Source organism: Argopecten irradians, chromosome 3, assembly GCF_041381155.1.
Source record: "Argopecten irradians isolate NY chromosome 3, Ai_NY, whole genome shotgun sequence".
In the NCBI taxonomy this organism is placed as follows: domain Eukaryota; kingdom Metazoa; phylum Mollusca; class Bivalvia; order Pectinida; family Pectinidae; genus Argopecten; species Argopecten irradians.
The window spans coordinates 15,037,516-15,325,873 of record NC_091136.1 but is presented as its reverse complement, the minus strand read 5'-3'; the positions used below and the strand labels follow the sequence as shown (position 1 = coordinate 15,325,873).

The window sequence follows — 288,358 nt, the reverse complement described above, 5'->3', positions numbered from 1 at the left end:
ATCAAAACCAAAAATCTTTCCTAAATAGGAAAACAGAAGAAAGCATATGTGTTCAAATATATTTGTGATTAATTAAGATATTAAAAGTAATAAAAAAAAATGTAAATTACCGATTAATTAAATAAACCAGAAAAAAACTTTTACATTTGGTACACACCATTTTTTTAAATTTATAATTTCACAAGAAATATATTTTCATTGGATACAGCTAAATTCTGCTTCCCTTTTTACCTTTACACCTGGGATTAATCGACATAGTTGATACAGACTATAGCCAACTTTTACACAGGTAAACTCAGGTAAAGTTTATATAGCAAAAATAACATGTTGGCTGAGTGGGAATGAACCGGGCCAGGTGAGCTAAAAATGCACCTGCTATGTGTATTGTATTCAGGTTCACGGTATATCGTGGACTGGTCACATAAGCAGAATTTGACCTGTATATATAGACCACTTATCAATAGAGAACCTTTTGTTTTCGTCCTTTACCATATAGCCAGTTTTGACTCTGTATCACTGTACCACATGTTCGATTATATATATTGATTAATTCATATAATTATGCACAACTTTTTAGTTAAAAATATATCCCCATCAAAGCAAAACACTGTCCCTAGAAGTCGATTCGGCTTTATACCTCCCTGGTTGTAGTGTAGTCGTCACATGGAGGGCACTACAGTTATTAGCGGTCGTTGATTGAAACACCTCGAAACTAATTCCTTTAAGCGACAGTTTTAATAGCTAATGTCTAAATTTACTCCCCTCACTTTCAGACATGAGAATAAAACACTTCATTTATGATAATTTTCCCACGCTTGACAGGACGCATGCTGGTTGACGCGCATTTAGGTCGAGTCACAGACGAGTGCGCGTGGCTAAATATAGCGTCTTCACGCGCAGCTGTGGTAAAAACCGGAAGTAGGTCGCGTCCTTTTAGCGAGGGAGACGTAACGCGCTGGTGTCGTCGACTCGCATCTTATCTCACGCTGGAACTTACACATGTTGCACTCTTCAATGTCAAGGTCGGCAGTATTTGTATAGTGACACGTCTTAAGAATCGTGTTTAGAATAATAAAAGTTATTTCGTTTTAGTTGAATCATTAATATAAGGTGGGAAGCAAACTCATGTAAATCTCTAAAATCTATAAAATCTATAAAATCCTAAATACCCACTTTAGATTAAAAATTGCTGAAATAAACAATGAACTGACCATCAATAACCAAAAAAAAAAAAAAAAAAAAAAAAAAATCAATAACCGCGTCAATTATCTTCACTGTACGCGGGTTTATCGTTGATAGCGAGGGATTATGGAGGAAATCTATTAGATTTTGTATTAACTTGTTAAACATATCTGTTCTGATTAAAATTACATCAGAAAGAAAAGCAAAGTTTAATAAAAGGTTATCGAAACTTTGAACATTTTCAAATGAATATGCCAAATTTACTATTAAATAAAAAGTAGTGTATTCAGCTTTAATTATTCTCGCCTGTTTTAATAATATAGCACACATGGAATTGTGTTGATTGGTTTCTTTAGAAACTGTGTAGCTGTTGTTTCAGAAATAGACATTTAGTATAATCAACTGTTTATACCGGAATTCGTTAAATATTCCAGTGTTGAGATTTAGTTCCGTGAAACGGATTTGATTTGATCGGAAACATATTAGTTATAGACAAGTTCTTAAAACGGACGCCACTTATCATTCCATTACAAAGATAATGAGGTCTATCACGATTCAAAATCGATCAATATTTAGGTTTGACGTGGCGGAATTTATCGATTAGATTAATCTGTTTCAAATGACACGTTGTTCGTTCATGTGGAAAATACATGTGCTTTTCTCATTCCTTATCCGTCACGCCTGACTGATTTTATGAGCGTTTGCGCCTTAACTACCTGTCATTTTCAACATACGCGCACCTTTTACCCGAGAGGCTGCTTTGCATATCCTTACATTTTAGAATCGTAAATGTCACTTTCTAAAAGTGTTGAATATAATTATCCCAATTATAATTTCTTATTTGTTTTAAAGAGAATAATATAGGGCTATTGTTGGCGTTCTCTTGCAAAGGTTTTCAAAGATGCTCCACCGCTGACAAATAGTAATCTTTCACTATCAAAAACAGGAGCAGACGATTTAGCATTGTTCTTCAGTAACAAAAGTGACTTACTTTACACCATTACCCCCATTGAAAAGTTCGAGCTTCTAATTTTACTTCAAGTTAAATATATGAAAATTAATTAATTGCATCCCGAAAAAATCGCACTGCATCTTATATGGAATGAAGTAATGATTGCGCATGCACTAAAAGCAAAATAAATCATTTTAGGTTATTTTTTGTGTTAATTAGGCATATATATACACGATTAAACACCAATTATTGTTCAAATGATGAATATCATTTATGCTCTGTCGGCGATGGAGCATATTTAAATGACAGACTTCTGTTTACCGTGAGTTTTTCATCACCCCCCCCCCCCCCCCGATTTTTTTATGCTTTTAGTTAACTATTCCAGTATATTTTTAGTAAAGCATTCATGTTTATATATATATATGCGTTGTAAGGGTATATGATGGCGTAGTAAGGGTTGAAACAATGTGGATGCAATGCCATTCCCTGCCAAATACCCTACACAGCAACTTGTCCTGGTACAGTGCAAACAATCCAGGAAACCGGATCAAATTTCTACAATTCAGCTTTTGATATATTTTACAATTAGGCAGTAAATAAAATCCAAATAAATACTGAAAATCAGGATTCCCGTCCCAGCATTTCTGGACACTTTTAGTAGTGTAGGTGTATTCAGAATATAATGTAATTCGTGCCTTAACATAACCATTTGTAAAGATATACATGTTGATAAAACAAGTGTCGTTCAATAGTTAATAACAGTGATGATAAATACTGTAAAATTTTCAAAAGTGTCTATGAAGGTCGATGAAGACAGTTGGAAAGTTTTACTATGGGAAAAATGATGAACATGATTTCATCAGACATTCAGACATATTTACCTTAGCAGCTCATTAATGTCATATTTTAACAAGATTGTCTTGAACAGGTAAGAACATCTTTCAAAGGCTTCTTTTACTCATGTCGTGGCTATAAATTGGACTTCAGTGACATTATTAATGAACAAAAAAAAAACATTTTTGGAAGTTCGCCCCAAAGAAAGTTCGATAATGCTAAATGTCTTAATATAATGTGTACATGTACAACATATAAACGAGGTGGTACAACATCACAGGGACCATGTACTATTAGCTTTATACCTTTTGACATGACGCAACAGAGAGGAGGTTTACCGGACGGACGTGAAATCAAGATATGATTTTAATCAGATTGTAGATATAAACGATTTATAAGAACACAATGCCTAACCATTTAAAAGCAGGCGTTCATCCGATTCTATAATCGGATGGATCGGCGAAATATTAAAGGGAAGTAATCTATTACGTAGATGAAAATGTGATGGAACTGTTTTGAACACATATTAATCAAAGTCAGCAAGATTCACGGTAAGCTCGAGAAAAACACACATTCATACAAAAATAAAGCATTATCAAATCACCAGTGCCTATTTCAAACAATACATTAGAGTTTTTACATTGATCCTCCCACATTATCTGAGAATTAGTTTCAGTTTATATAATTATGGACAAACCGGAGTACCCGATGACCATTTTAGACGTATTATATAATCTGTAACTAATTTTCAGATCCCTGTGGGTCTACCCTGATGCTGCTTACTGTTTTGATATCAGGGTTTGTTTTTTAACTGTATTTGTTTGTGAGTGGGGATGGCCACAAGCTGTTGCAACTTATGAAGTGGATTTTCCTGAAATGAAATTACAATATTATATTTTATATGTTTTAAAGCATATCGACAAAGTTATGAAAATTCGATGTTAATTTTATGGGAGAAAACAAGCTGCGATGACGGACGGAAGATATCTGACAGATGGTCGTGAACGGAGTGGAGGCAGGGTATGATTATTCGTTCTAGGAGAAAACTGCTACATGTATTAGAATTCAGGTGATAAACTTCTGTTGGAAAATTCGAAGTTATAGACCGGTATTCCATATCATCATTTAGTTATATTTAGATTTCATTTTCTCTCCAATTTATTGATATAAGTGTGACATCCTTCTTTATTTTCGCGCGTCTTCGCCTGTTAATATGACTACTCATGTGACAGAAAAAGGCGATAAATGAAACAAATTTCAATTTAAAAAGTAAGTGAGGCATGACGTTATGTACCACGCACGGTTGCGCGTACACATATCTTTCCTATCTTTTCGGGACAGTGTACATCTATATATGGATTTCGCCGTAACTATTACAATATATACAACTGTGGACTTTTCATAGCCGGTCAATGAGATTGCAGCCGAAGCCTCGCTCATGCATATTATATCGGCCACACCACCAGTATAAATTTTAATTAGCTGACGTTCAAGCTTTTTGTCATAATGGGGCTTTTATCGTCTTAATGACGACACTTTGTATAGTTATGTAGAATGATTTTGAAAGGAAAATTATCACTCTTTCCAACGGTAGTAACCGTTTTTATGACGATGTACTAGAAATGTGTTTTATAGCCGCTAAAGGTAGGCGGGTTATATCATATGTAATTAATTCTCAGATCCCTGTGCTAATAATAGGTCTCTAGACCTTCTAGAACTTTACAAGAATTCATATGAAGGTTTCAGTTTAAGTTTTGTTGTTGTTTTTTTTTTTTGTCAATTATGATAACAAATGTAGTAGGCATTTGTGTGAACATGCTATAGACCTAATATCAGCTATCTATGCCTTCTAGAACTTCACAAAAAGTCATTTGAAGATTTTAGAATTTTTGGCCCAAGTGACCTTGAATGAGGATCAAGGTCATTCATATTAACAAACATGGTAGCCATTTATGCAGGATGCTACATACCTAATAATAGGTATCTGGGCCTTCTAGAACTTGAGAAGAGGTTTTAATGTTGTTGGGTTTTATTTTCGAAAACAAAAATGCACTTTTTAACTTTCACCCTTATTTCCAACCGGAAGTTGTCGTTTAACAGAAATACGTGACATTAGTTATTTGCTCCATTTGTTATCCTTCATAACATATCTAAAACTATGGTGGCATATTTCTGTCATCGATTTGCCGACTTACGACTTAATAATGTCGACATCGTTAAGGCATTAAGTCGACATCATATCGGAAGATGTCGACATAAACAGAAGAATATGTCGACTTACCACATGTACATGCCCACATAATGATTCCAAGATATTTATGTAGACAGTCGGTAACTCGGCAATTAATGTGTTTATGCTCGGGTGTGACACCGACTTGTCAGTTATTGATGTCGACATCTAAACTAAAAGATGTCGACATCTGGTCTTGAAAGTGGAAATCAAAGGCCACCCTTTCATAGAGTACTGTGTATATGCAGCAAAAGTCATACAGCAGAGATCGACGTTGATTTTGTTAATTCAAGTTTTTATTTATTTGATTTCAAAATTTAAAAAATGTGATCCTGCACATCCCGGCCATGAAACTGTAGCCTGTGTGTACGTAGCTGTTAGCCCGAGCTAAGGAAGTGCACAACGAATTATTAATATATATAACCGTGGGTTGAAAATTCGTTTCAAAGCTGTGTGTGTGTTTTTGTTGATTGGCATTCGTACCAAGTCCATGTAGTACATACCGTACTATACTATATTAAAAGAATGAATGAAAAAAAAAAAAAAAAAAAATAAAATAAAAGATTTTTTTTTATGTTGTATTTTCTTGTGAATCCCGAAAAATACCAGTTACGTAATTTAAAAGCCATAAAGGTCACAGTACAGGTACACAATACACATTGGGAAACCAGCTTTACTTGTTAGCTTGGCCTGTCCATATATATACACATAAATATTTACATCCCTCGATACACTTATATAAAGGCACAACGAATTTTTGTTACGGTCTTAATGGTCAGATTCAACCTTTGGGTTAAAAACCCTCCAGGGACGCGGTTTTAAACTCCCAACTCGCGATACATCTGCATCTATTTTTCGTAGTAAAAACATGCGTTCTCTGTAGTCAAACGTAGTAAAAAAAAGTCACGTGCTTATACCTCATTCATGCCATTGGCCGGAATATACAATTGTATTATGGGTAACTAGTGATCACGTGATATTGTGTTTACTTCCAAATATGGTGATAGTTTGCTTGCCATTTCTTCGGAGAAATTGATTTATTTGAAAATATTTAGACTCCAAAATGTTATTAATATTGCATGCATATCATTTTGACTTGCACATATGCACTGTTTTACTATAAATAATGAACTGAAATGAGTTGTAAAACTGCCATTTTCACGTTTTGTAAATAAATGATATAATACGAATTGACCAATTCAATAGGTCTAACCGTCTAATCTAGGATCAGCGAAGATCGGCTAACTCCCGGCTAAATTTCAAAATTTATATTTATATATATTATTACCTGCTTTAGGGTTCAGAACATATTATAACACAGAAAAATAAGGCCAAATTATGTATAAATACGCAAAAGGAAGTAAACACGCACTCATGTGATCACTAGTTACCCACTAATACAATTCCATATTTATTTCGGCCAATGGCATGAATGAGGTTAATCACGTGACTTGTTTTACTACGTTTGACTACAAAGAACGCGTAATTGTGAGACCTAGCATAGAAAATTCCGTGCTACCGGGCGCTATCAAGCACATATTGCTGCAATATTCCCGCTGCAATTAGTACGACCAAAGAAAACTCGGAAGTGTTTCGAATATAACAAGCATTGAATCGAAGTCGGTGACAAAATGTTGCGACAACGTGCAGTGCTCGATATCCAAAATGAATTTAGAAAGATCATAAACAAAATAGCAAGCACATATGAGCTGGTGAATCTTGAAATATTTAACTGTTTCGCAGAAGGTAATTTTAAGAATGCAAACATCAGAATGCCGCTTTTTGGAATCGAGAAGACCGTGCCCTCGGATCCACCAACACCATGGATCATAAACACGATCGAGTTCGATGACGTTTTTGATTTGAGAATTTTAGAAGCGTTAACGAATATTGACACGCTTGGTGATAAAACCATGGATCCAAATTTGATGTTGGCGTACAAGTCCCTCATAAATTATATTACAGGTAGTAAACCGGGTACTATGATACAGAATGTGTACAGTACACCTGGAGGTACACAGGGGTCTGACATGAATTACCACAGGTGACAAGGGTTTGTTGTTCTGTTAATAACATATTGATGCAAATATACTACAGTATATTATTGACATGACGTCAAACTCCTGTTTAGATCTAATTACAATGAAAATAACAATAATCTAATGTATTTTATATTTATCTCGACTCTGGATTGTTATTTTAATTGTTATTCATTACAAACCTTTGTGTCTGGAATGAATACTGTAATAATGCATGCACATATTAAGTGAAATAATATGATATAACACTGTATGTTCATAATATTCATTACAGAAGCTTATTAGGCTCACATAGGAAAATGTTTTTCACGGTAACAGAAATATTTTATTGGACTGACCCTTAATTTCTGGCAGATCCATAATGTTTTTGTGGCTGCCAAATAAAAATTTACATTACCCTATAAAATATTTTCCTATGTGAGCCAAATACCCTTACATGTATTCCACTATCACACTTGGTGTTGTAAAATATCACATAAATTAAAAAAAAAAAAAAAAATTAAAGGCCCACTTACCTTTGCGAAACAAAAATTAAAAGTTTCTAAAAAAAAATTATAATATAGGAAAATGTATATCAGTGTTCTAAGAGGATGCATAAACTATGTTAAAGGGCCACTACCTTTCCGAAACGGCTTTTAATTTTTAAAATAAGAATGTAAAACGAGATCAATAATTTTGTAGAGTCGCAGAAGTTATTAACTATACGTTTACTAGCAAACTTATCATCGCCTTCAGAACTATTTAATTAGAATAAATAAAATGTTAATTTTCATAACGCGGGTCGTTTTATGTTTCCCGCCGTCGTCCTAAATGCCGCGCGGTAGTTGACTATCACTGCGCCAGACGACAAAACAGCGAAATGAATCTTCACTGTTATCGTACATTAGACAGGAAATCTTGCATATTTTTGGTGTTGTAACCTCATCTTAAGCCATCGATATATATTTTCTTTTGTTATTAATGTTTTTATGAAACCTTTAAATTTTGCTCCGGAAAGGTAGTGGGCCTTTAAGTTTTAACAGTGAAGATTCATTTGACTGTTTGCCGTCTGGCGCAGTGATAATCAACCGACGCACAGTATTATTAGGCCGACAGCAGGAAACATAAAACAACCTGTGTTATGACAATTAACATTTAATTTATTTAAAATTAAATTATTAAGTATATGTGATGGTAAGTCACAGTAGCATTAATTGTAAGTCAATAACCTTTGTGACTCTATAAAATTATCAATTTTTTCCATTTCCATTTTAAAAATTTAAAGCCGTTTCGGAAAGGTAGTGGCCCTTTAAAGGTCCATGTAACCTTTCCCAAACAGCTTTAAATTTTTAGAATTAGAATGTAACATTAGATTGATAACTTTGTAGAGTTGCAAAAGTCATTAGCTTACCTGTAATACTAAACTTATTGTCGCCTTCTGAACATTTCAATTGAAATAAATCAAATGTTAATTTTTCATAGCATGGGTCTTATGTTTCCAGTCGTCATCGTAACAGTGGTAGGGTTAACAAGAGATACAAAACTATATTTTCCGGTATACTGTAAACATTTTTTTCTCTTCTTGCAGAAAAAGAAAAGCATGATCTATGTTTATCAAGGATTTGCAAAGCACAGGATGGAAGTTTGCCAGAATCATCCTCAGAGACTGATATAGCCTATGCTCTAGGTGTCCATTTGTTTGGCCCTCTGACCGGTGGATCATGTGTCGTAGATAACCACTCAAGGTCAAAGAGTTGTCCTGGTGGCTGTAAAGCTACAGCACAGAAAGGACCTACAGGCATTGGTAAGGATATTGTAATGTTAGACATGTAAGGAAACATCCTCTATATGCAGGGGTTACTATCACTGACATTATATCCACCCCTGAACTATCTCATAGTAGAACTGGAGGCTTTTTTTGTTTATTTGAGTTTTAGGGCCCATCAACAACTAAGGTCATTTAGGGCATAAAAAACCCACCAAAAAACAAAACAAACTGGAGACAGTTCAGGAGAAAAACCTGACCAATCACAGAAAGAGTGATGCCCAACTTCAAAGCAACATAGTCCACCACAGTGTATCATTATACAATTCCTTTGATGTACAATCAAAGGATCAAATTGCTGGAACCTGTGTCTTCTGTTACCTCCAGATTTACTATGAGATAGTCCAGGGGTATATATAACGTCAGTTATAGTATACCCTGGAGTATTGAGGATAGCAATGGAAGAAATTCTACAAAATAAAAAAAATTGAAAAGAAAATTATTCTCACGCAAATATGTAATCTGATTATAACATACATCTTAATAACTGTTTAATAGAGGATCTGACAACATCTCATAAGGAATCACAACTTTGGTGACCTTTATTCCATCTGTTCTGCAGATGAAATGCATTTGCTACACCTAGCTACATCAATTAAATCAATTAAAAACAATATTTTGTCCCAGTATCTTTTTGGCGAGATGACTACATACACAAAAATAATCCTGACAGCTCTTTAAAACTATTTGATAACCTGCCATTCTCTTCCAAGATTCTGGACGCAACAATTTGATTGGCCAATTTGATAAGGTCACCAGAACATGACCCCTAATGAGAGGTTGTCAGATCTTTTATCAAATGCAGTGATAATAAAAATCTATATAAATCAGATTGGCAAATATTTGTTGACAGAACGAATAAGATTCTAGAGTTCTTTCCCTTTATCTGACTAGATTTATGTTCGGTTACACTACCTGACATTCTAGTTATCTTTTTAGTACTTATAGAATATATGTATATCTAAAATCGAACCCTTATGGCGAATTCACACAATATCCTATATAGTCACCCTCTTTATACTCCAGGGGTTAATATCACTGATGATATAGTCACCCTATAGTAAAACTTGAGGCAATAAAAAACACAGTCGATTTGAATGGTATTTCGATTTACACTGATGGAATTATATAATGGTACACTGTGGTTGACTATTACTTTGAAGTAAGGCATCACTTTCTCTGTAATCATCAAAGAATGTCTCTGCTGGCTTGTGATTGGTCAGTTTTTAGCTCACCTGGCCCGAAGGGCCGTTGAGAGCTTATGTCATGGTGCTGCTTCCCGCTTATGTCATGGTGCTGCATCCGTCGTCCGCCTGTCAACATTTCCTTTAAATCGCTACTTGTCCTATAGTTCTGCATGGACAAATTTGGCTAGAAAAATCCTTGGGGGAAGGGGAACAGAGTTTGTATAAATTTTGGCTCTGATCCCCCCGGGGGCAGGAGGGGTGGGGCCCAATAGGGGAAATAGAGGTAAATCCTATAAATCACTACTTGTCCTAGTCCTAGAGTTCTGCATGGATTGAAACCAAATTTGGCCAGAAACATTCGTTGGGGAAGGGAAACAGAGTTTGTATACATTTTGGCTCTGACCCCCCCCCCTCCCCTTATAGAGGTAAATCCTATAAATCGCTACTTGTCCTAGAGTTCTGCATGGATTGAAACCAAATTTGGCCAGAAACATTCGTTGGGAAAGGGGAACAGAGTTTGTATAAATTTTGGCTCTCCCCCCCCCTCCCTCCTCCCAAGGGGTCAATACTTCCATAAAAACGACTTCTTCTCTAAAACTAAGCGTGGGATAGGACCCATCCTTATAGGGTGGGGATTCAAAATTGTACAAATCATGGGACTGACCCCACCGGAGGCTGAGGGGCGGGGTCAAAAGGGATCAATTTGGCTATTTCCATTTAAATGACTTCTTCTCTGAAACTAAGCATGGGATTGCAGTCATAATGCAATGGTCGCATCCTTATAGTTGGATATTAAAAATTATACGAATGATGGGGCTGCCTTCAATGATCAATATTTCTATATTGCCTACTAATCCCTGGAGTATGTAGGATAACCACATGCACAATGTTGATTAGAATATTGAATTTTGAATAAATTGGTTATCTTCTCTTCAAAACTGACATCCTGCTAAAGTTAAATTATGTCAAACATATTTTCCCAAGATAGGTAAAGATAGATTCTTATCGCTGGCACTTTCAGGGTTGCCCCCATCTGAGAGGCGATATTTTTAATGTCATTCAAACAACATTGTGACGTAACATAATCAAAAAAATAAAAAGGGAAGGTATTTACGTTATATAACTGAAAGTTAATATTGCCCATGGCACTAATTACTGCTCAGTGCTAGTTTAAAAAAATTTATAAAAAATTTTTTCTTGCATAATCTCATGGTTAAAGGCCCATTACCTTTCCGGAGCAAAATATAAAGGTTTCTTAAAAAACATTAATAACATCAGAAAATGCATACCGATGACCTAAAATAAGGTTACGACACCAAACATATGCAAGATTTCCTGCGTAATATATGAAAACAGTGGAGAGTTAGTTTGCTGTTTTGCAGTCTGGAGCAGTGATAATCAACTACCGCGCGGTATTTAGGACGACGGTAGGAAACATAATACGACCCGTGTTATGAAAATAAATATTTTATATATTTTAATCAAATTGTTCAGAAGGTGATGATAAATGTAGTATTAACGGTAAGTTAATAATTTTTAAGACTCTACAAAATTATCAATCTTGTTTTACATTCCCGTTTTAAAAATTAAGAGCCATTTCGGAAAGGTAGTGGGCCTTTAAGTTCAAATCTGGCATATTGTGAAATAGATATATCGTAAATAACCAATTTCCACAGATATCTAAATGTTCACTCAATGGGATTTTCCTTGTAAGATATTTGATGTCTGTGTGTGCAAATTATCTATATATTTCTGCACTGAATGAGCTAATTTTCTGCAAAACATGTAAATAACCAATTCAATGATTTTTAGGAAAAAATAACCAAATTTTATGTGGGATGATGTTTATCAATAAACCTAATATTTTGAAACATTTTTTACATTTTAGGTGCCGTTCAAATTTGGCATGGGTTTGCTGACATCATAGTGAATCATAAGATCCCAGTGGATGTTTGGAAGGAGGTTACAGATGTTTGTACAGCTGGGCCCGATAGAGACAGTGACGAGAGTTCTGATAGTGAAACAGACGAAAGCCCAGGTTCAACGTATTCATCAGATATTATGTCAATGAAACAGCCACTTTGTCAGTTAATAGCACAAACCATTACCAACAGTTTTGCTCAAGTGAATCAGAATAAACGACTTTCTAATTTCCTTATTCCTGCATTTGGCTGTTCTAATAAACAACTAGTGATTTTTGGATATGACTCGGAAAATGACATTCTTGTGAAAAAAATTGACCCAATTCTTCTTTGGACTAGTACAGATGATGACAGATGGCATCTGTCAGTTTCTGCTGTTGTTCATATCTGGATGTACATTCACTTTCAATTTCTGATGATTCCGTCTTTAACTAAAAGATGCGAAACCAACATTCAATCAAATTTTCATAAGTGCAACACAGTTGAACTCTTTCGGAGATACTCAAGATGTCATACAAAACAGTTTCCACTGGAGGAGCGTATCAATCTTCTCAGTACACCACATACACGTATCAAACCAGTCAAGAAAATTAAGTTGAATTGATTTGTATCTTAACTGTTTCCAAAAGACAGAGTTTGCTCAGGATTGCATTGTTTACTCGGCATTGTTTAACATAACTTCAAACTTGTTTTGTGAGGATTTAATTCTGAAATCCTTGAAGCAGGACTGTTTTCTAAATTATAAGTTGCAAAATTGCTTTTAGAACTTTTAGATATGGGTTCAGTAAAGGCCCTTGATTAGTAAATGTTAAACCATTAATAATAACAAATAAGTTACAACTATCTAATGACATTATTCACTAAAGTGAATACAGTTTTACTTTATTAACTTTTCTGTATGACTTCAATACAATTCTTTTATTTCTGTAAGTTTACAACTTGGAATATCAACATAACATACACTCAACAAGGGTTAACAGTACATTTCCATAAAAAAGTGACAAATTGTAGTATACATATTATTTGATTCTACTGTTGTTACTTTAATATCCAATATATATAGATCTTTTAGGTTATGTGTACTAAGCAATTCAATAACTTTGTAAACAGATGGCTTTACCTGAAAATTTTGGATAAATAAATAAAAAATGATATTCATTTTTTATTTCGAAGAGTTTCTTCATTATCTATTTTAATATTCCTTTGAACATTTCTATATCTACCTGTCTAGATTGTAAGATTAAGAGCCAAATGACGGAGTTACAGAAATTCTACGTTGTTTTGAAAGATGCAAATTTGTTATCACCTTTAATTAAAAAACCAAATATCCCAAGTTGTGGTAAAAGATTGATTCATTTATGACTGATATAGATTGTTTAAAGATGCTCCACCGCCGACAGAGCATAAATGATACTCATCATTTTAACAATAATTGGCATTTAAGAATATATATGTCCAATTACACAAAAAATAATGTGAAATATTCATTTTGCGTTTGGTGCATGCACAATCATTACCTCAGCCATATAGGGCAAAGTGACACTGAATTTTTTTTACAGTTTTTAATATTTTTTTAAAATTTTGATGTAAAATTAGAAGCTCAAACTCCAGAGCGAATTCATCAAAGTCCACACAGTTGTTCATGAGAGCAGTGATTTTAAGTTTTACTTTAATTTTATTTATTGAGCTATACATGCTAGGGCGATGTTAACTTTTAAGCATTTAACGTCTTTCAGTTGACATTCATAGCAAATATGAATGCCAAATTAATATTGGCTTTGAAAGCAAACTGAAAGACGTTCAATGCTTATATTTACATTTGATAACAATTTTATGATGAAATCCCGAGAGATTTTGTGTCAAGATGAAGAAATAATTAAAGATCATCAAAGACGGAACAGCCAGTTGAACAGCCATCTTCCATTATTGGTGGCATGAGATTATGACGTCACAGTGATAATGATGTCAAAATAAGCGGATGGCAGTTCATAGACTGATGCATGCAAACTGCGCTTGGTAAGGTTACATAGTGGGACTGCAATTAAAATGTAAATATATAACCATAGAGCTAATGTATGTCTTCATTCATTTGATGTTTGTAGATTCAAAGAACTGACAGACAAGAGACAGTAGATAATAAACTGTGTCATTATTCATTAAAATTGAGATTTTCATTTCTTTGGAAGGTCTTGAATGAATTGCTCTGGCTATGTATATTGTACTGGCAGGACAGTACGACATTTTGTTGGGTTTTGCCCCAATGTCAGTACAGTGTGACTGTTTGGTGAATTTTGCCAAAATATCAAGACAGTACGACTGTTTGGAGAGTTTTACCTCGGTGTCAAAAGTATGACTGTTTGGTGAGATTAACCCCAATGTCATTACTTTGCGACGTTTTGGTGAGCTTTATCACAGAGTCAGTAAAGTGCGACTGTTTGATGAGCTTTTCCCAAATGTCAACACACTGCGACTATTTGGTGAGCTTAACCCCCGAGTCAGTAAAATGCGACTGTTTGGTGAGCTTTACCCCAATTTCAGTTCAGTTCGACTGTTTGCTGAGCTTTTCTCCAGTGTAATTACAGTGCGACTGTTTGACGGGCTTTACCCCGATGTCAGAAAAGTGCGACTGTTTGGTGAGCTTTACCTTAATGTCATTACAGTGCGACTGTTTGGTGAACTTTACTCCAATGTAATTACAGTGCTACTGTTTGATGAGCTTTACCCTTATGTCAGTAAAGAGCGACTGTTTGATGAGCCTTACTCCAATTTAATTACAGTGCTACTGTCAGAAAAGTGCGACTGTTTTGTGAGCATTACCCCAGAGTCAGTAAAATTTGACTTTTTTGTGAGTTTTACCATAATGTCAGTACAGTGCGACTGTTTGATGAGCCTTACCCCTATGTCTGTACAGTTCGAATGTTTGGTGAGCTTTACCCCAATATCAGTAAAGTGCGATTTTGGTGAGATAAACCCTGATTTCATTTCAGTGCGACTGTTTGGTGGGCTTTACTCCAATGTCTGCAATGTGTGACTATTTGTGAGCCATACTCCAATGTAATTACAGTGCTACTGTTTGATGAGCTTTACCCTTATGTCAGTAAAGTGCGGCTATTCGGTGAGCTTTACTCCAATGTAATTACAGTGCTATTGTTTGATGAGCGTTACCCCGATGTCAGAAAAGTGCGACTGTTTGGTGAGCTTTACCCTAATGTCATTACAGTACGGCTGTTTGGTGAGCTTTACCCCAATGTCAGTAAAGTACGACTGATTGTTTAGCTTTTCCCCAATGTCAATTTTGTGCGACTATTTGGTGAGGTTTACCCCAGAGACTGTAAAGTCCGACTGTTCGGTGACATTTACCAAAATGTCAGTTATCTGCGACTGATTGGTTAGATTTACCAAAATGTCAGTTAAGTGCGACTGTTTGGTTAGCTTCACTCCAATGTCAGTTTTGTGCGACTGATTGTTTAGCTTTACTCCAATGTCAGTACAGTGCGACTGTTTGGTGAGGTTTACCCAAATGTCAACACACTGCGATTGTTTGGTGAGCCTAACCCCAGAGTCAGTAAAATGCGACTGTTTGATGAGTTATGCCCAAATGTCAGTACAGTGTGATTGTTTTGTGAGTATTACCCCAGAGTCAGTAAAATATGACTTTTTGGTGAGTTCTACTCCAATGTCAGTAAAATGTGTCATTACTGTTCGACTTTTTGATGAGCTTTATCCTAGAGTCAGAAAAATGCGACTGTTTGGTGAGATTTACCAAAATGTCAGTTAAGTGCGACTGTCTGGTAAGATTTACCCAAATGTCATTAAAAGGTGACTATATGGTGAGTTTTTCCCTACTGTCATTACAGTGCGACTGTTTGGTGAGCTTTACTCCAATGTAGTTACAGTGCGACTGTTTGGTGAGCTTTACCCTAATGTCATTACAGTACGGCTGTTTGGTGAGCTTTACCCAAATGTCAGTAAAGTACGACTGTTTGGTGAGATTTACCAAAATGTCAGTTAAGTGCGACTGTTTGGTTAACTTCACTCCAATGTCAGTTTTGTGCGACTATTTGGTGAGGTTTACCCTAGAGTCAGTAAAGTGTGACTGTTTGGTGAGCTTTAACCCAATGTTAGTACAGTGCTACTGTTTGGTGAGTTTTACCCTAATATCAGTACACTGCGACTGTTTGATGAGCCTAACCCAAGATTCAGTAAAATACGGCTGTTTGGTGATTTTTGCCTAAATGTCAGCACAGTATGACTGTTTTGTGGCATTACCCTAGAGTCAGTAAAATGTTACTTTTTGGTGAGTTTTACCCGAATGTCTGTACAGTGCGGATGTTTGGTGAGCTTAACCCCAGAGTCAGTAAAGTATGACTGTTTGGTGAGCTTTACTCCAATGTCTACAGTACTTTTTGGTGAGCTTTACTCCAATGTGATTACAGTGCTACTTTTTGATGAGTTTTACCCTGATGTCAGAAAAGTGCGACTGTTTGGTGAGCTTATCCTAATGTCATTACAGTGCGACTGTTTGGTGAGCTTTGCTCCAATGTAATTACACTGCTACTGTTTGATGAGCTTTACCCTAATGCCATTACAGTACGGCTGTTTGGTGAGCTTTACCCCAAAGTCAGTAAAGTGCGACCGTTTGGTAAGCTTTACCCAAATGTCAGTAAAGTACGACTGTTTGGTGAGATTTACCAAAATGTCAGTTAAGTGCGACTGTTTGGTTAACTTCACTCCAATGTCAGTTTTGTGCGACTATTTGGTGAGGTTTACCCTAGAGTCAGTAAAGTGTGACTGTTTGATGAGCCTAACCCAAGATTCAGTAAAATACGGCTGTTTGGTGATTTTTGCCTAAATGTCAGCACAGTATGACTGTTTTGTGGCATTACCCTAGAGTCAGTAAAATGTTTACTTTTTGGTGAGTTTTACCCGAATGTCTGTACAGTGCGGATGTTTGGTGAGCTTAACCCCAGAGTCAGTAAAGTATGACTGTTTGGTGAGCTTTACTCCAATGTCTACAGTACTTTTTGGTGAGCTTTACTCCAATGTGATTACAGTGCTACTTTTTGATGAGTTTTACCCTGATGTCAGAAAAGTGCGACTGTTTGGTGAGCTTATCCTAATGTCATTACAGTGCGACTGTTTGGTGAGCTTTGCTCCAATGTAATTACACTGCTACTGTTTGATGAGCTTTACCCTAATGCCATTACAGTACGGCTGTTTGGTGAGCTTTACCCCAAAGTCAGTAAAGTGCGACCGTTTGGTAAGCTTTACCCAAATGTCAGTAAAGTACGACTGTTTGGTGAGATTTACCAAAATGTCAGTTAAGTGCGACTGTTTGGTTAACTTCACTCCAATGTCAGTTTTGTGCGACTATTTGGTGAGGTTTACCCTAGAGTCAGTAAAGTGTGACTGTTTGGTGAGCTTTAACCCAATGTTAGTACAGTGCTACTGTTTGGTGAGTTTTACCCTAATATCAGTACACTGCGACTGTTTGATGAGCCTAACCCAAGATTCAGTAAAATACGGCTGTTTGGTGATTTTTGCCTAAATGTCAGCACAGTATGACTGTTTTGTGGCATTACCCTAGAGTCAGTAAAATGTTACTTTTTGGTGAGTTTTACCCGAATGTCTGTACAGTGCGGATGTTTGGTGAGCTTAACCCCAGAGTCAGTAAAGTATGACTGTTTGGTGAGCTTTACTCCAATGTCTACAGTACTTTTTGGTGAGCTTTACTCCAATGTGATTACAGTGCTACTTTTTGATGAGTTTTACCCTGATGTCAGAAAAGTGCGACTGTTTGGTGAGCTTTATCCTAATGTCATTACAGTGCGACTGTTTGGTGAGCTTTATCCTAATGTCATTACAGTGCGACTGTTTGGTGAGCTTTGCTCCAATGTAATTACAGTGCTACTTTTTGATGAGTTTTACCCTGATGTCAGAAAAGTGCGACTGTTTGGTGAGCTTTATCCTAATGTCATTACAGTGCGACTGTTTGGTGAGCTTTACTCCAATGTGATTACAGTGCTACTTTTTGATGAGTTTTACCCTGATGTCAGAAAAGTGCGACTGTTTGGTGAGCTTTATCCTAATGTCATTACAGTGCGACTGTTTGGTGAGCTTATCCTAATGTCATTACAGTGCGACTGTTTGGTGAGCTTTGCTCCAATGTAATTACACTGCTACTGTTTGATGAGCTTTACCCTAATGCCATTACAGTACGGCTGTTTGGTGAGCTTTACCCCAAAGTCAGTAGAGTGCGACCGTTTGGTAAGCTTTACCCAAATGTCAGTAAAGTACGACTGTTTGGTGAGATTTACCAAAATGTCAGTTAAGTGCGACTGTTTGGTTAACTTCACTCCAATGTCAGTTTTGTGCGACTATTTGGTGAGGTTTACCCTAGAGTCAGTAAAGTGTGACTGTTTGATGAGCCTAACCCAAGATTCAGTAAAATACGGCTGTTTGGTGATTTTTGCCTAAATGTCAGCACAGTATGACTGTTTTGTGGCATTACCCTAGAGTCAGTAAAATGTTACTTTTTGGTGAGTTTTACCCGAATGTCTGTACAGTGCGGATGTTTGGTGAGCTTAACCCCAGAGTCAGTAAAGTATGACTGTTTGGTGAGCTTTACTCCAATGTCTACAGTACTTTTTGGTGAGCTTTACTCCAATGTGATTACAGTGCTACTTTTTGATGAGTTTTACCCTGATGTCAGAAAAGTGCGACTGTTTGGTGAGCTTATCCTAATGTCATTACAGTGCGACTGTTTGGTGAGCTTTGCTCCAATGTAATTACACTGCTACTGTTTGATGAGCTTTACCCTAATGCCATTACAGTACGGCTGTTTGGTGAGCTTTACCCCAAAGTCAGTAAAGTGCGACCGTTTGGTAAGCTTTACCCAAATGTCAGTAAAGTACGACTGTTTGGTGAGATTTACCAAAATGTCAGTTAAGTGCGACTGTTTGGTTAACTTCACTCCAATGTCAGTTTTGTGCGACTATTTGGTGAGGTTTACCCTAGAGTCAGTAAAGTGTGACTGTTTGGTGAGCTTTAACCCAATGTTAGTACAGTGCTACTGTTTGGTGAGTTTTACCCTAATATCAGTACACTGCGACTGTTTGATGAGCCTAACCCAAGATTCAGTAAAATACGGCTGTTTGGTGATTTTTGCCTAAATGTCAGCACAGTATGACTGTTTTGTGGCATTACCCTAGAGTCAGTAAAATGTTACTTTTTGGTGAGTTTTACCCGAATGTCTGTACAGTGCGGATGTTTGGTGAGCTTAACCCCAGAGTCAGTAAAGTATGACTGTTTGGTGAGCTTTACTCCAATGTCTACAGTACTTTTTGGTGAGCTTTACTCCAATGTGATTACAGTGCTACTTTTTGATGAGTTTTACCCTGATGTCAGAAAAGTGCGACTGTTTGGTGAGCTTTATCCTAATGTCATTACAGTGCGACTGTTTGGTGAGCTTTATCCTAATGTCATTACAGTGCGACTGTTTGGTGAGCTTTGCTCCAATGTAATTACAGTGCTACTGTTTGATGAGCTTTACCCTAATGCCATTACAGTACGGCTGTTTGGTGAGCTTTACCCCAAAGTCAGTAGAGTGCGACCGTTTGGTAAGCTTTACCCAAATGTCAGTAAAGTACGACTGTTTGGTGAGATTTACCAAAATGTCAGTTAAGTGCGACTGTTTGGTTAACTTCACTCCAATGTCAGTTTTGTGCGACTATTTGGTGAGGTTTACCCTAGAGTCAGTAAAATGCGACTGTTTGGTGAGCTTTAACCCAATGTCAGTACAGTGCGACTGTTTGGTGAGTTTTACCCTAATATCAGTACACAGCGACTGTTTGGTGAGCCTAACCCACGATTCAGTAAAATGCGACTGTTTGGTGAGTATTGCCCCAATGTCAGCACAGTGTGACTGTTTTGTGAGCATTACCCCAGAGTCAGTAAAATGTGACTTTTTGGTGAGTTTTACCCGAATGTCTGTACAGTGCGGATGTTTGGTGAGCTTAACCCCAGAGTCAGTAAAGTGTGACTGTTTGGTGAGCTTTATTCCAATTTATTTACAGTGCTACTGTTTGATGAGCGTTACTCCGATGTCAGAAAAGTGCGACTGTTTGGATTAGCTTTACCCTAATGTCATTACAGTATGGCTGTTTGGTGAGCTTTACCCCAATGTCAGTTTTATGCGACTGTTTGGTGAGGTTTACCCCAGAGTCAGTAAAATGCGACTGTTTGGTGTGCTTTAACCCAATGTCAGCACAGTGCGACTGTTTGGTGAGTTTTACCCTAATATCAGTACACTGCGACTGTTTGGTGAGCCTAACCCAAGATTCAGTTAAAATGCGACTGTTTGGTGAGTTTTACCCTAATGTCAATACAGTGTGACTGTTTAGTTAGCATTACCCCAGAGTCAGTAAAATGTGACTTTTTGGTGAGCTTTACCCCAATGTCAGTAAAGTACGACTGTTTGACGAGTTTTACCATAATGTCAGTACAGTGGGACTGTATGGTGAGTTTTATCCTAACGTCAGTAAAATGCGACTTTTTTGTGAGTTTTACCCTAATATCAGATCAGTGCGACTGTTTGGTGAGCCTTACCCCAATGTCTGTACAGTGCGACTGTTTGGTGAGCTTTACCCTTATGTCAGTACAGTTGGACTGTTTGGTGAGATTTTACCCCAGAGTCAGTAAAGTACGACTGTTTGGTGAGATTTACCCCAGAGTCAGAAGAGAAAAAAAAGAGTTGAGGTTAGTACCGCTGTGGCAATTGTTTTAAAAGAATACGACATGATTTGTCAGGAATTATGACACTTAAATACAGTTTCAATCGTAACAACTGAAAATGGTCGCTTATTTAATGTCGACGACCTGACGACACATTGGATTATTTTCATCGCCTTGAAGCCAGGTATCCAGATCATCGTACAATCTTTGTTTGACTGGAACTCTATGGACCTCGGCACAAAGCTGACAAAATGCCCGGTTACCTGATGGTTCATTATAGTAGTATCTCCTCCATTGAGCATAATTTTCGAATTCAGTTCTATTGTTTGCAAGCTCTATCTGCTTTTTCGCTAGACTTGAAATGTTATTGAATTTAGATGTGTCTATGAATGAATTAGGAGGAACAAACAGTGAGTAATCCTCCACGCCCCTAACGACGGGTATGACGTCAGCTTGTGCACAATAAATCTGAAAACATTTTCTGTGACGTAATCACGACATAAAGAGTTCTCAAAAAAGAGATAAAATTTATATTTATCACTTAACATTTTTTCACAGTCTTTGATTTTGTCTGAAGGACATTTCTTAGACCCAGTTCTGGAGTAAATATCCACATTGATGAAGTTCTGTAATGTGTCGGCGAATTGGTCTCGTCTGCTTGATACGTTTCGATGAGACACAAACCAAGCAATTCCCCGCATTTTTTCTTTCCAATTACTTTTAAGTTTGATTCCTCCCGTCCCCTTAACTTCATTAAACAGCATAGTACCGTACATGCGTGTGATGTCAGCATCTCTTCTGTAGGAAATTGTCCAGTTAAACTTACGTCTCCATTTCTGTATTCTTGGCTGAAGAAATGGTGGTTCCATGCCATGATAAATCCAAGTTTGACAAGTTGGTTTAGGCGGAGGTTTTCTAGGGAGAGTGCTACTCCCATCAAATATTACAAACTGACTCGTGGAGTAAGTCTTATAATCACTTCCAAACGTTAAAGAACATTTGTGGGCACACTTACTGAAGGTATTAGGGTTCTGTCCATTGGTTTGGGTTAAAGTAATGTATTCTGATATCACGGTCTATTACTTTGTAACTGATGTTGGCGATAGACGAAGTGTTTAATGTCTTTTTAGAAACATATGATGTTCCATTGAAAAGGTTTTCCTTTGGCTCGATTCGTAGACGTGACATTTTGTAAAAGGACACAATTCCATAACATGTACGTTCTTCACGTGCACACAGCCGCGAGTATAATAACATCACAACCCCACAGTACATCAATGCCATCAGTGCTATGATCATACATTTCAAAGTTTTGGATGAAAACCTGTAAAAAAAGTAGATAGATTAGAGTAATGTGTGCAAGATCCATTTATCAAACAGAAGTATCATAGCGAAATATCATATGTTCGTTGTTCTTGCATAATTGTTCGTAATATATATATATGTTTTGATGGTTAAATATTCAGATCTACATTACGGTATAAATCCATATCATTGTGGAATTACCGCCAATTAATATGATGCCGAATTTTTCACATTTCAGTCAAGTGTTATTCTGTTAACACCTTCCCAGGCGATATAGGCATTAATATACTTGTGCAGTTGTTTTTTTTAATTTCAAAATTACAATAGTCACTTTTTCATATAAACGACCAAAGGGACAGTGCGTCAACCACGGTCATTCATTACATATTTCAAAGTTGGATTTCCAAAACGTGAACTGTGAGATTGAGCATTATTAAAACTGTAGACTTATTGATGGATTGCCATCTACAGACATATATAGAGAGTATATATTGGATCACCAAAGAGTTACATTAAACAGTAATGATTCGATTAGAAGAAGACACAACGCGAATATACAGCAGCTTCCCATAAAATACATTGAATGAGCAGCGTCCTATGTGACCGTTGCTGTTTATTTCAATGCTATTAACAGCTAACCAACCAACCAGACAAACGTTCAGCATGATTGAAGAAACTACCTTCATTATACTCCGGAAGGCATGCTGGAACATAAGTTGAACGCCATGCTACTAAAAATAAGGGAATCAGACACGGTGTTAACGTTACAGTCCCAGGATAGACCTAACACGTTACAGTCCCAGGATAGACCTAACACGTTACAGTCCCAGGATAGACCTAACACGTTACAGTCCCAGGATAGACCTAACACGTTACAGTCCAAGGATAGACCTAACACGTTACAGTCCAAGGATAGACCTAACACGTTACAGTCCAAGGATAGACCTAACACGTTACAGTCCCAGGATAGACCTAACACGATACAGTCCCAGGATAGACCTAACACGTTACAGTCCCAGGATAGACCTAACACGTTACAGTCCAAGGATAGACCTAACACGTTACAGTCCCAGGATAGACCTAACACGTTACAGTCCCAGGATAGACCTAACACGTTACAGTCCCAGGATAGACCTAACACGTTACAGTCCCAGGATAGACCTAACACGTTACAGTCCAAGGATAGACCTAACACGTTACAGTCCAAGGATAGACCTAACACGTTACAGTCCCAGGATAGACCTAACACGTTACAGTCCCAGGATAGACCTAACACGTTACAGTCCCAGGATAGACCTAACACGTTACAGTCCCAGGATAGACCTAACACGTTACAGTCCAAGGATAGACCTAACACGTTACAGTCCAAGGATAGACCTAACACGTTACAGTCCCAGGATAGACCTAACACGTTACAGTCCAGGATAGACCTAACACGTTCAGTCCAGATAGACCTAACACGTTACAGTCCCAGGATAGACCTAACACGTTACAGTCCCAGGATAGACCTAACACGTTACAGTCCAAGGATAGACCTAACACGTTACAGTCCCAGATAGACCTAACACGTTACAGTCCAAGGATAGACCTAACACGTTACAGTCCCAGGATAGACCTAACACGTTACAGTCCAGGATAGACCTAACACGTTACAGTCCCAGGATAGACCTAACACGTTACAGTCCCAGGATAGACCTAACACGTTACAGTCCAGGATAGACCTAACACGTTACAGTCCAGGATAGACCTAACACGTTACAGTCCCAGGATAGACCTAACACGTTACAGTCCCAGGATAGACCTAACACGTTACAGTCCAGATAGACCTAACAGTCCCAGGATAGACCTAACACGTTACAGTCCCAGGATAGACCTAACACGTTACAGTCCCAGGATAGACCTAACACGTTACAGTCCCAGGATAGACCTAACACGTTACAGTCCCAGTAGACCTAACACGTTACAGTCAGGATAGACCTAACACGTTACAGTCCAGGATAGACCTAACACGTTACAGTCCAGGATAGACCTAACACGTTACAGTCCAAGGATAGACCTAACACGTTACAGTCCCAGGATAGACCTAACACGTTACAGTCCCAGGATAGACCTAACACGTTACAGTCCAAGGATAGACCTAACACGTTACAGTCCAAGGATAGACCTAACACGTTACAGTCCAAGGATAGACCTAACACGTTACAGTCCCAAGGATAGACCTAACACGTTACAGTCCCAGGATAGACCTAACACGTTACAGTCCCAGGATAGACCTAACACGTTACAGTCCCAGGATAGACCTAACACGTTACAGTCCCAGGATAGACCTAACACGTTACAGTCCCAAGGATAGACCTAACACGTTACAGTCCAAGGATAGACCTAACACGTTACAGTCCCAGGATAGACCTAACACGTTACAGTTAGACCTACAGTCCCAGGATAGACCTAACACGTTACAGTCCAAGGATAGACCTAACACGTTACAGTCCAAGGATAGACCTAACACGTTACAGTCCAAGGATAGACCTAACACGTTACAGTCCCAGGATAGACCTAACACGTTACAGTCCAAGGATAGACCTAACACGTTACAGTCCCAGGATAGACCTAACACGTTACAGTCCAAGGATAGACCTAACACGTTACAGTCCAAGGATAGACCTAACACGTTACAGTCCCAGGATAGACCTAACACGTTACAGTCCAAGGATAGACCTAACACGTTACAGTCCCAGGATAGACCTAACACGTTACAGTCCAAGGATAGACCTAACACGTTACAGTCCAAGGATAGACCTAACACGATACAGTCCAAGGATAGACCTAACATGTTACAGTCCAAGGATAGACCTAACACGTTACAGTCCAAGGATAGACCTAACACGTTACAGTCCCAGGATAGACCTAACACGATACAGTCCCAGGATAGACCTAACACGTTACAGTCCCAGGATAGACATAACACGATACAGTCCAAGGATAGACCTAACACGTTACAGTCCCAGGATAGACCTAACACGTTACAGTCCCAGGATAGACCTAACACGTTACAGTCCCAGGATAGACCTAACACGTTACAGTCCAAGGATAGACCTAACACGTTACAGTCCCAGGATAGACCTAACACGTTACAGTCCCAGGATAGACCTAACACGTTACAGTCCAAGGATAGACCTAACACGTTACAGTCCCAGGATAGACCTAACACGTTACAGTCCCAGGATAGACCTAACACGTTACAGTCCCAGGATAGACCTAACACGTTACAGTCCCAGGATAGACCTAACACGTTACAGTCCCAGGATAGACCTAACACGTTACAGTCCCAGGATAGACCTAACACGTTACAGTCCCAGGATAGACCTAACACGTTACAGTCCCAGGATAGACCTAACACTTACAACTTATCCATTCGAATTAACACTACCGAATAACACCGTTGAGCATTTAAAAAAAATATTTTTCCATTTAATTCCGTTTCAAATATAGATTCTAGTTTTAAAATAAATATAGAATATGTTAACGCACGGATGGACATTGCTGCTGTCGTATTATGCCGTTTTTATATGGTAAAATTATAAACAAAATGGGCCTGATTTCTTACTAATTCAAACAGAATTATTGTTTTGTTTTTTGGTTGGATTGTTATCCAATATGAAGAAGTCCCCGAAATATCAAGCCTTCGGAAACTGGGATGGTTTTAACCCAACCCCGCCATTTGAACATACATAAATAAAATCAAATGAGTAAAGACAAATAAAGAAAATCGCACATATGACTACGTTGCATATTGTAAGTGCCATGTCAGCCTTTTTGCAATAATGAAAATCTACTGTATAAAAAGACACGATTTTTAGATGAGATAAATCGTATTGCATAGATCAAAAACTACGAAAAGTCTCAAAATTTGACAACATTGGTCCTCGTGTGCCTTTTGATTACGTCACAGTAATTGCTAACATCGACTCCAAACAATATTAGTTGGCGCTTCTCTAAAGCTACTTTTATTCCTATATTAATGCATGAAAGATGACTTATCCACCGACAAAAAATCGAAATCAACCTTTTAATTTCACTAATTGTGTGTGTTTGAAGTGATTGTGTTCCATTTTATATATCATACCAATGTCTTTAACACTTTTTACATTCTGAATGGACAGCGTCAAACACGCCCTATCACATGCCCCTGGAGCATTGTGAATTTTAATAAAGGTAGCTAACAGATTCTCTGTCAAAGTACTACAAATGTTAAACTGGTACGTGGGCAAAATTCAATAATAGCTGTAACAGGTCGTTAAGAATCAAATACTTAAATACACCGATCCTGGTATCTATTAACTCCAATTGAGGTTATGAAATAAACGTTCGCCATTTATGTAAATATCTATACACGTATCAAATTGATTTATTCACTTCAAACACTCAAACGGTACCATTGATTCATACTCCTTTTGTATATTTGATTCCCATCATAATTTCAATGTGTGTAAATGGAAGTCTCTTGTCAGTCTCTCACTATTGAATGGTCTCTTATGTCACACTCCTCCTTGCTGTAAATATAACGTTATGCGATTTAATTCAGGGTGAGAACAAATAACCTGCTTACTTACTTCCAGTCCCTTTCAAGGTAATGTAATAATTCTGATAGGCCATGAATGGGGAAATAAGACCCTTTCATGGTCAAGTAATCCTGATTGGCCATGAAAGGGGATTATTGTGGAGTCAACTTTGGTAACAAGACATTTATTGGTCACACTTTTCCTTTGTGAGAAGTTAGAAGTAAGCAGTAAGTATAGTTACAACATGTACTATTATCTAATAGATGGATTATCAAGACTAGATATCAGTCGTTACCTTGATTATGCCTTAGTTTTGTTGCCTCGTATATATATTTTCCTAATGAACTGACTCCTTTATATTTTTTCACTCTTAATAACTCAATTATTTAAATACAGATGGGTTTTTCTAGTAGTAACTCTTAATATATTTTTCTCTTACCTTTTTATATTTGTTGCATTGAAGGATAATATGGTATTCGTCTTCAATTTCTCTTGAATCACACATACTACTGTTATGTATGACACTAAATACATGTAGTTATGAGATAAGGGAGATAACTCCTATAGCTTTTTTTATCAATACATCCTATAAAGGTCATATCATTGATTTAGGTTATAGAACTTTCTAGAATATAATCATGTATAAACAAATATGTTTGTAAACATGTTGATTTTAAGTAGAGATCTAGAATGATCTATTTCCAGAAAGTTATGCGTGTTTACTTGTTTACTGCTTTTAGTTAGATATTTCTAGAAGTAGAAGGTTCTCCAATATTCTTGAATTAGGGTTTAGCTATATATACTCCAGCTGTCCAAGGCTAATCAGAACTGTAATGAGACCTGTAATAAGACATATCAAGAATTGTACAGCGCCATATAAGATTCTATTGGGAGAGCTATTGTGACTTTATCTGTGGATTATTACAACACTTTGTGTGGATTTATTCATATTGCCTGGAACTTTACAAATCATCGGTGGACATTCAATTTCCTTGTGGATTTGTGATTATTGTGAATTTGAAACCTGGAAGGATCAAGGATTATACCAGGACATTCGCATACAGATAAGTTACACTTTAAATCATCGTATTACTCTTGTACCACCACCAATTACTTTAGATATTGTAAACCATCTCTGTATAATATTGTATATATAATTAAATTGTGTTTTGAATTTAGCTGCTGGTTTCTCCTTTCTGTTATTCGTTAATGTAACAGAATTGGGGGCTCGTGTCCGGGATCGATATTTTATTTGTGGAATCTAACTTTGAAAAATTAATAAAGAAATTTTCAAAATTTGTGTACAAACTTTGAGTTTACATTTGAAACCAACAGCTAGATAAATATGACTACTATGCAGGTAGAACAGTTTGTTAAAGCGCCATCCCTGGAAGTTCTTTTGCAAGTTAGTAAGAAGGATTTACTGTTATTGGGTAAACATTTAGGCCTTACTATCAAAACTAATTTGAGGAAAGCTGAAATTAGGAATGTAATTATAAGATATTTTGTTGACAATGGCAAATTTGACTCTAGTGCATTAGATAGTATAGAGGAAACAGTCACTTCAGAAATCCAAATTAGACAAATGGAACTTGAACATGAAATGAAAATGAAACAAATAGAGAAAGAAATGAGAGAAAGAGAAATAGAAAAGGAGTTAAGAGAAAAAGAAATAGACAAAGAAAGAGAGTTAAGAGAAAAAGAAATAGACAAAGAAAGAGAGTTAAGAGAAAAAGAAATTGAGAGAGATCAGATGTTAGAGTTAGAGAAGCAGAAAATTCAAGCTGAAACAGAACTTAGAATGAAAGAATTAGAGCTAGCTTCTCAAGACAGTTCAAGTAATCTAACTTTTAGGGGTTTACAAGGAAACAGAGGTTTTGATGTCAGTAGAAACATTAGGTTAGTTCCTCCTTTTCAAGAGAAAGAAGTTGACAAGTATTTTCTGCTGCATTTTGAGAAAATAGCTGACAGTATGAAATGGCCTGAAGATAAGCTTACAATGCTTCTTCAGAGTGTCTTGATTGGTAAAGCTAGAGACATTTATTCTTCTTTATCTGTAGATGACATTTCAAATTACCAAGTAGTCAAGAAAGCTATTTTGAAAGCTTATGAGTTAGTTCCTGAGGCTTACCGCCAGAAATTTCGAAACTCGAGAAAGAGAGATGAACAAACTCATGTAGAATTTGCCAGAGAAAAGGAACAATTATTTAATAGGTGGTGTGATTCTAAAGAAATTGATGAGGATTTCGGTAAATTGAGGCAATTATTGTTGATAGAGGAGTTTAAACGTTGTGTCCACACAAACATAAAAACTCATTTAGATGAGAGAAAAGTTGAAACACTTAGTGAAGCAGCTACAATGGCTGATGATTACGCTCTCACCCACAAAGGCTCATTTGTTGAAAACAGTTCTCAAGACAAAAACAGTACCACAGGTACTAGTAAATTTGGTCAGCCTAGGAACCCAACCTTTAGTGGCCCTTCCAACGACAAACCTAAATTAGGTGATAAAACTAAGTCTGCTTCTAAAACAGATGATAGGGTAGGTGTGGGGTCTCCTTCTGGTCCTGTTTGTAATTACTGCAAGAAAGTAGGACATATTATGTCTGAATGTTATTCTCTCCAGCGTAAGGAGCAAAGGCGTAAACAGTCAGTTCCTTCTGTGTTAGCTATGTCAAAGCCTAGTCAGAAACTTAGTGATATTGTGGAAGATTCTAAAGTGTCTGTTGAGATTAAGAGCTCAGAGTCTGATAGTGTCTTGGAGAAGTACTCTCCCTTCATTTCTGAAGGTTTTGTACTAGTGATATTACCAACTTGAAACCTGTGAAGATTTTGCGAGATACTGGGGCTTCTCATTCTTTGATATTAGATGGCGTAGTGCCTTTGTCTGAGGAGACCTCATGTGGTAGTAGTGTTTTGCTTCAAGGTGTAGAGTTAGGTTTTGTTAATGTGCCTCTCCATTCTGTTTATTTAAAGTCAGACTTGGTTACTGGGCCTGTCACCATTGGTGTTAGACCGGAACTTCCCATAGAGGGCGTGTCGCTCATTTTAGGCAATGACTTGGCTGGAGAGAAAGTTAGGGTAGATCCCTTAGTGTCCAGTATTCCAGATAAAACAGATGATGCTGAGACTATTCAACAGGAATTTCCTGGTATTTTCCCTTCTTGTGCTGTAACTCGTTCAATGAGTAAGAAGGTTTCTGATGTTGCAGTAGTTGAGGATCATTATAGTCCAGGGTTAGGTGACACTTTCTTGGCTCATGATATAGAGGATGTCGGGAGCAAGTGTGATCTTTTGAGCAATCCTGTAGACTTTTGATAGTGATAGAGTTGTTCCTAACAAGGGTACTTCTTTGTCTGACATGATGAGTAAATCATCTTTGTCTAGAGAGGAGCTTATAGTAGAACAGGAGAAAGATCCTGAAATCTCCTTATTGTGTAATCGGGCTTTGAGTGAGGAAGAGGCTGAGAAAGTCCCGGTTTGTTACTTCCGTCAGTCAGGTGTGTTGATGCGCAAGTGGCGCCCCCCCTGATGTGTCTCCCGAGGAAGACTGGAAGGTTGTCAATCAAATAGTTGTCCCACCGAGGTATAGGCAAGATATTCTAAGTTTGTCTCATGATGTACCTATGGCAGGGCATTTAGGTGTGACCAAGACTTATAACAGGATCTTAGATCACTTCTTTTGGCCCAAGTTGAAACGAGATGTGGCTGATTTTTGTAGGTCTTGTCATACTTGTCAGGTGGTAGGGAAACCTAATCAGAAAATCCCTGTTGCACCTTTGCACCCCATTCCAGCGTTTGAGGAACCATTTAGTAGAGTCATTATAGACTGTGTAGGTCCTCTACCCAAAACTAAGTCTGGGAATGAGTATCTTTTAACTATTATGTGTGCTTCCACACGCTTTCCTGAAGCCATTCCACTCAGGAATATTAAAGCCCCTAACATAGTCAAGGCTTTGGTTAAATTCTTTACATTTGTTGGTCTTCCAAAAGCTGTCCAATCGGACCAAGGTTCGAATTTCATGTCTGGTATTTTTCAACAAGTCATGTACCAGCTCCAGATCAAGCAATATAAGTCTAGTGCTTATCATCCAGAGTCTCAGGGTGCTTTAGAACGTTTTCATCAGACATTGAAGAATATGATGAGATCTTATTGTTTTGAAAACAAAAGAGATTGGGACGAAGGTATACACATGTTGTTGTTTGGCGTTAGAGAATCTGTACAAGAATCTCTTGGCTTCAGTCCCTTTGAACTTGTGTTTGGACATACTGTACGTGGTCCTTTGAAAATTTTGAAAGACAAAATTTTGGACGAAGATTCTAAAGTGAATCTCTTAGAGTATGTGTCTAACTTTAAGCAAAGGTTGACAAGGGCATGTGAACTGGCAAAAGAAAATTTGGCCCTTACTCAAACCAAAATGAAAACATGGTATGATAAAGATGCCCGTGCAAGAAGTTTTGATCCAGGTGACAAAATTTTGGCTCTATTACCAATACCGGGTCAGCATTTGCAAGCTAGATATTTTGGACCTTATGTTGTTGAGAAAAAGGTCGATGATGTTAACTACATTGTACAAACTCCAGGGAGGCGCAAGAAAACTCAATTATGTCATGTTAATATGCTTAAGAAATATGTAGATAGAGAAGAGAGCAAGACCTCTCAACCTATTGCTACTTTGGCCTCTGTACCATCACAAAGTGAAAGTACAGCTGATATTTGTAAATTGGACTTAGATGTTGGTGTACAAGATGTAGGTTTAGACTGTGGTCTTAAGTTACGGAACTCAGATGTGCTCGCAAACTTGGACAAGAAACTATGTCATCTATCGGAAAAAGGAACGCAATGAACTTAAAGATTTGATACTTGAGTATAAACATTTGTTTCCGGATACACCAGGCAAAACAGATGCTATCTATCATGACGTGGATGTAGGTGATGCGCCACCTGTCAAGCAACATCCTTACCGTGTCAATCCTTTGAAAGAAGAACATTTAAAGAAAGAAATTCAATACATGTTGGACAATGATATTATTGAACCAAGCAAAAGTGAATGGAGCTCTCCATGTGTTCTGGTGCCAAAGCCAGACAAGACATACCGGTTCTGTACTGACTTCAGAAAAGTAAACTCTGTCAGTAAAACAGACTCTTATCCAATTCCAAGGATTGACTCGTGTATTGACAAAGTTGGCAAAGCCAAGTACGTAAGCAAGTTTGACCTGTTGAAAGGATATTGGCAGGTGCCATTAACAGAAAGAGCTAAAGAAGTGTCGGCATTTGTAACCTCACAAGGTTTGTACCAGTATAAAGTTATGCCGTTTGTTTGGTATGAAGAATGCCCCGGCAACATTTCAACGTCTTCTTAACAGCGTGATATCAGACCTGGAAGGCTGTGATGGATACATCGATGACGTCATCAACTACCACGACACGTGGGAAGACCATCTACGCGGGATTCGTGAATTCTTCGAAAGACTCACTACCATGAAATTGACTGTAAACTTATTGAAATGTGAATTTTGTCATGCAACTGTTGAATTTTTAGGCCATGTTGTAGGACAGGGGCAGGTTAAACCTGTTCAGGCCAAAGTAGAATCAATTATAGATTTTCCAACTCCTGGAGGCAAGAGAGAGCTGATGAGATTTCTTGGTATGGCTGGATACTACAGAAAATTTTGTCAAAATTTCTCTGTTATAGCAGCTCCACTTACTGCTTTGTTAAAGAAAAATGTCAAATTTGTCTGGTCAGACGAATGTAAGTCTGCCTTTGAGAAATTGAAAGCCATACTATCAAACTCACCAGTTCTGACTGCTCCAGATTTTAATAAACAGTTTAAACTGTTTGTTGACGCCAGCGATGTAGGTGTTGGTGCTGTTTTGATGCAAGAAGGTACTGAACAAATTGACCATCCAATTTGTTATTTCTCGAAAAAGTTTGACAAACACCAGAGAAATTATTCCACCATTGAGAAAGAATGTTTAGCGTTGATTTTGGCCTTGAACCAATTTGATGTGTATCTCTGCACTACAGTTGTGCCTGTGTTGGTCTTCACCGACCACAACCCTTTGACATTCATTGGGAAAATGAAAAACAAAAACCAAAGAATTCTCAGGTGGAGTTTGACTTTGCAAGAATACAATCTTGACATCAAACATATCAAAGGGAAAGACAATATTCTAGCTGATGCTTTATCAAGGATTTAAATATTACTTGATATGTCAAGAAAGTTTCCTTTTCAAGAAAACTTTCTTTTCTTTAAGGAGGGGTGTGTTATGTATGACACTAAATACATGTAGTTATGAGATAAGGGAGATAACTCCTATAGCTTTTTTTATCAATACATCCTATAAAGGTCATATCATTGATTTAGGTTATAGAACTTTCTAGAATATAATCATGTATAAACAAATATGTTTGTAAACATGTTGATTTTAAGTAGAGATCTAGAATGATCTATTTCCAGAAAGTTATGTGTGTTTACTTGTTTACTGCTTTTAGTTAGATATTTCTAGAAGTAGAAGGTTCTCCAATATTCTTGAATTAGGGTTTAGCTATATATACTCCAGCTGTCCAAGGCTAATCAGAACTGTAATGAGACCTGTAATAAGACATATCAAGAATTGTACAGCGCCATATAAGATTCTATTGGGAGAGCTATTGTGACTTTATCTGTGGATTATTACAACACTTTGTGTGGATTTATTCATATTGCCTGGAACTTTACAAATCATCGGTGGACATTCAATTTCCTTGTGGATTTGTGATTATTGTGAATTTGAAACCTGGAAGGATCAAGGATTATACCAGGACATTCGCATACAGATAAGTTACACTTTAAATCATCGTATTACTCTTGTACCACCACCAATTACTTTAGATATTGTAAACCATCTCTGTATAATATTGTATATATAATTAAATTGTGTTTTGAATTTAGCTGCTGGTTTCTCCTTTCTGTTATTCGTTAATGGAACACTACAAAAACGTCTTAATCTTGGAGTATTATTATATCTACTATCTTCAATAGCTAAACAGTGGGAAGATAAATGCAACTTGGTAAGACAAACTATATCGTTTGTCGATATATTTTCCAATGGATATCGTCCTAACACAATAAATCATAGAATTCGTGGCAGATTTTTTAACGTTAAGTATTTGTTTGCAAAAATGAGTATGAACCATTTCAATGTCATTTGCTATTGTCGAGCCTAAATATACTAATTCATTAAAACAAATAAGATCACTGCCTTGATATGTCCATTTCTCGTTAGCATATACACCACCACCTTTTCGGAAAACTATAACATTTGTGTTTTATATATTAACAGCCAGATTCCAATTATTAGAGTACCTTCCGAGGTTATCTAGTAAATCTTGCAGACTCTGGACCGTCTCCGAATATAGCACCATATTGTTACAAGAACGAATAACAGAAATGAGAAACCAGCAGCTAAATTCAAAACACAATTTAATTATATATACGATATTATACAGAGATGGTTTACAATATCTAAAGTAATTGGTGGTGGTACAAGAGTAATACGATGATTTAAAGTGTTACTTATCTGTATGCGAATGTCCTGGTATAATCCTTGATCCTTCCAGGTTTTCAAATTAACAATAATCACAAATCCAGGAGGAAAATGAATATCCACAGATGATTTGTAAAGTTCCAGGCAGTATGAATAAATCCACACAAAGTGTTGTAATAATCCACAGTACAATTCTTGATATGTCTCATTACAGGTATCATTACAGTTCTGATTAGCCTTGGACAGCTGAAGTATATATAGCTAAATCCTAGTTCAAGATTATTGGAGAAACTTCTACTTCTAGAAATATCTAACTTAAAACAGTAAACAAATAAACACACAGAACTTTCTGGAAATACTTATAATCAACATGTTTACAAACATATTTGTTTATACATGATAATATTCTAGAAAGTTCTATAACCTAGATTAATGATATGACCTTTATAGGATGTATTGATAATAAAGTTGTAGGAGTTATCTCCCTTATCTCACATAACAATATTGTCAGCATCTTGAAATTCATATTGCGAATTACAGTGAGATACGAAGAAGGATTCAAAATCATTAACATATAAACACAAAGTATTGGGGAGAGAATTTCTCCTTGAAAGAGACCGATTTTGTTATAAAAAAAATCTGAAATTTGACTTACATTTAGACTTACACATGATGATTTCACATGCCCACGTAAGGATTTTATCAATTTTAGGAGTTTCCCTCGTATTCCTAACTTTGATTTTTATAATTATGTATACGATCTACACGATCGAACGCTTTTTTGAAAGTCAACAAAACAACAATATACACGTTTGTTATTGCTAAAAGACTTTGTAATTATTAAATCAATTGTACTCATATCAGGACGAAATCCAAATTGAGCATCTGATAAAACGTGGTAAGATTCACTCCATTTCAGCAATCTACAATTCAATATCTGTGTAAGAAGTTTACCAAGACATCTTAATAGACTTATACCTCTGAAATTACAAGGATTTGATTTATCTCCTTTTTTGAGTACCGGAGTGATTACAGCTCTAGACCATTCAGCCGGAAAATATCCCGAATTTAAAATAAAGTAGGTATTCTGGTATATCGTATTCAGTTTCATTATCACTATACAATGCAGGGTCATTATTGGAATTACTATCGTCAGCACTTGTGACATCATCATCTGATAATTCTTTAAAATAATCATATAAACAATTTAGCCTCATTTGAGGTCCCGATGATTTTCGCTTTGCAAACTTCTTATAAAATTGTCTTGGGTTATATTTCCGCAAGTGATCTAACATATCCAGTTCTATTCTCATATATTGCCTCTTTTTCTTAGATTCCAATCGTTTATATATACTATTACATTCAATTAAAATACTGTGATTATTATGTGATTTACATATATTGAAGTCACGTAAAGCATTTCGCTACACAAACCATTTGTTATTTAGATCAACATCAAACCATGGCTTGTCTTATGTGTCCATGTATTTAATTGTATATTCAAAAACACAGTCACCACGCTCTGCTACACTTGTACGTTCTGGGTGAACCGCTGACGCATGCGAGTCGAGAAGTAGATGTGACATAGCACAAGAAATCTCTTGTATTAGTGTATGGACGCAATTATCAATAATTCCTTGTGTAATAATAATTTCAATACGAGTTATTAATTTCCGTTAGATTTAATTCCAAATTTTCCAAATACTGATTTTTCAAATCATCATTCCATCGATAGACGGTATGTATGTCGTAGGCACACGTGTCCTTGCGTGTGTCGCTACTATCGACCAATCGGAAAGCTGTATTAATATCCACGTGATCAATTAAACGACTACCGAACTGGTTTAATACACTCTCGGGGTTGACCCGCCTCTGAATGTCAACATCAGGTATATATGGAATGAAATTAGAAAGTTTTTTTGTAACAATAGTATGCAAGCTATCATTTTGAATACAGTCATTTGAACTACAAGTACGACTGTTAAAACCGCCTCATAACATAATATCACCGTCCTGGGTATATTTACTTAGACTTGTTTCCAATTCATAAAATAAATCGCAATTATATTAATTGTAATATTGAGAGCCAACGGGAGGCCTATAAACACACGCAAGAAAATTTCTTTATCTTTACCAATCAAAGTTTTTGATATCTTTACCCATACTACAGAGTCAAAAAATAACCTCACATCAAGAAACATAATCTATTAATTTTGAATTGATCAAAATACATATACCATCTAAAGAAAACTCATCCGCCGATTTGACTGCCGGTTTAAGTCGGACGAGTCGCCGAAGACGGCACAGAACAACTTTTTATATGCGGACCAATGCGAAGACTTAGACCTATATATTTGGGGTGCTATCAGATATGATCCTGTAATTAGCGTCAAAGGCATTTTGTGATCGACAGGATTGCATGTGGACATGCGTAAAGATAAGTCCCCTTATTATGCAATAGATGCAATAGAGAGGTACCAATACAGACACATAAAACGAAAGAGGGGTCGAAGACAAAGTTAACCTCTAAATGTTACAAAACAGCGTCTCGCTAGCCACGTAACAGACGGGCAAAACTTATCATCTTCAACATCGTCCTGCAGTAATGAGGAGGATAAGGAGACCCTCAGTTAAAGAGGTCAAATGACGACGCAGCGGTGACATGACTAAAGGTATATCGCGATCCTCCAGGAAACCGACGACGGTACTTAATCTGTACAAGAGAATGAACTAACCAAAACTGAGGATATAAATACCAAAATCATTACTATCGGCACAATGCAAAGACTGACAGGAGTCTGTCATTGGCACCAGAGAGCTATGAATCTGGCCAGTACAAACATTTCAGTAAAGAATGTCCCAGTAATATGGGACATGAACCCAAGATCTCAACATCTGACAAGTTGAACGTTAATACATTTTTATGTTATATTGTGGTTCGTTCCCTTCTTGGCTCCACAAGAAATAACCATGAGTTTGATTCGAATCTCTAGCAAACTTCAAAACAGGTGTTAGAGGACAAGTGTGAGAGGATTCCGGAACACACTGTCTGTTACGAGTGATATATACAGGATCAGTGTCACTCAGGACAAGACTCCGCCTGACTCAGTGGCTTAATCACACTGCCAACTGGATCAACTAGTGCCAAATCATTATAGATTAAATTGATAGGTAGGAGGAAACGGAGGTAATTATTCCTAAGGATATTCTAGGAAGGGCAATACGCATGAAGATGTTCATGCTCAGGAGACGATCAGTCTGATACTGGCAGCCCTTATGACACGCTTTCCTAAGGATAGGACAAGTGCGGACGCCGACCCGGTGTCGGCTCCATCGCTGCAGAAGGGTCCCCAATTATATTAATGGGATATCCAGCCCCTATTCTTGATGAACTCTTATGTTCTCGCTATCAAGACTCCTAGCTCCAACATACCAGATTGACCCAAGATATATCACGCCAGAATGCATATGCTGAGTCGTATATTATGGATCCCCCCTAACCGAGTGAGGATGTTTAGCTGCCGCTATCTTCTTGGGCTCCCTTCTGCAGTCTAGCTAGCCAGAAAACCCTGCCATGTTCTCGAGAGCGGGAACACCTATTAAAGCCTGCTGTACCAGAGACCTTGGCCTTTCGATAATCTCAGGATTCACAGACTGAGGGAGATCAACCAATTCTTATTTGCAGAGACCTCCAAAGTCGCGGTAATTTACAGTGTCAAAGCCTGAACAGAACAGGGCAAAGGAACGTCGGGAACCGTTGCCTGCTCGACAAGGTCGAAAGAATAGTCGTATCCCCTTAAATGGATCTCAGAAGGACTGCTTGGATTTGATGGCAGTAGTAGGCCTCGAGTGGAGATCCCTGATTACCTGAATCACATCAACCGATAACGGTTGATTTCTCGGGCAATAAAATTCTGAAAGCAGGCCATGATCACTTTATGTCTGGCCCTGGAGGCACCGATACCTGATGGGGTCATACAGGACTTGGTGAACAATGCATAGGCCCTAATGCGCTGACAATGCTTGACAGTGAAAGCCACTGCTGAGCCTTATATTACAGTATCAGAACTGAGGGAGACTTAAAAGGGAGACTTAAGGGCCAAATATCCCTCAAAAGATCCGTTGTAGAATTTGGTGACCAGAAACAACGTGATTTCCTTCATACGCCAAAGGCTGGGTACCACCTGAGAGTGTTGGAAGGGGTAGCAGTATTCTGTGACCATGACACTTACCCTACCAAAGTCGAAATCAGCCAAACCAACAGGAAAGGTTTCTACATGGCCGTAGGAACCTACCTAAAGAGTCCTTTTCATCAGAGGGCAATCACTCCTTCCTGAGGCTGATATAGATACCGGAGGTTAAAGTCACAGGTGAAGTCGCCATCAACCTAGTAGTGACTTTCCCGGATCTCCTGTATAAGAGGGAACGCAAACCACAGGAACTATTACCCCCATTCAGTCCTACCAGGCTGCGGGTTTGCACCTCCTGGTACTATGACCCACCACAATGGCTGTTCGCATGGAGCTTTTTGAAACTATACATAGCACACGGATGGTGTCTACGCTTGCCATCTTGGCCCGACGCGTAAGCAGGTGAGCTAGGCATTCCAAAGGACTGTGTGACATTGTAGAAATAACATATGGATATGTTAATACAATGTAAGTGGAAAACGAAAGTAGAACGAGCACTCTGTTGTCATAAGTTACCGCTATTAAGCAAACATTACCTAAAACAACAAAGCCTGCCTTCTATAACCCACAATAAACCAGCATATGAAACCCAAAACTACACAGAATAATGAAAAATAAACATAAGCATAAGTGAAATAGCTTGGAAATCCCCCCCAATAATTGTGTTAGAAGTGAAGTAACGAATGGAAATGGTTATATTCCACTAGAATACGTACAGTACACGTATTATCGGGTACTATATTAAGTGATGACAACATTAATCTTATTTATTTTCAATTAAATGACTAAAATATTATGTCAACAGAAACATATTATCATATAACTGGCCCATCCTGCCATGTCGTACGGCAATGTCATTTACGCATTGAATGTTTTTTAGTTGGCATTCATAGCCAATATAAAGGAATATACTAAAACGCGTGATGATGGCTGATAGATATAAATATAAACTTTATTTATTTTACATCGATTGAGAAACAAGTAATACAACTTATATAAATCACTCTCGATTGCCCGGATTTAAGCGCGCGAGGGGTCTTAGTGTGGGAGGAAACCGGAGTGCCCGGAGAAAACCCACGTGATCGGGCAGGTGAATCCTGACCTTTTCACGTCCGCGTCGGGGACCGAACCCCGACCAGCTAGGTGAAAGGCAAGCGGCTAACCACTACACCACCCGATCACCCATAACCATGATGGCTGATACCGTGACAACCGTGATGACTTTTATCCGTTTATCCGTGACCATCAGTGACGCCGTAACGACAGTAAGGTAAAAAAAATAACAAACCTCTGAATTTCGATTCAATGGGTACTTATATTGATCTAGGATGATGTAATAGGAGGGATGTTTCCTTTTCTAGACACCGACACACGTGGCCCGAGGGGGTGGTATGACTGTAAATCCCGTTATATACACAAAAAGCGATTTTGACAATTAAAATTTTTCGTTACTGTGACCCTGATACCTTTATTTGCCAGTACCACTGTTTTGTAACATATTTTATAATATACCAGAAATTTAGAGAGTAAATGTAAATCTCTGTATATATTAACGAACGACTCATTGTATAGAATCAACGAGAAAATGTTTCATACACTGTGGCCATAACCGGTCCGATATATATAAATAATTAACCAGAAATCATAACGTTTCGAACCAACCTAAAACACTTTATTATAGCTGTATATTTTCTCTCCCATTATCTCATGACCTGGAGCCTATCCGGTAATTTTTCGATAGGACATATAAATAAGAGTCTCTTTGAAAATGACGATGTTATATGCTTGGTGCGGTTTCACACTTAGTAACCACCAAATTCAATGAAGGTCATCGCCATTAGAATCAAAATATGTTTTGGCCGAATGTCATATTTTTGGGTAAAAAATGGATGTCTTTTTTGTTGACAATGTGCACTCGACCATGAAGGACATTGTTATCTTCAGCTCCAATTCAGGATAGATTTTGACCCCATCATACATTGTATTCAAAGATAAAAGGACTTATGATGGTGGAACTAGTGAAGTTTTGTTGACGAGTGATCCGGGAAAAAAATATGTAAAATTGTCAATTCAAGACTGATATAGGGCGATTCCTCTGGACGAAGACTGATGCAAGTGGGTAAGCGCACTATATATTACAAAATTGTAACATTCTGCTGCATATATGTGCCAAAGATAAAAAAGGTAAGATTACTGTCATATACTATGGTAAATTGCATCTAGTTCAGTACCCTCCGTACTCAACCCTACCATGTCTACCGTCTAATATTGAGTCTACGATAAAGGATACATACCAGGTAGGCTTTAAAAACTTGACTCTTGTAGAATTACCGAAATTGAAATTAGATATGGTAAAATCGATACACCAATCGGTGATCACCCAAAGCGACCGCCGGCGTTTACCAACTGTTTAATTGAGAGTATGAAAAAGATGTGGCCACATGATCCGGGGCCAAAGCTATGAACTACGTGAAGGTAAATTAGAATTGCAAACAAGGTCCATGAAGGAGAAACCGGGCAAAATGAAAACGCAGAACTAGAAATTTTATCACAGCTTAGTTACTGATTAGGTTTTTTTGTTTGTTTGTTTGATTGATTAATGAAAGTCTTTTAATTAACATCCATGGTCATGGAAGTTTTATGTTTTTTTTTTTTGTGATTGTTGTTGTTTTGTTGTGATGTGGTTGTAGTTGGTCTATATAGCTGTAGTTGGTTCTGTAATAATAGTCAAGCCATCAATAAGGTTCATAGGTTTATTGGTATTGACCATTTAAGCCTCTACTCTTATATAGACACTGGATGGCTACAGGTGATACTCATAAGCAAACCGGCTTTCTCGGCTAAATTTTTGACAGCCGACACGAAGACAATGGTTGCACACATCTCGTCCGCCGTACGGTGCCAAAAGGGTAAAAAATATATTCTAGTACAATAAGATAGCTTCCGCTGTCACTTAAGTAATCTACATATTATGTGTGATTTCTTTGAAGTTAATCTCCCTTTTGAATTCATACGTGTCGGTCAGAACGATTTATTGACTTCAAATATATTGCAGACTAACTGATAAGCCGACACATTTTTCTCATATCCTTATCTAAATGAAATGTGTTACAAACACAGGTAAAAATATATATACAATATTACTTTAGCTATAAAATTACACTTTTGATAGTTCAAGGTATTTTCAAATAATCAATAGTTTCATAAGAGTAAAATATTCTTTATTCTTGGTCGGAAAAATCTTTGTCCTCAAAGATTAAAGAATATCCGTAAATGTTCAAAAATATCAAAAGTAGACATATGTACACAATGACAATAGGTAATACAAGTATTAAAAAATACATGAAGTAATATAATACAAGAATGGTAGTCTTGCCCATTAGACTATAATTCTAAGAAAAATCTTTACTGAAATGACAATATTTCGCCAAGTGAATGACCTCGAAGTGTGTCGAGAAAATCGTACATTGTTATTATGCATTGAAAATCATTGTGATATTATTATAAGTTCAGCATGCTTATGTGCTAAAATTTGTTATAGTGATGTGCAATATTTGAATTTATTTGCACGTAATAGATTTGTTATTAAATACTAAACATTTGTTTAGAAATATGTTAGAACCAATGGGTGATTCGAATGTGCATAAGCAAGGTATAGGAAGAGACAATACAAGACTTTTATACATCGAGAGAGACAAGAAACCTCAGAAGTGACAAGAAGAGGGGAAAATATAGATTATTCCACGACTACTCCAATGTAGGTAAAGACCTGGCCATGGTCTCTAAGCACTAATTTAACGATTCATGTTAAAATCATGTTACAGACGTGAAATATTCAGAAGGAAGAAATTAAAGATGGCTCTGGGAATTCCTTGTACAACTTCCAACGATAAAGCTCATAGTAACAAGTACATTAAGACTGTTTGCTCTTTTGTCCTAACCTTTTCATGTTATTTCGAACGTGAAGGTAATCCGCCATTCCTTGATGATCGAATTAACCCTTCACGTACCACGTTTAGAAGAAACAAGTCAATTTGGTTTTCTTTCCATTTTTCCTAGCCTTGCCACTTTGTGTTCGCTTGATGTGGTACTCCTGGACTAGTTGTGGGTGCAGATTTGTGACTGGTTCCCAGGTTCTGATTGGATCATCGACCTGGATCATCGACCCATTTAACTCGGAATTCTTTGATTCCATTACGAATCCGATACTTTAGCAGCTTTTCCACATGGTATGTGGGAAGGTCGGATTGGCCATTCAGATTCTGACTAGAATCCGATTGAGTAACGGTAGATTGTGAACTATCTTGCTGTATTGGATCATGATTAGGAGGCTTGTCCTGTGAAGATGTGCCTGTGTTGTTTGTGGTATTATCAACAGGCTGTGAAGGTTGAAGAGGTGGAGTTTGTTGGGCAGGATTCTTTAGGTACAACTGTTATTTTATTAAAACTTTTCTTTCCAAGGGGCTGAACTATCTTGCCACATCAGGGCACTAATAACTTTAGCGTCATTATAGTCATGACAGTCCTGCCATGTCCCCAAAGAGTTGAACCACATTTCAGGATCAAATCCTGTAAAAGTGCGTAAAGTTACACTGGAACCACTCATGTTTATAATTGATGACATCAAGATTCCAGCAGCGTTGCTCCAAATTTAAAATTTGCTTCAGACAACATATCTGCTATTGGTGCCTGGATGGTTTGGTTTTCTGCTTCCCGTCATTCGGAATCTTGTGGCTTCTCCATCAATTTTTATGTAGTTTTATTGTGACTGTTGTTGTTTTGTTGTGATTTGGTTGTAGTTGGTCTATATAGATGTAGTTGGTTCTGTAATAATAGTCAAGCCATCAATAAGGTTCAGAGGTTTATTGGTATTGACCATTTAAGCCTCTATTCTTATATAGACACTGAATGGCTACAGGTGATACTCATAAGAAAACCGGCATTCTCGGCTAAATGTTTGACAGCCGACACGAAGACAATGGTTGCACACATCTCGACCGCCGTACGGTGCCAAAAGAGTAAAAAATGTATTCTAGTACAATAAGATAGCTTCCGCTGTCACTTAAGTAATCTACATATTACGTGTGATTTTCTTTGATTGACATTTTCAAGATGACCGAAACATCCGGAAGTTAATCTCCCTTTTGAATCCATACGTGTCGGTCAGAACGATTTATTGACTTCAAATATATTGCAGACTAATTGATAAGCCGACACATTTTTCTCATATCCTTATCTAAATGAAATGTGTTACAAACACAGGTAAAAATATATATACAATATGACTTTAGCTATAAAATTATACTTTTGAAATTTCAAATTTCAGTATAATGTGACCGGGTGGGGTGTGTTGCTTGGTGTCTTCGGCGGCATGCTTCAGCACTTAAAAAGGGCAACAGTTCCACTATACAAGAAGACACAACATGAATATACCGCAGCCTCCCAAAACACGCACCTCGCACAACATACACGCAAAACACCGCATACATGGAGGCGTCCTTACATGACCATTGTTAATAGGACGTTAATTAAACAAACAAACAAACAAACAAAATTTACAAATAATCATTAGTTTCATAAGGGTAAAATATTCCTTATGATAGAAGGACGGCCTCCCATGTATGCGGTTTTGTTGCGTGTATGTGTGCGAGGTGCGTGTTTTGGGAGACTGCGGTACATTCGTATTCTGTTATCTTGTATAGCGGCCCGTGATATGATAGGAAAAATTAATTTCGTTCTAATTCCGTTGTCAAACGAAAGAAATAATATAAAGTAAATGTGATAAATATTTGATTACTATGACATTCAAACTTCATAAGCAGGAGTGTATGCTAACTGTCTTTTTTGTCATTACTTTGTACACGTAAGTGTGTAAGTATTGGGTTTGTAAATTGGTATGTAAGTTATACAATTTAAAGATTGATATCAGAAAGAAATAGATGATTTCACGTATCGGTGACTGTAAGAGCTTGTGTGATTTATTTGTATCTATTAATAAATTACTTTCATCAAAAATAAAACAATTACAAAAAAAGTCAAGTCTTGTATTTTTACCGTTTTACGCGACGGTTAAGTCGGTTAGTGCTCATTCCCCTTTTCTCATGAACATACAAAGGATGAAATTACACAATTATATTCTGAGTTTACGTATGGAACTATTTAACAGCTACAGTATACCTCCTTTGTCCCAAGAATTAACACACCTGTTCTTGTTTTACTACGTCCGACTACAAAGAACGCGTGTTTTTACTACAAAAAATAGATGCAAATGTATACCGAGTTTGGAGTTTAAAATCGCGTCCTGGGAGGATTTTTATCCTAAAGATTGAATCTGGCCATTAAGACAATAACACAAATTCGTTTGACCTTTATATAAGTGTATCGGGGTGGGGGGGGGGGGTATAAATATTTATGTAGATGCATATATATATGGACAGAGCAAGCTAACAAAGCCGGTTTCCAAATGTGTATTGTGTACTTGTACTGTGACCTTTATGGCTTTTAAAGGCCCACTATCTTTCCGAAACGGTAATGGGAATGTAAAACGAGATTACTAATTTTGTCGAGTGGCAAAAGTTATTAACTTATCGTTAATACTACACTTATTATCACCTCCTAAACAATTTAATTAAAATAAATAAAATGTTACTTTTCATAACGCGGGTCGTCTTATGATTTCCCCCGTCGTCTTAAATACCGCGCGGTAGTTGACTATCACTGCGGCAGGCGGTAAAACAGCGAAATGACTCTCCATTGTTATCATATATTACGTAGGAAATCTTGCATATGTTTGGTGTTGCCACCTCATCTTAGGCCATCGGTATATATTTTCTGAGGTAACTAATGTTTTTAAGAAATCTTAATATTTTGCTCCGGAAAGGTAGTGGGCCTTTAAATTACGTAACTCGTATTTTTCGTGATTCGCAAGAAAATAGATCATGAAGAAATCATTGTTTTGCATTTTTCATTTTTCATTCATTCTTTTAAGATAGTATAGTACAGTATGTACTACATTGACTTGGTATGAATGCCAATCCACAAAACACACACACAGCTTTTAAACGAATTTTCTACCCACGATTATATATATTAATAGATAATTATGGCCAAGAGGATTGAAATGCACCCTAACTTCCTGAGCTCGGACTAACAGCTACGTACACGCAGGCTACAACTGCATGGCCGGGATGTACAGGATCCATATTTCTGCCATCGTATTATTTTAGGTCGAGTTATGTAACGTAACTTTGCCGAGATAGCTGTGTCGACCTGTCGAGTTATATCATGACTTGTTGAGATATTTATGTCGGCAAGTCGACTCACATTACGGAAAAGTCGACTTTCATCCTGGAAAATTGACTTACCTTATTACGACGAGATCCACGATAGTCAGTCGCAATAGTGTAACTCGACTTTCCAATAGTCATATTTCTGCCATCGCGAGTTATGTAACGTAACTTTGCCGAGATAATTGTGTCGACCTGTCCCATGACTTGTTGAGATTTATGTCGGCAAGCGACTTAATCACGACGACTTATAAAAATACTCCTCAACGACGAGATCCAGTCATCAGTTATAAACTCGACTGATTATGTGGATTGTCAACGTCATGTTATAACTCGAAACAAACTTTATATCAACAAACTATCTGTCAAAGTCTTAAACTAACTCGACAGAAAGAAATATGCCCATATGACTTGTCGTGTTATATCTTATAAATATCTCAACAAGTCATGTTATAACTCGACTGGTCAACATAACTATATTAAAAGTCATGTTATAACTCGACTTGCCGACATAACTATCTGGTCAAAGTTGAGTTACCCTAAGTCGACCTAAACTAATTCGATGGCAGAAATATGCCACCAGGATATGGTGGCATGTTTCTGCCATCGAGTTGCCGACGTACGACTTAATGATGTCGACATAATTAAGGTATTATGTCGACATCATATAGGAAGATGTCGACATAAACAGAAGAATATGTCGACTTACCACATGTACCTGCCCACATAATGATTCCAAGATATTTATGTAGAATGTCGGTAACTCGGCGATTAATCGTGTTTATGCTCGGGTGTGACACCGACTTGTCAGTTATTGATGTCTACATCTAAACTAAAAGATGTCGACATCTGGTCTTGAAAGTGAAAATCAAAGGCCTCTCTTTCATGACGCACTGTGTATATGCAGCAAGGTACCATACAGCAGAGATCGACGTTGATTTTGTTAATTCAGGTTTTTATTTATTTGATTTTCAAAATTAAAAATTGTGATCCTGCACATCCCGGCCATGCAGCTGTAATTAACCTACGTGTACGTAGCTGTTAGTCCGAGCTGAGGAAGTTAGAGTGCAAGAGGACTCTGCTTTGTACAACGAATTTCCATCCTCTTGGCCATAATTATTTACTAATATAGGGGTATAACCGTGGGTTGAAAATTCGTTTAAAAGCTCTGTGTGTTTGTTGATTGGCATTCGTACCAAGTCCATGTAGTACATACCGTACTATACTATATTAAAAGAATGAATGAAAAATTTAAAAAAAAAAAATGCAAAACAATGATTTTTTCATGTTTTATTTTCTTGCGAATCACAAAAAATACCAGTTACGTAATTTATTAAAAAGCCATAAAGGTCACAGTACAGGTACACAATACACATTGGGAAACCAGCTTTACTTGTTAACTTGCCCTGTCCATATGTAAATACATAAATATTTACATCCCTCGATACACTTATATAAAGGCACAACGAATTTTCCTTACGGTCAACCTTTCGACTAAAAATCCTCCCGGAACGCAGTTTTATTATGATTTATTAGGACAATTGATGGATGCAGGCTGGAAGCCTCTATATCCATATCAACAATATGTACATTCATAAAATAAGTAAATAAATTCCAGTATATCAATAGCTATGATCCTACAATATAGACTATTAGATTTTAAAACAAATGTTTTTCTAGTGTTCATCTAACATTACTTCAAAGTTGTATACAGTATGTGCATCTATAATATGTTGCGGCAATTTATTCCATATGTCTACTATTCTGTTACTGAAGATATTTCTATCTTAATTCTAAATTGCAACGTTTCTTAAAAATTTTCTCAGAGTGACCTGTCGTTCTGCCTGTACTGTCCAATTGCAAAAAGTTCTCAGTTACTCTACGATCATATTATGTTTTTTTTTATTTTAAAAACATTTATAATGTCCCCTCTAGTTCTCCGATGTTGTAAAGTTGGAAGATTTCGTAGTAAAAACACGCGTTCATTGTAGTCAAACGTAGTAAAAAAAAGTCACGTGCTTATACTTCATTCATGCCATTGGTCGGAATATACAATTGTATTATGGGTAACTAGTGATCACGTGATTGTGTGTTTACTTCCAAATATGGTGATAGTTTGCTTGCCATTTCTTCGGAAAAAGTGATCTATTTGAAAATATTTGAACTCCAAAATGTTATTAATATTGCATGCACATGATTCTGACTTGCACATATGTACTGTTTTACTATAAATAATGAACTGAAATGAGTTATAAAATTGTCATTTCCTCGTTTTGTAAATAAATGATATAATGCGAATTGACCAATTCAATAGGTCTAACCGTCTAATCTAGGATCAGCGAAGATCGGCTACTCCCGGCTAAATTCGTAGAATTATAAATTTATATTGATATATAATTACCTGCTTTAGGTTTCAGAACAGATACATATAACACAGAGAAAATAAGATCACTAAATACCAGGTCAGAGAAATCACTCTATTTGGAAGTAAACACAATCATGTGATCACTAGTTACCCATATTACAATTCCATATTTATTTCGGCCAATGGCATGAATGAGGTATAAGCACGTGACTTGTTTTTACTACGTTTGACTACAAAGAACACGTGTTTTGTGCCATTATTGGGCAAATCCCCCGCGGATCGTGGTTTCATTTACACCATTTGAAATTGCTAGGCAATACTATCTTATCATTGTTTAATTTCCAAATTCTTTCCAAACAAATGGTTAGCTTCCGCGTAGCCCACTTAATTAGCTTTTTGGGAATCTAATACATGTACTTGTAGTCATACTAAGGAAAATGATGTGCATGCAGGGGCTTATATGTGCTAAATTGGGATCTAACTTATCATGCCTCGGTAGGTTCCGTACGAAAATGCCTAGATATTACTGGTTATTAGTATATCATTTTGTTTGTCAGAATTACTCTTCATAGATTGAAAGGTCTCAAGGCCCTCTACCAATTTTATGAATTTCGTGGCCCTGCATGGGGTCTCGGAATTTTCCCCAGGGGAGAGGGTCAAATTTACCATAGTTTATATAGGGAAACACATTTACGAGCATTATTTGCTCGATTTTCATAGGAAATGTAGCAGATGTAATGGAATCAACATAATGGCAACAGAATTGTCCGCCTGACTGTGTTTTGAGCTACACAAGCGCATGGGAGCAGTAGACAGGTAAGTCAAATAGTCAGACTAAATTGAATTTTTACAGATAAACACTTTGTTGATAGATCAATAATATGAGAGCCATTAAAATTTAATCTGTTGAAAAAGATTTGGTTACATTGTAAATACTATATCACCAATGCTAGGAGATGCGCACGTCAGTAAATGAGTTTTATTTTTATTTCAAATTCTTTAAAGCATTGTTGGTTTTTCCTAAGTTGGACATTGAAATGGTGGAAGAAGTTTTTTTCATGTCCTTGACATTGCAGTCTTTACAAAGAAATGAGTCAACACCCAGTGCTTCAAAGCAGGAATATATATAATAATTATATATATGTGTTTCTGTTCAAAGGGTATCAAGGTGATGAAATACAAGTACAAACACATAACGTCAGCTGATGAAGCATATATACTATGGTAAAGAAAATATATCTGTCTTAATTCTTAAGGATTCAATAATTTGGGCTTTGAAGTTGCATTTTAATGTAAAAAAAACAATAAAGAATCCGGAACTTTGATCAAGTACATATGAATGTTTTAAAGATGCTCCACCGCCGATAGAACATAAATGATACACATCATTTGAACAATAATTGGTGTTTAATCGTGTGTATATATGTCAAATCAACACACAAAAAATAAAAATAATTAATTACTCTGCAACCAGTACTTCATTTCATATAGGACATAGTGCGACGGAATTTTTTCGGGATGCAATTAATTATTTTTAATATTTTTATCTTCAAGTAAAATGAAAAGCTGAAACTTTTCAATGGTGGTAATGATGTAAAGTCAGTAACTTTTGTAACTGAAGAAAAATTCTAAATCGTCTGCTTTTGTTTTTGATAGATAAAAAATTACCATTTGTCAGCGGTGGATCATCTTTAAATGGGAGCATAAAATATTTACATCAAAAGCTTTTTGTGTGAAGTCATGAAAGTTAACATTCTCATAATCTATTAATTTCACAATTTCAGAATAGAAATTATCTGCGATCTTTTCATGGAGGCTGATGTTACAGGACCAGAATCTAAAGGTAGGAAGAAGGGAGACAACCTTCAGCGCCTGTCAACGAGACATTTCTTAGGACACCTTCCATCCAACGGGAACCAAAATCTGTGGGCCAGGTGAGATAGAGCTGTATAGAGCTGTGTTCCATTGTGTTTTGAACCCTGTTTGAATTATGTCACACAAAGGCAGAGTTTGTGTTAGCTTACAGAAGGCTTAGAGTAGACTTTGATTGTGAAACATTGATAAATTGAAGATTACATATTGTGCCAGATGTCAACGTTCATGTATATACTTGAAAATTACTTGAAACATAATCTAATAAATTTGTGTTGAAATTATAATTGACGTTGACCAGGAAATGTCCCAGGCTAATTTTTTGGTTGAATAATGCATGGAAAGTGAATTATAATCTTAACTTTTCCACTTTGTGGAAAATCCCTCAAAACGGATTATATCTCCCTTGATTGAAATGACAAACCATGTACATTTGCTAGGATAGTTTTTTTTTTCATTTTTTTAAATTAAAAAAATAAATGCAGATTAAATATATTAATCAAATATGTGTATTAATATAATTTGAAACATGTTTGTTTTGCTGAAAATTTGCAAAAAAAAAAAAAATAATAACAATACAAAATATTCATGATCGTAATTTTATTGTTGTTGTTTTTGAACTTGCTGTAAAGTGAGAAAAACCATGTTGTGGAGAAGGAGTTTGTTAGAATTGCTTGCTTACAAATGGATGAGAGTTGAGAATGAGCAGAAGGCAATAAGGATATATATATATCTAACAGTCACCTGAATTTCGATATGCACAGTTATAAATAATGTTTTACTTTTAAACAAATAATATATCTAACAGTCACCTGAATTTCGATATGCACAGTTATAAATAATGTTTTACTTTTAAACAAATAATAGATATGTCTCAGCCCTGTGACTTGGCACATAGGTCAAGATCATTGATTTGAACAAACTTTGTATCCCTTAATCCCAGCATGCTATGGCCCAATATCATGTCCATGTATGAGGTTCTTGGTTATTAAGAAGATTGTAAATTGCTTACAACAGACACTGGAAGATGCCGGTGTAACGTTGAAAATGGACCTTCGTTGAAAATTGACCTCGGGTCATTTTTCAACGTTGAAAACGGACCCCGAATGCCGTTGAAAATTTAACATGCCGTTTAAAATTGACAGCGTCTAGGGTCAATTCTCAACGGCAGGTCTGTTGAAAAATGACCGTTGAAAAATGACATTGGCAAACTCTCAACGGACGGTCTCTTGAAAATGACCTTAGTGCATTCACATATGTAGCTGTTGCACAAACATAATTCTCGAATTCTGATATCGCCATTCTTAATATAAGCCCCCCCCCCCCCCTTATGTGCTGATATCTAAATTACGTAATCACCGCGATTTGAAATGAAATTTTGTATTGTTATCATCGTTGTGTTTTGTGTTTTGTGTTATGTTGTTATGTTGTGTGTTATTGGTGTGTTGTGTGTTGTTGGATGCTGTGTGGCTGTGTTTTGTACGGTGTTGTGTTGTGTGTTGTTGTCGTGTGGTTGTGATGTGTGTTGTGTTGTTGTGTGTCGTGTTGTTGTGTGATATGTTGTGTGATGTTGTGTGATGTTGTGTGTCGTGTTGTGTTGTTGTGTTTTGTTGTTGTTGGGTGGTGTTGTATTGTTGTTGCGTGGTTGTGTGTTGTGGTGTTGTTGTGTTGTGTGTTGTGGTGTGGTTGTGTTGTGTGGTGTTGTTGTACAAAAGATGTTATGTGTCAATGGGATCAGACAACAGGCATAGCCTATCTTTGTCACTTTTCAACGGGGTCCATTTTCAACGGATCGGTGTGAAAAGTGCGCTGAAGTTCAGTTTTCAACGGTTTTCGGGGTCATTTTTCAATGTTGAATAATGACCCGAAGTCAGTTTTCAACGTTGAAAAATGACCCGAAGTCAGTTTTCAACGGGGGTCCATTTTCAACGTTACACCGGTCAAAAGACACTTGAGACTTCACTCCCACACGAGGAGATTAATTCAACACGCAACCATATATACTTTCATGTTTTTCTCATTAATCATTACATATAATCCTTGTACACATCCACAGCTTTAGACAGTGGCGACGCTAACAGGAAATTAATGAATAAGCAAAATGGCGTGCGAGCGACGAAGGGTCGAGATTTTGGTGTTTGGGGTCCGGGAGTCTCCCCCAGAAAAATATTACGATTTTGAATTGCTGAGGTTTTTGAGGATTTTAAAGCGACTTAAAGTTACCTGCTTTTAGAAATTGTAATTGTGAATGCCGTCATATCATTACCGGCTTCACACCTTCAGCACATTGTTGATTAACTCAAAAAATAATGAATTGATTTAATTGTCTTGCTAAGACATATAAAACAAATTAAAATTTTAAGAAACATTTTTGAAATAGTAGAATCCCTTGATGGACATTTTGTTTGAACATAACGTGATTGAACGTTTTAGGAAATGTGCCGCAAAGCTGCAAAAATTTCTAAAATGAAGTACGAAAAATGTGCAGGAGAACCCTTTTCTTCCTACGCCCCTGCAGTTGCACATTAAAGTTTAATTAACTTGGTACCCACTACTGACTGATGTAAATCATGTCAATTAAAGATGGATCTTTTCTCTATTTCTGTAATTCTTTACCTTTTTCTTTCCTCTTGGAAATGTTTTATAACATGGGAAAACTAAAAATGAAGTCTATTTATTTAAATAGCAGTAATAGCCACCTGTCAGCCATGTTTTTTGTTTTCCGATTGGTCACCTGAGTTCGGATACAGAGTGAAACAAAGACATACACCGTATATAAGCACCATATATTGGCCTATCAGGCCCATGGAATCAGTCAGTGATGATATCAATTTAACCTTTTAATCTATGAAGAGTATTTGATTCTATTATATCTGTTACATTTCATATGAAAATTGAGCAAATAATGCTCATAAATGTGTTTCCCTATATAAACTATGGTAAAGACCCTATCCCCCGGGGACAATTCTGAGACCACAGGGCCATAAAATTCACAATATTACGGTAGAGGGCCTTGAGACCTTTCAGTATATGAAGAGTATTTCTGACAAACAAAATGATACATTTTCGTACGGAACCTACCGAAGCACAATGAGTTAGGTCCTAGGTCCCAAATTACCAGGCGTGAAGCTGCCATGTAAGCACATAAGCCCGTGCATGCACATCAGTGTCCTTAGTATGTGTACACATGTATTAGATTCCCAAAAAGCTAAGTGCGCTACACGGAAGCTTATAACTATTTGTTTGTAAAGAAAATAAACAATTATATGATAGTATTGCTTAGCAATTTCAAATGGTGGAAATGAAACCACGATCCGCGGGGGATTTGCCCAATAATGGCACAAAACACGTGTTCTTTGTAGTCAAACGTAGTAAAACAAGTCACGTGTTTATACCTCATTCATGCCATTGGCCGAAATAAATATGGAATTGTATTATGGGTAACTAGTGATCACATGAGTGTGTGTTTACTTCCAAATAGAGTAATTTCTCTGACCTGGTATTTAGTATATATAATTTGGCCTTTTGACGAAGATCTTATTTTCTCTGTGTTATATGTATCTGTTCTGAAACCTAAAGCGGGTAATTATATATATATCAAGATAAATTTATAATGCTACGAATTTAGCCGGGAGTAGCCGATCTTCGCTGATCCTAGATTAGACGGTTAGACCTATTGAATTGGTCAATTCGCATTATATCATTTATTTACAAAACGAGGAAATGACAATTTTATAACTCATTTCAGTTCATTATTTATAGTAAAACAGTACATATGTGCAAGTCAGAATCATATGCATGCAATATTAATAACATTTTGGAGTTCAAATATTTTCAAATAGATCACTTTTTCCGAAGAAATGGCAAGCAAACTATCACCATATTTGGAAGTAAACACACAATCACGTGATCACTAGTTACCCATAATACAATTGTATACTCCGGCCAATGGCCTGAATGAAGTATAAGCACGTGACTTTTTTTTACTACGTTTGACTACAAAGAACGCGTGTTTTTACTACAAAAAATAGTCCCTGCAGGATTTTTAGCCCAAAGGTTGAATCTGGCTATTAAGCCCGTAACAAAAATTCATTGTGCCTTTATATAAGTGTATCGAGGGATGTAAATGTTTACCTATATATATATATGTATTGACAGGGCAAGCTAACAAGTAAAGCTGGTTTTCCAATGTGTATTGTGTACCTGTACTGTGACCTTTATGGCTTTTAAATTACGTAACTGGCATTTTTCGTGATTCGCAAGAAAACAAAACATGAAAAAATCATTGTTTTGTATTTTTTTAATTTTTCATTCATTTTTTGATATAGTATAGTACGGTATGTAGTACATAGGCTTGGTACGAATGCCAATCCACAAAACACACACACAGCTTTTACAATGTACCCCTATATTAATAAATTATTATGGTCAAGAGGATGGAAATTCGTTGTACAAAGCAGAGTCCTCTTGCACTCTAACTTCCTCATTTCGGACTAACAGCTACGTACACGTATGTTAATTACAGCTGCATGGCCGGGATGTGCAGGATCACAATTTCTAGTTTTGAAATAAAATAAATAAAAACCTGAATTAACAAAATCAACGTCGATCTCTGCTGTATGGTACCTTGCTGCATATACACAGTGCGTCATGAAAGAGTGGCCTTTGATTTCCACTTTCAAGACCAGATGTCGACATCTTTTAGTTGAGATGTCGACATCAATAACTGACAAGTCGGTGTCACACCCGAGCATAAACACGATTAATCGCCGAGTTACCGACTTTCTACATAATTATCTTGGAATCATTACGTGGGCAGGTACATGTGGTAAGTCGACATATTCTTCTGTTTATGTCGACATCTTCCTATATGATGTCGACATAATGCCTTAATTATGTCGACATCATTAAGTCGTAAGTCGGCAATTCGATGGCAGAAATATGCCACCATAACTTTCAAGGCCAGATGTCGACATTTTGAGTTTAGATGTCGACATCAATAACTGACAAGTCTGTGTCACTAACGAGCATAAACACGATTAATCGCCGAGTTACCGACTTTCTACATAATTATCTTGGAATCATTACGTGGGCAGGATGTGGTAAGTCGACATATTCTTCTGTTTATGTCGGCATCTTCCTATATGATGTCGACATAATGCCTTAAAATCATGTCGACATCATTAAGTCGTAAGTCGGCAACTCGATGGCAGAAATATATGCCACCATATAAACCATATGTTAAACATAAATTATATTATGCTAACAAGAGATCCCAGAGGGATCTTGGCGCCCACCAAAGAATGATCTATGTCTGACAATGGAAAGAGGGATCTTTTCCCTGCTTTTCAAACTTTTTCAAACACACTGCATATAAAATTTGAGACAGATCCCTATAGTACTTTCTAAGAAATAGTGGTAACAAACTTCAACAATGAAATCTAAGATGGCGGCCAGTTTGCCATCTTGTTTACCGATCAGTCCCGAAAGGCATTATGGATCAGTCCTTAAATGTACTATGCACAACTAGGGTACAAGGGGAAACTATGCATGGAATTTGAGAAAGATCCCTTCAGTACTTTCTGAGAAATAGCGATAACAAACTTTAACTATCAAAATCCAAGATGGCCGCCAGTCGGTCATCTTGTTTACCGATCGGTCCCAAAATGCAATATGCACAACTAGAGTCCTAGGGGAACCTGTATATGAAATTTGAGAAAGGTCCCTTTAGCACTTTTTGAGAAATAGTGGTAACAAACTTTAACCATTAAAATCCAAGATGGCCGTCTGTCGGCCATCTTGTTCACCGATCGGTCCCAAAATGGAACATGCACAACTAGGGTCCTAGGGGAACCGACATATGAAATTTGAGAAAGATCCCTTCAAAACTTTTTGAGAAATAGCGGTAACAAACTTTAACTATCAAAATCCAAGATGGCCGTCTGTCGGCCATCTTGTTCACCGATCGGTCCCAAAATGGAACATGCACAACTAGGGTCCTAGGGGAACCTATATATAAAATTTGAGAAAGATCCCATCAGTACATTTTGAGAAATAGTGGTAACAAACTTTAACTATCAAAATCCAAGATGGCCGCCTGTCGGCCATCTTGTTCACTGATCCGTCCCAAAATGCAATATGCACAACTAGGGCCCTAGGGGAACCGACATATGAAATTTGAGAAAGATCAGTCCTTAAATGTACTATGCACAACTAGGGTACAAGGAAAACTATGCATGGAATTTGAGAAAGATCCCTTCAGTACTTTCTGAGAAATAGCGATAACAAACTTTAACTATCAAAATCCAAAATGGCCACCATCTTGTTCACTGATCCGTCCCAAAATGCAATATGCACAACTAGGGCCCTAGGGGACCCTATATATGAAATTTGGGAAAGATACCTTCATTACTTTTTGAGAAATAGCGGTAACAAACTTTAACTATCAAAATCCAAGATGGCCGCCTTGTTCATCGATCGGTCCCAAAATGTAATATGCACAACTAGGGTCCTAGGGGAACCTGTATATGAAATTTGAGAAAGATCCCTTCAGCACTTTTTGAGAAATAGCGGTAACAAACTTTAACTATCAAAATCCAAGATGGCCGCCTGTCGGCCATCTTGTTGACCGATCGGTCCCAAAATGCAATATGCACAACTAGGGTCCTAGGGGAACCGACATATGAAATTTGAGAAAGATCCCTTCAGTACTTTCTGAGAAATAGCGGTAACAAGAATTGTTAACGGACGGACGGACGGACGGACGGACGACGGACGGACGGACGGACGGACGGACGACGGACCACGGACGAAAGGCGATTTGAATAGCCCACCTGGTGGGCTAATAAAAATAACCGTAGAACACATTTAAAATCAGAACTAGATATTATGCATGGATTTCTCATGGTGACCATAATTAATTTACTTTTATAACTTATAGATTTATTTGTTGACTTATTATGTGTATATATATACAGTTAATGTTTGCACTGACATGGACTCAATATATTGTAAAGATAATCGATCAAGGGGAGGTAACTCGATATAAAAAATAGGACATCAGTTCGCGAAACATAAAAAAAATGTTGCTAAAGACATTAAAGCATTGTTAAAATATTAACTGATTTTGGAAATTATATATTTTGTTAATAATGAATGTTTTTATGACATGTTGACCATTAAAAATGATAAGAATCTATTTTCTTTTAGTAATGCCGCAATGCAGAGACATATGAATGACTCGATTACAATCAGCTGTTCAATCGAATTCGTTGACGATGACGGAGAAAAACAAAAAATTAATATTATATATTACACTTATCTATTGGTTTGATCTTTGAGGTATAATAACGTCACATATAAACAAAACGGTTTCGCGGGGAATTTTAAAAGCGGCACAGTCATTGGCTAAACTGAATTATTGGAAAGATATCACTGCGCCACAACTAAGGTAAGTGAAATTATGGAAACTTATGCCTAATTAGTACATGAGTGAGTTATCTGAATTAAATTATAAGCATTATTCTCAATATTTTCGCTTCGCGTCTATGAAGAATGTCCTTCCGGTTGTTTTTTTTTTTTTTTTTTTTTTTTTTTCTAAACGTTATGACTTCATAACCCCAAAAGATATTGATAATAATGCTTAAAGATGCTCCCTCCACCGCTGACAAATAGTATTTTTTTCACTATCAAAAATATGAGCAAACGATTTAGTATTTTTCTTCAGTTACAAAAGTTACTTACAATTACCACCATTGAAAAGTTTGAGCTTCTTATTTTACTTAAAGTTAAAAATGTAAAGAAATAGTTAATTGCATCCCGGAAAAATTTCGTGGCACTATACCCTTCACGGAATGAAATACTGATTGTGCATGCACCAAAGGCAAAATTAATTATTTTATTATAGTTTTTGTGTTAATTAGACATATATACATACGATTGAACACCAATTATTGTTCAAATGATGAATGGCACTTATGCTCTGTCGGCGGTGGAGTATCTTTAAAGGCCCATTACCTTTCCGGAGCAAAATATAAAGGTTTCTTAAAAAACATTTATAACATCAGAAAATGCATACCGATGACCTAAAATAAGGTTACGACACCAAACATATGCAAGATTTCCTGCGTAACATATGAAAACAGTGGAGAGTCAACTCGCTGTTTTGCCGTCTGGCGCAGTGATAGTCAACTATCGCGCGGTATTTAGGACGACGGCGGGAAACATAATACGACCCGCGTTATGAAAATAAACATTTTATTTATTTTAATCAAATCGTTCAGAAGGTAATGATAAATGTAGTATTAACGGTAAGTTAATAATTTTTAAGACTCTACAAAAATATCGATCTTGTTTTACATTCCCATTTTAAAAATTAAAAGCCGTTTCGGAAAGGTAGTGGGCCTTTAAATGGAACTGTCGCGAGAATAAATTATATTCATTTGAGTGACAAATGTGGCAGGGTAATTAATTATGTAATTAATAAGTTACTTATTAGTTTATGTAATTAGTATTAGTGTATTAATGTATAGTTATAAATTAAGCTGCACCCTTGCACTACATGTATGTGTTGTCCCAGTACTGTCTATATGTCACTGTCTTGTTTACCTGTATACCTGTATATTACCTGGAATGAGAGAGAGCATGGATGGATGAGCACATTCTTTGTCTATAGGTGAGGGTAGGTACCAGTCAGGTGACTTTCCTGGCTGGTCAGCTGATTGTTTTTATTGATTTTATTGGTTTATAGATATAATAATGTGTGTTTTTATTGGTCAAACTTTCCCCTCCAAAATTCTGTCTTTGGAGAACTTTCCTTTGCCTGTGGGCAGGTCACAGAGAGAGTTTAATGAGAGCAGGTGTGATTTGGTTTCTCAGACATTTTGTGGGATTTGGATTTATCTAGGAGGAAATTCTTCTTCTTCTGTAAGTCTTCTTTTTCTATTTCTTACTAATATTGTATATCCTGTGCAATGTTCATAAAGTAAATTTTTTTATATTTATTTGCCTTTATTATGGTAAAATTATCAGAATGTATTAAACTTTTTTTTAATAAGTTGAATTGACTTGAAAGTGTAAAAGCATAAGTATGTATTTGAATTTAAGAGTAATTGTCTATTTATATAGACAATTTGATATATAAAGTGATTGATATATATTGATCTCTATTATAACCGTCATAGAGATGGAAAATTAGTGTTTTATATGGAGATATTTTATTAGTTTAGACCTTTTTGTGATATTATGTATTCTATTCATGTATAAGACCCTGGGTCGAAAGATTAAATTGTAAACCTAAAAGATTGAAGCCTAATTGAGTCGCCCATAGCCAGGTATGTATTTATATATAATGTGTGTATCTTTGTATTTGTATTAGAATATGATGTAAGTAACGCATTGATAGTGTTATATGTTGTAGTGTCTAAGTGGGTAGATTATCTCCCCTTAGACTAGAGTAATTTATTGTATAGTTGTAAAGGGGCGAATTGTTTCCCCTGATATTATATGGTATAGAGGAGACAGATTGTCTCCCCTGATTGTAGATTATAGAGGGAACAGATTGTCTCCCCTTGTATTTATTATAGATGGCAGAAGCTATATATATATCTATTAATAAAAAGTCTAATTTACAATATTTGTTCTAGAGTTTATAAATAGATTAACTCTGATATTATTTATATATATTGTGAATCTGATGTTGATATACTGTAGGCTACATAGTGATCTTGTATGTATGTATGATTAATATGAATGTTATGTTATTATGTATTACTGAAATGTGAACTTGTACTTAATGAGTCTTGTTTTATCTTGTTACAGACTCTACGCCTATACGCATTTACGCATGTATACTTGTACATACATAGACAATAAAGCATCATGACTTAGAAGATGTATTGTGTCATTATTCTCTAACCACATACCCGTCTGTATCATCTGGGACCTAACCCAACCCAGTAACATATAAACTGTAAATATAGGGGATATATTTATATTCTGTCGAGGTTATGAGGATATAATGGTAACGGAGTCCATGTAAATGTTCATTATATCTTCATAACCTCAACAAAATATTTAGGACGACGGCGGGAATTAATAACTTTTGCAACTCTACAAAATTATTTATCTCGTTTTACATATCAATTTTAAAAATCAAAAACCATTTCGGAAAGGAGGGAAGTGAGCCTTTAATAAAACCACGATTATCAATTAAGATATGCTTGAGCTCAATCATATCTCCTCGAAACCGATTGTATGCTTTTTATAAGAGTTTCATTTCATGAGCCTGTGTGAATACAACAAGTCACTCATTCCTTGTAAATGTTTGGTTGCTCTCCGCTGTACTGCCTCCATTTTTTAAAATGTCTTTTGCCTTCCCAAGGGCCAACACAGAACGTATTCCAGCCGTGATCGTACCAATGATTTCTATAGCAAATTGAAAGTTTTGTAGTTCAGTAATCTAATTGTTCTATTTTCGAAATTAAGTTCTACATTTAAAATTACGCCAATGCCCTTTTCCTTGTCCTTTCTACCAAAGTGATTCCCAGTAATTCATATGATTCTATTCACTCTTCAACAAATGTATATATTTGCATTTCTCTGGGTGCATCTTTTAAAAGCCATATGTCTCTCCAGGTACTCACGGCATTCAGATCAAGCTGTAATAGGATTTCGTCTTCACTATTTGTTCTATTGTTCAATATTGATGTATCACCCGCAAATAAATAAACACCTGTGTTAATTATTTCTGGTAGATCGTTCACGAATGTTACAGACAGTAGTGGGCCCACCAAGGATCCTTGAGGGATTCCTGATGAGATGTCTATCAGTCGGAATGATCTTCATTTATAGAAAAGCGCTACTTTCTTCCGTTCAGAAAGCGTACTATTCATTTTATGACTTAAGGATGTACTCCTCTAAGAAGTCAAAATTTTCTTGTATTAACCTTTTTTTCTCATATAGATTTTTGGAAAGAGGAGTTCATATCATGAAAGAAAATGAAAGAAAAAACATATGTCCGTGTGCTCGTTTTTGAGCTACTGTCACTCAAAGATACCTAGTTGACAAAATATTGGATTTTATGGGAAATTTGGCGTTTTGACCATATACACAAGAGATTAAAGCCATAATTTCCTAATGAGGTGTTTGATATGTATTATTGTTTGTAGAATTTATTTTCCAGTAGTCTTCTTTTAAAATATACCAGTTTTGATTAATAAGACTTATATTTTTTCTCAGAATAACAACATATGCTACCCCTACCCCTTAATTTTGAGCTACAAAATGCACCATTTTCAGCCATTTTTGCCAAATCTAACCCTTTAAAGAAAAAGTTCTGGTATTAAACTTTTGTTAATATTATGCATATCAATAGGGAAAGGGTTGTTCTTTCAAAATCAGGCAGAAAAATGGGGGGTCCGTGTGCTAACCTTTTTTACCCCACTTGAATATTTGTTAATTTTCAGTATTTTAGAGTAAAAAATAAAAGTGCTCAAATTACCATTAAATGTAAAAATAAAGTGAAAAAAGTGAATCATTTCACACATTAATGCTCAATATTCTAATTACCACGAACCAAGTAAACATTTACAGCAAAAAATAGCTCGATACAGCTAAACATGCTGGTGCAGTGATGTTTTAAGTAAAAACAATTTCAGTAAAAAATGGTAAAGCTTTTGGTCAACTCAAAGCGAAAAAAGACCCAATTTCAAAATGGCCGCCAAATGGGCCGTTTCTTAAAATCCCCGTATAAAAAAATCTGCTAAAGTTAGAACTGTAATTTTTTGACAAAATTTGCAACTGGCAACCTGCTACAGATATTGATAAATTGTATTTGAAAATCTCATAACTTCTTTGATCTTTGTCGAAACGAGACTTCAACGGGACTGAAACCTCAGAAGAATACATCCTTAACCCGATATTTTGTACGCACGTACTTTGCTTGCTATGGGTTTATGCGGTACAGCATCGAAAGCTTTTTGATAGTCTATGCATATACAACCAAAACCAAAGCCATCACGGACTTCTAGCACTTGCAATGAACCAGGTCAACATCTTTGCAATCAGGTATTTGCGTACTCTATGTTTCCTGAAAAGTAAAAAATGTTTACATGTTTAAAATCAGGTTGTTGATACACATTTTAGTACAATTGTATATTCATATCATACGGATACATTTACAATGAAAACACTATAATGTTTGTTTATGACAATGCAGAAACTTGATCCAGCACTGAGGTTAAGGTGCAGTGTATTTGTTTTATAACAGTCTGCTGAAAACAGAAATGTGGAGAGAAATATATTAGGATGAGTTGTTTTACCATTAATTGTCTCAAATAGATCGTTAATTATATATCACTATATACACTTCTTATATTATTCAATTTCACACGTGGCAAATGTTCAGACAAAACCGGTGACATGTAATACAGTACGTCATGTATTGATGTTTCCGGAGCACGCTAAATCGATACAATTCATATTTCGTAAACGTAGAAAATGAAAATTCCAGTACCTTCGATTTTGATAGCATTAATAACAAATATACCATACCTTCATCACAGACCTGTAAGTAAGCATGACCCTGACCTATATCGACTGGTTCATAGCGATCTCTGGAAGGAAAGTTAACATGGAACGGTTAACCATCAATCCATTCAAACATTTACAGTTTTAAATATGACTTAATTAATATAATGTATCATCAAAGTAAAACATCCCCGAAAAACACGGCCCCTTGACGCCGTCATATTAGATTTTTAAAATGAGCCATATCACACTTTCGGCAGCAGCTAAGTCCAGTCGGAGGCTTCTCCATTTGTATTTGGCATTAGTAGGATCGTCAAGGCTTCTACACCCATATGAAAATTGTATATCTGGCATTGCCAGTATGGGAGTGTCACAACATATGTTATCTGCATTATCAAGTGATCAAAATGATACCATTTTTATTACAAGCTAGGTGCCAAAATTTACAACACCAAAATGAAAATTGGCAAGCGCTGTGGCAATGTTTTACAGCGCTTGCCAATTTTCATTTTTGGCGTTGTAAATTTTGGCAGAACTGGCCCCGATTTCTCGAAACAAACAATAAGTCCAAAACTGACTTATGTCTAAAGTTTTCATATAAGTTACATAAGGAGAAAAACTTAAGTTTTGACTTAAGTTTGCCTTCTGTTTCGAGAAATTGGAGCCTGATTGCTACTGTAACGCTTAAGCATGATATACAGCATCGATTATAACGTCTTACTGTAAACATATTTTGGTAGGGCGCGTGGAAGATAACTTACATACCTGTCATTTGGAAAACTGGACTCATCGCCACCTGCCCAGCGAAAAAGATCAAGTGATGAAAGACACTGACGCGATGTCATTTAAATATACATATAATATTTGACTTCCATATGTGATCATGTCGTTTGATATCATATCTTGATCAGAACGTACATGTAACATAACACGGTATGTCGACCACAAACTGACAATACATGCAACCTAATTACCATTGACCGAAATAACTTCTGTTCGAAATGAAATGAAAACAATAAGTCTAAATAAGTCTACAGATGAGCGATTGCTTTTCTTTTTAGCATTAATGATACAAGAGATGACTTGTTTACATGTAGATGTAACATTTTACGTACCTTCCGGCAGAAATTCGTACGGCGAAGGTTTACTGAAGTCATTTGGATCAAGTTCCTGATAGTTATTCCTTAAGAGATCAAATACCAGTATATTAATTTATTTCATTGTCACACCAGACTAGTACACTATTTTGGATTCTCCGAAACGGTTTGGCAAACATAAAATATGTGCGTTGTTGTATGAGAGAGAAGAGCAAGTATGCATGTTGCTGATGTTAAATATATACAGTATTTATTTAAAAGAGAGAGGGACAGTGGAGTTAGTGTATTTAGTTGGTGATGTTTGTGTGAGGTGATTTCTAGGGGATATTTGTTTGTAAGGGATGCAGACCTCCACACATATGTCCCTAACCCAAGCAGTCTATGGTAATCAAACATGTATATGAAATCCTTCGACATTTATAAAAGCAACATTGCAACAACAAACATCTGACATATGTAGGTGTTCTGAAATGTTTTAAACAAAGACACTTCAGTGTGTGTGGTACATGGTCATGCGTATTTACTAACATTTTCATCTGTAAACATCATACATAAATTTTTTAAAAAATCGCAAATTTAACACTATGCAAATCTCGAACACAAGACAATTTTCTTATTACAAATAGCGTAAACAACTTGCAATCAACACATGCTTGTGTCCACAATTACGTCTTTGTTGTCTTGTCACTTTCATTGTCGTCTCGCCGTATAAAACGATATATAGTGAAATGGCTTGTTATAGTACTTATTTATTGTATGTGTCAAACATATATTTATTTATATCGACCAATTTTCAAGATATGTTTTTGTCGATATAACCTTGAATCGATCTAATCCAAATATAATATTTGTATAATGTCTACAGGAAACTGACATTCAATGACACGACAGAAATTTATCAATTATGAGTAACACTTAACTTCTATTTCCGATGACATAAGGGGGTAAGCTATTTCCGGTATACGTACAAAATGTACTTTCTACAAACTGTTTTTCCTATTATTTTTGGATAAACAGAGTTCAATAACGAGATAAACTATTTGGATAAGTATGTAGTTGGACAAAGACCACTCGTTTTATAACATCTACATGATCAAATACATAAGAGGTAATACTTACCCTTGGTTAATATCCAAATGACCTTGCTGTCTATCTGTAAAATTACAATAGGAGATTTCAGAAAAGATGGCGATGACGTCACACAAAGGTACATCCGGGCGCTCAAAGGTACAACTCTAATATCTGTACACATAAACATTGTGGGAACACAGCCGCTTGCTATGTTTGTTTACATTTTATTGTAATAAATAGTACGCCAATTCGAGAACTATTGCGGTATTTACATTTCAAAAAGAGTAAATAAAAATATTTTACAATAATATACAAATTTAAACATATAGTATTCATATATTTTACTCTGTTTATACTCTATTTTCGACCGCTACGAGAAAACACGGTCGCCATTATGTATAAACATTGACAGATATATTGCAAATATCAGCTTGGAATTACAAATTAAATTCAAAGTCCCTCAAAATATAATTATAAGCAAATACTGTTTTTGAAGTGTTTCTTGATAAAACACTTTACGATGTGTGGTTAGTGCAAAATTAAACATTTGCTTTCGTAGATTACCCCAAGCCCACGGCAGCCATTACAGTACAGCCGAGAACCCGAATTTTGTCCATTTTCAGTGTCATTAAATTACGCATTCTGGTTATTTTTTTGTCATCGATTTTGGGATTTAGTTTATAACATACAAATGAGCCAGTTTGTAGGTTCTTTTTATCATAGTTTTAAACAGTATTTAGGATTCTCGAAGCCGTGCGCAATGTATCCTGGTCGGCATTTATCAATTTAAATGAAGTCTACCTAATATGTATTCCAATTATCTAAAAGTAATACCACTTCAGTTTGAGACTTAACACAGCAGTCCATGGCATAAAAGCGGCTGAAAATGAAATATTAAATTGAAATCTGCAGCATGAAAACTGAACAATTTCACCATATTATTTTACGAGATCGGCAGCCATACGTGTACGTGTAAAACAGTAGTTTAATGATACAAGAGTATTCCATTAAAACAACATGTACATATTAAATAACGAATATATATCTTAAACAAGTACTTTTTGAGATAAAAGTGTTGGTAATTATTAATATGATTTATTTCCCCAACAATGCTGTGGCCTGCGGTGATCTACCAGCGACGAATCGAAGCCATACACGAGCGGCCGTGGTCTGGTCAGGTGGTTCACGTTTTGTTAATATCATATCGTATTGTGAACAGTTCTTCATGTATAACAGAAACATTATACATTGAAATAGATCATCTTTTCATAAGCACCTTTTCAAAACCTGAATTTATACGTATGAACAAAATCGGGTAGGCCGACGTGTGATGGCCCGGCAGCGCTTCGATAGGTGGCTTCGACACTAAAATTTAGCAATAAACAAATTAAAATATAAAAAATGTTATCATCCGCAACCTGTGAAACAATAAGAAACCATTTCAAAATCAGAATTTGCAAGTATGAAAGCGTAAACTTTTGACAAAGTATCGATTATGAAACAGGGATGTACGTACACTATGTATCTGTTATTGTTTTTATCAGTCGCCATACTGTGTTTTGTACCTTTGAGGACCCGGATGTAAACTTTCTGTGACGTCACGCCATCTTTTCTGAAATCTCCTATAGAGATGTCCGCTTAATGTTATATATTAATAGGAACCTATAACAAAATTACTGATAAAATATTATATATCGTGTTTCCCTAAGACGTGTAACGTTTTAATTCGAGTTGTCGATACTTAATTAGCATAAGAGCTGTGAAACATGGGATACATAGATAGATTAAAGTAGTATTTAAAACACATCAATGATCGTTTTTACTGCGAATTGCAGATCCAATTTTTCCAGATCCGTTTGATTATTGTACGATATATATTCTTATTGATAGGAAAATATCTGTAATTTTCATTTATACCTGATAATGATAGAATGTACATGCATATTGCAACGATGTGGACGCTATCACAAATATAAGTTTAAGAATATGCTGATTATCAGTAGTTTGTGTATTGTAATTGTATTATCATAGAAACACCCTTAATACCATGCAACATCAAAATCGATTGTTGGCAATAAAGTGCACCAAATGAAATAGAACGTGTCATTATGGTTACATATATATTCTAGCAATAATCTTAAAGGGACAGTTCAATGAGACTAATTCTGTTACATTACCACGAAGCAAAATATGACATAAATGTATTGTTCTAAGAAACATCTATCAAGAAATATTGACCAATTCCACAACATTGTTAAGTATTTTGATTGATACCGTTGAAATTCCAAATCGCTGATCAATACGATTAAGCAAGTATAACATACATGCTGTACCCATACCCGAGCCAAAGTCACGTACGTTAATCAAATGCAATACATAACGACTGAGCAGTTGGTGAAATTATATTTAGACAAGAACAAACACATACTTACGTAAACACAGTATTGTAAGAGCGATTTGAGTAGTTCTAGACAAAAATTCTTTACTTTACTGGCAAGGGCCAAGGTTTGGCATACAAGTCGTCCGACCACCACAATATGTTGTGGCGGATCAGCAAGCAAGTTTGAACAAATCACATACATTTCACTACAGTGGGCTTTTCTGGCATGTCACAGTAAAACCAACTAATCTTCCATTAGAACTGGTTTGTTTCCGATACATATGCAAATTTTAATGTACTCTTAGACTGAATTATCTCTTTAACATATTACAACATTCTAAGATATTCATATACATGTATATAATATTTATCGTGGTTAACCATGTCTTCGTGTCATAATCAGACTTACCAATTGTTGGCTGTTGTTGCCTGCTGAACTTGACCGGTATTTTAGGGATATCTTGTTGATTCCCAGACCTAGATGTCATGAAAGACGCAACAAATCATCAGGTTTGACTAGCATCTGTGAATTCTCTTAATGTGTAATTCTCTTATCCTGAAAAACTACATGTATTATAACAACAGTGTATCATTAATTGCTCTGATTTATCAAAAGAAAATTTGTATCAAAACTATATTTGTGTATGTGATTGCATGTAAATATCTGGTAAATGTATAAATTGCATGACACATATGTTAGGAATATATTTACTAAAATAATTATACTAACCTGCTTCGAGATTTCCCTAGAAAGCAAAAGAAACATTGCAAAATTAAGACAAAGATTCATGACAGGCATGTTATATATGACCGATATTTGCAATATTTCACATTACTTAATCGTGCTACATATTCCTTATAAACACTGCAATATTCGTTGCAAAGCCAGATCAATATGGTACGCTAATACTTGATACATGAGACTTGGGTTAGAAATTAAAACACGTGTTCGTGGTTACTTCGTACTCGTGTTAAATTTTGTTGAGGAATATCAACAAGAAGGCTAACGTTATGAACCACGTCAGGTTTATAATATTTTTGTATTAAAGAAATGGTATGCACTAGCATGGTCATGTACGAAAAGGATAATTTAATTGATAAGAAAACAAAAGTGACGAATATTTCTTTACAGATGCTCCACCACCGACAGAGCATAAATGCTATTCATCATTTGAACAATAATTGGTGTTTAATCGTGTATATATATGTCTAATTAACACAAAAAATAATATGAAACAATTTGTTTTGCCTTTGGTATATGCGCAATCAGTACTTCATTCATTTTTTATATTTTAAACTTGAAGTAAAATTAGAAGCTCAAACTTTCCAATAGTGGTAATGGTGTAAAGTAAGTAACTTTTGTAACTGGAAAAAAATACTAAATCGTCTGCTCCTGTTTTTTGATAGTGAAAAAATAACATTTGTCTGCGGTGGAGCATCTTTAACCTAAAAAGCATTCCTAACCTAATATTTGAGAATTTCAATGTGAACTATACATTAGGATAAGTCTTCAATGATTCTGTTCTTTAACGAAGTTCCGTTCGGATGCATAAATATTCAGCAGATCCACGAAAAATGAAATGCTAATGGTAATGTCAGGTATGAATAATGAAAATACACAAATAGGAGGATACTTACTATAAATGAATATCGAGACTCCGAATACCGCGACCGCGACGGTAATTAAAATCACACCGACCACCAACAAAGGTACAGATGATGGACTCAGCCTTTGTAATGGGGTAGGGCATGTATCCGCTGGGAAAATTACATAATAATCGTTTAGAAGTGTCAGAAATATAATACGCGTTTATCGAAAATGAAAAATGCAAGTTAAATTATTGAAGGGTTAACTTTCATTGTTTTCCTATTCATGAACTTAATAGTTCAATTCGAAGGAAGCAGCATATGGTAATGTCATTTTAATAAAAGAAAATATTTATTTAACATGGGTTTTTGTTGGGGTTAAAGATGCTCCACCGCTGAGAAATGGTAATTTTTCTCTATCAAAAACCGGAGCAGACGAATTTCCGCCATTGAAAAGTTTGAACTTCTAATTTTACTTTAAGATAAAAATATCAAAAATAATTAATTGCATCCCGAAAACATTCTATGGCACTATGTCCTATACGGAATGCAGTACTGATTGCGCATGTACCGAAAACAAAATAAATTATTTTATATTACTTTTTGTGTTAATTAGACATATATATACACGAACAAACACCAATTATTGCTCATATGATGGGTATCATTTATGCTCTGTCGACGGTGTTTTACACCAGGTCGGTTTAAGACAATATAGTCCGAATAAAAAGGCAATGCTTATATTGTAATATTGAAAGTAAAAGGCAATGTAATGTTTATATTAGATAAGACATTATTTTCAATATAGTCGATTACATTATTGGATATGCTACAATTGAAAGGGGGACAGGACACAATCCAGTGGAACTCGAGGGAATTGACACGAATATTCACACGAATATTTAGAATCATAGCATATAATGGAAGTTACAGCGGTTGTTATCAGTACATAATATAGATACACGTATATAAGAGATATCATATTTGTAACTAAATTTACAGAATTGTTTAAATCTTAGATAAAACATTAAATGTTAACTACCCGGTGTAGAAACCACAAGTTCTAACGGACTGCTAGGTCCCGCCTTGTTGACAGCTGTGATGTTAAGGGAGTACAATGACTGAGGAACCAATTTTGTTAGGGTTGCCGAATATGTTTTACTGTCAGTCATGTTGACAAAACTTGACTCGATTATTGTACAGTTCAAACATCCGTGTGTTATAGTAAATATGTTGGCCATATATCCATGATTACTGGGCTTCCATTCGACAGTGAGTGTTGATGATGTCACTTCCGTAAAACCAATGATATTTGGTTTGGTGGGAGACGCTACAATTATAAAAACGTAGCAGTAGCCCAATAACTAGCATCGCAAAGGCGTGAATAACCGGAAAAGGTATTGATAAAATAACAACATAAAATACTAAATACTTTATATATCTTGAAACATATATGATTCTCCATAGATCTAGACATTTGAATAAAAAAAAATGAACTCATAAATATCACATCTTACAGTCTTTTCAAAAGGATACAACTTCTAATAAGGAATAAACAATAATCAAATAAAAACATATTACACCAACTATGATTTCAACCGGGAGTAAATTATTATCAAATCCACGGAACGTACTCTTGTAATATCTAATAATGTTATCGATTAAACTGGCCTGGGTTTCTATCATATCAATAATTTAGAAAAAATACTCACACAATATATTCAAAGTAACATTTTTTGAGGACGGTGTGCCAACTCCATTATACGCAGAACAAGTGAATATCCCAGCATGCATCGGTGTTATAGCGGGAAAATTGAACACTCCCGTGTTGGACACTGTAGTTCCATTCTTTGTCCAGCGTAGATATGTAATTGGAGGATACGCACCAGTCACCACGCATGTCAATGTCACATTTGTCTGACCTTCTATGACCACGAAGGGATCTTTCGTCGGAAAAACCGAAAGGTCAGGGACATCTGTTAGGAAAACAATTGAACTGCGGATGATAAAAAAAAGATAACATGTGACTTTCGCAAATAAAAAGACAAAAAAACTAGGCTCCTATAAATTGACGAAAGGTATGAAAGTAACACAAATGTTTATTCAATATGATATTTTCATGTACATTGCAGTCCATTCTTTAAATCTTTAACATATTAAATGCAATATTTAAAAATAATTGAAATTGATAGGCAAGTTATCTCACATGCAGTTATAGAAAGCTTACATGTTCATTTTAATGAAAGTGTACACCTAATTGTATAATTGCAAGTTAAACAGACTCACCATTAAAGCATTGTGACAGGTTTCAATGTGCTCGGCGGGTGGGAACATGCTGGATAAAAGTGACTCTCTCATCCAATACTTTCGCTCATCTCTCATATGTCACAATATCAACAACTATTGACAAACACGTAGTACACAGGACTTGACACAGGGACTTGTACAAACTCAATAGGGTATACAACACATAATTTAAAAATCTTATTATATATATTTAAACACTAGATATCTACAATGGTGAGATTAAAACATCTATTTCACAGATCCAAATTATTGAGAAAAAAACTATCTACATGCGTCTGTAAAGCGAGAGATTTTGTGTGATCAGTACAGTTAACCAACCAAAATCTTTTATTTCAGATGATCTAATTGTCACAGAATTAGCATTATGCATTAAACTGCCGATGTCAATGTATACCATAGTTTCGCCGTGTGTTTAAATGACGTGACGTAATGAGCTAGTACGCATGCGCTTCCTTACCTGTTTCCGGTGTAAGAAGTGTATTTACCCTTGCAAATGCAATGTGATTTTCGTATTTCGGATCTACTTGCTTGCTTCAATTAAAACAACCAGTATATTTATAGTGATATTATTTAAGGAGTGTTTTTGTGCAAACCTTTTGGTTAGTTTTATTTACATACTTACGCATTATTTTAATTACTAGCGTTTGGTTCGCCAGGATGTGTTCTCCGGTGTTAGAGGCGGAACACATCAGTTCCTCTCCATCCATGTGTCGTTTGGTAATGAATGTTAATGTGCTGCTCGTAGAATACAGGCCACCAGCTGTACTTTTGACAGTACTCACACTATTGGAAGTAAGATTAAGCCCACCAACTGACCAGTATATTCTGGCGGGTGGTCTATCTGTATTTGTTACACAGGTCAGTTGAGTTTGCAGGTTTTCTATGATGTCTATTGAGCCTTCAGTTTGTGGTTGTATCTCTACACTAGTCACGGGTACTGCACAAATTACACAAAGAAAATTAATGTTAAAAAAAGACAAAATCCATGTTATCAATGACGCGTGAATAAGAAGTGTCCCTACTTCCTTAATTACATTAGTAAAATGCCACAACTACATATCAGACAATTCAATGTTTATTATTGAGGTACCTTACCAGTCATAACTATACATCAATGCTAAGTAGTCAAAACTATGTCTTTTTGGGTACGTCATGATTTTTTTTATCTGACTAGTTATATATGAATAAAAAAGGCCAAAAGTCTGATGAAATTCCGCCGAAATATAGCGAATGATTGAGAATCACGATTTATTGACCTAGATTGCACTGACCTATAACATACACCTGTGTTGATACTGGACCTATCAGTGTGTAGTTTGAAAGGTAGACACTGCAGTTATACGTATCATTGTGTACAGGATGTCGGATCCCTAACCTGACTTTGTTTGATATCAGATCGTCACAGTCCACGATGTAGAGTTCGGGACCAAAAGTAGAACAAGGTGGCGAAGCTGTCGGTAAAGCACTTCCTACAATACCGCCATCTTGATATCTCCATGTCAACTGTCCCAGTGTTCCGCCGTCAAGGTCAAACGTACAGGTCAGCCACAACATAGATCCGACCGTCACCATGGCAACTGGGGATGGATTGACACTGATGTTAAATTCTGCTGAAACCTTCACTAGAAACCAATAAAGTACATAAGATTAGATCATTTTGGCAATCTGATTTAAATACAGATCCTCGAAACCACTCCGTTAAATAGAGGATCTGACAACATCTCATAAGGGGACAACATTTCATAAGGGTTCATGTTCTGATGACCTTTATACCACGCGTACTTCAGATCACTTCCATTTTCTACACCTTGCTACATCAATTGAAAACGATATTTCGTTACAGTATACATATACATTTAGCTTTGTTGTTGTGCTCTTTGGGCGAGATGACTACGTACATGAAAATAATTCTGACAGTTATTCACTGTCAAGATTTTGCTGACAGCAATTTGATAGGTCAAAGGTCACCTGGACATGACCAGAATTGGGGTTTTCTCAAATCCTCTTATCAAACGTAGTGATAAGGATCTGTATTTTAATCAGATAAATCATTTTGGCTGATTTCTATGGATGAAATTGTCGAAGATATTTTGGTCAAGTATCAAGTGAATTTTTGTGTTACTCTTTTTCCGTTGTCATATATATACGGCTTTTACAAGCTATAGACTATAAACTTGCCAAACAGATTGTGTATCATCTATACCATGTTATGTCTGTCTATAGATATATGTACTTCCGTGAATAAGAAATAGTGATACAGGACATATGTATGTCATGACGACGTAAAATGACATAACGTATGATATGTTTATCTATCTGATAAGGAGTGACATACATTACTACATTACAATAGCTTACCTTTTAACACAGATACAAACAAAACGGCCACTGGAATCGTATGCGCCATAGCCATCTTTTGGGGTCAATATTGTAGTGTATTTTTAAAGGGTTCGTGTAGTTTAAAGTTCCTGGTTGTAAACTAGAACACCTCACATGATTTAAATAGGCTATTGAGGATTTAAATAGGCTATTGAGGCATTGAGTTGCCACCCCCCACCCCTGGAGCTGAAGTTTAGGGGTTCCATAAAGCTCCAGATATTGAGAAAATTCATTTAGGTTTTTTAGAAGATTATTGTGAATTAGGGAAAACACCTATAGGAATGGTGAGAAAACTGATATGTTTCAGATAATGGTTAGATTAAAACAACTGAAAATTTGTGTTTGGAATGCAGGCTATCAAAATGTTAGAAAATTGAAGTGAATGGTTGGATGGAGTGAGGGTAGGGTATTTGGCATTTTGAGCATTTTCACACTGACTATTTACTTAGCGTTAAATGTTATTATGTAACATGTTCATACAAGACTGTAAACAAATCGATTGAGAAAATGTGTTTATATCAATATGTATTTTTCCTTACCATCCACACATGGGCTTATCTATCGTTACTGTGTAGTTTCATCAAATCAAGTCATGTTTCGTAAGAGTTGACAAAATAGGAGGAAAATTGATCATCAAGACAGCACGATCCAGTGTACGCAATTACGTTGCGGAAGAGGAGGTAAACAAAAGAGTTCATGATCTATAGGTCGATGGTTTACGTCTGAAAATCCCATTTACAATTCAAATATGATTAGAAAAAATGTTTTTCTCTGCTCAACTTCGTTTATTTAGGATAACCCATATACAAACCGAGTTTACGGAATACATATCAATTAGGTTGTCCAGTTCAAAATATAATTTCTGAACATATCTTTTATCACGGTTAATTATCCAGTGAAATGTGACACTTGGGTTTAACATCGATTGTCGACTGTCAATACAACAGAAAAATATCATTTTAATTCTAGATTTCATTTATCGAAACCTGCTTTACACGTGCTATGCCTTTGGATAGTAAAAGCCAAAATTCATTGACACAAATCTTGATTTAACAATGATCAATAGAGGCATAATCTTTTTTTATTTTTATTCTTTTTTATATACAAGTACATCTGTCCATACGGACGTCTTACGCTGTGAAATAGTATCTGGCTCTCTAAGACTTGTCCTCCTCACCAGTATCATAGGCGAAACAGACTAGTGTCTGTGCATCCATGTGGTTTTAGATTTGAATCTTTTGCAGTTATTGCTGTTATGCAGAGTTTTAACAGAGGTCTCGGGAAGAAAGTAATACCCAGCTAGATAGTGAATTATATTTGGAGAAAACTTGATCAATGCATTGTCAGATTTTAAACTATTTTGAGTGGTATGGTGTGGAAAGGGGTTTTAACACTGGCCTGAAATCAAGACGTTTAATGATGGTTACATAAATACTACACAAGTTGGTTGTATTAATTTTACCAAATTTTAAAATGCAGAGTCTATAACCGTTTGCTTTCAGAAACTGCTTCAGAAAATGTATGCCGATATGGATTTCCTTTAGAGACAATCTTGTAACGTCTTGATGATAACAAGTGTTATTGTATTTGTTTCCCGTGAAACATCTTCGATACCCCAAGGGTTACTATCACTGTCGTGATATCCACCCAGAACTATAGCAAATTTGAACGCATTTCAGAAGGGGGAAAACTGGCCAATCGCATGCCACGGAGACTTCCTTAGAAGAGTACTGAGAGCGATACACAACTTCAAAGCCATACAGCATACCATTATTTTGTTTACGATGTAGGACATTAAAAGACCAATATTCTTGCCTGTTGTCACGATCAGAATCATCAGTTTGCTATGACATAGTCCAGAGATGGATGTAACGATAGTGATAGTATCCCCTGGAATATCCATGATGTCTGTAACATGACAGTGAGTATACTGTGATGTGGTTTTAATGAAAAATTCGCTTGTCATCTTAAACCGTGACACGCACTGTCAATAATGGTAAATTTTGATATATAATACAATGTATAAATATAAATAAGAATTATCAAGTCTGTTCGCTGTTTATTCCCGTTGTCCAAAAAAGTGAGAGATAAGGCAAATATTGATATAATGATGTTATTGGGCTGTTGTACACAAATAAAATAAATCCTATTAAACAATTATTGAGATCTTACAGATAAACTTAAATGCATAGCCTAAAATATTATTTTTCAATATTTCAATTCTCAATTAATGCATTTCTAAACTCGTCATTTGGTCGCAGTCGCCAACAACGTAAATCACCTGCCAGTCAGACGGACGCCTTTTAGATTATATGAAATTAAATATCAATGATATCATATATAGGTGCATAACGCTTATGTCACATGGTTTCTAAGTAATCTAAATTTTTGTCTCAGAATTATTTATAATTTCTTGTAGAAAATAGATCAACGAATTTGTTTAAATTTTGTTAACATAAACAATTTATCATCTAAATGTACACTTTCATACCAATAACGTAATAATAGCCAATCAAGTAAAGACGAATAATTTAAAAAGTAAATAAACTACATCAAATATAAAGGCAAAGAATGACATTGGCATTTGTAACACGAATAACAATCTGGATTTCATTCGCTTGAACTTTTTTCCTGGTATGTCTTGACGATGTCAACGAAAAGACGTCGATTTTTTTCCTGCAGTTGGCAGAACAAATTCACCTTCTTCCTCTTCCTTCTTCTTTTGTGTCTTTGTTTTTGATTTTTCTTTCTGTTTTTTCCCTGACTTTTCGGTTATGTTTAGAAAACTGGTTAGTGGAATAACTTGTTCCGTTTTCCTCTGAAACGTTATAAAATACAAATGCTATGAAATGGTAAATCCCACAAGTTTTACAACGTAATCATTATTATTTGCATCGTTGTTATTCAATCCATTATTTCTGTCGTTTACAAATTTAAGTATTATGATGATCATGCAAAAAACAAACTTGAAAATACTGTATTAGTCTATGGCTAACTCATCATTTCGCCAACTATGCTAAAATATTCTGTCAAATGCATTAACTTATGACTCAGATAAACAATAATCTTTACTTTAACATATAAAGGCAGAGACATCATGTTTCCTCTATTTCTTACCGTTTTAATTGGGGCTTCAGGTGCGAACAGATTCTGTTGTGGCTGCTTTTTCCATAGCTCATCATTATTCATGTCATTCAACTGTGCCAAGATAAATATACCCATATCTACAGTACATGTGATATTCGTTTTACCTTACTATCGGTGGGATTTATTTAAATATAAAACCAACAAATAACATTTCACATTGATAAAAAATTGTTTACAAACTCAGTAAGTATTCTGATTTACCGCCACGGTGAACTTTGACCTCATCGTCACGTCGTTTTCATGTCACAGCTCTATACATGTTCTTCGTTATATTATTCACGTTATTAAAAATTATGTAAAATACAATGTATCTAAAGGAATGGATGTTATAACATTTCTGGCGCAAACATCGGTTAACTATTATATCATAAGTAGTTGTTCAGAGCTTTACACAGCCAATGATTTCTTGAGTATCGTATATAGTTAACACATGAAACAATTAGTACAATTTATACAGATCTTCATGCGATATTTACGCATTTACGAAAATAAAGCTAAAAATATACGTTACTGGGTAATTTCATATTGACACCAAGAACAAACTCCACAGATTAAATGCCCTACTGAAAGAGTAAATTGATAATTTACGACAGACATAATTTATTAATCTGTATTTTATGTGCTAAATTATTACATACGGTAGGGATATTAATTATTACCTTGGTCACCTTCGTATTCAAGGTCCTCTGGTATGTTAGTCGTGTAACGCCCATACTTGGGTCTGATGCCACCTTATTTCCTTTGTGAATTTTGGAAGGTGTGTTATTGGCCTGGAATGCTGCTGCGCGTTTGGATGGGGCAATATCATTATTTCCGAACGGGTTATCTGTGGATTCCAAGACAGCTACAAATTCTGCGGATTCAGTATTGTTCTCTTTTTTCTGAAAAGCAAAACAAACAAAAAAGGAAAAACGACATTGAAAGATACAAAGACCATCTTACATTTTGTTAATAGTTCAGACTTGTGATCGTGTAGTTACACAATCAATAGTTGCGGCAATATAAATACAGGGTTTAAGTGGCTAACATGGTTTGGGTGTTTGAAAGATAAATGTTTCCAGGAGAAAGTCAGCAAACATTAGACAGTTCCTTTTAACAGCCATGATTGATCCTTACTTTCCATCAGTATGAGGCCGACTTGGCCCAGGGGTACAAGGATAGCGGTTCTGGAATAACAATAAGCGGTCTCCTGATAATGGACACGATTCTTTGTATGCTGTATCTTGAATTTTATCACATACCTGTTGAATCTGGTTATAGTAATACCAGCAAATTTCAGACCATGAAATACATTGTTTTGTATTGCACATGTACAATACGGAATGTTGTATTCACCTACTAGCCGGAACTACTTTTTAGGGGAATTCCCTTGTATTGCATTGGTTTATTTTGGGAAGAAAAAAAGTTTGCTACTTAATAAATTGTAAATTTTATTTCTGTACTTTATTTAAAATATAAATTAATAAAAATAATGTTGTGGACTTAGAATAGTTCTGGGTAGAATTTAAATTTGGAATATTAATAAGAGGATGTTGGCAGCAAATAACAACAAGTTGTCGTCTGCTTACACCTTGATATCAGAGCCGGTGTTGGCTTTGTTTATAATGGCATTTGTTGGGGATTTCGACATTTTACATGATTTACTGATGGATCCAGAGACAGATGATGAATCAAGCATTCCTCAAGTTAAAGGTAACGAAACATCGAAGTCTGGAAATGAAATTAGATCTAGTTCATCATCCTCGACCATCGCGTCTTGTGCTCCCCCTCCTCCTGACCCCACCCCCGATACCCATGGCCATGTTTCATCTGATTTAGACGACGCCGATGACCTTATTCCATCCAATATTTACACTTCCGGTGTCTCAGATCTGAGAAATTACATCATGAGTAAAAGAAATGAAAACACTGATAAGAAAACTGAGGGATGCATTAAAAGATTCAAAGACTGGATCCAAGCTCCTCCTAGGTCCGACCCCAGGGAAGTTCTTCAGATTCTGCCATTTGAACTAGATACATACATTGGTGGGTTTTTGCTGTCCCTTCAGAAAAATGTTGGTTCTAATTATGAGCCTGATACTCTTACCAGCTTTCACAGGGGTATCGACCGCTATCTGAGAGAAAATGGTTATAGTTTCAACATTTTAACCTCAGATTTATTTGCCACGAGTCGTCAGGTACTTCAGTCTCGGCGTAAAGAGTTGAAACAGAAAGGACTTGGGAATCGTCCCAATAAAGCTCAGCCTGTCTCAGACAACGAGGAGGAAATGTTGTGGGAATGTGGTCAGCTGGGTCATGACAACCCACATGCTTTGCTAAACACCGTCTGGTTCAATAACACTAAACTTTTGGGGTTCAGGGGGTGTGATGAAAACAGACAATTAAAATGGGGAGATATAGAATTGAAGCACGATGAAACTGGATCAGAATACCTGGAATTTAACGAAAGAACAACAAAAACAAGAGGGGGAAACAGTACTCACATGAGATCGTTTAATCCGAAACAGTTTGGAAATCCTGAAAATAAATCGCGATGTCCGATCGAGGCCTACAAACTGTACGCAAAGCATCGACCTCAGGCGATGAATACACCGGAATCTCCATTTTACGTTGCTGTTAATCAAAACAACAATGGTCAGAAGTGGTTCAAAAATCAACCCGTCGGAAGAAACAAACTTGGTGTAATGATGAAAACAATGGCAAGTAATGCTGGTTTAACTGGTAAGAAAACAAACCAATCCTTGAGAAAGACTCTGTGTACAAAACTCCTTCATTCAGATGTTGCTCCTACGACAATTATGCAGTTATCTGGTCACAAAAACGTAAATAGCGTAAATAAACTATGCCGTCGCCTCATTTAACCAACAGCGTGAAATGTGCGAAATTCTTCAAAATGTGAAAAAGTCTGCTGCATCCTCCAGTGAAGCTTCCAGTGTAACTTCCACAGTATCACACAGGCCTATGACCATGACGGAAACACCACACAGGAAGAGTTTACCAGATGTCACCACGTGTTGTGAGAAAGACGTAAGCCTACAAAATCTTGCGACGGGAATGTTTTCTGGTGCAAATATCAGTGGTGGAACTTTCAATATCTCATTCCAAATATCATCCCAGTCAAAAACTACAACATCTCATAACACTTCACCTCCTCGCAAGTACAAACGTATAGCTCAGCTACCGGACTCCGATTCTGACTGAAGTTAAGCCGTGGGAAATTTTGAGTGTGTGACCGATGTCGGTGACGTCACGATCAGACCATGATATCGCGAGTTGGGAGAATTTACTATGTTATTGTGTTTTTTTTATCTTATTTTACAAGTAATTGTTGTAAATCTTAACGAGAAATTATTGTCATATATAAAAATCAAAACCTGTATCTTACTTGTTGAGTTATAATTTCCTGACTCAATTCGAAAAAACGAGATAGTTTGCAAAATCTACACTTTGTAGCATTTTCTCTTCCTCTCTCTGACAAGCAAGGCAGTGGCTTGTACCGAAACTGGTTCAGACCGGTTTTTGAAAGACGAAGCGAACTGAACATTTGGATTTTTGTTAATCATCTTAAAGTCAATAAAACGATCTACATCAAATAGGGAAGGTATGTGATAAAAGCAAGACCACACACTTGTGTTTTTCTAACGAATCAGAAAGCACGAGTTTATTGTGCGGACGAATATATTCACGAGTGCGCTTGATTCACGAGTGCGCAAGCGCACTCGTGAATATATTCGTCCGCACAATAAACTCGTGCTTTCTGATTCGTTAGAAAAACAAGCGCACTCGTGAATATATTCGTCCGCACAATAAACTCGTGCTTTCTGATTCGTTAGAAAAACACAAGTGTGTGGTCTTGCATATATATTGATCCGTGGTCTAATTCGAACTTAAATAAACTAGTCGTACTAATGCAAAAGTAGTCTTCGTGTTTTTTTATCATTAAGCAGAGATTAAATTTGAATACTGACAAACCCTTTTATAAAGCCCAACTAACCTTTTCGATCGGTTGTACTGGTTTATTCTTCTTTTTTGGTTTTTTGGGAGGTGCTTGTATCACCATCAACGGTTTCTCTGGTTTCTTTTTTGCTGGTTCCTTTCAAAAGATGATACATGTATCATTTCATTATCTCCAAATATAAATTTTTAGCTTTAGTGGTGGTTGGAAAACGTAATTAGAACTGGCAAGAAAGATATTGTTGACGCCTTCTCTTCCGGTAAAAAATATTAATATTGTCAAATATATTCATTTGATGCTCTTTAATATGTATTACACCAATGATTCAAGGACTCAATTTTATTATTTTTTTAAAACAAATTGCCACCTACATCGACCTTTTCGTCCGATGGTACTGGTTTCTTAGGTTTTTTGGGAGGTTCTCGAATCTCCATTAACGGCGGTGGTGGCTTCTCTGGTTTCTTTTCTGGTTCCTTTCAAAAGATGATACATGTATAATTTCATTATCTCCGAACATAAATTTCAAGCTGTAGACGTGGTTGAACAACGTAATTAGGACTGGCAAGAAAGATATTGTTGACGCCAGTGCTTCTCATCGAAGTCATCTATCCATAACTATTGCAGTTTACTCCTATCGTAGACCGCCATTATAACCCCATGTACCGGGTATGAAATTCAATGCATGTCGATACTTACACAATATCACTTGCTTTCCAATAAAATATCAATTTGTGCAATAAATACTTATTGGGGGAGGGGTTACCTACCTTTTTCGGTTCCTCTTCCGGTGGTTTTGGTTTCTGTGGAAAGAAAACTTTTTCCTCCTGCTGTTCAGGTAAAAAAACTTTAATAATATTGTCAAATATATTCATTTGATGACATTAATATTTATTGCGCCAATGATTCAAAGTCATATTTTATTACTTTAAAACAAACTGCCACCTATATAATGGTTTCGGTTTGGATTGGGATATGTAAAAAAATGGTGCCATTTGATATAGAGTTGATAGTAGATAATCTTGACAATATAAATACACATATATTCGTCGATATGATGTTTTCCGTCTTGGTGTGAGAGTAGTACAAAGCGACTTGTTTTTTCAGTGCTTCACGCCTGGTAAAAATTACACGAGGGGTAAATTTCACTAAAGTACATCGATCAAATCTTGCATGTAACGAACATTGTCATTGGCTTAAAAATTTATATTGCATCATAACATAAATGACGATACCGTTTGTAAGGTCGTATGTGATTGGCTGTATATATCGTTAAAATAATAAAACAAAACGTATCTATGACACAAGAACATGGTGCACTCCCATGATAAGCCGCTCAGGGTTTAATTTGAGTACACTAAGATTTATTTGTTATTCCTGCGTTATAGTAAGTAACATTAAAAGATTATATCAAATGAATATATTTCATAGTTAACCACTGACCTTAGGCGGGACGGGCTCCTCCTCTGCCGACTGTACTTGTATTACCGTTGATTCACCCTCCTGACAAACAAGTTTAACCTTTATTTATTGAAATATAAACTAAAAAAAATCTTTCTATATGAATCATCATGTTGCGAATATTTATTTTCTGCTAGGTCTCTTATCGTTGATTTTTCTCCGGGTACTCCGGCTTTCTCCCACCAACAAACCTGACACGTCCTTAAATGACCCTGGCTGTTGATGAGATGTAAGCTAATAAAACCAAACAAAAACTGTATGGAATTTACAATGTGTTAATTTATATATATCTTATCACTTTTAAATAAAGGTTTCAGTTTTGCTATTTTCTCTCTGTATAATTAATATTATCTAGTTGTAATTTGTTCAACATATGTAACCATAAGCTTTATTTAATCAACTTTTATAACTAATTACACACAACTTGCCTTTTTAGATGGCTCCTCAGCGGCAACGTTCGTCAACTTTTCCTGAATATGGGAAAATATTAAATTAATTTTGTTGAAATATAATAAAAATGACAAAAATGAAAATATAATAGTAGTCAGGGTTTGCAACATTCATGATACGCGTTACATGACCTTCACACCAAATTAGGAACTTCAGTAGTATCTTATGTAACGGATACAGTATTTTGTATTAGAAAGCTATTCTATGTAGAATCGGATGTGAAACACTTGTTGCTATGAAAAAAATAGAGCTTTTATCAGCAGTTTGTTGTCCAATACGTTTGGGATTGTGGAATAGTTATCATGTTATGTCGGTTAAGTTAAATTAAACAGAATGAAACAAAAGAAAATATCAGTTGCATTAATCCGCATTCCCTTCATTACTACCAGTAATTTCCCGTACATTACAAGCATTCGCCAATGAATTACTCTGGTTTAACTACTACATTAGATCCTTAAATAAGGGGATAACATTATATACCTCTTCAGCCAAAGCCGCCAATTTGGCGAGCTTGGCTTTTCGTCGTTTCCATCGACAACAGCAGAGTAAGCAGGCAAGGAGACATCTTCCAAAACGCAAACAACATGGAACTGGGGTAAATTTCAGCTTCTTTTTCTTCTTCATCAACAACTTTTGCAGAGCTACTTCTTCTGGTGTGGGTGTGGTTTGAAAGTGAACTTTTCCGTGTGATTTCTACAGCAACAAACAAATTGTATATTTAAAAGATGTAAGAATGCACCACTTGATTTAAGTACAAAAAAAAAGACAAAAATTCGGATATTCGTTTTTTCTTTCAACAAAACACCCTCTTTCATTAATTAAGATTTTAAATGGTGTGTAAGTTGAATTTTCAAGATGAGAACTTCTGTCGAAGTTGTTTTTAATTCTCTATCAGTTTTCAATGAAATTACGCTAATACACAAACAAAATATTGTGTCTGTCAATCTCATAATCCAATGGTAAATTTGCAGCACCTTTCTGAAGTAACGACAACAGCGCGCTCTACACATTCCACATTTGAAGTTGCAGCCCTTTACGTTGAGATCCCCAACATAACAACAACGACGGTCAGCGTAAACGTAGCTCCCACCGAACCCCACTGCCGGGCCATCATAACACCTGTAACATCAATATACCGTGTATCAACGAAGAGTCCCAGTCCCTCTCTGATCAGAATTTAGAATAGGTATCGCTTTGTAGCCACTTGAACTTTTTAACTGACACCAGCAAATGTAGCATGTCTTAATATAAGAATTGCATATATGCTGTCCACATTGCCTAAGAGAAGATTCTGGATCCAAGATCAATTTCTGTAACTGTTATTTTATCGAGTATACCTGCTGCTACTATTGCATTGCATTATCGTAAAAGGCGACTAATTCTGGGACCTTATTTCTCTTTTCTCACAACATCTTTTTTATAAAGCCTCACTTTCGGCGTTGAGCTGAGTGTATCATCTTTTGATGAAGTCCCCTGGTTATCTCCCATGGCTAAACATTTCTGCTGCTCAGTAGGAGTTGGAGTAGGACGATTGGTTTGGTGTCTCTGGCGGTATGCTTCAGTAAGATAGCTCATGCTTGAGTAGTCTGCCAATACTTAAGCTATTCGATCCAATACAACACCAAGCTGCCTAGTAAAGTCAGACCACTCCACAACTCTAACAGACCGACAAGTAAATTAAACCACTCCATAGTTGCAACTTACCCAATTTGATGAAGCCAACACAATAGTAGACCGGCCAGTAAAGCTAGAATGAATGCCCCTACAGTCCCGATGGCGACATACACGATGTAATCCGGCACCTCTGGGAAGTATAATGGAATCCAAAAGTTATTAAGGATATTTATTGCATGTGCAAAACAAAGACTTATTCGTTAAATTGTAAATATATTTTAACTTAATTGTATTAACGGTAAGCTAAAACCTTTTGCTACTCTACAAAATTACCATTATCGTTTTACATTCTCATTTTAAAAATCAAAATCCATTTCGGAGAGGTAGATGGCCTTTTAGTCTGCTAAACCTGCCTATAGTATTAGATTTTTTTCCTGATATATATTATAGGCAGGTTTAGCGGACTTGTGGGCCTTTGATCACCTTCCGATAAATCCTCTGGTATTGATGAAAACTCTTCCCCCTTGATATAGTTGTTTTTGTTCCTGTTCCAGCTAGTGTAACAGTACGGTAGTGCCCCCCACACTCCAGCAGTACATGTCACGGTGGCGTAGCCGGACAGTCCGAACAAGTCATTACAGGCATACGTCACGGAGCTGGCATTCTGGGAGGAGATGTAACCATTGGCAACGCTTGGAGGGTCGGGACATGCCATGGTGATAGTAGCCAATGAATATTCAAATAACTGAAATATATATATAACATACCTATAAATGTATTTGAATATCATACATGTGAAGTTGAAAATCCTTATAATATTGGTTTGATGTCCTATCAACAATCAAGGTCAATTATGGACGTGTGTCATGGTTAATTTATGAGGTGGAGAAAAGCCGGAGTATCATGAAAAAACACCGCTCTGTAGGGATACTTTACCAATCGACCTCCGCAGCACCAGGTGTGTTCTTTTTATAATTCTGTTATGGAGATAAGCCGAAAACTGTAAAATATGTTGGAGAAAGAACTGTATCGAGGCCCGTCAGAGCCGAGATCTGTTCTCTCTCCCACATACTGTACAGTTTGAGGCTTATCTCTGACTTAAAACATAGCAAGTCTTTGTGTTAATAAAGTACACTTTTATTTCAAATATAAGACAGTTTTTTGCCTTTGTCTATGAGCTCAGATAACTCTACCAATGTGCATTCAACCATGACAAATTCAATATAGACAATGGCAACATAGAATTACCTGTACCTGTTTTATATGTGATGAATAACATTCATGAACGGAATGCATGAAGTATACTTTTGGGTTGGACAACTATCTGTAAATTCACTTTCACCATGTCCACCGATAGCGATGGTGTGATATTACTTTCTTAATTTAAGCGATATAATAAGGTGATTTTAGTGACTTTTAGTGACTTTTATTACTACAAGGCCATTTATTTCCAATTTCTGATGTGGTAAAGAAATGACATATGAAACTAGACTTGCAATTTATGCATTTGTTTGAAAGCGACTTGCTAAAATGATTGCATATAACAGTGATTTCCAGGCTACTTCAAAACAGTTGGTGCCCCCAGAACGGTTACATTGAATTAAGAGGATTTAAAATTTCGACCTCTTTAGGGACAATCTTGGATTTATTAATACCATGTGCAATTTCATTCAACAAGCCAATGGGATTTAGGTGAAATTCTTAAATGTAGTTGAAACAATATCAAAATAAGTGTAAAACTAGTGTAAATGATTTGGAAAAAACAACAAGGTTTTCAGAAAGCGGAAGTTAATCCTGTAGATAAGTGTTAAATGGTGAATTCATAATAAGGAGGAAAACTCGATCTGGGATATATACAGAAATTCAGTGGATGGGTTTAATTTTGCATCTTCATTGTGTGGGATTTTTTTTCGTAATTTGGATCTGTTATGGAGAATATTTTATCTGTTATTCAATATTTTTTTAATATTCAATATTCTGGTAGGTTGTGTGTTACAGTAAGTTACCTTTTACTGTCTTATAAGTGACTGTCTTATATTAGAGGCACACAAAAGACAGTAAAAGGTAACATATAGGACAGTTACAGGTAATGGTCCCATAATCCGAGAGTTAAAGTACTGAAACAACAGTAGATGACATCACAACTATCTTTTAATTCTGAATATAAGATTGACTTTTGTTGCAATTTTCTGCTAGAGTACAGCATATAGCTTTTACCGCATACCCTGAGTTTTAATTAATTGTTATTAATTGACCAGATATGCATAATGCATCATTTTGTTTTTAATTTGTTAACACATGTTCATATACTGTAAACCAACTTATTTCCGCGAGCGATTTATCTTAAAACATTTCGCGGGCTCTTCAAGTTCACGGAATTTACTCGTCACGAAAAGAAGTTGGTGTACAGTAAACAATAAAGTTGAGAACTATGCGGGTCAAACATTCCAGGTAAGTATCAAGCAAATTCAAATTCACATACTTTTCCCGCTCCCAAACAAGTCAAAAGAAAGAACCATTTCAGCTGCATTGTTTAGTTTAATCCCCCAGTCACTACTGAAAGTTATCACCGGCACAGATAAGAATCTGTCGAGGATGTTTTGGGTTTTTTTTTTATCAATTGACATTTAAATGTGAATCGGTTGGTCCAATTATTATTATGTCTTCTGAGTTTTTGACTGTCAATAGAGTCAATATACTCCTTTAACATTACTTCAGAATTACTGTTGTGTTTAGAAAATTTAAGATATTTTGGTTAAATATCTTTATATATTACATGTACATGTATTTTAATCTAAGTTTAAACAGTTCTAACATACATGTTATTGAAAAAATGACAAGTACAGTATATCACATATGAAAATCTCTAACGCTGCGCGAGTAAAATTAAAGGACAAATAAGACAAATAATATATATTCAAATATATGGGTTAAAGAAATAGTATAAATCGCTTGAAATAGTAAATATTCAAGGCAAAGAAATAATTCTAACAGTGTATACAAAAATAGTGCAATCTGACCTTTTATCAAGACACAAAGAAACAAACTCAAGTACATAGTATTTAGGACGGTCATTAAAGTCCACAAAATCACACCAAAAAAAACACATATAGAGTACATTCATGAGAAAGTGGGAACAGAGATTTGAATAGATTTGATACTTACGTTACTCCAGCGTTAGATAATGTCCATTTCCTTACAGATCCACCATACAATTAATATAGGATATATGTGGTCATTATATCCGTAATGGTATAATACCGATCAATTTTGACTATATGATCAAACTATATATTATCTACGCAATCATTCAGTAGCGTAAGACAATAGTTTGATGTTCTGATTGACTTAATACACACAAAAACATATCACACGATACCGAACTACGTCTCAATTCGTCCGTCATTTAATTGCGCTGTGATATTTTAGGCTATCCATATATACACACACATTGGATTTGCTAGAGAATATTATACATGTATGCAGCTACAATTAATAATAATCGTTTCGATTTGATGTTTACAAATAAGTATACTTTTGATTTAAACATATTTTATTTCCAATGTTACAGTAAAAAAGGATTTGGCACAAGTTAAATAGCTTATATTAAGCACGTTCAAGTTATTTTTGATATATACAATCAAATGGATGACCTAAGTTATATGCAGATAAACTTAATTAGAGAGAGAGAGAGAGAGAGAGAGAGAGAGAGAGAGAGAGAGAGAGAGAAGGGGAGAGAGATTAGCAGTATTTTGATATAAAATATACAAACACATAATATAACGATAATGATTATAATACTAGAGTAATGGGTCTTTTCCAGCTCAGATGACAATCACATCTGTAACTCTAATCCTCATGTCATGCCATACACTCTGATCTAATGGCTATCACATGGGCACCCAAGGTGTCTCTCTTCTTGTCACTTGCTGATCCTTCTTGAATAACTTGTCACTATACATTTGTCACCCGAGCCGGGAAGGACCTAATTTACATGTTTAAGCAAACAATAGTAATGTAGTATTCTAATTAGATCTATTTGAATCTTTAATAAACTGCTGCGTGGATTGGCAAATAGTTGTGTTTTCTTGTTTTGATGACATAGAAATTCCAAATAGAAATAGATTTAGGTCTAGCGGGATAAGGTTATTAAGCTCACGAAATAATTTTACACGTTGTTCTGCATAATTTATACATACGAAAAAGAAATGATGTGCATCCTCGATACTATAACCACATTGACAATGTTTATAATTTATCAAATTAGCATGATATAAATCGTTATTTAGAGTGCTGGATCTATTTCTTATTCTGGCATGCAATATATTGTATTTTCTATCACCTATAAGATAGTAAGAGGGTTTTTGTGTATCTCTAAGAATACTTCATAATTATAATTTTTTAATACAACGTAAAAAAGTTGATTTTTCTATAATCAACTGATTTTGCATGTTATAGCAACCATAGCTATGTTACATTATAATTATCTAAGCTTGCGCCAATCTCCTCATGCGAAAATAATGCTTGCCTCTCTTTGACTACTGGAAAGTGAGTCCGAAAACCACTTGGGAGGTACTGCCCGCAGGTCGATCAATTTTCTATGGGAACTCTAGGTTTCTGTCTATTCCAAAACATGGTATGTCCTGGAATTATATTGGATGTTAACTAGGTGTAAAAACATTAAAGATGCTCCACATCTGACAAATGGTATTTTTTCTATATCAAAAACAGGAGCAGCCGATTAAGTATTTTTCTTCAGTTACAAAAGTTACTTACTTTACACCATTACCACCATTGAAAAGTTGGAGCTTCTAATTTCACTTCAAGTTAAAAATATATATAAAAAAAAAAATAATTAATTGCATCCCGAAAAAAATCCGTGACACTATATCCTATATGGAATGAAGTACTGATTGCGCATGCACCAAAGGCAAACTAAATTATTTCATGTTATTTTTTGTGCTAATTAGACGTATATATACACGATTAAACACCAATTATTGTTCAAGTGATGAATATCATTTATGCTCTGTTGGCGATGGAGCATCTTTAAACAAATAGAGAGAAACAAATATAATGAACCCCTCTTTGTATGTTCTTGACAACGAATATAAATATGCATATGCATAAGCGTTGTGTTGCTATGTGTAATAATATGTTGTGTGCCTGCTTGATTAAATGAACGTCTTATTAACAGCCAGTGTCATGTAAGGACGGCCTCCCATGTATACGATGCGTTACGTGTATGAAGTGTGTAGTGCGGGTTTTAGGAGACTGTAGTATGTTCGTGTTGTGTCTTCTTGTAATAGAGGAGCTCTTGTCCTTTTTATATTGCTATCTCACTAAAGCATGCCGTCGAAGACACCAAACCGGTCACATCACTAAGCAGTAGGCCCAGTAGAAACGTCTCGGCCAGTGGACACAACCCAGAGTCTTTCTCACAGCTCGGCGGCTCAACAGACGGCCAAAACAGAGGCGGTGTCAATGGAGACTTTAGGAAGAACAAAGTTAGTTAGGATGAAGAGAAAAAGATTAGATCCTATATCGAGTGGCAACATTATTTTTTTACTATTTGTATCAAAATGATATATTTGAACTAAAAATATTTGATTACGAATAACCCGAATATTTTTCTTATTAGTGTACAGTTTAATATTTCCACATAAATAATAATTTCTCAAATTCACACAAATTAAGGTCTTTTTCCCCCGAGTACTCCTAATCTTCTTCTACCTCCAAAGCATGCGTATATAACTAGCTGCAATATTGTAGCTCAAAAGACTTTTAGACCGATAATGGTGTCGTCTTTAGAGCTACTTGGTGCCTATTACTGCTAATGGAGCAAATAAATGCTTGTGCAAACCATTATTAAAACATCTGTATGCATTTTATCTTACTTGTTTGATATTACTTATCCACCAGGCAATAAAACTGAACCGTATGAAATATCAAATTCACAGCGAGACATTATTTTTTTCACAATCAATCAATCAATAAATCAATATTTTATTTTAGTGTCATGCATCGTAAAAATATACAGTCATTGATAAAATAAATGTACAAGTATTTTTTGATATTCAGCCGATATCGGCTTATGAGACACTTATGAAAATGTACATGGAGTTAAAATCCTCATTGTTATACATATTAAAACTATGTTAAAAATCACATGTGAAGCACAAAAGTAAAATTTCATCATGGTATCATTTAAAACATCTTTTTTATATTCTTAAAATAAGCCTTCTTCGTTTTACATATAAATATGATGGTCTTTTCGAAGGAAAACTATACGGTAAGTCTACAAATTATGAATTTGACGTCTTATGAGTGGTAAAGTAGATATTAAGAATGGTCTTTATGTTTCTTTTGGACAAAAATAATATATAAATGCATGTACACGCTTAAAATTATTGAAAACCTACCAAAAAGTATGGAAAAATGTGCCCGAGTGATTTTCTAAGGCAGTGCTCCACTACGACATATAGGGACCATTTCGTACCCGGCCGAAAGGTATAGTAGGCCGGGTACGTATATTCGTTCTAGTATATAACGTGCAAGGCAAATAAAAACAGTAGAACGGAAGAATGTGAAATGTATAGAGTTAGCTTGATAAAGAAATTTATATGTTTATTTTGTAACAAAGTTGTCGTATTTGTCAATTAATAAAAGTTATTTGAAAATAAAACTAGGACTCATATTACATTTAACGAAATTAGTATCTGTTACAAATATCATTAGGTGACTCGAAATCTAAATTGGCAAAAAATCCTTTTTACTGCTATTTTTTACGAATGTAAATAATTCTACACTTGGCGATCTCGGTTGCTTGAGAAAAGCTTCGAATAACCTCGTTCAGAATATAATTAAATATATGTATTCAGAAATTCTTTTTAATTCGAAATATAAATTGTATTTTAAAAAAGATATTTTCCTAACAGACTGCCATGATATTTTATAGGAGTTGCTTCCCTTGCACTAGAGAACTGCAGATGGGTTGCCAATATCCCAGACTGTATTTGATTTTAATTTGTATTTACATTTCAGAGATTGTAATATTCTGAAAATATATTTACAAATTGACCTGTTTATTAACACCATGCTTAATTAAAATAATTTTAAGTATAAACTGTTATAGTGCTCAACCACGGTAAACATCATACTGATACACGATCCATTACATGGATACTATGATGATTCTCCTGTACTTGCCAGGGTTATCCAGCGGTTGCTAGGAAATATGTGACTCTTTAACTCTTAACCCGACAAATAGGTAAGCATTTCTTGTGAGGGTAAGATATAAAGGTTATTTACGAGTGTTCATTTCTTGTTCATATAATGAGATTTTTTTTCAAACGAGTCTATGCAAACGAACCTTGTAGAGCTAAAATTAAAAATTCGAGACGGGTTTCATCACATTTCTTATGAAATGAATATTAATTGAGCGAAAATTTTGACATGATGTTTTTTCTTCTGTAATCTATTGAAAACCATCTGGTTTGAAAGTGGTCAATGCAAGAATGACATAATCATTAAAAATCATTTTATGATAATTACTTTTTACTTTTAAAATCCTAGCTACGTAGTCAACTCTATACAAAGATGCACCTGCTATATGTGTATTGTATTCAGGTTCACGGTATATCGTGGTCACATAAGCAGAATTTGACCTGTATATAGACCACTTAGCAATAGAGAACATTTTGTCTTCGTCCTTTACTATATAGCCAGTTTTGACTGTGCATCACTGTACCACATGTTCGATTATATATATCTATTAATTAATATAATTATGTACAACTTTTTAATTAAAACTATATCCCCCATCAAAGCAAAATGCTGTCCCTAGAAGTCGATTCGGCTTTATACCTCCCTGGTTGTAGTGTAGTCGTCACATAGAGGGCACTACAGTTATTAGCGGTCGTTGATTGAAAGACCTCGAGACTAATTCCTTTAAGCGACAGTTTTAATAGATAATGTCTAAATTTACTCCCCTCACTTTCAGACATGAGAATAAAACACTTCATTTATGATTATTTTCCCACGCTTGACAGGACGCATGCTGGTTGACGCGCATTTGGGTCGAGTCACAGACGAGTGCGCGTGGCTAAATATAGCGTCTTCACGCGCAGCTGTGGTAAAAACCGGAAGTAGGTCGCGTCCTTTTACCGAGGGAGACGTAACGCGCTGGTGTCGTCGACTCGCATCTTATCTCACGCTGGATCTTACACATGTTGCACTCTTCAATGTCAAGGTCGGCAATATTTGTATAGTGACACGTCTGAAGAATCGTGTTTAGAGTAATAAAAGTTAGTTCGTTTTAGTTGAATCATAAAATTAAGGTGGGAAGCAAACTCATGAATATAAATCTCTAAAATCTATAAAACCCTATATCACCACTTTAGATTTTTTTTAAATGCTGACATAAACAATGAACTGACCATCAATAACCGCTTCAGTTGTACCTGTACTGTACGCGGGTTTATCGTTAATAGCGAGGGATTACGGAGGAAATTTATTGGATTTTGTATATATTAACTTGTTAGAAAGAAAAGCAAAATTTTGATAAAAGGTTATCGAAACTTTGTACATTTTCAAATGAATATGCCAAATTTACTATTAGATTAAAGGACATTGTAGTGTATTCAGCTTTGATTATTTTCGCATGTTTTAATAATATAGCACACATGGAATTGTGTTGATTGGTTTCTTTAGAAACTGTGTAGCTGTTGTTTCAGAAATAGACATTTAGTATAATCAACTGTTTACACTGGAATTCGTTATATTCCAGTGTTGAGATTTAGTTCCGTGTAACGGATTTGATTTAATCGGAAACATATTAGGAAACACAAGTTCTTGAAACGGACGACACTTATCATTCCATTATACAAACATAATGAGGTCTATCACGATTCAAAATCGATCAATATTTAGGTTTGACGTGGCGGAATTTATCGATTAGATTAATCTGTTTTAAATGACACGTTGTTCGTTCATGTGGAAAATACATGTGCTTTTCTCATTCCTTATCCGACACGTCTGACTGATTTTATGAGCGTTTGCGCCTTAACTACATGTCATTTTCAACAAACACGCACTTTTTACCCGAGAAGCTGCTTAGCATATCCTTACATTTTGGAATCGTAAATGTCACTTTCTAAAAGTGCTGAATATAATTATCCCAATTATAATATCTGATTTGTTTTAAAGAGAATAATATGGGGCTATTGTTGGCGTCCTCTTGCAAAGGTTTTTAAATGACAGACTTACGGTTACGGTTTCCGTGAGTTTTTCATCACCCCCCCGCCCCTCCCCCTCCCCGATTTTTTTTATGCTTTTAGTTGACTATTCCAATATATTTTGATTAAAGCATCAATGTTTATATATATATATGGACATGGTTCTTTTTTACTTATATATATATATATGTGTGTGTGTGTGTGTGTGTGTGTGGGTGTGTGTGTGTATTGTATGCGTTGTAAGGGTACATGATGACGTAGTCAAGGTTGAAACAATATGGATGCAATGTTCTGCCAAATACCCTACAAAGCAACTTGTCCTGGTACAGTGCAAACAATCCAGGAAACCGGATCAAATTTCTACAATTGAGCTTTTTATATATTTTACAGTTAGGCAGTATATAAAATCCAAATAAATACTGAAAATCAGGATTACCGTCCCTGTATTTCTGGACACTTTTAGTATTGTTGGTCTATTAAAAATATGATTTAATTCGTGTCTTAGTATAATCATTGGTAAAGAAATACATGTTGATAAAACAAGTGTCGTTCAGTAGTTAATAACAGTTATGATAAATACTGTAAAATTTTCAAAAGTGTCTATGAAGGTCGATGAAGACAGTTGGAAAGTTTTCCCATGGGTAAAATGATGAACATGATTTCATCAGACATTCAGACATATTTACCTTAGCAGCTCATTAATGTCATATTTTAACAAGATTGTCTTGAACAGGTAAGAACATCTTTAAAAGGCTTCTTTTACTCATGTCGTGGCTTTAAATTGGACTTCAGTGACATTATTAATGATATAAAAAAAAACATTTTTGGAAGTTCACCCAAAAGAAAGTTCGATAATGCTAATCTACGTGTCAGTGCATAGGGACCAGGTACATTTTGACATGACGCAACAGACATTTTGACATGACGCAACAGAGAGGAGGTTTACCGGACTGACGTGAAATCAAGATATGATTTTAATCAGATTGTAGATATAAACGATTTATAAGAACACAATGCCTTACCATTTAAAAGCAGGCGTTCAACCGATTCTATAATCGGATGGATCGGCGAAATATTAAAGGGAAGTAATCGATTACGTAGATGAAAATGTGATGGAATTGCTTAGAGCACATATTAATCAAAATCAGAAAGATTCACGGTAAGCTCGAGAAAAACACACATTTATACAAAATAAAGCATTATCAAAGCACCAGCGTCTATTTCAAACAATACATAGAGTTTTTACATTGATCCACCCACATGATCTGAGAATTCGTAACAGTTTATATAATTATGGACAAACCGGAGTACCCGAAGACCATTTTAGACGTATTATATAATCTGTAACTAATTTTCAGATCCACGTGGATCTACCCTGATGCTGCTTCCTGTTTTGATATCATTTTTTTAAACTATATTTGTTTGTGTCTCAAAATTGACAGTGGGGATGGACACAAGCTGTTGCAACTTATGAAGTGGATTTTCCTCAAATGAAATTACATGTATGTATTTTTTATATGTTTTAAAGCATGCCATCGACAAAGTTCTGAAAATTTGATATTGATTTAATGGGAGAAAACTAGCTGCGATGACGTAGCTCTGAACGACGGACGGAAGATTTCTGACAGATGGTCGTGAATGGAATGGAGGCAGGGTATGATTATTCGTTGTAGGAGAAAACTGCTACATGTATTAGAATTCAGGTGACAAACTTCTGTTGGAAAATTCGAAGTTATAGACCGGTATTCCATATCATCATTTAGTTATATTTAGATTTCATTTTCTCTCCATTTTATTGATATAAGTGTGACATCCTTCTTTATTTTCGCGCGTCTTCGCCTGTTAATATGACTACTCATGTGACAGAAAAAGCCGATAAATGAAACAAATTTCAATTTAAAAAGTAAGTGAGGCATGACGTCATATACCACGCACAGTTGCGCGTACACATGAACTGTCGAATACTGCGAAATGATCGATTGATAACATTAAATATTTCTAATTGGCATACATGAAATCACACTTTTCTTCGCAGTCCGTAAGTAATTAAAGGTATTTTGTACAGCATTTAGAATTGTTGTTATTCTCCTTCGCTATCAAGTATATGAAATTGTGTTAATGGAATGAAACGAAGGTAATAAAGAGAACATTATCTATAGAGCCAAACGCCTGTGGTCATACGATGGCACTCGAGACACATATAATAAGGGCCATAACATTAAAGGCCCACTACCTTTCCGAACGGTTTTGAATTTTTAAAATGGGAATGTATAACGAAATTGATAATTTTCTCGCAAAAAAATTCAACTTACCGTTAATACTACACGTATCCTTCTGAAATATTTGATTAAGATAAATAAAATGTTAATTTTCATAAGGCGGGACGTCTATCATATTTTCCATCTTCGTTCTAAATTGCCTATCACTGCGCCAGACGGCAAAACAGCGAAATGACTCTCCACTGTTATCATATATTACACTGGAAATCTTGCATATGTTTGGTGTTATAACCTCATCTTACTCCATCGGTATATATTTTCTGATGTTATTAATGTTTTTTTTTAAGAAACTTTTATGTTTTGCTCCGGAAAGGTAGTGGGCCTTTAATGGTCACAAGATCGATTCCACGACTACATCACACTGACATGCGTTTGACTCTATGACTACATGTAGTAAAGACACAGTCGAGGATAGTCATACTAACGCTATTGACAGCAGTGTAACCAGTTTCAGTGACATTGCACTATCAACATAAACTTAAACTAGAAATTGTCATCGAACGATTTGACGGGCTTTTCACCAACAAAGAATTTCGGTCAAGGTCATTCATATTAACAAACTTGGAAGTCTTTTATCTCAACATGCTACGTGTTCAATTTCATGTCTCTAGGCCTTTCAAAACTTGACAAGAAGTATTGGTAGTTTAAGATTTTAGGACTCACGGCCCATGTGACCTTGAATGAAGGTCAGGGTCATTCATATAACGTGGTAGACATTTATGTCAGCATGTCACAGGCCTAATATTTAGTCTCTATGCCTTCTAGAACTTTACAAGAAGTAATTTGAAGATTACAGGTTATTTTGGCTCATATGTGACCTTGAATATAAGTCAGGTTAATTCATATTAACAATTAATTAATTAGGCATTTATGTGAACATGCTTCAGGCCTAATACTAGGTTTCTAGACCTTCTAGAACTCCACAAAAAGTCATTTGAAGATAGTAGGTTTTTTGGCCTCTGTGACCTTTGTATATGTCAAGGTCAATCATATTGACATATGCTGTAGGCTTTTATGTCAGCATGCTACATACCTAACAATAGGTCTCTAGACCTTCTAGAACTTTACAAGAATTCATTTAAAGGTTTCAGTTTTTTTGTCAATAATGATAACAAATGTAGTAGGCATTTATGTGAACATGCCATAGACCTAATATCAGCTATCTAGGCCTTCTAGAACTTCACAAGAAGTCATTTGAAGTTTTTTTTAGGATTTTTGGCCAATGTGACCTTGAATGAGGGTCAAGGTCATTCATATTGATAAACATGGTAGCCATTTATGCAGCATGCTACATACACACAGTGTATGAACGGAAGTGTATAGTATTTTTTAAATATCGTAGTTGCGAATCTATAGAGCGGTACTCGATCACTTGCTCAGACAAATGAAACAATGGATAGTGGATAATTTTTGCTAATTTTATTTATTCTATACGTTTTTGTTGTAATCTTTAGTTATAAACGGCGTCATGGATAGCAATTTGAACTACCAGTGACAAATGAAATGTTGAGGGTTAATCAGCATTAACATTTCAGACACTTTTCGTGAGTTGATCTGCTGTTCATCATCGAAGAATTGAGACACCCGCCTAATTTTGCACTATTTTAAGGTATTCTGCCCGGTTTTCATTATTCAAGCACCATCACAGGTTTATAAATGAATCCAACAATATAAAACACATAGATACATATTAATGGACACAATATCTTTTACTTAATCGTATTTTGAAGTTGTAGGATGATCAGTTAAAATTTTATAGTCACTTGCATTGTTTTGAAACTGGCGATGTGTAGTTGCTTGCAAGGACATTTGTATAGTCGCTTGCTATAAAGAGGAAATATATTCAGTGATAAAAGGCTTTGAAGCTAACAAATTAAACAAATCAGTCTAACAGAGTTATCAAATACACTATTAATTTAAACGTTTAGTTAAGCATTGAACGCCTTTAAGTTGGCATTCATAGCCAATATGAATGCAAACTGGACAGAGGCACATTCCATGAAGCGCGCTAGCGCTTCATGTTGAATTTGCCTCTGTCCAGTTTGCATTCATATTGGTTATGAATGCCAACTGAAAGACGTTCAATGCTTATATTTACATTTGGTTACAATTTTATGATGAAATCCCAAGGAATTTTGCATATATAATGAATTAATCATTCGTTATCGTCATGGATGGAACAGCCATTTGAACAGCCGTCTTCCGTGATCGCTGGCACGACAATTGTGACGTCACAATGATAATGACGTCATAGTAAGCGCTTGAAGTTCATTGTCTATATGACTGCCAACTGCGCTTGGTAAGGTTACATAGTGGGACTGCAGTGAAAATGTAAATATTCAACTTTGTTGCACAGATCGATCATATACTGAGCGCCGATGAAAACGCAACACCCTTGGTCAGGATATCTGTTAATACGATGTTTTTTCTATGTATATATACTTATAATATGCAAAATTTAATGGTAACCAACATTTTACAGAAAAAAATCTTTATTTCATTACAAAGGTAAACATTTCGAGAGTCGTTTCCTACCAGTGAGTTAGTCAAAGATTGCCCGTGAATGGGGATAAGACAAACGTTTCAACGCTACCCCCCCCCCCCCTCAAATTCATTTTCACACTTTCAATATCTGATGTGACCAAAATTTGCCTCCACACAAGCACGACACCTACGTGGCATGGACCGAATCAGACGCTGAATTCTAAATGGCTGAATGTTCCTCCACTCATCCTGAAGGGCAATTTCAAGTTCAGGTCGATTTTGCGGTTGTGGCTGACGTCGTTTCACAACTTGACCTAACTGGTCTCACAAGTGTTCAATCGGACTGAGGTCAGGGGAGAAGGCAGGCCAGGGCAGTGTTTGAATGTTCTGTTGATTAAGAATGTCTGTGGTCAACCTTGCTGAGTGCGCACTAGCATTGTCTTGCTGCAGAATGTCGACGTCGGGTTGATTACGAAAGAACGGTACAACGGTAGTTTGTAGGACTTCGTCGATGTAACGCCGTGCCGTCAGGTTACCGTCCACGATAACAAGGGGCGTCCTGCGGTCGAAGGATATCCATCCCCACACCATCCCAACGGTCACATTCGCGGACGCATGAATCGACGTAACGCTCTCCTCGTCGTCTCCACACGGGAATTCTACCGTCACTATTACGGAGGTGGAAGCGGAATTCATCCGTGAACAGTACGCGTCTCCATTTGGCGCATGAGCCAACGTCGATGCCTCCGGGACCACGTCAGGCGATTTTGAAGTCGATGTTGTATCAACATGTTCCCACGGAAGGGTCTACAGGCTTTCAAACCGGCGCTACAGTAGAAACCGAAATTCGTCTTCCATTGATACCTATCGTTGTTCTGGCCGTTTGGGAGGCAGTTTGGAAGCGGTCACGGAGATGGGTGACCAAAATATGAATGTGGAAAACAGTCTTCCTATCCACAAGGACTGTACACGTGTACTTGGTAGACCAAGCGCGCATTGATACCGAGTGCACGTGCAGATAGGTACCGTTTTTCAACAATCGACCGCTTCACGGCCCTTGAGCAAGTTCAGTCATGCGAATCATTATTGTATACATAGGTAAGGAGCTCAAAGTTTTACATTATTAATTTTTTGATATGAACAAAAAAATTTAATTGAAAAATTATTCAAAATCATATCATAAATATATGTCGGGTTCAAATATACCTTATAGGAAAAAGAATAATTCCATTAGTATGGACAAAAATAACGTCAAATTTTCGAGACGATCTGTCCTATTATCAAGAAACAAAAAGAACTAACAAAATTTCCTGTTGATGACGTCGTGGTTAAAATGCACGAGGCAAGGCTACGATACAATTTTACTCTCGTATCGCAATATTTGACTATTGCAATATTATGACACCTCGAAGTATCGCAATCTCGTCCCGCGGCACAGTGATCCGCTCGACTCAGTATAGCGACCTCGTAATATCCCGAATTCTAAATATCTGCAGACACGTGGAATAATTAAAAGACAGTTCCAGTGACCTTTACTTTTTCTGAGGGCATATCTGAATTCTTAGCGTGTGTGTTTTATATTGCTTTATCCTATATATAAGTAGAAGACTTGCAAGGAGCATGTGCACTTGTCCGTTATATAATGTATTCCACATAGCACTCCACCAGCAGTCGTCGATGTATAAGTAACGCGCGTGTGTCTTGCTGGCCTGAAAATGGTTTATATTCAAATGTCGACGGTTATCCAGTCAAACTTTATCAACCTTGAAACAAAAAAACCCCCGTCTCTGCAAACTTACACCCACGCAGTCACGTGACTAAGCCTGACCGAGTCATACAAATGTTTGTAGTCTTTCTCTCTCTCTCTCATTCTACTAGGGGCACTCTGTAAAATGTAGATAATTTTCTCTCGGTCTAGATTTGACTCATTTTAATGTACAACTTTTTAAAAACGAAAAAAATCCGTTTAGACAAAATATAGTATGGTAGTTGGTTATGGCAATTTCGCATTCTTTCTGGCACACGAAAGTGTGTTCCAATGAATCACATATTATAATACATACATCGCCTCGTAAGCAAGACGCGGACAAAGTTGCTATATTTACACTTACCAAACGAAGCGATTGAAATACATATCCTTATAAGTAGTCTACTCCATTCAATAGAGGATCTGACAACATTCCATAAGGGGTCATGTTCGGACGACCTTTTTTCCCACGTGTACTTCATATCAAATGCATTGTCTCCACATTGATATGTCAATTGATAACTCCATTTCGTCCTATTATACATATACATTTAACTTTGCTTTGGGCGAGATGACTATATACAGGAAAATAATTCCGACAGCTTTTTCAAACTATTTCGTCCCCAGTCAAGATTCTAGCAGCAGCAATTTGATTTGTCATATTCAAAGGTCACCAGAACGTGACCCCTAATGGGATGTTGTCAGATCTTCTTCTTAAGCGCATTGATAATAAGTATCTGTATTTTAATCAGATTGCAAATTTCTGTTCTGTTTTTGACGGCAATGAATTCATTATTCGTTATAAATGCATTTTTACTCTAGGTATTTCATTGTTGTTATCAAATTTAAATAAGCATTGAACGTCGTTCAGTGGGCATTCATAGAAAATATGAATGCAACTAGACAGAGGCAAATTCAACATAAAGCGCTAGCACGCTTTATTGATTTTGCCTCGTTCCAGTTGCCATTCATATTTGTTATGAATACCAACTAAAATATGTTCAACGCCAAATATTTTAATAGCACCGTGGTTTCGGAAACTGGTGGGACATTTTCATACACTGTTGAGCGTGTGTGTTATACGCTTAATACAATGAGGTGTCCATAAATGAACTAAAGAACTTTTATTTTCATTCAGCCAAAGAGTTCACAGTGAAATACTCATAATATGCAAATGTACCATTTTCCACAGCCTGAATGAGTTTACCGTTTTTTTGATCTCCTGAAATGATTTAAAATAGCCGTTCATGGCCATTCTGATAGGTCTAAATACATGTATATAAAAAGTCTGTTTATATTATCAGATACATGCGCTCCGTGTGCTCCGCTCATGATTTTGCTAATTTGACTACATGGTCGAGATATGACGGTAGTTCAAAATGGTAGACGACATGTTGACTGAGATGATGCTTATCCTCTTCTATCAAATCATCCTCGATACTCCAGGGGTTCCGATCACATACGATCCATACACCTCTGGACTATCTCATAGTAAACTAGAGGGAGCTCAGAGGAAAAAATCTGAACCAATCACAGGCCTGCAAAAATTCACTTTTAAGACTACAGAGAGAGAGAGAGAGAGATTGAGCGACATAATTATATTGTATCTGACTAAATCTCTGGTCAAAGTTACTTCCCTTAGTTTCGTGTAACCAATTCACAGTTTACATATTGCCGTTGCACTTCGGCTAAAATTCAATACCATCGACTTTATAAGATCAAGTTCCTCTTAAACTCTCCTCAATTAGGTTTTGAAAAGTTAAACAAAAACGCAGATGTATCCAATTTTCATTGGCAATTTATCCACAGGGATCTGAGAATTAGTTACAGATTATATAATCATGGACCCACCAGAGTGAACGATGAAAATCATACTCTACATGGTACTGTATAGTGCCCTAAGACCATACAGTACCATGTAGAGTATGATTTTCATCGGTTTTTAGCTCGCCTATTCGAAGAATAGGGGGAGCTAATGTTGTCACCCCGGCGTCGGCGTCGGCGTCGGCGTCAGCGTTGGCGTCCCATTTCACGTTAAAGTTTTTGAGCAAGTTTCTGTTTCGTCAATTGTTTAAGCTTAAGTCATCATAAATGTTTATGATTTTATTTTCCTAATGTGTATGGATGTTGAACATGATAATACAACCAATTTGGGGCCCTTTAGGTTTTTTTTGAGTCTGTTAATTTGTCATATTTCCATGTTCAAGTTTTTGAGCAAGTTTCTATTTTGTCAATTGTTTAAGCATTAGTCATCATAAATGTTTATGATTTTATTTTCCTAATATGTATGGATGCTGAATGTGATAATACAACCAATTTGGGGCCCTTTAGGTTTTTTTTGAGTCTGTTAATTTGTCATATTTCCATGTTAAAGTTTTTGAGCAAGTTTCTATTTTGTCTATTGTTTTAAGCTTAAGTCATCATAAATGTTTATGATTTTATTTTCCTAATGTGTATGGATGCTGAACGTGATAATACAACCAATTTGGGGCCCTTTAGGTTTCTTTTTGAGTCTGTTAATTTGTCATATTTCCATATTTAAATAGTAAATACTTGAACATCAACTTCTTCTGAATAGGCCAGCTTTGCTGTTCTCAACAGCTCTTGTTTAAATTATTATTTAGAGCTCTAAAACGTCTAAAAATGGTCTTACGGCACTCTGGTGGGTCCATGGTTATATAATCTGTAACTAATTCTCAGATCCCTGTGATGTTATGTAGAGTCAAAGTACTGCACTCACAACAATGATGGACTGGTTTATATCATTCACAGTATTTAGGGCACGTAAGGACATGCCAAGAACCACCAGCCCAACGGTCAGTTCCAAAAAACGACATCGCTTGATATTCGTACTGGCTACTCGAGCTCAAGCGTGGGGATAAATTCCGTGCTGTTGTGGTTAGGAATTATGAGAATGTAAGGAAGCGTAACCGCCTTAAGGTTGGGTGGAGGTCTGGTAAGATTATAATGATATCGAAACACATCTTTACCCACAGGCGCCCACAGTTTGTTTTCATAAAGATATTTTAATACTAGATGTCTTGGTAATATTCACTGATCATATTTTATTACCAAGACATGTTGTTAGATTTTCTTACCATGCACTACGCCACGTGCATAGCGTTCCATAAATGGAGAGCAAGTGAGAGGCATCACCAAGCAGCTCATTCTCGGTCCCAGAATGCGCTAATTAGGTTTATACAAATGTATCCTTATATTTCTCATATTACCGGTATAATCTTCCGGTTTAATGGGATGAAACAAGGAAGTAACTTATATATATCAGAATAACTTCTTACGAGGCGCAGTTGCTAGAGGAGAGGTAGAAGGACAATTTAGGACACATTAACCACTTGGCCACCGCGACCCCTTTATGCATATTAATAGGTGTGTCCGTAAAGGAACATTCTCAACATAGCATATTTATAAATCGGACACAATGTTGGAAGGATCAACTGTGGAGGAAAATAAAATGGTAATCCTAGGTTAGTTGTAGGGGCGATAATTTGTTAGATACATGGCCTTGTCATAAAAAATAACGTACTTTGTATATATCAAGACACTTATCAACTCCCAATTTGCACTAGTACCAGTGAGGTCGTAAAATGGCTATATGACAAAGACTATCCAATGTTATCAAAGTCGTTCTAATGTCGTGAAAAGGTCAATAAAGCAGATGTGTCAAAGACGTATTGGTCCACTATCTGTATGGTCATATAGCCATATTCGATTTATTCAACCGTTCCTTTGAGGAAGTAAGGGTATAAGGGACGACAACTCTGTATCAGGAACGACAACTCTGCATCAGGAACGACAACTCTGAATCGAATTAAGGCTGAATAAGACTAAGGAAAGACAACTCTGATTCAAAGTAAGGAACGACAACTCTGATTCAGAGTAAGGAACGACAACTCTGGTTCAGAGTAAGGAACGACAACTCTGATTCAGAGTAAGGAACGACAACTCTGATTCAGAGTAAGGAACGACAACTCTGATTCAGAGTAAGGAACGACAACTCTGATTCAGAGTAAGGAACGACAACTCTGATTCAGAGTAAGGAACGACAACTCTGGTTCAGAGTAAGGAATGACAACTCTGATTAAGAGTAAATGTCAACTCAGATATGTGGTCATGAACGATCAGTGTGTTACATACAAAGCCCTCAATACAATCCACAGTGTTCATTTTAGCTCGTTCATTGATATAACTTAGTGTAGTACGAAATCAAATAAAGACATGTATGTTTAGCAGTTGACGTCAATCTTTACATTTCTTTATTTTATATTATTTTACTAGTTTAATTTCTCAGTCACATTCACCTAAAACGAGAGATGTCATGGACACCAAACTTCAAATTATTTTTAATTTTGATTATTAAGTTTCAGCGGTTCGTCAATGTTTCGTTTTTCCTGAGATAAGTAGCCCAATATTAATAGTTAAATATCATAGATATCACAAACGCTATTATAAAGATCGGCAAAAATCTGCAGCATCTCCGTTCATCAAACTTTCATTCTCGTTGCCTAGCTAATACAACTGTATTACATTGTATATCAATATGTCATCAGTAGTAAACATATTTTCGTCGAAGCCTGCAGCCATACGGAAATCCTGTTTTATTTGTTCTGTCTTTTTTGCATTTTGTTATATGGACTATGATGAAGAGGTGAAAGCCACAACAAACTATTTTCCCGCCTTTTTGACTTGTAGTTTCGTTTAATTTGTGGCGAAGTTTGCAAGACAAAGGCTTGCCTTATGATATTCAGAGAAGAAAGTGGGGATAAAAACTTTATCTATAATTTATAATGAGTGACCTTATAGAAACTTTATGAAATGAAATCAATTGAGGAAATCAATTTAGATATTACCATTTCTTCCAGTTGGTAAGAGCTGCATTTGAATATGATAATCATGACAAAATTGAAGAAAGGAACACGCCCTCTCTATATCCCCTTCTGATCATAGTTTAACGAAGGAAGGTGACCCTTATAGATAATGTGTAGGGCGTCATATATCTTCTATAATGTGTCATGTCAGAACATATTTACATATAGCAGATGAAGAATAACAAAAGTCAATGGTCTGGCGGATTCACAGCTGAATTTTAAAAATATTTTTGGAGGCAGATAGGACATTTTGTTGTCAGATCAATTAATTATGGGTATTAAATGGTAGAATTGTCTATAATTCAAAGGCAGGATTACTTGTAAAGGTTTTGAACAAGCTGACAAACCGAAACGTATTTTACAAAAAAAAAAAAAAAAAAAACATATTATTATTGAATATTGTTTACAAAATAACATCAGGTACTAAAGCTTATAAGGTTAGAACTGTTCTGGATAAATTGATAGAACTACATGAACTGTTTCGTAGGAATTTATGAATAAAGTTTCATTTTTTCGGTTTTGGTAACAGTATTTTGACTAGGGTTGAAACTCTACATAGAAATGTTTTTAGTAGTTAATCAGGGCGTTAATCTATCGTCTTCTTTTTATATCAAACGAGACAGTCGGCAAGGAGATCCAATCGCTTCTTTCTCGTTTATACCATGTGCAGAACTTTTGGCCATAATTTTACGGGTATTGATATTGATAATTTTCCAATATTAGTGTCTCAGTGTGCAGACGACACATCACTTAAATTGGATAGTGATTGTTTTTATCATTTTTATCACATTTGAATTTACAGTGGGGTAGAAATAAATTCACCCTGTTAGGAATTGAGTTCAGTGTGAACCTCAATGAAATTCCAAAGTTAAACCTTGACAAAAATGATTAAGCTATATAAAAGTCTCTGATTAAAACTTGGAGTAGAAGGTATTTGACCCCAATAGGCAGAATTCAGATGATTAAAAATTGCTTGTTCCTAGTTATATTCGATTTAAGATCGATTCATTCAAAAGTGAAAACCACTTATCCCATGGTCAATTAAGACCAGCTCCTTATGGTCCATAGAGTATAGGACAGAAATCAATGCGTGCATAACATAAGCATCAAACAGTTATCCAAAATACTTTACCATTTAAATTGTCATATAAGAGTCGCTAGGGTCAAGTAAATAGTGTTTAATTCTTTCGCTCAACAATTTTTTCTCAATTTCTAAATAAATCCTATTAATGCTACAACAAATTTGTTTTTTTTTTCTCTCCAAAAACTCATCCCTCCTAGGACGAACACCTGAACAATTGTGACTTTCATAACCCTTATAAATGAAATGTATTTGATTCTTCTATGCCTGGTAGCAGTGGAATCTAGGAATCGATTTTTTTGTTGATGTCATTTTGACCACTTTCAGTTTTCCCCGGCCTTAGGTCTTAGGTATATATATATTACCACATAATTCAACATTTTGATTTACCTTCTGGAAATTTCAATGAATACATTTAATTGGCTTCTGTACATAACAATGGACAGTCGTCTTGACTATATTCAGGAATAAATATGCTTGTTTTCGATGAATATTTAGATCTACAAATGTTGTCAAAATTGCTAGTGTTTTAGCTGATTAAATATATAAGGCCTTCAACGAAAACATAGAAAATTGTTTATTGTTTTACTTTCTGATCGTGCCAATGTAATACAAAAGTCGCCGGATTACATGAAGGTAAATATACTCAAATGGGAAAATTGACGAAAAAAACACCCAAAAAACAGCAGGTTAGATCACGCACATAATTATTTACTTCATTTGATGATCCATTTAGAATCAGTTTCTACCTTTCACATAGCATGGCTTCTGCCCTTTAGGGCCCTACAAGGAGGATTACGTAATATGATGTCACAGCTTCAGGTAATAGCCAGGTAAACTTCACTTTGTATATTATATCATATTTGAGGTGATGTTTTGGAGACCAGGTAAGAAGAGCACCCCAGCCCCCTGCCGCGCTAGGGTAGTGTACAGGTGTGAAACGGGTGCCTTAGGACGTACCCCCGGGGAGCTCCCCTTCACACCTGAGCTACCACAGTGGCCCATATACCTACCCCCTCCCCCACCCCTGCAGGCGGTCCGTGTACTAGAGAGCGGTGTAAGAATTCCCAAGTACCCGAATTCCACACCTGGTCGGCAACTTCACATAATTACAGGTATGTGGGATGGCACGTGCTTATCGTTTGGTGTTGCAGTTTCAACCAATCAGAAAAAAAGGACTAGTTGCGGACACCGGCCGCTCATCGACACCAAGGACGTATAACTCACTTATAAATCTTTGACGACACCTACTCATCACACTTACACTATCTGCCAAACTGATCACATCAGAACATTGACCTGAGATGGAGAACAGCCCCAGTACCTACTTGTATTTACCTGACAGTCCTGCAGTATGGTATGTCGTTACTATGTTATATTCAAACACAGGCATTTGGCTCTATAGACATTTTTTTCTATATATATATATACATGTAATACTGTGTCACAGTATTATATAGTATTACATAATATATATATATATATAAGTAAAAAAGAACCGTGTCCATGTGATGGTTTCCATATACATAAAAAGAAAACACAACTCATGAGCCGAGAAAGCGCTATGGAGGAAAAAACTGTTTTATAGTTGTGTTTTCTTTTTATGTATATGGAAACCATCACATGGACACGGTTCTTTTTTACTTATCTAATTACTTGTGATGAAGAGAACAGTTTTAAAAAATGGATTCGAAAACGGTACACCATATTGTGAATATATATATATGTGTGTTTATAGAGCCAAATGCCTGTGATTCAACTCTCTCAAACTAGATACTACTGCATATGCCATACAAACCTATAAGACTTACCATCTCCTTTATTTTGATGTCCCCTATAAATTTATTTGAAATAAGATAATTTGAAATTATATACAGTAATAACTAATATACTTATTTGTCTACTTTTATTGTTCCATATTACTGTCCGCATCATATAATGTAATCGTGTTCGTTTTGTGTGTCTTGATAAAAGGGCAGATCGCCTCGAAAATTAGACAATTTTTTGTCCACACGGTTGGAATTACTTCTTTGTCCCATATTTACCATTTGAAGCAGTTACAATACAATACAATTTATTTCATTAAAGTGTCACATGTGAATTAACATAAAAAAAACAAAGTAACTGTACAAAATATTCAAATTTAAAATTGACACCCAGTCTGTAATATAAAGGCTTACGAGACACGATATCTGTAGTTTGTACTTAAAAATTAATTCTTCTACTTTACATTTTATATAATAACATAATTCATATCAAACAGACTAACGTTTGATGGGATCCCGTGTCATCTGGAAAATCCTGTTATTACTTCTTTGACTCTTACAATAAGTAATAAAAAGTAATTGCAACATAGTTTTTTTTAATTCTTAACATTTAACCAACCCCCCAAAAGTCAATGTTGGGAGATGTAACTTCAAATAACCTGAAATAAAAATATGCAATCTTTTGACAATTTGCAGCAATTGTTTGAACTCTTGAAGAAATTATACTTGATAACGTAGCACAATCACACAAGATATTAGATGTCATCGGTTTTTAATGGAATGATTGTACCTATCTATCAGAAATATGTGTTTCTGGCTTATGTACCTGCCATTATTAGAAGTGATTTTTTGTTATATTTTACAAAATATAGTAATTCTTTGATGTATATCTACGTCCTTGTCTAATATAATGTACTCAATACAATTCGCCTAAATGCTGAAAAAATTGCCCAGTGTGACAATTTTGTTTGTTTGTTTGTTTTTTTTTTTTGTACACTGTCCTATTTAAATATGACCTTACTAAACCAAACATTAAAATTCGACAAAAATGCATCATTAATATCCAACATATCAATTAAATGAATTCCATGGAGATAATTCGCATCCCCTCCCGTTTCAACTGTGAAAATGGTGACTAATTCTAAGTTATTGTGATAATTTAAAAAGTTAATCGTTTATTACGACAGAATTCCCCTGATAATAGCAACACTTACTCTGATGATTTGTCGAATTTCGTTTATTTCGAAAAAATCCAACCTGTTTATCAGAAACCAGAGATTTAAATAGAATGATATTTAAATCTCTGCAGAAACGTATATGTGTCTGGTATTATTGGGATATGGACTGGTGTGATCAGACATAAAGGAAGAGAAACTGTCTGTCTACATGTCTGTGTGTCTGTCTACATGTCTGTGTGTCTGTCTGTCTGCATGTTTCTGTCTATCTCTCTCTCTCTCTCTCTCTCTCTCTCTCTCTCTCCTAATTAGGTTTGGTATGTTTGTTCTGTTTGTTTGTACACAAATCAATTAAAAATAAAACTCATTCAGATCAATTTGGATGCTTACATGTAAAATGTACAGTGATTACCTCATACAATTATCTTTCTCTATTAATGATTTCTTTGTGGGTGATATCATATATAATGTTATGTTTGAGGATAAGAGGACATGTAATAACTTTGATTATGATATCAAAATATAAGATTTAAATTTATTGATCGTGATATTAAAATACATGTAGTAAGGATATTTTGACAATGATGATGATCATGGTAATGATGATGCGAACTGAGTGATAATGTTAGTGTGCAAAGTTGTAACTATTGTGATGCTGTTTACTGAGAGTGATAATGGTAATCAAATATAATTTGCTACTGTGGGATATGGTGATTAATGAATGACGTTGTATATTGAGTGAATATATGTACTATGATGATGATGATGATGAATGAGTGAATGAAGACTATGAATGAATGATTTGTGTGCTGATATCTAATGTAACTTTTACATTTTGAAAACTTCTGAAAAAAAAAATACAAAAACAAAAAAACAAAAAAGGAAGAGAAACTGAAACGTATGTAATTTTACGCTAGTGAAGCAGGAAGTATAAAGCCTTGAGTAATACATGGTATTACAAAGGGACAATATAAAGTGGTCACAGTTAAAACGAATACTCTCTTACACAAAATGCTCATGCTAACTTCTTCTTTCTTTCTTCACATCGCACTGGGCTTTCCAAGTTTCCTAAATCATTTCACATTGTACCAACTTTTTTCAGTGCTAACAGTTATTGTCTAAGAAACAAAAGAGCGCAAACTTGAACAAACCTAATATTTACTTAGAATATGTAGGCGCTTAGGATACATTTTTATGAGAAATATCAAATCTGTTCTAGAGGGGGGGGGGGGGGGGGGTAGGAAACGTGAAAAAAATTGTCAAAAAATCCACATTTCCATAATTTATGTATAATGCAACAACTATCATACCAGGCATATTGTAACCAAGGTCTTAGAATATCGTCAATAATTGAAATTCAACAATTTCATTTCAACATCCTGAAACTGTTTAAAAAACAGTTATTTATTGTTCTATGAGGGTTTACATTGGCTCTAGAGACATTTTTCTCGCTCTATATGTGCTCGAATATAGTGTCTACACCTACATAGGTATGATACGGCCTGGTTTCAGATGATGACGTCATAGATTAAACTTATATAACATAAGTGATAATTAACATGTATCTGTAAATGTGTGATAGAGCATAGGTACCTGGCTCGTTTTTAAAAAGTGATAATTTATAATACATAATAGATGATAATATATAATACATGATTTCAGATCTTAACCTTTCTCAGATATAATGTATTACAACCAAGGACGTATCTCGCATATAAATCCTTGATTACAACATGTCATTTTTAAAAACCTATGGATTTAGGATATATAAATTATCATCTTTACATTTTTGAATTGTTTAAACGTGAAAAATCTCTACTTATGAAATATGATAAAGCTCTTTTTCGCTACCTTTTCAAACATGTTGGAAATTATTTCATACCTTACATTTTGATCGGGTTCAATGTTTTCTCGCAAACACTGACTAAATTACGTATCTTTGGTTAAACAGCAAACTATTTATTTTGTAGTATAAGTAGATATATCAATGATAAATAATGGTAAAAAATAACTATTTGGTTAAATATAGAGCTATTTTACGAAAAAAAAACCCCAAAAACTTATGAAATGATTAATTAATAGACTTATTAATATAATAAACCCAAAGACGCGAGAACCCCGTTCACTACATAGACTCATCTCGACCGTTCATTAGGCCTAATTTGATTTATTCATTGTTTATAAATAGTGTACTGTATATACTGTAGTGTTATATCTGTCCATGAGTACCAGCCCATGCAAAAATTAATATATATATATACGTGTATGATTTAAAACGAAAGCAAAGCAAAAAGCCATACCAACATAACGGTACCTAATCGTGTCGAAAGTAAATACACAACCCTAGCCAATCAGAAACGCTAATACATCTCGCCCTCATTGAGCTTCATGAATCGGGAGAGTGGTTAGCGCACGATCACCTGGTACTATTTAGGTCATGCTAAATAATCGAATTTCTATCGACTGAATTGCGTTGCAAAATTATCGTACAAGTAATTATAAACGGACAGCAACCGTTGTCGTCTATATGACTTGGCCGAGGAAAGCTGCAGGCCGGGACGAAATCGACATTAGCTAGCCTTCTAGACAGGTCAAAATTTTCTCGACTAGCCATCGGCGTGAACGTCCAGAGGGTTTCACAGCTGTCCAACCATACCTGCCTAACGGTAAGATGTCTCGTGTGTACAAATAAGTACTTTTAAATTAAGGAAGATTGAATTTATCTGCATATGTGTGATGTGTCGTGTGTCTTCACCAGTGCTACAAAAGGTAAACAAAGCTAGCTAAGTCTCTATACATATAATAGGCAACGGACTGGAGTTATTTTGGTGATAAGAATACGAATCCATGTTTTTATTTTTGCTATCTATTTAAGGTTGACAATGGACACGGATGTCTCTGACTTTGGAACGGAGTGTGCCGATTTTTTCGGACAGGACTCCAGAAAGCCGAGACCGAATAAGCGCCCCAAGAAAATCCCCAAAATGGTGAGGAGACTTCATTCATAAAAATACGTGAGGCCCCAAACGGGGTAATATTTTGTACATTTTTGTAACACGTTGTATCTTTTTTTTTTGTTAGAAAGTAGAAAGTGAAACATATATATAATGATACATAGTATCACACCATGAAAGGTTTATTTATTCTTAGGTTTATTATTAAAGAGGAGAAAAATGAAACACAATATGTAAGAGTAATTAGATTAGTACAGAATAAAATTAAACTTTGGTCGGACTTGTGATAACGATTGTAAAATTTAAAATATGAAACTTTAGCATAGAGAAATATAATTAAAAAAATTGTGAAAAGGCATGAGAATTAAAATAGGAAGTTCCCCATACACAGAATTTTTGGTTTGGATGAGAGTCCTGTACCAGAAGAACTTGGCCGAAACAGGTGCATCACTGAGATGTAATTTAACTTGCAAATGATCCTATTAAATTTTAGATATCTAGATAAAATGTTCAAAACTGTAATTATATCATTTTGATAAATTAGTTTAAAATAGATTGCAGGTGTGAAAAGATGATAATGAACTAAAAACTGTTAGAAATAAAGCATAGCAATGACTTTATGTAAAAATTATCAGTTTCCATTGGGAAGATAGGAAGAACATTGATAGTTTCGAATAACTTATTTTTTCTTGAAATACAATCATCTTAACACCTGTTATATGCATATCTGATCAAATATTTAGGGGCCTTATCCCAATTCTCAGAGCTGGTGAGTTCATGTGACTGGTACAGAAAACAAAAATAAAACAAATGCTGAAACATCAAAACAAGGGTGGACAACTCAGAGTTAGATTTAGATTTAATTCGGCTTTAAATGAAGTAATCTGCCCTTTTAAATCATGTATTTATTGTAGCAAAAATATGTTGTAGTTTTCGCTCTTAAGAACATGATGATGTTGAATTATTGCTTGTTACCAGCCAGACAACATGCTCAACTATTTCGATAAATATTTATGTGAGTCAAACTTGTTCAAATGTGATTTCTTTATTTTTAGACTAGTATTATAAAAACATGACTGAAGAAATGGTTTTAATGATGCCATGATATTGAAACATAAAGGAAATCTGTTAATTTCAATACGTTTAATACAAGTTTCATAATTTCACAATGTATTTAAATTAATAAAACTGATAATACTTGTAATTGTCCAACATTTGGACACTCCCTTTCCATCTTTGGGTCACAAGTCTGAAGTCCAAAACTGATAGTATTTCTTAATACCTAATGAAGGATATGGTATAGAATATCACTATCGATAAATTTAGATGTTTTTTGTTACCAACATTGTAGACATATGGAAATAATGTGTACTGAAAATGTCCATTGTCAATATTCAGGGAGTTTTATAACTTGTAAACGATGCAGTATGAAGCATGAACATAGATAAGTTTTACACTTTCAATGAGTAACTTGGTGTTCAGTAACACTTTTAGTATGTTTTCTCATTTTCACAAAGAACTTCAAAAAGATGTGTTCTCTTCAACATTAGGAAAACATTTTCAATGTTCATATTCAAAGGCTACAAAATCTGCTGCAAATTGAGGCCAGCAAAATAATTTCGATCATTACACCTTCAAAGGCGAGACATGTTTTTTTCCTTTCCTGACGACTCCGGGATAATTGATTAAGTCTCTTTGTTGCTCTGCTATCCTTTCCACTGGTTTTTCAGTGTTTTGCTTTTGCATAAATTTTATTGATATAGAACAATGGCTGTATTGACGAAGACCGCCTTATCATTTATTTCACTGTACCATACACCAAGACGCAGCGCATTGTTAGCATACATCGTTTATGTTTCTGAAATTATTATTTTGGTGTCCATTTTACACGCAAATATGTCTATTGAAATTAAAAAAATTCTTGATATGAAAATTCATTTTTAAATATATGAGGTTAAACTTCATATCAGTGTGCAATGGCTGACTTAAGATATGATTTCATGTGATAAAATGCTATCAGTTTTTCTTTGGCTTTTCTGAAGCTTTTTTCAATTACCTAAATGTTATTGTTTTATGACATAAGTGAAGGAAACAATGGCCAGTATATATCTGTTATAAGGAACTGTGTGAGAGAGTGGAAACGCCGGGAGTTAATGACGGAGTCTCCCTAATAACTGTGGGAATAGCATGGTGCTTAATAAAGGTTAGGATAGAACATAAAGATATATTCATATGCAAGTAATTACTCATTTATTAGAGATAATTCAAAGTCAAGAAAGGAGACAGTCTGCTAATTTGCTGTTATTAATTAGCTTGGGAAAGAAACCTACAGGAATGTGCCATCCTCGGGATGTGACTGTGTAGTATCTTAAGCTATTTTCTGAAGAAGCATCTTACACTGCAAAGGAAACAACTTTGTTTTGTAATAAGATGAGATTGAAACTTTCGATATTTCAATTTCCACAAATGTTGTTTATGAATAATTATGGGATAAAACTTTAAAGATGCTCCACCGCCGACAGAGCATAAATGATATTCATCATTTGAACAATATTTGGTGTTTAATCGTGTATATATATATGCCTAATCAACACAAAAAATAACATAAAATAATTTATTTTCGCTTTGGTGCACGCGCAATCATTGCTTCATTCTATATAAGATATAGTGCCACAGAATTTTTTCGGGATGCAATTAATTATTTATCATATTTTTAACTTGAAGTAAAATTAGAAGCTCAAACTTTTCAATTATGGTAATGGTGTAAAATAAGTTACTTTTGTAACTGAAGTAAAATACAAAATTGTCTGCTCCTTTTTTTTGATAGTGAAAAAAATACCATTTGTCATCAGTGGAGCATCTTCAATTGAAACTAATTTAAGAACAGTAATAGTAATTATTATAATTGTAGACCAATTAGTCATCGATTTGTTATTGATGCATTTTATAAAGTACTGAAAATTTAATCATGGTGGTATTTATTAATTACACATATTTTTTTTCCGAAGAAATCCCCACAAATTGATTTATGTTTTATGTGGTGATGATACATCAATCTGACATAGAGCTATCAGATAATATAGGTACCACTGGTACAATAGTAAGATGAACTATGTGTAGAAATATAGTCATTATGTTAAAAATAAAAATTGAGCTTAAATACTTATAATAAATTTTCATATTTGTTGCAATGATATAGTGAAATAATACTACAAACCCCCTCCCTCTAAAATGTTACTTGATTCTGTTGTTAAATTGCATCAGACACAGTAAAACCGTTTGGAAATTTTCACCTGAGCTCCTATAGTATATGTCATAACAATTTTATTAGTACTCAAGGCTTTACGGAATACCGGTAATATAGCCAATCTTTGTTGTCAGGGTAAAGCTACGCTACTATTCTCATCGCCCCGGGAGGACAGGTGTCATAATATCAGAAATAAAAGTTAAACAAAACAGTTTAAAAGTTCAAGAGTTTTGCAAACACCCTGGCAGCCTATAGGTACAAGATAAACTTGTGTACAGGTAAAATTGCCAGATTGATAGCGTTATGGTAACAAACGGTTAGCCAGGTCTATTTTTGGAATGCCCAGGTAACGGGACCACTCGGCTGATTTCGTGACTCATATAAACCTTAAGCGATATCCTCCATTCTGTTATTGATACCTGTCGAATAATTATGGAGATTTGGATTTTAAAAATTGAGCATTATTGATAGGTTTATGAAGGTGAAGTGTGATCCAATTGAATTTATCAGTTTCCCTTTAGGCATGAAAGCTTTAGAGGTAAGGTTTGATAGAATATAGGGGTCAGCAGATTAAATAAAAGAAGATTTATATCTAAAGTATAGCATTATTGTTTTGAGATGGTAAGATAATCAGTTCTAAAAGAATATGAAAATTTATACTTTTGCTCTTTAGTTGTCATCTACAGCACTTTATTAGAGTTAACACTTTAGGAGAGAAGTTTTGTGAGAAGTTTAGTTACATAAGCTGAAAAATATTTTTAACCTGACCTGATTTTGAGAAATATCAAGAAGTGACAAGTGGTATGTTCAAAGACAGTTTAATTTTGGGAAAGTATGGTCATTATTCTAATGGGAACCTTAATGAAAAAAAATGTCGCAGCAAATCTCTCTAGGCAAGATACTTGAATTTTGTAGACTATTATTTAGAACTAAATTAACATATTTGAATTTATTTTGCAGTTGACCTTCGATCCTCAGCTTGATAGGGAGATGGATCAAGCACCATGCCTATTTTCCCGTCAGGATAGCCTTGATGACCATAGAGTGCCCTCCCTTGGAAATATCCAGAAAGTGCCGTCCCTCTCTGAGTCTGAGATGTCTGATGAAGGCTCAGGTTAGTTTCAAATTATTTTTAGCATGCCAACTATTTTTAGCAGGGAGTGTATTGAATATTAAAATGACATCCAAGGTCATCCATTTCAAGGTGACTTCCTTGTTGTGGGGTCATAGGTCAGTGTAGAAATAATCTCTACATGATAAAGACTTTACAACAAACATGTACAGGTAGTGTTTGTAAATAGTGACCTACTAATGCAGTCTGCAGTTTCAGCAGCAGTTAGGTCAAATATATATGTACTTTCATATTTGTTGTGGCAAATGTTCGCTATTCTTTTAAATCTTTGACTTAAATTAAAATTCATAGAGGGAAAATAGCTTAATATCTATTATATGTTTCCACTCTTCTGTTCAGTTTCACAATCATTGGCAAAATTAATTATATCATTACAATATCATACCAACGCTTGTAATAGGCTTGTAATCTATAAAACTGAAAACTCTGTCCACTTTCTCCGAGATTTGGAATAAAATGAATAACTTTACTGAATTTCATTGTAAGTTGACATCCATTGGAAATCTGGGTTTGATTTATTGCCCCAAGTTTATTTGAACAGAGGCCATGGATATACTTAAAATGATGATCTCATCCTGGTATATACCTATAATATATATACTGTATGGTGTATAATTTGTGTATATGAGCCGGCTGGTCAGTCCATCCATCAATCAGTGATGGTCAGTATGCGGAACTAAGTGATTACAAGTTGCACCTCTCACCTGTCCAGCACTCATTAGCAACGAGAGATGTATATATATACCTAATGTGTAAAATACTTAGTCTGAACTCATATTTTTGTTGTGAATATGAAAGCTATCTATGAATATATAGCCTTCTTACTGATTTAGTGAGCTTCTTTATAAAAATGTTTGGTTATTTTGGGCCCTGGTGACACAAAATGTCTTTAAAGAGAGATAATGAGTGTTATAAATGATGGAAATCCAGAATTCATTGGTAAAAAAGGTAAATTGGTAAAAAGCTGAGAAAAAAAAGAAGAAAATTGAAAAATAATACAGAATTACATTTGTTCATAGATTAAGCCCTAGTCTTATTTAAGTCCCAATCCTACAGAAAAAAACTATGGTAAGCGCATTTCCAACCATTGATCAAGTATATCTACAAACAAGCACCAGTTCTATAGCTAAGTCCTTACTAATGAAGAAGTCTCATTCCATTTTGCCTTACGCTACTAGTGGTATGATCCCCTTCCTCCAACATATGCAAATAAAGCTGCAACCAATAGATTAAGCCCCCCTTCCCCAATTGGTCTGTTAATTTAGTCTTTAAAGTGGCCCATCTCTCTAACCCTTTACTTCAAGTATGTTCAAATAAGGTTATGTCCTCAGCTGGGACCTTGTATCCAGAACCAATAAGCCCATGGTAATCTACTTTTTGCCTCAAAAGAGGCCCGTCTCATCTCATATTCTTGAAACATGTTCAAAAAAGTTTATATTTCCACATCTTAGACTTTGTATCTTGAACCAATAACCTTGATTTCTTCAGCAAAAACTGTAGCCAGTACATAAGACACACATTTAGTGAATCATCAGAAGCCCTGGCCTATATATAGTATTATGTACATTTGCTTATCTTGGTCGTGTGATGTTGGTAGGTATAACTGATGGAGACAATGCTTTGTTTGCATGCAAGTGAACATGTAATGTAGATCTATAGCTATCCTACCCATTATTTATTGAAAAGATGTTTTACTTCAAAGTATTTGTACCTGTTCTATCAAAGCATTCTCATGAAACAAAGTGTTCTTGCTTGAAATTCACAATAACAACAAATAAATTAAAAAAGCAACAAGATGACTTGTAAATGACTTCTAGACTAAATAAATATTAAATAATTCATAATTCAGTTAACTTGTATTATGTGAAGTATTGTCTCATTTTTGTCTCTCCTTTGAGGATAGTTGAGGAAGGCGAGGTTAAGGTGTTGCTTTTCCATTGACAGCAGTGCCAACATTTCATTTTAAGTCCACTTTTGGTAATGTGTTTTATATCTCATTGAATTGGAATTGGTTCTCATCGCTCTTTGCATCAGTCAGAACACATGAACAGAGATTAAGAAAAATATCTATACCAGTTAGCATATTTTTGAAACTAAAGCTCAGAATTTCATGGATTTTGAGAGTTAGTTTTCAATTCCAATTATCCTGAAGCTAGGCCACGATATTTTTATTTAGACAAAGATTGAGGAAAATATTTTATCTGGTTCTTATTCTTTTGGGGTGTAAAATTTATTTTGTGGATTTACCCTGGTCCAAAGATCATGAAACAGTTTATGTCCAAAACAGTTTTAACTTAGCCAATCACAGATGACGTTACTTAAACTTATGTCATTTTTGATTGGCTGATGTAAGCTAAAACTTAATTCTAAATAGACTATTTAATTATCCTTGGGCCTGATTTTCTTTGGTCAAATGGACTTTGGCATTACATACAAAATGAAACAGGCGAGACAACAATTATGTGTGATTCTTGTTAAGCTGGAAGCCTAATTTGATTTTATTATACTTCAATATCTGTGCTTTTAATATATGTCAGAGTGTCCGTTTAATGCATGCATTGATAAAATATACAGAAGCTGTGATGCACAAATTGGCTATTCAACAATATCGCTTCTGACATTTATAATCATATGTTACTTAATGGCCAGATAGTAGTATTGAGTGCATGCTATTATCATAGGCAGTTCACTAGGCCAGGGGCCTCCCATGGGGGGATCGTATTGTCTATTTAAGAGGTACATCAAAGGTTTTCTTTTCGGAGCTGGTTTTAATAGTTGGAAGAAAGTTAACTTCAAATATGAATTTATACCAAACAGAAACAAGGTTTGATTTATCAACAGAAACAAAAAGTTTAGGAAAGATGTAACTAAAGTTGTAAGTGAAGTTATATCCCTTGATTTTATGCTAAGGTTTTCATTCATGAAATTGTTTTTGCTGTAGCTAAGATTATAAATGCAAAGTTATATTCAATATTGGACAATAAAATATCATAACAGTGTCAAAAATCTTGACGGTTGTTATCAAATGACATGTACTACATGGAATAATGTGATTACAGAATGGTCAGGTGATTGTATGATGTAATCTTGGTTTCGATGTTGTAATCACTGTAAAAAATGGATGGTACTGTTGGCAAGCTGGCTTGTAATCTAAGAAATAGAGAGTCCTATTCCTGTTGTGTAATGATAGAAATGGTGGATCCCTTGTCATGTATACTGAGTTTATTAACCATAGGTATTCTGATTGCTGTACTATAACTCATGAAATAGTTCTAGGCTAGACAAAAATAAAGTTTTAACATCTCACAGGAGTCACATCGGTGATTATACACCATACAGTTTGTGGTTCATTCATTTGAATGATTCTGAGGTAAATTTCAATATTTTGTATTTAAGAATAATTAAGGTGCTTTCCTTGCTAAAGGGATCTTTTGAATATCACAAAATATATTACATCTTTAAGTTATGCATATTTTGTTTATATTAATTTGTGTGTCATTTAGTCACTATGTGTTTTATATTTTTAAAAGAATTTTCTATATGAATATTTCTGTATCATCAGTTCCCCTTAAGGTGCCTCAATAGTTTAAAGTTTTTATGAATGAGCTTCTGCAGTCATCTGGAAGAAAATAAAAGAAAAAAAAAACCAGATGGATGAAAAGGTTATAGTAATTTTGCTAGTATATAGCAGTATATTTACTCTATTTTCATTTTCTTCCCTCAGAGTGGCAGAAATTACATTTAAAATTGATCGAATTAATGGTTCACTTCAAAGAGTTATTAGTTCAGTAAATTTTCTTCGCTTGAGTGCTAAACAAATTTAAAGTGTAGCGGGACACTGATAACCTAAGTACAGTTTCTTTTCTACTGCAAATTACAGCATGATAGGCCATTCAGGCGACTAGATTTCTATGGAAAATTACACAACCATTTTAGATAGTAAAGTGAAAGTAGACTTTTTACACACAACATTTGTAAAGAGCATTTCATGTCCATTAATTTGAATAAAGAGTAGGAATATAGATGGTTATGATAAGTGTTGTATTGATATATCACGATGATTTGATGTCTGGTGGAGTAGCACTTAATTCTCCTACACAGACAGATAAATCACAACATTTACTGTAAATTTACTCGGGATTAAATTGCTAATGAAATTTTATTTTATAGTTCAGACTTTCAAGTTTACGGAGTTCAATTTCATCACATCTTTATGGAACATTTTTTCACATGGTGTAATGCAATTTCGTTTTCATCATAACATCACAATGATAAATGTTATCTCATTGTAGATTTTTTTACAACAAAAAAGATAAAATTAAATATTCAGTTTCCACAGATTTACAAAGGATCTCTTTGAATCTGTTCTGCCCTGAAATGTATTCCGTTGAAATTTTATTGCAAATTTTAATGAGACATGTTGCGTTGGAGCCGGTGATGATGATAATGTGTCTCTGTATTACTTAGACACGGCTTTAACTTTGACATAACACTATCAATAATTACATGTAGATCTTATATTAGGAATAAAATTTGATCAAACAAAACAAATTCCAGACATTGTCACAGAACCTGATTTATCAGAATTCAATTGAACATAGCCAACACTTTGTGTGGAGAAAATTTATGTTCAAATTGGGCGTCTTATGAATTAAATTCCATTAAAACATGACTATTTATGTTATGATTAACTTTTCGGTTTTGAGTTCAGATGATTTTAATGAGCTGATGCTTTTAGCGAAAATATGTGTTTATAGATGAAAAAAAGTTGCTTAAAAGTGTTTGAAAAGTCATCTTTCAGTGGTCATTTTGAAATGTATTCAATTGCAACACTTTAGAATTCTTGACAACCTTTATCTGTTTTTGAAGATGTCTTCACTTACTTAATCAAATTTATCATTTTTTGGTTTTGATATTTAATTGAGATCTGAAGATATGCTTGAAAATGAGAGTTTAAAAACCTGTTATTGAAATTAAGGAAGTTCGAAATTTCCCTGTTTCCAGCTATATTAATGAATCCTATCCCATTTTGTATATGAGTATACATGTTATAATGTTCCTCTCGAAACTTTTATTATTTGTTCATTCATACTTTGTTTGTTCTGGTCATTTTATACTCGTTCTTAGCCAATGGACATTATGCAACACGTACTGCAGATTTCACGCTTCTTCAACATAAGAAATACCGTAATCGACCCAATAAGCGCCCAGGGCATTTAAAAAATTGAAAAAAAATGAAAAGGTGCTAATAAGAGGAAATTATTGCAAATCTAGACAGTATTTTTGAAGTTTTGGTCTCTTTATTTATGCGTGGACAATTGAAATCGAGGCCTCAAAAAGGGGGAGGGCGCTTATTGGGTCGAATACGTTATGTGTGCCTGGTTTGTTGGTGCTGTGCTTATGTTTTCTGTGCTTAATTTTATGCGGCATAAGTCGGTTACTAATACATTGTTATCTCTTATGTTGACCATTCTGTATTCATGCTTTTATTATGTGGTCATTGTCATAACTGACCACAATGGCACTGAGTGATTACCTACTGATAGCGCTTTAGCCAGCACCAGATAATGTCTTTTTTTAAATACTGCACAGCGTTTGTTAATGCTATTTAATAAAAGTGTGAAAGTTAGGGTATTAGTCATGGAAATGGAGATGATCTTTTCTGTACAATGCACCATGATGATAATTGAGGATTTGTTAAAGTTGACTAAAGTTTCCTGGAAAGATCACTTATAAATATAATCCTTCATAAAAAACAAGTAAACAAAAATAAAGAAATATATAATGCAAAGTCCTTTATCACTATATACATGTATTCGTCAAGATGAAAATGCATTTCCAACCTTATTTCCAATGTGAAAAGTTTTGTATTAAACCTGTTTAATGCTAGGGTATAGATACCATGTTACAGTGCAATATTTTATTGGAAACCGCCGATTTTTTACCAGGTATGATATTTGCTTATGATACCATTATCTAGTTGCTATCAGAAACACGTCATGTGTATTTATGTATTCCATCAAAAAGATAAAGTGGCAAGTTGCTTAGATTGAAATCGCTATCTGTGTTGATCAGTTAAAATACATTTAAAGGCGTCAGCATTAAACAGGTGGAGTAAAGCACAATTTATCAGAAAATAAGGTATAAGTTAGAGTTTAGAATTATTTTCATGTATCTGCATTGTAAAGAGGTAGATATCTATAGGAGAAAGAAGACTAGAAATTAAAAACATAAATGATAATTTGCCTCTTAGACACATAATTTATCAGCTGTATTAAAATAAGATTTCAACCCTTTGGCAACAAATTTTCTGTTATTTATACCTAATTAAGGAATACAAAACTCGTTTTTTTAATTGTGATTAATTAAAGCCATTTCTCTGTTAAAATTGAATCTCAGGGGGAAATATTTAAAAAAAAAAAATACATTTGTTCCTTCAAAGTTTTTGGTACTTTACCACAGTTTTTTTTGTGAACAGCTGAGTAATCAAAACTTGCCTGTGGAAATGGATGTGTGACTGTTATTTTATGTAAATTTCCAGTGTCGACCATTCATGAATTTCATGAATGGGCCCAACTGTAGCATCTGCCATGCTAGAGGAGAGACCATCTCTCTAGCATTAAGGAGGGTGTGATGTTAGGATTTAAGACAGTCTCAAAGTCTGGGGCTAAAGTATTTACAGGTTGATTTACACATCGGTATTTTGGGATAAAAACACAATAAAAGTATTGAATTTATAAATTAACTGCTGATTTAAGATATCTGTTTGAAAGTATATATAAATATGATAATCAAAAACTTTTCAGTTTTGTGTGAAAAGTGTTTTGTTTTACAATTTACAATGTCTTGTGAACAGTAACGGTCATATTTTTATGTCCAAATTACATCCAATTATTCTTTAAAGGATCCGTCTTGCTTCAAAAAAACAGAAATAAATTCACCCATGTAGAAATATTTGAACTCGTCTAAAACTAAATCTGGAACAGCTCATTATAGAATTTCAGAGATGTAATTATATGTGTTAAAACATTGAGTGTTGATTTCAGTCTTTCACAGTGAACAGAAAGGGCACATATTCAAGTAATGTGTGAGGTGCTAAAATTTTGATTTTAGTCGATTTTCAAGAAATGAGTATGTTTATTATTCATCTAAATACTGTATTTCTAAATTCTCTTAATAGAGAAAGAAATCCTCCTGAATGAGAAAGTAAATTTTGATTAAAATTAAATATTATGTAAAAAAAAAGAAAGAATTTTCCGATCATATGATACCTGTAAATCTAAAAAATGTATATAAGAAGGTATTAGACGTGATAAAACAAGTCAAATCAATTTCAATGGTACAAAATGTTTTACAGAATTTACAGATTTCCTTCTCAAAATTTGTAATGACGGTATGCAGTATTCAAATGAGCTATACAAAATGGTTATGTAAAATAGCTGTTCATGTCCAATGAGAAGTGTATAGTGGGTCTTGTTTGAGTGACTTTTATGATTATAAATAGTTATAAATTATGTATATAATGTTCTTTGTGTTTTTACCGTTATGTAATGCTTTATAGATAGAAAGGTGATAGCCACGTATTCCGTTTCTGAACCTTTATGTAAATGTCCCGCCTATTTTATGTCGATAATAACTATTGTCCGATGAATCTATTGATGTCTTACAAATTCTGAAGTTACCTGATACCCGCATAATCGGACTAATTTAAACGACAAGAATAAAATCTATGACCTACATTTCAGCGTCCATTATACAAGCCAATGAATAGATGAAGTGTGATCTGGGAGTTCATTGAAAAATGTCAGAATGGACCTGGTGGCGGAGGTGAGGGGCAACTGTCAGGGGGGAAACCGTTATAATCATATTACTGTATTTAAACGCAAATAATGATCAGAATTATCTACATTTGCATTGGAGTCAGCGCTTTGTACAAGCCGACCTTCAACCTATTGCTACTTGAGATGGTATGATACCTAGCGAATGTAAACAAGAGATTTTTCAATGGTCTACTATAAGTCAGCTCTGTTGATTTTAAATCTTGTGGATTTGAATAGTTATAAATAGGTCTGTGGTTCAAAGTGTTGCTAGTGTTGGAGGCCTAGATTTACACAGTGTGATCAGCTTAGCCGCTTAAATAAAACCTTCATGTTAAAGTTGATTTAAATCTAGGAAATGAAGAAAAAGATTTTCATCAGACTAATCATATTAATAAAGCAAACTAATTTATTATTTCAGATTTTTTTGTAAATTTATAAGGATATTTAGTGTTCGTTTTGAGATAGTAAGCAGACATCTTACAGATGCAGGTAGAATGAGAGAAAGTGTTATGTAAGTAAAGTTTGAGTGTCTAGAGTTTCTGTTTACTTTTCTGCTCCAGTCTAATCCTTATTCAGCCAAATCCCACTGGTCAGTAGATGGTCCTTGACATATGGTACAGACAAAAGTGAGCAGCACTTGACCGGCCTGTTAAAACACATGAGGCTATTTACCTTCATCAGGGAAAATGGAGAGAAGGGGTATAATACCTACTTATGTATATGTACAGCAAATGTCTGGTTTTTAGACTCTATACAAACATGTGTGCAGCAGATAAGTAGACCAGCAGAATAGTTAGAGCATTGGGGTTCTGTATTGTATCACACTGCTACATAGGTCAAGGGTCAAGGGGAAGGACACACAGGCCAAAGGGTACTTTTCATAGCCCCATTGATATTCTATATATGGTTATGTACTTCTTTTCTTGATTCAATGGTAATGTCTTTGCAGAAAAATAATAATTTTGAAATTCATGATATGCCCAACCATTACATTAGCAAAATAAGTGATATTCCCCACCATTAAATTGGTGATGAATGTCAGTCATTTCATAAACAATTGTAGTTACTTCCCATCATATCCCCATGCATTAATTCAAATCTGTAGCATCTGATTTTATATTTTCATTCAAAATTCTATTTCATAAACAATTGTAGAATACTTTTCTAAATGTACAAAGATATTGGATTTTTCAGTTTAAGTTCAAAGTTCAAAAGAATGATATTATTTCTATAGTTGCACAAACATAAACCTAAGTAAACTTGTAATAATGGACTAACAGGAATGAACTGATTTTTGTATATCATTTTACTGATAACGAGAGGTCAGGGGTCCGCATTGATAGTTTCAAATATTCAAATGAGCAATTGCGGACGATTATCAATAGCCGCTGAGTATTTTAAACTGTTGAAATGGGAGACAACTTTGAAGGAAATGTCTCATTATTTAGAAAGCATTTCTTACTATCCAACAATGGACCAGAGGATTGAGTTCTTAGTACTTGAGCTGTGTGTGTCATTAGTAAGTGTAATGATAATGACTTTCCAGCAGTTTGAGCATTTGAATATGGTGTGCCTTGTCACATGGCACAAGGTTCATAAGAATCAGATGACATCAGCGTAATAGTATTACAGTGTGTATCAAACATATCAATGTTTTTACGCATCCTGTGTCTAAGAAGTCTGTGGAAATTTATATGTTTACGTATGACGACTGGCAATGTTAATGTTTCACTGTCACTCAGTTTCTGTCAACAAACCATACTTCCTCCATTTGCTTTGAGAGGCTCTTGCATCAACTTCATCTCACTTACACAGTTCCATAACCATCATTGTTCTTGTCGAGCTTTCACAGGTGCTCACCAGCTAAGCTCTGTATGAGCTCCGGAAAGTACACTTTGAGCCAGATCTCAACAGGTTGGTTCGAAGCTTTGGTGTCAAAATTCAACAAGTCTGATAGAATATCTTGTGTGAACATTTGAACAGGTCTGCTTAAAGCCTTACTTTTTACCCGAGTGGTCACTTCGATCTGGGAAAAATGTCACATGACCTGGTCGTATTATCTTGTACAGTGGTCATGTGATATTCTGACGACGGTTACCTGGTAGGAGCGAACGAGTTGAGAACAAACACGATAAAAGGAATTGGATACAGCTTAGCATTGATCTGTCGGGCTGTATAGAGATCGGGGCGATAGAGTTGAGCAGACGTACAGAAATCAATACCTTATGTATTAATTGTTGGTGTTTTTGATTCTGTCATGATTTATTGTCAGTGTGTTAAAGTCTCTGGCCCAGGGTAACATGTCTTAGGCCTGCCGTCAACATCAATAAATCAATGAAATCGGAGAATTGCAAGTAAATAATGACTACAACAGTTTATTTAATCAATGAAGCACTTTAATGTTATTGAAGACAAAAAAAAAAAAGGTTTTCAATTGATTGTGAGTAAATCAAAGTAATTTAATTAACAGTATGGCAGTTTTAATTATATAAAACTGTTTTATTGGTGCAGAAGTCTTTTACCTATATGGCCTCTAGGATGCGAGTTGCAGTGACCTCGTATATATATATATGGCTCTGGTAAGGTTCTGGCTGTCCTCTCTAATAGGTTGCACATTTGATGAGATACAGTACACCATGATATTTGATAAAATATTTTTGTGTTATTATATGATTATAACTCTGTAGACAAGGTAGCTATATCTGTTATAAGTTTGCTCTGGGTATTCGGTCTTTCACCATCAAATCCTCAAATGGCCTAGACTGTGTAACAATACAAAGGTATCTACATTAGTGAGCATTTGACATAGAATTGGGTTTCAGATTCACAAGCCTTTTCTAAAGTTGTCTTCGGACTTTTAGTGTTTTGTTTCTAGGTCATTCTAGAAAATTCAGGTCAATTAGAATCAGGGGAAATGGGGGTGTTGTTATACAGATGTGTTGTCCATTGTAAAGGAAATCCGATAGTCATTGGGCTGTGAATGTGTGTCAATCTATCACCAGTTAGACAATTGTACATGTAATTATTAATGGGGCAACAACACAGGATGGGCTCTATCTATCAGTTTTGTTAATTACTTACCTTGTAGATAAATGTTTGTTGTGTACATCTGCGACTCTACCATTGTGATGTGTTAGACAGGTAATTCAGCTTTATATACTATCTATGCCAGGTGGACAGTATATAATTGACATGATCTCCTCCTCACCCCCTCCACCATTTTTGTCTTGATTTATTTCTTTAGGATTTTTAGGGTATCTTTCTAAAGAGTTTTATTCTTCAATTATGAAATTAAGCTGCCATTTTTTTTTGGGGGGGGGGGGGGTAGGGGGGGTTACATTGTGATTTGTTAGCTTGCATTACATTCTGGTTAAATTTGGTAGGAGGAAGAGGGCACTTTCATTTCTTTTGTCTAACAGACATTTTTAGTTTTAACTAAATGGCTGTAAAGAAAAGTTGTTTTTGCATCTTCTCTTTATACTTTTTAATTAATTTCTTTTGCATGGCAGTTATAATACCTATTGTATGTAAATAAGGCAATCAGTTGTTTTCTTATCAGATAATGGAAATGACTTGGTCATTCTTAGGATTATGTTTGCTTTGCCTCGGCGTGTTTACCAATCAGAGAATTACATGTGTTTGTCCTGTCACTGATAATTACCATACTATAAGCCTATCTGTTACCTGCACAAACAACTGTTACAGGCAGGTTGTCTGGGATTTACTTAATGAGCTGTAACACACGCACAATAAATAGAATTAAGAAAATCACCATTTTTTTCCCTTTGAGCCTTTTTTTCTGGTTTTGTTACGATACAAAAATTGATATTGTTTTCCCTTGACTTGCTGTATCAGTAGTGTAGTAGCCATTGAATGAGCTACAATAGTTTGCTAGTCTGTGTTTCTGATTTCTTTATTTGACAGAATAGCTACACTTTTTGAAGTGTTACCTGAAACTGTAAAGGGAACATTTTTGTCTGTTGGGTTGAATGGATTTATTAAACAAAAGCTAACATCTCTGGAAAAAATCTTGTATTTGTTGGTGTCGGTTTCTTTGTCTTTGTATGCAGGGGGAGATGATACTGTAAGGTTTTAGTGAAATAATACATGTAGGTAAGATTGCTACCGATAACACAACTCCCAGGTGTCAAATGGCTACAGGTTATATACACAGTGATATTTTCTGGGAGGCTACTGCTTCACAAGGGGGGATACCGAGGGGGCGACTTCTGTGATGTTATGTAAGGGGTGAAAGTCGAGAGAGGCTTACCTGTACAAAGTCATACGCTTTAAACTCACTGGTTTCATGTTGAAAATTCAAATGAGGTTTGACTGCATTTTATTTAACAAAATTTTGTATAAAAATGTCACAGGTGAAAAAAGGATCTTTAAAAGGTACACTACTGTTTTTGCTGTCGATTTAAAACACGAACCTCATCAATTCTACTTTCTCATGTGATATCACCAAACTTAACTGGTACCTTATCTTATCTCATGTGATATAATTAGCAGATTTACATGAAGTTCTGTTTCTCAAGTTAAGTTTTGAAATGCAATAGTGTAGATATAAAAATTCCTCCCTCATGCAATGTTGTCATTTATTAAAAAAATTGATATAGTTTGATAACAATATATTTCCATCATTGTCAGTTAGGTATTGTAATGAACACATCCTTATTGAATAATTGAATTAGTTTTGTTTTGTAAATGGTCAGGTTTTTGCATGGCTGACTCCTCACCTCGACTTTACGCCCACCAGTCTAGCTGACAAAGGTCACCACACTACCTACACACCTGGTCTGATAGTCTGACACGGAGTTGCCCCCCTTTTAATTATTTTTGATTTGAAATTGTTGTCATTTTAATTTACAAACCACTATCTAATTGATCCTTGCCAACCCTCATTTGTGATGGAGAATGAGGTTGTAGGCACAAAATTCCTCTGGTGTTGATTCAGAATACTAAATCATACAGTACTAAAAAATAGAGATGTAGTTGCAATGATAAACACTATTATATATGGCAAATTAATGCTAAGTTAGTTCAGAGTAATTGCTTATTTCTTAATTGTCAAATTAGACTAAAATATTCAATGATTGGATACCATAAATCAGGTTCTTATTAAGATATTTAGGGTCAAATGACTACAGAATAAAAAAAGCCATTCCTGGAAAACTTCTGTCAATATTGCTGTAAAGGCATGCTCTGATAATCAGCCTAATAATGGTATGTTATAATTCACATAATTCACAAACACAGGATTGAAATTATAGGCATTATGTACCAATTAATATGGATTGTTGAATTTTGTGTCAATACCCGCATTAACTACACTGATACACATTGACTCCGAAAGATTACTTTGTTCATTACTTCGCCTTTGCACTGTGGGTCAAAGGTCAATGTGATAGAAAAATGGACTGTGAAATAATAGCACTTACTAATTATCCAAAAGTTAATAGTACTGTTTTGATATTAAGTTTCTTTTCAGTAATTTGAAAACAATACCTGGACTATTCTTGGATAATTGAGCCGTTTCTGGGTATAATATTGTACTAGCTGCTTAATTACCTACTGTAGTTAAGAAAATTAGGTGCCAAAATTTATAGCAGCCACTTAAAGCTATGAGTCATTGGGAGCCGTTTATTTTCTCTAAGGACGATTGTTATGGCTATACAAGTTAAAAACCCAATTAGGTAGATAGTTAATGGATAACAAAAAATATTATGTCGCTTGTGGAAAGGTTGCAAATACTTCTACGGCAAGGGGCTCTCTGATGTGCTTTAGTGAGGGAGTCCAAGGGAGATAACCAATGATATATAATTTATTTCCGAGATCTTTAACACTATGGGAGTTTTTTTTCCCTTAGCTATTTGACCCAGTAAAAATGTACTGATTCCTACATCACAACTTATTAGACAACTCGCAAATGGAGCTTTTCTTACACAAATCACAATAATTAATTGCCACCAAGAACAGATAACTCTGTCTATCAAAATATCTCGCTAAAATCTTCAATAATGATCATTGATTGTCTATGCAGTATATCTGTTGTGTTCTAAAAAAATGTTATAAGATAATTTCATGACGGTATTTTTTTTAACTTTGACATGTCATTAAGATTTAATTATTCAATTTACACTCCCGACTAAGATTGTCAATAACAACACAATCGTGTCAGTGATGACTTCTATTATTATGAACAATCTTTTGTCATCAATTAATAAGCTATTTGCTACATAAACACTCTCTAGTTTTGTTGTAAATCATTTTATACTCATGTGCTGTAAACAAACCATATCAAGGAAAGATAACTCTAAGTAAATTATCTAGGTTAATTATGGGCATGTTGACTGTTAAGCTGTGACAGTGGCCATAATGTAAGACAACATAGTCTGCGTCATTAACAGTTATGTCTTAAAAATGTTATGGAGACTTTGTAAATGTCAAATTCATCTACGTGCCACATGACTGTGTAAAAGTTTGAATTTTAAGTTCAGAATTGTGAGTGAAAAGATATTTTTCTGCGGCAGAACACTTTAAACTGGTCATAAAGATTGGCAGACACTTGCATGGACGTTGAAGTAATTGAACTTGAGAAAAAAGACCTTAAGCACGAGTTGATTATGTTGGTGGGGACTGCATAGAATGACCATATATATATATACAGTATTTCTTAATAATTTATCAGTTGTCCAGGTCTGCTTCACCTACACGTACTTTGAAATGAAAGGCAAGACACTTTATCATAAAAGTTTTTAAATTGATTATTGTGGGTTGTGGGAAAAGTAGCAAGAAGGAAAGTGCCTTGCATACAATTACCCACCAGTTTATGGTGAGAAGCTCAAAGTTATAGTATTATTCAAAAAGTCCATAGACATTGGGTTGGTTAATACACAATTTATCACCAGTATCTATAAGATGAAACTTATTTATAAATCTCATATCAATTTTTTTTCAATTTCTTTTCAATTGTTGTTTTAAGTTTTTTCCTCCCTGATGAAGCCATCAAATGTGTTGATTTCCCTTATCATAAGTATTTAGTACAAAGAATTTGTCACACCATTTGTTAATTCTTTCTAATTGTTGCAAAGTTTACATCTTTTGTGTACTTTGTTGGTTTTATATGGTTCTTTGTTGTGTTTTACCAATAAGATTCCCCCCAATGATAGGAATACTAATCATATGTAGCAGAAAAGTACTTCAAGATTTGGCACAATGTCAAGAGTACTCTTACGCTTGTGTTGAACATGGACAAATTTAGGTAAAAAAGGCAGGAACTTTGTAAGTTTGATTACTATAGCTTTGTACCTGTATATGCTGGTACTGTAGTTTGTTATTAACGAACACCTGCTTAACACAGCTGATGTATCGCCATACAACGGCCCTCCAGGGACACGGTTGTATAGTTATTGTACAGTTGGGGGCAGTACCAGCAGTTTTGTAAAATGGAAAAAAGATTTGAAAATTATTACACAAAGTTCACAGATTTCAGGTTAATCATCAATGGGGTTTGGTCATTAAAAAATTAACAACTTCTCTCAAGCTCAAGACATTTTATGACATTTGCTAACAACTCTGCCCATATCACGATGTTCAAAATCAGTTTGATTGCATTTTAATGAGCCATTCATTAAACTTTTTCGAATTGAATTATCTTCAGATTTTATTATGTTTTTCATGATTTATTATGTTTTTAAGAGAAAAAGAAACAAAAAAAAACTTAAGAGTTTAATACATAAAAATTGAGTCACTAGTTCAATGCTATTGGTGCAAATAAATTCCTAGCACATCAATTGGGAGATGTCACATGATTAGGATTTGGCTATATGCTGGAGCCTCCGAGGTGATCAGTACTGTTTGAAGAGTGATTAGAGAGTCATTCAAAGTCCACAAAATCAGCGGAATTATTTCTTTCTTTTAATAGCAGAAAAAAACTTCAGTCCTAGTCAAATTATGAGTAGGTGGTCAAGCTTTAGAGTCTTCAATTTCTCTGGAAGTTTATCACACATTTTCTTTATGGCGAAAAATCTCTCATGGCATTTATATAAATTTTTCGATTGTGTAATTATTGTGTTCATTGACCTTAGATTAGTTTAGTACTTAACTATCAGAATTACTTTATTTTCCATAGAATCTATCAACACTCGATATACCTCCAATTATTCAATACAACCAAGATGTCTACATTTAGTTGAACTTTATACAAATCTGTGGATTTTTAAATCATTGTGTTCATTGACCTTATATCAATTTTGTACATAACTATCAGAATTACTTTATTTTCCATGGAACCGACAAGCACTTGATCTACCTTTAATTATTTAATACAATCTAGCTGTCTTTAGTTGAACTTATGTTATGGCACGCCATTAATTTTGGGTGTAATAGTGTAAGTCATTAGTAGAAATTATTGATGAAAACACTATACCTGACTATGATGAAATTATTGATGAAAACACTATACCCGACTATGATGAAATTATTGATGAAAACACTATACCGGACTATGATGAAATTATTGATGAAAACTCTATACCAAAGTAAACAGATGGACCAGTGATAGGTTAACATAGAATGACAAAAGTGTCAAGTTTGCCGACTGACAACAAAATCCAGCACCTAATGAGGAAAAGAATGATATTCATCAAATCGTTAAATTTGGTTAAATATTTTGAAAAGAAGACTTGAGGAGGAGGTTACTGATTTGACAGATCTTGTTTAGCATTTTCTGATGTTGGTGAAGGGAGGCGGACTAATTGGAGTGACAAATTTTACAGAGGAAGTGAACACATTTGCATCAAAATTATAAAATCTGACTCCCTTTGTAGAAGTTTGTGATGTGGGGGAGGAAAAGCCAGGGGCCACAGAGCTAAAAATAGTCTTTAACAGGTGTGAAATGTTAACTCGCATCCACCAATCAAATTTGAGAACATCATTTACTTGAGTTATCAAAGGAGACTAAAATTTGGAAGATGAGTAGACCTTGAAGTGCTGTGTGTGCGCCAAATATACAGTTAGCATAGCCATCAATTATAGAGGAATAACATTGGAAATGTGTGGGAGGACCAGTGTAGCCTGCTTCCCCTAAAAATCAAAGTAGGCTGGTCCATTTTGTGTACTCTTTGAGATTGTTAAGTATGGATGTGGGGGTCCAGAAGAAAATTTTATACCCTGAACTTTAATTTAACTCAATTGAAATTAATCTCAGTCTTCTATCACAAAATGAACATGTAAAGTGACACAAACAGGTTTTTGTTGGTATTTTAAAGTACTTTGTTATCAAGATAACTTAATTTTTTTTCATATAATATGTTTGCCTTGATTAGTTTGATGTCCTATTAATTAACAGCCAGGGTCATTTAAGGACGTGCCAAGTTTAGATTGTAAAGCAAGTCAGTGGAGAGAAACCACAGACAAATAATCAGTACCTGGCATTACTACCTCACATGGGTCAAGTCATAGGTTAAAACATCAATATTATCAAACTAGCAACCCTAAGGGTCAGTATTTCTAATAAGTATTTCTACTATTTTTTTTGGCCTAATCCTCACTCAGTATATTGTCCTATATATTTTTACATCCTGTCTACTCTGTTTCTGTATGATAATGGGATCTCTATAAATTTATTTATGAGAGGAAGTGTCAAGTTAAAAAAAAGAAATGAAAACTTAAAATATACTTATTTGAAAATGACAACAAAGTTTGCACCATTGTTGAAATTGATGATATCTATTACTTGTGTATTCCTTATGTGAATGAAAAGTTTTTATTAAAGTCAAACAGTACTAAAGATAAATGCCCTCCTTTGGGAATTTGAAAGTTCATTGTCACAGTTTTGCACCACCACTTTTACTGGTAAACTTTTTACAAACATTATACCTCATATATATATGTACACAGTGATAATTTAAAGACAGATTATACAATGCATCTTGGGGGTTAAAACATTAAAAACAAAAGAGAATGTTTTAAGTAATGTTATATTAAAGGCCATAAAAATGCAAATTCTAAAATCAAATGTGGTTCTTACTTTTATCTTTGTTCATGACTAAAAAGACTGAAGGATGATGCCTTTTGATATTTCGGAGCATTAAAACGAACACTGGATGAACACAGGTAGCTTTCCATCATGAGGTTCGGTGCGACTCTTAACAGATGGTAGGCATTGGTAGCTTCAGTCATTTTCGTTATAAAATGCTTCGCTTATTAAAGTAGAACTTGTTTAAATCTCACCTTTGCAAAGAGACTACCTGTTTTTTTCCCACCTTTGTTTTAAAAATGATGCATTTGAATTTTAAATTGAAATTGGTGTTCGTTTTTTGTCTGTAAGAAAGAGCAGAATTAACGTATCTGTTTTATGGTTTGTGTGTCTTAAGAGAAAATTGAATAATTGAAGTTTTATGAAGGTGTTTTTTATAGTTTTTGAATGAGTAATTTCAGTTAAATTTATTTATGTCTAAATTGAAATTGTCGGATGCAACATTACACATAATTTGTCTTGTCGGCTAAAAAAAAGGTAACTGGAGTTGTCGTCTCACAGGTGTATATTGTAGCAGTTTACCTGGAACTTTTACCTGTAAATCCTACACCTGGCTTACTCCAGGCTCGCTTAGGGCTAAAGGTGTCTCAGTGTCAAAATTGTCACCATTTTGTGTTTCAATGAAGGAAGATAAAAAGATTTGTAACCAACTTAAATTGCTAATGGGTGAATTTCAAATTATGATTGTAAAACTTTTCAGGATAACTATTGCTAGTGCCTCTCATTTTAAACAACATTTATGTTTCATGAATAAACAAGTAGATGGGAACGTATTTTGATATTTCTCCCATTTCTTTTTTTTTTTGGTGGCATTTGTTCAATGGGCTTGATATGCATTATATGCATGTGTATTTAAAATGAAATGAAATGTAGATTTGATCATTGTTAAATAATGGATATTAGAAATAAATTGAAAGAGAATTCCAGTGTAACACATTTTCCTGTTTCCTCACATGCATACAAAATCCTAAAGAGTTCTCATCATTTTAAATATGTTTCAGCTTTATTTCATAGATAGCTATTGTTTCTCCTTCAATTATGTATTTGTATATGGAGTTATCTGCCCTTGCTGATAGGTATTGATCGTGACGTCATGTGTTTCGGAACGTAACGTCTTACTTTTTGGATAAAACAATGTGAATAATGCCCATAAAGTAATGACCATTGATACCTACCCACAAGGAAGCTAACTCTGTAATATGCAAAGAAGGAATAGATTGTCAGTTCATTATAACTCCGTAACAGTGACTGTAGGTGTCTAGATAAAAACTACAGCATGTTTCAATCACTAGAAGTCAGTAGGCAGTGACTTCTTTAGGTCATTTAATGACCTTGACCTTTTGTATGAAACTTATATGTTAATTAATTTTTATGGATAAAGTCATTAGATATGTTGTAAACCTGGTACTTATTAGGTGGATTGATTCCTACTTGACCAATAGGTGATAGATAAGCAAAATCAGATTATTTAGAAAGTTCACCTGAGTATCTCCTAGGACAGGGGTATCAACACTCTCCCAATTTTATGAAAAGAAATCTTATTTCAATTTTCAGATTTTATAAATCTGACTTCAGTAAATGTAATCAATTTTGCCAAAGTATCTACTAGGTAGTACAAAAGACTATCCATACAGCTTCTACTACAATACTGCTGAATCAGTCGGACAAATGTTTAACCTGAAGTATTGAAAACACAGCCATATTTGGTATCAGAAATTTGAGTGAACACCTTTTGAATAGATCGCAATAAGCTTTTAACTCTCATTGGTCTCCGTTAACACAATGGACCCTTTATTAGGTTAAATAAGGGGATCCTTATTTGGATAAATAATGTAGATGTGAAGACATAGGTGAGCTGACTACGCAAAGCAGGGATGATATAGTATTGGACAAAAATTTCATTGTGACGTGAGAACCAAACAATTTGGTGTCAGCCGATAGGAATCGGGTAAAAACTTCACGAGCCATATATCAAATGGAAGCTATGGATATAATCCTTGACAAGTGGTTTTGTTTTTACTGCACAATCGATACATCAAGTTTGAATTTAGGACATCTTGGAATTTTATAGGTTTTTGTGAATGAATGGAAAGTAAGCTTTACATTACATATGATTGACTTTGTGGACAGTAATGTTTTTATTTGACTGAGGACAGTAAAACGAAGTTGCCCATGTATCACTTACGAGTTTAGACAATACTCGATTTTTTGGGGGAGGGAGTGGGATGAGGGGATTTCGATCTTGATCTGACAGAAGTATTGGTCGTTAACCTATGGATAAAAACAACAGGAAACTGTCCACTGTTCTCATTCTCAGCTTGTCGTGAAATAAAAAGTCTTCTGATCGAGTGGAAATGCTCTTTTACAAATAAGACATAATTAAGCTTTCAAATGGCTGAGATTCTGGCTCATCATCAATTTTGTCTCATTGTTTATACACAATTCTTTACATTGCTGACCAATACATTTGGTATTTTTGGGACCGGTCTGCATTCCATTGTTGATAGTTTTGAAATAGAATGTAAGATGACAAAAAAGCAACCACTCGTATTCTAATATTTGATGTTGTTTTGCACTCGTTTTTAGTTTTAGTTACATTCTTGATACAACAGATATAGTAAAACATGATAACATAATGATTCTGATAAAGGTTTGTTTACTGCTGAACAGAGCATGAGAAGAAAAAACTATAATGAATTCAAAACAGGTGCCAAATATGATAAATTAAGTATTCTAATTTAAATACAGTAATAAAGTGAAATTTTGGTTCATAAAATTGTAAACACAGACACTAAATTATGTTTGTTGTATATATCAAAATATATTTAACTATTTTTTTTGTTAATATATAATAATTTATACAAAGTCGTTTTCTTTTGGTTTCGAGAGTAATTATGAGAAAAAAAATGGAAAGAAATTATTTGATAATTTTAAGAAGGTTGAAGAACACTTGAATAATTAAAATGTTCATTTTCAATGGCATTTTGGTTCTGCAAAGAGTCTTATGTTTGTAGCCTTCAAATTGATAAAAAATTTATGATATTAATTGTTGATTTTGTTGTACTGCAGACAAAAATAATACTAACCTATGATTTGGAAAATGATGTATAAATCTCCATTTAAATGGGGGAAATCCATGTAAAATGTGCTAGGTGTACAAGGAAATGCGGTTTACAAGTGAAAGTTTTATGAAATCAAGATGGCTACAGGGTCAGATCAGAAAACGTTGCTGTAGATAAAAGACTGAGCAGTGATAAGCACACATTGATATATCGCCACAAGTATATTCACTCTTCCACAGGTGTAAATCAGTATCACCTTTATTCAAAGACTTTGGCAGTTTGGAAAATCTTTGACGTTATTTGAAATCCAGGGCACTCATAACTGAGAAAAAAGCCTACACCATTCTGTAACCCAGAAAAAAAAAGTTCTGAAAATTTTCAAAAATGTGTTTCATAATCAATTGTTCTGTAGCTGTATATTTTATACAAAACCTTTAAATATCTGAATTGTTTCAACACTTTTGCTTCTGCTGCGGAAAAAAGGAAAGTGTAAAATGTATAAATTTTTTCCAATGAACTTCCTTTCCTTTACCATATTTTTTTAGGGGAGACAATTTAAATTTTATGGAGTTTAAGATTCTTTAAGTAACTGATTGGAAATAAATTTAAGTGACATGAAATGTTTTAAAGGTAGAAAAATAAGAAATTCTTATCCCTGTAAACACTTAGAATACTGAAAAAAATAAAAAAAAATATGACAGAACTTCAAAAAAAGAACTAAATAAATCTGCATATGAAGTAATTCAATATGTAAAAAAAAAAGAAAAAAAGCTCTCTCTATAGATGGCAGACGGTTAATTTGTGGTGATTGGTCTACAGTGCAAGGAGTGTTTACAAGATAGATAATCAGGGTATTATAGTGGGGATTATCTCCCCTGTCAAGAGGATTATCTTCCCTGAGTGGCCAGTGTATGTATAGCCTGAGATAATGTTATTTGATTTTCCTTATAGAAAGTGTTAATGCAGTCACACCACTTGTCAAAACAGAACATAATCCCCAACATTTATTTGGTAAATAACTTAATGATACAATAACTTGTACTTTTCACATGTACCATTGGCCTTTGACTTATAAGTGGGTATGGTGATAAGGTGTTTTTACGGGAAATCTTTAAGTGATTAGGACTGGGTCTTTAAGATTGGCTGAGCTGCTGGGACTGTGTGTGACAGTGACAAGTCAATATCATTACCTCTGTAGCCTACCACAGACACCTGGACACAACATCTTGGTACCTTCTTCTATAGCCTATCAGACAACACCTATAAGATCATTCAGTAGTTTGACTTCAGCAGTTCTGGATCACATTTGGTTTTTGTGTAACAGATCAGGTTCTCTCTGACATTCGGCACAACTTCATCTTCCTACAGAATTGTCCTATTGTCTCATGAGCTTTGGTCTAAAACACATCAAACATCCAGGGTGGAATGATGGTCAAGGTCAGAAACTGTTATTCCTGTCAATAGACTATCGCTGTTGTGACTTCACTCAAACTGAAGAAATTGGACTGTGCACTTTTCGTGACAATTTTGTGTACAGCATTGAACATTGTTCAGATAAGTTTATTGCTATTGTTTAAAAACATTATCATCAAACTGCAATTAAGCTGTCGTCTTCGCTAGAACAGTCGTCCCAGGAAAACTCACAAGGCTATGTACATAAGTACTCTAGAGCTGACTTCTGGATCATAATGCATTATCTGAGCTTTCTGCAAGGTAAGTTAGTTCATGTATACTTGTTATACCAACTTTAGTGAAGGCCTGTCAATGTCTTTACTAAATTTTAGGTTTGACAATCATTCTAAAAAAATGGGCTTAGTTATTGGAATCCTCACATAGGATCGTAGGATCGCAAAAGAATTTCAGTTTTTGTTTTGTGTTTTTTTTAAAAATCAAATTCATGACCTTTGTTATTAAAGAGAAATAAGAAAAGTTTTCATACTTATACACTTTTAATTTATTTCTGACTCTAAACAAATAATAATTACATATTCACCTTCAGTTTTGGGAGACATTCCATGATTATTTTCAAAACTTAAACTAGGTTGTGACTTACAACAAGAGTCTGGTTCATAGGCAATATAAAAAATGTTGCATCTTTGTATTACCATGGTTTCGGAAACAAATGGTCAAGTATATGTTGTGGCTATATATATGTTAGACAAGATGGTTGACTGTGCTTTGTGTAGACCATTCTATGTGCTGAAGGTCAGAGTGCTAATGGTGTCTTAAGTAATTAGTGGGAGGCTGCTTAGTATTACATTGAACAGGACCATTTATAACTTCACTTTCATCAATTAGCTTGAGTAAATTATAACTCTCCAAAGAACTACAAACAATATTGAATACAACAAAATTTGTCAAAATTTCATTCATCATATTTGTTTTGAATTGCAATATATTGCAGCGATTTACATGGTTTAAAGGTTTTAAATTGCGTTGAATAAAGATATGTCTGCTCTGAAATAGAAAATGGAAGCTCATGTAGTAAATTGGAATTGAATAAAAGCAAAGAATTGAACATACCTGCATCAGAATTAATTTCGACTAATTAAACCAGTATCACCTATTCACCCCTGAAGACTCCTTTAAAATCTTCCATTTTAAAGGCTGGGAGAACATATTAGTAATATGTAGGGAGGTCCAGGGGTTGTAATGAGTAACACTTATCCCATTATTACAATTACTTTATTTTGAAGTCAGGTCTGAGAGATTAGTATTTAATTAAATGATATTAGAATATTAATTAAGGAAGCAGGACAGATAGAGATATCAGCGTCCATTTGGTGTTAATTACACTGAACATCTGTTCAGTAAGTCATTAGTATCTAGTCTGGACTGACAATTAAAACTAAAGTGTTAATTGGCAAGTGATGAATATCTTAGGATTTCATATTTCAACAATACCTGTTGTATTTATTGAATTTTACAACAACCTACCTATTACATGTTCCCTGAAATTCACCTTGAGATATCTAATACTTCTGTTTATCTGCACATTGTTCAAAACGGTAGGTTATATAACAATTAATTATTAATCAAACAGTAGATTACATGACAATTAATTATTCAAATGATTGAGCACAAAGTTTTTGTATATCTCTCTTTGCTATGATGATGACACCTCAATGCACTGCATGCAAACTTGACAATGCATCAGATAATGTTCAATCAGGTTCTGAAAATGTTTTTGGGAATTTAAAATTTAACTAACATCATGTCGTGATATTCTGTTGGGAATACTATTTAGTGATTCGATATGTTTTATATTTATTGAATGCAGTATGAATGAACTTGGATGCTATCATAGTTTGTCTAGAAGCTAATTTGAATTTGAGTCAGTCTTGGATTTAACAGGCATGACTAGATTTGAGTACAGGTCTGGACTTTATAGTTAACTCCTGCCTATACAAAATCTTCTGCTAAATTACATATGAAGATAACAAAATATTAATTTACATGCCCATTAGTATTTGTCTAACAGATTGTAGATGAAGTTATCTCCCCTGGTGCTGATTGTCCCCCTTGTGTTGATAGGCGTCCTTTTATTAATGATATTCAATGGTGGCAGTTGGTTGACTGGTGTTGATTAAGATATGATGAAATGACAGAAAGCTTGCAAATTTTGGTGTTATCCTTTAATGAACTATGCTGAAATCATTTAATATTGACCAAAATTTCTTTGCTCAGTGCCATGAATAGAGTGTTCATTGCTTTGAATTAGTGAAAACTTGCATCAGTGCCATGAATAGAGTGTTCATTGCTTTGAATTAGTGAAAACTTGCATCTGACAATTTTACCCAGGTCTTTGGACGATTTACAGATAAGTATGATGCTATCTATTCTGATAAGTCTGTCAACAATTAGGAAATCCAGCCATTAAATGAGGAATCTAAAATGACAGTGTTACAGCTCATCAATTAGATATAATTTGACATAATCATACTTCAGTATCGCTACTGACAGATTCCTGTCCTTGACTTTGTTACAACCATTTCTTGATGCGTTTCTTAATTGGTGTCAAAAAAGTGAAAATAAACCAGCTACTTGAGACAAAATAATCTTTAATTTCATTGGAGACCACGGACTGCATATCTTGAATAGTTCAGATTATAATCTTGCTTCTTGAGTTCTGTTGAAATATTGAGACAGAAGCAAAATGATTCTGTATCTTAATTGGACAAGCAGAGATAATTTAAATATTTTTTTTAGATCATGAACGGTGGCGACCTACCTCCCTTCCCTCTCTGTACAAATTTTGTGGTATTTTGGAGAAAAAAAAAATCATCCTTTTCTATGATGAAATATGCTAAACAGGTTACATGGCTTGAAGTTTTCAAGGCGACACACACAAAACCGATTCCTTTCTAGAATTAAAAGAAAATGATATTGTGTACTACATTTTGTATCATGATTTGTTTAATATGATCTATACATTCTTGATATAAAAAAAAGTATGCCATCAAGGATTGATAAATTGAAAAAATAACGTTAGGTCATGATGATCAAATTGATGCTGAAGATAGATAAGGGATACATTAAGAATTTCAAGTAACCATTATTACCATTTCTGTTTTTGTTTACTGCAAGTAACAATAATAATAAATATTTGATGCACGCACTTTTCACTTCATGTCAGCTTGTTCATTGTTTTGGCTAATTTCCAGCACTTCTATAATTAATTCAATATTCCTTGATATTTCATATTGTGACCATATTTCTTCTTACATTTGAAGTGCTTTTAGCTATCAATGAACTTTTAAATTATTAATTCTACAGCAGTTCTGAAAATGGCCACTACTTTGTTTATGAATGAACTAATTAGTTGATAGACTAAACAAACAGCCTTTTAAATTGCATTCTTTATGTGTTTCAAATTATCTATCAAACATTGATGTTCTACCCCTGATAATTGTCAAACCATTCAATATCTGTTAATCAAAATAATTTAAGATTGCACTAAAGCACATTGTTTTGATGTCAATAAAATGGAATAGCAGATTACACTGGTCAAAATGGAGTCGGAAAACAGATAAAAAAATCATAATAGATAGAGGCCTGTTTATCATGATGCAACATTGGTTTTGGGCTTAAAATATGTAACATTTCGTATTCAGCAGGTATCAATGATTAAATTTTTTTAGATATATACCATATACAGGTAGGACAAATAAGGTATTAACTGTATGGTAGGTTCTGTAAGGATTTTAATGGAGTCTCTATGTCTACTTACTCAGACCAAACAATAGCCTATCCCTTTTCTTTATTTGTGTGAATTGCTATTAAATATTTTATTGTATCTGCCAAAAAAATAATAGATTCCATCTGTCAAGCAGATTGTCACGTTTGTATATTAAGAATTCAAATTTAATCACTGAATACTCATTTTCAGAATTGTATTCAATTTTTATGTCGGACAAATTGAAAGGTGTGTCTGAGAACGAGAGACAAAGATGGCTTTTTATTGCCCAAGCCTGATAACTACTTTACATGGTTCTGTTTTAGATCAAGTGAGGCATGATTAAAATTTATAGAAACGCAAAAAAATAATGAATTAATTTTTAATTGTCGGCATTCACATTACGCAAGAAACAAGTAGGAACAAATGGTTTAGATGTGTTAAGGAGGATGTAAGTGGAAGTTTTTGTGTATACTATAGATGAAAAGGGATTGGACTTTCGAGTCAAGTAACAATTAACTGAGGGATGACAACATCAAGGCCACGTTGTCCCAAGTAGGATAAGCAAGCAACAGGAAGTGGACATCAGAGAAGACAAGAAAAAGCCATGTTTTACTGATCAAGATTGATGTATAAATAGCAAAAGTGGTCATGTATTTGTGTTTCGTTAAAGTCTTGACTGCTATTTTTAGCAAATCTGTAGATTAAAAATAAAATTTGACGTCAGACCTTAAAGATTGGCAAACAATGTTAAGAGGGATGTAGTCCCCATGTCCGTTTCTAAAGTTGAAATAGGTAAATCTTAATTTTAAAAATCAATATTGTAGAGTTTGTTTTCTTGAGTCTAAATCAGAAAACATTTGATCGTATTTTCGTAGTAAGAATTATCATTTAAGGTCAATATGTTTAGATATTGCCCTTCTTATCAACTTTATACTAATCCAAGTAAAATGTTGGATCAGTCTATTTTAAAATCTGGTGAGATAGCTAGAAGTCTCTCACAAATTGTATAAAGTTAAGCAGTTTTTCGTGACTTTAAAGGTTTAGACGAAGTTTAAATAAGGAATTGAGAGATAGAGGGATTTTCATTATGTTTATTACGAGGCTTTGTTAGGGGTGTGGGAGGGGAGTTTAATCCACTTGAAATCCGTGGCCCCTTAGGGGCTGTGTTATTCACTGTTAAATACAAGGTCATTCTGGTCATGTCCATGTCTTTTATGCTGATAATTCTATTGACATTCATGTTTAAATTTCAAGCTTAAGTGGAAAGGGTAGGATATCTTCTCGGAAACGCTTACCATGGATTGTCAACAGGTTAAGGAGAAGGGATGGCTCTCTAATTAGAGGATAAAGAAAATTGATATTTTGTCTTCAACTTTAAGCAAAAAAAAAAAAAAAGTTATAAATAATTTGATTGCTCTATACTATGCTTGTAAGTAGTTTAGATATGATGACAGGCATTTAATCTGAAGTTCATTCAGGTGTATGGAATTATAGACAAGTAAGGAAAGGAGGAAAAGATGACTGTCCAACCGAAAAATTCAATTTTAACATTTAAATCAGAAATTTGGTTTCCGAATCATGTTTGACAGAGAACATCCAATGGTTACTTGTATTGTTGGGCCACTAGAACCAAAAGTCGTTGATCTATGGCGGATATTGTTTTAGGCTTTTACTAGATATTTTAGGTGATAATGCTCAGTACTAGGGTAATTCATGTTGACATTTTCAAGAGTGGCTCTACATAGACATGTGCCAGCGTTTATTTGCACCAAAATTTAGACGGTATCTTGTACACGCGTCGGTTTATTTCGCACACGCATGACAGAATATGGGTACGCATGTGTCAGACTGGTGCTGCCCTCTCTCAACTGTCAAAAATTGAGTCGTAAAAGTTCTTTTCCAAGCGACTTTTGTAGTGACCTTCTCTTTCAGCATACATTTTACTTATATATTCAATCAGTTGGAAGCTTTATCGTTTTGTTTTGTACTAAGTGCCGATACTTACTAAAATCATTTTTTTTGGAATAACTGCATGTCATATAGTTTTGCTATTTATCAAATTATCAGCCAAACTGATTTTAGTGCACAGTCTTTTTAGTGCTTTAACAATTATATAAACAATCATTTATATAATGTTAAAACACTGAGAGAGATATCAATTGTAAATCTAAATTGTATCTGTAGGGAAGTACGCAAGACTGAGTAGAGGACTTGAAAGTGCAAGTAGTAGTAAAACAATATTACCACTAGAATATAAACATTTTCAGTAACTTTCTGTAGTATCTGTTAATGACCTGGTATGGTTAAACAGTGAGTAAATAATTACCATAACATAAGATGATTTCTTCAGACAAATACTGAAAATCTGGGCAAATTACAATAAAAAAAAACCAAGATTGAAATGATATCAAAAGGAATGGGACATTTTGTCTGTCTTGCTTGCTACAACAAAATTACTTAACGACTTACATTAAGAAACTCGTTGATTTACATACTTGGGCCAAATTAAGGATCATGTGTATTTTCTAAGTGTCAGAAAAGAGATTGTGTGTATTTTTTAAGTGTCAAGTTAAGAGATTATGTGTAGATTGTACGTGTCAATTTGACAACTACTGGTTTCCATTCATGGTATCAGTCACAGACGTTTGCAGAGAAAGACAACAAAAAAGCTTAATGCAATAAACTTTTTATTAGGACCACATGTAAAGTGGTGCAACGCTTCAAACTTCACAAAGGTTGGTAGGTTTTGAAACATATGAATACATGAAGAACGTTTCCTGACAATTGAAACGCGGAAAAGGAAATTGTCAAGATGTCCCAAGATGGAGTAGTATCATATGTTTATGTGGAGGCACGGACGATCGTGAAGGTGTACTGTAAAAAACTGCATCAAACTGGCTCTTTACTAGGCGATGGTATCAAGACTTTTCCTAAGTTTTATGCTCAATTTTCAAATAGACGTACTTGAGTACTTATCCTGGTGGCTGTGGTATTGGGCTGGAGGTTCCACACATGTTCTGTTTGACTTTGATAGAAAATGCACACCATACTGACATCAGTGAAAATAGACAGGGAAATAGAGTAAAACTTAAAAAAAAATCATGGGACCCTCCACACATAATGATGTACAGGCGAAGATGAGAACAATTTAATGCCTTCCAGAGCAGCTATATCGTGAAGCCTCGTCAACTTGACTTAAAAACTTTAAAACGATAAAAATTGTTTGAAAAATAACCTATACATATAAATATTGCCATATTTTGTGTGTTTTGGTGGTTTAGATTAAAAGAAATATTAATTTTAACCACAGAGGCAATATATTCTGTCAGGTCAAGGTTTCAAATGCTGCTGTAAAGTTGTCCATTGTGTTGAGGATCAAAGACAGTAGAATCTTTACATCATTTCCCTGTTAAGTAATAAGAATGGTAGCATCACCAGGGGATTGTGAAGTTTTCCTTTCTTAAGGTGTCAAGATCGGTAGCATCAAATGTTTAAACAGAATCTCACAGTTTTTAATAAAAGTTCAGGTCATTGCCCCATCAGGTTGACATTTTACAATTAAAACATTTTGAGATTGTTGAAGAGTGTGGGAGAGTAATTAACCATTTTAAAAGTTATGGTTATTTAAGTTATAAAATGTTCAAACACACCCTTGTGCTACTAATAAAGTATAATGAAATGACTGTATAAAAAAAGTAGAAATATTATTGTTTTTAATCTTTGAAAAAACAGATGGAATTTACAATGTCTCCCAGAATGCGGTCAATGGCATCGTCAAGATAGAAATAAAACCCTTGTTTGATGGGAAACCCCAAAATTGGGATTTTTATAATAAAAGTGATATAAAATGGAGGATTGGCTTCAAACTGTGGTTTGATATGTTGGGTTAAAGACCATTATTATTGTTTTGATTTGTTTCATTTCGTGAAAGAAAAATTGTTGACAATAACTTTGTTTTTTATTTGATTCTGATTTTCCTTTCCTGAACCACAACTTTTTTTTCTTGAAATTTACACGACATATTGATAGCCATTTATAATTAAAAGCCGAAAATTACAAATGATTTATGCAGAGAGCATGCTCAGTAAAAATTGTTCTTGCAAGATGAATTGAATTTCCATTTCTTAATATTTATTTTTATCAAAATCTTGTCTAGATTTAGCAAAGCAATATGTACGCTTTGCTTGAATGAAACTGAAAATGCCTCAGTTTCCATTGTCTTGACCAACTTGTTCCACGATTTTTTGTCCTCAGAGGCCTTCGTTTACTCCACCATTTAATTGATTTTATTGACCTGGACTTTTAGTTTAAATTATTTCATACAAAACAGGTAAATGATGATTTATCCATTTAAAAAAGATGAAGAAATTTACAGTAAGGTTTCGGTTATCTATTGTAAATGATACCATTATGTATCAATATAATAAAGAGTTCCTGTTTTTTTTCTGGCTGTAGATCCAGTTTTGATATGGCTTATAATGATATAATGATCACCAAGTACTTTGATATTTTCTTTAAGATAGAAAAAATATATGATTTTGATGGAACTAATTAAATGTCAAGTCACAACATTTCATTGTATTTATAATATCCAAAATATGTGTTAAGATTTTTTGTTGAAAATAGCGTATCTAAATTTAATGTTGAAAATAAATGGTTTTTGTAAAGTGCCTATTAAATTTTACCTTCATGTATTTTTACCTGGAAATAGAAGATAACTCTTTCAAACATTAAAATGTTGGCATGATTTTTCTTTGGTATTATACATTTACCTCGTAAAAAAACTGATGGAGCCAATTTCATATCATTCTCTGTCAATTACTGCTAATATAAATAGACTTCACAGGTCGTGTCTAACTGTAGAATAATTGATCACGGTTGATCGACTTTTTGGGCTGCTGAACACCAGGGAGCAGAAATTTAATATCTTTTTTTGTGAATATATTAGATGTCAGTGGGTACATTTAGTCAGGATGAAGATGTTACCGTGTTCTACTTGAGCGAGCAGTGACCCTAATCTCTGAGGTCAAACTGTTCAGCAGCTTGTACTCTGACCAATAGCTGAATGAAATAAAATGACAATTTTTTTAAAATTTGAGCAAAATAAAGTTCTTTAGAAAAATAAAGAGTAAAGATGTTTGAAACTAACATTTTGGGAAAAAACCTGATCAAGTTTGGCCAAAAATTAAAAAAGTTAAGAGTGGAGATTTTTGAATTAAGAGAAAAAGAAAATTGGTTAAAAACTTCAAAGGAAAAGAGATTCTTCATGATTTAAAATAGTTCGAAAAATTCAGGAGAAGTTCCAGTTATATTTATGATAGAGAAAGTTTATGCTTTAATCTAGTGCCTTGAAAAGAAAAGGATATACAGTACGTTGACTGATGGGCCTGTTGCAGTCTGGGTCCTTTAGATGTTTTAAAACAACACAGCGCCTGTTAGAACTGACAAAGGATAGTGAAGGCCACGGAATATTGAGTTTAAAGTGTTCATGGGTAACAACTGTTGTCCCAGGCAATCAAAGAACAATTAAAAATCCCAAACTGCATTTTGTGGAATTTTTGCACCTCCTTTCACTAAAGAGCTAACCTTATATATATAAAGAGGCTGTGTCTGACACATTACATTGGCATAGGCTAATGGACATCCAAGTTGTATGTTTTCAAGAAAATTCTGTCTTTTGTCATAAGGTAATTTTCAGGTGTGAAATTACAACAAAATCATGCTTATTGCCAGAGATAGGCAATGACATAGGCTTATTATCAGACATGGGTTTATTATAAAGAAATTGACTTAAAACAAAGACATGGGCTTATTCATAAAAAGATAATCCGATGAGAAAGACATGGGCTTATTGTCATGAGTGGGCTTGTTTACCAAGGCATACAGATTCTAACCAGAAATGGTGATAATATTAGGCTTATAGCAGATTAAAATGGACTTTTCATGATGTCATCAATGATGTTTAATGCAGCTGCAGTTGATAATGGACTTGTGTTGTTCTATCTCTCACGTTTAATTAGCTGTTAATTGTACATAATCAGCACGTGGACAATCCTCACGGTATTAGCAGAAATACACTGGTACAAAATCTTGAAAATTCGTCTGTACTAAATCTTTGAAATTCGGCTGTACTAAATCTTTGAAATTCGGCCTAATCTTGGAAACTTGGCTGTACGAAATCTTGGAAATTTGGCTTAACTGACGATTCATTCATGTTATGAAGTCTCTGTTTTGGATAAAGACAATTGAAAGCTAACCATACATCCTCAGGTTACTACTGGCAACTGTTTTGGTTTCAGATGATGTAAATACAAACTAGATAAAAGGATGTACTAACTCAGACCAATCTTAGATGTTTATCACAAAGGAGAAAGGTTCTGATCCGAGTCATGTGGACTCTTTGTACAGTCATTGATCATCCTGGCTGTTAAAACAGTTTGATGCTCTATAACACTGTCATCCAAACGAAGAACTAGTCGGTTTAACAATATTGGTCCCAGTATTAGAACATTTCCTTTACACCAAAAGCTTTTGCTAAAATAGCGAATTTTGGTAAGTTTGACTTGTTCAAGGTGAAGTTTGACTTGTATACATAGTTGAGCAAGGTAGCCACCAGCTGCTACATGTATACCATATAGCCGGTTATTTTCGCTGACAAAAATTTGATCCAAAAACTTGAAAATCATAATTATGATAAGGATTTAAATTTTCGTGATATGGATTTTAAAGGTAGATATCATTCAACCATTTCTCAATATTTCTGGTCAATTTTTCGAAATCGTAGCAATGTGTCGCGAAATCGCGAAAATATTACCCCCTCGAAAATAATTAGCTTATACAGTATTTGTGTTTGCTATGTTTTTATCAGCTAGTGTCCCATACAGTGAGGGCTGTTACATCATTGTGGTTTGTGCCACTGAACTAGTTGTGGTCTACACTCTACACACACAGAGCTGGAGTTTCATTGATAGAGTTAGCCAGCTCTCCAGAGGCCCCACAGGGGAAATAGAAACTATTCAAAACCTAAATTACATTAGTTAAAATTGAAATTATTGTAACTGGATATGAGTTACTTATGTTTCAGAACTTTTCAGGGACTTACAAATGGAAATTGATGGGAAAACCAACATATTGTGTGTATTGGGTCAAACAAGTAGTTGGCATTACATATCTGTATACATTACTGATGTGTCAAGGTTTGCTATGTAATAAAGTGGCGTTTATGCTGTATAAGCAAAATTAGCACAATTCTACCTTACAGCTAAGTGTGTCCTTGATAGTATCATAACCTAATTATGAATTGGTAGTAACTTTCATTAAGGTTGAAGTTGTGTCCTAGGGATAGAGTTGTGTAGTTGACCTTCACATGTAAAAACACACTTGTTTTCCGACTAAGGACGCCTACATAACAAGTACATACAACCAGAAGGACAGGCCCAGTAACATATCCTGTAGTCAAAATAGCTGTATTAAACAGCCCTGGCCGCCAAGGTTTAGACTCCATGTATGATGAGTTGTTTCCTATTGGAATCTGCCCCGGCCTCCAAGGCTTAAACTACATGTATGATGAGTTGTTTCCTATTGGAATCTGTGTCAAAAAGCATCCTTACCCTCAGGGAAGGGAAAGGGTCATTCCAGTCAGGGACAAAATACAGGGGAGAGAACTGGGTAATTTACTGTCATATACAAAACAGGGGAGACAATGATGTTGTTAAATATATAAATACCAAAACAGGGGCAATAACTCAGAAAACATCCTTATCCTTAGGGAAAGAAAAGGGTCATTCCAGTCAGGGACAAAAAACAGGGGAGAGAACTGGGTAATTTACTGTCATATAGAAAACAGGGGAGACAATTAGGTAGTTAAATATAATAAATACCAAAACAGGGGCAATAACTCTGTGATTGACTTTAAACATGAACCTTTTGGGAACATTCTGTGATTAGATGAAGTACAATTGATTAAATTCTGATTTTGATTATTTCTTGGAATAAAGAATTCTAGATGACAGACAGCCATGCTGCTTCCCTAATTTCTGGGACATGTCTACAAGATGATTTATTCACAGTGAGTTCAGATTGATTGTTACCCTGGCCTTTATTATCATATAGATATCACAAGACCACAGGTTGTTATTGTGGAAATGACAAATTAAGAACCTGGGTCAAGACTGCAAATATTTCAATCGGTCAGCCACATTCTGGTAAGTACCATATATGTACAAAAGGACATATTTTATTTTAAATACTTAGAAGTTCTCTTTCCTTCAGAAGAATTTCTGAGTTACAATTTTAGTCTTTCGACTGGTCAATCAAATACCTAAAGATGTAAATCATTTTATTCCTAATGTCTTGTGAATGGATGTATTATAGTTTGATGTCAAATATCTTAAGATGTGATATTTGAATAAAATAAAAACAAAGTTTAAAGCATTTGATGAAAAGGTCAAAGTTAAAACTTGACAAAAAGGTGAAAGTCAAATTTGAGAACCACTATCCTTCCCTCTATGGGAACTTACGCACAAAATGTATATATTTATATTTTCTTATCAAAGTTTTACAAAATTGGGTTTCAAAACATTTATATCACTTTAACGATGAAAAAGTATCTACAAAAGCTGAGATATTTTTCTTGAAGGTTTAAAAAGTTCAGTGCAAAATCCCCAAGGAGCCTCTTCTTTTATAAAGTGCCCTTTTAAATTCATTCATAAATTTAAAGAAAATACAGCTAAGGTTTACTGTCAAGTATAACCAGATGTTTTAAGACTGTGGTGGTCAGTATGGTTAGCTTAACATGATAGATATAAAATCGTCAACATCTAAATTGTGAAATAACAATTTGATAACATAGGGAGAATCCTTGATCATATCTTTATGAGTATTCTTTGTTGTATTGAAGTCTGTTGTCTTTGTTAGGAAATGCAAGATTTTGCTAGAGACATTTTGTGGGGTATTCTAACAAGTTGTGATTGGAAGAGATGGATGTTAGGTACATATACATCAGTGTAGACTGCACTAGCCCCATCAGGTGATGTTCTCCCCCTCCCCTCCTCCTCCTTCCCCTCCCTCCAGGGCTGATGCCTCACCAAATTAATTTTCCTGGACACATGTTAGTAAAGTATCCAGGAAAGCCTTGTCAGATTGAAGCTTGCTTCTTGGAAATTCTTAAACTGCGTTCATATTTCTTCGTAGCTGTAAAATCATGATGGATATTTGTCATAGATTTGCCAAAGCATAAAGTTGCAGACCAAAAAATTATTAAATCTTTATTTTTAACATTTTATCATCACATTTTGTTGTATACTGACATCATCATTGTGCAGATGTAAACTACCTCCCTTTGAATGAACTCTCTTAAATCCTTGGTCATCTGTGTTTTAATTAAATAATTAGACAATTAATTGGAATCCTTTAGACTTAATTTCAATAGAAAATATGCATTTATTTGTGTGTTAACATAGGACCGGACTTCAGATGTAGTGTGTGTGTGTGACTTGGTAAGATGACCAAACTTTCCAGTTGTGTGGTGTGTAGGAGGGTTCCCTTGAGTACTTGAGGCTGGAAGATCTGAAAATGTGAAATTTGAACATAAATGTCTTGTTGATAAGTAATTATGATGGATAAAAATGACGGTACCTCAGCCCTTTGTGGTTTTTCAGAATTACGCCATCCTGAGTTTTGTAATTTTTACCAAATTAGATTGTAATTGTTCAAGATGACTTTTTCTAGGTTAAGAGAAACTTGAAACCTATTAGCTACTTCTTGTGTTGCTCTGGTGTTACTTCTTTGACTCCAAGATAAAGACCGAGGCATAATCTTAAATTGTGAAACATTGTTAAAAGAAGTCGTGAACAATATTACATTGTGCATCACTTTCAGACCTAATTTATAGGACTAACTAGCTGCTGTATGGTGCTAATAGAATCTTTAGGGGTATTTTGTTTGTCCTTGTTCCAATCATTGAAGGATTATAAACACAATTTTACTATGGCAGGGACCATTCACTGATATAGTTTGTGTCCTGTCCCATACACATTTCATGGGGAGGGGATTGAATTCCATAAAAACATGATATGCTATGCTTCATAATATTGATCACTAACATAGGTATATTCACCCCCTGGACATGTCAGGCATTGGCTTAAAAATTCTTATTCTGCCACACAGTTGTTTGCTGTACAGTGCTAATTGACAAGTAGATGATTCACAGGTTCTTAAACTGTTCATACAATAGTTATAAACATCCTCAATATTCTCCAGGTCTATACTTGTGTAAAGTTGAGACCAACGTGGGTGTTGATCATTCTCGCATCTCTTTATATTGTTCTCTTTCTTTAAAAATCAAAATTCAGTAAAATTGAGTAAAACAGATATTTGTAGGGGTAATGTGTACATGTTCATATAGTTTATAAGGGTAATTAACAGATTTTCAATGGGTATTTTACCTGTGTACTCGTCTTAACTAGAGCACTGCTGTTCATGTTGTTTTTGTTAAGAAGGAACATATATAGAGCTAATTGTAATAATAACTTGTGCCTGATCCTTTTGTACATGAATGACAATATAGATCTGTCTGAACTGTATATATCTGTGAATTGTATATACTTCAGCTATAGTGAAAACTAGTCTACTTCTGAAATATTGAAATGACCAATAGAAAAGAATTATATTCTTTTGGTTTGAGGACAGAATATTAGATTCAGACTTTGGCTCTGATCGCCCCTAGCTACCAAAACTTTTGGACCCCAGGGCCCAGTTTCATGAACATTCCTTAAATTTAAGGAATCCCTTAACTTAAGATTCTCCAAAGGGAAGCATTACAGAAGTTAAGGAAAAATCTTAACGTAGGAGCCGTCCTTAAAATATGCTTTCCTATGGGGAATTTTAAGTGAAAGGAGTCCTTAAATTTAAGGAATGTTCATGAAACTGGGCCCTGATTCCTCAACATGCAATATCCAAGAATGACAAAAAGACTATTATGTAATACATGGCTGCTAAATTATTGTGCACACTGTCTTGTACACCGGCCTTACAAACTAGAAGGAGGGGTATATCTATTAGAATTCATCCAAGAAAATTAAACAGCTTGGCGTCTGTAAGAAATCCTCGTTCATTAGAAACTTTGGCTACATGGTTGTACAGTGGTCACAGTTATAGTCTGGGCCAACTGTTGTGGATAAACTAACTGTGGTTCATTCAGAAGGCAGCCCTGTAGGGTAGCGGACTACAAGCAAATGTTAAAAAAAAATTCAACCAGCTTAATTTACTATATTTTTATTATTGCATAAATGATAACTGTACAGTATATTTGCTTCAGTGTGATTAGTTCTGTTTGTGTAAATGAACGCAAGATAATGCTTTTGTTTGTTTTTGTGTTTAAGTTAAATTAAAGTATCCCTTCGGGTGCCTCATGCCATTTTATCAACTAGGTCAACCACGCTACTTATCTCACAGGGGCCCAGCTGATAAACCATTCATTCATAAACCTACAGGGATTACAAGGGGGTGGAGCTATGTAAATGAGCTTGGCTGCCATTGGACTAAAGGTGAACTAGTGATTTATGGGTAACAGGCAACAGAAGTGGTTCATTCATAAGTGTGGCTGGGCTCTACTATAATTTCCCAGGACAGTGTGTGCTTTAGCTGGTGTACTCATTCATACAAACCTTGGCGTCATTCATAAAATCAGAGTGTTAGCGTGGGGCAGAGGCTCCCTATGTGTACTTAAGGCTTAGTGTGTACACAAAGCACTCACAAATGGGAATGGTCACTTTGAGAAAACATAGGGATTTTACCCATTGACTGTTGACCGCTGAGGTGTTAGCTGACCATTCAGAAGACTTATATCTACTATACCACCCTAGGCAGCTCTGTTTTGGCTAAAACGGCTGGAACACTGAAGTTAAAAATCACACCAGGAAAAGGTGTAGAAAAGACTAGAGTTGAATACATGAAGATCATGGACTCATAGAGGTGTAAAAAGGTAGGGATCAGCAGATCATTACAGCCCCCTGGGGATTCAACAGAACTCTTACCTGTGAAGGAACAATTACCCGCCTAGCAAGAGCACCTGAGTAGTTACACGGGACATTTGTACAGGTATGCAATTGCAATCAAGGGTTCTGTGACATTCATCACCTGTGATACAAATGGACCAGATATATAACTGAACTCTCTGGTCAGGCTGGTCATTTTCTGGTGCAACGGACAGACCTTTTCACATTGCCCGCGGGAGGTAGACCAGATATACATAATTGCCTTATCATCACTACAATGCATGGGAATTAATCATTGCAAATTACTTTAAATGTCTGCATTGTTTAACTTACATTTAGAATGTGTTAGCTCAGATAAGTATTGAAACCTACCAAGGCTCGCAGCTTGTTGGTGAACTGCTCGAAAAACAGTTATATCTTCAGTGTGCATGGATTTCAAATGCTTAATTTTGACAGAGATCTAAACACTCAAGTGGCAGCCGTACCAAATTACTACGACTGTAGAGGCCGCTAGCGAAAATAATTAGCAACAGAAAAAAATGAAGGTAGCTGTGAATGCTTAAATACAGTGATTTATATGGTGGCTTGGGTGTACCAGTTGATCTGAGCAGTTTAAAACTACAGCCACTTCGGTCAACGAATGTAACCAAGAACACTACAGAATTTCGTAGTCTATTTTGGAAAATTTGCAATAACAATAATGATTACTCCGACTTTGGAGCGTCACGGACACGGAAAGAGAAGAGCTCCGGTATTCCTTCTTCCTTCCTGGCATACCCATGGACGACAAAGTTCAAACAAAACTGAAGGTAGGAAAATGCTAATTTCTCAAACCTCAGAAAACAACAAAGAAAAATATCAGTAAATTTAGATTGTTGAAATGAAAGTTGATGTTATCACGACAGGTTGATAGGGAGATAATTGTCTGTACATTGTTACTACTTATGACAATATTTCCTGCTAAAGTCTTTCCTTTTCGAATTGACATCTTTGTATGATTGCTACAATTAGAAGAGGCAAATGACATTTTGAACAGTTTGCATCAAACTTGTGATTAATTGATAAACACCCAAGTACTATTTAAAGTACTGGAGTTTGTCGCAGCATTATAAGGCAAGCAGGTGTATACTGAACTGTTCGCACTGCCACCTTCAATCATTTCTTTTCTTGGAGATAGATATTCTTGAAATTTAATGTCACATGATTGCTTTTTTCACGCAACTGTAAAGTTTGCAAAATAGCTCTTATAGGTTCAAATATGAAATTTTTCATAAGTGTATAATAGTGTGATGAGAATTTTAGAACAGTAGCAATATTTTTTTGAGATTTTACAAAAAATGTCTTAATTCAAAAACATACTGTATTACTGAAATCTCTTTTGGTGAAATCTCTTAATAATGTATACAAAATGAAGTTTGGATGTGAAAGTAGAGAATTGATGGTCATCTGAGTTCAGTAATTAATATTTTAATTGACTCCTAAGTTTTTATGATATACTAAAATTACGATCTCTTAATATCAAACATATTTGTGAGTAGGTTTGAATAAGATATGAAAGTCTTCTGGAAATATTCTTCCCAACACTCTTTATTACCCTGAGTATTCAAAATGGCCACTGTCCAGCTTTGCTTTTCAAACTGAACTTTTCAGTTTATTCAATCAACTTTTTATCCATGTCCTAATATCATTGTCTGCAGAAACGACTGGATAATTAAGGATAATTTATATTTACTTCAGAAAATCTTCACGTCTTTGAAGGTCTTGTTATGCAATGCTTGAAGAAGGTAGCTGGCCCCTTGTATATAATTCAGTCTGAATATGAATTAGGCCCCACATAATGCTCCAGTTGTTTTTCTGAATATGATCATTATCTGATGCAAAGCACGAGAATAAACAAAAGGTATTTTCTCCCCAGACAAACATCGGCCTGGTTTTCCATGTAACCGTCCCTGCTATCTAAGTAAATCAGCTCTGTATATTTTGATACTTTATATAATCTACAGTTTTCTGTGTTGTTAAGCTGCTACACGTTTGCTTGTTCTCGTATGTATAGCCCTTTTGAAAAAGAATTCTTTTAAAAGTGGAGTTTTGTTTGAAAACCCTGTTTTTAATTGTTAAAGACTGTTTCTATATTTAGAAGCCCGGGACAATAACAATATAAAGTTATGAATTCTTTTGTTACATTTTCATTCATATTTGTCAGGGAATAGTCCTAGCTTCATTAATTCCTTCATTAAATATGTTGTTTTCGTAACAATACTGCTTGAGTAATTCATCTTCCTCATAAATAACTCATTACTGGACGTTTATTTTGAGACCAAATTACCTTAATATTTACCTGGTGAATACGGCTCGATGTGAATGAAATCAAGACAATCGGCCATGTTTATTAATTTTGTATGAAGATTTTTGTGTGCCCAATACAATTATCTTTGTATAGAATACATGATATTGATCTGGACTTTGTAAATGATATGAAACTGTATTATTTCTCATTCATGAAATACAGTGAATGGAAATATTACTCCAAAAAAATGGTCATTTCCATCACTGTAAATTAGAAAGCTCTGGGTATCGATCATTTTCTGTTTTTGAAACCTGAGAGAGGACGGACAAATGGCAAAATAATAATATATGATGCTAGAAGTCAGGCTTGAAATGTTGTTATGAACTTGTGTTTTGCTATTTATGTTAATTATGAAACAAATTTATCAAAGTCATCAAATTATCAAATATTTATATTAGACATGAAATAGGAGAGCTACCATGTGTTCTTACAGTTGCGTATATGATACTAGTGCAACTGGAAAAACATGGAAAATTGATATTTAATACAATTAATTGATTCTAATTTGATATCCCAAAGCTTTAAATGCCATGAAATGTAGGTAGGGATATAGAATTTTTCAAAAGTAAAAATCTATCAATTGAAATATTCCAGTGACTGATTTTCTCAAACTAAAGGCTGATCTTTGGAAAAGTATTTGAAAATTAATTATGTTAATTAAAATCCAGGCTTTCATTAATATGGTAAGAGTATTGTTTAACTAACAAAAAAATTGTTTTTTAATATAAAATATTAAAATTTTGAGGCCTTGAAAACCTAATGGTGGCTAATTGATAACCTAATTTAGAATAAATTATTAGAATAACTTAATTCCTAAAATGGAATAGAGATTATTCTGCTTTAATTAACATATCATTAATTGCCATCTTTAACAGAGTAATTAGTTAAATTCAATTAGACAGTAAAGACATCACGATAGTTAGAAAATGGCAGCCAATATGTCAGATTTATTTATAGTTTTAACCTCTGACACTTTGTATTAGGTAAGTGATTGACCTGTTAAATTGTTTTCTGATGACATAACATGATGTTCTCTCAAATTGTAATGTTCAACTTGAACAATGCCAAATCGTACATACCCTAATTGGTATATATGTGACAGTTAATTTTCCACATAACTTTCACATTTATTTGCCTATTTGTGTCAAAACTTTTTTGGCATTTAGCAGGTAATGCTGCTTTAATTTATGGTTTTCAGTTTTGACAGGAAGGGTCAGTCCTACACTGACCATTGTCCAGTTTATTAAATCTCAGTAAAGATGATGACATAATCTACCCTTAAGTCACCAACGACTGAAAAAGTTAAAGATTTTCTTGTATACTGACATGAATACCCTGTGGGTAAAATTTCAGACATATATTGGTACAATGGATTTAAGTGGCCCCTTGGGTAAAACAACCCCCTTAAGTCAGATTTGGAATAACAAGATTATCAGGTAACTGGACAGGTAATGATAATGTACAGGTGAGATACAGGTAAGATAGGAGTGTTATATAGGTAGAAAACAAGATCTAGGACAGATTAGGTCATCATGTGATCTCAAAATTTTCGTTTCATCAGATATTGAAGGATTATTGTTCCTTAATCTTGATATAATCAAACTGGATACTAGGTAGATCAGTATTAAAGTCAATGAACTTGAGTCATACATACTTACTTTAGAATTAATATATGATATACATTGAACATTTTTACCTACAATATCTATTAACTTTTAAATCTTGTTTATAATTTGATCTAGATATAACATCCCCTGCACTGTGCATAGACTTTTTGAGCAATGCTTGTAATCATAAGGACCTACAGACATTCCCACAATGCAATTGCAGTTTCCTTAGAAATTAATATATTGCTCTTTTTCTTCAGCAATATTTGAATAATTCCAAGATATATAACTAAGTATTGCAGAACATAGCACTGTGATGATAAATATTGAACAGAAGTTGAAATCTATTACATTCAAAAACTGCTTCAATAGTGTTGAAAAGGGAGGTAATTCTGAGAATCAATTGAATAGGGTTTGGTTTGGTGACTTGTCGTGACTGTTGTAAGTACTTACTCATTATATGATGCTTTGACCCTCAGTAAGCTACAGTTGAGGATGTAGACACTTAATGTAAGGCCAGTTTTAATTGGACGTTTTTCTATATTTACATACGACCAGAACACTTGACTCACTAGAAGCTTGCTCATTAGTTCCGATTTTCTATGCGACACGTACACACTGATGTTTTGTTTGAATTCAAAATACGAGTCAGGGTGTGAGCTGGTGAAGGTCTCTTACGTAAATCTCTTTTAACGTTTCAGATCTGTAGATTGTGCAGTGGTTATACTTTCATTGATAATTTGGCTTGTCACGTTTTTCTCAAGCTCCTGAAAATCTTCAAATGCACGTACACAGTTGATGTAAATGTTACTTTTCAAACATTCCCATAACATAGATCATGATTTCTGTTTGCATGCTACTAAATCACATGCGTTGGAAAATAAGAGGAAAAAAGAATAAATCAGAAATCAATAAAATGTGAATTTAGAAGTTGATCACCCAAACTAATTAAGATATAACGCTTAAAAGAATAATGTATAGCCTAGTGTTTATGCGAGAACATTATTTTCACAATTTTGATAAAAATGAGACTTTTGAATTTTGAAATAATGCTATATATGATTGAGTTATTTTTCAATATTACCATTGATCATTTTTTTCGCATTCAAAGCAACATCACGCAAAATCGCGAAAATATAACTCCTAGAAAATAACCAGATTTTAAAACGATATGACAGTAGAAACTGGTGCTACTTTAATATTTGATTTAGCAAAGTGTTTCGCCCCAACAATATGGTGTACACAGATAGTGATGGGGGAGACTTATCTTGGTACCACTGCTTCTTTAACATTCAGCTGATAGGTATCACTTAATATGTATACATAAACCATATAACCTGCCTCTAAAAACGTCTTGTGTCTGCTCCAGGAGATTTCCACTCACTGCTTCTCGCTCCATATGATTTTAAAGTACATCTTTCAAATCTGCAGACTTTGTGGTAGTTTTGTCAAATGTTAGATGGTCTTTTGATTCCCAACAGGGGTCTGGTTCAGATTTGGATTCGAGAATAAGTAATGTTTATTTTTGTGAGTATGTAAACAGCAGGAGGTTACTTATCACTAGCATATTGTTGTTGTTGTTTTTTCTCCCCGAAATATAATTTAATCATACACAGGTTATATAGCTAGGGTCTTAATCATCCTGATGTGCCAGTCTATCTTGTAGTGGCTTCCAAAGTAGTTTGTTAGGGTTTATATCAATGTAAAAAGTCAAGGTCATCTGCAGATAGTGTTTGCTGGTACTTATGACTTTCTGAGTAGGAGGACTAAACTTTGATTTAAATTATTCGTGATGAAACTGATGTAGATTACAAATTTTTTTGTAATTACAAAGTAGAAATGTCAACTTGCGACTTGTTTGTAAGAAAATGATATCTAATTTACCTTTGTTTTAGTTATGTTTCTCTTTAGTAACATAAACAACGTCCAAATCGTTTTTTTTTAGATGGTTTGTTTATACTGTATGTTAAGATTTTATTGCATCATCCATATAATGATAGAGATAAAACTTAAAACTGTCCATGTGCCCGTTATTATCATTTAGTAAAAATGTAAGTTGCCTGCGTTTTTCTCTTCTTTGAAGGTAGAAGCTATAAACTTTGTTAGGATATAAAATCACAAGTTATCTCCCTTTGAAGAGCTCTCTTGAGATAATGGATCTATGGTAACTTATTATTTTTTGGCTTAAAACTCTGCATGGTGGTGGCATCAAAACAAAACGATGTGGAGAATGACATTGGCCTTGGCCTTGGATCTGTCATGAATGTATAGATAGCAGTAATTCTTCGACTTCACTTTGTAGGTGGAGTAGGGGGGGGATGCTGAGAAATAAGAGATGATGTTTTAAAAATACCTAATGTTTGAAAACCTGTGAATTATAAGCCATTGGAAAGATGGAAAGAGTCGAGTGCATAAGAAGGCAATAAAAAATGATGACATCTCATGATAAAATAAGAATACAGAAAACAAAATAGGAACAAGTTGAAAACTAAAAATAGAAGCTTCTATAGAAAATAGAAAAAATCTGTCTATGACTAATGTACCCAGTTCGTTGTGATATGTGATGTAAGCTGTCGTTTATGTTTGAGGGTCTCAGTAAAACATGTATTATAAGATTTCCATGCTGTAGGTACAAATGATTATCAAACCATAGGGTGACACATGCAGCTAGAGTGACGCACAATGGTAAGATTGTTGTTTTGGAGAAGAAGAAATAAAAAAAACTAAAAAGTAAAACCATAGTATATTTCTCAAAACTGAAAACGTATCCTTTTCATGTGACAACGTGAATCAAATTAAATTTGAATAAAATTCTCATGAGAAAAAAAACTAGATTCAGTAACATTGTGAAATGTTTCGGGATTAGAAGTATAGGCAGTATATTGTACGTGTTGGTTTTATGTTGCTAGCTGGTGTTTAAATGGCAAGTCTTATCTCAAGTCCGACTCCGATCGAAGCACGATAAACAAATTTTAAGAGACAAAATTTTTATATTTTAAAATGATCAACAAAGACTTTTGTTATGATAATAGCAACATAAGTAATAATATAAATAAGATGTTGGTCTACAACTTCTGTTGTCACGACAACAATGGCAGACGATTTTATGGCAGTAATCATTTTTCATTGGGAGAAATCATTTTTCAGATTTCAATAGGATCTGATTTTCGTCTTTATAAACCTAGGTGGTCTGATGTTGTGTAAATTTTTTGTCGTGAAATTTCATTTCCAGTTTTATTGGTCTCGATTACTTGGTGTGCAGGTAAGCCTTGTGCTATACTCCATCTATTTAGCACTTGGTGGCAAAATCTGTAATACATCACAGACTGACTTTATACATTTAGTTCCCATGTACTTGAACAAATAATGTGTGTTTATCATAACTGAACATTGAAAAGCATTTGATGAAGCCAATTTAAATCATTTATCACAAAATACAAATGCAATGACAAAAAAATAGCAAATATTCTCACTCGTATCCACTAACAATGTTTCAACCATCACAATCCATTACATTTGGGAGATATTTGGATGAATTATGTATCTGGTAAATATATACTCATTATAGTAATTAAATGAAGGATATTATATATAATGTAAACTGAACGGTAAACTAAGTTTTAAAAACTGTGCTATTGTCTGTCGTATTGATGTAATTGTCCATTGTCGTTATGGTGAACATCTATACAGTATGTGATGTTATTGTGAAACAGACCATAAAGACCTGGTTTCAAAATCTACCAAACATTGGTATAGTCAACATATAAATATGTAATTCATCCCTGGTCAAGTCTGCTATTTTTAAATGTGTCTTCATTTATATCCTTTCAGACATTAAACAGGAGAGATAGTTCATGAAGCAATAATGTACACTAATTTTGACAATATAGATTATAACATCAACAAAATTTGCCTATTCTTTCATTATGATTTTCAATTTACATAACCTTGTCATTTTTTCCCAGTAAATGCGATAAGAAAAATAATGTAATATTTAAAAAAAATAAACATTAACAGTCCATCAACACCAATACATTCATTAAATGATCTCTATGAGTTTATAATTTGATAAATTCTGAAACTAAACCAATAGAATCTTATTATTGCTTATAAATTATGTTGGTCTTGGTGCATATATAAATAATATTATAGTATAAACAATAAAAATAACTTATATTACTATATTCATAATTTAATTAATGTTTTCTCATAATTTTGAAGAATTAGTGCTAATTTTGCCTAGTTTTCCTGAGTAATTACTGATGATATATATTAATGGACTATATTACCTCTAGTGGCAGCATGGAGTAGGGACCTGATGCTGGGGAAATTGAAATCGTTATCTGTCTCATGTTTCCTATATCTTATCTGTCAGTGTTGGACTTCATTTCATATCTGCACTAAATCAAGTCATAATTGACAATTAGGAGCAATTTTCATCTGAAACATGTGCCCCGGCAGTTCATCTATGCATGTGTTTGGAATTTTGTACACTGTGCTTGCTCAACCATGAGGTTAAAGGTCATTATGGAATCAATCAAGTGGAACTACTCAACACTGACAGTAATAACAGGCCTCTTGTCACTTACCTGACCTATAATGAGAATATCTCACCTCAGTTAAGTAGGTCAAATAAGCCTAATTGACCCAATTAACTCAGGGTGGGCTAGGTATTAGTGCTAGCCTAATTGATGTCCAATTAGCCCTATAGGGTTGAGCAGTATGTTTGTACAGTGGTCAAGATTTTCTCAACTCAGAGTATATGTTTTTTGAAACCCATATATGAGAACTAGCTGAGGTCACTGATCTCATACTGGACTAAAGTGCTTACTGGAGGTGCTTATCTAACCAATACTGAACAGATATACTACAGATCTGAGAGATCACAAGTGTAAATACAGAACAGAGATAATACCGATCTGAGAGATCATACTTGTTCTGTAGTGCTTGTCTGAAGATTTATATAAAATTTCACAATACAGACATATCTGACAGAAGCCATTTGGAATTTGTACCTGTGGATTTGAATATTTTCCAATGATAATCAGTGTTTTATTTCCATAAATCTGCACTCTGATGCAAACACAGCAGTAAGGGTGTTTGGAGTTTATTTACTAAGACTAAACATTTATATAGAGAAAAATAGTTATCAATCAAAAAGTGCTACCTGATATTCAACAAAATGGGAAAGAAAAAAGATTTGACGGTGACCGTAATAGAATTTAAATTAGACGAGAAGAACAATATTGAGGAAGATGAAGATGGATATATATATGTGATGCCATTTGAAAGAGGTAAGGCTACTTTTATAATAGAAATTTAATCCAACAGAGTGAAGGGAAATCCATTTAAATGTGAAATCTGAGAATTGTAGTGTGTACAATGTCAATGAAGGATTGGATTTCATTTTTGTATTTTGTATTTTATTGCTAGAATGATTTGTAACAGTTGTGAAAAGCAGTCATATAAGATAATTCTTGTATTTTATAGGGCATTGTGTTGACGCACATTCATGACTGAACTTTTCCCAGGGCCCACCCTCAAAGACACTTTTGAATTCTCTTAAGTCTGCATAATAAAAATATTAAAAGATTAATGTTTTCGTTACAAGAGAGAAATTACTTGACAATTAAATCACCGTGCTTTGATTGGTAATGTGATTGAGTGGTCTTGACTTTGATTAGAAGCTTGATGAAGCAAATGGAGGTTGCCAAATCTTGAAAAGAAATCTACAAGGATTAAAAGGTGGACAGGTCAAGACTGAAATTGCCTGCTCATCCTTGACCATCTCAGTGATTTAATGGTCAGTTTGAGTTTAGGGATGATACCAATTAGGCAGATAGATGTGGTCAAGGTTTTGACAAGGCGGCCAAACTTATGAGAGGGAAAGGTACCCAGTCCCTTCTCTTAATCACCTCCAATGTTGAGATCAAATAGCGACCCGACCTCCTACCGCCCACACACTCAACATCAAACAAAAGATTTAATTGTTCACAATTGACCCCCACACGACCTTATACTCAATTTATTGCTGTGTTGACCACAAAGTTAAAATTAAACTGTTATGTAAATCAGAGGGTAGATAATGATATGGTTGCATAAATCACTGTCTGATTGAGACAAAATTAAATGTTAGTGCGTCTTTATTGCTATTCATTAAGTTTAACATCAAGTCATTTAAATTTGTTGGAATAAACATTTAAGGCGGAATGGGGCCTTATTTTCATCATTGTCAGAAAAATGTTTGTAAGGCAAAGGAAGGAAATGCAGAGATTGCTATAATGTAAAAGACCAAAATTTGTAAGTATTACACTATTGCACGGAAATTGTAAACTTTCTTATCACATATTTCTTGCAACACATTACATTCAGAAATTACATTTAAGTTTCAGCAAATTTTGTAGAAGAAAAAGTAAATTGTTCCAAGTCTTTAAGCAAAATATGATTAGATTGTAAAATATATGTAAGTTAACAGTAAACTGTATCCTGTTGTCTATGCATAGATATGATGCCACATTTTCCTAGGTTTTAAAGAAATGAGATAATTTTATGATTTTGTAGCTGCTATTGGCTATTTAGAAGATGACATATGCTTTGAAAATGAAATGATTTTTCAATTATCTACATATTGATTTTGGAAAAAAAATTAATTAAGATATTACATTCAAAGTTCCTGTTTAAATGTTTCCATATTTCTAGTACAGCTCCATGATTTCTAAAAGCGACTGCCAGAGATGAGAGTTCGTGAGGAATTGTTTTAAGTTTGAATATGATCTTATGTCTATATCGTCCAAGGGTGGTGAGCGTCACACTCCAAACATGTTCTCAATTTAATTGTTTCTTTTTATGTAACAGATGATGTTTTAAATCCAGATCTAGTCTTAACACATGTGGTATTATATCTCTTCCATTACGGAGCTTTACGATCATTTAATGTCAGATTTAGAAATTAGTTTTCTCTGACAAATCCAAATATAGGAATTAATTTTCACAACTTGTGCCCAAGAATGATATTTTCTCTGGTTTTATTCTGCAAAAATAAAATATGGCAAATGAGTATATTCAGGGTATATTAGGGATATCTGACTTCATGATACACATAAAATATTTGCATTATATATATGTGTGTTGAGAAATGTAATGAAATGATATCACTCCTTGTATTAATTTATAATCTATACATAATATTGTGATTGTAGGTGATCAGTAACAAACTTGCACATATTCTTCAGCTGTGCTATATTTTACATCAAAATTCTTTGTTTCTGGTATTTACAGAATAGAATATGGATTCACCTGCCACATATGTAAAGGGGACATATTGGTAGATTGATAGACGCATGAAAAATACTTTTAACAAATTACGATAGCCAACTTCTGGAACATTTACTACAACACATTGTGTTGTGTTTTCATTTCAAACTTTTGGCACATTTACTCCTTGAAGAAAAATCTCTGCTTGCACAGCCTCACTGATGAAGATAGGGAACCTTTATATCTCTTTAATTACTGGCAGAAACACATGTTATGATACACCAGCAGAACTTGGCACACACAACACTAGCAGGGTCTCTAGTGTAACTACAGACAGACTGGCACATAGCCAGACCCCATTCACAAAATACTCAAAGGTCAAGGGTCGCCTAATCTCCCAGCAGAGGTGAAAGGTCGTTTGTGAATGGAGCTGACTTACCTTGTAAAAAACATTAATGGAGGCAAATCTCCATATATAGCATTTGTGTGTAAAATCTACCTCAGCAGTATTGTAGAAAGCCTTCATTTAAGTGTTGTCAAATAACTGGGCTTCATTCATAAAAAGTCTTTTCAGTTGCCCTGGAAATTTTATATTAAACCACAATTTTCATTCATGATGAAACGTCAATCAAGGTGCCGCAGGGAAAATAGTATAAGTAACTGTGGATTTTTATTCAGTTTATTCATTGCCACTGTCTATTTGCATTGGCCTGTGAGGTTCGGGGTTGGCAGGTATCATTAGAGGAGGTGTTGGACTAGAAGCTAGTTAGAAACTAGTCATTTACTTCCAATCTGTATGATTATCCCCTCACGGCACACTGTTAAAGCACCTGGCGTTTTACCGCGACATGCTCCAACGATTTCTATGTCACTTACGGGTGTGTCAAGTGTTGTCACCTAATCTGAGCTTATACTAGTTTTTAATACAAGCTAACAAGGGTATTCATTCTACCGTCGTTACAGGGACAGCCGAATGTACAATTTTATTTTTGGCAGGGACTGAAAGTATCGGATAATCAGATCATGTTAATAGGACTGACGTATCAGTTGAGCATGGCCGCTGCCATTGTCCTTTAATTTTAGACGTTTTTTGTATCAAGATGTCAAGCCAAACCGAGCCCAGCCATTGGCTATACCGTCTGCTGAACATGTACAGGAATTTTATTTTTATTTGACTAAAAGTGTTAAAGATGACATTTAGTGATAAAGATGTGGCATTAATGCGGGCAGGCTGTTAGGGTAGAAAATAAAGAGAACTAGTGTTGATGACTTGTAGTACATTGAAGTTGGCTGATCTCAGAAACGATACAATTATTAAGTTGTCTACTGGGTTTCATTCTTCAATTATTGAATTCTGTCACTAAAACTTTTATTCAAAATACAATCAATTTAAGATAAAAACCTGACAAGAATCAGATGAAGATTTTTATTTTATTTCAATGTCATCAATTCTTGATTCAAATGTCATATTTGTGTTTCGTTGCTTCAAAATAGCCCTTATCTTAAAATGGCTCAATTGTCCTGAAAACTGGTAACTATATTTGGGGTAATTAAGTCATATCAATGTTTAAATCTTTTGGCTGCCCAGCCAATAAAAGTAGTAAGTACTAGTTTTAGAATCTAGCTTCATTGGAAAATAATTTTTATTGGATTAATTTGATAGATTATATAGAGCCCAAAACGATGCAAACTTTATAGCTAGTTATCAATCTAAATCTGTAATACTGTCCCAAGGAACGTGCTGTACATAGGGCTGACACACACAAATTGTTGCCTTCATTTGTCACTTGATAAGCACAGATGCCTAAATATGACATTTTCATTCATTCTAATTATGTCTGTGGAATATAATATTATGATACCGCTACAACAAGTTTTAATTCACCCTAACTGTTTTGTTATTTGAAAAGGAACAAGCTATTTGGCGGCTTAGAAGCCAACTACAGCCCATCTGAATAATTCATGCCCCAGAAACATATAATTTCTGTCATTAAGACGACATTTACACAAATACATAATGAAAGTGAAATATTTATTATGACCATGTATAATCTTATATATTTAATGGGAATTGTAGATTTCTTCCTGCTCCACTGTTTTATAGGCTTTTATAATTACACTCATACTATCTGTCTGTGTGCCAGTTCAAACAGTTAACTTAGCTGATACAATCCTAATAATGTACTGATAAGATCTATTTTTATCTTTTTTTTTTTAAAGTTGTGAAAGTAAACATCAAACGCACCGATCTTAATCTCAGTTGTGTAATTTTAAGAATGTTCACAATTGTATTGAAATTGAGCCCTTGATATACGTTTTAGAGCTGCAGACTGGTTGTATCATTGAAAGCCTCCCACCTGTAACGATCATGTTCATACCTGTGTTTTGTTATACCTGTGATTCCTTTAGAGACTGGTTGTTTGGAAACGAAAATATTTGTAAAAAAAATCAATAGTGAATTGTTTACCTTGAAGTCATTCCATGTTAAGGAATGTTAACTACATTCTTGTATACCTGATATCCATCATTCGGTTCATTTGCATGTGCAGTTATCTCCCTTTTCTTCGATAAGTTATCTCCCCTTTTGTAACAGGCCTGGTTTTGTTCACTGAAATTTTTGTTTGAATGTATAAAAATAGTTCAATTAATATTATGTGTTATATTTAATCAAATTTGCAATTGAAAATCTTTCTATTTATGAATATGAACTTTCTTAAAAGCAATGGTGATAACGAAAATATTGTTTGGAAAATTTAATGTTCTTTATCAAACAACTATGCCCTTGTTACCTTAAATAGGTTGATCTTTTCATTGATATTGACTGTACTATTTCTGATATGGGGAAGTCAGCACAGCATAACCTTCAGTAATCTCCCTTGCTAGGTAGCTGGAGTATGTAGGGGTTATGTAAGCTGTAACCAGGGAGATCTGATGAATGGAGGAAATATGTTTACTATAAGTATCACAATCTTAATGTTGGCCAAGCCTTCTACTGTAAGGATATGAACTCCCCATCATTGATAATGACATTGGCAAAGAATTACCTATTATTCCAAAGACATTACTGTTAAATCTTAAGTAAAAATGAAGAATACTATTACAGATGTACTACTGTGAGGAATGCATGAACTTAGTTATTCTAAGGTCAATGGTACTGTGCAAAAACTGTTGTGGTAAAGGTACAGTTTCATGTAAGAGGTTCAACTGAATAAAAAACAAATCTAATTTTGTGCCAATGCTGAATCCTTTGTTGTTTTTCAGCGTATAAACAGCATCAGTCTGAAGCATATTTATTGGCTTAGACCTTGATATAGTTTGTATCCTGTTGAGTATAGAGATGGAGAATAATCCCTGCTGCCACGGGGAGGATTTGCTATCCACAAATGCCCAAAATCTGTGATATCTTCGTTCTGCTTGCTATACATGCTGAACAGTATCTACTAAAATATCTAGATATAATGGATGTCCTAGCCGATACATAAGGTTCCTTAAAGATGTGTTAAACTTCCAGTATTCAGTAAAGTTTTCAAAATGTAGAGTTTCTTTAGTCAGGGTTCAAAGTGACTGATTTTATCACCATTTGTCCATTTATTTTGATAACTTAGGTAGTAATTTCCTGCTTTGGTTACATAACCAATACCGTCTTTTGTGGTTTTCTTGCTACTCTGACAATTGACAGTGCTCGAACATGATAAATATTGGTTTTAAAGTTTTCTCCAACACCTGGTCCCGTATGTTAAACTGTAAAAACTTGTGTCACCCCTGGCTGAACGGGCTAATGATACTCATCCGGTGTTCATTTTAAACTCCAAAGAACATTGATGTCAAGTGCCCAGCCTTCAATATCAAAAATATTAGCTATAGGAAGTGAAACAAAAAATAAACAAGGCATGAATTGAAGAAAGTTATCGAACAAAGATGAGTTTTTATGCATGAAATACAGAAAAAGCTCCCCTGATTTCATTCATAAGAATATGTGTTGTCATTAGTCAGGACCGTATGATGACAGGTGAACATGATAATTTGTTAAGTTCCTGATCCTGATGGTAGGGTCGACTACATCATTATTACATCCATTATCAGGCCTTTGTCAGCGTTTCCTGGCCAAAACCTGACCATAAATGGGTGAATCACAAGCTTTATTTATTGTGTTGGTCATCCCTATGCTTGACCACAGATAAATTTCCCCTGGACTAAGCTTAATATATATGACAGGTTGTGGTTAGAAGTGTGTCAGTAGACTGACCAAGAGTGACCCTTGTCCACTTACATGGTCAACTTCTACACTCATATTAGTCATACCTGTATATAATGGAGAACAATTTTCCATGTTTGAATATTTTTTCCATTTATTAATTCAGAATCTCCTAAGAAATAAAAAAGAGTTTGAAAAAGAAATCTAAAAAAATCTTTATGAACAATAACGATGTAAGATAATGTGTCACTACATTAACAGTAAAACCTTTCTTCAGCAAAACACAATATAGTACATCCTGTGTCTGTGTTTATATTTTTCCTGTCACGGTTCTTGCCTCTTATCATCCAGCGTCCTGTTTAGTCGTGGTCACTGATCACCAGTTTGCGGGGGCGGATTTGATAGTTTTTACTTTAAAATCATCAAGCTTATGTTTGAGTGGCCGTCTGTGATCGTCTGTGATTGAATACAGACGAAAAGGCAGATGATTTTTTTCGCTTCCCCCCTACTTATAAATCAACCTATTTCCGTTGCCTTTTAAAATGACATGGTTATTATGCTGGCCACAGGCGCTCATCTAGAACTACAACATAAAAAATCTAATTGAAATTTAAAAGGATACTTTATACCTTTTTATATGTCAAAGTAGATTTAATGCGAAATTAGAAAATGTCTGAAAGTTTTTATGATACATTGTACTTTTAGAAGTTAACGTTTTTATGAGGTGGTATTAAATTTGATCCATTTACGTTGGGTTTTTTTCTCCTCTGGAGAAACGTTATTAAAGTAGAATAAGCTTTCACTGCATCTTGTTGAAAATAATTGTATTTTGTAAATTTGATGTTAAACAATTACAATATCTTCAAAGAAAAAGCTGGAAACGATACAGAACAGGTATTATTTTTTTGCCATGACAAATACAACTTGTATAGAGTAAGCAAAAGTTAAGGACACCTGTTGTTTTAAGTAAGAAATATCCATAAATGTGTACTTCTGTACAGAGAAAGTTGTTATGATTTAGGAGGCAGTTACCTCTCAAATTTAGGCCAGAATATCCATCTTTGTCTTGTTAATTTAATACCGTCATTGAATCCAAGCCCTTGACTGTAAAATATCTTGTACAGCAGACGACAGCAACATGTCCACGATTACATCACGTGTTCGCTCAGGTGAAATTAGCATCTCGTGTGGTACAAAAATACATCCCTAGTTGATATTTTGATTTACCAAACAACAGTAATAAATATATTAAACCAAAATGGAATCATGAAATTGTGACAATAACATTTGTCGAAGCTATAACAAGGAAGCAATTTTATATATAGCACTCAGATACTTTATTAAGCTTATGTATTCCTTTATATAGCTGTACAAAATGTTCATAGTAGTATTACCCTTGGTTCTGAGAATCAGAGAAGTTAGCAGAAAGTATTTTTATGGAGGAAAGTATTTTCTGATAAAAAGGTTTTTTTGTTCACTTAATTCAGTGTTAAGATATTGTGTTCTGTGTAACCAATTTGTATTGGTGTGATTAAGTTACAGTTTGACAAACTTGTGTCTGTTTGGGATAAGCTGTTTGTGGCCGCGACACTAAGATTTACAAACATTACCAGTTGTAAATGTCTTATCCTATCTGTTGTGTCATTCTGTGGCCAGATATATTTGGTAATTAAGATAATTTTTACTTGTGTCTACAGGTAAATTGTGGTCACAGCATTAGGGTCAATGTCTTAAACTCACCAAACATTACGCACTATCTTGTATTTATTCTTCAAAGACTATTAAACAGGTTTGGTTCCCTATGATAACTGAACTAAACACGGTTTTTCTCTTGTTAACATTGTTGGAACACGGACACTCAACTCTGTGTTTAATTGACGGTCCAACAGAAAACAGAGGAATGATTATCTTTGTACGTGTGTTGATTCAGAATAATGCTTTTGATTTATGTACTTTTCATAGCTTACACTAGTCTCAATGACGTCGTAACTTTCTCTAACATGCCGTGTTAGAAGATCAGAGGAACGTTTACAAAACGATTATCTCTCACTCACCTCATCTCTGTAGACATGATATGAAAGTTTATGTTCGGTGAAAGAAATACCTACAAATTTGTAATATTAACAAGTAACAGGTAGCAAAGGAAAGTTCTTCATTTGTTGGCTCTGCATACTTCTTATGTGTGAAGATGCAACTGCCTTTGAATGCTCTTGGAAAAGCTGCTACTGCATACCAAAAGCTCGATCATTCATGGGCAATATGAAACCTACATCTTTGCTAATGGCAACTGCAAAAAACATTATTTGTAATTTTTCCTTGTACGTGCGTGGATAACCAAGCTAGAGGTTTGTTTTGGGTGGATTAAGATTTCGAGTTGGCTTCCCCAGTCACTTTCAGCTGCTTAACCTCGCGTGATCTCCGGAGAACTTGCATTGTTGTAAGATCATAGGGGCCAGCCAGTAACCATTTGGGGAGATAACTCTAATCGCCTAACATGATAGGTAGGAGTCCGATTTCAAACTCATCAGCAAATTAAAGGGCAAACGAAGGTGTCATGTACAGATAGTCTTTACTTACTTTAATGTGTAAATTGAAATTATACAATTTACAGATTAGATAGCTTATCTTAATTAACCAATGATTAGCGTTCTACCAGAATAGATAGAGAGAGTTAAAATCGTATCTGGTTGTTTTTTGTGTCTCCCTTCACTAAAGAGTTCAGATTAAGTGTGTGTGTCTGTATGCGATGGTTGTTAAGTAAATGATAGTTAAATACTTAGAAGCTTTGCCATTGCTCTGGATAGTGATGTTTTCAATTGGATTACGATTGCACATTTTTGTTTCCTTACATTGAGTCTAACAATCTTGTTACGGATATTTAATTGAACTATAGTTGAAGGTAATGAAGAAAACTACTTCAATATTTCTTTGTTATAATTACGAATTATTTCGTTTTACTTATTGTGACAGACATCTTGTTTAGTTTTGATGTTTTATTTATGGATTTCGCCTTTATGTGTTACAGACATTCCCCAAACCCCCCAGGTTCCGCCCCTCACCCCTGGATCCAACCAGAAGGTGTCTCAAGCCTTCCTCGAGTGCTTCAAGAGCTTTGACATTGATATGCAGAAATACAATATTCCAAAAGGTAAGTCATTTTCTATTACCGATAACAAAAAATACAGGATCAAAGTCATTCACATATTAAGCAAGATGAATCTGGTGTTTTAATGTATATAGATTAATTTTTAATTTTTATTGAAAAATGCATACAATATGTTTGTCTCGACAAAATTAGGACATTGTTCAGTGATCAATTGGATAGAAACAGAAAATCAACATTATCTTGACAGGAAAATCAGTTAAATAGATTTTAATTAGCAAATATTTGTCAAATTGGGATGATATGATGGGAAAATATTCATGAAAGTGTTAAAAATGACAAATATAATTTAAAAAAAAATGGACTAATTAGGCCATCTGTCACCTGCCAAGCGTGATATTTTGTATATGTATATGTAGTTGCCATCAGTGATGATGGCCGATGGTCCAGTGGCTGGTCCGTCTACTGGGGTCCAACATAACAGGTGATTGCTCTCTCAGTTAATGAGTAATTTACCAATAGCCTGTCTCACAGGCACTGTGCACAGGGCCAATATCGGCACTTTCAATATTAAAATGACCCTCTCCATTACAACTGTAACCTTTATTCGGTGTATAGTGCCAGGATTCAGAATCAAAATAATTGTTTTTAAACACCTCGCCCGACTGTTCATCATCTAATTTGGTTAAAGTTGAACACAAATCATGGGAATGTAATATCCTTAATAGACAATGATAGTCAGCAAATCACGGCATTTAATGGTTGAAATAATTATCACTAAATAGCTCTTTCGGATTTGTTTTTGAAAATTAGCACGCCATTTTATTGTGACGTGGTGTAGATTCCCTCGTGACGAGAAACAATTACGGATAAGTGTTTGAGAGAGTCTGGTTAGGGCTGAAGGCTCGTCGTACTACGGTGCGCGACAAAGTTATCAGGGACATAGAATCACAGTCGTTCGTACGTTTGACTCTCCCCAGAGAGGAACATCATAGACATGAACTAACTGTATGATCAGATTACTTGTAAATTACGTTAAGCTTTAATTAGTTAAAACACTTGTTCGTTTAGCGCAGGTATAAAGCACAGGTGTTGAGCCTCATTTGATTATAACATCCAATTGATTTCTACATAGAAACACTATCAAGTGTTTTGTCGGATAAAATTTTACCTGGATAGGATTCTTGGGTAGGATGTTTGATAACTGTAAGTATCCTAAAGTGGAGTTTGGCAGCTTTATGTGTATGACAATCAGACAGAAGAAATGATGCATTTGTGTCCAACCTGGATCTACGTTCATTGTTTAGGTTTAATGGGGAAAACAGAGAGGGCTTTTTGTCTTGTTGAAAGAAATGTTAAAATTTTACGACAGAAGAGTCAAATTGCACTGACATACATAGAAATATCATTTCTAACTATCAACAAATGTATTAAGATTTCATGATTTCCTACTCAAAATTTGGTTGGCAACTGAATGGATATTGTCAATGTTTTTAACTATATTTGATTGGTGTTCTATTTTTAGATCCCCTCCAGTGGAGCGAGATACAGGTTGTACAGTGGTTACAGTGGGCGGTCAAAGAGTTCAATGTCCAGGGAATCAGCATGGGAAACTTCGCCATCAATGGTCAGCAGATGATCAAGAACGGCAAGGACGAGTTCCTCAAACTGGCCCCGCCCTACATGGGCGACATTCTGTGGGAACACTTACAGGAGCTCCAGAAAGGTGGGTGTGGCCTGTTTAGGTGGAGTTATAGTTTAAAGGGTGTTGTATGTTGTAAGGGGTGGAGTTTTAGCACAAACAGTATTTGGTTAGTTAGGGACAGAGGTCAAGCTTAAGTTAGGGTCAGAGGTCAAGCTTATGGTGGGACAGAGGTCAAGCTTATGTTGGGACAGAGGTCAAGCTTATGTTGGGACAGAGGTCAAGCTTATGTTGGGACAGAGGTCAAGCTTATGTTGGGACAGAGGTCAAGCTTATGTTGGGACAGAGGTCAAGCATATGTTGGGACAGAGTTTCAGCTTAATGAGTATCGTTTTCATTAGAGTTAATTTGAGTTTCTAATTAGGATTCAAAGTGTTTTTGGTATGGGCAGACTAAAATATAATGACAAACCATGCTTGTAAATTTATGGTTTGCGTGGATTATTTTTGAGGGCGGAGCTTAAGTATAATGTGTGTGGATTTTGGATTGTTGTTAGATGTCATTATTGTGGCTTGCAATTAGGGATGGACTAAAACCATAATAGGTGTGGCTTGTTATGGGCATTAAGGCAAAATACTTGTAATTGATTGGATAAATTGATTGAGAACCGTTTCAAGCATGACTGAATATTGTGAAGTTTTTTTAGTGAATCAGATGTTCAATGAATGCATCATATACCTTGCATGGGAATTCTTGTATTGCCTCAGATGCAACAAGTCATCATCCTTTTAAATGTTTTGAAAAGAAATAAAATCATGCATGCATTTATTACTTAGAACTGCACTTTTAAGAAGAAAAAAAATATAACAGAGTTATTCCCCTTTTCAGAGGTTGCCCAAGAGAGGGCGTCACTGTGCAATGTCCCGCCCAATTATAGTGAACCTGTTTGCATGCCCGACTTTGGGGAGCACTTCCTTCAACAAGGTAAATCTTGCACATCATGAAAAACTGGATAATAAAAACATGTCTCTTTTATGCATGAATGAGCAAACACTACAGTTAATGTAGATATAGAGCATGGTGATGTTAACATATGTATCACTTTCACAATCTTTTCCTCGTTTATTTAATGACGTTAGTGTGTCATATATATATTTCACAGTTCTGAGCTAATTAGTGTAATGTACTGGTGTAATGTACATTTTGTTTTCGGCATGTTTGTTCTGTGTTGTAATAAAAATAATTTGTATATAATTATTTTCACATCAAACATATCAAAAAAAAGATGATTTTTTTAATGAGTAATTAGATAATTTTGTTCTTACTGTAAATATTTCAATTTTAGGTTATAACCGGATTGAGAGTAAAGTCCCCACCTCTCAGCCGCCGACCAGTCAAGGCTACATAGACAATAAATGTAAGTACTGTCAGGTTTATAATAACCATCATTAATCGTCACACTTGAATGAATTTCTTGCAAATGAGCCTTGATGCTGCCTCGGGAAAGTTACTTATTTATATTCATACGCTTGGCAGTTCATGTAACATTTAAAATAAACAAATTTACTCTCTTGATGGAAGTTTTTATAACTTTTTAATAATTTAATAATTTTTGACTTCAGGTACTTATGGCCAAATAAGTGAGTCTATGCAGGCACTGAATGACATCAACGGTGAGAATGTTGTCAACGGCAACAGTTTTGACGATTCCTCAGACTACCAGCGATTGGAGCACAACAATTATTATGACCATAGTCCTGAGTTCTATCCCATTATTCCTGAACAGAAATACCGCCCAAATATTCCACCTCCCGAGAACCTCTGTCGAAGTAAGTGGTAGAATTCAGCATTTAGTTTTAAAATTCATGATGTTTTAATTGATTTTTTTAGTGTAGGGCAGTTACCTTTGTTTTTGGTTTCACCTACATGACGTCAAATATTTTATTCTGGGCAAGTTTTTGCATTACAATGTGCTTCTTGCATAATTATTTCAAAACGACTAACTTCTTTTACAATTAATTTGCTAGCCTAGTAATTTGTCATTTACATTTATGGTAAAATTTAATTTAAATGATGAAATTCAGTGTTTTTGAAAATCATATATTTTTCACCCACAGCCATGAATTAGACAATTTATACAAGGAAAATGAAAATTTATTTACACTTCAATGAAAGATTTAAAATTAATTAAAAATTATTTAAAAATGAAAACGAAATGACATTGTAATTAGCATTAGACAGATCTATCAGGTCATAAATTAGGATACTTCGCTCAAACCATGGGCATTTAAAGGTTAAGGGGGTCAATAGGTCATTGCATTAGGTCAGAAGGTCAAATCTTGGCATGTGGGGTCAAGGGTCACCTGTATGCACATCTGGTTCAGGTTTTGACTACTAAATATGATTTAGTAAGATTTCATTCAATATGGTCCCTATTAGTGGCAGGCGAAAATTAAAGGAGTGGCAGAAATTTTATTTAATCTAACGATAGAGAGAAGGTATCTCACTACTTTCTATTTTTGGCCTCGATATGATAGCGAAATCTTGGGTCAAAACGTAGTAGAGAAATTCAAAGATACCAGATAAATAGTTTTGGAATATGAAAAAAAGCTGAAGATCTAAAAAAACAAAAAAGTCTTCTAAAAGAGGAAATATGGGAATAGTTTTAAGTTTCCCCTGAAATGGCTCAGATAGGAACAAATAGAGTAGAGATTTCATCGTGTTCGTTTTCGGCAAAAGTAGCTGAAGTATATTATTCTAATATGACAAGTAGTGGTTAGTATTAAATCTTTTTGTATAGAATCTGTAAGTATAGACACAGAGGGTTTATGATACAGATTACTGATGTTTTATTATATACCTCATCAGTACATCTGGCACTCAGAACTGGGGGGAATTTAGCATCAGACTGGCCTACTGCAAAGTGGTATGGGATGTTTGATGTGGCGAGTGGGTAACTAGACCATACAGACATTGAGGGTAGTGTTTATCCCCCTCCAGCCCAGTCAGTTGGTGTGGAGTTTGTTAATGATCAAAACAATTTGTAAAAAGCTGCATCTGTGAGTTATCATGGGGCTCTCTGCAGGAGAAGTTTGAAAAAAATAAAATAAAAAAAGACCATCATTATTTTAAAATTCCCTTGTCTTTGACAAAGTAGCTTTATATTTAACCTTTACTAGTTGTAAATTTCATATGTTTATATCTTCGATCTTAATGTGTTATTTCGGGGGAAAAAATGAGATTTTGAATTGAAATTTGATTTTCCTTTGTGGAGCCCCAGTGAGTCGTTGAGTGAGATTTAGAGGCTGGGGATGATCCAGGGATTTAGGGATGGTCTCTGTTTAATCCCTCTGTCTGCTACTGACACTGACAAGCTGCTCTTGGTTTTCCTCACTTTCTGGTTTAAATTCAAGCGTATAAATAGTTGGCTATCCTCATTTAGGGAATATTAACATTTATTTTGAAAATCTATGCTTATACCTATAGCTAGTAATTTTTCAGTTTACTTATACTACATGTAAAAGAAATTTCCTGCCTTCTTTCGTGTTTGAAATTAGCAGCATTATCTTATTTTCTTAACTAATATTTTGTTTGAATTTTTTTGGGAGATGCAGTTTCCTTGCCTGGGTCTGTTTAATTCAATAATTATGTAGATGTAGATGTATTTGACACATTCTAACCACTAAATTTCCTCCCATTATAGATCAGTACATGCGACAGGACAGCCTCCCCCACGAAAACTACTACGAACAGCAGACGTTTCACACAGTACCCAGTATCAAACAGGAATGCCCTTGGTCACCGCAGGATTGCGCAGGCCAAGACTGTAACGAGAGCTGGCAGTCCGCTGACCTTCGGTCAAGTTTGTCCAGTGGTTACCGGTCACTACAGTCCTCCCCGACAAACGTTTACTGTGACGGGAAACCCATGATTCAGGCGGCAGCTCTGGCTGGTTACTCAGGTGAGTGTTGTAAGGGAGACAACTCCTCATGTTTAACTACTTGTGAGACTTGTAAGAATCATTATCCCCCATATTTCAGTAATGAATAGTCTTAACCTCAGACAGGATGACTTAAGTGTCTTAAGTACGAATTTGTGAATATGAATGTAAAGACATTGACGATTTCATGTTTTCGTTAAGACTGTTATTAGAAATGAAAGGAAAAGGAGAGGGATTACAACCAGAGCATGTAATTCAGTTTCCTCTCACATGAAGGTCCCCATATAGGCAGCTCAATCACAGTACCAAGAATAATTAATTATTCATCTTACTTTTTGATTGCTGTAAAATAAATCATTCTAATTATGATTTCTTTATGCATTACAGGAAGCGGTCCTATCCAGCTATGGCAGTTTCTTCTGGAACTCCTTACAGACAAGACGTGTGAACATTTCATCAGCTGGACAGGAGACGGCTGGGAATTCAAGCTCTCTGACCCTGATGAGGTGGCAAGGCGATGGGGAATCCGTAAAAACAAGCCCAAAATGAACTATGAGAAGCTGAGTCGTGGTTTGAGGTATTACTATGACAAACACATCATCCACAAGACAGCAGGGAAACGCTACGTCTACCGATTTGTTTGTGATCTACAGAGTCTGTTGGGCTATACACCTGAGGAGCTGTTCGAGGCCTGTGATATCAAACCTCAGGCAGACAAAGACGATGAGTGAGCTAGTCAAAGTTATCAAGAGGCTTTGAATGAAATTGTTCCCAAAATTGGTCTACTGCTTTATCAGTGACCTGTCTCATGGCCAAGATCAAAGGCCAGAGGTTAAGGCAGTTTACAAGCCTTTCTGTGATTGGTCCACTCAATGATCTGTGTGATTCACTTCAGACCATTTATTCCCATGATGGACGAAAGACAGAGCTCTGAAGAAGGGGAAATAATCCTTTGGAATCGTGAGTGGAAGCAAGATATGGCCTTTTGCATTGACAAAGTGAGCAAAGATTTTAAAAGAATCATTGAGAATGCCAAAGACATTGTAGAATCAATCAGTTGTCCAGACTGACGAAGAAGACTGGGCCCAACTAGAAGATCAGTTTCAGAACAGATGTATGTCTTATGGTTAACAGAACGCATTGGTTAAGAACAATATATTTTGATAGGAAAAGACAATGGATAGATTTGTGATGAACAGATGATGAAGTTTATGAAAGAATGGTGGGAAAGGTTTATGTGGAGAAAGAATCAAAGAGACTGTTTCTTAGAGAATGATCTCACTTTAATAGAGAAAGGAGCATTCCTTCTCGGTAATACTGTTTCATTGAAAGGAAACAATAATTATGTAATGTTATGTTTGAATGTCAGTTTTGAAACCTAGGTTTTTACACTGTCAAGTAAAGACTCATTGTTGTACTTTGTATTGTTATCAAAGTGAATTAAATGTGATTTATCCCGTGGGGAGCCTCATAGTCTCTCCCAAAATGCATCACTGCAGCTATTTCAGATTTGTGTACAAATTAAGTATGTGTTAATCTTGTTACATTAAATGTTTAAATTTATATATATCAAAGTCATATTTTCAATATTTTATTACTATTGTTGATATGAGTTTCAGTTTGATTAAAAACTGAAAGATTGGATATCTTAAAAATCTGCCTTTTATTTGTTAATAACATTATGTTGCAATATCGTATGGTGCCTTGCTTATCTCCCTTCCCACCTAGTGCCCTTTCACCTTTAAATGTGTCTTGATTCCACAACAATAGTTAAAGGGCAAATTTAACTCCTGTACATGATTAGAAGATGGAAAATAAAATAAAAAGCACATCTTTTCGAAAACAAAGAGATACATTGGAACTTATTACATCACTAAGTATGTATCTCATAATTTGTTTTATGTATTTATAATAGGAACTTGGGGAGCATAGTGATTATGAAATTATTTAATATATGAGAGTTAGAATAATTGAATATGAAGAAGGAAGAATGCATCTAGAATTATTACATGCAGTAGTTCCTATAAGCTAATTGTTTGAAAATAGTTTAACATTTTTCTTTCGTTTAATAACATTTTAATCTGTTAGCATTGTATCCTAGTTATGTCCAAACAATCTCAAGTCATTTATGAGATTTGATAAAATAAAATCAAAATCCATTGCCAAATCATTACCAAGTTTTCTTCATTTGTCTTCATCAAAGTGAAAATATTTAGAATCTTTTTTTGTTTTGTTTTTAAATCATCTATATTTTTCAATTTACATATTATTTCTCCAAAGAGATTATAAGCCAGAATCTTGCAGAGACCTATAAACTCTGAGAAGTAAAAAGTACAAAAAAAACCAGTAGTCAATAATCCAAATGAAACCTTATCAACTTTGGTAAAAACTAGTTTGCTTATTCGAGGAAGTACCATCATATGTTTTAGCTTTACACAAGTGAGGTATCAAATTGAATATGTTGTATAATAGTGAAGTGTTAATTAAGTTTGAAGCATTGCAACTGGTGTTTGAAATTTCATGCTTAACCCAGGAAGAAATGAAACAAGACTTTTCCTTGTTCATTTCTTCATTGTTCCAAAACTTAGACACAACAAAAAAGAAAGCTTTAATTCAATAAGTGTTTTGTGCTATCCAACATGGAATAGTAAGTGAAATATCTTATTTTGACTGAAAGTTGAAATTTGATTAGAAAATTGAAACAAAAAAACATAATCTCTATTTCAAGTTGGATGCAATTTTTAGAGGATTAATATTTTCATGACATGGTCGTTAAATTTTGATTAATGACATAACAAGCACTTATGTTATTTTTGTTAAGATCCAATGTGTTGTTACTAAAAGTAATATTTTTGTACTGTGAAAACGACCACCGATATGGTTTTGGGTCTTATAGAAATACAAATTTATTCATGGATGCATGAAGAAGTTTCTCTTTGTACTTTTGTAGGGGTACTTGTTAGAATGTTTTAAACATTGGGTAGATTTATTTTGTTGATGTGTTCAAACACATACAGTGGTAGATACCTCATGTATGATGTTATATTTATAGGAAGGATAACTCTTTTTATCTTTACCTACATGTTGAAGATGTGTTTTTTAATGTTCGAGAGTCTCGTAATTTTTTCAGTTTGTTCAGTTAATGATAATTATCATACCATTGTGTTCATGGAAACTTGTTTGGAGATCTTGTGCTATGTTTTTTTTCATGTTAGTTATTATTTTTTGTTGGTCATTCCTTAATGGTTAGTTTTGTTTGTTTTAACTTTTTTAAGTAGATCAGAAATTTTCAATTCTTATAATCTCCTTCCCATTCACTTAAGAATTCTTTCAAACTATTAGTATTGGAGAAAAATTGAATATGTTCTGAATATTTTGTTGGATATTTCCTATGGAAAAAGATTTAAAATGGATATGCTTCAATGATTTTATATAGTAGTAATTTTGGAAACTTGAAAAAGTCTCAATTGTGAATAATTCTTAATGACTAAAAAAACTTTTATATATTTTATAGTTTTTAAAAATTATTCCATCAGAATAACAATTTTAAGGTCCACTTAATCATAGTTTTGAAATAATTGTTCACTAAATGTAGTTTTTTGTATTAAAACATTTTAATGGAAGATTTTTTGCAATACTTCATAGTTTTTGTCTCGTATTTCACATTGAGGAACTTGTCCTCAATTTTGTATCTGGGTTGTCTCCCCTTGTGGTGCCTTAAACAATAGATGTCAATATGAATTCATATGACGGCATTTAAAGGTAACGTATGTTTTAACAGTTGTGTGGTAATAAGCACAGAGTAATTGGTTTTAGACAAATAAAATGAGGTTTTGGTGATAAATGTTGTTCACCAGCTTGTATCTAGAAAAGAAACAAAGAGAGAAGATAGGAAAGTAGAAGAGAGCAACAAAATGTCCCATTATTTATATCCTACAGTTAGAGGGTTGGAATTTTAAGAGAAAGGAAGGTTTGATATGGGGAAACAGAAAGTAAGGTTTATGATGGTGAAGTATTTGTCAAATCTCCTAGTTCCTACATTTCTCTGTAGTGAAACTTATCCCTTATTTAATCAAATGATTTGTATGTAATACTGATCTAGTATTTAAAAATCAAAGTGCTGTGTAGCAAGTCAGTTGACTTGTTGTTTTTAGAAATAAATGCTCGTTAGTTACCATTGATTAATCTGCTTAATTTCATGATATGATGAAAAATAAATTAATATATGATAATCAAATGAAACACTTTTACCAATGTCTTCAATAATTTCTTTTTTCATTCTTATTTGTTAGTCAAAATTTTGAAAATTGAATTACTTTTTTTTTTAAATTTAAATTGAAGTTCAGAAATATACAAAGGGTTTATTTGTATCATTTAGAATACATGACGTTTTTAATGGTTTAATGTCACTTCCAATTTCATAGATAGCATATATATTTTTTTTTTTATTAACATCAGGAAATGTTTTGAGTATGCTTGTACTGACTGCAGTCTTTTATAAGCAGAAATAATATCTTTAAGTAATGAAAAGGGACTCAGTTTTGTAATGAAGATGATCCAAGGCCTTTAATTTATGTAGTAAATGAGGACCACACAAAGTGATATTTATGTGTATATAGAGAATTGTGATGACACAGGGGCCTGGAGGTTATGACACAGGGGCCTGGAATTTGAGAGGTGTTGTGTCTGGTAATGTGCCTCTTGTTCTATGCATTTATATATATTACATGGCAGACCCTAAGTATCTTTCTGTAAACTATTTCATGATGAGTCAAATTTAATTAAGAAACAGACTGTACAGAAAATTTTAACATTAAGTTGGTGTAAATACAAAATAATATTAATTAAAATAAACAAAAAAAATAAAATAATAAATCTTATACTTCTGTTGTGTTTTCATTGGTACTAATGATCACCCGAATGGTTTTCAAATGAAAATCATAAATTGTGACTTAACAAACAAAAGTGTCAATAAAGGATTTCAAAACCCGAAGGACACATATTTGCCTCAGATGGAGATGTGTGAAGGTCACAGATGTCAAGGTCACTTTTTTCATATAACAGAGTTGGCAAAGTTGAATGCATTATGGAAAATTCAATTTCGCAAGTATATCTAACATGGAAAATAGCAGCATTGTACATTGCTCTACATCACCAGGCCCCGATTTCTCGAAACAAAAGTGCACACTTAAGTCAAAACTTAAGATTTTCTCCTTATGTAATTTATATGAAAATTTATGACTTAAGTCAGTTTTTGACTATAGTTTGATTCGAGAAATCGGGGCCAGGACAAATAAAGAGAGATACCACATTTGTAGCTCAGCCTGGTAATTAAGTTCAAGTTTTCAGTTTTACTTTATGGCAGAACATTTTGAGAGATGAAAAAGTTGTCAAGGTCGGAATATATAGAGGAAATGGTCAAGGTCATCACTTACAACAGATGTAAAGCCATAATTTTGCATTCAGACAGAGATGTTGAGGTCAAAACCTTAGTAAACATTTCAATTTATCAGATCAAGGTGGTATTCCAAGGTCAAAGCTCAATTACAGTTTAACCAAGTGAATAAGTTGTCAAGGTCATAGTAGGGTTTACACTGAGCTCAAGGTCAGAAGATCACAAGGATTCCAAGGTCAAAGCTTTACAGTGTAACCTGAGAAGTGATTAAGATGTCAATGTAATAGTAGGTAAGCACTGAGGTCAAGCTCAGAACATTCCAAAAATTCCAAGGTCAAAGCTTTAGAGTGTATTCAGGTGATAAAGATATCAAGGTCATCAACTGTTATTTATCAAGCCATATATACTAAACCATTCCATGGACATTAAGTATTTGGATGGAGTTGATATATTTAGTACATCGATCTTGATTTAATTACAATGAAGTTTTCTAATTTGCAACATAAGTTGCCATGGTAACCATCCGAAGTATGCATTACTTCTAATTTTAGTCTTTTTAGCTCACCTGGCCCGAAGGGCCGGTAAGCTTATGTCATGGCGCAGCGTCCATCGGCGTCCGTCGTCCGTCAACATTTCCTTTAAATCGCTACTTGTCAAAGAGTTCTGCATAGATTGTAACCAAATTTGGCCACAAACATCCTTGGGGGAAGGGGAACAGAACTTGTATAAATTTGGGCTCCGAGCCCCCCGGGGGCAGGAGGGGCGGGGCCCAATAGGGGAAATAGAGGTAAATCCTATAAATCGCTACTTGTCCTAGAGTTCTGCATGGATTGTAACCAAATTTGGCCAGAAACATCCTTGGGGGAAGGGGAACAGAACTTGTATAAATTTTGGCTCTGACCCCCCCCGGGGCAGGAGGGGCGGGGCCGAATAGGGGAAATAGAGGTAAATCCTATAAATAACTACTTGTCCTAGAGTTCTGCATGGATTGTAACCAAATTTGGCCACAAACATCCTTGGGGGAAGGGGAACAGAACTTGTATAAATTTTGGCTCTGACCCCCCTGGGGGCCCCGGGGAGGGGGGGCAGGGCCAATAGGGGAAATAGAGGTAAATCCTATAAATAGCTACTTGTCCTAGAGTTCTGCATGGATTGTAACCAAATTTGGCCACAAACATCCTTGGGGGAAGGGGAACAGAACTTGTATAAATTTTGGCTCTGACCCCCCAGGGGCAGGAGGGGCGGGGCCCAATAGGGGAAATAGAGGTAAATCCTATAAATCGCTACTTGTCCTAGAGTTCTGCATGGATTGTAACCAAATTTGGTCAGAAACATCCTTGGGGGAAGGGGAAACAGAACTTGTATAAATTTTGGCTCTGACCCCCGGGGGCAGGAGGGGCGGGGCCAATAGGGGAAATAGAGGTAAATCCTATAAATAGCTTCTTGTCCTAGAGTTCTGCATGGATTGTAACCAAATTTGGCCACAAATATCCTTGGGGGAAGGGGAACAAAACTTGTATAAATTTTGGCTCTGACCCCCCGGGGGCAGGAGGGGCGGGGCCCAATAAGGGAAATAGAGGTAAATCCAATAACTCGCTACTTGTCCTAGAGTTCTGCATGGATTGTAACTAAATTTGGCTAGAAACATCCTTTGGGGAAGGGGAACAGTACTTGTATAAATATTGGCTCTGACCCCCCTGGGGGCAGATGGGGCAGGGCCCAATAGGGGAAATAGAGGTAAATCCTATAAATCGCTACTTGTCCTAGAGTTCTTCATGGATTGTAACCAAATTTGGCTAGAAACAACCTTGGGGGAAGGGGAACAGAACTTGTATAAATTTTGGCTCCGACCCCCCCGGAAGAAATAGAGGTAAATCCTATAAATCGCTACTTGTCCTAGAGTTCTTCATGGATTGTAACCAAATTTGGCCAGAAACAACCTTGGGGGAAGGGGAACAGAACTTGTATAAATTTTGGCTCCGACCCCCCCGGGGGCAGGAGGGGCGGGGCCCAATAGGGGAAATAGAGGTAAATCCTATAAATCGCCTCTTGTCCTAGAGTTCTGCATGGATTGTAACCAAATTTTGCCACAAACATCCTTGGGGGAAGGGGAACAGAACTTGTATAAATTTTGGCTCTGACCCCCGGGGGCAGGAGGGGCGGGGCCCAATAAGGGAAATAGAGGTAAATCCTAAAAATCGCTACTTGTCCTAGAGTTCTGCATGGATTGTACCACCCAAATTTGGCCAGAAACATCCTTGGGGTTAACAGAATTCGTATAAATTTTGGCTTTGACCCCCTGGAGCAGAAAAAGTGGGGCCCAATAGGGGAATTAGAGGTAAAGATTCAAATTCCTTTAGAAAAGAAACAATGAACTTGTATTCAGAACATTAATTGGCATTACAAACCAGGTGAGCGATACAGGCCCTCTGGGCCTCTTGTTTGTTTTAGTTTTTGTTGATTAGAGAGAGCGCATCCTTGAACAATGTGACTTCATAATTTTACTGTGAATAATTTGTATGCACTGCCGCCAAATACATCTTTAGGAAATATGTAAAGTCTTCTTATATACAACGTAGAAAAAAATTGGGCAAAATATTTAAAAAATTCTTTTGGAATGGTTACCATGACAACTACTGTAACCAGGGGTTTACTTGAAAATTTACAAAGGTTTACAATTTGATAATTAAATAACAGTTTTAAAAAAATGACAGATTTGGGAAACCTCTCATAATAACATGTTTGGTGTTTTAACTTATCTTAACTAGGCCATCAATATAGATATTCTAATGTTATAATCATTATGTAGTGGACCATTAAAATATGCTGTATGATGTATGATAATGAGGAATGTTGCTTGTATGTATTTAAAAAAAAATAACAGTATTAATAAAATTGTTTATGGGTATGCCTTTTCTCATATAAATTATTGCATATCTATAACATGCATACATGTACATATATCACTAGCCAGGATAGGAACCTTGCCACCTCCTAAGTCGTTTTATTCTAGGACTTAATATTTGCATATTGTACACAAGTTTTAATCATTTTAATCGTATCAATGCTGCAATTTCTGAATCAAATGAGAAAAAGTCATTACTGGCTATAATTACAATGATTTCTGTGCTATTAAACTGATATCTTATAAAAAATTGATGTCTTTTTTTTTTAATATTGAACCATCCATCAAAGAGCTTCGGTTGACTACTGGGACATGGCATAAGGGAAGTAACTCGCACAAAATAACTCGGTCAGACAATGACTTCTCCCTGTAGTACTGTGAATTCGACTTCGGAACTGTTTATATTTATTCATTAAATATAGATTAATGCTTGCATAAATCGTTGTAATGTTTTCAGTTATTGATAAAAAGAAAACGTCTTAATTTAACTTGATTTGCGACGCGCACCTTGCTTACTTCGACTAATGACTAGTCCCCAAAACTCCCACAATCCCTCACTGTCAAGGAAGCAGTATGGCGTGAAAATAGCAAGTCGTTTAAACTTGCTCTGGAATTTAACAAGGTTTTTAAGTGTCAACAGATATGAAAATTATGTTTTTATAAAATGTGCTTCTTTGGTATGTAAGTATCAACTTTTGTAGTTATTAATATAGTGTAAGATATAGTATTTTTGCAAAAACCGACAATATTTTGTTTACAAAACGTGTCTGGACAAAAACAACTCATTCTGGAGAAATGTCAAAAAATCACCCGATGACTTGTTTACATTCTATGATATTCAGTAAAGGAGTCGATAGATTAGCAAATAACGATAATAGAGCGTCGTGCGAAATAATAGTAATTGATAATGTCGTGGGCATTTTAATAACGAAAGTTTATGTTTACTTTTTACATCATGTTTTTGCTTTCTAAGGGTTTGAAGAAAGTTTAAAGAGAGCAGAATGGACGCGGGAAGGATGATGATAAATGACCAGGTGATTCTGGAGGAAGATTACGATGAGAATTATCAGCCTAGTGAAGATGGTAAGGAATGTGTTCCAAGTTCGGCACTTATAATTGCAATAATAGTTCTATGTATCTAGGAGCATGCAACAGTTGGCAGATGGCCCTATTAATAATGTAGGCCAAATAGTTGTCCAAATTAACTATAACATGAAGGTTTTGTTTTTGTAGAGGGCCCATAATTGGTATTGTAATGCCTGGTGTTGTATTTGAAAAAAAAATCCTGAATGTGGCAAACCTTTCAATGGATGATGATGTCAAAGAATGAAATTAAATAAATATTTTATTTTAACATATAAAAGTTTTTAAAAAGTTTGAGTTTGAAACATATATGGATGACATGTTCAAATATGGACACCTGTTTGCTCTCCTTAAACACTAACCAAAAGATATTATTTTATTATTAAAAAAACCCTTGGAAATTAAATTCAATAATATTTGATGAAATGATATATTATGATATACATGTTATAAAGAACTAATTATTACTTCATATATACTCGCCGATTAATTCAGGTAATGAATTTTAAGTTAATTTTAATATGTTAATTTTGAAATACCAAAGACAGTTGTGGGTACTTTTGGTGATTGTGACATCATTTTTATGAAGTTACAATCCCTGGAAGCTAAGGTGGGCATTGGACTGATCAATACTAAATTATACTTTACGGATGTTGTTTTGATGTCGCTAACCCTGTATTAAAAAAGTTTTATTTATGTCATAATAACTACTTAAAGGCCCACTACCTTTCCGAAACGGCTTTTAATTTTTAAAATGGGAATGTAAAACAAGATCGATAATTTTTTAGAGTTCTAAAAATCATTAACTTACCGTTAATACTACATTTATCATCACCTTCTGAACGATTTGATTAAAATAAATAAAATGTTTATTTTCATAACGCGGGTCGTATTATGTTTCCCGCCGTCGTCCTAAATACCGTGCGGTAGTTGACTATCACTGCGCCAGACGGCAAAACAGCGAATTGACTCTCCACTGTTTTCATATATTATGCAGGCAATCTTGCATATGTTTGGTGTCGTAACCTTATTTTAGATCATCGGTATGCATTTTCTGGTGTTATTAATGTTTTTTAAGAAACCTTTTATGTTTTGCTCCGGAAAGGTAATGGGCCTTTAATAACAAAATATTTTCTATCAGCGTGTCACTATACTTTATTGATGCTTTACAGGGGTTTCAATATCAGGCGGTACCCGGTCTTTTTGCCGATTGAACCTGGCTGTGGTACTGCTGACTGATTTGGGCTAAATTATATTAGATAATAAACAGATGGTAAAGAAGAGTTCCCCCTAAAATTGCAATTGTACCGCCTCTCCTGAAAGATAAAGAAACCCATTGTCAATGTAATCGTACAATGACATCTGACTTTTGCATGACTAGCACTGTGTCAGTTAACATTTTGTGTGCTAGGAATGGATAAATGAAACCTGTATATATATACATTTTTTTCTTTTTCTCTTTTACAGAGATTATCGAGTATGCACAGATTATTGGTATAGATCCTGGCACAGAGCCCCATCTTCTTTGGATTGCAAGAGAGGGAATTAATGCACCACTTCCTGAGCATTGGAGACCTTGGTAAATGTTATATTGGTTTTCCAAATTGATATTATTTCATTGTTTAATCAAATAACCATACTGTTAACACTTTTCAACACTTTCTTTTTCAAAATTACAGTGATGGTTTTAATTTCATTCCGATAAAATATATAAAAGTTTTGTTTGAACGTAAATGTCATTAATGATCTAAAATTGCAACTTATTTTAGATGTTTTAGTTTAGTTTCCAAATTTCTATTTGCTTGATTTTCAAAGGGATACAAGTTTTAGACCCTGTGCATACTAGTGATATTTTGTATATATCACCTCTTAGGTGTTCGTGAACATATAACTTACTTGATAAAAAGTGTGTATGCATCTGACCTAACCTTAATGATTTTGTAGGTCGAATCGGTTCAATCAAGCTCTCCTTTTACATGTTATAGACACTTGTAAATACAGTCATATCATTATTTGGTAGTGGTGTGCCGTTTAATCGAGTTCGTCGAGTATCGTTTGTTTAAGGTGGTTGATCAATTAATCGAGATTGAAATTTTCCGACACCATGATAAGCCAAAGTATAAAGTAAGCAGATCAGTAAAACATGCAATCAAAAACATAGCCAATATGTTAACATAATTCCCTTGTGTGTGGTTGTCAGCCATATCATTTCAAATTACAAGCGTCTAGACAAATTGGAGAGCGTATTAGCACTAGGTAGTAATGTAATAATTCAGATGAGCATGATTTGATTCGTGAAGAAAATAAGTGACATGAAAACATGACAGCAGAGAGAGGCCTCGCTATCGTAAGCCTTTGAAAGAAATTTTATATGAGACTTGTTTATGATGAATACATCAAGGAAAACAATGATAAATTTTAATCGATCATTGATTAATTAAACAAAACTGATTATAGACCATGAAATTTCAATCAATTCCCAACAATATTATTTGGTAACAGAAATATGTACCGAACCCTGTGGACTTGCTAAATTCAAATGAACAAATTTTTTGCATGTTTTGCCAAAACTTAAAAGCAATATAACAATACATGACTCTAAAGCAGTAATACCTATTAAAGGATAGGCCTGATATATACACACATTTTATAAACCAAATTATGTTCAAGTTAACATTTTGAATATATATTTCTTCCAGCCAAGATCCTAATGATGATATCTACTACTTTAACTTTGCGTCTGGAGAAAGTATTTGGGATCACCCGTGTGATGAGTTCTATAGAAAAATGGTGGCTGAGGAGCGTAAAAAGTACATCATGGGTATGTTTTCCTGGTTCTTAACTGACCAGTCTTTCACCCCAATTTCTTTTTGTCAACGTTTTTATTACGTCATCTGACTCAAAGAGTGAGGTTGACCTATATTTGTCATGCCTCATCTGTCAGCCATGCCCCGTCTTTAAACTTTTCTATCAATGCGATTTAGCTGGAACTTGCCTGAAATGATCCTGACTGATCGTGCCAATGAGTGTTGTTATTTTTAGAATGAATCCAAAATCCATTGACATCAAAATTAATATAAAAGAAGTATATTATTGTTGATAACTATTATATAACTAGAGAAAATTGACTTGAAACAGAGTTGATTTTGCTGTACAATGTTTGTTTTTCAGTTGTCAAATATTATTATTGATGTTATTTTAAGTGTTTTCATATGCTGACCTGTTATCTTTTAGGTGGAGGTTCACGATCTGGGCCTGGTGGTCAAGGGCCAGGGTCAGCTGCAGGTTAGTGAAGGCGTTGATTAGTAACTGTGGTCTAAATCTGAATGAAATGCAATATCAGATTTGATAAAGATACTCATCATTTATCTTGATATTTTTTTTCCTCATAAGACATCAGCATGTATTGTAAGATTTGATCAATGACAACATAGTTTGTGCATACCTCAATATCTCACATAAAAATATATGTATATTAGATCAATACTTAAGAAAAATTATGTATCCATGTGGGACACAGATTTGTAGAACTAAGTGTTATTCTCTCTTGTGACAGGAAAGAAGGGCAAACTGGGAAAAGAGGATGGAAAGAAGAAAAAAGAAAAACAAAACAAACAATCCACATTGAAAGTAAGTAAAGTGAAACCTTTTGAAAATATGTGATAATGAAATAGAATTATGGAATTCATAAGGTCTTCAATGTACCAGTTAAGAGTCAAGCGGCATCTTCCTATTGAGAATTGTATACAGAAGATGACCATATATTTAACTGATGGGTACTGTTTCTATATTAACAGCAGTTGGGTCCGTTGAAAGCTGAACAGAGTCTAGGTACACCCTCCCTACACCGAGGGGGGTCTGGGCCTGGCAGTGGACTGGAACCAATGAAGTCTGGGGGCTCACTGGGGCCCCTTAGGGGATCTACAGGGAACAGTCAACCGGTGAGTTCAAAAGGTCAAATGAGACATATAATGCATACTAATGAGGAAAGTTAGATTGTTGTTCAAAATCCATTTGATAGTAGAACTGAATTGCTGTGTCTAACTTGTCAGCATCTTGAACCCATTATAATTTGATATATTAGAATTTTAACTACATTTATAGGGTGAGATAGGGGTGAATTTCTTCTGTATTAGTAGCAGCCATTTGCAGTGTATAATATAACATGAAATCAATTTTTACTTTAAAAAATTGGAAGTCATGATTGTGCATTCTCCATTATTTTACCAAGCCATTTCTGTTGACATGTGAAGATCTTGGCCACATAATTTTTTTGGCAGAATTATATGTTTTAAGTTCAGAGACTCGAAGGACAGAAATTTTGTCTGAAGCATATTTTGTTGACATGTTACCACTAATTATCATTTTAATATCTATAAGGAATAGGATAAGATTTTAAAACGACGACTTCTCAATGATCACTATTATATTTTCAATAAGAAGTAACCATGTGTGCTAAAATCATATAGTCTGAAGCTAAAAGGCTTAAAGGGTAACAAAAATTTCTTGATAATTACCTTTTTCAATTTGGATGTAGATATTTTTTGATGGTAATAATTATAAATAAAATGAATATTTCCGGATGCCCATGAAGGCAGTAATTTTCTTGCTCAATGATTTCAGAGGAATGTACTTTCTCAATTAGAAAAACACTACAATGCATCTTTCTTGAAACATGCCTATTTTAGATTATTTTTATCTAATTGGGAAAATATTTTGATAAATTGGGAAAATACAGCTAAATTTCTCTAAAGGAAAGGGGCCTTTATTCGGTCCCAAATGTACCTAAGAAATCACTGAAAAGAGTATATATAAAAATCCATGAAATTCAGGCTTAAATATTCACAGTGATAAAGAGTAAGGATATAAATTATCCTTATAACTACTTGGGACTGTTGTTATTGTAGGGTTCTCCTGTGAGTTATCAGGTTGTACAGATCTTTACTGCTGTGATATATATCTCATGCATACTAAATCATTATATAGATATGTCATCGCTATTTCATAGCTTTTTAGGAATAGTAAATACACAAAGAGTATATGCAATCTTATTTATGTTTGAAATTATTTTTCTTGGCATGGTATATAGTATTTCGACGATGGGAAGGTAATGGCAGACAAAAGTTTTGTAAGACATCTGCAAAGTGTTGAATTAATATGTGTAAAGTGGATGATGTGTCTTTTGTGTGAGAATTGTTTAGATCGCCTGGCCAAGTAACATATTTGTTAATTTCAACTCGGGAACAATAGCACAAATAAATTGGTGATCTGTCACAAGCTGTACAAAACATCAGATAACTTTCAGATAATTTCAGTCTGCATGACAACAGTTTTTAAAGTTAACTGTGTTTTAGATAACAATTAAAAATAAATAAAAAAATGGATTGTCAGTATATTCAGAATATTTATAAAAGAAGTGATGGATTTTGAGTGAATGCTTTTATCTCTGTGTGGGGACCATTTCAGCATGTGTTTTTCTCGTGTTCAGTGTTATGAAGTTGTTTTTTATTGATTGGGAAAGGTATTATGACTGGTCTAGGGTGTTAAGACTTGACTTAATGACTGATATTTTGTTTCGTTTATAATATGTATTCATAGCACATGACGGTACTAATTCCTGACCTGCCTTTATTATAGATGAATTCGTAACAAATCAATGCCATTACGAGCATGGTCACACAGATTTTACTCAGCAAGCTTACATTACCAGCTATGGCAGTATGTTATGTTGGGGCCGCGGTGGCCGAGTGGTTAAGATGTCCCGACATATTACCACAAGCCCTCCACCTCTGGGATGCGGGTTCGAATCCCATGTGGGGCAGTTGCCAGGTACTGACCGCTGGCCGGTGGTTTTTTCCGGGTACTCCGGCTTTCCTCCACCAACAAACCTGGCACGTCCTTACATGACCCTGGCTGTTAATAGGACGTAAAACTAAACAAACCAAAAGTATGTTATGTAATACAACTGATATCTAAATACACATTTTGAATACACAAAATGACAATATAATTGAATCATTACATAATGATGAATGTTAGGAACTGTGGTAAATTTATGGCATATGACAAGATTAATTATCTTTTTTTTAATATTTTTTAATTTTTGTGAGTGCGCAAAATGTTCATGATGGAATTTTGTTATTTAGATATAACCTAATAGATCTGATGTTAAACTCATAGAATACTATAACATTTTGAATCTGAATTATTATCTTCTGATATTATACCTACAAGATTTTGATTCATTTAGCTGACTTTTTAGTGTCTGTACAATTTGATATATCATATATACATTTAGATTACATAAACACATAACTCAATAAGGATTCAGTATTCATGTATATTGATATATGTCAAGTTAAACTTAAGTATACAACATATATAACATTTAGAAAAATTAAATATATACATTTTAGAGTGGTTTTATAGCAACCATAGAAAAAGCATATTGTCCTCTCGTCATGGTACTGAGTAGACTTTCTCTAGTCTGATTTCCCCCATTGTTTGTTTTCCTACTTATATACTTACTACGTATATTTATCATGCCATTGTGCAAGATTGGTTAATTTTTGTTTTTCTTTTCAACTAAATACCATATTTTGTTACATGATAGTTGAAAGCAGTAAAAAATTGTTTCCACAGAGGATAATATTTTTTCAATGCCATTAGACTTTTTGTTGACCTATCCAAACATTCTTAATTGACCGCTAATACTTGTGAGGTTTTTACTACTCCAATCACCATAAAAAATAGTTCATTTTTTTAGTTGCTAATAAAAGTTCACCTTTGATATTCAGTTTTGTATTGCTTGAATCATTATAAGGCCTTTTAGTTAAGGACTCTCTGTATGTAGGAATTTGAATTTGCTAGATAAAGTTAAACAAGAAGTTATATTTGTACATATGGTCCTTATTTGATCATTGAACCATATGCTTATGATACAAATATGATAAGAAAGGAGAAGCGAGTGATACTTTATTTCCCATAAATATAGATATACCTCACAATTTAACGCATGATATTCCGTCTTTGCATATTACAGAGTTAGCTCCCTTGTGGGGTAGATATCCAAAACACATTTTTTCTCAGAAAAGTATGACATTACACTTGAAACCACATGACGTCACAATCAATACCTACCCGCAAGGGCAGATAACTCTGTAATGTAAATACAGAATTGAAGCATTGTTCCATCTACCTCAGCTGTTATTATTGTACAATGTAACATGGAAAAAATGCTGACTCTTTTTATATGACTCCTACAAATACTCCAAATAATTAATCATCATATTAGTTCTGCTTTGAAAATTATTAAACTATATGAAAAATGTAATTACATGTATTCTAAATCAAGAGAAATAACCAAAGACCTAGATATCATAGGAAATTTCATTTTGAGAGAAGAACTTGCTTGCTGTGCATGGCATGCATGCATGGTTGCCTTCATTTGTTTGGATAATTTTGTGATAAAATAATTGAAATATTAGTTTATGATTTTTTAATATGTAATTATGTATCAGTAATCCTATTATAGTTTACAGATTTACAATTGAATCTCGAATTGAAAAACAGTTAATAAGATTTTCAGTTTTAAATTTATGTTTTTTACATGTGATGAATCAGCCTCACTGATATTGGAAGTATAATTATATCACACTCTATTATTTTTAATAAATTCCAATAATTACTCACAAAATTATGAGTTTAATATTCATGAAAATAAGATAACAATTTCTATATATTTTGAATATCATTTATCAAATATCAAAAGATTTGATTCTATATTTACAGATGCGGTCAAGCATGAACACAACGACTGGGTCATTTAAATCTGGCCAGGCAGTGAACCTGAGTAAGAGTGGGAACATTACAAGCAGTATGAGTATCCCCATATATTCTGTAGAGTTTTTGAGTTTGATGAAGAGGTGAGTTTAGCTGTAGTACTGGGAATCACCAGGGTATTGAAAATCGAATTATCAGCCCTTTAACATTGAGCGATAAAAATATTTGCATATAATCTTTAGAAAAAATTAAAATGTTCCATCTTACCTAGTTATTATTCATACATTACAAACAATGCACTGACCATGATCTGATCATGTTGATGTGAAGTAAAGTGATAAACAAAACAAACAGTTTGACAACAGATTGATATTGGGACCAAACAAAAACACTGAAAACAATTATAATTATATGCATCTGCTTATTTGCAATGGATCACTAAAAACAATTTCTTATAAATTTTCAAAATTGATCTTTCATATTCAAATTGATCATAAAATCAATTTTGGTCAGACCCCATTTAATCAATGTTGCCGATTTACAAGCCCAAGTTGTACATATATATGAATCACAGATAATTGTTTATGTTACCTTTATATAATTCGCTGATATTATCATAAATAAAAGATATAAACATATGTTGATTTCATGAAATAATTATAATGATTTTGTTCTTTGTTAGGCTGACCATGAAAGACCAGTAAGGCACAGTGTGGAACTAGAGATGCATGACGTTGCTGGCCTTGGATATGAGGTCTGTTTATCTGATAAAGTTCTGTTGGTACTTTTATAATCCTTTCATATTAGGGATTGGTATTTTGGTGTTCTCATCAACTTATAAGGAAAGTCTTTAATAGTGAATCGCTTTCAATAGGAGGTTTTTAGGGAAATAAAATATACCTTCCAAATCAAATTCTCATATTGAGTTATCTTGAGAGAGTTAATCTGGACATAGTATATGATGTGGTCTACATAGATCCATATGTTTTTAAGTCCGACTTTCCATTGTTCAAGATTTATTGAATTTTAGGAACTTGATTGCCGAACGAGAGATTGTTTGGTTAAAATAATCTGGAATCGTTAAAGTCTGATTAGTCAGATAGCATTCAAATTCTTTACTTTTTGAAGAAAAGTATTTGAAAACGTTGAATTGTTTTGACAGGACTCCGACAGTGATAAATTGGGTCGTAAGGAATCTGACAGCGACAGTGAAGACTACGGTAAAGATATTGTAAGTAAAAGTTAGAGTCAAATTTATTTAAAAAAATAATTTTCTACTCGATATTTCTTTTAAAGCTTTTATAAAACAGTTTTCTTTGGAAAATGAATGAAACATACTTTATTGTCTACATCATGTATAGCAGTATTTATATTTGTTTTTGTTTGAACAGTTCACATTTTGAATTTCTTTTTTGGTTTTTTTTTTGCTTTTTCAGGACTTTGGAATTGATAATAATTTATCTGAAAGAATAATGAACTTGGGAACAGAGAATTTAGACCCTGTGCGAGGCTCCTTAGAGAAGGTAAGTGCTGATATACTTTAAAAATCATGAAAACCAATGGTAGTGAATATGTTTAAATTGTCAATGTTTGTTCTTGGAATGTATGCCCTGTGATTAAAGTTGATCAAACTTAATATTTCAATATGATAATACTTACTGAATTTTGTATAGAATTGTCCTTAAATTATGTGAATTTTCTATAGGATTGAGGCTGTTTATGTAACTTCAACTCCTTTTCCAGAAGAGAAGTGGGGGGGCTTATAGAGGAGGGGAGCTAATTATGGTGAATACGATATTATCTTTCATAAATTTTCTCTATGATCTGTTATAGTTACAAGACTTTGACCCTACCTTTCTCTACGATCTGTTATAGTTACAAGACTTTGACCGTACCTTTCTCTAAAATCTGTTATAGTTACAAGACTTTGACCGTACCTTTCTCTACGATCTGTTATAGTTACAAGACTTTGACCGTACCTTTCTCTACGATCTGTTATAGTTACAAGACTTTGACCGTACCTTTCTCTACGATCTGTTATAGTTACAAGACTTTGACCCTACCTTTCTCTACGATCTGTTATAGTTACAAGACTTTGACCGTACCTTTCTCTACGATCTGTTATAGTTACAAGACTTTGACCGTACCTTTCTCTACGATCTGTTATAGTTACAAGACTTTGACCGTACCTTTCTCTACGATCTGTTATAGTTACAAGACTTTGACCGTACCTTTCTCTACGATCTGTTATAGTTACAAGACTTTGACCGTACCTTTCTCTACGATCTGTTATAGTTACAAGACTTTGACCCTACCTTTCTCTATGATCTGTTATAGTTACAAGACTTTGACCGTACCTTTCTCTATGATCTGTTATAGTTACAAGACTTTGACCGTACCTTTCTCTATGATCTGTTATAGTTACAAGACTTTGACCCTACCTTTCTCTACGATCTGTTATAGTTTACAAGACTTTGACCCTACCTTTCTCTATGATCTGTTATAGTTACAAGACTTTGACCTACCTTTCTCTAGATCTGTTATAGTTACAAGACTTTGACCGTACCTTTCTCTACGATCTGTTATAGTTACAAGACTTTGACCGTACCTTTCTCTACGATCTGTTATAGTTACAAGACTTTGACCCTACCTTTCTCTACGATCTGTTATAGTTACAAGACTTTGACCGTACCTTTCTCTACGATCTGTTATAGTTACAAGACTTTGACCCTACCTTTCTCTATGATCTGTTATAGTTACAAGACTTTGACCCTACCTTTCTCTACGATCTGTTATAGTTACAAGACTTTGACCGTACCTTTCTCTAAAATCTGTTATAGTTACAAGACTTTGACCCTACCTTTCTCTACGATCTGTTATAGTTACAAGACTTTGACCGTACCTTTCTCTACGATCTGTTATAGTTACAAGACTTTGACCGTACCTTTCTCTACGATCTGTTATAGTTACAAGACTTTGACCCTACCTTTCTCTACGATCTGTTATAGTTACAAGACTTTGACCGTACCTTTCTCTATGATCTGTTATAGTTACAAGACTTTGACCCTACCTTTCTCTACGATCTGTTATAGTTACAAGACTTTGACCCTACCTTTCTCTACGATCTGTTATAGTTACAAGACTTTGACCGTACCTTTCTCTACGATCTGTTATAGTTACAAGACTTTGACCCTACCTTTCTCTATGATCTGTTATAGTTACAAGACTTTGACCGTACCTTTCTCTACGATCTGTTATAGTTACAAGACTTTGACCCTACCTTTCTCTACGATCTGTTATAGTTACAAGACTTTGACCGTACCTTTCTCTATGATCTGTTATAGTTACAAGACTTTGACCCTACCTTTCTCTACGATCTGTTATAGTTACAAGACTTTGACCCTACCTTTCTCTACGATCTGTTATAGTTACACAGACTTTGACCGTACCTTTCTCTACGATCTGTTATAGTTACAAGACTTTGACCGTACCTTTCTCTCTACGATCTGTTATAGTTACAAGACTTTGACCGTACCTTTCTCTATGATCTGTTATAGTTACAAGACTTTGACCCTACCTTTCTCTACGATCTGTTATAGTTACAAGACTTTGACCGTACCTTTCTCTACGATCTGTTATAGTTACAAGACTTTGACCCTACCTTTCTCTACGATCTGTTATAGTTACAAGACTTTGACCCTACCTTTCTCTACGATCTGTTATAGTTACAAGACTTTGACCCTACCTTTCTCTACGATCTGTTATAGTTACAAGACTTTGACCCTACCTTTCTCTATGATCTGTTATAGTTACAAGACTTTGACCCTACCTTTCTCTACGATCTGTTATAGTTACAAGACTTTGACCGTACCTTTCTCTACGATCTGTTATAGTTACAAGACTTTGACCGTACCTTTCTCTACGATCTGTTATAGTTACAAGACTTTGACCCTACCTTTCTCTATGATCTGTTATAGTTACAAGACTTTGACCCTACCTTTCTCTACGATCTGTTATAGTTACAAGACTTTGACCCTACCTTTCTCTACGATCTGTTATAGTTACAAGATATCTTTAATAAATTTTCTCTAAAATCTGTTATAGTTACAAGACTTTGACCCTACCATGTCAGCTCTGTCGACTGCGAGAGGTGACTCCCCTGGAGGAAATATCAGCCCCTTGGACCGGCCCACGGCTGATGACAGAAAGAAACGTGCTGAGGTGGCAGCTTCAGCAGCAGAAAGGTATTCATAAATCTTTTCAAGGAAATTACAAAAAATTTTATAAGAAATTTTTCAAAGCTTTAGCTTACCTGATGTGCTGATACATCTGTGTTACAAACAATACAATACATTACTCTGTAGTCTTCTCTTATTTTATAACTTTTGTCCTTTTATGCCAGTCTGGTCTTGTTTATATAAAGTCATTTTTCAATGTTTTCCCCCCAAATCTGATGTATATTTTTGTTGAACATTTTTTCCAATACTTGCACCCCTTCTTTTCATTTCTTATAATTGAATTTCTATACTTTAGAGTGAAGTTCACTATTACTCTTCTCATAAATTGCTCATTTCACGATACATTTGTATACAATTATCATATTTTCTTTTCTTTGTGGCTTCTTACACTAGATCAGCAGTATTTGTGCTGGACACTTTTTTCTTCTCTTTATCATCAAAAATCTAGACCGGCTTTTCATTTCAAAGTTTGGTTGATCTTCACATATTCTGTTGAAATGACAACTGTATGGTTCTAATTAATTCCTGAGAGACGACCAGGTTTCAATACGTTCAGTATTTCCTGTGCATGGTTTAGCATCAGAGGGAGTATGTATGAGGTTCTGATTTATGTTGTGTTTTTGTTCCAGTCCTGGAGGCCCTAGGTAAGCTTGTTAGTGACAGCTAGTATAAAAGATACCTTAGTGACATCTAATTGTGTATGTTTATAACTTATACATGTATCTACAGAAAGCTACAGGTTTAAATTGTCATAACAATATAGTGTAGATCCCCAATATCACTATTATTGTTTTACTTTTATAGAAAAAATTATCTTAAGCTACATATGTAATTGCAATTCATTATCACTATATTTTTTTTTCTCTGTAAGACATATAATCATTATTAATAATAAATCCAACATTTCTCATTTTTACTGATACATTAGATATTTTTTGCTGTAGAGATTCAATTATTTATTTCTTCATTATTAATTCTTATTATACTATTATATATATTATCTGTATACATTTTTGTCTGTAATACATGTTAGTGTAAACACCTATTACATTCTTATTTTGAAATTATTAACCCTATCATGATCAGGATGGCCTCACTCTGGCATCAAATTCCTAGAAATGTCCCAGTGTTGACTATTTCAGATGGGCAAATGGAGATACAGCCCTTCAGTCTATATGTTGATAATACACTTTGGTGAATGGTGCATGTTTTTATCTGCACTGTTACATCTGGGTTTAGTCTCATGCAGTATAAAGTGTTCATCCTATAGTGAATAGGTCCCCGGTATTGTACAATTCCTGTTATTTGCATGTTTTGTGTCTTGGGATAATGAACCACATCTTTGTACAGTTATCTCCTTTCTTTTCTTTGTTGCAACAGAGTTAAATGTATCATACTCCTTTACTTGGATGCATACAGATCACGACACAAAAAGAAAAAAATATAATTTTAAAAATTTCTGTTCAAACCTTAATCACTTTAGTGATTTTAATAGGCATGCTTCTTTTCCCACTATATCATCATGTCAATTATCTCCCTTGTTGGTACCACCATAGTCATTTCTCTTACCTCTTATGGAGTTGGTTTTCTCTCCAATGCACACTATAGATATACTAGGACATTTCAATTTAGAGCTTCATATTCCATGCTAACCAAATCTTCATCATTGTTTAACTTTTCATCTTATTCATTTGTTGTAGAATTCCTCATGTCTATTCATTTTTTTCAGACGTCTCACCCGACAGGATTCCACAGAAACACCCGCGTAGGTTATCCCTGATCTTATGTTAACTTGTGATCACCACTGCCTTCTTCTTATCAACCAAATGTTAACTCCCCTGTTACTTCATTGGTTCCGTATTCATTTAGGGGTAGACTTTCATTATTCAAGGAAAATGAGATCGTTATTCAGAACAAATAGTCATGTGATAATGGATATTATCATAATTTAGTATCAGTTTATAATGGATTTCCAAAGGTCAGCTTGACCAGGCAAAGAATATGATAATCTCTCAGTATTCTGAGCTATACATGGCAGATGTAGCTACCTCATGTTTGTTATCATCAAGCATAATGGAGAGTTACAAGATCTTATCTTTTAAATATAAAAACGGTCAAAAATTTACGTAATGGCAATTGCCTCTTTCAAGCTTGATGTAGATTTCTGGGAACAAACCAGAATAAGTACATAGATGCTGGTCTGACAGAAAAATCTAAACTTGATGTCATCCGGCCCAGCATATTTATTTGATATAGCCATAAGTTTCCAGATTACACAGGTTTTAATAATTATGATTAAGAAGGGAAATGCCATATAGTTAAGCCAGAATAGACGTGGATCCAGATTGGATAATTTTTGGTTTACACAATGTTTTGGTTGATAAGAGGGAGGTCATGCTACTTGTAGATATATATGTAGCTGTTTGCCAATGTACCTTAACACATATTAACTGGTAGTAATGGTTGTTTATATGTTGACATCATTTTATGATCTGGTAACACGTGTATAAACACAGGTAATATCTGGAACTAACTAAAGTGAAAAATTCATAGCACAAGTTAACACAAATGATTACGGCCAGCGAGTAGTAATAGTTTGTCATTTCCTTAGTATGTAACACAATTTAGCATGCATGATTATTGGTTGTTTAAGTCACACACAAGGAAATTGTACATAAATTTGATTTAAGTATGATTGATATCCATGTTAAAGTTATATGTGCTGTAACTGGTCGTAAATTTTGACAGGTTATTTTCTTTTTAGTTATCTATTGAAAACCATCAGGTTAGATGAATTTAATTATTAAAACCAAATGGACAGACAAACATGTATGATGCATTATAAACATTAGTTACAACATGTAATTTATTTAACAATTAAAGGATTGTTAGATTGCATTTATTGGAGATATAAATGCAATCTGGGTGGCAGATAAATAGAATGGCGCCCATTATTTACATTTTACTTTCTAGTTCAAAGTAAAACATAATTTAGATGTGAGTGAATATTTAAATTTCCCATTTCAGCCATTTAACCTCAACAGCCAAGTTCAATGTAATAAAAATAGTCCCTATAAAAAATTGAAAAGATAACAAAATTTCAATGTTTTTCAATAGCGTTTCATTTTACTTTCAATTATCCAGACATTTAAAAGATTTTTTACAAGTTTCATAACCAAACTGGTTCATTCAACTATAATGTCAAATTTTCTGCGCGGACTAACATGGTTTCAGTAAAAAAGACTAACATCCATTTATTAAGATATTACTGCACCAAGTCTAGGCTGCATTTATTGGCTCATAATGCAGATCACGATTATCATTAGAGTAATGGGAGTCGCAGTGGCCAAATGTAAATATACTCCATTAATTTCTGGTTTTTTATACCTTATGTATGTTAAGTTGGAAACATACCTTCAGAAATCACTTTACAGTTACTAATAACGCTGTAAAAATGTGAAATTCAAATGCAGACCACAATTTGGCTTCATGGTGTTGCATATAATATTAAAAGCTTTTCTTAATTCATTAGTATGAAAATTACGGCACATATAACTTTAACATGAATGTATAACTGTAGTAATGACCATATATATACAGTATGATGGTGTCATGTCATTTTATGTTCAATATTCACCCTGACATGCATGGATTAATTGTATATAATTTTTATAAGTTATATGTATATATCCTGATGTATTATCCTCCCTTTGTTTGTTGTTTGGCTGTAACCAATGAAGCAGATCGGTATTTAGATATTTTACCCTCCTTCCCTTGGGAACTGGCTTTAACAATAACCAATGAAGCAGATCGGTATTTAGACATTTTACCCTTCCCTTGGGAACTGGCTTTAACAATAACCAATGAAGCAGATCGGTATTTAGATATTTTACCTTCCCCTTGGGAACTGGCTTTAACAATAACCAATGAGGCAGATCGGTATTTAGATATTTTACCCTCCCCTTGGGAACTGGCTTTAACAATAACCAATGAAGCAGATCAGTATTTAGATATTTTACCCTCCCCTTGGGAACTGGCTTTAACAATAACCAATGAGGCAGATCGGTATTTAGATATTTTACCCTCCCCTTGGGAACTGGCTTTAACAATAACCAATGAGGCAGATCGGTATTTAGATATTTTACCCTCCCCTTGGGAACTGGCTTTAACAATAACCAATGAAGCAGATCGGTATTTAGATATTTTACCCTCCCCTTGGGAACTGGCTTTAACAATAACCAATGAGCAGATCGTATTTAGATATTTACCCTCCCTTGGAACTGGCTTTAACAATAACCAATGATCGGTATTTAGATATTTTACCCTCCCCTTGGGAACTGGCTTTAACAATAACCAATGAAGCAGATCGGTATTTAGATATTTTACCCTCCCCTTGGGAACTGGCTTTAACAATAACCAATGAAGCAGATCGGTATTTAGATATTTTACCCTCCCCTTGGGAACTGGCTTTAACAATAACCAATGAAGCAGATCAGTATTTAGATATTTTACCCTCCCCTTGGGAACTGGCTTTAACAATAACTAACCAATGAAGCAGATCGGTATTTAGATATTTTACCCTTCCCTTGGGAACTGGCTTTAACAATAACCAATGAAGCAGATCAGTATTTAGATATTTTACTCTCCCCTTGGGAACTGGCTTTAACATTAGATTTAACTGTCAATAGTGAAATCACAAATCAAGTCAAATCATCAAATCATCAAAAGTCACAAATACAATAAACCAACTTATTTTCTTGTGAAATTAAGTTAATTAATATTTTGTGGGTGATTAAAAATCACAAAAAAAGTATAAGGCATAGGTTATGTAGAACCAAAGGAAATAAATTGTGAAATAAGGTCACCGCAAAAAAACCCCAACAAAAAACATTAGACTCCAAAATGCGAAAATAAGTTGGTGTCCAGTATTCATTCATTCAGTTTTCCATCATTCTCCTCATCAATTAGATTGATTTTCTAGTTACTGATTATTTCATGGATGTTAGGATTAAAGTGAATATGACGGTGATGATTCGTCCATTTAAAAGGATCTACAAGTTCTGTGAAAAAAGAATTGTAATGAGATGTTTTATTACAGGCGAGCTGAACAGGACCGGTATATGAGAGAAGAAGAAAGTAAAATCAAACTCAACAATGAAAGAACCCTACAAGACTTACGGCTGCGACTGAAAAAAGAGCTGGAAAATGCCAAACTTGACTTGTTAGAGGTAATAAAGGTCAAAGGTTAGGTCAGAGGTTACAGACAGTAGTAGCCAAATATTACTGGTGATTGAGGTCAATTGATATAGGTAATGTAGGTGAAAGGTTAGACTGGAGGTAATGAAGGTCAGAAGTAAAATATCAAAGGTTAAAGGTTACATTGATTTTGCATTGAAGACAAAGGGGTAACATATTAGAGGGATAAAGATCAAGTTTATGGATAAAAGTGTCAAAGGTCAAACACTAGTAATCATGTAACAGAAGTCATGGGTCAAAGATCGTTGAATTCAATGGTCAGAGACAAAGGTATAGAGACAGTTAAGATACAACAACATGGAAAGAGACTGTTCATTTTCTGTTTTCATTTAATTCTCTTTACAGGATAAAGACAGAAAATTGCGGAAACTGAAAGAAGAAATAATTCTAGATCAGGAGACAGAGGAAGCAAGATTGAAGAAAGATAAAGAGCAGCAATTTAAGTAAGTAAATTATAAAGTCATTGTCTCAATACTAATTCTGGTAAGGATAAAGGAATTAAGTAGAAAACAAATGTTGAAAGAAATATTATCTATTTTGAATAACTTTCTAATACCAGATGTATGTTTGTGTATAAAATTTAAAATGTGAAATGGATAAGTCTATATAAGTTTATCTGTGTGACAGATATAGATTTTACTGATACTGAACATTACTACTTTTGGTGTTCTACTGTCAGCAGGAAAACTCTCTATGTTCTGTATGTGTACATGTACCAGCTGTTAGCAATATACCAGTGTTATCTCCCTTTGTTACTCATTGTTACCTCCCCTGTATCACAACCACACAGCGAGTTCAACACACAGATTAAGTCTGATCTAGAGAAAGAAAAAAAGTTGATAGAGGATGAAAAAGCTGCCACGCTTGATGGGTTAGTGGAGGAAATGAAGAAGAAACATTTAGAAGAGGAGGAGAAACTTCGGTAAACTTGACCAGTGTTCCAAGCCTTGTTGATGTTGTGGAAGCATGACTATTGTGTTACAGAGATGTTGTCCCTAGAATGTTAACTGTCCAGCTCCTGTTGTCCCTAGAATGTTAACTGTCCAGCCCCTGTTGTCCCTCCAATGTTAACTGTCCAGTCCCTGTTGTCCCTAGAATGTTAACTGCCCACTTCCTGTTGGCCCTAGAATGTTAACTGTCCAGCCCCTGTTGTCCCTCCAATGTTAACTGTCCAGCCCCTGTTGTCCCTAGAATGTTAACTGTCCAGCCTCTGTTGTCCCTCCAATGTTAACTGTCTAGCCCCTGTTGTCCCTAGAATGTTAACTGTCCAGCCTCTGTTGTCCCTCCAATGTTAACTGTCCAGCCCCTGTTGTCCCTAGAATGTTAACTGTCCAGCCTCTTTTGTCCCTAGAATGTTAACTGTCCAGCCCCTGTTGTCCCTAGAATGTTAACTGTCCAGCCTCTGTTGTCCCTAGAATGTTAATTGTCCAGCCCTGTTGTCCCTAGAATGTTAACTGTCCAGCCCCTGTTGTCCCTAGAATGTTAACTGTCCAGCCCCTGTTGTCCCTAGAATGTTAACTGTCCAGCCCCTGTTGTCCCTAGAATGTTAACTGTCCAGCCCCTGTTGTCCCTAGAATGTTAACTGTCCAGCCCCTGTTGTCCCTAGATTGTTAACTGTCCAGCATCTGTTGTCCCTAGAATGCTAACTGTCCAGCCCCTTTGTTCAAACATCATGTAAGGTGTCTATCATTAGTCCACATTTTCTGTTCCTGGGTTAAGAGGTTTTAACCAAAACAAGACTGTCACCTACAGATACCTAGCATGCATGATCCGTAAACAATTGCATATTATTGAACCATCCTAAGAGGACTCTCACATTCAATTCTGTACCTGGATAATAAATTGTTTTTTATGTTTGATCATGTTCCTATCCTCCTCTATCTCCAGTTTCAACAATATTTAAAAAAAAAAAAAAAAAAAAAACATTTTTCCCCGCCTCCTTGTTCATTCTCTTAGTACCAAAATGACAGATGTTTGATCCAATTTAATGTCCTTCAAATTTCTGTTGATGTTGTTTGTTGTTGTTTAGAATTGTTTATATTTCCTTGTTGGTATGAATAAGTTAATAAGAAAGACTGCTGAGACATTGTAAATACTCAATGCCTATTGTGGAATGCTTTATTGTGAACAGTCATCATTCATGCATGAAACTCAACTATTGTTCAAGGAATGAAAAGTCACTGGACAAACAAGTATGGTATCCTGTTATAAAAAGTACAAGTTCTCAAGTATTCACAAATGCTTTAATATGCATAGAAGTTCATTTAGATGGGATTGCTTGTAAGCACACACAAACACTCTGTTATCTGATCAACGTTTTTGTATGGAATTGGAATTTAAGATGGCCACCAATTGGAGGCTTCTGATTGGTTAAAATATAGATATTGTTTTTTGGTACCAGATTGATGGCAGACTAGATTCATATATATATTATATATGTATGCATCTCCTACATATATTTTCTAGCTTCACTTATTATTGCAATGATTTATCGTAGGTTTTCTTTCTCTAGATAATTTCTATATGTTTAATATACTTGGAAGCTGGATCAAGATGTAAGGATCCGGATGACCACTTACACAGGTAATGAGTATATTGTTCTTTTGTAGAAAACAGATGGATGATGACCTTGAGAAATTACGAGAGGAAGTGAGGTCATTACAGAAGGAAGAGCAGAGCCGATTGGTGGAAGACAAACACAAGATTCTGGAGCGGTTAAAGTCTCAGGTTGATTCCGAAACATTGGAGGAGCAGCGGCGTCTGGAGGAAGAAAAACGAGAAAAGTTTGAGGCACTTCAAGCCAAACAGAGACTTGAGTTAGATAATCTAACAGATGAAGCAGACAGGAAACATCGGGATAAAGTCGACCAGCTCAAGCGTGACTCGTCAGACAGACATGAAAAGGTAAGCTAGCAATGCTTTACTCATAGACATAGATGTTTGATGGGTGTTTTATGCATTTGAATTTACTTTTATTTCCTGAGAAGGCTTGCTAGTTCATCATTGATATATACAGTACTCTATTTTATGAGTATGTGTGAGAGAAATATACAAGTCATTTTGAAAAATGATTGAAATTATTGTCAGTGGTGGAATTATTGCCGGAAAAAAGAACTGTTTGTATCATTATTGGGTGGGGTGTGTTGCTTGATGTCTTCGACGGCATGCTTCAGTGATATAGCACTATAAAAAAGGGCAAGAGTTCCACTATACAACACAAATATACCGCAGTCTCCCAAAACAAACACCCGCTCTTCATACACGCAACACACTGCATACATGGGAGGCCGTCCTTACATGACCCTGGCTTTTAATAGGACGTTTATAAATCAAACAAACAAACAAAGGGAAGTTTATTTCTAGACAAAGGTTTTGTTACTTAGTACAGTGTTGTACATAGAAATGCTAAATCAAGTGTGGTGTTGTGTGGAGTTTGACTGCGTTTGAACTTGTCGTAGGAGCTTCGGCGCATTAGAGAAGAACTTAAGCATGTACACGAACAGGAGCAGGAGGAGAAGGAACAGGAACTAGAGGCTGCTAAACAGCGTCAGAAGGCAATTGATGACCTGGACAGAGGGGTGAGGCCGACAGCTAGTGTTTTACAGTTTGTCCTATTATATCTGGATGCTGTCATATTGTGGCTGGTGATATCATGATATCAAAGTCTTAAGGGATCAAATAGTACCATAAGATGCGCAAATGAAAGGATTTTACTTATATATACCAATATACAGTAACAAAGGTTTTTCATATTTACTCTACCGTATTCATCCCAATAAGCACCCAGGGCAGTTAAAATATTAACAAATTTACAAAAGAAATCAAATGGAGAAATCTTAATGATTTTCATAGTTTCAATCTTTATCTAAGTCAATGTAAGTGAAATTGAGTTCTCATAAAGAGGGAGGGTCGTTTAAAGGGACATGAGCACTTATTGGGTCAAATACGGTGTTTGAAATTTATTATGGCTAATAAATATGATAAAGTCATTGTTATGTGTATGAAACAATCTGGTATGTGACTGACAAAGAAATAGTTGTTGACTTCTTTTAAAAAATATTCACTGCTAGCTGAATGATGTACAATGTGATTAAAATGATTGAATGCATTCACTATCATATGTAATAGCCCATCTAGGGAAGAAAATCTATTTAAAATCTATGCAAAATAATGAAAAATGAACTCAATGTTTGTTACACAAGTTATTTGGGCAAAATAGATAAAGTTGATTTTGGTTGCTTGTTGCGTCAGCTGGATGAGGTCATGGCTGAACGACGACGTGATGTTCAGCAGCAACAGCAGAAGGAATTAACACGCCTCAGGGACGAACATGATAGTGCCATCCGTAATCTCCGGGACGAATACCAAGATAAGGTACAGCATGGTGATATAGTGAAGTGAAGTGTAGAAGTTGCCTGTCTAACAATGGAATCATCCTTAAACAAGCAAAAACACTAGCTTGATAAACTGGAGGGTTTCTATCTAGTTATGCATCATGGTTATCATCTATAAATTTTCTACCATTTATTTTTATCCTCTCAGACATTTATAATGTGTAGAAAACATCGAGTGCAGAGAATGCAACTTGCTCGGTTTGTTATATCTAGAGATTTGACATTGAATAGTCATGTTAGATTCTGGTAAAAATTACTCGACAAGGAAAACATTTACCAATTAAAGGATTGTTAGATTGCATTTATTGGAGATATAAATGCAATCTGGGTGGCAGATAAATAGAATAGCGCTCTTTAAATCAATAGCGGTTATATCAGAAATATAAGTTTCAGAAAGAAAGATGATAATAATATGATCATGTTTTGTTTAGGAGAGGAAGGAAAGACAACTCCTGGATGAGAAAATAGAGAGTGAGGTTCGCAAACTTCAGAAGCAAAGTGAGCGGGACTTGGAGGATGCTCGACGGAAGTTTGAACGGAAACGAGAGTCGATGGCTGAACAGCTAGAGGATGAGGTAAGATAGGAATGTGGATTTATCTCAGGAACGTAACTCTGTCACCACACGGGGATATATTTCGGGAAATTTATTACAAATTGGGATGTGCTCTGTGTTACCTTTACCATTTGGTATATGTAGACAACTTTTATAATAGAAAAGATAGCCTTTAAAAGTCATGATTTAATTGTTTATCTCTAAATAATTACAGGACTGTAGCACTTCAAGAAAAATTATATTATTTAGATTATATAGGACATAAATGTGCTAGATACCCTACATACCATATAACAGGTTTTATTCAAGTCTAATATCTTGTTAATATGTACATTACAAAATATTTAAAAAGCCATATATTGTAACCCAACTTTCATTCGCGGCTACTTAATTTCTCAATTTCCATTTTAAAACAAATTTGCAAAGATTAACATTCACAAATTTTTAAAAATGACTGGAAATTCCTATCAATATCAATGATATAGATGTTAGTTTGCGTAGATTAACTTTTCGCAAACAATTTATTTTGATTGTGAAATTCGCAAAATTAAATTACACACGAAAAAAAGTTTATAGTATAATCTGTTGAGATTTATAGTAAAAAATGGTTTTATTAACGCAGAGGATTGCAGTGGCAAAGTGGTAAAATGGCTTCTATTCTACCTTAAAGGTTTTTGTTTTCGACTTTGGGTCTTTCATTTGACACTCGCCACATATGTACTTCGGACAGTTTGTGATTTTCCTTTGGGACTGTGGCTATTTTACATTATGTGAAATAATTTGTTACATGGTATGATTTAATCTGGTATTCTATTGATCATTCATCAGAACATTTCACATTGTAGATATGCTTAGTTTTACCATCATATACATACTATAGAGGCTATTACAATATATTAATATACTGAAACAACTGCTTTAGATAGCAACAGCTACAATAGATAATCTTCTTCCTGTGGCTAATATTTCATTACCATGTCATTTGTATCATCATCTTCATCATCATCCTCGTCGACAGTATAAACAGCAGCTGAAAGAGCAGAAACACAAGCTGCGACGCCAGACGTCTAGTCTAGATAGACAGGTGACACTCGCACGCCTAATCTGTATCCATAGAGAGCTTGCCAATTAGCTTGTTGTTGTCAAGATATATATGCATGCAAGATAAGCTTTTAGATGAACACAATAGTTGATATGATTATTCGGAAGCTTTTCTAGTTCTACATTTACAGCATGCACTGAGCTTGTCAGATGTTTCGTCCACATCTAATGGGAATGTTACTTGCATGGTTATATTGATTTTAGTCATTAAGGGATTTTGCGGGAACCATCGCGCATGTATAAGATGTCTGCCTAACTTAAATTGGAAAATGTCAAACTGTTACGGATTTCATGGAATTTATTTTCATGATTGTCATTCAAATTTAAGAAATAATAAGCATGAGGGAATAGGTATGATGTGCAATGTGATGTTGTATTTAGTTTAAATAATGTTGATTTTGTTGTTTACCAATAGTATTGATGTAAACTTTTCTGAAGCATGTTTCTTACTAGCACTTCTAAAATACTAGCAAGCAATGGTACATTTATCAAATTATATTGTAGCATAATTTAAATCGATCAATTTTCAAATATCCAATTTAGGAAAACTGCATTAGTTATAACAATTCCCCAGGCCAGTTACAGTGTTTTCTGTAGAGGTGCTTATTTGTTTAGGGTAAAACAAATGTACGAGAATATACGTATTGAAAAGAAGAAATGGAATTTAAAAGGGGCACATACTAAGACAAATATTAAGCAAGGACAAAAGTAATTTTTACCAAGAATATGCTATCTAGACTACCTGATGGAACTTTAAGCCATACCCCAATATTGAGTTGTCAGCGTAAGAATAAAGACAGTTACCTTACTAAGTGAGGTATTTCCAAAATATTTGATCAGATTACCCTAGATTTTTAACACTGAAGTCGTACTTCAGAAATGTTATAGAAAGCTTGTTTGGTATCTGGGCTCTCACTGCATGCTTCGTTTATATATGTGGCACATCATCATCTTAATCAGATTTAGACATTTATCTCACTGTTATGAAACTATTGGTGTTTGTTATACAATTTGTGAACAGGAATTATATTTCATATAAATACATTATACATGTATGTAATCCAAAACACACTTAAAATGAAATATCAATTTTTTTTCAGACAGGGGGCAAATACTTTCTTGAATTCTAAATAAATATAACAGTAATTTTCTCCTTTTTTTGTACCTGTTATGTTAGAATTGAAATTGAATGATTTATCAAGTTTCCACCTTTATATTTATAATCGTTTCCCATTTTCAATTAGTATCTGATTTTTTTTCTGTTCCCATATGCTTTCACATAAATGATAGTTTCAAAAAACATATGACTATGATAATGAGCACTGATGACGGTAAAACAAACAGGAACAACACTGTAAATCTTGAAGTGAGAGGACTATATCAAATATGGTTTATTAATAGGAGGAAGAATACCAGGAAAAGCTGGCAGAATTTGAGCGAAAGAAGACAAACTTAGAGAAGTCTGCAAAGAATCTAGAAACACAGGTCTGTATTATATATTTACAAGTATAGGTAAGGTTTTAGACTCTTCTTGGTAGATGAATCCTTAGAATGCTGAAGTCGGAATAAATGTATAGTTATATGAATAGTTTAAGTACTTAATCACTGATTGTCAACGTGGTAGACCGGTAACACAGTAATATATATTGGCTATCTTATCAATTTAGATATTTTCTATTTTATATTTATGTATATATAAATATATATAAGAAATAAAAACATATAATGTTCTTATAAATTTCGTTCATAAGGATTTTTCTTTAAATTTATCATAAATTTATTTAAAATAAAACTCAATGACCTTCTTCTAGTACTTTCGCCATTTCATGATGGCTTTAAGGAATATAAATGTTTATTTTTTAAAGAACAAATAAATGAAGTCACAAATATTGTGACGTCGCAAGGTACACACTTTTTCATATATATTATAGGTCATATTTTTGTTTTCTAATGCTGTGCGTAGAATTTTATTGAATGTTGGTTTTGAATTTGTTTTCTAACACAGGAAAAGAAATTAGATGAAAGAAGAAAGAAATTTCGAGAAGACAAGGAGAGTTTTGAAATGGATCAAGATGTAAGTTAAAGATGCTCCACCGCCGACAGAGCATAAATGACATTCATCATTCGAACAATAATTTGTGTTTAATCATGTATATATATGCCTAATTAAACACAAAAAATAATATAAAATAAATTTATTTCGCATTTGGTGCATGCGCAGTCAGTACTTAATTTCATATAGAATATAGTGCCACGGAATTTTTTCGGGATGCAATTAAATTATTTTTCAAATTTTTAAATTGAAGTAAATATTAAAGCTCAAACTTTTCAATGGTGGTAATGGTATGAAGTATAGTAACTGTTACAAATACCGTAAAATCTTGTGTTACTTACACACCAGTGTACTTTGCACATGCATTTTTTCTTATGGCTTTAAATACTGAAAAAAATCTACTATCGGTATATTTTGCGCATTCAAATTTTGGGGAAAACGATGTCCGGGGAACCACAAATTCAGTGTTATAAAGGTGGTAATTTCATTGCAAAACATTCACAATAAATGCTTGACAACTTGCACAAAAAGTGTTGTATTTTAGAAGAAATAACATAATATAATTGCACTGTGCTTGTTTTCTTTTATTGGCCACCGTAACTGAAACAGTGAAATATATCTTGCAGAACATGTCAAAAACATTGGCAGTCCGCCGTATTCGATCCGTACACATGTCAATGTCTGGAGATATTACACATGAATAGTTATCAGAACTATTTGAAAATATTATAATTTAGTTACTTTAATATTGCCACAATAAGTTTTAAGTGTGTTTGAGATCATTAACAAACTTTAAAGAGCATTCCGATAGCATTTACGTTGGCTTGCAATAATCACATCGTGAGTGAACTCACTATCTGTACGGCACCAGATCCAAGCTGATGGCTAATTATATATAACAGTACGGTTAAAATGCCACTAACCTTCTAGCTTGTCAGTTTTGCTGTAATAATATTACAAACCACTTATTGAAAATCCTAAATATAGGACAGTTTAGGACTCGTCTTATAAATCCCACGTGTTGTTTTTGACTTTTTGCACACGGCCTGCAGCCGGGACATGTTATGGCGGTTCCCTACGTAATGAGCATAGCTAGATCTATAAGGAGTTTCATATGCAGTTTTACTAGAAATATGAAGATTTGTTAAAATATCTAAAATAAAGAAATACTAGTCAAGTGAATTTTTATGCAATTTGAAGAATATTTGTTTTGTTTTTAAGTAGATACAGACGCATTGTTGATGATACATAGATCGGTTAAGCTAACTAGCCATTCAGTTTCGTTAAGCTGGATGAGAGGCCCGAGCGTAGCATCCAGTACCAGTTTACCTGTGGATTTGGCGACAGTACTGGAGTCTATAAATAACTACACTCATTCAATACATCGATACAAGTCAGCGGTAGAGCGGTAGGGGTTTATATACACGCATCGTTCGCAGTTGGGGTGGACCGGGTGTAATCATGTATATATATGCCTAATTAACACAAAAAATAATATAAAATAATTTATTTCGCATTTGGTGCATGCGCAGTCAGTACTTAATTTCATATAGAATATAGTGCCACGGAATTTTTTCGGGATGCAATTAATTATTTTTCAAATTTTTAAATTGAAGTAAAATTAGAAGCTCAAACTTTTCAATGGTGGTAATGGTATGAAGTAAGTAACTTTTGCAACAGAAGAAAAATACCAAATCGTCTGCTCCTGTTTTTGATAGTGAAAAAATACCATTTGTCAGCGGTGGAGCATCTTTAATTAGATTTTTATTGCAGAAAAAAAAAAGTACTATTACCTAAAAAATAAATTAAACTCGCAAAATTTTACAACTATACATTATGGACGGAGATAACATTCAATGACCCAAGGCCCCTTTAAAAAGACGATAGAATGACTGAATAATTTGGACTTAGCATGTGATGAATTAATTTAAAGAATTGAATCACTATCTGCTAGCAATTTAAGTTTACTATAGCTAATGTTTAGCAAATGCAGCTGAACAGAATCTTGGTTTACACATGTACATGGTACTGAAATCTAATGTCATAAGTAATGGGAAACTGTACATAACAAGGAAAAAATATTGTTCTTGTTTTTCTACAGGAGGCATTTTCTAGTAAAAATAATCAACTGAGCACTCGAGAGTTAGAGAGACTGAAGGAAGAAAGGAAACAGATCTTGGAAGAAATCAATACAGAGAATGATACACTGGAGCAGCTCAAGTCTGAGCGACGCACTATCGAGTCAGATATTACAAAACTGAAGATGACTCGGGAAAACAATAACAGGAAACTGAAGTAAGACAAATTTTGTTTGGAAATGAAATGTATTTATGTTTCATAAATACTTCTTTATACATTAAAATCAATGTTGAATCATATTAAAAGTATTGAAATTCTTGAATTATATGTTATTCCTATCAATTGGTTATGGCCATTTCTGTTGCCTAGCAATGACAAAAGTATAATGTTCTAGCTAATAGCTACGTACATGAAAGTGAGCTGCTTATCAGAAACATTGGTTTTCTGATAGAATGAAATGCATCTGAACTACTGAAGTATCTGTGTGCCAAACTTTGATAAAGTAAATGATTTCAAAGCTTACAGTCATACAATGCTCAAGTTTCAAACTAGGGGGAGATAATCTAGTATTAGATTTCTGATGAGATAATCTTTTTAATATCAATAACATGGTGACAAGTCTAAAATAAGAATCAGCTATCAAATATTTCTCCTACATATTTACGTTCCAGTATGTCTAGTTATTGAGGTAATGAAAACAAAATTTGATTTTACAGTGAGATGAAGGAACGCATGGATCGTAAAGGCAAAGATCTCGATACCTTACAACAACGAATCATAGATGCTGCTGATGAGACCAAATCTCTTGCTGAAGAGAGACTCAGGGCCAGCAGTGCAGCGAGGTCACATGGTACGCCTGACGTAAATGCCACACCAACACGACGTACACCTGTAGCTGGTTTACTTAGTGACGATGAGATTATCACAGGTAAGCCAATGTCTTATGTTTGTATTGAAGACTTGAATTCTGCTATTGTCTTCATTATCCTACAAAATCCATTTCCCAATGTATTGGTATCATCTTTTATCATAATGTCTTCTAAGTAATCAGGTTATAAGTATTGAAGGGATCTTTCTCAAATTTAATATGTAGTATGTAATCAAAGTTTGAAAAGATCACTCGTTCCATTGTCAGATGTAGATCATTCTTTTGTGGGCACCAAGATCGATCCCTCTGGGATCTCTTGTTGTTTTTTGCAAGACTTCTATTTCAATGATGTTCAAAATATGTAAAAGAATATTTGTGAATTTAAAAGCTAAGATATTACATTTTAAGTTGTATTAATAAGTGAACAATAACACATCTTGAGTATTAAATATGTGTACTGTGAATGAAGAATCGTTCCAATTTTCCATTAATATTTTTTGTCCAGATGTTCCTCCGAAAAGACGAGTCAAGCGAATACATTACCTTGATGAGCGGACAGACGAGGATGATGTGTCCTCATTTGGTGGAAGGGCTTGGCAGGATCTCCTGTCAGACGACGACAGTCTGGACGAAATCCCTATCGCCAGACATGTACCGCGCAGTAATGGGTAGGTTTATCTGGCTGGAATGGCAAGAAAGATTTGACTTCATAATAGTTGGAGGCTTATTTTTTCTACATATTATTGCTGATGGATGGAGGCTTATTGGAATTGAATTTTTTTTCTGCTTATTATTACTGATGGAAAAAGAATTTCTTTATGATAAAAGAAAGAAAAAACTCCTCAGAAGTGTGCAAGGATTGAAACTTCAGTTGATGAGAGCAATCAATGTACTACATTTAGGTATTTCGGAATAGACATTTTGTATGAGGAATATATATGTAAATTATAAACAGATCCTGCAATATCTTGTGTAAGAGCAGAATTGATTGTACATGTATATCAAATAACCATATCAACTGTATGAATTTACTATTAGACTGATAAAAAATAAAGACTGGGCGAAGATGAATATTTGTATAATATTTTACAAATAATTGTTGTATATTCAGTATACTTTAATTTACAGTGAATTAAAAGAGCACTTCTCTAAAGAGAAATCAGCTATTTCTGCTACTAAAGAGTTCCTACGTAAACAGAGACAGTCTCTCAAACGACGACAGTCGGCCCTCCAGGCTGCCCGCCAGGAGCTTACCAAAGATATTGTGAAACAAAGACAAGGGGTAAGTAACATTACAAGTGAGGCCATTATATTGTGGAATTAATTTTTGAGATGGTTTGATATATAGATTTGAGATAACACCTTCTCTGTCATCCTAATAATGGTTAGCACTATAAATCATTCTGTCATTGGGTAGTGTCTGGTATGGTCGGAGGCGTTAAGAAGGGCTTTCAAAGTGATAACTAAGTTCAATTGAACTCCTAACGTCCAACACATCTTCCTTGTCAAAATGGATTAGCTTTTTGTGTACAAGTGTTAAAGACAAGGTTACTATTAATAAAATGGTGAAGTCTTGACTCTTATTTCATACAATAAGTCAAGTTGCAGATAACACTTCTGCATCTTTGAGATTTTGTTTTATTAGAGTTTTTGCTCTTTGTTTCAGAACCTCTCACCAGATAGTGCTTCTGTGCTAGCAGATGTAAAACAGAGCCTGGAAAAAGAGGAATTTGAGCTTGATCAGATTGAGTCACAGATGAGGACGGGAAGCCGACTCGTCAGAGAAAAGGAGCGAAGATTACGTCAGCTCAAATCACAAGTTCACACTGGCAACGGCTTACATGTGAGTGCATGTTTTTATTTTGCATTTTGATATCATATGAACAGTTTATAAAAGATTAATTGTATACCATTGGTTTATTATTACTACAACAATAAGGCATTCCTCTCATTGATATAGAAACTAGCAGAATTTTGCTCCCTATGCCCCTTTTATAAAAGCTTTATACAATTTCTTTTGTTTGAAGGGCATGTAAAAAGCAAGTATTCAGCTGTTACTTAGTAGAACATCATCATTGATAGAACAGCATGCTTGATTGGAATATCTCTTAAACATAAAGGAAACAAAATATGTTACAATATGGTTTTCTATGAAATTGTGAAAAGGATTAATGTTAGAAATCTACTTTTGTGACTTATCGTTTGACATCCACTACTTTTCCTATGTTAACAGCAGTCTGAGAGTGACAGTGACATTGATTACTCGCCGTTTGAACATAACTACCGCCCGGCCAGCATGCCAAACCTGGACCTGAGTGAAGACGAGGGCAGTAGTGGTATCAGTAGCAATGATAACAGTCTCGACAACGTCATCAGAGGTAAATTATACACCAGAAGGTCACACTGACCTAATTTTTTTATGTGATTAATATCCTTGCATTAGCCTTTCACATATAGGCCATAGAGGCCGGATAGTTCTGGTGTCAGTTGTTATACCACTAGCTTTTGAAATTTACTTTTTGGTGCTTAAGTATCTGAATTCAGTTGCTTATTTGTTTTAGATTTTGTTATTTTCTAGCTTGTTAAGATAGTGCACATATCCTGTTCCACTAGCACTACCTGGTACTTGGCTTATGTTGGTTGTTTTTTTGGGGTTATCTAAATTTTCTTTTCTATCAAAACCTACCATATTTTGATAGAACTGTTCAAAGGACGTGAAAAAAAGACATACTTTTTGATCTTTTCAAATTTTACTTATTAAGACAACAAATGTTTGTGAAAACCATGATTTTTAAATGTATCAATGATTAGGATGGATATTTGTATCTACCTGTACTGTGGATCATGATTGTTTGATATTTGATCTTTTCAGCCTTGACAAAACAGAACAATCAGCAACAGTCGTTAGGTCCACTGACTGTGAAAGTTAAACAAGACGCTGACCCTATTGCAGCCTCACTCCAAAAAATTAACACAGAACTCGCTCAAATTATAACAAAGATTGGCACGAATAGCGCTCCAGGAACACCCATGTTGGCAACACAAGGTAAGGAAGCATGAGATGATCAGGCTCCGGTTTCTAGAAACAATAGTGCATATGTAACTCATATGAAAAAAATGGCTTAAATCAGTTTTTGACCTATTAAGTTTGTTTATAGATATTGGGGCCTGGTCACCTAGCTATGAAATGAAAAGAAAATTATTAGACTATTATGTTATGAAATTAAATGACAATAAATGTAGATCTAGATCAGATTTGGGTGTTCTAGGTGATGGAAATGACCAATGGTTGACACAGCAACGTAATGTACAAGAATTGGAACCCATTTTGTATATCATGTTTCGGTGTTCTAGGTGATAGCAGAATGATCAGTGGTTGAAACATTGACATAATGTACATGAATTGTAACCCATTTTGTATGAAGTTAAAAGATAAATGTCACTAAACTATTAAATGGTTGAAAATATTATACCCACCAGTTTTGGGGGTAGCTTTATATCTAGGATCAGATTTGAGTGGTTCTAAGTGACGGTTGCATGATCCAAGGTCTGTAAAGCTATACAATTTACATGAGTTGTAACCCATTCTGTATATTGTTTTACTATTTTAGGTTCAGGTGAAGGAAGAGCCTACAGTATACCACTGTATACGCCCCCTCCTCAGTCTACTGGTGTGTACAGTCCAGCTGTCATACCCAACAGTCAGCCGGTACAGGCCTGGGCACCTACAAACCCTTACATGTAAGTACATGCAGAGGTTACTCAATGGTCATATGTTGTTAGGTAAGTCGGCTAGTTGAAATGTTCGGCTAGTTGAAATGTCATTTTTGTGTCGAATGCAGTTCTGTAATGATGAAAATCATCTTTTGTAGACAGCAGATTTATACTCCTAAAAACTTTATGTTGTAGACACCAGATTTATACCCCTAAATACTTTATGTTGTAGACACCAGATTTATACCCCTAAATACTATATATGTTGTAGACACCAGATTTATACCCCTAAATACTTCATGTTGTAGACACCAGATTTATACCCCAAATACTTTATGTTGTAGACACCAGATTTATACCCCTAAATACTTTATGTTGTAGACACCAGATTTATACCCCTAAATACTTTATGTTGTAGACACCAGATTTATACCCCTAAATACTTTATGTTGTAGACACCAGATTTATACCCCTAAATACTTTATGTTGTAGACACCAGTACTTATTACCATCAGAAATGGTTCAAAAATGCATTATTATGCATCACAATGATCTAGTTGACCTTTTAATTGCTCGTTAAGGGCCCATTACTTATTCGATTCCCTGATTACTTATTCGATTCCCTGATTACTTATTCAATTTCCTAGCTACTAATTACCATCAGAAATGGTTCAAAATGCATTATTATGCATCACAATAATCTAGTTGACCTTTTAATTGCTCGTTAAGGGCCCATTACTTATTCGATTCCCTGATTACTTATTCGATTCCCTGATTACTTATTCAATTTCTATTCAATAGCTACTAATTACCATCAGAAATGGTTCAAAATGCATTATTATGCATCACAATAATCTAGTTGACCTTTTAATTGCTCATTAAGGGCCCATTACTTATTCGATTCCCTGATTACTTATTCGATTCCCTGATTACTTATTCGATTCCCTGATTACTTATTCGATTTCCTAGCTACTACTAATTACCATCAGAAATGGTTCAAAATGCATTATTATGCATCACAATGATCTAGTTGACCTTTTAATTGCTCGTTAAGGGCCCATTACTTATTCGATTCCCTGATTACTTATTCGATTCCCTGATTACTTATTCAATTTCTAGCTACTAATTACCATCAGAAATGGTTCAAAATGCATTATTATGCATCACAATAATCTAGTTGACCTTTTAATTGCTCGTTAAGGGCCCATTACTTATTCGATTCCCTGATTACTTATTCGATTCCCTGATTACTTATTCGATTTCTAGCTACTAATTACCATCAGAAATGGTTCAAAATGCATTATTATGCATCACAATAATCTAGTTGACCTTTTAATTGCTCATTAAGGGCCCATTACTTTCGATTCCCTGATTACTTATTCGATTCCCTGATTACTTATTCGATTCCCTGATTACTTATTCAATTTCTAGCTACTAATTACCATCAGAAATGGTTCATAATGCATTATTATGCATCACAATAATCTAGTTGACCTTTTAATTGCTCGTTAAGGGCCCATTACTTATTCGATTCCCTGATTACTTATTCGATTCCCTGATTACTTATTCGATTCCCTGATTACTTATTCAATTTCTAGCTACTAATTACCATCAGAAATGGTTCAAAATGCATTATTATGCATCACAATGATCTAGTTGACCTTTTAATTGCTCGTTAAGGGCCCATTACTTATTCGATTCCCTGATTATTATCTTATTCGATTCCCTGATTACTTATTCAATTTCTAGCTACTAATTACCATCAGAAATGGTTCAAAATGCATTATTATGCATCACAATGATCTAGTTGACCTTTTAATTGCTCGTTAAGGGCCCATTACTTATTCGATTCCCTGATTACTTATTCGATTCCCTGATTACTTATTCAATTTCTAGCTACTAATTACCATCAGAAATGGTTCAAAATGCATTATTATGCATCACAATAATCTAGTTGACCTTTTAATTGCTCATTAAGGGCCCATTACTTATTCGATTCCCTGATTACTTATTCGATTCCCTGATTACTTATTCGATTCCCTGATTACTTATTCAATTTCTAGCTACTAATTACCATAAGAAATGGTTCAAAATGCATTATTATGCATCACAATGATCTAGTTGACCTTTTAATTGCTCGTTAAGGGCCCATTACTTATTCGATTCCCTGATTACTTATTCGATTCCCTGATTACTTATTCAATTCTCTAGCTACTAATTACCATCAGAAATGGTTCAAAATGCATTATTATGCATCACAATGATCTAGTTGACCTTTTAATTGCTCGTTAAGGGCCCATTACTTATTCGATTCCCTGATTACTTATTCGATTCCTGATTACTTATTCGATTCTGATTACTTATTCAATTTCTAGCTACTAATTACCATCAGAAAGTTCAAAATGCATTATTATGCATCACAATAATCTAGTTGACCTTTTAATTGCTCTTTAAGGGCCCATTACTTATTCGATTCCCTGATTACTTATTCGATTCCCTGATTACTTATCGATTCCCTGATTACTTATATTCAATTTCTAGCTACTAATTACCATCAGAAATGGTTCAAAATGCATTATTATGCATCACAATGATCTAGTTGACCTTTTAATTGCTCGTTAAGGGCCCATTACTTATTCGATTCCCTGATTACTTATTCGATTCCCTGATTACTTATTCGATTCCCTGATTACTTATTCAATTTCTAGCTACTAATTACCATCAGAAATGGTTCAAAATGCATTATTATGCATCACAATAATCTAGTTGACCTTTTAATTGCTCATTAAGGGCCCATTACTTATTCGATTCCCTGATTACTTATTCGATTCCCTGATTACTTATTCGATTTCTAGCTTACTACTATTACCATCAGAAATGGTTCAAAATGCATTATTATGCATCACAATAATCTAGTTGACCTTTTAATTGCTCGTTAAGGGCCCATTACTTATTCGATTCCCTGATTACTTATTCGATTCCCCTGATTACTTATTCGATTCCCTGATTACTTATTCAATTTCTAGCTACTAATTACCATCAGAAATGGTTCAAAATGCATTATTATGCATCACAATAATCTAGTTGACCTTTTAATTGCTCGTTAAGGGCCCATTACTTATTCGATTCCCTGATTACTTATTCGATTCCCTGATTACTTATTCAATTTCTAGCTACTAATTACCATCAGAAATGGTTCAAAATGCATTATTATGCATCACAATGATCTAGTTGACCTTTTAATTGCTCGTTAAGGGCCCATTACTTATTCGATTCCCTGATTACTTATTCGATTCCCTGATTACTTATTCGATTCCCTGATTACTTATTCAATTTCTAGCTACTAATTACCATCAGAAATGGTTCAAAATGCATTATTATGCATCACAATAATCTAGTTGACCTTTTAATTGCTCATTAAGGGCCCATTACTTATTCGATTCCCTGATTACTTATTCGATTCCCTGATTACTTATTCGATTCCCTGATTACTTATTCAATTTCTAGCTACTAATTACCATCAGAAATGGTTCAAAATGCATTATTATGCATCACAATGATCTATTTGACCTTTTAATTACTCATTAAGGGCCCATTACTTATGCGATTCAGTCATTACACTTATTGTATTATATTAGAAATAATTTACTTTAAAGTTGTATGTGCCATAACTGGGCGAAAATTTCGGCATGTTTTTCTTCATTTATGTATTGAAACCCATAAGGTTTGGTGAATTAAGCCGTGAAAATCATTCAAATGGCTTCTGATGCCTTATAAACGTTAGTTAAAACACAGACATTTTGTACTGTAAAATTGTTGTTTTTATGCCTTATGTATGTTTAGATGGAAACTTTCCTGCAGAAATAATTTTACAATTACTAATAACATAACATTTTGCTCACTATAGATGTAAATATAATCATTTTCTGCTCGTATTTGTATTTGTAAAATAAAAACTAATGCATTGAAAGTACTGTAATTTTCAAAATGTTAGTAGCTTTTGGTGATGAATAACATATTAAAAGCTTCTCTTGATTCGTGAGTATGAAAAATACGGCACATATAACTTTAACTAGAGCTGTGACATATTTTCCATTTTTTATGTAACGTATTGATCCATATTGATAACAAATGTCTTAACTAAATGTACTTGCTATTTCCATTTTCCATTATCGTAATTTCCTGCGTATTACTTACATGAGGGTATACCAGCGGACAAAAATAAATAGAGGATACTCCCCGTTTCTTGCTGCATACAAATTACATTTCATCGAGTGAGGTGAAAACTTAAATATCTTTCATGAGGTATTCATCAAGAAACAAGGAATATTCTATTTATTACATTTGTTTTCTGGCTTTCATTTTTAGAAGACCATCACTACTGTTTCGGCCAAAGGTTATTCCGCCATTGTCTTTTACAAAGTTATTTGCCTAAGCGATTATGTTTAGTATTTTTGTGAGCATAACGTCATATTTTTTCAAATAATATGGCGACATTTTTGCACAAACTAATGGCGTAATAATCAAAACGATATTTTCAATGTCAATGCTGCATTCGGATTGGTCAAAAACGAGTGAAAATATCACTCCTGGACTAGTAAAAATATCACTTATATTTTCATTACAAAACCCTTTCACTGCAAAAAGGTTATAAAAAGACATTTTTTTATGATTTTATCAAATAAGCTCTTTATAACACGCACTGATTTTGACATTGGGAGATTTTAAGTACAATTTTTACATAAATATATAGTTTGCATGCTTCTTCTATTATTAATATACATAGATACCTTATCTTTGATGTGAAAAAAATTACGGTTACGATGGTTAGTTCTATTTGCACTGTATTAACAAGGATTGATTGAAATGATAACAAAATGCGATTTTTGAACGGAGCTTTAGTTATTTATTTCAACCCCCGAACGTAAATGGCATTTACGGGGGTGCAGCCTTTGATGCAGGCTTTGGAAAACTTCTTTAACGACCCAACAAGTCCATCATAATAGATCCAGCCTTGGATAATTGATCGAATGCAGGCACTAAAGTGGCCATGTCGGTGCATGGTGACACCGACAAGCGTGTATACGTCACCAGTAGGATAATGTAACTTCTCAGTAAAGTCTTCAATGTCATTTTCCAGATATCCGATTCGTACCAAGTCGGCAATTCGCAGAACTAGTACATATGGCCGTCCATCTCCAAATACCCGAGAAATGGATCTTCTTCCTGTGCACCTGCAGAAAATAATAGCTCTTAATCTTATATCTTTTTTAATATATAAAACTGAATACTGAAAAAATCTACAATCGTGGACGTCGCCAGGTCATTTGCAACCTCCTGAAATTAGTCAAGCGATGAAGAGATGAATAACAAGCTTCTGAGGTTCTTCATCAGATATCATAAATAAAATATTGCTGCGGAATCGAAGCACTTCCAGTTTTTTTGAAGTTTTAATGTTACACTCTATTATCTTAAGGCATATGATAAATCGTTTGGAATTGAGGCTAAAAAGCATGAGATACGTTTTTGCCGTATCATCCAAAAAAAAAAGTCAAACAAAAATCCTTTCCCCACGTTCAAACAAACGATAAACAAAGGAGATAAAGAAACGATAGGAAAAAAACGTGATATTAAATTGCAATATCTTTTTTTAATTTCGTTTGATCGTCGTATGATTAAATCATTGATCCACCATGTATTGAAACATTCCCCAGAATGGAATTACCTCATTTCGCTGGACGGACGGATTAAGACAAAGCACTATACTTCTCCTCGTTTTATCGATATAAACAAGGAAATGATATGTACATCATGTTTACGCAGTTGTCTCATTCACAAACAATGTCCCAACCTGATAATGTTTAATACGATAACTTTTGAATATTTCTATACAAGATTATTAGATATTTAATCTATTAAGAATTCGTGTACTCTTTTCTATAGATCTAAAAACCTAGAATGATTAGAATAGATATCCTGTAACCTAGAGGAGATATCCGAAAAAGAGACAGATGATGGACCAGTAAAGATCATTCTGTAGTGGACATTTTTATTCCCAGCTCTCCCTGATTTCCGTTTTTTTTGTATATATTCATTTCATTTCAGAAAAAAAATGTTTATTGATAAAACATAATTGATATTATATATTTTATTTTTTTAAGAATTATTCTTTTCATAGTGCCGGTGTCAAGTCAACATTCATCAGTACAGAGTAGTAAATTATTTTAGTTATAGGAGCGCAAACTCTGGCTTTTCCACCAGTCACGTTTTAAATACATCCCTTTTCACACTAACTTTTCTCACCTCATTGCACCAGTCTCTCCGGAAACATTCTCCACCTCAGAATCAGAAAGCATCGTCAATCCACAACTCGAATCACTAGGAGCAATCCATTCTCGGAACATCTGATCGATGGTACTGGGACAATTCGAACTGTTAAAAACCGAAAGGGACATATCACTTGCTATAAATGGTTCTATATTTATTTGCAATAATTGTTTCTTCTAAAATCAATCAACGCAATATTTAAGGACTAAACTAATGTTTCAATTGACAAATTTCAATTCCTTAATGACACAAAAGACTTTATGTAACTGTACGTCACCGTCTTTTTCCTCGGATAGAACATAATGATTAGCATTTATCTTGAAACTGTGAATGACTATTATTGTTGAATATGTAGTATCACATTTCATTACGTTGACAGATGAATTAGATGAATGACTATCATTATTGAATATGTTATATACCATTTCATTGTATATGATTAACGACAATGACCTTTTTTTAATGAAATGGCAACAAGACATAAATACCATTCTCTACAGTGAATAAACCCGTAAAGTTTTTATTTCATGTTACCTTAGGAATATCCCTGTCCTTTGTCGTTCGATGTACGGGTGCGGGCAAGAGGGGCTGCTGCATTTCTCCTTGATCATTGTTTGAACTGTTTTGTTGAAAATGCCAGCGAACATCTCATCTTCCTCGCCATATAGGTTGATGACTTTTTCACGAAGGGATCGCTCCTTTACCATGGTTAGCCATGTGGCCTTGGCGTCTGCAAAGTTTCCGGTTGACATTAGATGTAGAGAATTAAGTAGAGTGTTCAATATCGGATTTTGGCGGTTGCAATCTATAAATAGGGACGAGTTGTCCAAATGAGTGATATACATGATGGTCAGAAAATTGTCAATGGTGCAAGTGTTCCTAAGATGTTGCCCGATGCTGGTTACACCTCCCCACCGAGGCACCGGGGGAAAAATTTCTGAAGAACGCTCTCATGTTTCGCTACTGTTTGTTTTTCATTTTCAGATCTTGTATCTTGTTGTTGTCGGCTGTCCCCAGAACTCCTTGCAGTCTGTTTTGGTTTCTTGGGAGGTTGATACCTATTTTTGCCTCGTTTTCTCTTTCTTGACCATTTTTCCTCGGCAACATCAATAGTTCTTCTCTTCCTTTTGGCACATCTTATTTCAGGTAGGTTCAGTTCCTTTATTCGAGCATTGATACTCCGCTTGAGTTTCGATGCAAATTTGGCCGGTCTTAGACGCTCCTTTCCTTTCAATATGTCCTTCTTAACAATCCTGAACCAGGCTTCCACATTTGCATTTGAATCGCGAGTTTCATTTGTTTCTATTGGTAGTGATTCTGAATCGCACTCATAGCGTCCAAGTGAACCAAGAAGGAGACCGCTCCATAGTGGATAAATGGGAAAGAATCTCTTAACTAGAATATCTACTATTTCTGGACAGTAGAAACTATTCGAGGGTTCTTTTTCTTTGATGCATCTTGTGAGATCTCTTTTTGTCTGTTCAGCCATTTGTGTCCATGGCGATGATTCAGTTATGGAGACATCTTGATCATCCAGTTTGACACTATGCTCTATTTCATCTTCAGTGTATACATAGTTTTCATCGGTCGCCCAGTCTGGATATTTCTGATATCTCTCATTGACGGCTTCTCTCGCTTTTTTGACATCATCTGTATCTTCTGTAGATAGCAGTACCATGAAAATTGATAATAGATCTTCCTTCGCGCTTTCAAGGGATGTTTCATTGGAGAGAAGAGCAAATGACTTCATAAGAAACCTAAAGAGTTCCTTGTCTTTTCTGGAGGTTTGACGTGCGTGTTTACAAAACGTCTTGGTCATATGGGCAATGCAAATGTGTACAACAGTTAAACTAGATAGGTCTTCATTCTGCATTCGATGATGAACTATGTCCCATGCAACTTTAAGATAGCGTTTTACAGACATGCAGTTGAAGGCCATGAGTATACTGTTTATCAAAGCCCAACTCCAGTCAACTTCCACCTTTCTTGGCTGAAATGATTTGGATTTTTCCTTAACCGCCCTCTGGAAAAATGTGAGAAAATGTATAATGGAAGGTTGCGAGTGGTCTGTTGTTACCATGTCAGCAATGGATAGAGGTGGAAGGTTTTCCTCTGGTTTGATAACAACAGAATAGAGGTAAGGCCTCTTCTGGTCTGGGAATGATTTGATGAGACATCCTGTTGAATCGATATATATATCTGGTCTAGCCATCTTCACAAGAACCTCAATTTGGGCATGGGAAAACATTATTACCGTGAAAGGATCGACTGCAACATACTGAAGATAGCCCGCATATCTGGATGTTGGATCAGCGTCATCATCAATGTAACTTTGTCTCAAAGATATTGTTTCTTGAATGATGTCCTTGTGAAGCATTTCTGCTTGTACAATCTCATTCACGGCCTTTCTAAGGACTGTCTTTGATGGACAAGATTTAATATCGCCAAGTTCATACTCATGCTTAGATGAGGCCTCAATGTTCTCATAATACACGTTGTCAATCCCTACGTCAAGAGCTTTCCGTGCCATGGAGGTCCTTGCATCACCAGTTAATGGACGCCTTTCAGGTTTGTCGTGACAGACTTTACCATTCAATGTAGCATACATTAAGACATTATCAAAAGGTTCTGTGGGTTCATCGTGGATAATCAAATCAATGTTTCTTTCACACTTTGAACGTCTGCATTGTGCTTTTCCCCTGAAAAATGGCGCTTGGTATTTTCTGCTGTGTTCTGATTTTACTCTGTTGTAAATATATGAAAAGACACATCCCTCTTGGTATATCTCTTCAAGTTTACTGCCAATTACTTTATGCCAACCTTTCTTTAGGCATCGAGGTCGGTTTCTCTTTGTTGGTAATGGCGCAATAACTTCCCATTCCGTTCTATCAATAACTATTCCTGTTTTAACATTTCCTCTAACGTCGCTGAGGTTTTCGAAGTTCTCAGTATTGTTCGAGACGGTATCTTCAGTGGAATGTGATGATGGAAGACGATTCCGATCACCAAGTGGTTTTCTCCTTTTACCGACAATTGGACTACAACGGGGTTTCTCATCAGCATTGTCGTCCGATGACTCTGCGTTGCTCGGGTCTTGTTGCTCATGGGAATGTGGTGGTGCAAAGCGACGATTTTGATCCCCAAGGGGTTTTCTCCTTTTTTTCGAAAATGGGAACACGTTGGGGACTCATATCAGCATTGTCATCCATGACTCGGCGTTGCTAAGGTCTGGTTGATCATGGATGGTTGCACGACGACGATTCCGATCACCAAGGTGTTTTCTCTTTTCCGAACATTGGACTACGACGGGATGTCTCATCAGCATTGTCTCCGATGACTCGGCGTTGCTAGGTCTGGTTGATCATGGGAATGTGTTGCACGACGACGATTCCGATCACCAAGGTGTTTTCTCCTTTTACCGAACATTGGACTACGACGGGGTGTCTCATCAGCATTGTCATCCGATGACTCGGCGTTGCTAAGGTCTGGTTGATCATGGGAATGTGTTGCACGACGACGATTCCGATCACCAAGGTGTTTTCTCCTTTTACCGAACATTGGACTACGACGGGGTGTCTCATCAGCATTGTCATCCGATGACTCGGCGTTGCTAAGGTCTGGTTGATCATGGGAATGTGTTGCACGACGACGATTCCGATCACCAATGGTTGTTTCTCCTTTTACCGAACATTGGACTACGACGGGGTGTCTCATCAGCATTGTCATCCGATGACTCGGCGTTGCTAAGGTCTGGTTGATCATGGGAATGTGTTGCACGACGACGATTCCGATCACCAAGGTGTTTTCTCCTTTTACCGAACATTGGACTACGACGGGGTGTCTCATCAGCATTGTCATCCGATGACTCGGCGTTGCTAAGGTCTGGTTGATCATGGGAATGTGTTGCACGACGACGATTCCGATCACCAAGGTGTTTTCTCCTTTTACCGAACATTGGACTACGACGGGGTGTCTCATCAGCATTGTCATCCGATGACTCGGCGTTGCTAAGGTCTGGTTGATCATGGGAATGTGTTGCACGACGACGATTCCGATCACCAAGGTGTTTTCTCCTTTTACCGAACATTGGACTACGACGGGGTGTCTCATCAGCATTGTCATCCGATGACTCGGCGTTGCTAAGGTCTGGTTGATCATGGGAATGTGTTGCACGACGACGATTCCGATCACCAAGGTGTTTTTATCCTTTTACCGAACATTGGACTACGACGGGGTGTCTCATCAGCATTGTCATCCGATGACTCGGCGTTGCTAAGGTCTGGTTGATCATGGGAATGTGTTGCACGACGACGATTCCGATCACCAATGGTTGTTATACTTTTTACCGAACATTGGACTACGACGGGGTGTCTCATCAGCATTGTCATCCGATGACTCGGCGTTGCTAAGGTCTGGTTGATCATGGGAATGTGTTGCACGACGACGATTCCGATCACCAAGGTGTTTTCTCCTTTTACCGAACATTGGACTACGACGGGGTGTCTCATCAGCATTGTCATCCGATGACTCGGCGTTGCTAAGGTCTGGTTGATCATGGGAATGTGTTGCACGACGACGATTCCGATCACCAAGGTGTTTTCTCCTTTTACCGAACATTGGACTACGACGGGGTGTCTCATCAGCATTGTCATCCGATGACTCGGCGTTGCTAAGGTCTGGTTGATCATGGGAATGTGTTGCACGACGACGATTCCGATCACCAATGGTTGTTATACTTTTACCGAACATTGGACTACGACGGGGTGTCTCATCAGCATTGTCATCCGATGACTCGGCGTTGCTAAGGTCTGGTTGATCATGGGAATGTGTTGCACGACGACGATTTCCGATCACCAAGGTGTTTTCTCTTTTACCGAACATTGGACTACGACGGGGTGTCTCATCAGCATTGTCAATCCGATGACTCGGCGTTGCTAAGGTCTGGTTGATCATGGGAATGTGTTGCACGACGACGATTCCGATCACCAAGGTGTTTTCTCCTTTTACCGAACATTGGACTACGTCGAGGTGTCACATCAGCATTGTCATCCGATGACTCGGCGTTGCTAAGGTCTGGTTGATCATGGGAATGTGTTGCACGACGACGATTCCGATCACCAAGGTGTTTTCTCCTTTTACCGAACATTGGACTACGACGGGGTGTCTCATCAGCATTGTCATCCGATGACTTGGCGTTGCTAAGGTCTGGTTGATCATTGGAATGCGGTGCACGAGGACTATTCCGATCACCAAGGTGTTTTCTGCTTTTTCCGAACACGGGACTACGTCGAGGTGTCACATTAATATTGTCGTCCGATGACTCGGCGTTGCTCGGGTCTTGTTGCGCATGGGAATGTGTTGCACGACGACGATTCCGATCACCAAGGGTTTTTCTCCTTTTACTGAACATTGGACTACGACGGGGTGTCTCATCAGCATTGTCATCCGATGACTCGGCGTTGCTAAGGTCTGGTTGATCATTGGAATGCGGTGCACGAGGACTATTCCGATCACCAAGGGTTTTTCTCCTTTTACCGAACATTGGATTACGTCGAGGTGTCACATCAACATTGCCATCCGATGACTCTGCGTTGATCGGGTCTTGTTGCTCACGGGAATGTGGTGCAAGACGACGATTCTGTTCCTCATGCTGAGCATGAACATTACTTTCAATGATTATTGTGGGATCACTCTGTTTAGGATGCTCACTTTGTTCGCTGTAGGTAGTTTGCGTTTCCGTTTCATTTCGACCAAAATTTGGCAAAGTTACTATGTGCACTTTCCTATCAAACCTCTTTGGTGTGATTCTTTTCCTCTTTCTCTGATAAAAAAAACACAAGTTTTATTGAGTGTAATTTTTCCTTTAAGTAGAGTATCCTAACGAGTTACAATAATATGATAGATTCAATGGTATTCAACGTGTTTAATCAAAATTTGATTATGTATTGATTAAGTCCATTTTGCCTTAAAATCCGTGAAATTTACAAACCTGTGATGAAATTATTACATTGCAAATATCGTGTTTATCCTTTAGTCATTATGTATGATTATTGAGAATCAATTGTAAGCCAAAGATCACCCTATTACGTGTGGTATTAATAAAATAATAATCAATGGCTGCGATGTGTATTTGATGTCCTAACAGTCGAATAACATTTTCGTATTGTTGAAGAGATAAACTTTACACAACGAGAGGTATTAGAACATTGAACGATTCTATTAAAAATACATGCATATTCATGAAATTGCATGATTTATAGAAAATCGCAACATTTTTATAATGTAATAAAAGGTTTGAAAACTTATATACATATTCCTCCCCCAAAAGTATATTTTTTATTACAAGAATTTTAAGAAATGACCGATTTGGCGATCTTTTTGTTAATTATAATATCTTGCTATTCAGTAGAGCTAATTTTTACCATTTTCTACTTAATTATTATCACTTAAATGTACATATATGAATCGAAATGGCTTTCCATCTTTAAAATGGGAATGTAAAACAAATCATAATATTTAACTATTAACTTTTATAACGTTTATATATGTTACACCTACTGTCACATTCCGAACAATTATATAAAACTAAATTGCATGTCCGGCGTCGTCCTAATTACCGAGCGAAATGAGTCTTTTTTAATTCAACTTTTTGTTGTTACAATTGATCAAAACGTGGTCACTATTTCTTCATACTTAATACTTAAGCAGCCATACACAGCATTCTAAATCCAATTTTTATTAATAATATAGTGTGTTCATATATCTTTTTCCTAATAACAGCTTTTTAAAAGGTCTTTCACTTAATGTCAATGTACATCAAAAAAATTGGGTACAAAATTCCATTTTGGCTTATTTCTCTCTCCTCTTTATTGGATATGAATTCAGGTCATTTTTTAATTCAATTTACAATGGTATTCATAATATTTCAATGATAAAATTAAACAAAAGGCTCATGGGTCGCAACGGTCACCTGATATTTGATACAAATTAGTTATATCATTTGCTAGTCAACTGATGTCTTTTGTTCACGAAAGTTTCATGAAGCTTGGTGCATATTAACTCACATTAACATGTTCAAAAGGTTCAATAATTATTATTGCAAAGGGCAATAGCTCTGTGAGCTCTAATCACGCTGATTTTCGAAGTCGTCCGAGATCTTTCTCGTGTTAGTCTACATACAAAGTTTCATTAAGCTAAGTGCATATAATTTATCGAGTTCACAAGGCTTTGTAATTATTATTAGTGCAAAGGGCAGTATCTCCGTCAGGGGTAAGAAATGTTTGTGACCTCACTACTGAAAATGGCCCTTTTTGAATTTAGAAGAATTTAAAAACACTGAAATATTGTCAGATAATTTCTTATTTTAAAAGGGACTTTGCCGATCGATTCAACATTATTCACATCAACATCATAATGCAACTAACAAAACCCTTTTATAGACCGTTTATACCTAACCACATTCAGATTATACTAAAAAACACAAAAGTAACCAAAGATAGGTATGATTAACTAAATACCGTGATTACATTAAGGAACACAGCAGAGATAAAATGGGAAAATGTGACACACTATACACAGAAAGTTTGGCAACATCATTACAAGATTCCTTTGAAATGATAAATAAACTACCAAATGACTTCTGCAACCTTTTTAATGAAGAGATAGGGAGAATTGAACATATGTTTTGGAATTGCCTAAAAGTTAAACCAATATGGGATAATATTACACAGTGGGTTTTGATACATCACATACAGCTTTGAATTTAGACATAAAGAGGGTATTTAGGTTTGGCAGATGTAGAAATAAAAGAAAACTTCATTCCTGTCAACTTTATTATACTTTACTGAAAATACTATGTATTTTTGATGTCAAGAAAGAAGACAAACTTAAACATAACCACATTGAAAACATACCTATTAACAAGAGATCGCAGAGGGATCATGGCGCCAACAAAGAATGATCTATGTCTGACAATGGAAAGAGCGATCTTTTCCTTGCTTTTCAAACTTTTTTAAACATACTACATATGAAATTTAAGACAGATCGATTTATTAATTTCTGAGAAACAGCAGTGAAATCCAAGATGGCGGCCGGTTGGGCATCTTGTTGACCGATCAGTCCCAAAGGTAATATGCACAACTAGGGCCCAAGGGTAACCTACGCATGGAATTTGAGAGATATCCCTTCAGTACTTTCTGACAAATAGCAATAATTATCAAAATCCAAGATGGCGGCCGGTCGGCCATCTTGTTGAACAATCAGTTACCAAATGCAATATTCAACAAGCAAATTCGCGGAATTTCCATCCCCCGCTTTCAGGACATACTGTAGGTAAACATTATTGAGGTTAGGTTTTACCTTGGTTGAAACATGAAAAAAATAAACTGAAGTCTTCTCGGAAGTAAGACATTTAACTTTGTTACCAAGTTTGAAGAAAATCGGAAGTTAAATATTTATTACAAAGGGCCATAACACTGCTAGTTAAGATACGATCGAAGTGGCTAAGCCCTTAAGGCAAACTTTGTTACCAAGTTTTAACAATTTTTTTAACATTTGTTAAATCACAGAACTGCAGAAAAATGACATTTGTAGTAATTAAAGGGCGGTAACTCTTATAATAACATCCGCTGAAGGTTGGTCGAACTGGCAGGCACTTAAGGCATTTAAAGAATCGGTAAATATTGATTACAGTTATTGTACGAAGTGGCAGAACTATTTTTATTTAAGCAAAGGCATAACCGCTAAACGAAGGTCCGTTGAAAGTCGCGATCAAGTTGGCCGAGTCTTTTAGGCATTTAATATTGTTACTAAGTTGAAAAAATCGGTTTACATTTGTTACACCTATTGCACGGAAATGGCAGAAAATGACGTTTTTAGTAATTCAAATGGCATAACACCGCTAAATAAGGTCCATTGACAGTCGTGATCGAACACCAAGTTTGAAGAAAATCGGTTAACATTTGTTAAAGTTATTGCACGGAAACGAAGTGTTACGGACAGGCGGACAGACAGATAACAAACCCAAATTAATATCCCCGTGTTGGAGAAAGCGGGGAAAAACACCAAATGCAATAGCACAACAAGGGTCCAGAGGGAGACCTACAAATATGAAATTTGAGAAAGATCCCTTCAGTACTTCTGAGAAATAGCGGTAACAAACTTTAACTATCAAAATCCAAGATGGCGCCGGACGGCCATTGTTGACCGATCGGTCCCAAAATGCAATATGCACAACAAGGGTCCTAGAGGAACCTACATTTGAAATTTGGGAAAGATCCCTTCAGTACTTCTGAGAAATAGCGATAACAAGAATTGTAAACGGACGGACGGAAGGACGGACCACGGACAACAAACGATTTATATAGCTCACCATCTGATGATGGTGGGCTAAAATCCTACATGTATAAAATGACACCGTAATGGTATTTATGAGGAACTTACCAGACAATCATAATATTTGATTCACTAAAAATGTTGCATGTAATCACTATTTGGGATACTTACAATATTGTATACGCATACGTATAAGGATATGTATTTGAAGGGGCGATCATTAATTGTAAAAAAAAAAATTATCTATAATTAAACTTATATCATCAAAATTTATTTTGATTGGATTTGATAGTTTGTGAATATCTTAGCGTGTATTTTTAAATAACATAGAATGCACAATCATTGCATGCTTTTATACCACCTTAAAGTAATGGAAATTTACGCTAGCCATCTGTGTTGTTCGTCGAGTTGGCGGGAAATTTGCACGTGCCAGGCATGCTAGGAGTACAAGTACGGCTATACACGTGTCGCTGCTACCGGTGGTCGACTCAGGTAGCGGCGAGTACACGTGGTATTTTTATTTTTAGTTGTGAAGATTTTTGAAGAAAGGACAATTTTCTTTTGTGTTCATGTAAAATAGTAATTACCGACGGTATGTCCATGTATAAGTATATTTATAATTTATACAATATTATACTATGTAGATGTATTTATCATTGGTGTTTTGGTAATAAACAAGACAGTCAGTGCCTCTGTAGCCGTGAAAATACATTTCATGTGTTTGAATTATTAATACGATTGCACATGCCTGTTGTTCAATCCTTTTTCAAATATTTTTTTTTGAAATAGAATTTGTTGGAAAACTTATAATCCGTCTTTTCCCTTAAAAATTAATGATGATGATGATGATGATATGAACGCAAAAACAAATCAAAATGGTGATTGTATAAAGTATCAAACCTAACTTTAAGATAAATTTTCAATGTAGTTCAAGCATGATGGAATTTCTCTGTACCCGGATGTGTATATAAAATAAATTACTTTAAAATGCAGAAACGATTTGTAAATAACTCTAGTCCATCATTAGATGAACAAAATGCGGAAAAAATCTCGGATCATATTGGGAATTCTAATTAAAGCTTAGGGAGGGATAGACTACATGCAACACATTTCTATATCGTAGGAATCCTTCAAACAAGAATTTTATACGGAGGATGGCCTGCAAACAATGGACGAATGCCCACCTGACTGATGATGGCGTGCTTAAATATGTTCTGTACAAACAATTCCGCTATTAGAGTCTTTAGATAAAATAAACCACATAACGTGTTATGTTTTTTTTTAAACATACACGTTTTCTTATTCAATTTTAACAATACATATGTTATGTACTTACCATTTTTTATATCGTCTTTTTCCGACATATCTCTGTGTCTAGTTTGGTTGTAAATGTGCGCGGGGGAAAAGGGTGACGTCATTATTTCTTTTTCTTCTATTTTTCTTGTTTCGCTCTTCTTCTTCAAAACATATGTTGTTTTGCTTCATTTTCGGGGACATTTTTATGTTAAGTAATAAATATCCATGTTATATCAATTTAAAGTAAGTTCTATTCTTTTTATGAAAAAGCTTGCCATGATGAAGTAAAACATTTAATTCCATCCTTCTTTTTACAGTATTTAATTATACGGATATGTGGCTTAGTGGAAATATGCGTGCCACTAGTGCAAAAGGTCGCTAGTTCGAATCTTCATTTTCGTTATAAAAATTTTATTTTATGCTTAGTAAGTTTTAATGAACACGTGTATGTCTATATGTTCATGTACGACACGTGTATATTTAATATTTGTCTTTATGATTATTATGATACTATCAATCCTCAGGCAACATAAAGTTAGCACCGTATTCGAGATTCGGGATTCGAATAACGAATCCGGTGCCAGCACCCTATTCGTTATCAAAAAATGAGCAAATAGATAACAATTTCAAAAAATTAAAAACCAGATCAAAACATAATTTTACGACCTCAAAAAAAACAACTTAAAAACCTCGAGAAGTTGTTTTGAGCTTGAATAACGAATCCGGTGTCAGCACTGTATTGGAGAGACGGTATTCAGGATTCATTTAACGAATCCGGTGCCAGCAGCGTATTTTTATTTAGTATAATGTATAAAGACAAATATATCATTGTGATGGATAATAATGCATTTTGAACCATTTCTGATGGTAATTAGTAGCTAGAAATTGAATAAGTAATCAGGGAATCGAATAAGTAATCAGGGAATCGAATAAGTAATCAGGGAATCGAATAAGTAATGGGCCCTTAATGAGCAATTAAAAGGTCAACTAGATTATTGTGATGCATAATAATGCATTTTGAACCATTTCTGATGGTAATTAGTAGCTAGAAATTGAATAAGTAATCAGGGAATCGAATAGTAATCAGGGAATCGAATAAGTAATGGGCCCTTAACGAGCAATTAAAAGGTCAACTAGATCATTGTGATGCATATAATAATGCATTTTGAACCATTTCTGATGGTAATTAGTAGCTAGAAATGAATAAGTATGAGATCAGTAATTGAATAAGTAATCAGGGAATCGAATAAGTAATCAGGGAATCGAATAAGTAATGGGCCCTTAATGAGCAATTAAAAGGTCAACTAGATTATTGTGATGCATAATAATGCATTTTGAACCATTTCTGATGGTAATTAGTAGCTAGAAATTGAATAAGTAATCAGGGAATCGAATAAGTAATCAGGGAATCGAATAAGTAATCAGGGAATCGAATAAGTAATGGGCCCTTAATGAGCAATTAAAAGGTCAACTAGATCATTGTGATGCATAATAATGCATTTTGAACCATTTCTGATGGTAATTAGTAGCTAGAAATTGAATAAGTAATCAGGGAATCGAATAAGTAATCAGGGAATCGAATAAGTAATCAGGGAATCGAATAAGTAATCAGGGAATCGAATAAGTAATGGGCCCTTAATGAGCAATTAAAAGGTCAACTAGATTATTGTGATGCATAATAATGCATTTTGAACCATTTCTGATGGTAATTAGTAGCTAGAAATTGAATAAGTAATCAGGGAATCGAATAAGTAATCAGGGAATCGAATAAGTAATGGGCCCTTAACGAGCAATTAAAAGGTCAACTAGATTATTGTGATGCATAATAATGCATTTTGAACCATTTCTGATGGTAATTAGTAGCTAGAAATTGAATAAGTAATCAGGGAATCGAATAAGTAATCAGGGAATCGAATAAGTAATGGGCCCTTAACGAGCAATTAAAAGGTCAACTAGATCATTGTGATGCATAATAATGCATTTTGAACCATTTCTGATGGTAATTAGTAGCTAGAAATTGAATAAGTAATCAGGGAATCGAATAAGTAATCAGGGAATCGAATAAGTAATGGGCCCTTAATGAGCAATTAAAAGGTCAACTAGATTATTGTGATGCATAATAATGCATTTTGAACCATTTCTGATGGTAATTAGTAGCTAGAAATTGAATAAGTAATCAGGGAATCGAATAAGTAATCAGGGAATCGAATAAGTAATGGGCCCTTAACGAGCAATTAAAAGGTCAACTAGATCATTGTGATGCATAATAATGCATTTTGAACCATTTCTGATGGTAATTAGTAGCTAGAAATTGAATAAGTAATCAGGGAATCGAATAAGTAATCAGGGAATCGAATAAGTAATCAGGGAATCGAATAAGTAATGGGCCCTTAATGAGCAATTAAAAGGTCAACTAGATTATTGTGATGCATAATAATGCATTTTGAACCATTTCTGATGGTAATTAGTAGCTAGAAATTGAATAAGTAATCAGGGAATCGAATAAGTAATCAGGGAATCGAATAAGTAATGGGCCCTTAATGAGCAATTAAAAGGTCAACTAGATTATTGTGATGCATAATAATGCATTTTGAACCATTTCTGATGGTAATTAGTAGCTAGAAATTGAATAAGTAATCAGGGAATAGAATAAGTAATCAGGGAATCGAATAAGTAATCAGGGAATCGAATAAGTAATGGGCCCTTAATGAGCAATTAAAAGGTCAACTAGATTATTGTGATGCATAATAATGCATTTTGAACCATTTCTGATGGTAATTAGTAGCTAGAAATTGAATAAGTAATCAGGGAATCGAATAAGTAATCAGGGAATCGAATAAGTAATCAGGGAATCGAATAAGTAATGGGCCCTTAATGAGCAATTAAAAGGTCAACTAGATTATTGTGATGCATAATAATGCATTTTGAACCATTTCTGATGGTAATTAGTAGCTAGAAATTGAATAAGTAATCAGGGAATCGAATAAGTAATCAGGGAATCGAATAAGTAATGGGCCCTTAATGAGCAATTAAAAGGTCAACTAGATTATTGTGATGCATAATAATGCATTTTGAACCATTTCTGATGGTAATTAGTAGCTAGAAATTGAATAAGTAATCAGGGAATCGAATAAGTAATCAGGGAATCGAATAAGTAATGGGCCCTTAACGAGCAATTAAAAGGTCAACTAGATCATTGTGATGCATAATAATGCATTTTGAACCATTTCTGATGGTAATTAGTAGCTAGAAATTGAATAAGTAATCAGGGAATCGAATAAGTAATCAGGGAATCGAATAAGTAATGGGCCCTTAATGAGCAATTAAAAGGTCAACTAGATTATTGTGATGCATAATAATGCATTTTGAACCATTTCTGATGGTAATTAGTAGCTAGAAATTGAATAAGTAATCAGGGAATCGAATAAGTAATCAGGGAATCGAATAAGTAATGGGCCCTTAACGAGCAATTAAAAGGTCAACTAGATTATTGTGATGCATAATAATGCATTTTGAACCATTTCTGATGGTAATTAGTAGCTAGAAATTGAATAAGTAATCAGGGAATCGAATAAGTAATCAGGGAATCGAATAAGTAATGGGCCCTTAATGAGCAATTAAAAGGTCAACTAGATTATTGTGATGCATAATAATGCATTTTGAACCATTTCTGATGGTAATTAGTAGCTAGAAATTGAATAAGTAATCAGGGAATCGAATAAGTAATCAGGGAATCGAATAAGTAATGGGCCCTTAATGAGCAATTAAAAGGTCAACTAGATTATTGTGATGCATAATAATGCATTTTGAACCATTTCTGATGGTAATTAGTAGCTAGAAATTGAATAAGTAATCAGGGAATCGAATAAGTAATCAGGGAATCGAATAAGTAATCAGGGAATCGAATAAGTAATGGGCCCTTAACGAGCAATTAAAAGGTCAACTAGATCATTGTGATGCATAATAATGCATTTTGAACCATTTCTGATGGTAATTAGTAGCTAGAAATTGAATAAGTAATCAGGGAATCGAATAAGTAATCAGGGAATCGAATAAGTAATCAGGGAATCGAATAAGTAATGGGCCCTTAATGAGCAATTAAAAGGTCAACTAGATTATTGTGATGCATAATAATGCATTTTGAACCATTTCTGATGGTAATTAGTAGCTAGAAATTGAATAAGTAATCAGGGAATCGAATAAGTAATCAGGGAATCGAATAAGTAAAGGGCCCTTAATGAGCAATTAAAAGGTCAACTAGATTATTGTGATGCATAATAATGCATTTTGAACCATTTCTGATGGTAATTAGTAGCTAGAAATTGAATAAGTAATCAGGGAATCGAATAAGTAATCAGGGAATCGAATAAGTAAAGGGCCCTTAATGAGCAATTAAAAGGTCAACTAGATTATCGTGATGCATAATAATGCATCTTGAACCATTTCTGATGGTAATTAGTAGCTAGAAATGGAATAAGTAATCAGAGAATCGAATAAGTAATCAGGGAATCGAATAAGTAATTGGCCCTTAACGAGCAATTAAAAGGTCAACTAGATTATTGTGATGCATAATAATGCATTTTGAACCATTTTTGATGGTAATTAGTAGCTAGAAATTGAATAAGTAATCAGGGAATCGAATAAGTAATCAGGGAATCGAATAAGTAATGGGCCCTTAACCCCTTAACTCCCAAGAATTTTTAGCAGAGTTCTCGAAAATCTGACATTTTCTTTCAGTGATTTTTCACCCTTTTGCAGCAATATTTTTGGTAATCAACCCATATATATTTAGAAACTTCAGATCACAACCTTTTCAAATTTTGTAAGAAAAATGGTGTTTTCACATTAATTACGTTACCATAGCAACCGAAATTTTGGACTTTTACAAAAAAGTTAAAGTTTCTTACATTTATAACTCTTAAGACAATGAAAGTTTTTTAGATGTCAATTTATCAACCTAACAATCAAGCATATTATTGCAGAAAGGTTAAAAATTTTATCGAATGCCATAATTTCAATTTAATTTTGAATATTACCATGGTTACCAACAAAATTAAAAACCGATGATTTTTGAAAATGCTTAAATTAGTGTTTCACATGTCTTGCTTCATCTAGAGAAAATTTGTTCTCTATTTAACAGGCTTGGTGATCTTTTACCTTTCGTATTAATTTCAAAAGAGAACGTGGTCAGAATTGGTATCAAATCATTAATCTTTTGCGTAAAAAATGTTACCATGGCAACCAAAATATAAACTACGGAAACATGCGATTTTACACTGATAGAACCATTTTCACGTGCTTCCAGTTGACTAAAATATCGAAAAAAAATGTAATGTGTTGCAAAATCGTTTGTTTGACATGTTACTGTTTATAATATTAAATATTTATATTCATACTCAGATCATTTCAATTTTTTGGAACGCCAAAAACCAACATCATAACCTGTATGTCATTGTAGCAAGCTGGCTTACAAATATTTATCAAGATGTTTAGATAATATATCTAAATATATATTTGTACACAATAAAAAATGCAATGCGGTACTCTCATAGTATACTGCAGTAATTTGTTACTTACCAACATTGTATAATGCTAGTTTCTTTAGTTTATCCACACAAAAGTATCAATATCCATCAAGATAATAAATGAATACAGAGTAAAAGACTAGCAGACAGCGTTTTTTCTTGACAAAATTTGTGTATTCTACATGTACATGTACTCATATTAATTTGCATGTTATTTTTTTTAAAGACAAAAACGCATATACATATTCTATATTTGATAGAAATACAAACCATCTCTATTAATCATTTATTATCTGTGTGTTCTATGTCCAGTTCTATATTGCTTGGTTACCAAAAAGACAACCTTATATATATATATATATATATTATGGTAGAAGCCCTCACTTTTTCCAGATATACATCTATATACATTTGCAAAAAAAATGCATCGTACATATATGCTTATATGTGTTGTATACCTTGTCCATATTGTAGATACCATGTAATGTAGTCGCTAAAACTGTCTATATTGTTAGGCTTTTTTAAATAAATTTTTTGTCTATATATTTGGCAAAATAAAAAAGAAGCCTAATAATATAGGCAGGTTTAGCGGACTACATGTAATGCACATACTTGTGTGTTATTATTGACTCTTGACCATATTGTAGATACACTGCATACACTGTGTACATACATGTACATACATGTATATTTGATATGTCTTGGCCATACTGCAGATACACTGCATACAGTGTGTACATACATGTATATGTGATATGTCTTGACCATATTGTAGATACACTGTGGTGTCTACATATATATATGTGTTATCTCTTGACCATATTGGTTATACAAGTGCAATGTCTACAAACATGCATATGTATATGTGTTAAATTATGTATTGACCATAAAGTAGATACATGTACACTGTCGTGTCTATACATGTATGTTTTATGTATTTACCATATTCTATTGTAGATGCACTGCAATGACTACACATGTATATGTCTTATGTCTTGACCATATTGTAGATACACTGCAGTGTCTACAGATATATGTATGTTATGTACTGACCATATTGTAGATACACTGCAGTGTCTACAGATATATGTATGTTATATCTTGACCATATTGTAGATACACTGCAGTGTCTACCTGTATATATGTTATGTATTGTCATACACGTATGTGGTCTTTGTTTAGTCATACTTGTGTGATAACAATTCCAAAGACTTCACTTTTACTACATGTTCACTTTTGATATAGCTATGAATATATCCATAAACATGTATCTGAACTTGTTTTCTGACATATGCTCTTTTTACAAATGATTTGCTATGATAAAAAAATGTATTATTTCAACATGAAACAATTCAAAAATCATATATGATTATTTCAATAAAGAAAGCAGAAAGATATGATGAAAATGCTGAGTCTCATTACAGGGTTATGTTAAATACATCTGACCCCTTTCCAATTTGTGTAACATACATGTACATTTTGTTAGCCTAATCTTTTTCTGGACAAATATCAATAGTATCTCTATCACAGAGCATAATATTTTACATTTGTGTCAATTGAAGCATGAAGAACTTTACAGGCAAAATATGTTTATACATTTTGTATCTCTGCTCAAGTTGCCCTGTCACTTTCCATCAGAAAACCATAATTTGAATTACATGTAAATGCATATGCAGTATAAAGAAGATGATGTATAAGATTCAGTTGACTTATTTGTATTATCAGACAACCTGCATTTTTAATGTTTTTAGTGCAAATAGTACATTACATGTGTCAATCTTTGATTTGAGATTAAGAGCAGAATTTTTATTGATACTGAATCTATCTGTACTATACATGATGTACATGTATAGTTATGTATATGAAAGGTGTCATTATTCTAAATGATTGTATCTCTGCAACTTTCACTACATAAGTTAACATGATCTATCCAAATTGGAACACTTTTTGAAGAATTGTAAAAAAAAAATGTAGAACTTTGTGTTTGTGTCAGGATCCCCCTAAAATTTCAAAACATAGATTCCTTTGTTTTCATTTCATATGTTTTGTTTACATGTCAATAGACTATTTTTGCTAAACTGTACTGGATTAATTAGTTGACCTCCTGGAGGACATTTCTAGTTTGTATTTGAAGAACAAATTCATTACAGTAAAATTTGAAGAATCATATTTAAAAAAAATATATATAAAAAAATGATCTGGATATTAAATATCATTATAGATTATCTAATATATTTTGTCATTGACACTTGAATTGTTTATTTCCATTACTTGTAATCAGTAATTTTCTAAATATCAAACAAAAGGTATATATTTAAAATAAAGATAAGATATCATAGTCAGTATTTGAAGTTAATCTAGTATTCCAATCACAAAATATATATGGGTATATATATCGTATCAATGTTTTTTTTTATATTTACACGGCATGTACATGTAGCTGATGTATATGTGTTTAGTTTTATTGGTATTGATAAAAATTAATATTTACGATGAGGTTACGGCATATTAGGTACAATGTATGTTTCGTATTTTTGTGTTCAGGAAACTTCGCATCGTGTCCGGCATACTTACACGCATGCACATTGTACATGTGTCACGTACGTACAGTAGATCTACATGTATATCGGCTGATAACACAACCATGTTAATTAGGTCCTCAGTGATTATGACAGTGTCACTCATAAGATGTCCTAGTCAATCAATACTAACAATTTAGCTATAAACATGCGGGCCACCATAGAAAATAATCGGCGTCGGACACGTGTGCTTCAATACATGTAACTTTTAGAAATGAAAGTCCGGGGAAATCCCCGTTACTATAAATAGTTTTATCTGTCGTCGGCAAGATTTATTTGCTGAATTAATTTATTTTTTGAATACAGTCGAAGAAATCACTGTAAACATGTTTCTTGACATTTTTGCGTAAGGGTTTAGAGTTTTTTTAACTGCAAAATTGAGGACCATTATCCGTGTGTTCAGGTAAAGTCGCCGATCGGTTTCGCACAGGTGCTTGTGAAACCGATCAACGTCAAGTCGTGGGACTGAGCAATTTTCCGTGGATGCATCTGTTGATTTATGGAGCCGTAGTATTGTTAATATGGTATGTTATGAATGATAAATTTGTGAATATTGTTCAGTATTTTCCTGACTTTCATCGTATCTATAAGTTATGCCAGATTGGTGAGAAAAAATGGTTAAAACTGACCACATATTGCTATGTATCGCGTAAAACCACACATCACACGTACTTTTTAGATGAAATCTTTGTTTTTGAAAAAAATGTATGTAGATATTGCAAGATAAATATAAAATTTAGATACTAAGTTATCAACAGTATGAAGTTCAAGCATTATTTTTCAGTACTTTTTGATTAGCAAGGGATTCCATATCGGGTCCGTGCACTGAATGTTACGCCGACAGAAAGACGACGTCATCAATTTAAAATGTTCCGTTTTTCAGTCTGCATCTTTTTTAAACTCAATAAAACATCATGAAGACATTGTTACATGAAAAATTTTTAAAAACACAAAATATTACTTGTTATCTCTAGTTTTAGCAGATATAATCAGTATCTCGATAGCTCCTAAAATAAGGGAGTTACGACGATTTGTTCAACAACGACACGTTATTGGCGTAGTTTGGCGTATCTGGGAGTTAAGGGGTTAATGAGAAATTAAAAGATCAACTAGATTATTGTGATGCATAATAATGCATTTTGAACCATTTCTGATGGTAATTAGTAGCTAGAAATTGAATAAGTAATCAGGGAATCGAATAAGTAATCAGGGAATCGAATAAGTAATGGGCCCTTAATGAACAATTAAAAGGTCAACTAGATTATTGTGATGCATAATAATGCATTTTGAACCATTTCTGATGGTAATTAGTAGCTAGAAATTGAATAAGTAATCAGGGAATCGAATAAGTAATCAGGGAATCGAATAAGTAATGGGTCCTTAATGAGCAATTAAAAGGTCAACTAGATTATTGTGATGCATAATAATGCATTTTGAACCATTTCTGATGGTGATTAGTAGCTAGAAATTGAATAAGTAATCAGGGAATCGAATAAGTAATCAGGGAATCGAATAAGTAATCAGGGAATCGAATAAGTAATGGGCCCTTCACGACCAATTAAAAGGTCAACTAGATCATTGTGATGCATAATAATGCATTTTGAACCATTTCTGATGGTAATTAGTAGCTAGAAATTGAATAAGTAATCAAGGAATCGAATAAGTAATCAGGGAATCGAATAAGTAATCAGGGAATCGAATAAGTAATGGACCCTTAACGAGCAATTAAAAGGTCAACTAGATTATTGTGATGCATAATAATGCATTTTGAACCATTTCTGATGGTAATTAGTAGCTAGAAATTGAATAAGTAATCAGGGAATCGAATAAGTAATCAGGGAATCGAATAAGTAATGGGTCCTTAACGAGCAATTAAAAGGTCAACTAGATTATTGTGATGCATAATAATGCATTTTGAACCATTTCTGATGGTAATTAGTAGCTAGAAATTGAATAAGTAATCAGGGAATCGAATAAGTAATCAGGGAATCGAATAGGTAATGGGTCCTTAACGAGCAATTAAAAGGTCAACTAGATCATAGTGATGCATAATAATGCATTTTGAACCATTTCTGATGGTAATTAGTAGCTAGAAATTGAATAAGTAATCAGGGAATCGAATAAGTAATCAGGGAATCGAATAAGTAATCAGGGAATCGAATAAGTAATGGGCCCTTAATGAGCAATTAAAAGGTCAAAGAGATTATTGTGATGCATAATAATGCATTTTGAACCATTTCTGATGATAATTAGTAGCTAGAAATTTAATAAGTTATCAGGGAATCGAATAATTAATCAGGGAATCGAATAAGTAATGGGCCCTTAACGAGCAATTAAAAGGTCAACTAGATCATTGTGATGCATAATAACGCATTTGAACCATTTCTGATGGTAATTAGTAGCTAGAAATTGAATAAGTAATCAGGGAATCGAATAAGTAATCAGGGAATCGAATAAGTAATGGATCCTTAATGAGCAATTAAAAGGTCAACTAGTTTATTGTGATGCATAATAATGCATTTTGAACCATTTCTGATGGTAATTAGTAGCTAGAAATTGAATAAGTAATCAGGGAATCGAATAAGTAATGGGCCCTTAACGAGCAATTTAAAGGTCAACTAGATCATTGTGATGCATAATAATGCATTTTGAACCATTTCTGATGGTAATTTGTAGCTAGAAATTGAATAAGTAATCAGGGAATCGAATAAGTAATCAGGGAATCGAATAAGTAATCAGGGAATCGAATAAGTAATGGGCCCTTAACGAGCAATTAAAAGGTCAACTAGATTATTGTGATGCATAATAATGCATTTTGAACCATTTCTGATGGTGATTAGTAGCTAGAAATTGAATAAGTAATCAGGGAATCGAATAAGTAATCAGGGAATCGAATAAGTAATCAGGGAATCGAATAAGTAATGGGCCCTTCACGACCAATTAAAAGGTCAACTAGATCATTGTGATGCATAATAATGCATTTTGAACCATTTCTGATGGTAATTAGTAGCTAGAAATTGAATAAGTAATCAAGGAATCGAATAAGTAGTCAGGGAATCGAATAAGTAATCAGGGAATCGAATAAGTAATGGACCCTTAACGAGCAATTAAAAGGTCAACTAGATTATTGTGATGCATAATAATGCATTTTGAACCATTTCTGATGGTAATTAGTAGCTAGAAATTGAATAAGTAATCAGGGAATCGAATAAGTAATCAGGGAATCGAATAAGTAATGGGTCCTTAACGAGCAATTAAAAGGTCAACTAGATTATTGTGATGCATAATAATGCATTTTGAACCATTTCTGATGGTAATTAGTAGCTAGAAATCGAATAAGTAATCAGGGAATCGAATAAGTAATCAGGGAATCGAATAGGTAATGGGCCCTTAATGAGCAATTAAAAGGTCAACTTGATTATTGTGATGCATAATAATGCATTTTGAACCATTTCTGATGGTAATTAGTAGCTAGAAATTTAATAAGTAATCAGGGAATCGAATAAGTAATGGGCCCTTAACGAGCAATTAAAAGGTCAACTAGATTATTGTGATGCATAATAATGCATTTTGAACCATTTCTGATGGTAATTAGTAGCTAGAAATTGAATAAGTAATCAGGGAATCGAATAAGTAATCAGGGAATCGAATAAGTAATGGGCCCTTAACGAGCAATTAAAAGGTCAACTAGATCATTGTGATGCATAATAATGCATTTTGAACCATTTCTGATGGTAATTAGTAGCTAGAAATTGAATAAGTAATCAGGGAATCGAATAAGTAATCAGGGAATCGAATAAGTAATGGGTCCTTAACGAGCAATTAAAAGGTCAACTAGATCATTGTGATGCATAATAATGCATTTTGAACCATTTCTGATGGTAATTAGTAGCTAGAAATTGAATAAGTAATCAGGGAATCGAATAAGTAATCAGGGAATCGAATAAGTAATGGGCCCTTAATGAGCAATTAAAAGGTCAACTAGATTATTGTGATGCATAATAATGCATTTTGAACCATTTCTGATGGTAATTAGTAGCTAGAAATTGAATAAGTAATCAGGGAATCGAATAAGTAATCAGGGAATCGAATAAGTAATGGGCCCTTAACGAGCAATTAAAAGGTCAACTAGATCATTGTGATGCATAATAATGCATTTTGAACCATTTCTGATGGTAATTAGTAGCTAGAAATTGAATAAGTAATCAGGGAATCGAATAAGTAATCAGGGAATCGAATAAGTAATCAGGGAATCGAATAAGTAATGGGCCCTTAATGAGCAATTAAAAGGTCAACTAGATCATTGTGATGCATAATAATGCATTTTGAACCATTTCTGATGGTAATTAGTAGCTAGAAATTGAATAAGTAATCAGGGAATCGAATAAGTAATCAGGGAATCGAATAAGTAATGGGCCCTTAACGAGCAATTAAAAGGTCAACTAGATCATTGTGATGCATAATAATGCATTTTGAACCATTTCTGATGGTAATTAGTAGCTAGAAATTGAATAAGTAATCAGGGAATCGAATAAGTAATCAGGGAATCGAATAGGTAATCAGGGAATCGAATAAGTAATGGGCCCTTAATGAGCAATTAAAAGGTCAACTAGATTATTGTGATGCATATAGCCAGGGTCATGTACGGACTGCCTCCCATGTATGCAGTGTGTAGCGTGTGTGAAGTGTGAGGTGCTTGTTTTGGGAGACTGCGATATATTCGTGTTGTGTCTTCTATGTGACTTGAAAAGCTCTGATGTTTTTGTCTCAAGGTAATAATCGAACTCTTGCTGTCCGATTACAGAATGCTGCAAAAGGGAAAGACAACACATATCTCTCTGTTACATTATAATGACAAGTTTCAAACCAGGCATCCTATTTCTTTACTGAGCAGGGACATAAACAATTGTTTAGTAATGGCTACGGTGTTCCTCGGCCAGGGGATACATAATATATAAATGTAGAACCACGATCCTTTTTCAAAGATGCGAACGCACAACTCGAGGGCAAACTGAGACTGCCCTGCAGGTAGGGCGTTAGAACTGTACCTGCTGCCCCTATTCCATGATCGTAAAAGGCGACTAAATTTAGGATCTTATCTTTTCTCTCTTCCTAAATTACTTTCTTCTTAACGTCTTCCCTTGACATCACCTCACTTTTGGCCTTTGGTTGAGCGCTCGCCCCTGTGAGGAAGGCTCTGGGTTCTGTCCCCTGGCCGAGACACACCAAAGTCTATAAAAGTGGTAGTTTCTGCTCCAGCTTAGCGCTCAGCATAACGGGAGTGGGACGACTGGTTCGACCGTTGTCATAATAATGTGACCGGGTGGAGTGTGTTGCTTGGTGTCTTCAGACACGACATGAATATACCGCAGTCTCCCAAAACACGCACTTCGCACAACATACACGCAACACATCGCATACATGGGAGGCCGTCCTTACATGACCATAGCTGTTATCAGGACGTTAAAATAATCAAACAAACAAACAAACAAAGCAAACTGAGATGATGTCAATGGCGCCCGTACCAATAAGGAGGGCTGAACTTGTTTGCGAATTCCTAGTTCTTAGTTCTAGGAATAATAAAGTAAGAAAGTAAGATAAAAACGATGATGCGATTGCGAACGAAAAAAATCAACTGATGTAGTCAGTACCTGACAATCTCAATGGTGGCATTGAATTCGTGATCACAAGGTCACTTATGGTAAAATGGACAAATTAATGCCTCGTCTAATTGACACTGATAATCCCAATTAAGGCGCCTTGTACGATCATGCAATGGTGACAGCGGGTATAATTGTAACGAACTACCTGAGGCCATAGCCACCTTGATAGTCCCCTGTAACAATGGGTGAAAGATACATACTTTAACATTGAAGTTTTATTACCTTAATGTCAATACAGTTTCTAGAATACAATATGGTATGTACATTTTAAACCCATTATTTGTACCTCTTGCAGTAAAGTCAGAAATATTTAACAATGTACTCCCAGTACTTTGACATTAATTCAAAAACAAGAGGTACGCGAAAACAAACGATAAAATTTACACATCAAACTTTTCGACTACTACAGTGGTGTCTTACTGAATACGTTAGTTAAACTAAAAAAAACATGAAAGAAACGTATTCGGTGTCAAATTCAATTGTTATCGGATACAGCAAAGTTTGATATGTTGTTGCATAGTGTGAAGGCAATATTATGGGGTATTTTGAGTCACAACAAAATGCGATGTGTCTTCACATAAAAGGCTAGGATAATTTATCAGTCTCAATGTAGGGGGCGCTGTATAATAATAATGATGGTGCAGTCGAGTTTACTGTGTTATAGATATACATGTACGTGTATTATTGCAATTAACTAGTTTAAATTCAAAAGTTATCGTCGGCGGATTTTCACTCTGTATGCAATACCTCATTTATCATGTGGTTTTATTTCCATAGATAATTCGTAACACGCGATCGACTACTACGTGAAAGCAAATTATCATGAAAAATGCACAATCCTGATTATTTTCTCCCGGCTTGTATTATTAGCAATAGTAAATTTCTGGACCATTGGCTTCCTATTAGCTATTAACTATTTGCTATTAGCAATACCATCGTAACGATACTTTATAACGCAAATGATATAATTGAATTATATCGATTTCATAATCAATGGAAAACATAATGGTAATAAGTTTGAAAGGCATTTATTTACACCAGGATACCTGTATATTGATATTACAATTCAAGCAAGAAGTTATTAGATAAATTAGTAACCGTTAAAGATTTCTCTAATAATGATGACATTGCTTGCAGGTTTTGACATAATAACGTTATGAGAATATTAAAAATATTTTACAACCGATATAAAAACACGAAATCTTCATTCAAGCTTATCAGGTTCAAAGCTACATATATCTTAATACATAGAGTCAGTTGTTTTCATTTTGTGTTTACCAAACATCTTATTATTGAAAACCGAACTGAACTGACACGTGATTCAATGATCTTTTAAAGCATGAAGTGCAAAAAGAATACAAATGTTTCCTTCATTAGCATATCTTTCAAAAAAGTTCACAAATGAATGGCTCTGTACGAGAACAGGAATGATCATTCAGAATGGAGTGAAGCAATATAGCACAATTAACGTTTCTGTCGTCAACAACAACCTGTGTTACAGGCACGCCGCTATCCCACACCCATTCTCCTTTCTCGTTCCTGGTGGCTCCAACAAACCAGTAAAGAGGATATTCTGAAATTAAATGACACCTTCGGTTTAACGCACAGCAGTATGATATTAAACCTGAATTACTGACGTGATGCAATGTTACTTAGTTGACAAACAAGATAATCAGAACGAAGATAATTGACATCGAATGACAATTAATATGATACATATGATATATAATATTTGTTTACTAGTAAAGATGCTCTATCGCTGACGAATAGTATTTTTTTCTTTATCAAAAACAGGAGCATATGAATTAGTTTTTTTCTTCACTTGTGAAATTTTACACCATTACCACTATTGAAAGTTTTGGGCTTCCTATCTTAATTCCAAATAAAATAATAATTCCATGGCACTATTCCCTATATATAATTAAGTACTGATTGTGCATTCACCAAAAGTTAATAGATTAGTTTATATGCATTTTTGTGTTAGTTAGACAGTTAGACACATATAAACACGATTATACATCAGTTATTGTCCAAATGATGGGTATCGTTTATGCTCTGTCGGCGGTGGGGCATATTTAAGGTAGTATACCATTATAATATGTAGAATATGGCTTCATCAATAACAATAATTATCCATGTGAAATGAAGTAAAATTCTCATATAAATAGACTGAAAACTTATTTATCTGAAGTGCTGTGAAGTAAATATTATTTGCATTCTAAAATCCAAATTTAAATGCAACGGAAAAACAAGAATAACAATCACCATTTGTTCGCGAAATACTTGGCCGGCCTGTAAGGTTCTTATCTTGTGAACCAATCTAAACTGTTTGTGCCACTGTGTTTAAAACAATAAAAACTTGTAATCAATTAGCCACAGCGTAAATATTTAATGAACACTTAACGTTTTCGAGTCTTAGTGTTATTCCATATGCCTATATATCTTCTTAGATGTACGTTGCATGACAAGATGACTAAAGACTCGGTGTGAATCCTTTTGCACAACGGTGTTTATGTTTTGTAAAGTCGAATCCGCACCAATAAGCCCTCCTTATACCTACTATAAATACGCATTGTGGTACGGTGAAAGAAATAACTAAAATTTTCAATTTTTGTTTACATGTGTTGCCAAACGTTATAATAAACATAATAATCTGCCATTCAACAGTAATACCTAAGATTTGGCACGATGCATCAGTTTCTATCAACTATCAGTTATATTAAAGTATATCTAACATGTGGTAAATAACCCTATGCAAATATCGATCTGTTATCAGGTGGATACTAGGATTTATCAACTCGAGGAAGTGAGATAACTCGAGGCCAGAGACCAAGGGTTATGTTACTTTCGAGGGTTGATAAATCACAGCATCCACCTGAAAACAGGTTGATATCTGTTTTATTATATGGTAGTAAAGTGATTTTAACCCTTTGACTTCATGTACATACAAATTGACATGTATCTCCTCTTCATGATATTGAGTAGCCTTTCTCCCCGATAAGTCTTGTTGAATAATTGTGACGAGATTTCTATATTTGGGTATTACCTGGGGGTTTTGGAATCTTATATCAACCTCGGATGACGTAACAATGTATAGTTCAGAATTTTCTAGTGGATAGTGAATCAAGGCGGGAAAGTGTAGTTTAAGCCAATCAAGAGCAAGCAAAACACACAGCCATATAATGATACAAACTATCACTAGTTTAAACATGGTCTAATACGTTTAACTTGACATAAACGGTCTCTATTAAACCAAACAATATTCGAAATTGTTCCGTGTATTCATTAAATATTAACGTTGTAACTACAGTATGTAATTTATTGTTTCAAATACAGTGACATAAACAGTTTTAGATTGGTTCACAAGTCGAAATTGATGTTTTTCTCGATTTTTTTCTCTCTAAAATTTACCTTTTGAAAGTTGATAATTATCTTTACAATAACAACAACTTAATCAAGCATCAAAATAAGGTTAATAAGCATTTGGGCATTTATAAGATATTTGTCTATAAGACAGCCGTTTGAATAAAGGCAATCAAATTACAGAACATATTACGGTGATTTACTTAAAACAATTATCAGAAATTGTTATGTGATGGAATATATTAAATGAGGTCTCATTATAAAGACAACTATTTGACTTATTTTTTTCGAAACTAATTAGAGAGAAAAATGAAGAGGCCATAATTTACCAACCTATGTCTAGCAAAATGGCGAATATTTTCCATGTGTTGTATAAATTATTAGCATTTCGAATATATATTAAAGTAAATAGCCAGGCCAAGAAAGCCAGTCTATACTCGTTCATTGGCCTTTCAAAAGTACAAACATATCAAAACGATGGTCAAGTTTTGTTAACATTGTCCAGTTTTCACGATAAAAATATGGAAAATCCCTGTGTAAATTCAGCACAGTTCTAAAATAAATTTATCGAACACTTTGAAATCGTGGCTGCGTGGAAATGTCAACACGGACATAGCCATTCGGGAGGAAGTTTTAGGATTCCAATAATATTAATTGATTTCTTCACATGCAGAGCGATTTTGAAAGGAAATTTTGTTTTTCTATTTCATACGAAATAATGTCGCATACATTATCACCATTTTTCCGACTTTAGACTTCCTTTCCCCAACTATTCTTTTTTAAGGATATTTGAAAGATTCCCGGTGATGATTTATTCTGTAACAATATAATGATAAATTAAATCGACAATGTTGACTACCATGTATTTTGTTGTCTGGCCAGAGTGACATAAATAATCGTCCTTTTTAAAAATTGAATGACCTCCCTCACAACTCTCTCTGATATTATACTTGGGAGGTAGGATTTACTGCATTTTGGCATTTTATGCTAACAATTGATTGTTTTTCTAAAATTGGAAAATATTGTTGATGAATTTGGTATGTGTTATCATCTCATAACACAAAACCGTTTAATAATCGCATTTGTTATGCTGGGCCAATCAAATTACGGCTCTATGTTCTTTACGATAGGATAATATGTAGCCAAACAGTACGGCGTTCAGTGTATTGCTGACGAAAAAAATAACATATCGACCCTTTTGCCCAGTTATAGCACATATAACTTTTGGATAATGTAAGGGATCGTGTTGACATGTCTCGAATTATTATTGCATATTGATAAAATCATAAAATTAAGTGTTCCTGACGACTGAACGTTCTTTCTTTTATCCAAACCCATGCGAGATGATGATTTCTCATTAATCAAAATTGTTAATTTTATATAATTCGATGCTTGATAGATAGGGCATTATAGTTTATAGAATATATAGGCTAAAGAATATTGCAATAAATAAATAAAATTTTAATGTAGATAGAAATAATAGTGTTCAGTTAATAAAAAAAAGAGTTTGCATTGCGGTTAGGTTGTCATTCGTGCCGCATGCATGAAGTTTGTACATGTAAGACGAAAAAAATTAGGGTTTCATTTTACATCATAATCCTGTCATACGCAGAAAATGAAGCTGTCGTACAACCCTACAAACTACGCCAAGAAAGACAGTAATATCCCTTTACATTTGCCAATACGAATACATTACCTGTCAATTTATTCACTTCATGGTCCAATATTTCGATCTTCCTCGGAGTATCCATATTGGCGAGTGTTCCTGACAGAGTTGTCTCACAGTATTGCTGAGCATCATCTTCTGTTTTTTGGTATCGAACCAATCCAAACTTTTTACCATCCATGTCCACGAACAGAACTTTACCAGACGTTATGGCATCCACATCATAACCTCCTGGAATTAAACAGGGGTACATTAGGGTACCATTCGTCAAGCACTATTTCCGAAAACATCTGAACAAAGCTTTTAAAATTTTGAAAAATAAAAAAAAAGTAAAATGTATCGAACATTCAGAATAACAGGCTTCTGGCTGGAGACAATTGTTCAATATACTAAAAAATATAAAAAATAAACTTTATTGATTTTATATCGATTGAGGAACAAGTTAGACAACTTATGTAAATCACTCTAGATGACCCAAATGTATGCGCGCGAGGGGTCTTAGTGTAAACGAAAACCGGAGTGCCCGGAGAAAACCAACGTGATCGGACAGGTGACCCCCTAACGTCCGTCCCGGGGCCGAACGCCGTCTGGCTAGTTGAAAGGGGAGCGGCTTAACCACTCTATCACCCGACCACCCTAAACTTATTCAATAAAATAAAGAAACAAAATGTAGACACACGATGCCCGATGCCTTTCATAGAAACTAAGCATATACAAAATTTTTGTTTTCATCAGAAAAAAAATGAAATACAATCATGTAACTATGTGCTTGCAAAATCAATTAATAAACATTTCAACCAATTATTGATTTCAGATAATCAATATATCAAGATGTTTGTTATTCTATGTGAGATGCGTTGATAGCTAAAACACATGCACTTATACACTTATCAAATAATCATTGCTTACCTTCGAAGCATTCTGTCCACGTTTTTCCTGCAATACATATGTTACCTGTACACCTCCCGTTGGTGCATTTTCCTGCTATTGTCTACATAAATGAAAAAATAATAATTTGATTTTTGCAGTTCATTCTGTATTATTAAAGAAATTTCAATATTTGATGAAGTCAACTTGCTGAAAGCATTAGTTATTAAACCATTAAGTTACTAAGAATCTGACCACATTACGCAAATAAGTCACTAAGCACGTGATCCCATTAAACCAATAAGTCACTAAGCACGTGATAACCGTAAAATCAATAAGTCACTAAACACGTGACCACGTGAAACTAAAACATTTCTAAGCACGTGATCACATTAAACCAAAAATTCACTAAGCCCGGTATCACAGTACACCAATTAGTTACTAAGCACGTGATCACATTCAACCAATAAGTCACTAAGCACTTGATCATCGTCTGATGTCTGCCTAACTTAAATTGGAAAATGGCAAAGTGTAACGGTTTTCATGGAATTTATTTTCATGATTGTCATTCAAATTTAAGAAATAATAAGCATGAGGGAATTGGTATGATGTACATTGTGATGTTGTATTTAGTTTAAATAATTTTGTTGTTTACCAATTGTATTGATGTAAATTTTTCTGAAGCATGTTTCTTACAAGCACTTCTAAAATACTAGCAAGCAATGATACGTTCATCAAATTATATTATAGCATAATTTAAATGGATCAATTTTCAAATATCCAATTTAGGAAAACTGCATTCATTATAACAACTCCCCAGGACAGTTACAGTGTTTTCTGCAGAGGTGCTTATTTGTTTAGGGTAAAACAAATGTACCGGAATATACCTATTGAAAAAAAAAGAAATGGAATTTTAAAAGGGGCACATTCTAAGGCAAATATTAAGCAAGAACAAAAATAATTTTCGCTAAGAATATGCTATCTAGACTACCTGATGGAACTTTAAGCCATACCCCAATATTGATTTGTCAGCGTAAGTATAAAGACAGTTACCTTACTAAGTGATCCTAAATATTTGATCAGATTACCCTAGATTTTTAACACTGAAGTCGTACTTCACAAAAAGCTTGTTTGGTATCTGGGCTCTCACTGCATGCTTCGTTTATATACACGGCACATCGTCATCTTAATCAGATTTAGATATTTATCTCACTGTTATCAAACTATTGGTGTTTGTTATCCAATTTGTGAACAGAAATTATATTTCATATAAATATATTATATATATTTAATATGTAGTCCAAAACACTCTTTAAATGAATTATCAAGATTTTTTTCAGATATGGGACAACTTTTTCTTGAAATCTAAATAAATATAACTAATTTTCTCCATTTTTGTATTCGTCCTGTTAGAATTGAAATTGAATGATTGTTTCCACCTAAATATTTATAATCGTTTCCCATTTTCAATTAGTATCTGAATTGAATGATTGTTTCCACCTAAATATTTATAATTGTTTCCCATTTTCAATTAATATCATAATTTTTTTCTGTTCCATATGCTTTCACATAAATTATAGTTTCAAAAAACATCAGACTATGATAGTGAGCACTGATGACGGTAAAACAAACAGGAACAACACTGTAAAGCATGAAGTTTGAGGGCTATATTAAATATCATGGTTTATTGATAGGAGGAAGAATACCAGGAAAAGCTAGCAGAGTTTGAGCGCAAGAAGACAAACTTAGACAAGTCTGCAAAGAATCTAGATACACAGGTCTGTATTATATATTTACAAGTATAGGTAAGGTTTTAGCTTCTTCTTGGTAGATGAATCCTTAGAATGCTGAAGTCGGAATAAATGTTTAGTTAGATTAATAATTGTAAGTACTTAATCACTGATTGTCAACATGGTAGACCTGTAACACAGTAATATATATATCTTATCAAGTTAGATATTTTCTATCTTATATTTATGTATATATAAATATATATATATATGAAAAATAAAACTCAATGACCTTCCTCAAGTATTTTCGACATTTCATGATGGCTCTTCAGGAATATAAATGTTTATTTTTCAAAGAACAAATTAATGACGTCACAAATAACGAGAGGTCACAAGGTACACACTTTTTCATATATATATAGGTCATATTTTTTTTTTAATGCTGTGCGTAGAATTTTATTGAATGTTGGTTTTGAATTTGTTTTCTAACACAGGAAAAGAAATTAGATGAAAGAAGAAAGAAATTTCGAGAAGACAAGGAGAGTTTTGAAATGGATCAAGATGTAAGTTTATTAGATTTTTATTGCAGAAAAAAAATGTACTAATACCTCAAAAAAATTACACTCGCAAAATTTAACAACTATACATTATGGATGGAGATGACATTCAATGACCCAAGGCCCCGATAAAAAGACGATAGAATGACGGAATAATTTGGATTTGTGATGAATTAATTTTAAGAAGAATTGAATCACTATCTGCTAGCAATTTTAAGTTTACTATGGCTAATGTTTAGCAAATGCAGCTGAACAGAATCTTGGTTTACACATGTACATGGTACTGAAATCTAATGTCATAAGTAATGGGAAACTGTGAATAACAAGGAAGAAATATTGTTCTTGTTTTTCTATAGGATGCATTTTCTAGTAAAAATAATCAGCTGAGTACTCGGGAGTTAGAGAGACTGAAGGAAGAAAGGAAACAGATCTTGGAAGAAATCAATACAGAGAATGATACACTGGAGCAGCTTAAGTCTGAACGACGCACTATCGAGTCAGACATTACAAAACTGAAGATGACTCGGGAAAACAATAACAGGAAACTCAAGTAAGACACATTTCGTTTGGAAATATAATGTATTTATGTTTCATAAATACTTCTTTATACATTAAAGTCAATGTTGAAACTTATTAAAAGTATTGAAATTCTTGAATTACATGTTATTCCTGTAAATCAGTTATGGCCATTTCTGTTGCCTAGCAATGACATATATAATGTTCTAGCTAATAGCTATATGTGCATGAAAGTGAGCTGCTTATTATCAACATTGGTTTTCTGATAGAATGATATGCATCTGAACTACTGAAGTATCTGTGTGCCAAACTTTAATAAAGTAAATGATTTTAAATCTTACAGTCATACAATGCTCACGTTTCAAAGTAAGGGGAGATAATCTATTATTAGATTTCCGATGAGATAATTTTATTTTTAATATCAATAACATCGTAACAAGTCTAAAATAAGAACCAGCTATCAAATATTTCTACCTATTTATGTTCCAGTATGTCTAGTTATTGAGGTAGTAAAAACAAAAATTTGATTTTACAGTGAGATGAAGGAACGCATGGATCGTAAAGGCAAGGATCTCGATACCTTACAACAACGAATCATAGATGCTGCTGATGAGACCAAATCTCTTGCTGAAGAGAGACTACGGGCCAGCAGTGCAGCGAGGTCACATGGTACGCCTGACGTAAATGCCACACCAACACGACGTACACCTGTAGCTGGTTTACTTAGTGACGATGAGATTATCACAGGTAAGCCAATGTCTTATGTTTGTATTGAAGACTTGAATTCGACTATTGTATTCACTATCCAACAACATCAATTTCCTAATTTATTGGTATCATCTTTTATCATAATGTCTTCTAAGTAATCAGGTTATAAGTACTGAAGGGATCTTTCTCAAATTTCATATGTAGTATGTAGTCAAAGTTTGAAAAGTAAGAGAAAAGATCCCTCGTTCCATTATCAGACGTAGATAATTCTTTGGTGGGCACTAAGATCCCTTTGGGATCTCTTGTTATTTTTGCAAGACTTCCATTTCAATGATGTTCAAAGTAGGTAAAAGAATATTTGTGAATTTGAAAAATGATATATTTGTGAATTTAAAAGCTAAGATATTACATTTTAAGTTGTATAATAAGTGATCAATAACACATCTTGAGTATTAAATACGTGTACTGTGAATGAAGAATCGTTCTGATTTTCCATTAATATTTTTTGTCAAGATGTTCCTCCGAAAAGACGAGTCAAGCGAATACATTACCTTGATGAGCGGACAGACGAGGACGATGTGTCTTCATTTGGTGGACGGGCTTGGCAGGATCTCCTGTCAGACGACGACAGTCTGGACGAAATCCCTATCGCCAGACATGTACCGCGCAGTAATGGGTAGGTTTATCTGGCTGGAAAGGCAAGAGAGATTTGACTTCATGATACTTTGAGTTGATTTTTTTTTCACGTATTATTACTGATGGAAAATTAATTTCTGTAGGTATCTTTGCTTAATATAAGAAAAATAAGAAACTTCTCAGAAATGTGCAAGGATTGAAACTTCAGTTGATGAAAGCAATCATTGTACTGCATTTAAGCATTTTGGAATAGACATTTGTTGTGAAACAGCAGAATTGATTTTATATGAAATAACCATATCTACTGTATGAATTTACTATTATACAGGAATAAAGTAAGGACTGGGTGAAGATAAACATTTGTATAACATTTTAAAAGTGATTGTTATATATTCAGTATACTTTAAATTACAGTGAATTGAAAGAGCACTTTTCTAAAGAGAAATCAGCTATTTCTGCTACTAAAGAGTTCCTACGTAAACAGAGACAGTCTCTCAAACGACGACAGTCGGCCCTCCAGGCTGCCCGCCAGGAGCTAACCAAAGATATTGTGGAACAAAGACAAGGGGTAAGTAACATTACAATTGAGGCTATTATATTGTGGAATTTATTTGTGAGATGGTTTGATATATAGATTTGAGATAACACTTTCTCTGTCATCCTAATAATGGTTAGCACTATAAATCATTCTGTCATTGGGTAGTATCTGGTATGGTCAGAGGCGATAAGAAGAGCTTTCAAAGTGATAACTAAGTTCAATTTAACTCCAAACGTCAAACACATCTTCCTTGCCAAAATGGATTACCTTTTGTGTACAAATGTTAAATACAAGGTTACTGTTAATAAAATGGTGAGGTCTTAACTCTTATTTCATACAATAAGTCAAGTTGCAGATAACACATCTGCATCTTTGAGATTTTATTTTATTAGAGTTTTTGCTCTTTGTTTCAGAACCTCTCACCAGATAGTGCTTCTGTGCTAGCAGATGTAAAACAGAGCCTGGAGAAAGAGGAGTTTGAGCTTGATCAGATTGAGTCACAGATGAGGACGGGAAGCCGACTCGTCAGAGAAAAGGAGCGAAGATTACGTCAGCTCAAATCACAAGTTCACACTGGCAACGGCTTACATGTGAGTGCATTTTTTTTATTTTGCATTTTGATATCATATGGACAGTTTATAAAAGATTAATTGTATACCATTTGTTTATTTTCACTACAACAATAAGGCATTCCTCTCATTGATATAGAAACTAGTAGAATTTTGCCCCCTATGCCCCTTTTATAAAAGCTTTATACAATTTCTTTTGTTTGAAGGGCATGTAAAAAGCAAGTATTCAGCTGTTACTTAATAGAACATCATCATTGATAGAACAGCATGCTTGATTGGAATATCTCAACATAAAGGAAACAAAATATGTTACAATATGATTTCCTATGAAATTGTGTAAAGGATTAATGTTAGAAATCTACTTTTGTGACTTATAGTTTGACTTCCACTACTTTTCCTATGTGAACAGCAGTCTGAGAGTGACAGTGACATTGACTACTCGCCGTTTGAACATAACTACCGCCCGGCCAGCATGCCAAACCTGGACCTGAGTGAAGACGAGGGCAGTAGTGGTATCAGTAGCAATGATAACAGTCTCGACAACGTCATCAGAGGTAAACTATACACCAGAAGGCCACACTGACTTAATTAATTGTTTAAAGTGATTAATATCCTTGCATTAGCCTTTCACCTTTAGGCCATAGAGGGCGGGATAGTTATGGTGTCAGTTGTTATACCACTAGCTTTTGAAATTTACTTTTTGGTGCTTAAGTATCTAGGCCGGCACCATAAAACTTTCTCAGAAGATCTTTTACTCAAGCCTATGTAAAATCATATACTTGAGTGAAAAATCTGTCTTGAGAATAGCTTTATGGTGCCGGGCCGGGTACTTAGCTTATGTTGGTTGTTTTTTGGGTTATCTGAATTTTTTTTTCTATCAAAACCTACCATATTTTGATACAGCTGTTCAAAGGACGTGGAAAAAAAGACATACCTTTTGATCTTTTCAAATTTTACTTATTAAGACAACAGTTGTTTGTGAAAACCACGAACTTTAAATGTATCAATGATTAGGATAGAAATACAACCAAATTTTCTTAATGGATATTTGTATCTACCTGTACTGTGGATCATGATTGTTTGATATTTGATCTTTTCAGCCTTGACAAAACAGAACAATCAGCAACAGTCGTTAGGTCCACTGACCGTGAAAGTTAAACAAGACGCTGACCCTATTGCAGCCTCACTCCAAAAAATTAACACAGAACTTGCTCAAATTATAACAAAGATCGGCACCAATAGCGCCCCAGGAACACCCATGTTGGCAACACAAGGTAAGGAAGCATGAGATGATCAGGCTCCGGTTTCTAGAAACAAAAGTGCAGACTTCAGTCACAATCGAAGTTTTTTTTCCTTACGAAGTATGTAACTCATATGAAAAAAGGGGCTTAAATCAGTTTTTGACCTATTAAGTTTGTTTATAGATATTGGGGCCTGGTCACTTAGCTATGAAATGAAAAGAGAAATTATTAGACTATTATGTTATGAAATTAAATGACAATAATGTAGATCTAGATCAGATTTGGGTGTTCTAGGTGATGGAAATGACCAATGGTTGATACAGCAACTTAATGTACACGAATTGTAACCCATTTTGTATGGAGTTAAAAGATAAATGTCACTAAGCTATTAAATGGTTGAAAATATTATACATCCACCAGTTTTGGGGGTAGTTTTATATAAAGGTTGGGTTAGGAATGGTCGGGATAGCTACTTGAATTGTAAATCTAGAATCAGATTTGGGTGGTTCTCAGTGACGGCTGCATATTCCAAGGTCTGTAAAGCTATGCAATTTACATGAATTGTAACCCATTCTGTATGTTGTTTTACTATTTTTGGTTCAGGTGAAGGAAAAGCCTACAGTATACCACTGTATACGCCTCCACCTCAGTCTACTGGTGTGTACAGCTCAGCTGTCGTACCCCACAGTCAGCCGATACAGGCCTGGGCACCTCCAAACCCTTACATGTAAGTACATACGGAGGTTACTCAATGGTCATATGTTGTTCGATTAGTCGGCTTGTTGAAATGTCTTTTTTGTGTCTAGTGCAGTTCTGTAATGATGAAAATCATGGTTTGTAGACAGCAGATTTATACCCCTAAATGCTTTATGTTGTAGACAGCAGATTTATACCCCTAAATACTTTATATTGTAGACACCAGATTTATACCCCTAAATACTTTATGTTGTAGACACCAGATTTATACCCCTAAATACTTTATGTTGTAGACACCAGATTTATACCCCTAAATACTAAATATTTATACCCCTAAATACTTTATGTTGTAGACACCAGATTTATACCCCTAAATACTTTATGTTGTAGACACCAGATTTATACCCCTAAATGCTTTATGTTGTAGACACCAGATTTATACCCCTAAATACTTTATGTTGTAGACACCAGATTTATACCCTATATACTTATGTTGTAGACACCAGATTTATACTCCTAAATACTTTATGTTGTAGACACCAGATTTATACCCCTAAATTATTATTGTAGACACCAGATTTATACCCCTAAATACTTTATGTTGTAGACACCAGATTTATACCCCTAAATACTTTATGTTGTAGACACCAGATTTATACCCCAACTTTATGTTGTAGACCAGATTTATACCCTAAATACTTTATGTTGTAGACACCAGATTTATACCCCTAAATACTTTATGTTGTAGACACCAGATTTATACCCCTAAATACTTTATGTTGTAGACACCAGATTTATACCCCTAAATACTTTATGTTGTAGACACCAGATTTATACCCCTAAATACTTTATGTTGTAGACACCAGATTTATACCCCTAAATACTTTATGTTGTAGACACCAGATTTATACCCCTAAATACTTTATGTTGTAGACACCAGATTTATACCCCTAAATACTTTATGTTGTAGACACCAGATTTATACCCCTAAATACTTTATGTTGTAGACACCAGATTTATACCCTAAATACTTTATGTTGTAGACACCAGATTTATACCCCTAAATACTTTATGTTGTAGACACCAGATTTATACCCCTAAATACTTTATGTTGTAGACACCAGATTTATACCCCTAAATACTTTATGTTGTAGACACAGATTTATACCCTAAATCTTTATGTTGTAGACACAGATTTATACCCCTAAATACTTTATGTTGTAGACACCAGATTTATAAAATACTTTATGTTGTAGACACCAGATTTATACCCCTAAATACTTTATGTTGTAGACACCAGATTTATACCCCTAAATGCTTTATGTTGTAGACACCAGATTTATACCCCTAAATACTTTATGTTGTAGACACCAGATTTATACCCCTAAATACTTTATGTTGTAGACACCAGATTTATACCCCTAAATACTTTATGTTGTAGACACCAGATTTATACCCCTAAATACTTTATGTTGTAGACACCAGATTTATACCCCTAAATACTTTATGTTGTAGACACCAGATTTATACCCTAAATACTTTATGTTGTAGACACCAGATTTATACCCCTAAATACTTTATGTTGTAGACACCAGATTTATACCCCTAAATACTTTATGTTGTAGACACCAGATTTATACCCCTAAATACTTTATGTTGTAGACACCAGATTTATACCCCTAAATACTTTATGTTGTAGACACCAGATTTATACCCCTAAATACTTTATGTTGTAGACACCAGATTTATACCCCTAAATACTTTATGTTGTAGACACCAGATTTATACCCCTAAATACTTTATGTTGTAGACACCAGATTTATATACCCTAAATACTTTATGTTGTAGACACCAAATTTATACCCCTAAATACTTTATGTTGTAGACACCAGATTTATACCCCTAAATACTTTATGTTGTAGACACCAGATTTATACCCCTAAATACTTTATGTTGTAGACACCAGATTTATACCCCTAAATACTTTATGTTGTAGACACCAGATTTATACCCCTAAATACTTTATGTTGTGGACACCAGATTTATACCCCTAAATACTTTATGTTGTGGACACCAGATTTATACCCCTAAATACTTTATGTTGTAGACACCAGATTTATACCCCTAAATACTTTATGTTGTGGACACCAGATTTATACCCCTAAATACTTTATGTTGTAGACACCAGATTTATACCCCTAAATACTTTATGTTGTAGACACCAGATTTATACCCCTAAATACTTTATGTTGTAGACACCAGATTTATACCCCTAAATACTTTATGTTGTAGACACCAGATTTATACCCTAAATACTTTATGTTGTAGACACCAGATTTATACCCCTAAATACTTTATGTTGTAGACACCAGATTTATACCCCTAAATACTTTATGTTGTAGACACCAGATTTATACCCCTAAATACTTTATGTTGTAGACACCAGATTTATACCCCTAAATACTTTATGTTGTAGACACCAGATTTATACCCCTAAATACTTTATGTTGTAGACACCAGATTTATACCCCTAAATACTTTATGTTGTAGACACCAGATTTATACCCCTAAATACTTTATGTTGTAGACACCAGATTTATACCCCTAAATACTTTATGTTGTAGACACCAGATTTATACCCCTAAATACTTTATGTTGTAGACACCAGATTTATACCCCTAAATACTTTATGTTGTAGACACCAGATTTATACCCCTAAATACTTTATGTTGTAGACACCAGATTTATACCCCTAAATACTTTATGTTGTAGACACCAGATTTATACCCCTAAATACTTTATGTTGTAGACACCAGATTTATACCCCTAAATATTTTATGTTGTAGACACCAGATTTATACCTCTAAATACTTTATGTTGTAGAAACAACCCATCACACCATGTTGACTATGCTTCCCTAGTCCTCTCCGCCGAGCAGTCACTGGAACGTAAATGGAAAAAGTATTTTGGAGGTATGAAAGCTATGTTGGGATATTTTTCAATTCTTTTCTCAATTAACCTTTAGTAGACATTACTTTTAAGGAATGGAAATTTTCCTTCCTAAAACGAAAATTCTTTTTGATAAAACAAAAACAGTTTTTAAAGCAAATTCAAACAGAGTTTGATGTTAAGGAGAAATCATCAACTTGATGTGATATACCCCCAGCAACAAGGGGGGTATACTGGAATCAGGTTATCCATCTGTCTGTAGACACAACTTTGTCTCACGAACTCCTCCTAAACTACTTGACAGATTTTGATAAAATTTTGTACACAGAACCCTGACATAAATGGGAGTTGAGTGAACTATATAGGGTTTTGCAATGTCTCCTATTAATGAAGTTATTACTAAATTTATGCAGTCGGGGTATTGGTTGTCCACTCTGGAGACAGTTCTAGTTTATATAAATAATATCTAAAAAATTAATTCTTCTTTGTACTTTGTAATTTATACAGTAAGTTTTGTTCTTTACAGATCGACGACCTCCCCTTACTAGTGCTACGTTGCCACCAGGTGGTGCTCCAGTGGCCTTTGGTCATACCACAGTAAGGTAAATGCTAGTCCTGACATGACTGTCCCTTTAAAGTTACAAATATTTGGTTATTTTCCAACCCTGGATGTTGTTATGCTTAAATATAATGTAGTGTCTATTGAGTAAGTAGTTGTGTTATCAGGCATATATGGAGTCTTATCTGTATAAGGATATTTTTTACACAAAGTTTGTAAATGGGCTTTGATCGCTACCATTGTATATGCATGATCAATTTTATCAGAATAATGATATACCGGTATTTATAAAAAGGACATGATTTGTTAACTAAGTTCCTTGGTTAATGCCTGTTTTAGATATGTGTCACAAAGTGTATATGACGTTATAGCTGTACTGTAGTCTATTTCGCTTTTCTTTGAATACCTTCCATCTGGAATGTTATGTTGCCTGTCCCATTTATCCTGTATCATTCTACTTGGGTCACAGTTTTACTAAGACATCACAGTTTGTTATGTACCAACTATAGGTTACTGTGATATGCCCTTTGACCTACAACAGAAGGGAAAAAACAACCTGTCCTGGCTCAACAGCTACTGCTATTGGAGAAATGTGACATGCTGAATATGGGTGTTTTGAGATTCCAAAACGATGTGGGTAAATTACAATTTGCCATCGATTAGTCCCGTCTTCCGGTGTTTATGACGTCATAAAAATCATGCCAAATGATCACATCATAATTACCAGATAGTGGGACTAATCAACGGTAAATTGTACTATACTCACATCGTTTAGGGATCTCGAAACCCCGTATTGTTATATTTCACATTTACACACTAAAAACACTTGGAATTTTTTTCTTAAAGGTTTATATATTGCTACCATACCTAGGCTTATACACTGCATCTTTGGTTTCAACCTTCACGTTTTTACCTGATCCGGATTCACACATCAATGAGTCCATGTTATATGTCATGTGTTGTGTTTATGTACAGGGATCAGTTGAGACAGTACAGAATGACACTCCAGGAGAATCTTACTAGCAATCCTGCTAGTAGTCTGTCTACACAAGATAAACTCTCCGAACAGAAGCGCTGGCTTCAGAAATTTGGCCAGGACATCAGTTTTGGAGCCTCATTCATCAAGGCACCAGGTTCGGATGCTGGATCTGTGTATCCTTAAAGAAATCAGTTCTGGAGTCAAACTCTCTATATCTGTCTTTCATTTTTTTTGTTTTTTTTTGTTTATTATTTAATAATTGATTAACTAATTATCTGCCAAATGAGGGTCAAAGATGGACCATTTTATGTGGTTGTGGAACGAAAAATAGTATTTGCCTTTGGAATTACTATTATAATATCAAAATTGATGAAGTGATATTCTCTGTAATGGGTACAACATCCTTAATTCAAAATAATATCTTTAGAAATTGATAAAATTTGAAGGAATTCTGAATTTAAAACATCTTTCAAAATAATTTGGAAAAGTACTGTAACTTCTAAAATGCATTAGGTTTAAATTAACAATATATTTAAAAGAAATCTAAGTGTTGTATTTGATTTGAGAGGTTTTATGGTTGTAATTGTGTATTTTGTTTTGATATATCACATATGCATGTGGTATGTGTCAATCACTAACAATAACATTCAACATATTCAATTCTAATTCGGAATTCACGAATTTAAGCTATTAAAGCCTCTTTTAAATGTATTATTTTTTGGCTATTAACTCAACAACTTCATCAATACAATCAATTGCGTTAAAATCCTAATTTATTGCTGTTTCACTATATAACAAAATAAGAAGCAAAATGAAAAACAATTGAAATTACATGGCAGTTTTTATACTTTCTCCGCCTTACTATTTTTAAAATGTATTTGATTAATTGTAATTGATTTTCTCCGTCCATGAAATGTTTGTATATTGTTTGTGGTATACTAACATTGATATTTTGTTGTGACAAACAATGCTGGGCTGGTATTGTTATCAGTTTACTTAGAAACGCTCATGTCATTTGTGATATTTTATTTAATGGAAATACGTTTTGAGTGTACATGTTCATATCACTACCATTTCATTTGTGATATTTAATTTATAACTATGGAAGTAGGTTCTGGTTGTGCATTTTTGGTAAAGTAGCTTCACTGTTTAGCAGAAAGAAAGCGCAAAACAATAGATCTGGTCCGAAATTCAACCTTTGCAGGTATATGCAAATTATAGCCAACCCAGTTTGTTTGTACAATGCATATGTATATAATTTATAACATAGTGGCTTTAACTTTGTCAGGCATGGGTGAAAGGAGTACAAATGCTATCATATTTGAATAAAAACTTTAAAAATATTATTAATTTAATATGTCCAACCATAAAACATTCTGATAAAATAATGTTTTTCAGCATTTAACTATTCACACTGTATGCTCATATTGAACCTTTCTAATTTTACGGCTGTAACATTTCAATATGGAGTTCCACAGGTGATAGAGTTTATGTAAGTATATAATGCGACAATAAAAGTTTTGAATTTCGAATCTGAATTCAGTTTCAGAGATACATCCACCATGTCTGTCGACCCTTTCACTCATGCATATAACGTTTGATTACTTTAGAAATTGAATGCTGAGAGCTAGTTTACTGAATTCAATGAATGTTTTGATATGTTTAGTATTGATGTGATTAGTATTTAGTGCTTAAAGCTAACTTAAAACTCATTTTCAGTCTGTGTGTCCCTAGACAACTATATAATCTATCTTGCCTTCTAACACAAGAGGGTCTAATATCTGCTCTGTTTGTTCAGCATACATGACTGTATAAAATACAAAGTTTGTAATTTTTTAACATTACAAGTGCAGTTATTATTAACATTTATTAGTTTAAAGTGAATTTTTTATCCACATAAATGAAAGAAATATTTCAAATGTGTAACAGAACTTCATAAAGTAAATATTTTTTTGATGAACAGTAACAGGAAACGTTCACAACAGCTGTGTAAGCCTGTCACACACTGATCACTACAGGCCAGTGTCCTAGTGAAGTGGAAGGATGAGATTGTGAAAGGTACAGCAAATCCACATTCAGATTGTTGTCTGTCATCACTCCTATTCATTTCCTGCTTTTATTTCTGAAGGATATGTATATTTGACAGATGTACATTATTATCAATGCATTTTATTATATATAATTGCTTGTAAAAAGCATTTAATGGGTTTTAATTTAATGTGTCATTTTAAATATTGTTTTGGATTGACTGAAACATTAGTAATTACTCTGAGAAATAGTCCATAATTAAAAAAGATTTCCTCAGTGATTATGAATAGAAGACTTATCATGAGGAATAGTTTCAATATATTGAATTTCCAGCAGAAACTAGTTTCTGACATGCTCAAGTTAATCTATATTGTTACCAATCAATTATGGGAATGCCACTGAATTCTGAACCAGCAACCTGACTCTTTTTGTTTTGGTCACCACTTTCTGCATGATTCTCATGTTTATTATTGCACTGTGTTGTGTTAATTCTGATCCCTGCACCCCATCATGCAATTTGGTTTACCCCTGGTTTTGTTACTTTATCTTTTCCTTTTATTACCAAACACAAGAAATATTCGTATTTTGATACCAAGAAAATGAATCAGATCTTTGAAAAAAAAATATAAAAAGAAAAAAATAACTAATGAAAATATTACCAGATAATATAAATTCAATATTAAATTGCTAATGATATACATTTTAATAAGTAACAAAAACATATTACATAAATGACTGATACAAAATTTAAAGTCCTCTCTACTTCTCAATAAAAATGAAATCACACAACTACTTATGCTCAGATTATATTACTATGAAACTTGTGACATATGAAATCAATTTTACACGTTATCCATTGGAAAGTTTAAAGAGTATCACTACTGTTTACATTTACTGTTTTAACTTGTAAACATATAGTAAAACGATCAAGACAAATGAAAGACCAACCTACACTTTATTCCAATAGTATATTGACGTAAGAGGCATACAACAATAAGACTTTGTTCTCACCTGTATATGACTTGCTAGATGCGATGCTACAATAAGTAAATTGTAAGTAGTTTAACTTGTTCTCGCCTGGTTATGACTTGCTAGATGCAAAGATACAGTTGGTAAATTGGTAGTATTTGTAGAATTTGGCTCTAGCTAAAGTTATTTAGTAACACGATGATCCGTTTCACCAAAGAGCAGAAGAGACTAATCTGATAAGCAACTCAACTGGTCTAATACTGAAGAAGGGTGCTTCCACGGAGATCTTCGTCATTGTTTACAATTCTTTGAATGCAATTAAATTTGTATTCCTTATTAGCGCATTATATGAAATCTTAACATAAAGATTCACTATTGAAAGGAGTTTCTTATTCTTTGCATTGGTTTTCCATTTGGTTACCATAGTGATTACTAACACTTACATTGGTATTAACTATTTAGTATTTTACTTATATCTTTGCTTTTCTTTCATGTATTAACTATATTAACAACTAAACATGTCTGTTTCAGCTTTGTAAACAAACTGGTATACCACTAATACTTATAGATGTGAATATCATATGAGGGGTATTGACGATTTTTCTAACAAGATAATCTGCAACATTTAGTCATACTTTATTTTTAATGCAACAAAATGGTACATATACGGGGAATTTTAACTGTGAAATTATATGGTAAAGGAATGTTTACAGCATATTTAAGTTGAAATTCTGACATAGACTCTGACAGCATAGCTTCACTAACACATTTAAAGCATGAGGTTGCCGATATGGAAACAGATATCAGTATGTTTACAAACATCTTTGTTCTTATTTCTGTGTGTGACTGATCCTCATGTATATTCAATGCTTACATATATTCTAATTAATCCCGAAATAAAAGTAAACGTTAATTGTATTTGTGTCAACTTTAATTCTGAAATATTAGGTAACAGATACAGAGTAGTCCTAACTCATTGTGATATTCAGCAAATCAATTACTCAAAATAAACGTTTGTACCACCATATCCTGTCGCGTCTTTCGTCACATGAGTAACAGTCACATGACATCGTTTCCTTTGTTTGACCTTGACCTTGTTCCCAGGAAGAGTGTTGGTGCTGGCTCCGTCTCTAGCTTGAAAATGGCAGACCCAACAATATCCTCGACACCACAGCGGCCTGTTCCTCCAGGCACAGCCCGCTTTGAACTGGACGAGCATGATGAAATTCGTGTCCGACATCTCAACTTAAATATATAAAATCTAATTTCTTAATATTTGTCATGATGGAATTGATATCAAGAAAGCAAAAACAGGAATTTTTTATTGACTATTGTTCCAAGAATCTCATAAATTTCAAGACTAAAAGTCATTGTTATTTACTTGAGATTCTGACTTGGTTGAATTGATAGATCACGAATGATGAATTTTGCATGCAGCATTTCCCCGACATTGCGGAGACATAATCTTCCTAGAAGCCTGATGATTGGAGAAACTGAACTTGTCAAATGGGTTCAAAATGGTTTCAAATTTAACCTGTGCTTTATGGAGCCTGGAGTACGATAATAGTTGTATGCACATACAGTCTATGAATGTATATTTATTTTATCACTGTTTACATTTGTGTATGGACTTACGAAGGTTGTTACAGAATCAACATCAATAGATATAAACAATTTGTAAGTTAGATTTTATAATTAACTACATATTCTGATTGAAAACGGATAGAAATTACATTATCTGAAATAAGATTAGCAAATGTGAATTCAAGAATATAGCTAGCGGAAATATTTAAATGACAGTGACGGGGAGAAAGAGAGTGAGAGGGGGAGGGGTTTGATATAAATGACTGATTGGAGTTGATTTGATAAAAGAGGTGCTTTTGTGTTGTTTGTAATTGATCCACTCTTTCGAACTAGTCGCTTAACATCTAGAAGATGTTTATACAAATGAGTTTGTCTGCTATTTACTAGTAGTTGAATTTTGAAAAATTACAAGATCCTGTAAAATTGTGATGTATGGTTGGTTGTGAAAAAAATTGCTGTCATGAGTTAAAATTTACTGAGAGCAATTTGCTTGACAAGAAATGAAAGACATGTCACGGATTCTTTTTGTAGAATTTTTCTGCTTTAGTTAATTGTATAAAAATAGTGTAATTATTTAGCCAAATATGTAGATATGTATATACAATTTCTCTCTTTGTAAATACTCATTTTACCATACTCATTTAAGTAAATGCGAAGAGATTATAAGAATTATTTTCAAAATCAAATCTGAAGATACACCTGAGAGCAAAATTACTGTTTATGAAAAAACATCGTTTGTTTATTTTTATTTGGAAGGTCTTTGCAGGAAAATTCTCAAATAATAAATCAAAGTGATTTTCTTACAGCCATAGATAAGGAAAGCGATGTTTATTTGTTGTACCAAACGATTCAAGGACGGCATATTATCATCTTCGCTAGCCATCACTTCTCATTGCGTCACAATTTACGAACATTCGGAGGCCTTGGCAAGCGAATACGGCAAAGTCCTTCATGAATACTTGATGTCATTGAAATTGTTTTGATATAACTTTGTGCCTATAACTGTAGACCCTCAAACAGTGATTATCCTACCTCATATTATAAACAGTCTCGCTCTATTTTCCTATAAATTCACAGTTCTCGCTCTATTTTCCTATAAATGTAAGTTATCAATGACGTTGACGTTAGTATGATTAAGATTTTTTTCGACTAAGATTACTGATTTATTCATACTTCCAAATCTTTGTTAATGAAAAAGAAGGACACATCATTTTTGCTTATGCTACCGACAAGCAAACTTACATTTTTATATCTAAGTGAATTACAATATTGAGGATTATTATAAGACTGGTGAAATATTCTACTTAACTGTATATATTGTATACCAGTATTAGATTCATTCAAAGACATGCTGTGGAGCCGGTCATTTTCGTGGGTGAATGTTTTCGCGGGGAAGTCTTGAGATAGCAAAAAAATAATCCACAAAAACATTGGTCATGGTCAAATACGATGTATTTGTATTGTCAGGGTGCGAAATTGCAATTCCGTGAAATTTTATCTTTTGGAATTAAGTCGAAATCACGAAAAAATACCCGCGAAATAAACCGACTATACGATGTTGTGAGAAACTCTGGGATTGTAACATACTGTAAATCCACTGTCTTTCGCGGCTATAAAATTTTTGATTTCTTTTTGAAAACCAGTTCACGAATATTAACTTTCGTGGATATAAAAATGAACTGAAAATATATCAAAATATAAGCAATATGCGAATTTACTCTGATCGCGAAATCCGCGAAAGTAAATCGTACGTGAAAGAATGTTGGTTTACAGTAATTTCTTCACCTATTGTGTGTACTACCATATTTAGATTTAAACATAATTTCCTCATTGGTTGAATAGCCGACAAAGTCTCAGAATTTTAATATTGATGTTCTCTCTCATCAGTCCAAATCTGTTTATACCGTGCTTCATTCATCAGTGCATCACAAACATCGACATATTTTACTCAATTTTATACGTGTAAACTATGCAATATCATTATATATCATGTAAAATACCAATAAAATGTATTTTTTGTAGAAAGGAAACGTTGATGTTGTGGTTAATTTTTTAAAACGTTTATGATTAGGTCCCTGCAATGATGCAGGTTGTCTGTCTGTCCGTCTGTCCCATTTATTTTAACGTTTTTTATGCAATAATGATAGAGATAAGTTGTTTATTGCTCTCAAATCTGGTAGAATTGTTCCTCATGTCATCTAAGTTTGCTGTGCACCTTTTTTTTGTAAATAATTAGTCCAGATTCAAAATGGCTGCTCCAGAGGCGATCGATATTTGATTTTATCAATGAGAAATAATGGAAGTTTCATAGCTAACTGATACAACTTTTATGATAACAGTTCATATTATTTACAACTGAACAGGGCTTGAATGGGAGGAATTTTTAAAATTAAATATTAGCACGGTCAAGAATCCAAATATACAAGTTGCACACGGAACAGTCGAATGTTTCACCAATACGTAAAAGCAAAATTTTAGATATGTATCTGTTTGAATATAAAACAAAAATGACACTTTTCAACTATAATATATTATTCCCATCTATACTGTGCGCGAAATACAGGACAAAGTATAATACAATAAAGCACAAATTTTGCTACTACGCATTGGCCAAACATTTTACTGTTCCGTGGGCAACTGGTATATATGGATTCTTGGCCGTGAGTTGAACACCGACCAAATATTTATCACGTACGTTTCCCCAAACGACATTTTTCTATGTAAACAAGTGTTTCCACGAGCGTAAATATCGTAGCCCGGTTTGTACGATTAGCCACGGTGATACAGGTTCATCGTTTCTTTTCTCAAGGATTTTAAAGATGTACCTCTAATTTCCCTATTGGGTCCATTCTCTCCTACGCAGGGAGGAGAGGAGGGGACAGAACCAAGATTTTTTTTACAAATATTCTGTTCCCCTTTGTCCAAAGGTGTTTCTGATCAAAATTGGTTACAATAAGAATACATGCAGAAATTTTTAATTTGTAATTTCCCCTATTGGATCCCGTTCCTCTCACCCCAGAATGGGGCAAATGCCAAGATTTATACCAACTCTGTTCCCATTCCTCAAGGATGTTCCTGGTAAAATCTGGTTACATTGCAGAGCCCTTTGGGTCAGGAGGCTTGAAGAAAGTAACATTATTTTCAACCATTGTAAGCATGTATTGTGATGACGGATAGGTAATAATTTCACTTTATGCGATTTAGAATTTAATTTTGTAATGATCACCGCTGGAGTTCACATTCACCCCTTATTCTCATGTCCGCTTAGTTGATGGAAATGTCTAATAGGGCGTTTAACATTTATAAAACTAAATACAACTCATGTACACGTGTATCTCAATAACGTTTATTGTCGACAGGGTCAAGCAAAGTTTAACACATAAATGTTTACGGACATGACTGCTATTAATATGTATCCAATGTATGTAAAATAATATTCAAGATGTTTGGTGACCATTAAGTAATGGTCGGCGCGAATGGATTGTATTTCATTTTTGTGTTTATAAGGACATGAAATGAATAGTAAACACCTAATGTGAAAATCTGATATCATGAAATATATATAACATTGAGTTAAATATATATATTCTCTCAAATAACATCTTAAGTTCATACACAGTTTTATTGATGATATTAATATCATAGCATTAGCGGCAAATGCTTTTATAGCGAAGTTATCTGATCCATGGGTTTATCATATCAGAGTTAGGAGTTATAATGGGCGGGAGGGCAAGGTCACAGTTAGAATACATCAAAGGAAGGATTAATTAATGTCAACCATCACGTGGTCTACCTCCGACGATACCAAACTCTTCATATTCTGTATTTGTATATTGAGGGTAGAACTGTTTTAGAGTTATAACTTCCAATGTTTGTGATGTTTTCTGATTCACTAAATGATACAGAAAAAAACAAAACATACCAAAAACAACTCCAAGATTGACGCTGGACTGGAACTTGATTATTCATGAATATTTGGCGGGAAGTAGATATGTCACTTTGTCGTAAACATACCCGCATGTAATTCGACAACGAGTTGTTTATTGTTCAAATAACTATATGGTATATAAATGTAGATTCAAAATTCCGACGTTCAATGAGAAGAAATGCAAGAAATATGGAATACATGGTAAGTATCTTACAATCCAAGGTTTATTTTGGTGCAAGACTTAGGAAAGCCAAAATAACTCTTTATCTCGGCTTTCGGTGTCGAGTACCAGAATAAAAATTGTATTGTAACATTCTAACCGTGTATTCTGTTTATCTTGCAACCATTATGACATTCAAAACGAAAGTAAATAGCCAGTTATATACTTGGTTTCGCTCGAAGCGAGACGCTTCTTTGATGTGGAGGAAAAGATTTATTTACTAAATCGAATGAGAGTGTACTCTTTTTTACATCCGTGGGAAATATATAAGCGTATTTGCAAACAATACTAACGATTTTATTCAGTGTGTAATGTCACTGAAACAATACAAAAATACTAAAAAAAACATCAAAGAATTACTTTACAATACATATCTTTGCTATAAGCCAAGATAATTCAATTTTCCTTGTAAAGAGCATTTTCATTGGCTTAAAATTTACTTTATCAGTCCATAAAGGAAAAAGTGGTGTCACCATTTGTAATGTCGCTTCTGATTGGCTGAGATATCGGCATAATGATTTCAAAGACAAAAGTGTCCCGAAATGAATCTAGTAAATTGACTTATAAGGATTAATTTGATAATCTTTTATGTTATGGAGATAAATCTGGTTACATTGCAGAGCCCTTTGGGTCAGGAGGCTTTAAGAAAGTAACATTATTTTCAACAATTGTAAGCATGTATTGTGATGACGGATAGGTAATAATTTCATTTCACTTTATGCGATTTAGAATTTAATTTTGTGATGATCACCGCTGGAGTTCACATTCACCCCTTATTCTCATGTCCGCTTAGTTGATGGAAATGTCTAAAAGGGCGTTTAACATTTACAAAACTAAATACAACTCATGTACACGTGTATCTCAATAACGTTTATTGTCGACAGGGTCAAGCAAAGTTTAACACATAAATGTTTACGGACATGACTGCTATTAATATGTATCCAATGTATGTAAAATAATATTCATGATGTTTGGTGACCATTAAGTAATGGTCGGCGCGAGTGGATTGTATTTCATTTTTTGTGTTTATAAGGACATGAAATGAATAGTAAACACCTAATGTGAAAATCTGATATCATGAAATATATATAACATTGAGTTAAATATATATATTCTCTCAAATAACATCTTAAGTTCATACACAGTTTTATTGATGATATTAATATCATAGCATTAGCGGCAAATGCTTTTATAGCGAAGTTATCTGATCCATGGGTTTATCATATCAGAGTTAGGAGTTATAATGGGCGGGAGGGCAAGGTCACAGTTAGAATACATCAAAGGAAGGATTAATTAATGTCAACCATCACGTGGTCTACCTCCGACGACACCAAACTCTTCATATTCTGTATTTGTATATTGAGGGTAGAACTATTTTAGAGTTATAACTTTCACTGTTTTTTTTTATGTTTTCTGGTTCACTTAATGATACAAAAAAAAACCCCATAAAAACAACTCCAAGATTGACGCTGGGCTTAAACTTGAGTATTCATGAATATGTGGCGGGAAGTAGATGTCACTTTGTCGTAAACATACCCGCATGTAATTCGACAACGAGTTGTTTATTGTTCAAATAACTATATTGTATATAAATGTAGATTCAAAATTCCGACGTTCAATGAGAAGAAATGCAAGAAATATGGAATACATGGTAAGTATCTTACAATCCAAGGTTTATTTTGGTGCAAGACTTAGGAAAGCCAAAATAACTCTTTATCTCGGCTTTCGGTGTCGAGTACCAGAATAAAAATTGTATTGTAACATTCTAACCGTGTATTCTGTTTATCTTGCAACCATTATGACATTCAAAACGAAAGTAAATAGCCAGTTATATACTTGGTTTCGCTCGAAGCGAGACGCTTCTTTGATGTGGAGGAAAAGATTTATTTACTAAATCGAATGAGAGTGTACTCTTTTTTACATCCGTGGGAAATATATAAGCGTATTTGCAAACAATACTAACGATTTTATTCAGTGTGTAATGTCACTGAAACAATATAAAAATACTAAAAAAACATCAAAGAATTACTTTACAATACATATCTTTGTTATAAGCCAAGCTAATTCAATTTTCCTTGTAAAGAGCATTTTCATTGGCTTAAAATTTACTTTATCAGTCCATAAAGGAAAAAGTGGTGTCGCCATTTGTAATGTCGCTTCTGATTGGCTGAGATATCGGCATAATGATTTCAAAGACAAAAGTGTCCCGAAATGAATCTAGTAAATTGACTTATAAGGATTAATTTGATAATCTAATGGGAACTCAATCAAAGCGTACGTGTAAATGTAATTTATTTCAAGTAGTCTCGAATTATAAGCATTGATGTCACTATCTTTGTCTTCATCAGGTTATGAAATATATTTATATTTAATTTGCAAACTTCTGTGTAACCTTTACATATATCATGTAGGAAAGTAAGTATAACGTAAGGGCGTGTTTTCGTCCTCCTTAAACAGACGTAGTACCTCTGTAGTATCTATGTCGCGATTGGTGGTTTCTTCTGATGCTTTTACGAGTGTCACCTGTGGTACCAACAGCCATAACCTAGATATAAAATGTGGACGGATGAATTATAGTCACTACAAGAGAGAAAGTGAGGTGGTCAATATAGCTAATATCAAAGGAATATTTGGAGTTTTTGATGAAGACATTTGTACTGATTTATTGACTGATAATTTTAGACAATGAAGCTGGTTGTGTGGATCTTGGTTTTCTTTGTAACTGTTACATATTGTAAAGGAGACATCAATTTATACAGACAAGTCCTTGACAGCTGCATACAAGAACATTTCTCGTGTGAAAGTGGTACAAAAAACGTCTTTTGTAGCTGTGACTGGAGATGTCTTTACTATGGTAACTGTTGTTTTGATGCCCCGGCTATTAAAGATGGAGGAAAAGCAACTCACGACGAAGAACGACGTCGACCGTTCCTTGAAACGACAACATGTGAAACTACTTCTTTCCGAAATGGGTCAGATATGCCACAAGGTGCGTTTATGGTATCTTCCTGTCCGGTGTCTTGGGACCTTGACATAGATACCAAGAAAGCCTGTGAACTTTCTCAGGGATCTGAGCTGCGTGATATGTTACCAGTTATTGATACTAATACAGAATTAACATTCAAAAACCGACAATGTGCTAAATGTCACAATGTTCAAAACTACTTACCGTGGCTACTGAAAATTGAATGCCAAATGAAAATATCCACTTCGTCAAATTCTGTGAAGGACGGAATAATGACAACACTCCAGAGTGATCATTGTAGCTACAGCTATATACCACCAAAACATGTTACCGAAAATAACTGTTATGATAAATTCAAATACGATGTACTTTTAAGTATTGCTGAAATCGTTAACAATCAAAACTGTCAAGATCGTGTATTCAGTCCAGTTATGTTTAGGAATGGAAAAAATGAAACATATTACAAATCTTTGCAATGTCTTCTAGCCTATGAAAACACAACATACCAGGAACATTTTAAGGACATACATTGTGCCATATTACAAGTTTCCTCCTCACATTTTGGTCACCGTATAACATTGAGCAACCTCATTGATTTTTCTTCATTGTTTCGAGAAAAAGCGACGAAATGTCAAGAACAGGAAATCGCCTTATTCGAAGAGGTAATCTATTACTGAACTATGAGTTTGTGCAAAATCGAATATGAATAATGTGAAAATAATCCTTTTAGTTTTTCTTTCACGATAACACACACATCATAAGATAAATACCATATGACGTTATATAGTAAATACCATATATACTTTATCTAACAAACCAAAACCATTATATACGTCAACTGGACCCTTAAGTACGGATACATAGATAGCTGAGAGTTATACACTTATTCTGTACACAGTAATACCATTCCTAATGAATCACTGATACTTAGCCAAGCGTCAGGATTTTCCCCAGACCCAAGCTGGACGGATCATTTATTGATCATTTCACTCGGCTGATAAAATCCTAATATAGACATTATAAAAGCTAATCTCCGATTCTTTCTACAAAATGAATGTAACATCAATATACAAATGAATGTTCAGAACTTTATTTGTAATGTAATTCTTTATGTTTTACAACAGGGCGGCTGCTATACTTTACACTGTCCCGTCGGCACAGAACCAATTGGAGGAGAATGTATCAACATATCAATATCAACTGACGGTCTATTTCTAGATCTCTTGTTTGAAATAAATAACGTTTATAAAAGGAGCGAATCCAAAATCGTCTACAACTTGAATTATGTCACATACGTATTTTTAAACGCTATGAAAAAGCACATAGCAGCACATGTATCTTTGAATCTGAATCGCAATATTTTTAACAAGTTCAATTTGATAAAGGGGTTTGATATACATGATGACGATGAGACGTGCTTTGTCAGTAATACAGTTATTCCGCTAAAAGGATTTATACTTAACGATGAAACACTGGAAGTTGTAAGGTCCTGGATAGCTGATTATTTCAGGAACTTCACGACCACGGCTTCAGACGGCACCGTCATCAGACACATAGCGGACATACAGCATATGTCATGCAAGACGAATGTTTCTCTCCGGAATCCGATGTATCTGCAGGAGGTGATTTCATTCGACAATGATTTACCTTGCCCTGCAGTGAAACTAGATCATGATGAGAATGGATCTGACAATGAAAGCCATATAAGCAATGCGTCACTTTCTTATTTTCATATCGAAGACGTTGACATTGCACCAGTTGATGTTGTGTTCGCGAATGGAGACTACTTTCTGTGTATCGAAACATATATATCCAAATATCGACAGAAATATCACGACAACTTCACCTCTATTAGCTACAGAACTTATATAGTATGTTCATCAGCATCCATCATCTGCATGATATTTTGTCTGGCTCAGTATTGCTTTGTTCCGATGTTCCGGGACGGTAAGTCCGACCTATTAATCATCCTTCTAATGTTTTTACTTTCTGCCCAAGTCTGTTTTTTGCTTTTGTCTTATTTTGCAGTTCCGACACACTCATGTGAATGGATTGGTATCACTCATCATTTTCTATGGCTAGGAGCTTTTGCTTTCATGTTCCTATGTCCATACCGATTGAATTATGAGATTAGAGATCTTCAAACATACAGCAAATCGGAAAGACTCGTCCGCACAATTAAATATATTTTGGTTGGATTTTCTTTCCCGCTCATTATCACTCTCGGTACAAAAATCACAAACGTAATACTAGAACCCTCAAAGAGTTGGTATGGCGGACGTTTCTGTTTTATTTCACAAACAAACGTATTGTTTGTGGGATTCGCTGTTCCCATTTCTTTGATTTTATGTGGAAACGTCCTTTTGTTTATTTGTATAATTCGCTACATAACCTCTACATCAAATTCTGCTAATTCAAATAAACATAACACTAAAATCTTTATTAAAATATCAACGATATTGGGATTTAGCTGGATTATCGGACTCGCTGCAGTTTTCTCTGATTCTGAGGTTCTTCATTTACTTTTTGAAATCCTATCACATTTGCAGGGAGCTTTTATCACAGTTTCATTCACATGTACTAATCGGATTAGAAACTTTTACATGGGGTGTATTCGAATGTGTTTAGGAAATGCTTAATTTAACTAATATTGTACTATAATAATGCTATATAGAATCTTAATTTAATTAATATTATCACTAAGACAAAAAATAAGATAAAAAATAAAATAAGAAAAAAAGAAAAGAAAAAAAAAAGAAAAACGAGAAAAGAAAAAAACGAAAAAAACAACCCATCAAAAACCTACAAAATAACAAAAACAAATTAATAATGTCAGATTTAGTTACTAGACATTGCCTGTTTGCAAATAGAGATTGAACAGTGTTTTTATTGCGTTAATTAAAGGTAGTATGAACGCAATGGGATACAGACATATTCAATGTATTGCGTTAGCGCTACCTGTAGAATATGTCTGTATCCCGTTGCGTTCATGCCACCTTTAACGCAATCAAAACACTGTTCAATCTATATATTTACATAAAAGATGCTATTTTTACATGTTCGTGATCAAATTTAAAACGATGTTGGTTGCTAAGCTGGGTAACTACGTTAGTCAGGATGGCCGTAGATATAATTCCGATTGTTGAATGTTATAGCTGCAGTTTGATTTAATATATATTAATGAAACCTTTTAATTTTTTTTTTTTTTTTCAATTTGACCATATATCAATAATGTCCATTTCAAATAAAAACTGGTATAGATCTAACTGATGCGGAATGACTATCGGTATGTATCGTTGTCGGGGTAGAGATGCGGTCCGAAGTGGAGCGAGCCGCCATATTTGATTTTTAACCGAGTAAAGTTACTGTGATATAGCCTGTTGATGGTATGATCGTAACTATGGAATTCTCCGAACATTCCTGAGGAAAGCCCCCGCTTGTAGCCCAAACCAACGATTCATTTTGTTGTTTATTACAGTTACAATTTTTGAACACATATTCTGTTAAGATGTCGAATACATAATTAATTGGATCTCACAACAACTCTTTGTTGTTATTTTGAAATCAGACAACGAGGAAACTTTGTTTACACTTCATACAGAAGGCCTAATGTCAACCGAGTACTAACGAACATAATATTGTTTGTGCCGCCTAAGGATTGGTCTTGAGACCAATAGAAGACCTAAATCATTTTTTAGCTTACAATTAACTTTAAGCAAATATTTTATCTGTGAAAAGGTAAAATGTCAATTAAGTAATTGAAAATTATTTAGATTATCATAAATCATATGAATCTTTACCGAAGCGTGAATTAGAAATAGTCCGGTCCTGCTCTGGGTTTGTATTCATACGTCGTTACGTTTACGCTAATTTGAACGCAACTCCCCTATCGTTGACTATATAGTGGCATATGTAAATATATGTAATTGTTCACATCCTTGACACGCCATGGCTGAATATCACTGTCGTCATATCTATCCCTGGTTATTAGTAAATCTGAATGCTTCGTTTACGACAACAGCTGGGACAGGCAGTTGATGTACATCAAAAGATTTAAATATCGGTACATCGTAGTGGTCTATATAGCTTTGAATTTGGTCGTCAGTCTATGTAATCTTCAACGGAAGTCTGGGCAGGTCTTTGGTTTTACTATGACATCGTTCAGTGGTGTATGTAGCGACAGGGATTGTAAACCCTGGCATATCGAGGAAGAAGTTAATTAACGCCGTTTGTTATGATGAAAACATACCTCAAATGTCAACCTTCCCAGTCAAAATATATCATCGGTATGAGAATGTATTGAGTATACATGCAAGTAATGTTTTAATCCTCTTTGATTTATATAAAATCATTGACAAGTTTTATTTTATATTGATTGCTTATCAGGAACCTTGTGAAAATACCTTTCCGGCTTTACAGTACTATATAGAAAACAGAAATACACGGGAAACAATACATTTTTTTTTTACATTTTTAGGGGTCAACATTTTCTTAGCAAGTTGAACTCTAACAAAGATAGCACGATCTTAAAAAACGATGCACATTATTTTAAAATAATAAAATATTGCAATGAATTACAAAACAGGTTAGAAGATGAATTCATTTCAAAGATTTCATTAATGAGATTTTACAACAACGATCTATTGTACTATTTTAAGTGTCTCCGACGTATTATGTCTATCAACTGTCCGCTTCGGTGATATTTGCACTGTGTTCCGATATTTCAAACAAGTTTTTATCTGTAGTTTTTGTAGCTCGTTTATGCTTTGTTATAAATATCTGCTTTGTGTTGTGACAATAGTTAATGATTCTTAGATTATATATAAACACGAGCTTTACGTAATACGTTAGCGTTTATTACCTTGATTGATATTGCCATTAGTTAACCTTGATTCATTTTGTTCTTCTTATTTTTCAAAAACCTCAACGAGGTGGGATGTTATGATAAGAAGAGGGGAGATAATTTAGAACAACTTAGAAGTGAATTTATTATGCTTCTGTTATAAAACTGCGACGATTGAAACATGTTGTGCGTCCATCTTTAAGAAAGTCAGTAAAGTCGAACAGGTGATGGTAGCACCTATATATTATTTATGTTAATGTTACAATACTTATATAACGACCTCTTGAGTATTAAAGGACATTTGAAAATGACATATTGCTGATGAAATGTCATTATTTTCATCATTTTACCTTTAATTTCCCTCTGTGTGTATATGAATTTGTATGGGGTGAAGGATTTGCTCTGGTAAGGTTCAGCCTCGTTGAAGTCCCGTTTCAACATCATGCAAAGATTTTTTGTGATTTAAAAAAAACTAATTGTCTCAATTGATAGCAAGTTGCCATAAGGAAAATTTGTAAAAAAAAATAAGTAAGACTTCTATTGCTTTAAGAATGATTTATACACACATTTTAGAAATGTCCAATTTTAATGCCATTTTGAAAAAAGGTGTATTTCTTGCATTTTGTAGAGAGGTAAAATTTCACATAATTTTACTTCAATAGTTTTACTTAACTCGTCTGTGCTACAGCACTTTTAGCTATATCAAGTAATTTTTGTTGTAAATATGTTTAAGGTTCACTGAGATGAAAATAAAAAGCATTTAAGTTTGGAATAACCTATTTTTTTGTTTTACATTTTAGTGAAGAGAAATTGATTTTAATAGTTGGCATAAATGCTGAATAATAAGAAATTTTGTATTACAAAAATCAAGCACACTAACCCCCTATTTTTATGATAGTTTTTGAAATAGCAACGTTTTTTCTTTTGAACTGCAAAATTTTAGAAAAGTTAGTCTTCAAAACTTTTTCTGTCAAGCGTTGAATCTGCGAAAAAATTTAAAAAGAAACCAAGGTATTTTCCTCCTTGAAATGTAGGGGGTAGGGGTAACATAATATACAGATGTAACGAGCGAAATAATGGTCTGACTGTGTTATTTATATTTTGTTAAAGAAAATATTGGTTTTGTCAATTTAGCGAATATTCATACTAATCAGACAACTAATTTGCACACTATTGCTTTAGTTTGTCGTGTGCATGCTCAAAACAGTGAAATTCCTTTGATTTATGATAGCTCAAAATCACACACCACCATATCATTTTTTTTTTATTCTAACTTTTGGTATGAATTCCTATTTCCAAAAATCTGTATAAGAAAAAAATAGTCACCAGAAAATTTTGACTTTTCACAAGAGCAGATCCTTCATTCAAACATGTTGATGAAAATTGATTTCTAGATATGAAGATCAATGGCTTTAGAATCGGAGGAAGCCTACTATGTGGTAGAATCTATTATGTCATCAGAGGATGACATAAATAATTATAATGTATACACCATTCCATTTTTTATCAACCTTCATATCATTAAATGACTGATGTGTACTATAATTGTATATAGATGTTGATATCGTGTATCACTGTGCTCTCCTGTTGGGAGAGAAATCAATTATATTAGTCCCGCATGATGTTCTGTGCTTTTTTGTTGTGTGAATAAAATGTTTGAAATTGAAGTTGTTATTATTTGACCATTTAATTTAAACGTGCTCATCCACACGTGCCATTGCGTGCCTACAATTTACACGAGTGCCTCGTATATAATGTACTTTTATCATTCGAGTTAGATTTGTTTATAAAAAAAAACTCTTTAAAAAACCTCTCTCATTCAAGCGCAGTAAACTAAGGATGTCAGATCTTTTGGGGTTCAACTTAATTGCTTCCCAGCTAGATTGCTAGGATATAAGCTTAGTTGATATATTGATGATACGTATATATAATGTAAAGTTTGTGAGCAGCGGTTTGGATCCATTCGATTCTCCAGAAGTAAGAGTGGCTTCGTCTTCGATATCTGTATTAAATGTCCAGGTCAAATATGACCAGTCACAAACTCTAACGGGTGGATTAGAGTATCTAAGTGTCAAACAAACGATTCCAATTCTTAGGAGAAACATGGAACTTTATTTTTCTTAATAATAATGGACTAATGCTTCTCATTGATTGATTGACCAAACTTTATTTGCTGTTTCATACTACAGCACATTATTACTAATGCATATAATCTGATATCTATGGTACATACAAGTGTGTATAATACCATGGTTCAACTATTAGTGACAGAATATTGGCGCGCATGTAGGCAAGGAAAAACGCTAATGTGTGTTTCCTGTATTTGTTCGTATTTTAATTTTTTTATTGATGATCTAAAGTATGGAATCTTATCAAACAACAAACAACGAAACACAACAATAATATTTATTCATTTCATTTCGAAACATAGTATCAATTCGAAGATTAAGGGTTTTGACGTTTAAATTTGGTTAGAACGTACCAAATAATTCAGCTGGACTCTTATTTCGTTAAACAGAAAAATTCGTATTATTATTAACATTGAAAAATGAAACGATTCGTGTGTTCATTTATCATTCATACTACGCATGATATATTACAGTCGCACCCCCGTATTCCGTAGCAGTAAGCTTTAATAAATAGAGTATTAAATTAGGAACCAAGTTTGAAGTATTTAACTGATGTCAAATAATTGTCAGTATCCATGTGTTAAAACTGCAGAAATACAAACATATTGCTCCAGTATTTTTGTCGTGAGAGCAGACGAGAAAATGAATCCTCGATTGACACCGGAAATTTGCATTCCCTCAATTTCGTGGAAAATACCAAGGAAAATTCTATTATGTGTTATGAAATTTTAAATCGATTATTTATCATAATGTGATAGACATCTTGTAAGATTAAAATCCTGATCGTTCATGAAAAAATAGTAACATTTCAATGTGTTACCGGATCACTTTTCAACTCATTTTTTCGTAAGGACGTTAGCTCACAAAATGACAATTTTGTAAAACTAAATTCATAAGTAGGTCATAAGGGTTAAGAAAAAAGTGGTTCAGAGGTGAGGATGGAGGTGGGTGGTTCATGTGGGACCCTACTAATTTTGTTGGAATATAAGCCATAGGAGAATGGGCTTGGGTTATCTGACAAACAGCATAAATATAGATTTCCAATACATAGTAAAACGGAGTTATGTTTCAGCATCAATTTTCCTTTGTTTGCGTCTGATAGCAGATTAATCATATTTTGTCGGCATTTCGATGAAACACTGTTTTGGTGTTATTTTTGACTACATTTAAAATAATTCTGGTACAAATATGCCGTCATAATAGTATAAAAATACGAGATTTCGGCGATATCGGAAATGCCACGGAATTGAGGGGAGGGGGATTTCCACGGAATTCGGAGGTTCGGCGATAACCTTTTCTTTTAAACTGATCTTATTTAATTCTGATATGTCACAAATAACAGAAAGGAAATTCAAAAGACAGTGTAATATATAAGATCGATATTTGTTTACAATATTATGTAAATTAATTGGTGGTGATACAAGAACAATATAGAAAATACTGATACTTACTTGTAAACGAATGTTCCGGCTTTGCAAATGACAGACTTAGCTTCCTTGCGGGTAGGTATCGATTGTTACGTCATTGTTTTTATGTTTACACTTGCTTGGCATTTCACTATACGCAAGTACTAGCCGATTTTGTTTACCATAACTGCATGGTAACATTGACCTCTGAACTTTGCGTATGAACACGCCCCCATAGAATATATTCTTAGAGGAATTGCTCCATACAAACATGGTTAACATAAAAGTGAGATCTAATTGCTATGTGAGTGCAATTCACGTCGTTTTCTCCAAAACGTATGACGTTACGCTCGCAAACACATGACGTCACAATCAATACTTACCCATAAGTGCAGATAACTCTGTAATATGCAAATTCGGAATAAT

The 288,358-nt window shown here is 34.6% G+C and overlaps 8 protein-coding genes and 2 pseudogenes across 21 annotated transcripts; 6 read left to right on the top strand and 4 right to left on the bottom strand.

Annotated features, from left to right (window-relative positions):
* The first annotated feature begins 6,769 nt into the window (after positions 1 to 6,769).
* Positions 6,770 to 15,906, top strand: LOC138317651 (uncharacterized). 2 transcript variants are annotated; one of them, XM_069259462.1, is made up of 3 exons: positions 6,770 to 7,163; positions 8,805 to 9,020; positions 12,117 to 15,906. In XM_069259462.1, the coding sequence occupies exons 1-3, from the start codon at positions 6,830 to 6,832 to the stop codon at positions 12,752 to 12,754; spliced, it is 1,188 nt and encodes a 395-aa protein (XP_069115563.1). In that variant the 5' UTR covers positions 6,770 to 6,829; the 3' UTR covers positions 12,755 to 15,906. The 2 variants fall into 2 exon arrangements, with proteins under 2 accessions (XP_069115563.1, XP_069115564.1); XM_069259463.1 differs by having other exon boundaries at positions 6,771 to 6,944.
* A 4,657-nt stretch (positions 15,907 to 20,563) lies between these two features.
* LOC138317650 (alpha-(1,3)-fucosyltransferase C-like) lies at positions 20,564 to 27,254 on the bottom strand (annotated as a pseudogene).
* Positions 27,255 to 60,156: 32,902 nt separating this feature from the next.
* On the bottom strand, positions 60,157 to 74,081 carry LOC138317647 (roundabout homolog 3-like). Of its 4 annotated transcripts, none has more exons than XM_069259456.1 (13): positions 73,883 to 74,081; positions 72,236 to 72,586; positions 71,587 to 71,901; positions 70,370 to 70,633; positions 69,700 to 69,987; positions 68,709 to 68,828; positions 67,801 to 67,816; positions 67,480 to 67,547; positions 64,739 to 64,772; positions 63,638 to 63,705; positions 63,288 to 63,318; positions 62,547 to 62,608; positions 60,157 to 62,082 (listed from the first exon to the last, which is right to left on the bottom strand). In XM_069259456.1, exons 2-13 carry the CDS (start codon positions 72,534 to 72,536, stop codon positions 62,057 to 62,059), a joined length of 1,593 nt encoding a protein of 530 aa, XP_069115557.1. In that variant the 5' UTR covers positions 72,537 to 72,586; positions 73,883 to 74,081; the 3' UTR covers positions 60,157 to 62,056. The 4 variants fall into 4 exon arrangements, 3 of the variants coding, with proteins under 3 accessions (XP_069115557.1, XP_069115556.1, XP_069115558.1); XM_069259455.1 differs by lacking the exon at positions 73,883 to 74,081 and adding an exon at positions 73,323 to 73,456; XM_069259457.1 differs by lacking the exons at positions 68,709 to 68,828; positions 73,883 to 74,081 and adding an exon at positions 73,323 to 73,456.
* A 1,307-nt stretch (positions 74,082 to 75,388) lies between these two features.
* On the bottom strand, positions 75,389 to 87,267 carry LOC138317648 (neurofilament heavy polypeptide-like). 3 transcript variants are annotated; one of them, XM_069259459.1, is made up of 13 exons: positions 87,133 to 87,267; positions 84,451 to 84,712; positions 84,058 to 84,157; positions 83,328 to 83,472; positions 82,834 to 83,046; positions 82,332 to 82,373; positions 81,886 to 81,945; positions 81,213 to 81,272; positions 80,817 to 80,918; positions 80,485 to 80,583; positions 77,150 to 77,371; positions 76,461 to 76,541; positions 75,389 to 76,161 (listed from the first exon to the last, which is right to left on the bottom strand). In XM_069259459.1, exons 2-13 carry the CDS (start codon positions 84,680 to 84,682, stop codon positions 75,994 to 75,996), a joined length of 1,524 nt encoding a protein of 507 aa, XP_069115560.1. In that variant the 5' UTR covers positions 84,683 to 84,712; positions 87,133 to 87,267; the 3' UTR covers positions 75,389 to 75,993. The 3 variants fall into 3 exon arrangements, with proteins under 3 accessions (XP_069115560.1, XP_069115561.1, XP_069115562.1); XM_069259460.1 differs by having other exon boundaries at positions 81,213 to 81,269; XM_069259461.1 differs by having other exon boundaries at positions 81,213 to 81,245.
* Positions 78,554 to 79,829, top strand: LOC138317649 (uncharacterized; annotated as a pseudogene).
* Positions 87,268 to 111,002: 23,735 nt separating the features above from the next.
* LOC138317645 (protein c-ets-1-B-like) lies at positions 111,003 to 183,021 on the top strand. Of its 3 annotated transcripts, XM_069259452.1 has the most exons (10): positions 111,003 to 111,287; positions 111,497 to 111,608; positions 115,783 to 115,936; positions 172,482 to 172,604; positions 174,085 to 174,285; positions 175,090 to 175,185; positions 175,547 to 175,618; positions 175,824 to 176,030; positions 177,905 to 178,162; positions 178,529 to 183,021. In XM_069259452.1, the coding sequence occupies exons 2-10, from the start codon at positions 111,504 to 111,506 to the stop codon at positions 178,870 to 178,872; spliced, it is 1,560 nt and encodes a 519-aa protein (XP_069115553.1). In that variant the 5' UTR covers positions 111,003 to 111,287; positions 111,497 to 111,503; the 3' UTR covers positions 178,873 to 183,021. The 3 variants fall into 3 exon arrangements, with proteins under 3 accessions (XP_069115553.1, XP_069115554.1, XP_069115555.1); XM_069259453.1 differs by lacking the exon at positions 175,090 to 175,185; XM_069259454.1 differs by lacking the exons at positions 111,003 to 111,287; positions 111,497 to 111,608; positions 115,783 to 115,936 and adding an exon at positions 153,651 to 154,862.
* Positions 183,022 to 186,999: 3,978 nt separating this feature from the next.
* On the top strand, positions 187,000 to 196,010 carry LOC138319491 (centrosomal protein of 164 kDa-like). The gene is made up of 10 exons (XM_069262645.1): positions 187,000 to 187,122; positions 187,415 to 187,524; positions 188,992 to 189,103; positions 190,224 to 190,345; positions 190,759 to 190,809; positions 191,081 to 191,154; positions 191,322 to 191,465; positions 192,614 to 192,631; positions 195,316 to 195,449; positions 195,989 to 196,010. Exons 2-10 carry the CDS (start codon positions 187,443 to 187,445, stop codon positions 196,008 to 196,010), a joined length of 759 nt encoding a protein of 252 aa, XP_069118746.1. The 5' UTR covers positions 187,000 to 187,122; positions 187,415 to 187,442.
* LOC138317644 (centrosomal protein of 164 kDa-like) lies at positions 195,993 to 274,471 on the top strand. Of its 6 annotated transcripts, XM_069259446.1 has the most exons (29): positions 195,993 to 196,060; positions 196,469 to 196,537; positions 196,743 to 196,829; positions 199,411 to 199,550; positions 200,174 to 200,188; positions 201,274 to 201,309; positions 204,643 to 204,772; positions 205,146 to 205,243; positions 205,591 to 205,722; positions 207,410 to 207,704; positions 208,259 to 208,378; positions 209,052 to 209,174; positions 209,626 to 209,769; positions 210,767 to 210,832; positions 212,251 to 212,334; positions 212,855 to 212,923; positions 215,004 to 215,197; positions 215,698 to 215,909; positions 216,355 to 216,517; positions 216,978 to 217,131; positions 217,516 to 217,692; positions 218,083 to 218,227; positions 218,722 to 218,895; positions 219,461 to 219,590; positions 266,257 to 266,345; positions 266,849 to 266,924; positions 267,857 to 268,033; positions 271,962 to 273,488; positions 273,519 to 274,471. In XM_069259446.1, the coding sequence occupies exons 1-28, from the start codon at positions 196,031 to 196,033 to the stop codon at positions 272,113 to 272,115; spliced, it is 3,483 nt and encodes a 1,160-aa protein (XP_069115547.1). In that variant the 5' UTR covers positions 195,993 to 196,030; the 3' UTR covers positions 272,116 to 273,488; positions 273,519 to 274,471. The 6 variants fall into 6 exon arrangements, with proteins under 6 accessions (XP_069115547.1, XP_069115548.1, XP_069115549.1 ...); XM_069259447.1 differs by lacking the exon at positions 200,174 to 200,188; XM_069259448.1 differs by lacking the exon at positions 201,274 to 201,309.
* On the bottom strand, positions 224,371 to 226,811 carry LOC138317643 (uncharacterized). The gene is made up of 3 exons (XM_069259445.1): positions 226,425 to 226,811; positions 225,867 to 225,995; positions 224,371 to 224,797 (listed from the first exon to the last, which is right to left on the bottom strand). The coding sequence occupies exons 1-3, from the start codon at positions 226,733 to 226,735 to the stop codon at positions 224,470 to 224,472; spliced, it is 768 nt and encodes a 255-aa protein (XP_069115546.1). The 5' UTR covers positions 226,736 to 226,811; the 3' UTR covers positions 224,371 to 224,469.
* On the top strand, positions 256,774 to 263,408 carry LOC138320141 (centrosomal protein of 164 kDa-like). Its single transcript, XM_069263197.1, has 11 exons — positions 256,774 to 256,785; positions 257,877 to 257,960; positions 258,407 to 258,475; positions 258,826 to 259,019; positions 259,521 to 259,732; positions 260,207 to 260,369; positions 260,744 to 260,897; positions 261,281 to 261,457; positions 261,846 to 261,990; positions 262,537 to 262,710; positions 263,281 to 263,408. Exons 1-11 carry the CDS (start codon positions 256,774 to 256,776, stop codon positions 263,406 to 263,408), a joined length of 1,512 nt encoding a protein of 503 aa, XP_069119298.1.
* Positions 274,472 to 288,358: the final 13,887 nt, after the last annotated feature.

Bases quoted from the DNA above. Each gene is read 5' to 3' on its own strand.
- LOC138317651 (XM_069259462.1), top strand. From the start codon at position 6,830: ATGTTGCGACAACGTGCAGTGCTCGATATCCAAAATGAATTTAGAAAG. The intron at 7,164-8,804 runs GTAGTAAACCGG...CTCTTCTTGCAG, and splicing joins CCTCATAAATTATATTACAG to AAAAAGAAAAGCATGATCTA. The intron at 9,021-12,116 runs GTAAGGATATTG...TTTACATTTTAG, and splicing joins GAAAGGACCTACAGGCATTG to GTGCCGTTCAAATTTGGCAT.
- LOC138317647 (XM_069259455.1), bottom strand. From the start codon at position 73,377: ATGGCTATGGCGCATACGATTCCAGTGGCCGTTTTGTTTGTATCTGTG. The intron at 72,587-73,322 runs GTAAGCTATTGT...ATTGGTTTCTAG, and splicing joins GTTTGTATCTGTGTTAAAAG to TGAAGGTTTCAGCAGAATTT. The intron at 62,083-62,546 runs GTATGGTATATT...TTTACTTTTCAG, and splicing joins CTTACAGGTCTGTGATGAAG to GAAACATAGAGTACGCAAAT.
- LOC138317648 (XM_069259459.1), bottom strand. From the start codon at position 84,682: ATGGCATGTCCCGACCCTCCAAGCGTTGCCAATGGTTACATCTCCTCC. The intron at 83,473-84,057 runs GTAAGTTGCAAC...TTGATGTTACAG, and splicing joins TGTTGGCTTCATCAAATTGG to GTGTTATGATGGCCCGGCAG. The intron at 76,162-76,460 runs GTAAGAAATAGA...ATAACGTTTCAG, and splicing joins CTGAAGCCCCAATTAAAACG to AGGAAAACGGAACAAGTTAT.
- LOC138317645 (XM_069259452.1), top strand. From the start codon at position 111,504: ATGGACACGGATGTCTCTGACTTTGGAACGGAGTGTGCCGATTTTTTC. The intron at 174,286-175,089 runs GTGGGTGTGGCC...TCCCCTTTTCAG, and splicing joins CTTACAGGAGCTCCAGAAAG to AGGTTGCCCAAGAGAGGGCG. The intron at 176,031-177,904 runs GTAAGTGGTAGA...CTCCCATTATAG, and splicing joins TCCCGAGAACCTCTGTCGAA to ATCAGTACATGCGACAGGAC.
- LOC138319491 (XM_069262645.1), top strand. From the start codon at position 187,443: ATGGACGCGGGAAGGATGATGATAAATGACCAGGTGATTCTGGAGGAA. The intron at 189,104-190,223 runs GTAAATGTTATA...TATTTCTTCCAG, and splicing joins CCTGAGCATTGGAGACCTTG to CCAAGATCCTAATGATGATA. The intron at 190,810-191,080 runs GTTAGTGAAGGC...CTCTTGTGACAG, and splicing joins AGGGCCAGGGTCAGCTGCAG to GAAAGAAGGGCAAACTGGGA.
- LOC138317644 (XM_069259446.1), top strand. From the start codon at position 196,031: ATGCATGACGTTGCTGGCCTTGGATATGAG. The intron at 210,833-212,250 runs GTGACACTCGCA...GTTTATTAATAG, and splicing joins CGTCTAGTCTAGATAGACAG to GAGGAAGAATACCAGGAAAA. The intron at 217,132-217,515 runs GTAAGTAACATT...TCTTTGTTTCAG, and splicing joins TTGTGAAACAAAGACAAGGG to AACCTCTCACCAGATAGTGC.
- LOC138317643 (XM_069259445.1), bottom strand. From the start codon at position 226,735: ATGTATATCACTCATTTGGACAACTCGTCCCTATTTATAGATTGCAAC. The intron at 225,996-226,424 runs GTAACATGAAAT...GGTTTTTAACAG, and splicing joins AGGACAGGGATATTCCTAAG to TTCGAATTGTCCCAGTACCA. The intron at 224,798-225,866 runs GTGAGAAAAGTT...TATTTTCTGCAG, and splicing joins GGAGAGACTGGTGCAATGAG to GTGCACAGGAAGAAGATCCA.
- LOC138320141 (XM_069263197.1), top strand. The intron at 259,733-260,206 runs GTAAGCCAATGT...TTTTTTGTCAAG, and splicing joins TGACGATGAGATTATCACAG to ATGTTCCTCCGAAAAGACGA. The intron at 260,898-261,280 runs GTAAGTAACATT...TCTTTGTTTCAG, and splicing joins TTGTGGAACAAAGACAAGGG to AACCTCTCACCAGATAGTGC.